This window comes from Urocitellus parryii, chromosome 1 (genome assembly GCF_045843805.1).
Source record: "Urocitellus parryii isolate mUroPar1 chromosome 1, mUroPar1.hap1, whole genome shotgun sequence".
NCBI lineage: Eukaryota > Metazoa > Chordata > Mammalia > Rodentia > Sciuridae > Urocitellus > Urocitellus parryii.
In genome coordinates this window covers 52,791,091-53,079,448 of record NC_135531.1, presented here as the reverse complement: position 1 = coordinate 53,079,448, position 288,358 = coordinate 52,791,091, and the positions used below count along the sequence as shown (strand labels likewise).

General features: G+C 38.8%; 1 protein-coding gene and 1 pseudogene across 1 annotated transcript; one reads left to right on the top strand and one right to left on the bottom strand.

The window, feature by feature from the left end:
• Positions 1-60,187: 60,187 nt before the first annotated feature.
• On the bottom strand, positions 60,188-240,904 carry LOC113184234 (microtubule-associated serine/threonine-protein kinase 4-like). Its single transcript, XM_026390873.2, has 3 exons — positions 240,464-240,904; positions 88,860-89,013; positions 60,188-60,372 (listed from the first exon to the last, which is right to left on the bottom strand). Exons 1-3 carry the CDS (start codon positions 240,815-240,817, stop codon positions 60,188-60,190), a joined length of 693 nt encoding a protein of 230 aa, XP_026246658.2. The 5' UTR covers positions 240,818-240,904.
• On the top strand, positions 121,524-127,070 carry LOC113184209 (small ribosomal subunit protein uS2 pseudogene; annotated as a pseudogene).
• Positions 240,905-288,358: the final 47,454 nt, after the last annotated feature.

Genomic DNA, 288,358 nt, shown 5'->3' with positions numbered 1-288,358 from the left:
GCTGCTCTGGGACTCCTGGACTCAAGTGCTCCTCCCACCTCATCCTCCTGAGTAGCTTGGACTACAGGTGTTGCACCACCAGCCCTGGCCTGAATTTAACAACTATCTTCCTCTTACTCTGACTTTGGGCTTCAACAAATAAGTCCCAGGGACTATGGCACTGTTACAATTACATTACCCACATTGTTCAGATTCCACTTTCAGATTGGATGATATTATGCTTTTCCTGTTCATCTCATATTTTCTGCATACCCCTTTCTTTCATTACTCACCAGAATGAATCTAAGAGATGTTCTATTTAAGGAGGAAAGATAGTTGATACTTTATTAGGGCATCCTTTGAAGATTACTGACACAGATCTCTTCAAGTTTCATAAATCGAATGTACACAATTGAGCTTTGCAAATTTTCACTGCATGACATTTTCTATACAAAAGATTTATCTAGGTTTCTAATTTTGGGATAAAATGTAGTCCAAATTATTATCTAAATGGATCTCAGCTACATAAAATGTCTTTTGATGAAACCTACCACAAAATCACTTTAGAGTAAGAAAGGACCAAAGCAGGGTATAGGGGACAAGCATAATTTATGAAGCCAAAGAGATGCAGGTTCATATCCACACAGACATGCCTTATGCTGTCCAGGCAAGTTTTTGAACATATAAGCCTCAGCTTCCTCATCTACAAAATAGGGATTAATAGTATCTAGCCAGGCCATTTTGAGGATTACAGATGATATACATAAAGTGTGTAGAACAGCTCCTAACTTTTAGAAGACAGCCATTACAATATGGACAGTTCTTAATGGATTTTCAAAATATTTTACCACATTGAGCCCAAGACTAGAACCTTTAGTGGAAATTACTATTCACTGAAAATACTGTGGGTTTAGCTAGTGTCAGAAACCTCACTGGATCATATCAGGGGATCAAACTAAGTGAAGTTCTAAAATGTTTCTAGCTCTAAAATACCACAATGAAATTAGGTACCGCTTAGCAAGTCTGAAGACAGTCAAAAGGAAGGGTATAGATAGAAACTGTTCTCAGAAAAGAATTATTCCACAATTAGCTACTGCTCATCTTCAGAAGGAAATAGGCACCCAGGAAACACTGACATAAATAGAGACTTGACAGAGAGAAGCAGGGCACCCACTGTAATAATCCAGTGAGATGTGGTGCTAATAAAGCAAAAGGGTTTTAGAGATGCAGCACAGGTTTTTCAAACATTAAGGCAATGGTTACTCTGAAGAATAATTTCCCCAGGAATGAAAGAGACAGCAAGTGGGAACAGTATCTCACATGAATTAAACTGTCCTTTAAAAGCAACAGCCAGCATGAAAAGAGCGCATCTGAGGATACTGCAGCATCCTTATGGCTCTTGCGATGGGTGTTAAATTTTGCATAACAAAAAATGGTAACTAATGGGTTGACTCAAATTGCCCGGCAGCCTGATCAATTAGATGGCTGCTCCTGCCCACCCTCCTCTTAAACCAGTTAAGGGGGTGCCCCCACTGAATCTGTCTCTTCTAGCCTTTTTGATGAGTCTCTGCATACATGGATATAAATATCAGTTGGATGGACAGACAGATACACAGTAAGCAGATAGACAGAAAATTACATGATGGTTTTTACATATACACATAAACAAACAAACAAGCAAACTTGGGATCAAGATGGGATATTGTACTGAAACCCCTTTTGTTTTTAGAATGATTTGAAACCACTCTAAATTATAAAGACTGAGATCACCATCTATGGGGGAATGCCGTTGGGCATGCACTGAGTATAAATACTGCCTAAGTAGCATCTCCTGGCAGGAAAATCCTCTTCCAATTCCAAGACCACATACTTCCCATTTAGGTATAATTCTTTTTTCTTATAAAAGGTTTAAAATAGTTTTGTTTTGTTTAAAAAAATCTTTTGAGGATCTACATTTGAAAGGAATTACACATACAATGTTCAAAGATCAGCTATGGCCTATGTATATGTTTTGTCTTAAATTTTCCAAATAAAAATGGAATTTGGATTCCTTTAAGCAAAATATATATGCTCTCCAGTTTGGCCTTGAGTTCTACCATTCCCTATTATCTCTCTAGTAGGTTTTAATGTGTATCTATATTTTTAGCCCTGAGGAAATTTTAATTTGCCTTTATTCTCCTAAAATACAATATTACACAGTTAAGAAATAGATAAGGAATTCAAATGATAGAAAATGAGGGCTAGCATCAACGTGGGACAGGCTTTTGCATTTTACCAAGTTAAATCAGAAACTAACTTTAGAATATTATGAACTTTCTGAAATGGGATAACTTCTCTTAGGCAGGCACTAGTCTCTTACAAAGTAATGGTTCAGTGTGAACTCTAGCCAACGGCCATGTGTAGGAAGACAGTGAACAGATGAAAGAATGTTTGACGACTATAAATGAAAACACCTTGATTCTGATATGCGCTATTTCAACAATTCCAGCTCAGTCACTTTATTTCTGTGAAATTCAGTGTTCTTAGCTGAAAGATGAAGTAATTAAGCTAGATTAAGGTTTCTTTCCTGGAGTTAAAATTCTGTGATTCTCTTATTCTAAAGCACCTCAGGCTACAGCTGTTGAAGAAAAAGACCCATTTTTTTTTCAATTTTTTTTCTTCCTCTTACAGAAAAGCTCTAAACCTGAACCCTGGAGGCGTAACAGAGGCAATAAAAATCAGGCAAATTCTTCAACTGGAATTCTTCTTCAGAGAGTCAGGATGTGCAGAGACAAGAGCCCAGAATTGATCATCTTTATGCTGGCTGATGTAACCACTATAAATAATTGCCTCTTGCTTGTGAGGTAATATGCTTTTGGCCAAGGACCCCATTAACATCTGAGCAGACCTTGAGAATGTCTCCTTTATTTCAACACATAGCCTTTATCAAATTATATTTCTTTTTGAACTTTCAGTTCTGATTATAATCCATAACACAGAATCCTAATAGAATAGCTCAAAAACACAAAAAGAATTTAAATCACCTGTAACCTTAGTCCTTGAAAAGAACAAAACACTGCTTGATCATTTCCCATGTCTGACCCTGCCCTCGGGGACATAAGGGACAAGCCCATTACTTCATCTCAAGAAGCTGATAGATGGATGGGGTGGAGAGAGGTAGGAGAGCACTCAGTGATGATGGATCCTGACAAGAGCTGGGGCAGGGGCAGGACCTGCAGAAGGAGCGCCTCGCCCTGGCTTGGGTGTTGGAGTAGAACATTTCTTCTCTGAGAAACACATACCCTAGAGAACTCCAGAAAGAGGAGGAGGTAGAGACAATGAAAAAAGGTGAGGTGCAGAAGAGGGAGGTGAGGCCAGAGAAAAGCAGGGGCAGAGAGGGGAAGGAGAGGAAAGGAGGGAGAGGTAAAGGGTGAGCAGGCGGGAGAAGGGAACCAGGAGGAAGAGGAGGAAGTGCCAGCCAGGGGAGAGCAGGCAGCTCAAGGCAGAGGTGTCTCCAGACACCCGACTTGATTTGATTTAGGTTGCTGCTGCTTCCTCGGCCTCACACTGGGGTATGAAGCAGAATGGAAGTCATCAGGCGGAATTTGAAAGATCCCTCCAAATCATCAGCTCTGCGAAAATGTTTCAGGGCCCACCTCTAGACCCTGGGACCACAGTCTGGCTTAGGGTACCTTCCTCACAATTCAAAGATATCCCAAAGACACTGAAGAACAGAGAACAAGGACACCCCCAATTATCAGAATAGTGAAAGTAATTATTTCATCCTGAGGAAATAACCTGAGTCCAACAGGTTTCCTATCTTGGCAGAGACTCCAGGTCTCAACAAAATTCAATCACACGTAACTGCTGATGAAAGAAGAGGATGAAGTAGGGGTGGGCAGCGTGGGGGCCAGCTCCTTCCCCAAGTTTGACCCAGGTTTCTGATGTAAGTGCCGCAACCATCCAAGCTGTTCTTGCAGCAGGTGCAAATGCCCCATTGCAGACACACATGTAGTTGGCAAGAGTGTCTATGGAATCGGATCTTAAATTGTGAGCCAACAGACCATAACTCTTGAGAACATTTCATAAAGTAAGTGCACTGGAGAGAAGAGGAAAACTAGGAAGAAAAAAAAAAGAAATGGAAGGTTAAAAAAAAAAAAAAAAAGATGAGGCAGGATTTCCTTTCCTGACCCACACATCCTAATCCTCACACAACTGCATCTAAAAGCTGCCAGATGAGAACGATTATTTAGAGCAGAAGTGATAAAAGGCAATAACAAATTAAAGCTTTATGCTGACTTGCCAGTTCAGCTATTTATCACTGTCAAATTATTTAGGTTAAAAATTATAATAACGTAGGCTAGCTGATCATTGAAGTCATGCCTAGTAATTCTTTTACTTACTAAACAACAACCAAAAAAAAAAAAAAAGCTGCACACTTTAAAGAGATTAGCAAAAGAAGAGCACAAATGTACTAATCCTTCAAAGAAAAAATGTAATATTTTCATGACTAATGTCAGTGAAATCAATATGCATCCTGTATCATCTTTGTGGGGTTTTTTGCACCTCTTTTAACCTATTTAGAAACAAATTATTCATGAATAAAACATATTTACATTGTAAAATAACAAGTAAGAAATCTTTGTAGAAGAAAAAAAAAGCAAGATATGGGGCAGGGGCAGTAAACACATTAAATATATGACATTAAAAGCAAAAAGTCCTAAATATTCAAAAGGAAAAAAAATCTCTATCTTCAGCAAATAGTAACGAAAATTAAAATCTCAAAATAGTGTGGATGCGTGATGTGCAGTGACTTAAACAATGTAAGGGATCTACCCACTGGTATAACTAAACAGTCCCATGAGAGGTTTTGCCTCGGGATTTGATTCAGCAGACTTGAAGTGTCATTGAGGACCTGTTTTCCTTTCTGGGAAACTTTCTGAAACAAACTTTCTTCATAGACCCTAAATAGCTTCACTTACTGTTGAGGCTGTGTGTTTCCTATTTAATGTCCAGCGAGAAAGGGTCTCTTTCACAAAGGGAAATCAGGGGCTGCTAAGAAGGAACGGTTACCCAGGACATGTTGGACACCAAGGGACCACATCTTCTGAGTAAGTCATACCAAGTCATAGCTCTACCTCAAACTTATTCCCCATAATGAAATTCATAAATATTCCTAGGCACCATTTTATCTTCATGAGCCCCTTAGATATCTTTCATCCTATTTTCCAAGCACTAAAATTATTTTAAACATAAACTTAAAATTTTAGGCCTTCCATCTTTTTGCCTTAATCCCATCTCCATTTTTACCAGCATGGTTCTTCATATAACAACTAGTTTCTGAAATCCTTCCAGGATGCAAGAGAATGTTCCAGGAATTTTTTATCACAATATACCTTTTGATATAATTACATAATTTATGAGTTATAATTGGGGATTACTTCTATTCTCTAGGACCCAAGTCATTAACATATAGCAACAAACTAGGTGTTATTTCCATAGACCAAAACAACCCTCCTTCTGGTACAATGAATATTATTTTTATCCTCCCTCTCACAGGTAAAATATCCAGAGCTGATATCCCCTTCTAAGCCAATAGCGGGAAAAACACAACACAGCTTTAGGTCGTCAAGGCCATGGGAGAAATATGAGTGAGTGGAACTACTTTCATAACTACTTTCATTACTACTTTTCTGTTCAACTTTCCACCTGTACATAACAACCATCCCTTCCCCATCTCTGAGCTTCCATGTTGTATTAGTCAGCTTTTCATCACTATAATAAAATGCTTGAGGCAGGATACTTATGAAGAATTGAAATTTATTTAGCTCACTCACTCTACTAGAGATTTCAGGGAAGAGCAGTGGCTTTAGTTGGGTTCTGGTGAGGACATCATGGCAGATGGCCAAGCACATGCAGGGGGAAGGCAGGAAGGGGCAAGAAAAACTGGGTGGGGCTTTACTCAGCCTTCTATATCAATCGTCTCATGAGAATTAACTAGAATTTCATGGGAAATAACAATTCCCTCCAAGGGCATGTCTCTAACAGCCCTAATTTAGCCCTAAGGACCTCCCAGTATCCCTTCTTCTAAAAGGCCCCATCAGCTCCCACATCTCACACTGGGGACACCAAGCTCCTGATACAGGGACCCTTGAAGGCCAAAGCACATCCAGACCATAGCACGTGTTACCCTGGATACAACCTCTAGTGAACTTGTCACAGAAGATGATGATTATCAGTTAGGCCATCTGTCTTGTGTACACCAAAGAAACAAAAAGTGTCTAAGGTCATTAAGAGTGTGGCCAAACCACCTGGATTTGAATCTAGACATCTAAGTTTATAGCCAGTCACTGTGAGATGCAGGGAAGAATGAACCAATCACTTTTTCAGCAAAGAGATTAAAAAAAACAAAAAATCCAAAGATGCTTCCTTGAACATAACCAACATAGTAGACCATGTTCAAAGTAGCTGCTGTTTTTAATACAGATGGAAAGAACATTATATAAATACATGCCTGTGTTTGAAAATTTAAAAGGTCATATGAGTTCCTAACTGAGAAAATCCAGAGTGGAAAGGGGATTTGTGGAAAGCAGAAACCAACAGTCCATAACCACCACCGCTCTACAAGGCAAATAAATGCATGTGTGCACACAGCCAGGACTGACGGGGACCAGCTGCCAGAGATGAACGCCAGACTTCACACCAGTTTTCAGTTTAGAACAACTTAAGGAAAGCATCTGACAATGACAGGAAGGGCTGTTATAATCAAAGACACTCTCCTAGTGAGAGGAGGCAGGAAATGATGTAGTCACTGTTCACCGTTGCCGCCACAATTCACCCCAGCATATCCATCTTTCCAAATCTGAAGGGGGGTGGGCTAACAGCAGAGAGGATTCATAAATGTAGGCAAGATGGTCCAACCACAAGAATTTGTGCAACCCCTGGGGATCCAAGCATGAACCCTGATATGCACCAGCCCACGTATCCAAATTCCCACGAACATTTGTTATTTTCTCAGAGCAAGGGAGCTTTCCTGGAAATTACAGAACCTTCCAGACTGTAAAAAGAACTGATAAAGTCCTTTTTGATATGGCTCCCAGAAAGTGACAGAAAGCTTATTTCAAACCACAACCCACATTCCTGTATGGAGCCACAAGGCTTAACAAAGAAATTCACTTACGTCTCTCTTCCTTCTGCTAAACCTGGTGCCCAAAACTCAGCCTGGTCAAATATTGAAAGTTTTATCAGAAAACATTAGCATTAGCACCAACAGGCAGGAGACAGGACCCTGTGTGGGGGAAAGTCCAGGACGTGGAAAAGTCATTCCTCCTTCTTCAGGGTCAAGTGACCACAGCTTAGGAAAAAAATGGGATTCCTAAAAGACATAAATGTCTGAGGACAGCTAACCTGTTGCCCAGATCCAATGACAGAGGAACTGTCTTGCTCACACAAGAAATTATTTCTAGAGCACTTGACAAGTGAAAAGTGGTGACTGACTTGAAAATACAGGGGAATGGACAACACAAGAAAGCATATCCCCTTTAAGGACCACTAATCTGACGACTATCAAGGAAAATTCCTTCAAAATCTATGCAAGACTTTAAAGCAGCACATATGAGAGTCAAGTTTTTCTGGGGCAAAACAACATAAGGGTGTTTGGAATTCTCACCCTTTACATAGAGGAGATTTAAATACAGACAGCATTGATAAGACAATGACATAGGTATATATGTCAATGCATATACTCAGACACACACGAGAACTCATTAAATGCCACACTTCAAATTATTTTGATTGGTTAAAGTTGTCTTGGCTAGTGTGGCATTAGAGATGCAAAGTTTCATTCATGAAATTTTAAATAATGGTGATAAGATTTATCTAGACGTACAAGCGGAACCTAAATATAAAGCACATGAATAATAGAATGTGCATGAATTTTGAATGCTTATTTTTCAGAAGAAAACAAAGAAGGGAATGTGTGAATTCTTGGAGTCTCTAAGCATAGCCTGGATTTGCATTTCAATAGCTTGCAAGGTAAGGTCTGTGAAATTGGTCAAATGTATAGACTCTCATCTTGCCTCTACCCCAAATCAGTCAATTAGCTTCTAGAGAAAGTGGCATACAAAAGTTAATATCCAGGAGCTCAAAATCTATTCCAGATGATACACATCAAAATAATTTCAAAGCAAGTATGTTAGGGACACAGGATTCTACGGAACGAATTCTGTATAGGGAGCACACAGTGCAGTGACGGCTGATGCGGTCAGCGAACATATACGTGCAAATGAAATAGACAAGGCAGTGCACCACGATATCTGCACGAAAGGGAAGAACAGGCAAGACTCAGAAGACTGAGAGCCAACACATCAAAGCACTTTTCCAGCCGGTAAAAAGGAAAGTTTGGCAGTTTTTGTCCATTTAAAACATAACCATTTTAGATGTCATCTCCACTATATACACATGCTGTACAGGACCCTGATTCCACACCCCACCCCAGTGCACTTGGAGGCCAAGTAGTTCCTAATGAGGACTTGTAATCCTGTGATCATTCGCCTTTACTGGCTCCACATTAGCTACTCATTGTCCTTTATAAGTTCCCTTATTCCAAAAGGACTTTTTGAATGCCCACAGGGACAACAGTCAATGCACAGGTACTACATATTCAACAAGCCTTCTCAATATGTTGTGCCTTTCCCATTGCAGCACTTTTGTTCACACTGCCTTCCACACTATTTCTTATTCCCTTTTAATAAAAACAGGAATTGCTAGGAACTGAGAAACAATAGCACAAGGTGTTATGCTTGTATCATAATAGATCTCAAGAACTAGGAAAGCCAGGTGTGGTGGCGCATGTTCTGTGCATGTTGGCACAAGCCTGTAATCCCAGCGGCTCAGGAGGTTGAGACAGGAGGATCTCAAGTTCAAACCCAGCCTCAGCAGAAAGTGAGGTGCTAAGCAACTCAATGAGACCTTGTCTCTACATAAAATACAAAATTGGGCTGTGGCTCTGGCTCAGTGGTTGAGTGCCCCTGAGTTCAATACCTGGTACCTCCCTGACCAAAAAAAAAAAAAAAAAGAAGAACTAGGAGGAAAGACTGAATTTAAAGAAATGGGAACTAAGGAACGAATAAAGAAATACATTGAGAGGAACATCATAATAAAGTTAATTTTATTAATTATCCACTTACCTAGGCACAGTTAGTGCTATGATCTGAATGTATGTACAAGACCACAAGCCCAAAAGTTCAGATGTTGAATTCCTTATGCCCAGTGTGACGATATTTACAGATGTGGCCTGAGATAGACTATTTATAAAGGTAGGGTTTCTCAAGATGGGATGAATGCCCTTATTTAAAAAGAGACATGATTCAGGAGGCTGAAGCAGGAGAATCAAAAGTTGGAGACCAGCCTCAGCAATATAGCAAAGCCAAGTCTCAAAAATAAAAAAATAAAAGGGCTAGGCGTTCGTTCAGAGGTAAGCACCCCTAGATTCAAATCTCCAGTATAAAGAAAAAGAATAAGGGATGTGAGACTTCTTCTTATCGCACAAGATGTGACTATCTGTAAATCAGAAATACAGTCTCCATCAGATGCTGAATCTGCTGGTTCCTTGACTTTGGATTTCCCAGCCTCAAGAACTGTGAGAAACAAATGTGTGCTATGAAAGCCATCAGTGTGTCATTTTGCTCTAGCTGCCCAAACTGACTAAGATAGATATTTGCCTAATTCTGGTATGGTCCTTATAATAATTCTGCCAGGTAAAAGTTAGCATCATGATGTCAAAGAAGAGGAAACCAACCCTCAGATAAGTTAAAACTGTGTGTTCCAGAGCCACATGGCTAGGATGTGGCAATGCTACATGATGCAAGAGAAGCAAAGGAGGAGGAAAGCTCAGCTGTCCACAAACACAACAGTAATAGTGGCCAAAACTCACTGTGAAATCTCCATGTTCTTACTATCTGCTTGATATCATTTGAAGTGATTTCCATGCACTCATCTTACTCATTTTTACAACATTCCTGGGTGGGTGCAAGTAGTGGACCTGACTGATGTGAAAACCTCAAACTACAAGAGAGCAGCATGCCCAAGAAAACAAGGCCAGTAAGTGGTGGATCCACATTCAAACAGGAGCCTCGCAGACTTCAGTTTGCTTTTTAGGAAACATGAGCTTTTCCCCCACATTAGTCACCGTTGTCCTTATGTGCTCTGTAACAACCCATAGAATTCAAGGGCTTACAAAAATGAACATTGTTTTTCCTCACACTTGCAGGTCTGCAGGTAGAATGTGGGTCTGTTGGTCTTGACTGCAGGGGGACATAGGACATCCAGGCTTCAGTAACTCTCATGCTGTTCTCATGATAGATCACCAAAGACAAGACTTTTTTTTTTTAATAGAAAGTTCATGCTTTTTTTTTAATATCTATATTTTATTTTATTTTTTGTGTGGTGCTGAGGATTGAACCCAGTGCCTTACACGTGCGAGGCAGGCACTCTACCACTGAGCTATAACCTCAGTCCCCAAAGACAAGACTTTGTACAACTGCACAAGCATAGTTCAAGACTCTGATCACAAAACATCCACCAATAACTCAGGGGCCAATAACAGCCACATGGCTGATCTCAAAGTCCAATGAGAGGAAAGTAACTCTGCTCACCTTGAGGCCACAACAGGGGGCAGGTAAATGAATACTTCTACTACAGGTCAGTGCAAAATTAAGAAAATAATTGACTCTACCCCATTATCAAATTTGATTTGTATTTGCCATACTGGCTCATAGTTGGATTGCTACACAGATCATGAAAACGAATCTGTGGGCTTCACAATTTATATCTGGAATAAAGTTTCAAAGGAAAAGTGTAAATAGTCATATTAATAATATTAGTCAATTTTTACCTTCACAGCACTGATAAAATTGAGAATAGGTTATTAAAAATATATAAAACTATCACTACCTCATCATGAAGAATATTGTGAGAAAAATCTATAAAATGAAATACTTCTGGACCTACTTCTAACTTTGAGTACTAAAAGAAAAATCCATTAGAAAATGTTTAATGTTTTCTAAAGTCACTTTAAACTCATTGTAATAGATTCAGCCTCTGACTACCCACCACTTTCCTAAGTGTTTGCATGTTCTTAGCACACTAGGTGACTAAGCAAGAACCAGAAAGAAAAGTGTTCTAATGAAAGTATGCTACTATTCTCGTGTGTTAGCCCCTAGAAAAAGATGGGTTCAGGTTTATTATCAATATGATTTCATGGTTTTGTGTACACACACATATGTAAAATGAAATTGGAAAGAGTGTCCAAAAACTAATAAAATTGTACCTTCTGTGTATCTTTCTTCAATTACAGAAATTCCATTCAAATGGAACAAAAACTATGGCTGAATTTGATGTAATCTCACTCAGGTTTTAAATTCACTCACTGTTCCAAGCAGTATGGTACCAACCTCATCATCCTCATTTAAGAATGAATTGCTTTTTCCATTATAGCCTCTAGTCTGAGATGTTTCATTCTGCCTTTTCAAAATTGTATTGAAATGAGACTTGAAAGCAAGTTGTCAAAGTTGCAAGCAATTTGCAAAAAAAAGAAAACACACACACACACACACACACACACACACACACAACCTCCAAAATTGGATACATCATTTCCAAGACCTGACACTAAACCATAAAACTACATTGTTTAATATGTAATTTTAACCATTCCTGCAAAACAAAGTGTTAAAATACACATTACGGTATAATTCTTGAAAACCATTCTAACAGAAATCAGTATTAGTCTCGGACAAACTGTGTCCTCTCCTTATTCATAGTCTAGTTCAATTCATTATGAAAACTGATGACTTCTTTAGACTCTTCAAACTCTCTGCCCAGGACTGACCTCTCCTTAGATGTCCAAAATTATAAAACTAAGTGCTCACTAAGCGTTTCCTCCAGATGGCTCCATTGGTTCTTTAAACACAAAATTCACAGACCATCTAACCATCCTTTCAATCAAATCACCTTTACTTCTTGCTTTTTTTTCAGTCACTAACTCCTGAAACCCAGGAGTTGCCTACAGCTTCTTCTTAGCCAACAGCAGGTCACCACATCCCTCTAATGCCACTGTGTTAAATTGCCTTTCCTCAACTTCCACCATCAGCATCTCTGTCCAGCCATAGCATTGCTCACCTGTATTACTCCCTAGCTGTTTATACTGTTTTGATTCCTGGGCTCTTCCCAAGTATTCCTCATTCATAGTTGATAGAAGAGTTGACATTGGGTAAAGCAGTTCTGTATTTTCATTGGCTTCCTACCATTAGACTATAAAGCTCAAGTCCTTCATATTCTCCCATCACTACTGCCTGTTTCTCATGTACACTGTTTGTACCTCTTTGTTAAAGGTGTACCCTCTATCTAGCCATCACACCTTGCATGTGCTATTGTTTCCCCTGCCTGGGATGCCTTTCTTGCCTAATGCACACCTGTTTATCTTTCATCAACTATCCAAAAGAGCTCCACCTCCACCCAGCCTTCCCAACCTCCTTCAGCAGAGCTGTGCACCCATCCCAAGGCCCCTGAATCATAACTGACATAAGTTGCACCATGTAATGTTTTGGAAATGGTTACCTGTTTTCCCCACCAATCTACAAACCTCTGGAGAGCGATATTTTATTCTACTCACTTTTGTGTTGCTAGAGCTTGGAAGAAAAGCACAAAATTGTATATTGAAGACACACACACATAATCCTCTGATACAATCCTATTAATATATGCTATTATTATTAAACATTTATTGAAAGAAAGGCAACGAATGAGGCTCTGTCCTTGGGTTGCCTGAATCAAAAGCACACATTTCCACAATCTAAGTGAAATAACCAGTATTCTGAGACATGCACTCTCCTCAACAGTACCTGTGAGAAGGGCTCCAATACAAATCACAGGTGTTTGCCATCTCTAGCACTGGGAGAATGCTGCAGGGGGCAGGCAACCATCCTACATGCCCTTAAAGTAGTTTTCTGATGTAAACCATGAGCATGTGGCAGCAATTTTAAAACATACAACTGCACCTGGACACCACCAGTGTCATGAGTCCTTTTGGAGGAACAGGTCTAGAGCCTGTCTACAGTAACCCCATGATAATAACCCCACCAAAGTGGGTTGGTTTACAGTTTCAGCTCTCACATGGCTATCATTGCTATTATTTGGGAATGCAAGAAACAAATGCAATTAGTACATGCACACTCCACCCACCTCTCTATGAAGAGGAAAACATCCCAGGTCTCACTGGAATAAAGGAAGCTAAAGCTCTGACACACCTTCTAAAAGCTATCAAACCAGGCATTTTTGATGTAGAAGTGGTATATGCTCCACAACTTGGAGGTTACTTAGACACTTAGTCCCTTAGGAATGGTGGGTCTCAGCTCCTACTGTCCACCATTGTGAGATGCTGATTGAACTGCTGTGGGTTATGTGCAGATCACAGACAGGACTTGGGAAGCTCTCCAGGTGTCACAAAAGCACAATCTGCTGCAGTCAAACTGCTGTCCTCAGGTTTGGCGACCTGCATCACATATCAGAACTGATTCACTCATCTCAATTCCAAAAGATTGCACAAAAAGGAAAATGACCTTCAAGGACCTTTCATTATTGCCACTGAGGACTCCAAAGGTTTTTCTCAGACAATGAAGTAAAAATAAAAATAGGCCACCTAACAACACTTTTCTGACTGATTATAAAACAATACACTCTGTAAAATGGTTAGAAGAAAAACAAATATTTATGATCCCATCCATATATAATAGACGAGTATTTTAATGTATTTTCTTCTTGTTTTGTCAAATGTTAATGATGAAGAAAACGAAAATAAGTTCTTGATAATTTTTAACTATGATGAATATTTTGTATACTTTTTATATCTCATTCTAATTCATCCTTAACAACTGTGAATAAGTGCTAGTATTATACTGGTAAGGAATTAAATAGCACCACCAACATCATACAAAAGGTAAGTGGTAGAGATGACCTTGACCACTCAAAGCATATACAGGCTCTTCATCCCTCTAGGCTAGAGTATATACACATGTGTGTGCACATGCATGCACAAATGCTCTTTTACTCTTGCCTCACACACGTGTATGAGTATGCATCTGTGTACAGTACACATTTTAAAAGAATTGTACATACATCATATACACAGTTTAAAAATCTGTTCTTGGGGTGAGGGTTGTAGCTCAGTGGTAAAGCACTCACCTAGCATGTATGAGGCACTGAGTTTGATCCCTGGCACCATATAAAAATAAATAAACAAATAAAATAAAGGTATTTTTAAAAAACTGTTCTTTTTTTCACTTGACATTACTGTCAGCCTTTCCCCATATCATTAAATATTTGTAAAAAGCACAATTTTAACAGCAATGCTGTCCTCTAACACATGTATTTCATAAATTGTCTGCCAATCTTTGTGCTTTGATTGCTTCAAAGAAAAAATATATGATTCCTATGATGCTTTAAAAAGCTGTATGGCTCTTCATAATTTATTGGAAATGTAAGTTTCTGGTAAATTCCAACACCCTATTTGATTTCATTAGACCCCAGTGCCAACAATAAAATGATTGGCTGTTGCATGCATATAGATCTTGGTAAGTTGGTGTAATTCTCAATTTTTATAGTTTATCTAGTTTATTGATCAGCTGGTCTTTTAGACTTTGTCTTCTGTCATTCTTTAAAGCAATTCCATTTTTTAAAATGCAACATTATCAAAAATTTTTAGGTCTTATCTACTTGAGAGCATCTTTGGGGTAACTAAAGATTTTTAAAAGGCATAATAAATGTGACTACACAACTCTTAAAAGAAGGAAGAGCTAAACAATGAAGCAGTGGCTAATTTTATCCAGAGAGCTATTGCAGCTAAGCATGAAACTCAGTCCTGAGCAGCTGAGGCATAAACTGAAAGACACAGGAGTCACACAGTTCTCATCACCAGACTGAAATACGCAAACTGGCTCTCGTAGGGGGTGGAGCTTTTTAGTGCTGAACTTGAACTTAATTTATCATGTGGGCCTAATACAGCAAGTGTGCGCAACATAATGGATGGGACCTCAAGGAGAGTTTTACAAAAAAGTGCAGATGTTTTTTCAGTTATTTCTTTTATCAACCCTCAATAAAAGCCAAGGATGTAATGTGACATTACAATTCTGCAAAGGAGTGTCTACAGTCGAACAGAGATAGATACCTAGGTGTGTATATCCTAGTGCTTGGGCCTGCAGTAGGGCAGACCTCAGGGAATCTGGGAGATGAACCATAAGAGGTCTCTTGGGCTGTTCCTCTCATACAGCACTTGTCTGAGATAAGCATGCACAAAATCCTAAAAGCAGAGCAATTCACAACAGATTGTTTACAGGAGCTGCAGCACAGGTATCCTGCATTATTGATTCAAAGAAGAGTCATGAGCTTCAAATACTAAAAGTGGAAATGGACGAACTCACATTTCCCCATGAGAATGAGGGCCTGATTAGAGACATTACATCATCATTGCACAATAGTGGTCAATGGCTGGGGGCTGTGAGTTTTTCACAAAAAGCATCTTTCAATCTATTCAAATGCTTGAACTCAGTTCAGATCCCAGTGATGTGCACTATGAAACTTGACACTGACTTCAGCTGGCAAAATGCTAAGAGCAAGGGGTAGTTCAGCCCCCGTGTGATTATCAACTATGCTGAATGTACTCCCTTGCCCATTCAGACCTCCTCTCCATCCCATGCTGGGCCCCAGAGTCCATGTGCTCCTTTGCCCTCTGGCTTCTGCTCATGGACAGCACAGCAAAGGTTCAGAAGAACAGGGGAAAATAAGATCTTATCTACCCCCTGGCACATCCCTGAGGAGTCACATGCCTGTGTTCCTATTCCTTGGGTGACCTATCCAGTCTCCTGTCTTCTCTGTCTCTAGGTTCTGTTAACTTCTCCCTCCTCACCTCTTTGGCGAAGGCACCCTGTTGCTTCCAGCCCTTGGTACTGCACCATCCCCTAACCCTTCCTGACACCTGCCCCTATCTTTTCAATAATCATTCCAATATTAAACCCTCCTCCAATCACTCAGCTAGTACATTCCATCTTTTATGATTGCCTGCACTGCCTGACATCCATACTTAATTACTTAAAGTTGCACTGTGCAATGCTTTGTGGTGAGAGGGGAATGAGAACTAAAACTGAGGAGGAACCATTTACAAACATTGTACTAAAAGATTTCCAATCTCCTTCAACCTTTAACTACTTCTTTTGTCATCTCCATTTTATAGATAAGGACATAGAGATTCAGAGTAGTTAAGATACTTTGTCTCAGAGCTATTCTGTCACTAAACATATCTGAATCTAAAGCCACAAATAATCAATAAATTAGTTGCAGGATAAAATATTTAAAAATGAGGTAAAATTTTAAGTGGTTTAATCATTTTAGAATACAAGAAGTTTAAAATGCATCATGCTTCGAGGTGCAAATAAAAGTGTACAAATCAGATAGACAATGGCCTATTATAAAGTTCAGAAATAGAATGCAGTGGTTATGGAAAATTCCATGAAAGAATTAGAATTTTCTTTGGTCTCTGACAAACAGGAAGAATTTAGACAAAATAAAGAAAAGTAGTGATAGGAAAAGAGGATTATGTGGTTTGGAAATCTCAGGGTATGCCAGGAGAGGAGGTGATGGAATAGGGTTTTGAAAGACAAAGAGCTGAGGAAGATGAAACCAGAAAGGCAGACTGAGAGCTGAATAAGAGACAGATTTTGAGGGCACACAATCCTTATGCCACAAAGATCAGAAAACTATAGTATAATGTCTATCTCTGAGGGAGAAACTAAACTCCACCATAAATAAGAAATACCATGCAGATACACCTCAACATGTCTAACAGGTGCTACAAAACATTCTTTTACTATCTTGATTTTTGGTCACACAAAAGTCTTCCTGTTTTCTGGAACTGCTGAAGAACAAAAGTACCTATCCCAAAGAGGAATAAATATTATCATAAGTGTTTCTATTATAAACTTCCAACTATACTTCTCGCTATAGCCACCCACAGTCTTCCAACAGTGACACAGTAATACTTCTACATAATGATCATGCTATTGAGTTTCAGGTAAAGGGTAAACACATCCATAATTACATTAAACTTAACTCAGAGGAAACATTATGTTATGACTCGAATGGCCCATGTTAGAGAACAAAATAGAAGTGGTTTGATGCACAGTCAGAACAAAGAGTCCACCTGCTTCACAGCTTTCTAAACCTGAATCTAGACCATGGCCAATGGAAAGTCAGGTCCTAGGCTCAGGTGAAATGTTAACTCTTTGTTATTGTTTTAAATAGGTTAGTGGTTTTGTTCCTAAACAAAACCTAAATATCCTCACATATCTTCAAGTTTAAATTATAAACAGTTAGTTGTTTTGTTATTTAACTGCATCGTACAGTTAATTTATGGGGAGCCCCCTCTCCGACCCCCTGCATTCTAGCTGGGGGTGTGGAAGTAGCCTGGGATGGCTAATTTTAGGTAGGAAGGTCAGCAGGGAAAGATAATACAAGGTGGGAAGAGGATGGCAGGAGAGGAACTGCAGGAGGTCTCTCTGGAGTAGCCCTCTCTCTCAGTGACTTCTGTCTGCCATAATGATGCCTGTCATCCATTGTTCCCCAGCCTTGGAATCTATCACATTAGGGATAGGGACGCTTTCATTAAAACAAACACAAGGAAAACATGTAATGGAAATCACTAACAATTAATTTCCCAGACAGCTAAAAAATGTGATCTACAGATGAGGAATATTGGGCCCAAAAGGAACCAGTTATCCTTTGACAAATTAGACCTGTCTAGAAATTCAAATTGCTCCAAGTCCAAGGTCTGCCCAAGCCCATCCATCCGTCAGAATTTCCCAAGTTTTGAGATGCAATCTGAGATGTTTCCCAGACTCTTAACAGTGGAGGCCTTTGGGGCCTCTTTCTTTCACCCTCACCTTAAAGGCAGTGATTGAAGTGCTATCAGTAGTATTGGAAATATTAACACAGCCCCCAGAAAAGATGGAATAGTACAGTGCTTCAGATGAACAGCTCAGTTGTGCTGCCATTTTATGAGGTAGCCACATTCTGAGAAATTATATGGTCTGACTAAAATAATTTTTCAAAGTCCAAAAATTTAAAGACACCACCAATATGCTGTTTTGAAGAGCTAGAAGTATAAAGATTTAAAGATAGGTTCTGAACAGATACTGCAAGACTTTATACTAAACACATACTGCATTATTATAAAATTAGATTTTAGAGAATTAGAACAGTATATGCTTCAGATTTTTGACACGAGTCTTTAAGTTATTTAAGAGTTGGTTAGTTCCACATTCTATATTTGTTCAGCACATAGACTCTAATTCCTATTATTATATAAAATCCTATATACTTTGCAGGTCATAATGACCACTAAGATAGTGTTTACTAGCTTTACTGGTAACCGTTCTAACTTAAAAGACAACTTCAAACAACAAAATGTGGAGAAAATATAATCTCATTTTTTTAGCAATGACATGGAATGTTATAAAGAATAGAAATCATCCTTTCTTTCCAAGAATGTATTTATTGAGAACCTATTAGAAGTTATTATATGATCTTTAACTTTTAAAAACACAATTATACCTATCTCCTTATTTAATAAACTCAAGTCATATCCCAGATTGTGGATTTCACAGAATAATGATCAGACACTAGAAGGGATGTGACTTGCTCTGATTACCTAGTAACAAAGGGTCAGAGCCAGCAATATAAACGTGTGGATTTCAGCCTTGCTTTACTACCACAGGTGTGCTTTGCTGGCTGGCAGACAAAATACTCCTCATTCAGAGCATTCTTAAATTAACTGAATTCTTAAATTCACTAGGTGGCGTTACTCTTCTGAACTCCACAGTGACATCTGTTGTAATACAAATACACATTTAGATTTTTTTTACTTTGTAGTTTCCATACATTGGAATTTCTTAAAATAGCCACTCTGTACATGTGATGTCATTTTTTAAATGTTAGACTTAAAGGAGTAAGAGCAAAACAGGCACTGTTTAAGGCAAAGTGGAGTTCTAACTATGAAGTAACAGAACTTTTAGGCACTTTGATGCTATTTCTCATGACATGAAGACTTTTTCCCATTCGTAGTAGAAAGCAGACATTCTTTAGCCATAATACAGTAGATGATGGCAGGTGTAGTAAAAGTTTCTTTTACTATACATCTTTAAGTATAATAAAGATCTAGCACTCTAATGCTATATTAGCAAGTACTACTTCATTTGTGTTGCTGCAAATCTTTTAGACAATAGCTCCATTATTTTAAATAACTAAAATAATGATTCCTTTATTTCCACAATGAAAGGTCCATAAAATTCATAACACTCCAAAGCACCATAGCTTTCCAAAGAAGTTGTCACAATATGTAAGTTAAAGAAACAAAAAACTAACTAAAAAAAAAAAGGAATTTGTTCTCAAAAATACAGTTCAAAATCACCAGAAATAAATGAAAGGAATGAGAGAGTTCTCAACCAATTTATTGATAATATAAATTATTAGTAATTCTATAGAGTTCATCATCTTTTGAACAAAGAGCGTTTCCGTATTTAACTAGTGAGTCCAAAGAGGACACGAACACAAACAGCTGTGCATTACCAGAACTTTATGGAGGTGATGAAAACAAAGAAAAGGAAATCCATGGCTGTGACTAACCCCACTGTACATTCAAAACAATGACCACACTGGCATTCATTAAGAAGCCCCGGCTGTTTACTTAGGTTCAGAACAATAGATGACATTTAACCCCAATTTCTTTAATCCACTCTTTTGTTTACGTGTAAATATGCCTTTAGTTTGCCCACAACATTGTAATACTATAGTGATACTGATATAAATAAAATTACTATTAGTAATTGACAGCACTAAAAAGATAGGAAGAACAGTTGTGATTCAAAAGACCATCATGAAAGCATTTCTAAATGTGCTGTATGTTCTGTATTCTCAAGCATGCATTTTTTTTCTTAATTTCAAAAAATAATGACTGAGAGTTTAACAACAGCTAATGATGAGGTTCTTTCCCAAAGAAAAATATTCATTATATACAGGAAAAAAGAGTTATCAAGAGTTAAAATACCAATTTTGATAGACTTATTATTTGGCTTCCTTAAACTTACCAACTTCAAAACAGATGTTTTTTTTCCCCCCCAAGTTTCTTGATTTGCCAAGTTTTAACTTGAAATACATTTGCACACTAAAGTCAGAGTAATTTAATTAAGAGAAAGTTGGGCACAAAAAAGCATGACGATGAGATATGTATCTTTGCCTCATTTCAATAAAAATAAATGACAGCAAACTTTGATTGAGCTGCCAGAAGAAGAAACTTTCATTTTACTGTCGGGGGAGACTCCCAGCAGCTGCTCACAACTGCCATTCGATCACACAGATGCTGCTAGGAGGAGATTGACCCCAAAGCAGAACTGAGTCCTGTGTTTGCAGGACTGGATGGAGTTGCTACCCTCCACAGACTTCCCAGACACTTGACAGAATGCCAAACCGGCTCATCAGCTGTCACTGCCAGCCACGTTTAACTATTCTTGAACAACCAGCAGAAAAACAAACCGCGGCCAAAGTGTCAACTAAAAGTCATATCTATTGTCTCTGACAAAAGAACCTCCCTCATCAAACCTGTGATATGTCATACCTGTAACTAGAGACTCGGTGGAGCTCATTGCCAAGTAGACACTAAGAACGGTGCACATATTCGTGCCCAGTAAAGGAATGACAAGGGAACTTTGAAATCCTCAATGGCTGGCTACTGACAATGTTACATGTCAAGAACAGAATGATTCCTACCTGGAGCCCTCTCCGTCTTAGAATGCTGGACTCATCCATCTCCCCCTCTGCTTTCTCTGAGCCTCTCACCACAGTCTAGCCATGCTGTACTACCTCTACTTGGGCACGCTAATTCAGAGCCCCGCAGCTGCTAAACACTTACATCACGCTCTAGCTGATTGGAGCCCAGAGTCAGCTGGTCCCGCTTAGTTATTCACTCCAGCAACTTCGGAGATCACGGATGCTTGCAGTTCCAGGGAGAGAGCAGCAAGTGGGCTCCAACACCTAATGCACATATCCAGGCAGACAGCGGCTCTCTCCTTATCAGATGGAAAACCCTGGGATCCCTGCTTTTTTGTTCTTCGAAAAACTGGCCGTGGCATTCCAGACAACCAGAAAAAGGCTTTCGGCAGTGGCGCTGGGTCAAGCCCCTTCTGAAGCAAGTATAAGGTCAAAGTGGCTAAGTAAATCAGCGGTGACAGACACCTCTGTAAAAGACAGCTGCTGATTGGGATGGTGAAAAACTAGGGCACAGCTGGTCAGCCAAGCAGCACCACTGTCCCTGGTGCTCATCTTTTCTGAAGGCATCAAAGAAAACAAAATGTAGCTGCCTGAAAACCAGGGTTGGAGCAGCTGCTCCCAGTCCGCCTCCCAGGAACTCTTCACACCTCCAGCTTGAACACCCGGATCATTTACATAAACACCTCAGCAGTGAGTCCCTAGCCCACAGATAGAAACAGCTTAGATTTTAATTTCTCTCATAATAACTTAGTTCTGTGGATCCCTGACCAAAATGTAAAAGGTGGGAAGGAAAAGAAATTCTAAGAACCATCAATGGTTAGAATATTAACCTATTTATAGTCTATAAGCAGGAAAAAAAAAAAAAGACTCCCATCATGTGCAATTTCACAGTCTGTTTCAGCTTGTTTACTCCGCTCATCCTCATCTTATTTCAATTCAAAGCAACCAAGAGATGAATATTAAGTTTTCATTACTGGCATGGCACAGGAGTAACAATATACATTACTACTGATTTATAATGAATTATTCCCCCTAGTGTCTATTCTAAAGATATTTAAACTGAGAGAATTATTTGGTCCTGGCAGACATAAGGACTATCTGCAGTTTGAGAACCATATCTTCCTTTACTCTAGTCATTAGACAAATTCATTTTTTTTTTAAAGAAAGACAGGCAGGCATAAATGGTTTTTAAAAGATCAGTAATTCCTGGATCTTTAGGTAATCCAGTTATTTAGAGATTTCTAAATGTGGGGAAGGGGAAGGAAGTGGCTAGTGGGTCCCTCCCTACCCATTAGCCTGCTAAGTCCACTAGCTTTTTGTTCCTTTCTGGCTGTCAGCATACTATTGGGATTGCTATCAATTGATTAGATTATGTCATTAAAAATAGCTCAGGAATTTATGAACCTAACCACTGAGGAAAACTGATTGCATTTTATGTTCCCAGACATAGAAAGAGCTCCCTTGTCAAGAGATGCCACCACAGCAAAAGAATCAACAGGAAAACATGATTTTTCCTCTTAAGTTCTCTTGATCCTATTTAAGCAGAAAACCCCAGAGACTTTTCAGCTCTTGCTTATATGTAGAACAGTAATGCCATCTCTTAGGGGGAAAAAATGAAAGAAAACAGCACAAAACTGGTCATTGTGCATATCAAAGTACATCAACAGATTCTAGCACAAACCGTATTTTTAAAAGATTTTGAAAAGAGTAAAGCTGTTTAAATTGAAGTGCCAGAGAAGGAGAAGGAGAAAGAGAAGGAGAAGGAGGAGGAGGAGAAGGAGAAGGAGGAGGAGGAGAAGAAAGAGGGAGGGAGGGAGGGAGGGAGGGAGGGAGGGAGGGAGGGAGAGAGAGAGAGAGAGAGAGAGAGAGAGAGAGAGAGAGAGAAAGAAAGAAAGAAAGAAAGAAAGAAAGAAAGAAAGAAAGAAAGAAAGAAAGAAAGAAAGAAAGAAAGAAAGTTCGTCCAAGAGGGAGAACAAGATGGGCTTACTATCTATAGGCCCTCTGAAAACTGGTGGAAGAAATTCCCATCCTTCACAAGCCCTGCTGCACATCAACCTGCTCCTGCAAAGTGAAGACCTTTCTCTTCAATGAAAACAAAGGGAATGACCAGTGTTGTCCCTTCTCACTCAAGTCACCCTCTGAAAGAGGAACACAGAAAGTGCCATGAATTACAAGAGCCCTAACAGACTAAGCCTTGGCTGTGAGCAGGTCAGCATGAAGCTACCAACTTTGAGAGTCACTATTGTCTGTCCACAGTGACAGAGAAAGTTCTATCTGGTTTCAGAAAGAAACAAAACCTGACTCCACTCCAAAAACTCAACCTATCAAAAGCCAACCATGATGCCCTTACTTCCGTTCTGAGTACTATGATGTTCACTGGTAACTTCTAGAAAAAGTGGGGTCTGGTGAAGAACACCAGGTTCCCACTGGAAAGAGAAAGAAGGGAAAATACATTTTGCCTTGAGATAAAGATCACAAGTGGCCAAGAGGAAAATATTTGCAAAAGAGAGCCCAGAAGTCTCTTTTCTGCAACCAATAGCAAAAGCTAGTTGGTGGTGCTACAGGAAGACATTTCCAGGGCACACTGTCAAAAAGTCAGGTGACAGGCATCCCAGAGAAGTGAACTCCACACATCTCAGGTACCTTGCAGCTGGAACTGCTTGGCATGTAGGAGTGACAAAAAAGAATTTGGATGAGAATGAAAAGTATGTTCTCAACAAAGGAATATTTTGAGATAAAATCTAGGTTAGTATTCCACCATTAACTAAGTCTAAGATGAGGATTATGACCATCACACCATCAAATCTAGTATGAAAAAATATCGATTACCTGTCAAAATGTATCACCTTGAGAAGTGATACACATACATTTTAAAGAAATAAAATCAGCCAGAGGCAAAAACATTTGGGACAAAAATGAAAGGCTGCTGAAAAATAACATCAAGCAATAATGGCTTAGCGGAGGGAATAGTAAAAGGAAAATTGCTACATTTACCCTTTGCTATATATTTTCTCATCAAGATAAGCCATGTGTTAAAATGCAATAAAAACTTCAAATGATGACACTATTCACAGGTAATAATTGGGATCTAGACTAATTTCCATTAATAAACTCATTTTTCCTGCAATTTTATACCTTCATGGAATATGTTCACAATATTGTGAGTCAACTCACAAAGTATTAACCTCAAGGTATACTACTTGTACACATGTATTCAAATAATAAAATCTGATAGGCTTTGTCATTAATTATAATCGAAAGTCAAAGACTTTGTGGTATTTGATTTAAAATGTGATTTGTACAGATACATCACATGCCCATGTATTATAGGCATAATTGACTTCATAGAACACTCAAAATCAGTGGTCACTAAAAAAAGGTCAAATTTAAACCTTAACAATTACTTTAATTAAATGGTTCTCAGGAATAAAAATAATTGCAAGACCCAACTGGGAAAAACTAAGGGTAAATCAGCATTCAGTTGTACCATTTTCACAAAATGGTAAATGGAGATTTCTTTTTTTTTTTTTTTAAGGGAGAGAGAGAGAGAGAGAGAGAGAGAGAGAGAGAGAGAAGAGAGAGAGGAGAGAGAGAGAGGAGAGAGAAGAGAGAGAGAGAAGAGAGAGAGAATTTTTTTTTATTTTTTAGTTATTGGCGGACACAACATCTTTGTATGTGGTGCTGAGGATCGAACCCGGGCTGCACACATGCCAGGCGAGCGGGCTACCGCTTGAGCCACATCCCCAGCCCCTAGAGATTTCTTAAGAGATGATGTTGGCTATAAGGATGCAGGTCTGTCTCCAAACTCACCTCATCAGGTGTCTTTCACATACTAAAAACAAGTTTCATGCTTTCACTAGTTCCATGTTGGTTACCCTAAGTCAGGGGGAATCTTTGGATCTGACCCATTTTTTTAGCTCATTAAAGGAGGACTGAAGAACACTGTGAATAGCAGGAGCACTGTTTACAATACAAAGATGTGTGAAGTTTGCAGACCTAACCTTGACACCTCACACCACCCCTCCCAGAGGCTCCCAGCCTTTCCTTCTGAACATCCACCCAGAAGCAGAGGGAGCTGATGTCTGAGGGAGAAGAGAGGATCTTTTCCTAATGGAAAAGTTGTTTCTCCCTCCACTCTTCTACATGAGCCAGAGACAGGAGTGAGAGGAAAGCATCACCACATTCTCCCCCACCTGCATCCCACCAGAAAGAGCTCCCAATGTGGTTGGAGTATGATGGCCAGTACCTGTGCCATCTAGGGTGAGAATTCCCCTAAATGTCTCCACGTGTAACTGTGGCAGTGACCACTACTTCTCAACAAGGAGGACAGACAGACATGAAACACTCCAACCACCATATCCTGTCAGTCACTTTAAGACAAGGTTTGTATGTCTGTGTGTATGTTCATTCTAAAGGTAAGTCAATATGGTCAAGTGAATGAATCCCTCCATTCATTCACAAATTACTTTTTCCACTCATAGATAACTCCCAGTGGCCAAAGAATGTGTTGCATTAAAAAAAAGAAGCAGCAGCAATATACAGGAAATAAAAAAGTACAAAGGAGAAACAGATCATGAGAATGCATACCAGTATCCATTTTTATTACTGTGTCAACTTAAATCATAAGAAGAACCCTGAATGACAACATAGCTGTGAACATTTGAGAATATATATTTCAGAGCTTACATTTGAATTCCTTTATAATATTTGTACTCTAAATTTCCCTATTTCACTTCTAAATACAAAAAATAATAGTCAATATTTATTGATCACATACCCAGTGTTAAAATGACTGGTCTAACTAGTTAGAATCATCTCCTTTGATCCTCAAAACAGCCCAAAGGAATAAGGTACCATTATTATCCCATTTTACATATGGGGAAATTGATACTCAGAGGGGTTAAGTTATTTCCTCAGATTCCTCAAGCAAGGAAAGCTAGGACCAGGATACCAACCTCTATGAGGCTGACTCCAGAGGCTGCATTGATAACCACCATGCTTTCCTGCCTCTTTAGTGTTTAAACAGAGGAGAGGAAAATGCTTTCAAAGTGAAAGAAAAACATGATAATCATCAAATTCTTTAGCTCCTAAGGAAAAATTACCCTATCATAAGAATCAGTGGTTAGAATATGCCAGCAAAAAGCATTTGAAATCCCAAATTCTATAGACCCTGGGATTCTAAGAGAGAAAAGGAGTGAGGTCTCAGTTACAACAGTGGAGAAGCTGCAGTGCCCTGGCCAGGAGGGGACAAACAAAGAGCGCTATCAGGAGACGACTTGGAGGGCATGGCCTCAATCTTTATCTTAGCCCTCTCTTCTTAGCCTCCACTCTCAGTCTAAACAAATCTTAGTTTGCTGGCATGCTTCTGAATTACACAATGCAACCCATATTTACTCACAATCATGTGAATTCCACAAAGCCACGGGCACCCTTTCAGTTGTGCCAGGCATAACACACATCCTTGTTAACCTGTGGGGGTTTGGGCAGGTCTTCATTTTCTAGTCTGAAACCTTGTCTGGGATTTACCACCAAAGGCAATTCCTAAGTCACTCTTTCCTTTTAGATGAAGTGAGTCAGGACAAGGCTGCTCACCAGGTTCCACACAGTCTTGGGAAGAAAAAAAGGGGGAAATCCCAGACCTGACTTCTCCCTTCATTTTCCAGAAGCCATAACTCCCCAGCCTACTTAGAATTACCCTCAAGGAGCCAGTCCCTATTCAAGTCCTGCCAGTGAGCAGTTCAGTAAGCTGTGGCAAGTCCCTTACCTTCCCTGAACTTGTGTTTCTCATCTGCAAAATGAAAATATCATTATGGGCTTATGATCAGGAAGCTGGGGAAGGCAGGAAGAGGGGACCTGCTGGGAAATGGGGAAACACCCCTCACCGTGGACACCTGGTCCTTCCCCACTGTGCCACAGCCCTGAGTCCCAACTCTCCTTTCTCCTCTGGACCATTCTCATCTCCCAGAGCAGCTCCTCCCACAGCCAATAAGCCATGTTCCCAGCTTCCAGGCTTCTTCCTCCTGCTTAGGAACATGCTCAGGGCTGAAGAGGGGGCTGAGGCTTCCCTTCAACCCCTACTTATCACCAATACTCTCCCAAGTGGGAAAGCAGAGATATGGAACCAGTGAGGAGCTGAAGCTTCTGTACCCAAAACACATTCTAATGTTAACTCTGAGATGAGAACACCTTAAATCTTGGCTGGGGTTGACAACCTGGATTTGCTTTTATGCAATATTAATACCACAATATTACAAGAAAATTAACTAATATTCTTACAGCCAAATCCTCAGAAATACTTACTATTTATTAAAGTAACATACAAGCGAACCTGATAGATTAGTTTATCAGTGTCACCAAAGCTCAAAAGGGAAAGGACTTTCCTTGAGGGGCTTCAGTCTATCTCAAGTACTAAGACATATTCCACTCAGGAACAAACATGGAAACCACAAATTATCTTTTCCCATACTTTAGAATTTGAAAATGTTCAAGTTCTGACCTTTAAGTTTAACAAACGTAAAGAAATAGAAACTCATACTATATGTATTTTCTTCCCTTAAGAAAAAGATTTTAAACCCGTTGCGAGGGAGACTAAAACAAAGTGCAGGCTGCCTCCCATAGAGAGAGATGGAATCCTCCTCACTTTAAAGGAAAAAAGAGGACCCCCATCACTTTCCCAATGACAACACACCAAAATCTGAATTTATCCAAAGAGCAGTATTTTCCAAAATACATTTCATTTAGTGAAAATTGCAGGTGGGGTCAGTAGCAAGCATATGCCTACAAAATATGCTGCATCCCACGCTTCTTGCTTTTAGCTCCACTTCCCATCCTCCCACAGTCTGAAGACTCCTTAAATGCATGCAGTTGGTGGTTTCTGCTATGTAACATGCATGATTTCGCGTAGGGCTTTTCACAAGAAAGCTATATTGTCTTGACGTTTGCATCACCTTTTTTTTATCTAATTATTTCTGGCATATTAGCCATCAAATCACTACTGACAATATGACAGGAATCATAGTATTGAAAAAATTACATCCTAGGAGGAAATAATAAAATATAAATCACATACATAATTTTCTTTTGAACATTTTAACAATGACACCCTCATATACATATGAAATATAGCAGACTATCCTCATAAATGCCCTAACATCAATCACAGCAGGAAAATATTCTCTACTTTGCGAACACACGAATCCAACAAAATATAGCAGTTCTAATAAAACTGGGTAATACAACTTCATTTTTTTCATAAGAGAGCATTTATGAAGATCTGACAATTGGAAATATCACCAGTATTTTTTTTTTCAATTGTGTTCCTTCAACTCTAAATGATACAGAGCTAACACTGGGACCATGAAATAATATTTAGCAAAATTCCATATTTCATATTCATATAGAAAGATAGGCACATATGAGTGAAGTGATGTTGGTAGTATTGTCATTATAGGATGCCTATCAATTGCACAAGCTTTAAAAACTTGAATGTATGGTATATTGGTAATAATACTAATGGAATCAACTAAGTATTTTATGAGCTTCCAAAACAGAGACAGCTATTCCTAAAATTATTACCAAAGTGACAAGATATCCCTGGAGATAAAAATAAGATATTTTTTAAAAAATATACCATAATTCCTATATTCCATGTATAATAATTAAATCAGAAATTACAAAAGCACTTTCAGGCTATTCACATATTAAATGTTTTTTTAAATCCTGCAATGAAAAGAGGCTGAGTTCCAGGTTAAATAGCTAAATTACTTAGAAAACAATAAACACAAAGTGGGGGGAAATTCTGAAAATTTTCAAAGAGAAAAGCCAAATCTGTTATCTTGGAATCTAAAATCCAATTAAGGCTTCCTTTCCCCCAGCCCAGAAAAAATATAAATAAACTTAAATTCTCCAAATTCTTAAGACACAATTGACCAAAGACAAGGATGCTAAATAAAGTGAAGATGGGATTCCACACACAAACTAATCAAGCTTCTTTTTTGCATCCAGGCTTTTATATTCACACATATCACTACATAGATCTGAGTGACCTTGAGCAAGCTGACCATTCTAAGCCCCAAGTTTAAGATCACATCTTCAGCCTTAGCCTAGCTAGAGGCATCAGGTTTAATTAATTCTGAAGCTGGACTATAAGCCTCATTTTGACCTTGCTTATATTATGCACACAACAGAGCCCAGCACTTCGGTGACTACAAATACTGAGCAGCCAAGAGGTCCGAGAGGTGTACATATAAGTGATTAAAAAAAAAAAAAGTAGATTTCTTTGAGGCAAGAATGCAAAAGGTTTCAAGTTCCCCCTGAATTCTGTCATCCCATTACGCCCCACATTTGCTTTGACTTTCTATCATCCTGCACAAACATGCCTCTACTTCAGACAAGAAGAGAAATGGGGCTGCCACCTGCCAACTAGTTTACGGCTGAAAAAGAAGCAAGTACTCCTTGGGACTCTATCATACAGCACAGTAAGCAATGTGCGTCCCACTTCTCTACGATATTAACTCTGTCTTCTGGCCTCACTTAAATGTACTCTTCTGAGAAACACAAAATGGGATCCAGATTCTACATCATTAATCCTCATCAGTTCCTTGTGAAGTAGAAAGGGAAGAGACTGGTTCAATTTACCAATGAGGAAAGTGAGACAATGAGGTTAAAAGAAGAGCCCAAGGTCGTGAAAACAGCAAAAAGGCAGAGCTAACAAGAGAATTCGGGTCTCTCAGACCAGGGCCCAGGGCCCAGACAGTAGCCATACTGCAAAATACCTCTTTTTTTCTCCTGCACTTTCCTCATCCATCGCACCAAGCCTCCAACTGCAATTCAAGGACAAGGGTTGTCCTGCAAAACTCCCAAACAGATACACAAACAAATAAAAAACGAAATGTGTGCATACCCACACATACAATATGCATAGGAGAAACAAGCATCCAGCGAAGATCCAAGCAAGGATATATACCATAGGAAGAAGTCAGATCAAGCATTACCCGAGGTCACAGTATTTATATCTGTCTAGTTGAGCAAGAAGACATAGAAAACACAGTGCTTAAATTATTAGTGCCCAATTCACAGTTCAACCTGTTCTGGTTTACACTGTTTGTGGTCATCAAATTTCTATATATACTATAAAGACAGTCATGCATCAGTACTCAGAATACCCCATAATTTGAGGGGTCGTGTTCCAATTTTAGTCCAAGGCTCTTCCCTAAGACATGGATGAGTAGCATCTCTTTTTGTATATCACCTTTCTCCATCTCTTAGCTCAAGAGAAATAAATACTTCAAAGTTTTGTTAACATTTAAAAATTATTAATGTAATAAATGCTATTGTAGAACATCTGGTATATACAAAAATGACATTAAATCACATCTAATGTTAATGAGCAATGATTTATGATCCTTATTTTTTAATACACCAAAATACACACTTTTATACATACAGGGCCTGGAAATATCTAATAAAAGCTCTCCTTATTTTTTTTTCTTCAAGTATAACCAAAGGGTGGTTTTCTTTAGCCAAAATCAATTTACAAATTTTTCCCCAAAAATGGCAGTAAAAGTTTTAAAATATCTGATCCTTTTGGTAACTCATTTAATTTCTTAGATTTATCTTCTCTCTACTCTTTATATAAGAATTCAATAGAAATTCCAGCACATTATCCATAAAAATCAAGAAAATCTATCTCAAGTTTTACACACTGATACAAAGTCACTATGTTCTGTTTAAATCCCCAGCTCATTCATTTATATTCATTAATCTTAATGATATCATTAATGCACAATGTGTTTCACAGAAACTAATTGTATTTTGCCAGAATCAAACATTAACAATTATGCCTCCCATTATCACCTAATAAAATAAAAAATAAAATTTAGGCACACAAGTGAATATTTTGATGTGGTAACTGATTTGCATTTTTAATGCTACAATAAATTGGCCAGATTATCATCAATTAGATAAATGAATATTCTCTAAGTAAAGTGATGGGGAATCACTCTGTTAGAAATCGACAGTTTCCACTCACTTCCTTGAGCTTTATTGAATCTAAGCTTAGCCCTCTTTGGTCCCCTTATCTAAAGCTGGCTTTTGTGACTCCAGCTAATACCAACCAATAGAACATATTCCTCTTTAATTTTATATACTTACCACTACTTTAACAAAAGACAGGAGATTAGGGAACCTATACTCTTCAAGTGAAGGAGAAATATCTACCTGGGTGATGAAAATTCCTAAGTCAAAAATGCATGAATTGATTTGTTTAAATCATTGTATTACTATATTTTTATCCCCTTAATTCAAAAACCAATCACTAAGTATCAACCATGAGTCAGGCATTATGATAGATGTTGAAAACAGAAAGAGGGAAACTCTTAGGTCCCACAAGACAGTCCTAAGACACATGAATAAATACAGAAAATAAGTAGCAACACAGAGCCAGTACAAGCAAGGTGCTGGGGGATGCTGAGATACAGGAAGGAGTAATTCAGAGGGTGAGCAGACAATGAGGGAGGGTTTGGGAGAAGAAGTAAACAGAGTGCAAACAGACAAGAATCACTGGAGGATCTTTTATTAGTTCCCAAAACTAAGGCTACACCCAAACCAAATGAATCACAATTTCAGGGAGTAGATGGTGGGCCCCAGGAATCATCAGTTTCTGAAGCTCCCAGGTAATTCCAATGTGCAGACAAGTTAGGACTCACTGGTCTAGAGATGTGGGAAGTCTTTCAGGCAGAGGGGATGGGAGAGCAGAAGAAAGAGTGCCAGGCAATGACCACAGCTCCTGCACAGGCACACAGGGAAGGGAAGTCTAGCTGGGTGTGTAAGGTGCCACAAGACATCTTGAGTCTGGCTCCTAAAAGGAACCACTCTCTCCAACCACAACCATCCTGGACTCTGACATCTCTTCTGGGTCCACAAAACCAGACCCCACAAATTCTATCCCTTTCTCTCTTCCAAACTTTGCAGACTATAATTTCCTTGTGCTGATTACACTCTTACATATTTAGCTTATCTGAAAGACTTATACTAGGAACCATCTAACGACTATACTCACCTAACCTTTCTCATAAGTGATTACAAAACTTGAGAAAAGGGGCGAGGAAGAAAAGTAACCAAAGCGAAGTAAAAGGAAAAGGAAACATGAACCACTGAAGCCATAAAAGAATGTGACTTTAAGTTCTGCTTACCACAGATTAGCATTTTTATGGAAACACAAGGCACTTTGTGTACAACCTTACTCTAAGACTGAAGTTCAATGAAGTGGGTAAATCTGATCTCTCTTGGTCTTACTAAATGTATTCCATAACTCAATTATTAAAAGCAAACAAGATCCTTCATCTGTTCCTTCCTGAGGTTTCTCCAATGCCACCCGAACTCTGGTGAATTCATACTTTACCTGACAACCTTGAAAACCTGTCACAGCTCTCCTCTGAGAGAGGGAGTAAGGACATTTGTGAGAAGCCTGTTAATCGTATTCTTTAACTGTCCTCTAAAGAAAACTGGATGCAACGGGATGTGGACATGATGATTGTTTTACCCTCAGACAAAACTAATAGAGAAAAATCTCATTCCACATCATGAAGCAATATACAGAGATTCTTTACCTTAACTCATTAGAAAAAAATACAGGTTTCTTTGTGCGGAGGAACCAAACGAAATCCTAATAAGTTGACTAGAAAGCAGAATTTTAAAAAATATATCCTTATTTGTCTTCTGAAATACATGTTTTAGAAGTATGCTACTAATTTTACTATTCAGTTTTCAAAGAGAATACTTTTATCAAATGCAAATATTGCTTCCTTTGCATGCTTCCAAAGAAGCCTTTTTGACCATTCTTTTAGTATTAAACTATAGCTAATATACTCTCAGCATCGAGTTATTCATGTAGCTCTGGTGTTTTACAATGAGCTGTTGATAATACATTTCAGAAACATTCAGTGTGTTCCCATGTTAAATTTTTTTTAAAGTTACTGCAAAGAATTTCTCCAACTCAAGTATGTACCATTTTTTGACCATAATTCAAGTATATAAACCTACAATGCCAAAACATCTTCTGTACGTTACTCCCTAAAATTTAAAATGCTATCAAAACTAAAATAATTCTCTTATTTGTAGCTGTGATCTAAAGAAAAAAATCCCCATGTGCCATCATAAAGCATTTTAATTTTGAGCAGTCTATTAGCTTTAAAAAAGCTTTTCTTGATAGTTTAACAATGAGACAATTAGTTTTATACATACTCTGATTTTTTTCCCCAGTTAACTTAGTGAATCACCTTGCACACAGGGCATACCTTTTTCTCACATGCATTATAGATGCTTGCTTTTTCATGCATCGCAATTTTTACTTTTATGGATTGCAAAGGAGATTTGCTGATGCGCCACCTAGTGGAAAAAATACTACTTACATCAGTATACTTACCAGTGTCTTCCAGTTTTTTGTTTTTTGTTTTTTTAAACTCTTGATTATCTGTGTTAATGAAGATAAGAGATTGGTGAAAATATTTCTCAAAAGATGAGCAACAAATGCTGAGTCTGTCCCATGTGCTTTGCACATGGAAAATGATGTTCTGGACCTTTCACTTGGGAGGCTGGCCTCCTTTATGTATCTATGGCTGTGCATCCAAACGTATGAAAGACCCACAAGAGGAAAAAAGCTGCTTGAGGCCAGGAAGAAAGTGATTTCCTCCCTCCCATTAGGATGACCCCAATATAGCTCACCATTACTGAGAAGGCACAGTACCAATTCTGAGCTTTTTCCAAATGTCATAACATTAACAATGTTCACAATGATCATAAACGGATTATCTTGATTTTCTAATTTGTTACTAGGTTAGGTAACATAACAAAACTCTGAAAAATATATGAGCATACTCCTTCTCTGAAGCTCTGGGGTGAGAAGGGAGGTGGTGGTAGGCAAACATCACTATCTATTTCTGGAAAAGTGTCCTCAGAGATGCATCTTCTCAACCAGAAGGTGGGACCAGAAGGTAGACAGAGCTTACCTTCTCCCTCCTCACTTTCTATAGTGACAGACAAGGATGAAATCTTCAGGCCCTCTCAGACTCTACACAAAACCAAATTCCTACCAAACTCTCAATTCTGAAAAAATGTGCAAGAGTACAGCTTTTGATGCTTAATCTCATCTCTCCATCAGATTTGTATCTAACATTCCTTCTTTCACTATGAAATAGTGCTTAGCAGGGACTCATTTTCTGTTTCTAGCTATCATAAATTTAACTTCTAGGTTCAGAACCAGAATCACCCATTTCTTCTCTGTGGATGAAATAAATATTCATCCAATGCCATTCAGTCAGGAAGGTTTTGTGCTTGGTTAGTTGGGTTTTTGTCTGTTTTGCAGTGCTGGGGATCAAAACCAAGACCTTGCACATGCTAGGCAAGCACTCTATCACTGAGTTATACCCCAGGCCCAATTAACAGTTTTACAAAGCTGACAATCAGGTACTGATCTCCTGCTCCTCCCACTTGGATTATATATAAGAAGAAACACACAGAAATGCTGCAAGGCTCAGAGACATTTTGTTCAGCATCAGGGCCTGGAGGAAAATCCTTCCTGCTTCTGTCTTTTCCGTCAGTGGGGAGATACGCACTAAAAGCACAAGATGGGAAACTGAGCTACTAGAATCTATTCCCAGTTCTTCCACTTAACTTCAAAATGCCTTTGGGAAAGTCATTTAATAAACTGCTTTCTTTAATTTGTCTAAGTTTCCTTAAGGGAAGAGAAAATACATTTACCTATTTTTTTTTTTACCTCCAATTTATTTTAGTTTCATTTTTTTTTTCAAATCGACCCAAAGTTTGGAAGAATAGAACAATAAATATGCTTAAACAGTTTCACCCAGATATTCACCAATTATGAATATTTCTCTACAATATTTTTTGCTACTAATTAATATTTGTGAAAATACATTCCAGACAAAAAAATAGTTTTATCACCTTAAGTCTTGAAATGAAAAGTTTCCCATATGAAGGTAATAAAAGGTCAATAAATATATGTTGAACAAAATATCCTAAGAACATTTTACTACGAATTAGAGTTCCTCAAAAAAGAATTTATTAGAATAAAAAAACTTTATTAGAATACAAAAGCATTTTCATTAATTTTCCAGGCAGACAAAGGATGATCCGTCTTAGCTGAACCTAGAATCATTCCATTTTAGAGATGAAACCAGGCACTAACAACCCTTCACTTCAGAGGTGTGTCAACTGAGCCCCACCGATAATACTGCTTATCAGCACTAACTTTTTTATCTGCCATAAATAATATGCTTCTCTACTACGAGAGGTGGAGACCTCAGAGGAAGAGTAGAGAACAGGGAAGGCAGGCACTGGAGGGAGGAGGCAGTGGCAGCCAACCATGGTCAAGGGCAGCTCCTCCCCAAACCCACTGACATTTCCCCGTAGTAGCACAGGATTCTGGGCTCCAAGGGCAATGCAGCAGAGCTGTCCTTCAGAACCACAGACTTCTACTCCCAAACCCTCAGAACTCCCCTTTCCACCCTCCATCTGACATGCTCCTAATTTCAAAGGTCTGAATTGCTCCCTATATTGCAAGCATTTCTATTTTCCTCTTTATAGATTATGCTGTTAGTATTTCTTCTGACTACTTAGGAAACCCAGGTTCTTTCAGAGCAAAGATTTGACCATGGAAAATGAAGCTCTACGGCATGTGGCTTTGCAAGATAACCCCCCTCTGTAGGAAAACACACGCAGGGCCCTCCTGAGGATATATGCCGCGAGCTGTGTGTTTTATGCTTCAAGGTTTTGTGTTAAGAGATTTCCTCTGTTCTTTTGGTCCTGCTCAAGAAATACAAAAGCTTTTATTCACCAAACTATTTAAGGCCATTTTTGAAATCCCTGAATCAATAGGAATAATTCAGCAGAGGAATATTAATTTTCAGCAATACATCTTCTATTGATTGTTTTCCTGGCATACTCCCTGGTCTGGCGTGACTCAGTGGCCATCTCTGTACTCACTGGCTGTCTCATAATAATACTTATCGATGGTGTTCTTGTGCATAAGATCACACCATTATCCGGCTAGCCCATGCTAGCCTTTCACTGTGCTATGCTTTCCTGAGGTTATTTGTTGTTCTCTGCCTCCTGACCACAGCCTGAAGCTGTGGATAAAAGAAGCAGTTTACCGCCAGCCATCAATTGCTTCATTTGTAAAATTAGGAGACACGTGAATTCCTCTGTAAAATCATTTGAGATGCTTTGATAAATGATAGCCACGGTACACAGTTCTAGTATTGATTTCTAAAGTCACCGGTTCTCTGTTGGTCCCTGTTGCATTTGCAGCTATCTTTTTAATATCTTTTCTCTTTTCTGAGAAAAGCGTCCAAAAACCTGACAGGCACCATTATTTAAAGAGTGAGCAATGCCTTCATCATTTAAGAGTTACCAGTCTTTTCAATTCCTTTTTCTGTGTCCATTTGCCCCTTTACCTATGACTACACTAGCCCCAACAGATGGCTAAATCAAGATGTTCACCAGATGACAATTTCTTGACATGACCAACTACTAAAACGCTTAAGATAACAGATGTTAACCTACCCTGGATATATTATATGTTCTAGCAAGACATCAGAAATACTCAGAGGCTTTCCCAAGCTCTGAAGTGCATCCAATTTATCTGAATAAACACAAAGAAAAGTGGCAAACAGGGAGGAGTAGGGAGGGACAAAGAACCTATTTTTCAACATTTCCTAAATCATTTCCTTGGTTAAAGTTCTACATGTTTAGACAAGTCTGTCTCTTAAGTGTTTGTTTCTTGTGTTGCAAACATATCCATGTGCTAAGAAGATAACTGCTTTTTTATTTTTTACTCTCACCCTAAAATGGTATCGCTTAAAAACCTCAGACTGCTCATGCAGGGTAATACATAATCTTCACTAATTCTCAAATGATCAGGCTGCATGTGGCCATAAACTGTTGATTCATTGCCATAGCCAAGCTGGGATTCCTCTGCAGCAGATCCAGGGGCAGCAGAGCGTTACTGACATCTCTCTCTCCAGTGCTCAGACACCAACTGTGAGGGAGCCCAGGTGGCTGCACAGAGTGGCCAACAGGCACCACTTCTGCCTGGCAGACTCCCTGGGTCTCTGCCTAGCTCCTGTACGCACTTGGCTTTCCTCTATTCCAGAAAGCCATCACCTGGAAAGCCCCAATGATCATCTTCCTGCAAACAGAACAGAGGGTGTGGACACACAGTCCTTCACTGCAGCTTCTGCTTGCACAGGCCAGTCTTCCAGGTGGCACAGCAAAAACCTTCCCGTCCCACTTAGCCACCTCCTTGTTTTTCCTCAAGTTCAGCCACACGTATGAGGACTTCTTCACAGGGCAGACATTCTACCATCCTGATTAAAGAACTGTACAGTTGAAAACATGGAAAGAATTGAAGGGTAGAGGGGCCAACATCCCTTCTAGAATTACTAGCCAGGTATACCCAATACCAGCAATGTCAAAGGAGAAGACAGGAAGCCCACATGCATGACTTCTGGTGACAAATGATGCTTTGGTGGCACTCCCATTCATGTTTTATGGTCATGTTAACTCACTTCTTTCTTGTTCATCAAACCTATTTGCCTTTACTTCTGGCTTTATAACTAGAACACATTTCCCAGCCTCTCTTGCAGTTGGGTATGGTCACAAGATTGAGTCTGGACAATGGATTCTGGGTCATGTGTATCTCTCCTCAAGATCTAGCCCAGTAACACTTTCCATGCCATCCTATCCCTTTACATCTCTCCCGTATCATCTAGGTGTTGACATCAAAGGAATTGTAGAAGCAACAAATATGGAGGAGTGTCTGTCAGCCTGAGAAACTGAATGACCACTGTGTGGAACTCAGCACGACCCACTAGGCAGCCTGTAGGATGTGGGAGAAGTACACTTCTATTGTGTTAGGCCAGTGAGAACTGAGTGTTATCTGTAATGACAGCTACCATTTCTTTAGCACGACACGGTGAACACTAGCATCCTGATAAACCCCAGGAGAATACTTACCTCATCAACAACTACAAATCACTCTACCATTAAAAATCACGGGGCCCACACCACACTCTCAACTGACATTATATGGATCATAGTCACAGGACTTTAAAGCTGTTTGGGAGTCCACCCCCTGGGGACTAATCAGGCAATTTATCCGCTCCTGTTTTTCATGTGATGATATACTGTGACACCACTACAGAGGACACAGTGGAGTTGTGTATGCCGCTGAGAGATCTTCAGATCAAGTTAAAAAGCAAGGCTCAAAAAGCGTATAAATTTTTTTAGTGGTATATATTTTAATTGTCCATAGTGGCTTCCTCCCCCCCCCCAACAACTAACAGTAAACAAATAGTAATGATTATCTTTACAGAGAGGAATCAGGGAGAGAAGCAAACCACTGATTGATTGGTTGATTGATTGATTACAGTACAGGGGATTCAACCCAGTGGTGCTTTACCACTGTGCTACATTCCCAGTTCTTTTTATTTTTCTATTATTTATTTATTTTTAAGTTTGAGACAGGGTCTCACTAGGTTGTCAAGGCTGCCTCAACTTTGTGATTCTCTTGCCTTGGTCTCCCAAGTTGCTGGGGTTACAGGCATGCAACATCATGCCCACCATAAAAGGGACTCAGTGTTTTTGCTTTTTTGTTTGAGGGGTACTCGGGAATCAAACCTAGGGTCTGACATATGCTAAGCAAGCACTCTACCACTGAACTACATCTCCCACTTTTTATTTTATATCATTCTGTTATACCATTGGCATTTTCTTAATACTGTATTTATATTACTTTTTATAAAAAAAAAAGTCATCATGGGTAACCAACACTGCGGTTCTTTTTTCATACTTCCTGTATTAAAAAAAAATATTGCTAAAATGGAAACCAACAGCAACGAAGAAAGAACCATGTCAACAAAATGACTGAGCTTCCTGCCCTCCTCCCAGAAACACTGTTCCTCCCGTGAGGAAGCTGAGAGGTTGTCAGTGACCAACTGCTAATCATAATCATATAGGTCTGGATTTGTACTGGTGTCACGGCTCACCATTAAAGCTTCCCTGTGGCTTATTAGAAAACTAACACGTAGCAAGAGCAGTTCTGATTAGTGATCACTGTAGAAATGCCTTCAGAGCCTGTTCCATGTAAGTTTTCTTCCAGTTGAATTACATGCCTTTTCCTCCGAGTCCAAAGCTATTTGTCTACACACAAAGGGAGGGGTACACTTCAGTTTCAAACTGTGAGAAAGACATCAAGGACAAAAAACACTGTGTTAAGGGGACCTAGACATGCTGGCACAAAAGCACAGTTAAGTGGGTTTCCAGTTACAGAAACTTTCTCCGAATCCTGGAAGAGATTCTAGGTCTTATTTTTTTTTTTTAAATAGCTTTTGGAAGAGAAATACCTTTTCTATTTGCACAGTTCCCAGCTAAGTACAAAAAAAAATGCTCCTTATTATTCAGATCTGGCTTATCTCTCTTGCTTGGGTTTCAATTCCACAGCCATGGAGAAAAAACTGACCCAGGACGCAGCAGCACACCCAGTATTATGCAGGTGCTCACTGAGCTGTTCTGTTTTTTTTTGTTTAAATCAACTGAGATCAATTTCACTGGAACACAGAAGTAAAGGTGTGCTTAAATATTCTGAGATAAATGTTTGTGCTACAATATCATGCACCACCAAAAAATGCAGGGCAAAAAGGATGCTGTGAATGGAAGAAGTTCACGTGTGAGTAAGCAAAATCCTGATCTTGCAACAATAGAAGACATGAAGTCAGGCTTCAAGGAGTCCAAAGTGTCATGGGGGAACAGGTGAGTTAAAATTAAAAAAAATTACAACTAGCCAAACTTTACATTATAATATAAAATTGTTTAAAAGCTGAACATTCTTCTACACTTGATTTCAATTCTGCATTATCTTCATTTTTAAAGTCTTCTGAACCAGAAAATGACATAATTTGTTTGATTTGGGGCTGTTTATTTCATATCAATGTTAAATCAAGTCACTCAAGAACCAAAGTTAGAGTTTCACACACCAGAGGGTCCGCCCAGCTGGCGCTGGACAAAACAGGCCCGATTGCTTCACATGTCGGATCCCCTGTCATCCCAGCAGCAGTACCCAGGAGCGCTGGTGAGTTGTCCTTGAAGGGATTACTAACCAAAGCCTCAGGCTGCATTTTCAAGCAATGTTCTTCACAACAAAGTTCCACCAGACTGAACATGGCTGAATAATGAGATTGCCATGTCTGGCTTGGCAAATTAAAGACTGTGACGGGGAAGCCAGGGAACAATGTACTGGACAGTCCACTCTGTGGTCGTCTGCCCCGTTTAAACCTCATCTGGAAACAGAAGAAAGGCAAAGGGAACATACGTGGTAAAGACCAGGGCGACACTCACATCCTCCTCCCAGGGACAGTCAACTGTTCTTTTCTAGTGTGACCTCCAGGCAGAGGGAGGGAGATGCTGCCATCTAGAGATACCTAGGGATATCAGCTTTGATATCAATGCAGCCAACACGAAAGGACTGGTAGGGGTAGAAAGAAGGACTCCAATGTCTTAGGGAAACAGTGGTGGGAGAGTCATCTTCTTTCAAGAATCAGGTCTCTGTCTTAGTTTGAGAAAAGGGCAAGGAGAGGAACAATTCCCATGAGTGTAAGAATGCACAGTCCCCTGTGAGGGGAGACTGGGGAATTAGAACAATAAAAGGGAAAAGACCAAATTAAAAAAAAAAAACAACAGATTTTTTTTTTTTTTAATGAAGGAAAGACAAGAGGTTGGGTGGTCACCATGAGACAGGTCACTGGGGACAAAAGGGTAGACCCCTGGAAACCCTCAGAGTTCCAGAGTTATGAAGTACAGAAAAGGAAAATGAGGTTAGAGGAAAAAGCCAACGGGAGGAATTAAAATCAGACAGACAAGAAAATAAAGGGGATATGAAATTCAGCCCAGGACTGACATCCTGGGGAAAACAAGAGCTACGAGTAATGAAAAGTGCACAGTTCCTACCTCACATTGCTGAGATGTGTGAGAAGATAAAGGGAACTATGTTAGGAGAAAAGGTGTTGAAAATGGTTAAATACTATGCATGATTGAAGAAAATTTCCAGAACTTTCTATTAGAATTTATCTTCTTATGCTAGAAAAGAGTTAAACTTTATTTTTTTTAAATATGAAATTATGCAGAAGTGACCTGATCCTGAAGTTTCTAAGTGACAACTGGATCTAAGATCCCAACGTAGAAAGCTAAATTCAGTTCTACCTGATCAAAGACATGATTTTATTAGCTGTGATTGCAGATTCCCAGTCGTTCCCTCTTAACAGAAAGCTTTCAGCACTGACAGGATGCAGATAATGGTCATAATTCAGACACAAGTTGGTGACAACCGTCAGCTGGTGGGACAGGTTATAAGCTTCCGACATTATTGAGGACTCTTGTCACCAGCAACTTCAGCTGCATCTAGTTAATTTCATATCAGATGCAGATTTGTTTAAAATGCCAGACAAGTGGGGACCATTCAATCCTGTCCAGGCCTCTCCCTGCTCTGACAAGGGAGGAATCCAAGGGCTGTCAGACGTGATGGATGAGGGGAATTACTCCCGGTGTGCTGTCAGGGCCCCTCCCGCTTCGGGCACTTCGCTTTCATCAGCACAGGAGGCAGAGGATGTTCTGTAACTCAGGATGGAGGCAGTTTGGGAAAACAGCTTGTCCCAGAAAAGTGGTACACAGTCATTAACTTCTCACTTCTCCTTTTGTTGGCTCTTAGGATACTGTCAGCAAGAAATCGTTTCCAGAGCTGCGACCATTCTAGAGCTAGTGCAGCAGTTGGTGGCATTACCAAGTTCACAACCATAAGCTACAAGGAAGTCTGATCTCTCCCTGCATCAAATCAAGGCAGCAGCCTGAGATTGGCAAAAAAAAAAAGGTGAATTTCTGCAAGGAGAGGGTAGCTGGCCATGAGTGAGGTCCCGGATCTTGTCTCTGGAAACGTCCCTAGCCTATGGAGACCTGCTCCCACCTTATCCAGTTTGCTCAGGCAGCAGTAATCAGTAAGTCCTGCTCCAGGGAGTAGCACATCCAGAGTTCTGTATTGAAAAACTCCAAGGGAACTAGTCACATTACCCCAATGCTGCACGGAGTAGGAGGTGAGCACAGAAATCCCACAAAAGGAGAAGTAAATATTCCCACTGACAGCCCAAAGGAGTCTGTTTTATTGATAAAAGTAGCTGCTGTTTAATATTTTTCAAGGGATGTCCTTTTTCTCAAGGCTTTCCAAGAAAATACAGATGTTACTTCCAGAGAAAGGGAAATGTTAAAACGGTGATGGGGGTATGGGTGAAAGAGGAGTCTTTAAATGTAACTGGAAATAAATTTAACTAGGAGTCATGAGGCTTCCCTACCTGTTGGATTAGCTGAAAAACATAACATGAAATTTCAGAAATCACATTTTGTTTTATATAAACAGAGGAACATAATCAAATCAAAGGAACAGAATTAAGAGCAGACCACTAACCTAATTGAGATTATGTTACTGTATAATTATTATATATTCCATAATATATTACTTTTAGTATATGCTAAAAGCAGTATTCTAGGTTAAGAATAAAAATACTTTGCACAGTAATAGTGCTGGGATAACTGGGTGACTGCTTGGAGAAAGAATAAAAGGAAAATTGCTTAACAGAAGTAAGCCCCAGATAGAGATTTAAACACTAAACATTATATCATAAAGACATCAAAGGAAAATATGAGATAATATTGTTAGACTCTAAGAAGAAAAAATACCTTTGTAAGCATGACATGAAATCCAGAAGCCATTCAATATTAATATAACAGTAACCCTCTGGCAAAACTAATCCAGAGGGGGGAAGAAACAGAGAGAAGATGCCACTGAACAACAGTCAGAATCTCAAAACTGAAGATGCCACACAGAACTGAGAGTTTTGAAACTTATACTCATCATTAAATTTCTACAAAATCATAAAGTACCAAACTAATGTGAGAATAAATTTAAAAATCTTAATAGTCTTACCATCAATAAAAATTTGGATCCATCAAAAATTCTTCCACAAAGAAAACATCAGGTCCAGATGGCTATATAGGCAACGTTTAGAAGATTCAAGAAAGAGATCAATCCATTCTTACACAGTCTCTTACAGATTTTAGAAAAAGAGGCAACACTCTCCCAGGTAGAGAAGATTATTGTTTAGCAAACAGTCACAGCTTTTCAATAAACAGCCAAGGTGAGGGTCGACTTCCCGCCCCACTGATATCTGACTTTACCATGGTGATTTCTGTGGCCAATGGACAGAAATGACACTGTTAGTTGGAATCTCATCCTTAAGAAGTAGTGTTTCTGCTCATCACTCTGGGGTGGTTCAGCTCCAGCAAGAAAAGAATACAAAAGATGAGCGCTGCCTTTCAGCATGGGTCCCAGAGCAAGATACAACCTTCAGTCATGAACCTGAACTGCAGAGTGGGTGGAAGCTACCCCAATCTATAGCTGTGCAGCCCAAAGCAGAGTCACTCCAGCCAACCCACATACCCAAGGCAAGAAATAAACCCTTACTGAGGTATGCCCTAAGAAACTGTAATTCATCACATAGCATCACTGCCAAAAGAGCTGGCTGGCATACATTCCTAATTTATTTTGTTCAGCTAATATATCTTAATATTAAACCAGACAAAAACAATACAATAAAGGAAAGCTACAAGCTAATACCACTTATAAACACCGATGGAAAATTCTATATATAAAAAAAAGTTTTAGTAAACTGAAGTAGAAATGTATCTTTTTTAAAAATATCTTTTTAGTTGTAGATGGACACAATGCCTTATTTACTTATTTATTTATTTATGTAATGTGGTGCTGAGGATCAAACTCAGTGCTTCATGCATGCTAACCAAGGGCTTTACCACTGAGTCACAACTCCAGCCCAGAAATGTATTTTTTAAAGTAATTTATCATGACAAAGTATTTTTCTCAAAAATTTAAGATTAATGGCCATCACCAAATGTAAAAAAGGCATTTTTAAAAAATGTAAGCAAACAAGGAAAGAAACATTCTTCACTTGATACAAAGCTTAAAAAATAAAAAACATCATTTATCATACTTAGTATGAAATGTTGACGTATTCTCTTTAAGATGAAGAAAAATTAAGGATATATGTTATCACTACTCCTATTTGACTCAATCCTGGAAGTCCTCATGGATAACAATGAAATAAAACTAAAAAGATTGGAAAAGTAACATGTAAAGCTGTTATTTTCAGTAGATCATCATTATCTACAACTCCCTCTAAATCTCTTCTCCGAAGTTACTAAGTTTGATTAAATTAAAAAGTAATATCCAAAAGCCAACTGAATTCCTATATATTAGCAAACTAGTAGAAATGTTTGTTTTTAAAGGATATTATTTGAATTCCCTAAGAATAAATCTAATAAAGATTGTACAAATTCTTTCTATAAAAAAACCTATTGAAAAACATTAAAGAAGTCCTAAGTTAATAGTGCAATATACCATGTTCTAGAATAGTAAAACTCAACATCATAAAAATATCAATTTCCCCAAATTGATCTACAGATTTAATGTAATTTTAATCAAAATTTCAATCAGCTTGCAGAATTTCACGAGCAAATTTATACAAACAATAAATGTGCCCCAAAGAGCTACCACTCTTGAAGAACGACAATGACATAAGGGAACTTTCTTGACCAGTTATTAAGACTGGTGATGAAATTACAGTAATTAAGAAAGGGTGATGTGGGCACAGGGACAGGCAGATGGACCAATTAAAAAATAAAGCCCCCAGAAACAGAATCAGGTAGGTCTATAGAGAAATGCACAAAGAAATACTTGGCAGTTTGCTCTGATATGAATTATGTCCTTTAATTGTTACGGTGATAATGTCAGGATTCGTCATTCCCATTTACTAATGGAGACAAGAGGACTTCATGAGGTAAAGTCACAACTGCCCAAAATTATAGATTCAGGAATAGTCATTACTAGAATCCAGTCCTAAGTTTAATAGTTTAATAACCTCAAACATGCTGGTCTTTTTCAACATGAGCTATGCTCTTTTGGTTTCTTTTTGCTTTTTTGGTTGTTGTTTTTTTGTTTTTTGGGTTTTTTTGGTTTTTTTTTTTTTTTTTTTTTTTTTTTTTTTTTTTTTTTTTTTTTTTTTTTTTGGTACCAGGGCTTGAACTTCAGGGGCACTCAACCACTGAGCCACATCCTCAGCCCTATTTTGTATTTTATTTAGAGATAGGGTCTCCCTGAGTTGCTTAGTGCCTCACTTTTGCTGAGGCTGGCTTTGAACTCATGATCCTCCTGCCTCAGCCTCCTGAGTCACTGGGATTACAGGCATGTGCCACTGAGCCTGGCTTGCTATGTTTTGAAGAACAGTTAGTAAATAAAGCAAGACATAGGGCCTGTATGCTAAGGATGACCAACAGTAGCCCCCAAAGCATTCAATAAAGATCTTAGCAGAATATCAGGCAGAACCCAGTACATGCAAGCAAAATATCATAATAACTACTGTAAAAGGGGTCAAGGAAAAAAAATGTTCTTCTGAGAATATCGTTCTTGAGTAACACCATGGATCCACTTAACTGAAAAAGGTATACTGCATATCCTCTGGAGTTAAGAGTCATGTCACCAAAAGTGTCAGGATGATTCATATGGGTCACAACTGGAAATAAAACAATCTTCTACATATTTAATTAGAAGATGAACACTCTCAATAGAAAAATAAATCATATTCAAAACCCTAAAAAACTATGGAGACCAAAACTCTGTCTCCATGTAGATATATGGTCATCAGGTAAAGCCATATTTACCCTCTATATATGCAAGAAATGGAGAGGATTTAAAGTCAACAACAGAAATGCTATTCTTTTAAAGAACTATAACAGAGGGTAAATTAGGAACACCATGTCCCATAAAGTTTGTTTCCAAAGAGCCATAACTCTCTCCTTGGGCTCTCAAATACTTAGTTTAGTTATGTGAAATTCCTATTAAAATGTTTTATGTTCTCAGCTCACTTAATAGCTTGATTTTTCTAGTAGTTTGTTTATGCCTAGCTTCTGTGAATACAGAGAGAATCATGCTTTAAATAAAAATGAAATACAAGAAAAACGGCATTTTAAAGAATGGAAATCAAATTAAAATCTAAATTGCAAATCATCTAACATGTATAAAAAAGCTAAATTAGAACTGCAAGAAAAGCTGAAAGGGAATATATTTTTAAGGGTCATAAACCAAACGATAATATTAATTGTAATAAGAAGGCTTATTTAAATGAAAAGTCCCAAACTAAGGATTTTATAAGCAATGGTCCTAATTTATATGCTTAACATGCTAACATTTGTTACTTTCTTTTACATAGCTAACCAATTAGGGTATATTTCTAAAGAACCAATTTTATTTGTTGGAAATTATTTGTTATCTTAGCTATAATTCTGCAGCTTTTCAAGCGACAAATGAATGTCTTATATCTGTAAAAGAAAACACAAGAAGTGAAGGTCTGATGTTTGAATACCTGCAATTACTGGTATGTTACATTCTAATTAAGATAATTAGCCTTGAAAACATTCTCACGATGACTGTCAACACTGGTGTCAATTTAGTGGCAGTTAATGACATGTGTAGCAAAGATCTGCTATTCTTACCACTTAAAAATTTTAAAAAAAAAAACCTTTTCCAAAAAAGAAAAGAGAGGTAGTCTCACTGAATATTCAAAACTCTTTTTAATCAATAAAGCTATACTTGGGAAGTTTAAAAGGTGGTCCCATAGCTTATTTCAGAGGTTTACAAATTGGAGCATGGAGACCACAACAATATACTTAACTGAAATTTAGGGGAAAAACATTAGAACTTCAGTTTCCACTTTTTAATCACCTTTTGTTGTTGTTGTTGTTGTCATTGGTTTTAGAGCATTTTATAAGTTGATTCTCAAGCAGAAATATGGTTGGTATGCACCAGGTCTGATGTGGTTAAAATACTTCCAAATAGGTTGTCAAACAGCTATGGTCTCAAACTCTCCAAGTAAACTCTATCTCCCCCATCATTTACCCCAGGACTCTACAGCCCCCTCCAGACATGGCAGCTAAATGTAACATTTAGCAAACTTCATTGCCTCTAGGTTTCTCCTAAAACCCTACAGTAAATGCCTCCCTGGTGGTTGTAAGTGGAGATTCATAGGAATGTTAAAATGTTCTTTCAACCACCTGTCTGTACATTTTAAAAAAATCATTTTGAAATACATTCTTATGTTAGGGATGTATACTCAAAAATGCTTTGTTGATAGGGTGATCCACCAAAAAATGTTAGAGGCCTCAGTCATCCTCTGTGTTATCCGTGGGAAAATGATAGCAAAATTTGGCAAGGGGGAGGGGGAATAAGATGGAAATATTAGCAATATTTTCTGTAAAAATTATGTTAATAAAGATCCAAATATACAGGCAGTGTGGTAAGTGGTGTGTAAATTGTCAGTGCAAAAGAAAGCAAGACTTCTGTACAAGTCATATTTTTGATACAAAAAGATTCATGAAGACTAGCACTCTGGTAAGTCTCTTGTGTCATTCAATGGAAGGAAGGAGGTGAATGAAGTTGGGTTTCTTTTTTTTTTAATTCTTTCTTTCTTTCTTTCTTTCTTTATACATGACAGCAGAATGAATTTTGACATATAATACATACATGGAATGTACATACATCAATCTTATTGTCAATTATTTTCTGCTGCCCTTCCTATCCTCCTTACTCCTCCCCTCCTCTCCCATCCTTTCTCTCTATCCAATCTAATGTGACACACTTTTTTTCTTTTTCTCATTACAACATCATATATGTATTCTGTATAACAATGAGGCTCTCCTTTTATTAATCCTGGTCACCTTTTTATTTTCTTAATGGTTTAATTCTTTACACATGTTATTCTTGTCACATTATGCTTTCTGATTTCACACAAGTTTACACCCTATAAATTATCCTGTGGAAAACATGATATGCCAGCAGTCATCTGAATCATGGAGAAGCTGACTTTACAATGCCAACTCTGTCACTTCTTAAAACCATAAACTTCAGATATACATTTAATAAAACTTAAATACCCTGATTTTATAAATTAGTCCCTCTTATCCAAGATGGTAATAAATAACAGTTAAAATGTATTGTACTCTTCTTGGGCTTCCAAGAAGACATCCTTATATGTATGTTCTCACTTGACTCTAGGAACAACTATACACGATAGGTATTATTAACATTCTCATTGTTCAGAGGTGCCAGAAGGTTATATTTCTTGGTCAAGGGCATGCATCTAGCAAGTACTACAGTTAAGATTCCAACCCAGGAGCCAGACTCTGGAGCTCACACTCTTAAACACTACTCTAAACTGCCTACAGTAATTAAATTCTAAATCAAGTGTTTTTAAAAATGATCATAATTTAGATAAGGGCAACTGCAGAGCATGATGTCTCCAGGCAAGGGGAAAAGGGTGGCCCAAGGTCTGTTCTATCATAAAATTCTCCAATTCGAGGATTCATTTTCAAAAGCAAGGCTCTCAAAGGTCAATTAAAACATATACAGGTGCAATGAGCACAGCCAACTGTTAAGTCCGTGATATTTTAACTAGTGTTATTTCTAAAAGCCTCTCAACAAAATATCCTAGACTCACACCTTCAGCAAGTAATTTCATTTTCCTGGCTCTTCAGGAAATCAGGACAACTGGGAATGAGGAAGAAAGGGGAGAAAACAAGTCCAATCTAACCATATAATAAATGCTTTTCTTCAGAAATGCTCAATTTGAAGATGCAGATGCAGCTTGGTGGTAGAGCACTTGCCTACCATGGCCATGTCTATTCTCCAACATGGCCACTCCCCACAAAAATCAAATCAGATATGCACAATTCAAAAGGTGGTAATGAAATTAGGATTGGTATAAGAATGGGTAAGGCCAGGGAAGAAGCAATACGTGAGCTACAGTGCAGAATGGTAGTGACCCAACAGAGGACAGTTCCATAGAAAAGTACTTTCCTTCCAGAATAAGGAAGGACCTAAGAAGAGTTTAATATCCCTTTGTGAATGCCAGGGGGATCAGAATGGCCAAAGTTACTCTGCAAAATTTAGACACATTTAAAAATGAAAACCCTTGACCTTCCATCAAATGAATCTGACAAGAGGATGAATATTTTCCAGAAAATGGGAAAAAAAATAATTTCTTAAAGTTTAGGTAGCTACTTTGTGATTGGAATTTTGTAAACAGAAGGGACAACGTAATATATCATTATCACATTATTTATCAGGCTAAAACTGATTTAAAAAAACTGCATGTTGTCTAGGAACCAAAAAATGTCTTATATTTATACAAACCAACAAGAAACATGCCTAAATAAGCACCATATAATCAAAGCAGGAGCAACTATTCTCAAAGGAAAACAAGTTGATTTCATGAAATAAAGAGATATTTCACTGTTAAAATTTCTAGAAGAGACATGACTTCTTGCCAAAAGAATGATATAATGTACACCCATTTTCTTTTCTTTTCTTTTTTGTCCTGGGGATTGAACCCAGGGGCACTCAACCTTTGAGCCACATCCCCAGCCTTTTTTTATATTTTATTTAAAGACAGGGTCTTGCTGAGTAGCTTGGGGTCTCATTAAGTTGCTGAGGCTGGCTTTGAACTTGAGATTCTCCTGCCTCAGCCTCCTGAAATGTTGGGACTATATGTGTGCACCACTGCACATGGTCGTATACCCATTTTCTTAATAAGATATATAAAACCATGACATATTAGAGCCCAAATATTTCTTTTTGCACAATTCTACAGTGGATACAATAATGTAGTATCTTCAATTCTCAAGACTATTCAGGATACACATCAGATCAGTCAGAGAACAATTCAAGTTTTAGTGGAAGATCATCTTAGATGGAAAGAAAGGTTCAAAGAAAAATTGGTAAAAGGAAGAAGGAAGGAGAAGTCAGACTCTATAAAGAAACAAACTGGCAGAAACAGGAAGTCTGGGAATGATGATCATTTCTAACATGAGGTTTTTAGCACAACTTGAACCAGCAAAACTTGAATATTTACTGTTACTTGCCCCCTGCTACTTAGCATCTATGGTTTAAAATGTTAAAAAGAACCAAGGAAGCTGAGGCTGAAGACAGATCAATGGTAGAGTATTTGTCTAGCATACATGAGATCCTGGGTTCAATCCCCAGCACTACACACATACACCTAAAAGGAAGATGATGTGCCCTGAATAATAAAAGAATTGATCACAAAGAGCTAAGCTTTATAAACTATTCCATTCTTCACATAAAGGCAGATTAATACAGCATGAGATCGCAAAAAAGTCTTCTCATAATCCAGTAGGCCATCACTAACAATTAGCTACTGAATCTAATAAAAATGCAAGCCTATTTCCTTTTTACTAAAACACCTGAAGACACCATGTTGTCCACCTTAGATATTTTCCTAAATACAAAGCAATCATCTGAGTGGGTGGCTGAAGACTCCTATTCCCCTCATATAAACACCCTTCTTTGTAGGAGACATCTATGTTGGTGGTGGTATTCCAGGGTTCTGATCAAGCCAGAAATCACCACCACTGATAATCCAGGAGCCTCTGAATATTCACGTGTTATTTTGGCTTCCTGACTATCCCAGAAGCATCATCTAAGAAGATACACCGTTGTTGCCCAGACTTTCCACCCCTCTTTACATGTTAACTCATTCCACTTGGTACACAGCTCCTCTGCGCACAGAAGCTTGCCTAAGTTCCACTCAGCTTTTAAAACTTAAGTAAAGTTGCAAAGCTTTTCCAGAGACTGCAGCCCAAGTCATTTCTCTGCTTCCACAGATCCTCCCTGCTGTAAACCATCCAGCATGCTGTTATCTGCAACTGTTTGATTTCTCAGGAGTCTTTTTTTTTCCAACCAGGTTTATAAGCACCTCAAAAGCAAGACCATGTGCTACATCTTTTCTATCAAGGTTTTAATACTAGTTGTATAATAGGGACTCCATTAATAGTCAATTAACTGAAAAATGAGCATGGTGGAGAATACACTGATTTGGAAGCCAACACCAGATTGATGCTTCAGGTGCCAACAAACCAGGAATAAGCATAATTACCAATACTTCCCACTGCAGTAGACACAAAAGTGTGCTTAGAGAAACACACGCAGGAAAGTTATTGAAATATGTTGCTCTTCCAGAGCCATAACATTCAGGAATTTCCTAAGTCTATGAAGTAAAATAATAAATTTTCATTTTTCCAAAAACAGGAAATGTTATATTTTAATACCTTTCCTCCTACACACCACTGTCTAATTACTTTTAGTTTCTTGTTCTGCGTGCCAGGGTTCTTTTGCAAGCAAAAGGCAGAAGCTGAAATTTTACCATGGGAGCAAAAGGACACCAAAAAGGAGATTCCAAGCGGTACCTGTCCACCACCGCATCTCCATGGTGGCCATGACTGCTTTGACACCTTTATCTTAATCATCTCCACATACAACAGAAGCCAATGAAATCCCTGTTAGACTGAACATTTAACTAGGCTCCGCTCCAGGAAACAGCACACTAGGAGCTTTGGAAAATTCTGAAATTTAGAATTAAAACCTCTTCAACATTCACTAAAAAAGAACCATCTTCTAAGTACTAACTACTTAACAGGCACTGTTTTTGATGTGGAAGATACAGTCAGAAGTAAGACATCTGAGACACAAGCGATTTACTACCTATGGACATCTCTTCAGTGTGGCAAGTAAGTGGACTGGCACCTAGAGAGGTACATCACTTAAATGTGTAACAAATGAAAATTAAGCTTTAACATACACATCCACATATGTAGTATTAATGTTATAAATTGGATTTGCTTCCTTTTGTAATGATAAGCAATGAAAAGAGGGCATGCATTGTTAGTCTTTAAATCACACAAAATATGTAAGGGCACCATTTACCACACTGACTTTCTCAAATGCCCTTGACAATAAAATTTCACCTGACTGGTCTGTCCAAGCACACTCTTTCAGGAAGCTGCTCCAACAGGAGCCCCATCCTTCCCTGGAAGTATAACACACTGTGAGGTAATGAACACTTTCTCATCTTCACAAAACAAAAAGAAGACTAAACAAGGAGTTTTAAGTGTCTACTCTTGGTGGAATTTCATCATCTTAGGAAAAAAAATCTCCTCAGAATACGCAGTTTCTTCATTCATTCATAGACTGAATCACAGTGTCCCTCCTTTGTTGTTTGTTAATTATTCTCTGAGCACACGGGCATGTTTAGCTAAGAATGCACACTTTAAGCATCTCTTCATAGAGGCAGTAGTTGGATTATAGCAAGGATTTTATAGTACACTTTTAAGCTGACCGTTGATTTACAGACTCATGTTAAACCAGCTACTCCACAGATGGGCCCAGGTGAGCCCATAATGAGATTTATCTTTGTGGATTAGGCCTGACCTATAATATTCTGCTCAGGGCTCCCTATTGCTATTTCAGCACTGAGTTATGAAAATTCATCCCTTCACTCTAAACAGAACCTAGCTCAGAGGGTAATAACTATGAGATGTATTACTCCTGGAATACAAGCACTCCTGAGACTCTGATTATAATGTCCACAGCTGAAGGCACTATTTCACAATTGAGATTACTACTTTCCAGATGAAAAAAAAAATTCTGAACTGTGGAATAATGCCTTCAGCAACACACACTGTAATCACACTCGTCAGTTCCTTTATCCCAAAAGCAATACAGGTTACCAAGAGTTGGTGTGGTGAGCTGATTTAGGGAATGGAAGGCAGACAATATAAGAGGAAGCACAGATAACCCTAATTTCATATTTGTGTTGCCTTATCTGCTGGCTTTAGTTGTAGGAGTTCAACATGCCCCAGAACTATATCAACTTCATGAAAGCATAGATTTCAAAAAGTAATTATTCTTCAACAAACAAACAAACCAGAAAAGTTTTTGTGTTGTTTTGTTTTTGAAGAAGACAATGTTAAGCTGCACTTTATTGTAAATAGAAATATGGATTTGAACAGCATTCCTAGGAGCAATTTAGCAAAGGCTGTGGAGAACTTCAACAACACTTGTATTTTTTGTCCCACTAATCCCATGTAAAAATCTACCCTAATTAAATAATAATTAGAGGTGAACAAGAATTTATTTAAAAGTCTGCTCATCACCATTATTTGTGATAGGAAAAACTCAGAAATAATCTAAAGAGAGAAATAGTTTAATAAATTATGACAAACCTATGCACTGGAATATTATGCAGCCTTTAAATTGAGTCATAATGGCCATGGAGAAATGCAAATTCATAGATATATTCTGTAACTTTTGTTAAGCAATTTATCCAAGGGCATTCAACTGTTCCTACATCAATATTTAACAGATACTCTCTTGGAGTCAACTAATTGGACTTCGGAACAGGTTTTTGTTTTTGAGCTATAAGGCTAATGAAGTATTGATACAATATTAAATGACTGAAAATAAAGTCTGTGCCCTAAATAAATGCTGACATTATGTCTCCACATTCTGAATGAATTAAAAAGGAAAAATACACTTTTGCATATGTTTAGTGAATTTTCCCTGACTCCTCATAATGCATTTTTGCAAATGGAAAAGATGAATATTCATCAAGGCTCTTTGAATATATTACAGTTTAAATAGTTTGGTTTTAATATTTATAGTGCATCATGAAATCTAATTTTTCCATTAAAAGAAATGGATACGATGTCAAAAGACAGCCACTGAAGAAAAAGAAAATTATACCACTTAACCTAATATTTAAAAGTTTAAAAACTGTATTTCAAAGCACCTTTCCTGTTCAAAAGTTTTGTGTTCTCCAAAGATATCTTCCAGTTTGTTCAGTCGGCCAATTTTGAGCAAAGACAAGGAACAAGGGAACAACCAGCCAGTCCCTCATCATGCAAGGAAGTACAGAAAGGTTAAATTCCCACCTCAAATCCAGTCAATGGAGGGAAAAGTACATGTTTTCCTCCCCTCTGATAATACCATGTCAGCTAAGCCTAGCTCACAACCTCCAAGAAACATTCTTCCTACCAATCCCAAGGACACTGATGGCTGCACTTCCTGAGTGATAGGCATGGTATAAAATGCTGTATGGGTGTCATGACCTTATAACCCCATGAGGCTATGACAACCAAGTGCTCCTTTCACCAAGGGATAAACTGAGGCTCACATGATTTGCCCTGAGACTAATAAATGGTAGAATCTGGAGTTGATCTCTAGCATCCCATGCTCTTAATCACTCTGCTTCCCCCAGCCTTACTCTCATTTTTTTTAATATTTATTTTTTAGGTGTAGTTGGACACAATGCCTTTATTTTATTTATTTGTTTTTATGTGGTGCTGAGGATCGAACCAGAGCCTTGCGTATGTTAGGCAAGCGCTCTACCGCTGAGCTACAACTCCAGTCCTCATTTTCCAACCAAACAATTACAGCTTAATTCCTAAATACAGTTTCCATAGTTAGCTTCTCCCTAGCTTGAACAATAGCTTCTCAGTTAACCATATAACATAAACCAAAAAATATTTATCACAGAATAAAAGCAAAAAAAAAAAAAAAAAACAGAACCAGTTCCAGGGCATTGGAAATTACTGAAAAGAAATATATTTATTTATAAGTTCATCAAGTTCAATGAGCATCTACCATGAACACACACAATTCTAGGCACCATAGAAATAACTGGGAAAATAGAAAAAAAAATCTCTCTTATTCATGAAACTTATATCAGAGTAGAAAAAGATATATAGTCGGTCCTTCTTATCCATGAGTTCTGCATCCTTGAATGCAACCAAACACAGAAAAAAACATTTGAAAATATTACGGCCATACTACACATGCACAGTCTTTTTTCTCTAAACTATATTGAGTAACAACTATTTACCTAGCATTTACGTTGCTTTTAGGCATTGTCATTAATGTAGAGATGCTTTAAAGAATGTGAGAGCATTGCATAGGCTATATGCAACTACCACCTGCATTTTATATAAGGGACTTCAGCATACTCCAATTTTAGTATTCAAGCAGTATCCAGGGAAACAGTCCTGCATGGACACTGAGGGACGATTGTAAATAAAATAAGCAAATATTGGATACATTTGAAAGTGGCATGAAGAAAAATGAGGGAATGGAATGTGCAGCAAGCGATCTTGAGAACAGTTTCAAACACATGGTCAAAGAAGACCTCAGTGAGTTGGAATGTGGATGTGACCTTTCCACAAACGAAATGTATAAGGCACATGATTCAAATCAAACAAAATTGGAGAAAAATAACTGGAAACAAATTTTCACAGACTTTCTGCCATCCATTATTCCAAAGCACAAAAGTGGTGGATATTTCTTATCATGGCCACATATACCATTTCTTAGCTCCAGTCATCAGGGCTTACAACCTTATTTTCCTACCAGGAAATAAGTTACCCCTGGTCCTGCTTTTGCCTCCTAAAATTTCCATCTTTCTTTCCAGAAAGCAGCATCTGTACAAATCCCACTGCTTCTGAGGACTATGACTTCTTTGATAAACTACCCATGTGTGTGGGGAGGGACAGAAAGATGGAGGAAGCAAATGGGAAAATGAGTTTTCCTCTCTTCAGATTAATGTATATGAAGTATACATCTGACACTTCATCAGCACTCCCGGCTGGTGTCCCAGCAGGCGGACACTGGCTGAGCATGTATTCTGCCAGCTACCAGGCTACTTAGGATGAATTGGCAACATGCCATTTATCTGAAATGCCCAATGTGTCTGGAAGAGGAAACACAACTAGATTTAGCATTGCCAAGGAAAACTAGATACTTCAGGCTAGGAATTAATCTCCTCCTTGAGAAGGTAGTTAGCATTACCTTCAAGTTTGCCTATGGCATTTAAATCACTATAGGTCATACATTTACTAAAATTCATATGTACCAAACCACAAAGCCTTCATTTATATCTTACTAACATATTAATACCTATCAGGTGGAGGGTCTACACTTTTCTGAAATGTTGTTGCAGTAGAGCATGGAATTCTGTTATATCAAGACTATGCTGTCACCCAGACATAAACCATTTTGATCCCTTACTTTTCTAATTCTTCCACACTTGGACATGCATATTGCTCCAACTTATTCAATGAATTGACAAAATATTTAAGACAATACGACTATAATCATGATTGCCGAAAAGCAGATTAATGAAGCCTCCTTAAATATGGACAAAGATAATCTCTCTTCACAATTTGGTTTCCATATATATATATAATTTTTTTTTGAGCAGCTGATGGGGAATTAAATGGGATTTGGCCTATCACATGATCTTTAAGGTTAATGGTAATTGTAAGATGCACAATGAAGAGTAAACCAGAGAGGTTTTAGATGGTCTCACCAAGCCCCCCATTAAGACACACCACCACTCTCACCTTGAAACTAAAGGAATCTGTCACTTTTCCAGGAATGATTATCCATTTCTTCAATATAATTTACTGAATACCTCCTATGTGCAAGACACTGTACTAAGAGCAGGGGTGAATAGAAAAACAATCAGGTAAGAATTCTGCCCGCAAGGAGCTTGTAGTCTAGCAGGGACATATCAGTCATACACACAAAGGACAAAGAGCTTTACCATAATAAATGCTCAGGGAATCAGGGAGAAGGTGACTTATAGCTCTAAGATGGGGCTACTGGGTAGGAACAGTGGCCAGGAGACTGGATCAGTCAGTAGGGCATGTTCTACTGGGCAATGCACCTCCACAAACTTCAGCTTCCTTGTAAGACAGGGTGAAGAGAGGGAGAAGAAAAACAAAAGAGTTCTAAAATATATCAATTTCCACCTCTTCAGCATCATTTTCTAGCAAATCTGTTAGTTGTAATCTGCAGACATAATTTAGACATACTTCAATTCAAACATGGTAGAAATGTGAAGCAGATAAAACTTGATGTCCTTTTAGACATGTAGTCCTAACAACTCAAAAGACCATTAATTTGTACCTGAGTGACATATATTTAAACATCATGGTGACGCACTGAAACATCACACCAGAAGACAAGGAAATCAAGATGGTGCTCAGCTGGGAGCTCTCCTCTGACTGCTGCTGCCCTTATACAATAGTAGGTTGAGAGGGAAAGAGTTTTCCAATAGACTACAATTAGGAATTAAAGAATCCTCTGAAGGGAAAGATATGAGGAGGGTTAAATGTTCAATCTTCACTATCTATCAGTAAATGCCAATTATATTCTGACTTCTGTGCCCAGATTTATTCATAACATGATAATAACGGACATATTAATATTCCTAGCATTTGGATTTGTTACATGCCAGTTAACTATTTAAAAGTTGTTCTATGTTATATTTCAGCATTTTCTCCAGTTCAACAAAAGCAAACACTATAAACATAAAACTTGCAGTTGTAACAGCTAATAATTTAAGACATTCTTTGATAACAAAGTCATCTGACAAATTGCAAGCAATGCTCTTTTATGCTTCCTAATAATCGTTCATATTTTTGTATCCTATTCCCAAATATCTTAGGTTGCCTGACATGCATTTAGCAATGATTAAATCAGCTTCTGTATCTGGGTATGTGACAACTACTATCAGGTACTAAGATACAATACTTGGTGACAGTGCTGTTTTAATCAGAATGATTTATTTGGCAATAAGCCTAAAAGATAACTATTTGTGTTAAAAGATAACTATTTGTGTTAAGCATAGTGTTGTAGTGGCTGAAAAACACATCTGTCAAAAAAGATAAATCATGAATTATAAGGTATTTTCCTACTAAATTCTTACAGTCAACTAAGCTTTTAACAAAATTCCCTAAGGAGGAAAAAGTCACTTTGGTCAGGGGGAGGGGATAGTGGAAAATGCTTATCTACATCACTTTAACTGTATCTTTAAAAATAAGCCCAAGGGTTGGGAATGTAGCTCAATGGTACAGTACTTGCCAACTCCTGGCTTCAGTCCCCAGTACCATGGGGAAAGAAAAAAGTCTCATCAGGAAAAAGATGACTTTTGGCTTAAGGATAATTGTTAATTTTGAAGTCACAAAATATCCTAAAAGAAATATTTCTCTGGAGATAATTATTCCATAATTCAGAATATTAATTATTCTGAGAGTAGAATCGGAGAATTTCAGAGTTGAAAGGGACTTAATAGACTGTTTAATACATCTTTTCATCTTGCAGTTACAGACAAGGTGATAAAATTTGAGAAACTAGGGACTGAGACTGTGGCTCAGTGGCAGAGCGCTTGCCTAGCATGTGTGAGGCACTGGGTTCCATCCTCAGCACAACATAAAAATAAAGTAAAGGTATTGTATCCATCTACAACTAAAAAAAAAAAAAATTTCTTTAAAAAATTTGAGAAACTAAGTGACTTGCTTACATTTATACAATTACTTAATAGAAGAAGCAGCACTAGAGGCTGGACCTAAATCAAATCTCAGAGCTGGGTATGATGGCACACATCCATAATCCCAGCAGCTCCCAATTCTTCTGCAGAAGCAGGAGAACTGCAAATTCAAAGTCTGCCTCAGCAATATAGTGAGGCCCTAAGCAATTTATCAAGATCCTGTCTTAAAATTAAAAAATAAAAACGGGTTGGGCATATGGCTCAGTGGTTAAGCATCCGTGAGTTTAATCCCTGATACCAAAAAAAAAAACCACCTAAGTCAAACCTCAGTATATTATTGTAAGATTATCAAATATCCAGTATAATTTAATATCAATAAATAAAATATATATCATTTATAATAATACATATTATTACATATTTTATTATAAAATACATATTCTTTATAATAATAAAAATCAGTAAAAGATGTTTAAAAATCTATTTCCATGCCATACAACTCTACCACCAATGTAAAAACTAACTTACTTGTACATTTTTCTAAGCTGAGAAGAAGCTTCAGGTGGAGAAGATGCCCACTAAACACAACAACAAAAAAATCTAATAAGCATATGTTTAAAAATGAAGGTCTATACTTGGAGAAGAAAAGGAAAGTGCAAGTTCATGTTGCTAACAAATATTCATTCCATGTGCCAACTGGTAAATATGAAGAGTCCTGGTATGGGAAAAGCGAACTCCTCCCCCCGTCCCCATGCTGAGATTGGAATATAAGTTAAGCAAGTACTTTACCGCTGAGCTACACTCCTAGCCCATACCATTTTAAATCATCCTAGAAAAGAATGATCCTAGTAAGAATCACTAACAGATGGTAAATGTAGGGGAAATATTTTATGAGAAGCATGTTTGCATGCCTTGAAAGTATCTCCCCACAGATTGCTTATAGATTATGAGGGAGAAAAGACATAACTACAGTGGAAAAATTGGGCAACACCTTGACTGAATGATCAAAATTAACTTCATAGTGAGGGGCAGATGGACATTATGCCCTGAGGACACATCACCAATGCCTGATTCTGGTCTGAAATGCTAAAACCTGAATCTCACCATGGGAAACAACAGAGAAATGTAATATAAGGAACGTTCCATTAAAAAAAAAAATCTACAAAAGTGTCCGTGTCAGAAAAGACAAAGGGGCTGGGATTGTAGCTCAGTGGTAGAGCACTTTCTTAGCATGTGTGAGGCACTGGATTCAATCCTCAGCTCCACATAAAAATAAATAAATAAAAGAGGTTAAAAAAAAAAGAAAAGAAAGAAAAGAAAAAAGAAATGCTTTCAACAACTTAAAAAAAGAAAGGCCAGATAAAGTATATGGAAAACATCCCAGATTAAAGAACACTAAAGAGGTAGGCAATTAAATACAACACATAACCTCAAGTTGGATCCTACACTAGAGGAGGAAAAATGTTATAATGGACATGATTGAGTACATTGATTAAATTGAAATAAAGATGACAGAGTAGATAATAGGATTGTGTTGGTCACAAATTTACTCAAGTTGATAACTGAGATAACAAACAGCTGTAATATAGATAACCAAAAATAAATGTCAAAAGTATATGAATGTGCATATAAAATATATATACACACATACATACGGATATGTATTTATATACACAGAGAAAACACTTAACAGAGCAAATCAAGATGTTATTTAATTGAACCTAGATTTAGAATAAACTGGAGCTCTGTGTTTTTATCTTATCCTTATAATTTTTCTCTAAGTTTGAAATTAAAAATTTTTCAAGAAATAAAAAGCCTACAAACATTTCCATTTCTTTGGGAGTACAGGTGGTAAACGGTGGCAAGTGGAAATACTCCACATGTGGAGGGGTGGCGGTAAAAACCAGCACACTGAAAGCAAGGTATTTCACATTGCCACATCTGTACATAGTGCTACATGAGTGTAAGTTTGTACCAAATTGAACTCAACAAGCCTAAGTACACCAGGCAGGAGATGGGTTGGACCACCTGGACCCACCAATGGGAACACTCACCAGGCTGGCAGTGAGCGAGGGCGCCGACTGGCCCAGGGCCTGGCTGCGCATGCGCACGAGGTTGGATGTCTCTGCTGAGGCTGGCCACGCCTGGCCAGCCACTGCATTTGGAAGGAGGTATCGTCCTGTTGGGGTTTAAAAAAAAATAAAGATAAGTCACAGGCAGACCGCAATAGTTCTATGACAGAGTTGGGTGTCTTCCTAGCCATCTTCTCTATTACTTCTGCCATAATGGGTTAGATTATGTTGTTAACAAAGAAAAACTGTTTGAAGTCAAGAGATCACGGGCGTGTTCTGACCCTGACTTTCCACAGAGACCCAAGCAAATCTCTTGATCTCCTGCACAAGTAGCTTTATCAGGGTAGGATGAAGTGGTTTTTCCCATCTGCATATTCCATTGGAATGTATTGAGAATATACATTAATACAAAAAGCGTTCCCTGCATCATGGAAATAAATGCATGCGTTTATAAATGTTATTTGAAAAACTCTAATGCAGAAAGAGTAGTGATCTAGGAATCAACTGAAAAAGAGTCTACACAGTGCAGATCATGACCGACAAAAGGAAGGGGTGGAATTCTTTCAAGGTGAAGTGGGGCTGATGCCCCTTTTCTCAGCTTCTCTCTCTGAAGCGCTGGTGACCATCCAACCATGTCTGCAGCATACATAATGGTACCCATTTGCATAAATCAGGACATCAATGTCAGTCTAGGTTCACTGAGCAATTTCCATCAACCTTGAACTCTAATATACACAGTGTATGCTTTTAAAAGTCAAATAGCTGAACTAATTCACATTGTTACTTCCTTGGTACAGGAATTAGACAAACATTGATATATATAAGAAATGAGGTTTTTGACTTCAGAAAAGTTAGGGTGGCCACAATCATTCACATAGTAATGAAGCTCAGTATAAACAGTCCCTGTCTGATTTTTATCTGCTTTGCTCCAATACTAGCACATGACTTGGCCACCACTTATTGAATGATGACAGGGTGAGTGAGCATTTTCTTCCCAGAAAACATAGGGACAATGAAACAAATGAACTCTCGTTGGAGGGCCAGATTTGTGAGGACTCCAGCTTTACTTCAGTAGCATCTGTTCCTTCTTTTTCCCCTTATGTATGCACCCAACAAGCACATCCCACTGGTCAATAACTATTATAATCTATTAACTATCAACAATATCAAAACACAGGAACTTGGAGCATCTCCTATCCATTGCCCAGGTAAGTGATCTAATGATTTATTTAACCCACGTGCTTTCAGAAATTTATATTTTAAATACAAAAGGAAAATGACATCTTATTTTGCCAAAATTGATCTTTCATTCTCTTATTACACAGTAAAATCACAGGCTCTAGATAAACCTTTTTGAGATTTTTCCCTATAGCTGAACAACATTGGGGAAGGAAGTTAACCTCTATTGGCCTTGTTTTGTTTTTTTTTTTTCTCACCTCTAAAATGGAGATGATAGAATCAACTACATAGAATTGTTTAAAGGACTGTGTGAGTAAAGCACTGGTACATGTTAGCTATTTAGCTGTAACAGTAGTCAAGATGGAAAGCATCTATTCTGATTAGGCTATGTTTGTTTTCATTCAAAAGTAGAAAATGTTACAAATAGAGAGAAGAGATATGATAAATGGTGGTATAAAGGTATATTAAGAATTGTATGCAAAAAATAAGAGAGCTCATGTATAATGGCATAATTTGGTGTGAACATACTTTATATATAGAGTTACAAAAAATTTGTGCTGTGAATGGATAATTATGAATGTAATGCACTCCACTATTGTTATGTATATAAGAAATAAATAAAAAGAAAGAAGAAAAAAGCAAATAAAATACTTTAAAAAAAAAGTAGAAAATGTATAAATATACAAAAAAAAGTCACCTAGAATCACACCAATAAAAATGACTCTGGACATGTCCATGATTTTCCTTCAGACTTTCTTTCTACAACCTACATTTTCTTACAAAAATAGTATCACATTGATTTTTATCACCTGCTTCCCACCATCCACACATAAGAGATTATGACCTTTTCCAAGCAAATAAACACAGCAACTGTCAATTAATTGGAACATGAACACCGTCATTGAAAACTCAAATATAATTAATTACCCTCTGTGATTCTGATCACGGTCTCAAAGACATTCAGACATACTTTGTTGAAGGGAATTTAAAATATAAAATCCAGAATTTTAATTTTTCCCTAGCCTTATTTTGAAATGTGAACTAAAAGCTGGACTAAGAGGGTTTTGAGAAAATTTTCCTCTTTAGGCTTCAAAGCAGGACACTTAGGGCAGCAAAACCAGACTGAATTTAGGAAAGTAGAATTACTATGACTTGAACAAATGGTTTCTTTAATAATTCTATCTGGAAGACCCCACTTGTTAAAAATATATCAACCTATTCAGTAATCTGAATGCATAGATTTGGGGGAGGGAGGTCCCTCCTGGGTCTCTTCCTATGTCTTTGATCTTATATTTCTTTTGTTTGTGTTTTGGAGAGAGACATGAAAGGGTACAGAAGCTACGTGATGTCAGCATTTAAATGACAGAGAATCCTCGCTGGCCTTACATTCATTCTGCCCCATATACTTTCTTTTTAAGAAAACTAATGGTAGGTGAAAAAACATCTGGAGAATCTAGTATAATCAGAGAAAAATTTAAAGGGCAAATATTTTATTTCAAGGAAAAAGTATACAAATTAGTCTCTCTTTTTTTCTTTTAGTAGTACCTAAAGAAATTTAACCAATATTAAGCTTTGATGAAACTGGCTAGTAGCTATATGCAGTTATATTTATTCCCTATTTTTTAGTATATATGATATTTTACAATATTACTTTTAATAGTTCTTATCAAAAAATGTGTTCTATACTCTCATATGTTAAACTACCCAGGAGCACTGGCAGTCCCTAAAGCCCAAGTGATAATGGGGACACTCTAAGGGTCCTAGTTGGCAAAGCAAGAAGTCAACGGAGAGGTCTGAGACAGGTAGTGGGAAAGAAGGAACCATACAGAACCTCCTCATCATCAAGACCAGCTCCTGGATAATCCTCAGTGCAGAACAGTCATGTGTTAGGATCCAGAGTGACTGAGACCAGGCGTAGCCCAGCAGGATATAAATCTGGACAGAATCCAGAAACAGCATCCTGAGCACAATGAAGGGACCCAGGCCCAGACCCCTTCTCTCTGTATACTTTGAGTCACATTTTGAATACTTCCATTTTGTTAAATCTCACAGGTTGTTGCAAGGTAAGTCAGCATACTGTAACCAAACTGGTAAACCCGTAACAAGATTTGCATGCTATCTTGTCCTCCTCTGGAATTACTGTCGAATTTAACATTATCATGTATGTCTTACTTGTTGCTAGCTCATGTGTAAATCCAATCTTGGTAATTAACATAAGGAATGCCTTTAATTCCTTTGTTAGCTTAACAGAGCCTAACCCAAAAGATGACACTTTGACATTCAAAAACAGTTCGAGCCTTAAACACAGGACAGAAAGGCCCTTGCCTGTAACAGTAAAAATTAATTGCTCTAGTTTTACATGACTTTAGAGTCAGACTGCTGATTTCCAATTCTGCACCACACAGCTAATTCCATTACTATGTCCCAAACTTCTCCAAGCTTCAGGTTCTTCAGCTGTAAAACTTGCACAAAACATGACTGTTGGAAAGTCTAAGATAGAAAATATATTCAAAAATTAATGCAATCAAAGAAACTTTAAAAATAAAAAGTGAAAAGAACTACCCAACATACATGGAATTAAAAGGAGAGGAAGAAATAAAGTCTTGTTAAGACAGTGCAAAAAAAAAAATTAGGAAGCATTTATATACATATACAATGAAATGTTTATAGACCTATAGTGGATAAAATTTTAGATACTATTGTTTGTACATAGATTTTTGTCCTAAGCAATCTTATGAATGTTACAAATTGGAGGGTCTGTTAATACATCACATGGGACATTTCATTCCTGCCTGGACCCCCATTAGTGTTAATAGGAAAAAGAGGACAACAGATGGATTTAAGGCAGTCATTAGAAGGCACTAACATACTGCCATAGTTGGTAGTGATTGCATCAAACTTTATATAAATTCACTTTCTGATGACTACCAAGAGCCTCTAGAAAGTGTGTTGCTGCTATATTCATGCATCATTTGCTGCCTACAATTTAAGAAAATTAGCATCTGTCAATGGCATTATTCAGCTGCACAGGGCGGAAATTAATGGATAATACCATTTCCAATTTGTCGTATGAGAGGTGAGCTTGCCTAGCAATCTGGTTGCTCTGTTTTAATACCGAATTGAGCTGCTTGTTCCAAATGGAACTTTGATCAGCTCTGTGCTCTTTAGAAACACGTTTCTAAAATCCTGCCATGCTCATTAACATATATTAAATATTTTCTACATAGTACTATAACTAGAAATTTAGAGGTAATAAAGAGAATCTGTTTTAAAGCTAGAATCAGTCAACCAGACTAATGTAAGAAACTATAAGATTTCAAACACAGAGATATAGATTGTTAGAACTTTTTAAACTGGTTATTGTGACTTCACAGAATGAGAGTGGGAAGTCTTGCAGCTTGCTTTGGTTATAGAGTAAGAATAGATTATTCAGTCTAAACGCAGATTGTGCCTTGGTTCTATCTAGGTTATATATCACCTCTCCTTGAATGCGCTTTCCTTTATTTCCATCCTGAATTCCAAGAAAACTAGAAGCAGGAACTTCATAAATGCAAGCTTTCAGATGAGATACATGCTTTCAAAGCACCCCAAAGGTACAACTGTCCCTAGGAAATAGGAAAACACCAAGTCAGCAATAACTTTCACAGAATGGCCATATAAAGAATTAAATATAGCCGCTGGAGATCTACTTTATCATTGGGGAATAATGGCACCTGACTAGATTTGAAAGCTTCCATTAAAAAAGCTCTGTGTCACCTGAAGTGCACAGATTGAGTAATCAGCCCGCCATCTTACATTTGGGGTTATTTCTCTTAGACTACAAGCAGGACATCAAAGAGAAAATAAAACCCAATAACTATATATAAAAAAAAGAATTGTTTTGATATGACTTTTTGTGATCGGTTATACATAAGAACTCTGAAATGCTTTGTTCACTCCTCTAAGATACCAACCAGGAAAAGAGGGAAACTAAGGTAGCAATGCATTGCTCCCAGGGGTTTGGGAAGGTAAGGGAGCCATATAAGGATATTAGAGAGAATGAGAGTAGCATTACAGAGGCTAAAGGGCTAGAAACAATGAGCAATGGTAAGCTGCCACTGCATTGGTGCCATGAGCAGGCAAATGGGGCCATATGCTCTGTTGGAAGGCCTTATTCTCTCAGCCTATATCTTTATAGATTTAGAGGTTTTGGCTACAAGCCCACTGCTTCTTCGGGATCTACTGCTCAACTCTCATAGAAGCTCCCAGAAAGTTCACCCTCCATTACATTGGAAAGAAAAAGTGAAAGCTGGCTTCAAAAAGATATTTGTATACCCATGTTCATAGTGGTACTATTCACAATAGACAAAAGGTACCAATAATCCAAATATCCACTGGTGAATAAATGGGTCAACAAAACATAGTGTATACCTACATAGTACATACATATATACATACATACACACACACACAATCCTTAGCGGTATAGCTAAAACCACTATGCCATATAGAGGAAATAATAATGGGATCCTTTTTTTTTTCTTTTGTCAAAAGGAGGTCTCTACATTAATCTACATAGACACCCACTATTGCAAATTACACTTAATAACTTAAGTCCTTCAAATCATTTGCAAGTCAGGGGATCTGAATTTTTAAAGAACCCTCCAAACTTTAGAAATAAAGAAAGGATAAAGACCACGATAAGTCACTGGCTGAATCTGGGCAGAACCCATGACTCAGCAGCCAGTGCCCTAAGGTGTACTCCATCATCATCCAGAGACTCTTCTTCTATGCCCCATTGCTCACTCCTAAACATTTGTTCCCAGTCGTCATGACTCTAGTCCTCGCAGGCAATTATAGCCTCCTTTATTCATCTTCAGTGGTGCTAGTACAACACAGGGACATGGTTCCTTTCATCTTCCTGCTCACATGGGTGACTGCCTTCCAATTTCTTGTCCCACTGTGAAAGAATGCCTGTACCTAGACAACATCAGCAGTGCTGCTAAATCATTCTTCTTAATGGCATAAATAAATATAATTTGAGAAACCAACAGACCTGTGACCAGAGAGTGCTGAAGTTCACTGACTCCTATATTGAGCTGCTGTTCTAGCCTTTAAAAAGAGTGCAGTGTGTTTTCTCATGTAAGAAGTCCAAAGCAGGGTCTTGACCCTGAGTCCTTAAAGGCAGCACTGCACACTGATCAGTGATCTCCAGTTGACAAAGCAACTAGAAGCTGAGCAAGAAAGCGTGCATGTCTTGGGAGGTTGATATCAGAGCAGGGATTGCTAATGGGGCATCAAGCTCTCCATCAAATTACCTATTTTGCTATCAGAATCAAATACAGAGGTACCCAGTTCACTTTTTAGAATATTATCACCACCATTCTACATTTAACATAGAATGAATGTCGAAGCAACATAACTAACTATAAGAGCCCGACGACAAAGCTAGAGGCATGCTTTGAAAGGAAGCTTGGAGTAAGGGAAGCAGGTATCAGAAGTTAACAGCTTCTCTTGGGCAAGCCCAGACAGACTGGGTACATGACAAATGTTTTAAGGAGTCACTGAAGCTCCAGTCCATGCTGTGAGAGAGCTAGGAACTTTTGAAAAATAACAGAACACACATGTCTACAATACAGAAATCAGAGCCTTTAGACAAACCATGAGGCTATGGAGCAGAATCTCAAGCTGCCGCTGCCACTGCCACTGTCAATCGTAGCTGTGGTTTTAAATCAAAAATAACTTCTGGTGTGGGCAATATGGCAAGGTGATTCAAGGCTGCAGGGGTTTCCATACCGTCGATTCCAAATAGCCACCCTGATACCCTCGCCATTTTATGACAAAAGGACAAAAATGCCAACCCAATGTATTTCTCAATGGAAAAACAATTCAAAGTCATAGAGAGATATTTGGCCTTTCTTTTTTCCTTACTTTCCCTTAATTTTTCTTAATGTGGTATTTCTTCTCTTTTGCCATGATGGACTCTCAAATTCTAGTTAGGACAGATATTAGGATCAAATCAGTTAATACATGTTGATAGAGCTTGGTCAGCTGAAATGCTTCCTTTTATTTTTTTTCTTTTATTAAGTGTATGTATTTTTAATTAGTGCATTGTAAATGTACATAATGGTGACATTCATTTACATATTCATATATGCACACGATATAACAATATAATTTGGCCAATATCATTCTCAGAATCTCCCCTTTCCCTCCCCACCTTCCTTGCTCTGTGTCCCTTTCCTCTACTCTATTGATATCCCTTTCATTTTCCTGAGATTCCCCTCCCCACAGCAGCCGTAAGACTTGTGTTATGACACTCCCTTTTCAGTGTACCAACACTCAGAAAATTCTCCTATTCTGCTTCTGCAATGATACCCAGCCCTGATCACCCATTTCCCATTGCAACCAGACCACCAAGGCAGTCTCCCGTCATGTGGTGGTTTTCTGGATTAAAAAAAAATTTTATTGAAAAAAATAATGATTTGACCCAAAACTCCAGTTACACAGACCAAAGGCAAATCTGACGATGTAAAATTGATTTTTAAAGAAGTATTAAATAGAGCCTACTCTAATGAGAACATGGTAACAAGAATCTGACACCAAACAGTGTTGCTTGGAATAAATGTCTGCCTGAGCAAGGGTACCCGAGGAGCTGGGTGGTGGCGGTGTCTAAGCGATGCCGGGCAGGGGTCAGAGTTAACATCTGCAATCTGGCCTCCCTCCATTCGTGTATTGAAATATAATTCAGTAGAATGAATTGCTAGACATGTCTAAACCCCCTGGGAAATGACAGATATTGATGAATGCTGCTGGCAAGATATATGGAAGGAAAAGGCAAATAAATAGAACCATTTTTTCTCAGAGTCATTTTGTGGCTATGTGGAGCAGCTGTTAAAGTACTTGTCAGTCCCCCTTCTCTCTTCCTCCTCCCTCCTTCTCCCTCTTCATACCTGCTTCCTTCACCCCTGTCTGAAACCTCTCCCAAGGACCAGGACCTTGACCAGTTCAAAATAATCATCAAATGAGGAAGAGTTGGTGCTTCCCTGGCACATTTTGGTTTCTCAACCCAGTTAGTGCCATCCTTGCCAAAATTTCACTCCATCTAAACGTGTTAGATGCCCCCTCCAGATCCTGGAAATAGCCTCATTTCTAAACTCATGAAATCAAACTGTTGATTTTGAGTCTAACACCATTTGACCCCAGTCACAAAGTTCATATTTCAAATTAAAACCTTAACCATACTGTAGCTTGTGACCATGGCTTTTTAACCTCCTAAGCCTCAGTTTCTCATAATCATTCTGTCAAATGGAAATGATGGCAATCCCAGGAAGCAATCATGAGAACTAATTTTTAGAATGTCAGTAAGGAGACGGTTGTACCCTAAGGCAAACAGAAGAGTGCAATAAACAATGACTTCTTATCTTCTCCACTTTCCATTGCTAAATATCTCTTCCTAACAAGAGTCTTCTACTTGGTGTCATCTCCAGACTGGATCAAATTCTGTCCAGCACCAGACATTTTGGGAATAACTGGTTCTCATTCCATTCACCAGGTAGACTCAGGCGCACAGAGTGGGAAAGCAGCTAGACAACCTGATTCACCATCCATTAACTAGAACCATGGATAACTTGCATTCCTTCTCTGAGATTCCCTTTCCTTACCACCTCTAGATGATAGTAGCTACCACATGTATAAAGTGACAAGCACACTACTGAACACAGTTTGCACTCAGGGGATGTTCTAGCTCCCTTTAAGGATGCTTTATGCATTTTACCATTGGCACTGAAGCCACAAGCAGCGGTGCTACTGGCCTTACCTCCCACCATCATAATACCTGCTTCTCCATGTAGGTGCATATGTACAAGTGCCACATGTTTCTGGACACAATATGCTCCACTACATTGTAAACTCTGTATGTACTATAATGGGATCTCATCTGTCCCTATAGCCCCTCATCATCCCTAGTACAATACCCCATACCTGGAACCGAATGGACTGTTACAGAATCACATACTTAATACTCCTTTCTATCTCTCATATACAGTTCTCCCAGGGACTATATTTTTCCATACTTTTCCACACTGCCTAGAAGAGTACTCAATTTTTGTCCATTTGTTTCATAATAATAACAATGAAAAAGACTCATAGGCCTCAAACTTGATATAAAGGAGATCATATCACTTTTCTTGGTTTTGATTTTTCTCTTCTAAAACCCATTTCCAACTCAAGAGTCTGCCACCTCCATGAAATGATGCATATTTTCAATGTAAGCTGATTAACTTATTATAATAGAGAACAATTTGTACTTAGTCTCTTATTTTTTTGGAGACATTATGAAACTTGCTCAATAATACTTCTTTGCACCCACAGATGCTTTAATTGATGCATCCAAATGTCACTAGCTGTCCTGTGATGCTAAACATTTTTGACAACTGCCCTACATCTAAACAGTTATAAAGGAAGCCAAGGAGGAGTTGAGGACCAGAAGCTTTAAAAGAGAAACAAAAAGAACAAAAGTACCCTTAGAGGGGATTAAAAAAAAAAAAAAACTCCACATTGCCATCTAAGCAGAAATATCCAGCCTAGCCCAAATTTCCTAACAGGTTCTCTATTTTTATAAGGAATTTTCTATATACAGCTTAGTTCACAAAATCATATTTCCATGTATAGTTCTTTGGAATAGCTTCCAGTACCATGCTGGATGTATTCCAAAAAGATTTCAAATTCTTTCTCCTCAAAGACAATGTCTATGTTTGCTCCCTAAAGAATATAATATTTTAGTTTTAAGAAATGCTTGTTAGCCAGGCATGGTGGCACTTGCCTGTAATCCCAGTGGTTGGAGAGGCTGAGGCAGGAGGATATCAAGTTCAAAGCTAATCTCAGCAACTTAGTGAAGCCCTAAGCAACATAGTGAGACCCTGTCTCAAAATAAAAAATAATAGATGTTGGGGTGTTGCTCAGTGGTTAAGTACCCCTGGTTTTAATCCCTGGTACCAAAAAAAAATGCTTGTTAATAGTCTGCTGTCATATATAAATAAAAAAATAAATAAAAAGAAGCAGCTAGAACTCTAGAATAGGACCATTAAAACACTCATTCAAAACAGCACTTCTCAGAAGGTTGAGACATGAGGATTGTGAGTTCAAAGCCAGCCTTAGCAAAAGCCAGGCACTAAGCAACTCAGTGAGACCCTGTCTCTAATAAAATACAAAATAGGGCTGGAGATGAGACTCAGTGTTTGAATGCCCCTGAGTTCAATCCCTGGTTAAAAAAAAATCAAACAAACAAAAAACCCACTTAATAGATCTCCAACTCTTCCAAATGGCAAGTAATTCAAGATCCCTGTGTGTCCGGAGTGAGAGGTCTCAGCAACTGTATAACCTGCCCTTCCACTTCATTTATTAGGAAGGTTAGTTCATGCCCACACTATCTGGCAAGAGGATCTGGGCAATATTGTTATCCCAGCAATGATTCCCCCATCCTGAATTAAATCCTAACAAATATCTAAGTGCTTTACCAAACATAACAATGCTCTTGTCTTTAAGGAGAGACGAATCAAAGCCAAGATTATTGTCATGATTGTCTCCATACTACCTGAAAATGAATGGCAGGTATAGAGTTGGAATTCAGTCTTTTCATTTCTGGTCTATTACTTAGCCACTTACTACTTCTGAAAGCTCAGATGACATTAAGTAGCTATGAACTCCAAGGTCATTGCCTCATATTTTACAGTCACGAGTTTTGCCAGGATCCTCAACATTCCTTTTTAGAGAATTCAGATATGCTTATGGGCAAAATCAGTGGGCTGAGGCAGGGGAAGACAGCCACATGGTCATCCCAATTACCCTGCAAATGGTTATCTCTCAAGTTCTGAAGCCTGATCATTTTCTTTTAGCCATTCCTTTAAATGCATTTAATCTCCATTATTTGAATCCACAGAGAGCAAGGTGATTATCTTGAAGGCATTGTAATGGAGCATAGGCACACAGACCTTCACAAGTCATAGAGATTAGATCTGCTTGGGGTCATCCACAAAGATGGCCCAGGCTTCAACATAACTAAGTAGCTAGAGAGGAAAAATAAAACATGAAAAGAATGTTGCATTATAATACCTGTAACCTCTGGCTATTCATGTCATGCAGGGACCTATGAGGCAACATGTCTAATAATGCCTGGCTACAGAACCATTCCAGTATTTACTAATGGGATAGCCCAATTTAATGAATACAAATACAAATACCTTGACAAAATTTGAATTCAAATGCATTTAAATATGTATGCTCTAAATGCTGCATTGGACATACCATATACTAAAGATTATTTCTTTATCTGAATTTATTTGAAATTTAATTGAGCATCCCATGTTATCTGCACTCTATTTACTGAGCTCTTAGAATTTGTAATGTGTAGACCTTTGCTTTGAGGATACAAAGAGAAAATTCTTAAAGTATCAGGAGAGAGAGTAAAGGAGGAGAGTTTGTAAAAAAAAAAAATAACATTAGGTTTTTAGAATGGAATTTGGATATAAATGGGCTTTAAAAACCATGTTCTTTAGGGGCATGGTTATATGCTTGTAACCCCAGCAATTTGGGAGGATAAGGTAGGAGAATCCTAGATTCAAGGCCAGTCTGGGCAACTTAGCAGAGATTCTGTCTCAAAAATAAAAAAATAAGCTGAGTTCAGTGGCACATACCTGTAATCCCAGCAGCTTGGGAGGCTAAGGCAAGAGGACTGAGAGTTCAAAGCCAGCCTCAGTAAAGGCAAGGCCCTAAACAATTCAGTAAGACCCTGTTTCTAAATAAAATACAAAATAGGGCTGGGGATGTGGCTCAGTGGTCGAATGTCCCTGAGTTCAATCCCCAGTACCCCCAAAAAATAAATAAAATTGGGCTGGACGTGTAATTTAGTGGTAGAGTGCTTGCCTAGCCTGCCACAAAGCCCTGATTTCAGTACCCAATACAAAACACATACATGCACACACCATGTTCTTTATTTTTCTGTTCTACTCCCTAAAGGGGTGGGAGAGCAAGACTCATCACCCTGTGCTTATGATATATTGTTTTCCCTTTCCTTTTTGTTATTGGTATATACTACTGCAGCTACGAGCTATCGAGACAGAGCAAAGCAAAACAAAACCTGTGCACTGAGATTACTGAGCCGCCAAAACAAAGTCAGAAACAGTGGGTTACGCTGTTCTTGCTATTTAACAAAAAGAAGAATCGAAGTTTATTGGATCAATCTAAACCATTTTTCATTGTTTCTGAGACCAGAAAGATTTGTTTCAGAGACTAATAAAAAGTTAGTGATATACACAATTTTTACTGCCCTTCAGAGTAACTTAGGACCAAAAAAAAAAAAAAATTCAAGTACTTCCTACATTATAGGATGCTAAATAAAAGCCAAGGGTGCAATGCAGTGTGCGCACACACACATGTACACATATAGACTTCCACGTGTGTTACTTGACAATGTACACACCTCTTCTTTATAGGAATGGGAAGCTGGGGGCTTAACTGCCTTATGCTAAAAGGCTTATGCTAAAGCCTTCCTATAGCAGAATTTGGAGCAGTATTAATAAGTTACAGTGGCCATGGTTTGTTTTAGTTTGCATTAGGTTACTTAGTTTTTTACTAACAAAGTACGTGGGACTGTGTAAAGTATAAGGAACAGAAATTTATTTCTCACAGTTTTGGGGACTGGCAAGTTCAAGCCAAAGGGCTGGTACTTGGTCTGATGAGAACCTATCTCTGTGTCCTCACAGGGCAGGAGACAGAAGGGCAGGGAAGCTAACACTTTCTAAATGCTCTTTTAAAAGGGTCTTAACTGCCAGGCGCAGGAGGATCATGAGTTCAAAGCCAGTCTCAGCCAAGTGAGGTGCTAAGCAACTCAGTGAGACCCTGTCTCTTAATAAAATACAGCTGGGGATGTGGCCAGTGGTCCAGTGCCCCTGAGTTCATCTTAACTAGCATTGTGATGCACACCTGTAATCTTGGCTACTCGGGAGGCTGAGGTAGGAGGATTCCAAGTTAGAGGCCAGCCTGGGCAATTTAGCAAGACCTTGTGTCAAAGCTAAAAAATGGCTGGAGATGCAGCTCCGTGGCAGAGCACTTCTGGGTTGAGTCCCCAGTATTACATTTAAAAAGGTGGTGGGGGATCCTTTAATCTCATTAAAGTGGGAGGTACCCCAAGGCCTAGTAAGAGGCTCTGGTCTTACTGCTACCACATTGGCATCACCATCATTCTGTCTGTGTTCTTACCCATAAAGAAGGAAGCAGGCATTGAAATGGCCTTGTTCTCTCTTTCACAGATTTTTCCCCAGTGAGCATTTCAGCAATCAGTTAAAAGCAAGGAGGGGACTTTCCCTCCACCTGCATAAAGCCCCAGGTCTGATTCAGGTGCCTGCGACATTACTGTCAAAGAACAGAGAAATTATCTGGCAAGGCAGACACAAGGAAATAAATTTAGCCCTGACAATATGTGTTGATTAAGTACTTGAATGACAACGGAACATGACAAAGACAAATGTAGGCTACTACCACTCGAGTCATTAATATATCAGAAACACTAATTTTTATAAATCTTTAAACTTCCCGGTTGGTGGCATTGGCACTTCTTGGCCTACTTTTTTTCCTGTGGAGCTGACATACAGTCAGCATCAATGTCAGTTTCCATCCAGGAAGTTAAAAAACATCTACATCCCCAGTGGCTTTGATTAGCCACTGAAAACAAGTTTTAAGCAAGAGATGGATAACTGGGTGTGCTCAGCTTCAGAGAGGAGAGACAGGACACCTACTGGTGTATGCTGCTAGAGGGGAAAGTAGGAAGGGAGCATACCTTCTACAGAAGTGTGTGTGTGTGTCTGTGTGTGTGTGTGTGTGTGTGTGTGTGTGTGTGTGTGTGTGAGAGAGAGAGAGAGAGAGAGAGAGAGAGAGAGAGAGAGAGAGAGAGAGAGGGAGGGAGGGAGAGAGAGGGAGGGAGGGAGGGGGAGGGAGGGAGGGAGAGGGAGGGAGGGGGAGGGAGGGAGGGAGGGAGAGGGAGGGAGGGAGAGGGAGGGAGGGAGGGGGAGGGAGAGGGAGGGAGGGAGGGAGAGGGAGGGAGGGAGGGAGAGGGAGGGAGGGAGAGGGAGGGAGGGAGGGAGGGAGGGAGGGAGAGGGAGGGAGGGAGGGAGAGGGAGGGAGAGGGAGAGGGAGGGAGAGGGAGAGGGAGGGGGGAGGGAGAGAGAGAAGGAGAGAGAGACAGAGAATGAATATGGGGTCTAGAAAGTGAGAGAAAATGAAGGGAAACCATTCTCTGAAAAGACTACACCACTCTCATCTTGGTAGCTAAAATTATTTACTGTTCAAACTTAAAGGGATCTTGAGGGTATAGGATGTGCTATGGTTTGCCCCACCAAAACCCGTGTAGGAGCTTGATCCACAGTGTAACTGTGTTAAGAAGTAGTGGACACTGAGAGAAGTGTGAGGTCTCCTGGGAGTTAGGTCTCACCAGAGCCAGTTAAGACTCAAGGGGCTGAATCCCTCATCTCCAGAGCCAGTAGGTACAAAGAAAGCAAGGTGACTTTCTCTTTCTCCCCTTCTCTTCCTTTCCTTTCCTTCTCTGTTTCTCTCTCTTTTTCATACGCACATGCTCCATCCACACACATTTGCTTGTCATGATGTAGCACAAAGCCCTCACCAGAAGCCAACCAGATTTGTCTGTTCCACCTTGTGCTTCTCAGATTATAGAATGATGAGCCACAATAAACCCCTTTCTTCATAACTTACCCAGTCCCAGGTATTTTATTATAGCAGCACTAAACAAGATAGGGCCCAAATACTCATTTTGCAGACAAGGACACTGATAATCAGAGGCAAAGGTATGGCAACTTAGCAGTTGACTCAGGGCTAGCATCTTGGGCCACAGATCCCCATTTCACTTCCTTCCCGTTGAAAGCTGAAACAGCAGCATAAGATATTAAGGTGGCTCTCCATGTCTATTGCTTTCTATCTTTAAATGCCACTCCATCTAATCCAGGTGCCCTGTTCTCTTTCTGATCTACAGGTTCCCTAGGTACTATGGCATTGCACCCAACTACCATGCCTCTATTGTCCACGGGATTCACATACAGTCTGATTTACTAATTCCAGCACATGTGCAGTTGTCACCTCACATGCACAGCCATGCAGTGGCACTGCTGTTTGATTGTTCACAACAAGAAAATGACACTAGAAGAGCTAGAAGTTACCTATGTCTAACACAGACATGGGTCCCAATGTGGTGAGCAATGGCTTCCCCCAGGCTCTTGCCTTCCTCAGTCTACTTCTTCCTCCCCAATAACTCCAGTGCTGAGTGTGAGATTTAATAGTTAGTGCTAATTTCTATTATTTTAATTAAGATTTCACACCCTTAATTATTACATAATCAGTTCAAGTTTTGTGGTTTCCTCATTTATACAAATGACTCAAAGAAAGCTCAAACTACTTCATCTCTATATGGGCTACACATCTAAGGAGATGAGTTTGGATCAGCAAGCTTTTGGGGACCTAAACATGTATGGTGAGTGAAGGATCAAAAACCAGGCCCATATTTCAAAAATCTAGAAGAAAGGATTTTAAGTGTTTTTACCATAAGGAAATGATAAATGTTTGAGGAAGCAGATATATCTAAACCTGATTTAAATACTACCCATTACACATTACTGAAATATAACATGATACTCAATAAATATATCCAAATTTTATTTTTTGTGTATTAATTGAAAATAAATTTAAATCAAATTTTAAAATATAACTAAATAAATTCTAGTTTTAGACTGAAAAAAAAAAAACTGGGCCCAACCATACTCAGGCCAAAATCTATTTCATTAGAATTAACAGATTTTCAAGTAAGTGAAAAGAAATAAGAAAGAAAGAAACCAACCAGTGAAAAGAAAATGATTAGACCTCTTCAAAAAATTCAGTGCCTTGATAAAATGCTATAAGAAAAAGAAATCAGTTTCTTACTGTAAAGGGAATTTTAAGAACAAATAACTTGAATTTTTGATGTATGAATTCAGTAAATTCATTTCTTTCCTCAGGAAGGGCCCAAGTCCATCATTTACAGCATTACACTAGAACACAAAGGGGACGGGGTGCATTGTGCTTTGTGGATTTGACATCTATAAATTCTTGTTTTCTTTTTGTTAAGTTTCTTCATTAGCCTAACTGATCCAGAAAACAACTCCCTTACAGAAATACATTTAGATACATACATGCTAGCAAATAGTTTAAAATGACATTCTCTTCTTTGGTGTGCTTTGAATGATTTCAGTTGCTGGAGTTGGGTTGTTATATCTAACATACCCAGCTAAAGGTCAAGAAGACCAACTTCTTTTGCAGGTGACAGTGGTTTAACTGTGTCTGATTTCCTGCCCTAGCAGTCTCAAAATTCTAGATCAAGTTGACTTAAGGCCCAATCTACCTTCTGCTCCACAAAAGGAACAGAATCATAAACCAGCCCCCTTTTAAGGTCGTCGGAATTAACACTCAGAACTATGTTTTAATTCTGTCCTATCTGTACAGAATTGTAAAGTGGGTTTCTGAAAAGCCAGATTTGCTGAAGTAGTCTCTAAAGCTCACTAATATATCAAAGAAAATAACCCCCTCTCTCAGATGTCTCTGAGTGTCAGGAAATGCATTGTATTCTCCCAGTCTTCATTAAGCCTCTTTCTTTAATTCTGCATTTGTGCCTGACTCCTTGCCTCTCCAAAGGGTTCCATGGTACAAAATGCCTAAAGGAGAGAGTCCATGTCCATGGGGAGCAGGCAACCTGCCACTGAAAAAAAATGGTGGCCACTTGGCAGTTACTACACAGTAGGTGACCCAGTGCCTGGGAAACTGGGTATGAACGCACGTTAGAGGGGCAATGACTCATCAGGAGACCATCTGCATGGAAGATGAGCTCCAGCAGAAGGTTCCCTGACAAAGAGCCACTGGGAGGCAGCATCTGCCAAAATGGGTGACAGCTGTGTGTTCCATTAAGCCTGTCTCAGGAGACCTTTCTATCCCGATGAGAAAAACTGCAGACACTTACAAAAATACACCAAAATACTCACCTTCCATGAAGAACATACGGATAAGAAAAAATATGTGTGCATATGTGTATGTATGTATATGTGTGTGTATGTATGTGTGTGTGTGTGTGTGTGTGTGTGTATATATATATATATATACACACACACACATATCTATGGACTGACACAAGAGCTATAAAGACCATGAATGGCTTTAAAGGCTTCTTGAAACCATGCACTGTCACTGGGAAGAAAATGCTGATGGAATTGCCTTTTTATGGCCTGGTGACTCCAAAAAAATGGGTAGAGACATTCCCCAGCTTCATAAACTCTTGATTGATGAACTACACAATTTTATAAGTTCTGAAACAGAGAATGCACCAACTAAAAAGAATCCCGGCCCTCCATTATATGCCTTCAGTGCACAGTTTTACAAGTATTAAACAATAAAACAAGTAGAAGCAAAAAAATTTTAAATCAGTAAAACTTTAAATATAAATTATTTGTGGATCTGTTTTTTTCTATTAGCCAAGAGCCAAAGGATTCAAAAAGTATAACAAGAAAGCAATGACTTTAAGAATTGTGACAATCTTTGCCCCTGAAAATTTCAAAACGTGCCAGATTTCAAAACATTAGTGTTTCAGGCATCCTTCAGAAGGGGGCAGTTAAGGGAAATGGAGCCCATCCACTATTCACTCCTCAGCCCCATCACACCCAATAGCATGTTTCAAGACCGCTGTCCAAGCTCCCCCTCTGGCTTGAGCCCTGAAAAATCCCACCATAGGTGCCAAAACTTCTCTTTCCTATAAGGCTCGGGTCCACCCTCTCCACCATTCTCTTGAATAGGAAATCCCTTGACCAGGGATTTCTGCTATGTCCCATGGATTCCATATACCCAGTATCAACATTTCCCTGAGGCCTTAACCTTTTCCTCAAACATGTAGACAGGCTTTACTTTCAATTCGCAATTTCAGAGTTTGACTGGTATCAATGCGCCCAAGAAATACCTTCTACACTCAGAGCTCTGCTTTCTATTCATCATACCTGTTTCACACTTCCTTCTCTCCTTCGCTCCCATATAACCCTCTAACACCCATTCAAGTCTCTCACATCGCAATGAAGAAAAATAAAGCAAGGCTATTAAACTACCTTAAAAAACAAAGCAGCTGAGGTACAGCTCAGTGGTAGAGTTCAGTGGCCTAATATGCATGAGGCCCCGGGTTCAATCCCCAGCACCACCACACCTCAAAAAACCCAAATGTATTAAAATCAGTAATAAACTTATTTTTAGATAATGCAAATTCATATGCAGTAGTAAGAAAACAGAAATATCCCAAATATTCCTCTTTACCCAGTTTCCCCCTTGGAAGCATCTTGAAAAACTACTGCACAATATCATAAGAAAAGTACTGATCCAGAAACGGTCAAGATACAGAACATTCCCACAACCAAAAGCATCCTTCATGCTGCTGCCCACCTTCATCCTTCATGCTTCATGCTCCCACCTCACCTGCTCTTTCAGTCCTAGAAACCACTGATCACTTCATTTCTCTAATTTTGTCATTTCCAGCCTGTTATATAAAAACGGAGCTATAGAGCATGTAACCCACTGGAATTGGCTTTTGTTTTTGTTAGTATAATGCTTTGGAGAGCCACCCAGGTTGTTGTATCCATAGCCTATTTCTTTTTATTGCTGAATGGTGCTATGTGGTATAATGTCCCTAACCTACCTATTTTTACATCTGTTTTCTCCTCCTCCTTCCTGACACAATGAAGGAAGTGCCTCATCCAGTGCTCTGGATGTCCCAGTCCTGCATTTGCTTCTTTGGCTATCACGGGTATCACCCACACCATCCTCAACACCTTATGATGCCATCCAGTGGCTCCCACAGCAGGACGGCTCTCTCTGGCCTCTCGAGTCTCTTCTAGCCCACACCTTTTATTTCTAGCTCCTTTCACAGCAAAACTTCTCAAAAGTGCTCTCTCTGCTCTCATCTATAGACACATAAGGGAGCTCTAATTCCTGAAATACCATTTTCTCTTAATCCACTCCACCCTCACTTCCACCTGAACCACGTCATTACTTTCTTAAGGTTACTCAACAACCACGTGGCCAAATCCATTGACACTTTTCTATCTTCATCTTATGCAGCCAATATGTAGTTTGCCTTCCTTTCCTTTCAAAATGAGGATTCTGCGTCTGTGACTCCACGGTCCTACTTGTGTGCCTATATGTCTCATAGGCACTTGAGACTGAATTCACATCCTCTGATTTCATTAAAATCTTCTTTTCTCCCAGTCTCCCCAACTTAGTGTCATGTTCCCCCTGCTTCTGTGCAGTTGGTCCCTGAGGTACTGCTCAGCAGGAACCTGTTTTTCCTAGCACCCCACCACCACATACCCATCAGCTATGACTATCTGACTGGATCCTGGCAAAAGAATGTGAATTAAAATTAATCTCTCTCTCCCAAGTCAGGACTTTAAAGGGAACCCCTAACTAAAAAAACATTTATTCTAGAACGATTTCACAAGCACAAAAAATAAACTACTTTGTGTTAAGCTATTGCCCCAACCCATAACATTTTTATATAGGCATTCTTTTGATGGTTTACAAAAGTGAGGAAACTAGCAAGTATATGAGTATAGAATTTGTATTTAGGTGCAATATCTACTAAATACCAAAATTAACCATAAAATCATCATCTTACATAAAGTATCTTTAATCTGAATATTTTCAAACTTGCTTAAATTAAGGAGATATTCAGGATGAGAAACCTGTTAAGTGCTACACAGTACTCTAACACAAGGGCCTCTGGGTTAATTTTAAAGGAAAAAAATTTTTTTCCAGGATTTTTTTTTCCTTTCCTTCTCCAAGTAAAATTCATTTAGAAATGCCTTACTTAAAATGTTCAGGTGTGCTGGGCTTTGTGGCCCATGGCCTATATCCCAGCAGTCTGTGAGGCTGAAGCAGGAGGATTATAAGTTCAAAGCTAGCCTCAACAAGTTGGAAAAGGCCCTAAGCAACTTAGTGAAACCGTGTCTTAAAATAAATAATGGGCTGGGGATGTGGCTCAGTGGTTAAGGGGTGCTGGATTCAATCCCTGGTACCAAAAAAAAAAAAAAAAAAAAAAAAAGAAAGAAAGAAAAAAAGGACAAAGAAACGAAAAATATGCAGGTATGATTCCAAATTGATTTTCGTAATTCAGAAAAGAAAAATTTCTCAATTCCCCCCAACCGTCAAGATAAAACATTCTGACAGTTTAGAAATTTTAGTTTATACTGTCTACAAAGTTGATTTATTAGTACTATGTGCAAATTACATTCCTATATAATCTACAGGGAGAAAGAGACTCCTCTTTCTTTTATATTCCAACCCACCTGAATGCCCTATGGAAAACAGAACCATCCTTACAAGGAAAAGAATCCTTCAACTTGACTGGTAGGGCTGAGGTGCACACCACAGCTGTGGAATGCAAGACAAAGATTTGGGGCACTCATCAGCATATCAACAGGCCAAGCAAACCTGTACTCCCCCTTCATCTTGGGAGGCTGAGGCAGGAGGATCAGGAGTTCAAAGGTAGCCTCAACAATTTAGCAAGGCCCTAAGCAACTCATCCTGTCTCTAACTAAAATACAAAATAGGGCTGAGGATATGGCTCAGTGGTTGAGTGCTCCTGAGTTCAATCCCTGGTACCAAAAAAAAAAAAAGCCAAAAAGCCAGGATCCAAGATCCTGAGGTTCTGTTCCTCATTCTGCAGCTTCCTCACTGTGAATGGTGGGGCTCATTACCTCATATCCCTGCCTACAGACTTAAGGGTCTCTAATGATTAGAATAATGCTTCCCTTTCTCATCAGGGGACTCCAAATCTCAGTCAATTTGTTGTTGTTGTTGTTATAGATGGACACAATATCTTTATTTATTTATTTTTATGTGGTGCTGAGGATCAAACCCAGTGCCTCACACAGGCGAGGCAGGCACTCTACCAATGAGCTACAGCCCCAGCCCTCAGTGTTTACACATGCTCCTGGGTGCCTTTCTCGGGCCATAAAGACAGAAAACATCATTAGCCTCAAAAAAAAAAAAAAAAAAAATTTCCCCTCAGGCAGTGATAGGCATAGCAAGCACTAAGTCTGTTGTTTAAATGTCAGCCCTGCAAAAACGAAATAGCACTAATTGTTTCCTCTTTTTTTTTCAATTTTTTCTTTTTAGTTATAGATGGACACAATACCTATATTTAATTTTATTTGGTTGTTTTTTTTTTTTATGCGGTGCTGAGGCTCAAACCAAGTGCCTTACATGTGCCAGGCAAGTGCTTTGTCACTGAGCTACAACCCTGGCTCCATGTTTCCTTCTCTCTTAATGTAATACTTTTGGTGATTTAAAACTTTAGTTAGGGAAGTGTGGGCCTTAGATTTTTCTTTATAAGGCTCTGTATCTTTTCTTTATAAGGCTCTAAATCATTTACTTTGAACAAATATTATTAAAATGTAGATAAATGAAAACATCTTTACTGTAAAAGATATTTAAAAGAGAGAGATAAGAGAGAGAAAGAAAGATAGGGAGAGAAACTAACTATGATAGTCTAAATTATGGGTCCCAATTCTTCTTTGTTTCAGTAGCATTATATCTCTATCTTTGCCGAGGAATCAAAGTGTCTGGAATATGCTTCCAGCCCTTGACTCTGGGTCACTGACACATGGCTTGACTATGTGACTTGCTTTGGCTGAGAGGAAATTAGCAGTTATGATGCTTACCGATGGACTTGTCCTCTCATGCTCCTGCAACTTACCCAAAGATCATGTCTTTGATAGACGCTGATCTAAGAAATAAGACAGACACACAGAGCAGATGTGGACCCAAACTGCGTCCTGGAACCAAGTGCAGAAGAGCCAAGTATGGGCTCCACATCCCAGATGACCTTTGACCAACTGAGATTTTTTAAGGTATGTGGCTTCATTATTGTTAGGGAGAACTTGACACAGGGCAAAGCTATTTTGAAATACATTCTCCATTTTAGAACAAGAGGCACCCCACAGTCACTCTGAATCAGCCTGACCTAAATCCCAGACAAGACTCCATCATCATGCAAAGAAAGGAAATTGTTATCTGGGACTAGAATCCTGAAAATACCTCATTCAACATGGAACACTGACCACCTCAAAGAATGGAGGTGAGGACCAAAAGGGCCCTTCCCTGACAATCCCCAGCAATGGCTTAGCTGCAAAAATTCCCCCACTCCCTCATGCCCTGGTACCTTGAAGACAGTCCTCAGTCTCCACTGGCCAGCCCCCACCGCAGGTTTGTCCCAAATCTGTGTTATTGCTGAGCTGCCTCTCCTCTTTATTTCCTTCATTTGGCTCTTTCCTTATAATTATCAGTGATTAATATATCACCGAATGGTACCAAAAAACTCAGGGACAAACATTTTCTCATGGATTGAATGGCAGGATGTAAAAAAAAAAGCCACAGTGTCCTTCACGTGCCTATGCAAGAAGGGAGCCAACCATCGTGCTAGTTTGAAAAATCTTCCTTAGCAGAGAGAAGTTGTTTTCCTCTCCCTCAAATATGCAATTATATAATTATAATTTTAGAAAGTCATAGGAAATATGCAATACTCTGAAACCATTCAAGAGTGGGACTTCACATTAAATAAATGTTACAAGCCTCTTTCAATGTTAAAATAATTGTTACAATATTATTTTTAATGGTCACACTTGTATGCCACCTTATGTGTATGCCATAATATGTTTAGTCAATACTCTGACCAGTATTTAGGTGATATGCAATTTTAATTATTATAAATGGTACTTCTTTAGATATCACTACAGTTAATTTTCTGCACACACGCATGATTATTTCCTTGTGATGAATCCCTAGAAATAGAGTTGCTGGGTTAACAAATGTAAATTTTAAGGTTTTTAATTTGTATTAATTGCCTAGTTTTCATTGACTTTTATAATTAAGGGAGCCAGAGCCTTACACATGAGTCAGCCCCAGATTTCAACTGAGCCAAGATTTTTCCACCTAGGAGTATTCTCATTGATCCTATTGGAACTTAGAGTTTATTTTAAACATCCTGGTAAGTATTATGTTAGGAACATCTTGCTGGTTGTGACTATGGACTGTGGAACCACAATGCCTGGTTGCAATTCCTGGCTCTGTTATTTACAAGCAATATGACTTCTGCAAGTTAATCAAAAAAGCACCTTCCTGAAAGGCACACAGACATGTCATAAGAATTAAATAACTCAATAAATGTAGTTCCCTAATAGTAGTACCTGCCATGTAATAAGCTTTTAATGTTAGCTGTGATTATTGGTAGGGACAAATAAATAAATACATCATAAATCTTCCTTTCGAAGAGCTAAAAGTGGAGTAAACCTTATCAATGACAACTGGATGGTAAAATTTTCAAACAATAAACTAAGTCTTCACAAAAATCAATAGTTTTAAGCAAAGTCAAATTCTGTCCATAAAAAGGTATTTGGAGTAAAATTTAAGCAATGGGAAGCAGGTTCATCTTTAAGTAACAGAATAGATTAGGCAAAGGCTTCTGATGGCAAGTTCAGTTTGACTTAATTTAAGTTTAGCAACTGGATATGCCCAAGGTACATTTATAGTTGCCTGAAACTAGTGGAAACTGCATTTTTTTTTTTTAAGATCAGAAATGATGCTTCCTCCTCTGTACCCTATCTAGCTCTGGCTTGACAAGAACTCAGTGAAGAACATAAAGTAGAAATCTACATAATAAGGCTACCAAACTGATTTTCATGAGCCTCTGCTTCCCATCAACTCCAAATCCTCCCAAATTCAATTACTTATATACACAATAGTAATAGCTGCCCATCACTGGGCTAAGTGCTTAGCACATATTACTTCATTAAATCCTTAGCTAAGCTATCTAGAGGACCAATTAAGAATGTTTTTCTCATATTCCAATACAAATTCCAAGGAACTGTTTTCAGAAACAAGCTGATGTTCAATGGATTTTCTAAATCTCTTCTAAGAATGATTAAACATTTTAAAAAATTAACTATACAAAGATAATTACCAAAAATTATTGTACAGCAACCTAATTGTGTAAGGATAAAATTGCTAGAGCTGCTACCATTAAAAAATGAGAACCAAATCTTTTTTTTTATTTTAATAAAGCTAAAGGCCAAATTTCATGCTTCAAGTCTTCTATCTGCAGCAAGACTTACACCTCTGCAGCACTTTAAAGCTTTCAAATAAACTGCTGTAGCACAAATGGTGAGCACAATTACTGCCCCTCTTATTGGACAAAAATACTTTAAGCCAGGTGCAGTGGAATACACCTATAATCCCAGCAGCTTAGGAGGCTGAGGCAGAATGATCTCAACTTCAAGGCCAGTCTCAGCAACATAGTGAGATCCTTTAATAAAAAAAATACAAAGGATTGAGGATACATTTCAGTGGTATAGCACCTCTGGGTTCAATCCTAATACAAAAAAAAAAAAAAGTTTAATCAAAGTAAATTTTCTAATTAAAATTAATAAACACAGGGTGTCTTTAAGATTTAATTTCCTTACCTATAAAATATAGATTAGACTAAATAATATTTAGACTGTCCCACTTAAAATAGCAAACAGTCTGCACTTACCAAAGGAAAGTAAAAAAAAAAAAATGAGAACAAGCATTAGTAGAACATCAGAAGGACTCGAGTGAAAATTTGTGCCTTAACCTCAGGAAAGCACAGTGGCGTTTGAGGACTGTGTTCCTCTGGCCGGAGGTCAGACCCTCCCACCCCCAGCACTGCCTCACTGCGCCAAATGCTCCAACTCTACAGCCCATGTGGCAGCCGCATTTCTGTTCCCAGAAATTTCATCTTCAGAAAGTTAAAATCCATAATTCTTCAAAAAATGCGAGCATTTCAACTGCTTTTCCAGACGATTTATAAACTGGCAGACAAGACTGTGGTATGTAGACAAAACTCAGTCTCAGATTTAAAAAATAATAAGAGTTCCTCCAAAATATGTGTATTTAGAGAGAAAAGCAGTCTGATGAAATGAAAGGAACCTAACATTTAGTGATTTTAAAGTTGAGTTTAATATGAAAATTTAAACGAGGAGTTTTTTAAAAGGTCTTTGTTTTAAAATATCTTAATTTGGCTATTTTTCGAGTTAAAGAAAGTGATTTGTGGGTTTTCTGGTTTTGAAATTTTTTAAGAATGTTTTGCAAGTTTTAAATTTATCTTTAATTGGTGTCAAAACATATTGGAGAAAAGAAAGGCCTTTTAACAAATGGTACTAGGAAAACTGGATATCCATATATAGAAGAATGAACCTAAGTCCCTATCTTTCACCCTTCACAAAAGTCAACTCAATGTAGATCAAGGATCTAGGCATTAGACCAGAAACTTTGCAACTGCTAGAAGAAAACACAGGGTGAATACTCCAACATATTGGTACAGACACCAGCTTCCTTTTTAATAATCCTAAAGTATAAGAAAAAAAACAACAAGAATCAGTAAGTGGGATGGCATCAAATTAGAAAGCTTCTGCATAGCAAAGAAAACTAAAGTATGAAGAGAGAGCCTAAAGAAATGGGAGAAGATCTTGCTCACTACTATGTAAAGAACTCAAAGAACATCCCCCTGCCAAACACACACACACACACACACACACACACACACACACACACAAACACACGCACACACTCCCCCCACACACACAAAAAAGACATTTCTCCAAATGGAGAAATACAAATGGCTAACACGTGTGTACATGTGTACGTGTGTGTGTGTATGTGTGTGTGTGTGTGTGTGTTCAACATTATTAGCAATCAGTAAAATGCAAAACTAGACTGAGATTTCATCTCACTCCAGTTAGAATGACATTCATCAAACATACAAACAATAATAAGTGCAGGCAAAGATGTGGGTAAGAAAGTATACTCATACTTGTTGATGGGACTGCAAATTAGTACAACCACTATGAAAAACAATATAGAAATTCCTTAAAAGACTAGGAATGGAGTTCCCAGATAAGCCAGCTATTCCACTCCTTGGTATTTATCAAAAAGATCTAAAATCATGTTATAGTGATACAGGCACACCAATGTTTATAGCAGCACATTCACAATAATCAAGTTATGGAATCAGCCCAGGTGCCCATCAACAGATAAATGAATAAAGAAAAATACCATAAATATATGCAATGGAGTTTTACTCAGTCATAAAGAAGAATAAAATTATGGCATTTGCTGGTAAATGGATGGAACTGGGGACTATCCTGCTAAGTGAAATAAGCCAGACTTAGAAAGTCAAGGGTTCAATGTTTTCTCTCATATGCAGAAGCTATAGTAAAATAAGGAACAAAATGGGTGAGAGCATCCCATGTAAATAAAAGAGATCAGTAGAATAGAGGAAAGCAATAGAGGAGGAGGGATGAGGGAGAGGAAAAGAGAGAAACTATAGGATGAAACTGACCAAATTATGCTATGTACATATATTCATATATCACAATGAATTTTATGTATAAAGCACCAATTAAAAAAATAAACAAACAGAAGGAAGACCAGTAGAGTAGAAGTAGGGGGATGGAGAAGAAGGAAAATAGGGAAGAAGAAGCCCGGGGGACTGAAGTTGGACAAATTATATTCTATGCATATATATGTCAAAGTGTGTAACTATAATGTACTAATAAAAACATTTAATATGAGTTTTAATTGACACGTAATTGTAAACATTTATGGGCTACATGATGATGTTTCAACATAGTTACACAATGTGTAATGATCAGATCAGGGAAATTGGCAGATCCATCATCTCAGACATTTTATCATTTCTGTGTGTTAGGAACATTCAGAATCTTCTTTAGTAGCTCTTTTTAAACTATACAAAAATTAATTGTTGTTAACCATATTTAGCCTATTGTGCTGTAGAATATGAGAAGTTATTCATCCAATCTAAATGTACCCCGGTGCCTATAAACTCTCTCTAACCTCCCCTTCCCAGGCTCTGGTAATCACTATTCTATTCTCTAATTCTATGAGACCAGATTTTTTAATCTCTCACATTTAAGAGCTTTTACTGATTAGAATGAATTGGACATAACTTTCCTATGTTCATATATGAATACATGACCAATATAATTCTTCATCATGTACAACCACAAGAATGGGAAGTTATATTCCATGTATTTTTATATGTCAAAGTATATTCTACTGTCATGTATAACTAAAAAGAACAAATAAATTTTTTTTAAAAAAAGAGCTTTTACTGCTGTCTCATAAATAACATGCAGTATGTATTTTGGTGCCTAACTTGACTTTTTTTTTTAATTAACTATAACAATGAGCAAAACATGGTTGAAAGATTAGAATATACTTCACAAAATAAGATCTATTAATGTCCAGTAAGCACACGAAAAGATGTTCTACTTCTCTAGTTGCAGTAGTGTGGATCTGGAATGTCCCCCAAAGGTCCATGTATTAAAGGTTTGATGCTAGTGTGATGCTTCTGGGAGGTAGCAGAAACTTTAAGAGATGGGGCCTAATGGGAAGATTTTCAGATCACTGGGGGGTTGGCCTTGAAAGTAAAGGTGTAGGCCCAGCCCATTCCTCTTCCTTTCTTTCATTCTGCACTATGGTGTGCTGCCACAGGCCCAAAGCTATGGTACCAACCAACCATGGACTAGAACCTCTAAAACTAAGCTGAAATAAACCTTTTCTCTTTTTAAGTTGATTATCTCGGGTATTTCTTACAGTACCAGAAAGCTAAAAAACAAATAGTCAAAAAAATACAAAAGAAAAACCACAAAATGACAAGATTATATACCATACAAATGGCCAAACTTACACAGACTGGGAACACCACAGATTAGTAAGGAAGCAGAGTGATTGGTTTATTCATTCATCATTTTTGGTTGTAGAAAATGGCACAGTTATGGAAAACAGTTTGATAGTTTCTTATGAAGTTAAATAGTACAGACACAAGCATTAAACACTTAACTACTGATGGAAACAACATTGGCAAATCTTTAAAACAATATGCTGAGCAAAAGGAGCCATAGTATATGGTTCCATCTATATAAAACTCTTCAGATATATGACTGCCATGGACCCAGAGACTAGAGGATGAGGTGAGGGCTGGTATTAAGCAGAAAGAACATAGCAAACATTTTATATTTTGATCACAGTGGTGGTTACACTGGTGCATGAATTTCCCCAAATTCATACATATGTAGATGCACAATGGGGACAGTTCATGGTATGTCAGTTATATTCATTAAAGTTGAGTAATAAAAGCTCCAATTTAAGTATTTTCTGGATTGAATGAGATTGTACCTAATGGTCTGCAGGCTGATTTTCTCACATGAGACCCTGTGGCCATCCAGGACCCTATCAGAGAATCCTTCCCTGATCCAAGCCGCTCATGACTCACCAGTCAGGGCTCCTCCCAGGCTCCCACGCCGCAGCTGCCTTCCATCCTCACTCAGCTGTCTTTTATACTTCAGTGACTTGCCAGGACCAGAAGCCACATCTGGGTTGCTGCATTTCCGAAATGGCATGGGTGGTGGGGACAGGATATGATCAAGCTGTACACAGAAGGACAGTAGCAACATTTAGTGGGGACATTAGACACAACCTAGAATCAAAGATGCTGCTCACACTCGCCTCCTTTCTTATCCTCCTCTAAACCCCCCTTCCTCCCAACGCTGTTTTTCACTTGAGACTTAGAAAATTCAGGATTTCACTGTTTTGTCTTTCATCTGAAAGACAGTTTCACTTGCTTCAAAATCTCAGTAACAGGATTTTGAATGCAGGTCACAACATACTAGTGGGTCATAAAATCAAGTTGAGTTGTTTGTAATCAGTATTTTTTAGTACAACAGAATGGAAATTATCACTGTCCAATGAAGAAGGGAAAGTACTGTTTCATGGAATTTTCGACTGAGTTATGTACATGCATATATGTGTTTCCTAAGTCTCCTGTATAAATAAAATATGTCTTTCTTTAGACCATGGTCCCCTCAGCCCAAACTGAAGCATATTGCTCTATAATGAAGCAAGAGACCAGGTCTTTAGTCGGTCACAAAAGAAAATTCACGTATTGCTCACAAATATAGGTTCAGGAGAGAGATTTTTAAGCACCATAGCCCTTAATGGAAATCAATACATCCCAACATCACTTCGCGGCTTTTAAAAAGAAAACCTGTCATGAGAATCAGAGAAACCATATCCACTTCAAGAGACGGCTTTTTACAAAAGAATCCCTTGTGTCACAACACTTATTTCAAGATCTGTTCTGCTTTTATAAGAAAATCTTTCAGGGGCTGGGACTGTGGCTCAGCAGTAGAGCGTTCACCTAGCACAGGCGAGACCTGGGTTCGGTCCTCAGCACCACATAAAAATAAATGCATTGTGTTAAAAAAGAAGAAGAAGAAAAAAAGAAAATCTTTCATACTTGAAAAGTGCTGACCTTCTGGATGTTCACCTCAGAGGTAGTACAAGTGCATATATATGCGTCTAGATAGTCACAAAGGACAAAAATATTCATGTGTGTGCATGTACACACACATGCACATATATATCCAGATCATTATTAAGGATATGCAACAAAAAGATATTCAGATATTTGCAGAAATTCCAATTATCACAGAAAATGACTAACTTTGTAGAAATGTTAAAACATCGCAGAGGGTGGCAATGCTCAAAGCCAGGCATTTTAAGGGATGTTTCACTGAGACTTGTTCTGCTTTCATGGGGAAAGTGCTGCTCCCATGGTTACACCCATCTGAATTCTTTCATATTAAGACCATCACAAATGTATTTATAAAAAGAAATTCAGAGATAGGCCATCCATCCACTTGTTGTCTACACCACTGTACCACATTCAACATCATTGCACAGTAAGAAACTTGATCTTGCTTATGAATATCCTCTCCCAAGTTAGTTTATATAGAATAGACATCACTGGTTGCTAGACACTGTCTACTTTTCTCCATGCTCAACTGGGCTCATTAGTGACAACCAAAGGCTCAATTTCAAGAACTTCTCATTAAACACTGGATCATACTCCTGGCCAGCTAGTACTTTACTATATTTCAACTTCCAATCAGAATTTTAGTGAAGGGCCCTTGAATAACTAGGAGTTCATCTGTTCCAGAATCAAAGCCAGATCAGGAGGGGAAAGGAATTCAAGAGTGAACTTTTAAAAGAAACAGCCCTTACAAATGGGAAGTTGTACTTATTGCAAAGTATTTGCTGAGACTGCTGTTCATTACATCAGTGTCCTACTTAGAAAGGCCTCCAAGGAGGAAATTCCATCTACCCTCAGATATTCTGCCCTTAAATTTTGTAGATGAAGAATTGTAGCCAGGGAAACCTGGGCAGCTACCTTTTGGTTACTAGAGAAGGCAGAATCCAATCCATGGTTCAATTGTAGTCAGACCATCATACAATGCAAATGTTATTTTTCCCTTCTTTTTGGTTCCACATTATGTCCTTACCCCAGTTTTTCTTTCCTGCCAATTTTTTTTTTTTACTTTGAAAAATGTCAGAAGAAAACTTGAAATTATGGAAAAGTGGTTATGAGTAAACGCAATTAGTACCTGCATTCCACTGGCCAATGATGAACTGCTAACTTTTACCACACTGCCTTTGCTTTGTCTCCCTCTGTCCACGCACACACATGTACACACACTCATGTAAGCAGTGGGTGTTAGCTGCAGATTATGGGTCTTCACCCATAAACACATTAGCATGCCTCTTCTAAGACTATGTGATATTCTCTTAAATTCAACAATACTACATTCTACATATCCTTACGAGATGCCTCAAATCTTTTGTGAGCAATGTACAGTATAAATACCAGGAAAAACATAAAAAATCAGGCTACACAATGTAGACTTAACATTAGTTTAAAGCTGCTCTTCTCCAGTACAAGGAAACTTGCAGCCACAAGGTGGCAATGTGCCATAGACATTCAACAAAATGTTCCGTAATATCTACTAGTCCTAGTCAATGCACTCAGAATGGATGACCGCCGCTCAAAGCAATCAAGCAAGTTAGGGTCTATTCTGCTAAGTTATTTTCTCTTAATTACTAGTGACAGCTGCATAAAATACAAATATTTATTGTTCAAGGTTCATCAGCTTCTGCTACTTATTTTTCACTCAGTTTGCAGAATTACAATTAATTACTCAGGGGAAGATTGTTATATTACAAATTAACAGAGGGTGGAAAATAAGTGGAAGGGAATTATTCCTAAATAAGGAATTATGTAATTTCCTTGCAGATTTCCAACCGAGTCATAAAAGACATGAGACAAATATGTCTTTTTCTTTTGAAAAAGAAGGAATTCAACAAGAAGGTGTAGGATAAAGAAAAAGAATCTCTTTCATCACATATATACATATATAGCCACAAGCTATTAGTCCATAAGCCAGGGTTTTAAATAAGAATCACCACCCCAAGAGAAGCATATTATTTTAAATCTGGGGAAATTGAGGCAGTGAACTATGAGGGCTGCAAATTTTTCAAACATACTATGAGCAGAAAAACCAATGAGAATAGTGCAGTGCTCTAGGATCCCATTTCTTTCTTTCTATCAGTTCACACTCCCAACAGGGCTTTCTCTAAATAGATCATTTTTCCAAATTTGCTATGTTGTCAGTGGCTTTCGTATTCCTTTTGCAATTAGTCAAAGATTCTTAAAAGGGTCTACTGCAGCCCCACAATTTATTTGCCATTTTTGTCCTGATTTAAACACTCACAATCCCTTTAAAAACATTCCATCACACCCTAGAGCTTACGGTGCATATCAAACATGTCATTTTGGACATTGCTCTTTAACTGATTTCAGTTTAATATTTTCCAACTTTTCCAAATTCCCCCAGCACTCACACTATAAGGGGTTTAACTAAAAATGGAGGTCACCTTGAAACTTTCACTGATGCTCAAGGGCATCAAAGCCTGGACTTGTTCCACTTGCTGCTGCAAACATTTGCGATTTCCCTCCCTAAGCAAACAATCTCTAGAGCCAACTCCCGGAGAGCCAGATCCCATTCCCTTGTCATCTAGCACACTACTAGTCACAGATATCCAGAATTGAAATATGTTCTCCAGAAATATGTCCTTATTTCATTCACCAATAATAAATATTGATTCTTGGTGAATGGATTTGCTGAAACTCCTACGTTTGTTTCGCAAGCCCCTTTAATTCCAACATGAGCCAGAATAAAACACAAAACATTGAAACTGTGCATTTGCACATTACTGAACTTAAGAAATCAGATAGATGGGGTGTAGCATACCTCTACATGTGAGTGATGAACAACTGCTCTTAGTTAGCAGTCTGCTGCAGGCAATACAAATCATCTAAGGGACACAAGGTGCATAAACAAGGTAAATCTGAAGCAAATTTAGGGGAAAGTTTCCAAAATTATCAGTCTTGTAACAATGATAATCATATAGAATTCATAATAATAGTAAGAGTTTTTCATCTGTATTTTCTGTATTTGTCATCCTAAGATAGTGTTTGCTGTTTTACAAACTATCAGGCTGAGAAAAAGAAAAGAAACCTACTATGATTACATGTGGCTTCTCTCATCAATGAAGATGAATTACACATAAAGCTGAATCATTTATGAGGCTGGATCAATTTTAAGTGTCTTTCCCATCACCACCACCATCCTGTTCTTGGGTTTCTTTTTCTATGGCTCTATGCCCAAGTACTATCATCTATCTACCTCTAAAAGGCAAAACTGGCCACAAACATTGAACTTTTACTTAACTATTTTCTCCAACCTCATCTCCAGACATCATCATGAGTTATCCAATACATTTTAAAATATTGACAGTGAGCATATGAATAGAAAGAAAAAGATTTTTCCAATTTCACTGAATGCAACACCATTTCTTCTAGCTAGTGGGGTCATAAATTTCAAAAATATTCTTAATTTCTCTTTCTCATTCCATATCCAACCAATAAATCCTCTACCTCAACCTCTAAAATACACCCAATAATCCAGTCACTTGAACACTTTTACCAGTAGTAGCATCGGTTCTGTTATCATGATCCATCTTACAATGGCTACTGTGGCCTCAGGAAAACTACCAATGACCCTTCTGAAACACAAGCTACATGCTCCAACTAGGACTTCTAGAACTGCTCCCTTCTATGCTGCAGTCATCCCAAGGCTATTTCTTCATCCTGACCAAACCCAGTGTCTAGACAGTGACCTCTACTCCCAGCTCTCTGACCACAGTATCCTCCATTCCACTCAGTCTATCTTGGTCCCTAGCTAGACCTCAGATGCCGCAAGCATCTTTCCATGAAGGACATTACGTCTATCATTTCTTCTCCCTGAGATACACCCTAGATATTAGTGATTGTGCCTCCCATACCTTCCAGGTCTCTACTTACATGCCATCCTTTGTAGGAAGCCCTCTGTAACTACCCATGTGAAACATTATGCCCACCACTTCATTCCCTTTTCTTATTTTTTTTTTCATAGCATCTACTTCCACATGACAGATTTTTTTGGACTTGTTTCTTGCCATTCTTCTGCTAAGATAAAAACTACATGAAATTAGGCACCAGTCTGCTCCATACCCAAAACAGTGTCCACTATCTAAAAGACACCCCATAAGTATTTGCGGAAGGAACACATGAATTTTCAAATCTCTGGTATTCAGTTAAAATATAACAATAGGAAATTTAAAAATGCATGCCATAAAGAGCTTTCATTGTTGAAAAATATAAATATATATTAAATAATATCCAAGGTGAAATGCTAAAATGAGTCTCCAGTACTTTGACAAAATTGAATGCTTCACGTATGGAAAAGACCCTTAGGTTATGGTAAATGGCATCTTTTCAAAGAGTCTTTTCTATATAACAAGCTAATAAGCTAATTTTTTGAACAGGCCTACCTCTGAAGGTGATTCCTAAATAATGAATTGTTCGACCTTTTAACTATACCCCTACTAGCGTATTCACTTGTGTCTATCAATCCCACTTTTCCCTAGCCCCATTTCTCTTTTCTATAATTCTGCATTCATTCCCAAGATGTGGCATATGCATTTTAAAGACCCATCCAGAATGCATGTGCCCTAAGGCCAAAGTTCATTAGTTCAAAGGGATCACCAATGTCATCTGCATACATGATGGTGGCTTCCTGGAAAAGTCTTCTTTGTGATTAAAAAAAAAGAGAGAGAGGAGAGAGACTAACTAGTAACACAGGTTATGAATACATTGTTCAGTTATTCTATTTCTTAGAATACTAAATATTTGATATGAAAATATCTGAATTATGAAACAGCACAGACTAGGCTTGTAATCCTAATTTAACATATTCTCTCTCTCCCATCACCACCCCCCCAAAAAAAATCAAATAGGCAAACTAAAATGACTTTACTGTATTTCACAATTGGATTTTATTTACTTTTCAACCAATGTCTAAAATCAATATTTTAAATTTTGATATAACAGACTTCTATAGTTAAGAGAGTAATTATTGAATTCATACTAATTCCACAGTGGTTAGGAGCTAAGACTAGAGATAACTAGGAGTATCCAAATTAAGATACTTAACTCTTTCTGCACCTGTTTCCTCATCCATAAAATGTTAGTGACAACGGTATCTACTTCCTGAGGTAGCTAGTCACATTTGTAAAGCACTTTAAACCTTGCTTGGCACTTGGTGAGTGCCCAAGGAATACTCACTGCAGTTACTATGAATGTTGCCAAGGGCAAAGCCATCTCTTTCATTGTATAGCTGAACACATACTTCACCACAAATAATTGCATGACAACTAAACTTACTGCAATTTTACCAAGGTCTTTGTTTATACAGCAAAAGTGAAAATTTGGTCAAAATTGCTGTACAATTATTTAGTCCAGATGCTTGTATTCCCAAGGTGTAATCTCCCACACAATGGGTATCTTCAGCATGTTTTCTCATGAAGTGGCGCATACAGTGGCCCTTCTTCCTGACCAATAACCAAAAATATTGTTAGTCACTGTCCTTGGAGGCTCAGCTTAAGTCCCTCACTCAGCCTGGCAAAGCATGTAGCTTTCCATGTACCTGGCCTTTCCCAGTGGCACCTCTCAGATACCCTCCCCTCTGCTCTCTAGTACTCAAGGAACATAGAAAAGAAGAAAGCATTCATTGTTCTCTGTACTGCCTGAAGAATAGTAACACACCTTTCCTGGCATCCTAAAATCTAACTATAGACTTGAGTTAGACTACTGGGAGAGTGACAATCCTAGACCACATTGTACTGGGGCCCATTTATTGATTTTGCTGACATTCAGTTTGGATTATGCTGCCCAGAACACTTGCTTCCATTTAATGATATTGTAAAAAACAGCCCTATAAATCTGGCTGCTCAGTTCTATAAACATGTAAGGAAAGGCCTATATTACACTGTATCCTCCTTGGCAGGATTCATCTCTTTCTATGAATATTTATTAAGCAGCTGTGTACCAGGTATTGCTCTGGGCACAGCAGTGGGCAAAACAGCAATAAACAAAACAAACAAAACCCCCTGCCCACCGGGAGCTTCATTCAAGTTGCAGAGAAAAACACTTATAAAAATGCCTTTCAGTTCTGTGCACTAGAACTAGTGGTGCTGATGTGGGGCTCTGGTCTGGTTTTATTCTGGGCACCCCTGGAGTCAAACAACTAGTCATGTTTCTGTTCTTCCGTTTAGAGAACTCCCCAGGAAAAACCTATAATCACGAAATCTCCAACCAAGACTTCGTGGATCCTTTAGCTCCACAAATCTTGGTTCAGACTTCATTCTCCTCTCTAAAGCAGTGGTCTCCAACTGGTGCTGATTTCGATGTCATCCCCATCCCCCAGATGACATGGGCAATGTTTGGAGCCATTTTGGGTTGTCACAACTTAGAGCAGTGTGCTGGTTTTCTACTAATCATAGGCCAGGGATACTACTAAATATCCTACCATGCCCTGGATCAGCCCCTCACAACAAAGAGTTGCCCAGCCCCAAATGTCAATAACGCCACTATTGAGAATCACTGCTCTATGCTTACTTTCCTTTTTGTCTGTCTTCACCCATTTTTTAAGTTATTCATCTTGCTGAGTTATGTGATTACAGTTCATCTTAAAACCTTTTGAGAACAAGAAAGGGAATGAAGAGCATAGATAGAATTTTAGCAAAAATAGTTCATTTCAATGAGACTTGGTAAGTGATCGTTTCCTGAGTAATGCTAATTGATGCAAACAATTTAATGGTTTTAACAATTTTACTCCATTCACTTTCTTAATAAACATCCACATTTTGAGAAATGATGCATTGATAGAATGTGTTTAACCTGGAAAATGTCTAGCTACCAATATTGCTTTCCATTTTTGGCCTTGTAATTAATTCTTGGAATAACAAACTTCAATTAGCAATGTTAAATTTCTTTCAGAAATGTCCTAAAGTACATTATTAGATCAAACTACAAGGGCATTCACCTACACAGAGCTATACCGCCAGTTTCATAGCTTAATTGATTTTCTTTCTTCCCTTCCAAGAGAAATATGTAAATTAGCAATTTGATACACTATCTTACTTTTGTCTGTCAACTCAACTTCAAGAGAGTCAATTCCTTTGCTCATGATTGTGTCTACACACACACACACAGCAACCACAAGCAATACAATATCATTATCGCCCAAGGACAGAGCAACACACAGCAGGCATTTAATTGGAATAAATTCAATAGTTGAAAGATAAGAAAAAAAGTTAATATTATTTTACAAATTTTAGAAACACGGCATTTATGTGTATAGTTTTCAGACTATGACTCAATTCTGAAGTTTGGCTTAGGGACAATGTCACTTGGGGAAACCAGAGTATACTAATTTAACTGTGCATATGTATCACCTGTTTTCTTGTCACTTTAATATTCTAGATGTTTCCCTGACCTTTATTTAGGAATCTGATCTATGCCTGAAGTTGTTTACTTATCTGAAGTCATTAAATTCCCCTGATACTCTCCTGTCCCCATCAGCAATGTAACTAAAGATTCTGATTGTGGTTAACAAGCAGGAAGAGAATACATTTCTCACTTATCTTCCTTCTGTTTAAAGTCAAAGTGGAAAATTCCCACACAACACGACAAAACTTGACATTATGTGCCCACTTCCCACTTTTTGTGGCAGAGAGACTCCCAGTTAGGCAGTGTTATTAGTCTCATTTTACCAAGGAGGAAACAGATGCAGAAAGATTCATCAAAGTTTTTGCCTTGACTAGAGGTACCACAATGAATCAAGTCTGAGATCCTGAACTCCAGAGCCCACATTCCTTCCGTTGTTCCAAACTGTCTCCCACACAGGGGATCACAGTGGTGAAGGACATGAAGCCCAGAAAGCTCATGTTGCTAATGTCCTCTTATAACTCCAGGCTGGGAATGCTCCCCACAAAAGATCAGTTTCTTTGATTCTGGCATTGGTCAGTCCAGGTGATCAGCTTAAACCGAACTGGTGGCCCACACAAGTGGTTTTCTTAAAACAGAATTACAGAATCACAAAATATTAGCAGTAGAAAGAACTTAAAAAATCATCTGTACTCAAATTTCTTGGCTTTCCTGGAAGACTATGGCCCAGACAGTCAATTGATCATGTTTACACAGAGAGTTGTTGTATGAACTGAGACCAGAACCCAAATTCCTGAGCCTACATTCTATTGCCTACTGCACTCTGCTCCCATACCCACTTTACTTCCCACAGCCCCTTAGTCTTCATCACTGTATTATAACCAACTTGGATGATTCACATGCTCTATTAACCCAGAGTTGCTAAAAAAATAAATAATTTTTGTTTTTAGCCAAATGTCTATTATAGATTAGACAATGTGCTAAGGGTTGAAGATAAAAAAGAGAAAAAAAAATGCAGGCATCTTTCTCAGGGCACTTCTATCCCAGACCACTGACACAAAACCACAATCATAAAACAATATGGCAGATGTCTGGATAGAGTTGGGTATAGGAGACAGTAGGGCTATGAGCAGAGTTGTGGTACTGCACCTAGTTAATTGCTTTTCCTTTCTATGTTGGCAGAACAGTGCTGATGTTAATTAATGCCTTGACTTGCATTCAATTGCATAGATTATGGTCCTCAGTCACACAAAAGCCAGTATGAGAAGGGACATAGAGTGGGGTCCAAACACATGCTAATTGTCCATCTGCCTTAGAGCTTTTCAAACCCATCTACCATGTTCTAAGGGAGAAGAGAGACAGAGCAGAGTCTCTCCCACCCCATCAGTACCACATATCACAACAGGGCTTTTAAGACCCTAAATGTCATCTCTCTTTAGGCACCAACTGCTCCACCAAGGACCTGGTGCTAAAGAAGTCCCCAGTGCCTTACCTCCCATTTCTTGAAAACACCAGTAAACATGGCAGGGAAGAAGGCAGTGGTTGGAGGCAAATTTTCCACTAGAACTGCACTCAGCCCCTTATCAGTCATATAAGATGAACAAATTTTAATTTCATCTATAAAATAATTATATCCCCCCTCACAGGATTCTCATGGATCGATATAAACCTCCAAGCATAACACCAGGGATCGAGAAGGCACTCAAAGCTTTATTTCCTTCACCTTCCCTATCATTTCTTAGCTTAGTTCATTTTTTCAGAATCATAAAACAAAACAAATCAATCGCTGGAATTTCTGTTCCATAACATCCATTGGCACTGAAAGTAAACTTTACACAAGTTTCCAGGGGGAAACTTCAAAATAAATTTTTAAAAAACAAAGAAAATGAAAAAAACCTTCTGCTTTTCAGCTGGACAAACACCACAAATTAATTCTTGTTTCCTGGTTTCATATTAAGAGGTAACAGGCATTTTGAGCAGGTCATTTTGTGGACAGTAGTCCCAGATTGAACTCTGACCTGATGAGCAAATAAATGTTCTAAAGAACTGGGAGTCACAAATTCTCAGCAGCTTGGGGGCCTCACCGGGTTAAAATGGAAATTAATGAGAAAGACGATCACTCAGAAATTGGCCAGTGCTTAGAGGGTGAACTGGCTCTGGAGGATGAGGGAGTGCACAGCCATGAGAACTGTATTTAATCAACTTTATTTCTCCTTTAATGGGGTGGGGGATACCTGAAGGGAATAAAAAGAAGAAGGAAAGGACTGCAGGATAAGGAAGAGATAAAGCAAAGTGATGGAAAAATGATGCTCAGAAAAGATAATCCCCGATAGTTCCCAGGTTCCAAGTCCCTCAGAGCCATGTCTTCTCACCTGAGCTTTGATTCTCAGCGATTTGTCAGAGAACCAAAACATGCTTCTCTTTTAGCAAAAACAACACACAATAATTATAATAAATAATAATTATTGTGAAATATTTATAAAAATATTCAATAATAAATTTTTGAATACCAAGACCTTGAGTCAGTAGCACACTGTCTCAGCACCAGATCTCTTTCCCCTGGTTTCCATTTGAACAGGTTCACACCCTGCTGTCCACCTTGTTTCCCTAGACTGAATTCCTGCTTCCCAATTACTATTCTTTGATCCCTGTAGAGAACTGGAGGTCCAGGGGCTGCCTTGTGCCCAAAGTCTTGCAGTACCTGGCTTTGCCTTTGGGGACCTGAACAGGATGTGGCATCTAGCCTCAGTGCCACTGACCTGCCCAATGCACTGTCCAGCATTTGCCCACTTCTGCTGGAAGCACACCCTAGATATAGGGCTCGCTTTAGCAACTTGGCTAATGATACAGGCACCCCAGCTTCCCTTTATGCAGTTCACATCATCCCTGGGCTGACCCTCACATGACCCAGTCCCCAAAAGTCAGGCTAAGTCTAACTGCCAACAGCCCCCAGCAGAACATGAACTCGACATTCAGGAGTAAGGAGAAAATGACAGAAAGACATATAAGAGGAAGAAGAGAGGAGATAGGAAACAAAATGAAGGAACCAGAAGAAAAAGGAAGAAGAAGAGCAATAAGTTTGACAGATGCTGCAGAAACTTAGCCCTCCTGAACTTTTCTTCATATTCTTCTCTTCACTTGGGTTATGAGCATGTAAGCAACTCGATTACACTGCCCTCTGACGTCCTGATTCGCCAACCAACCATTGCACAAACTTCCTCACATTTATTTATTCTCCATGAGAAGGTATGGTTCCAAGCAAGACTAACTCCTCCATCTGCCAGGAAGAAAAATCTTCTCTAAGTTCCAAGAGATGTCCCAGCCTCCATGTGCAATCAGGAAAGGAAACGATTTTGCCTTTAGGCACCCCTCATAACTCCGCTAAAAGAAGTATTATACCAGAAGCCACAGTGTGGTAAAAACAGAGAGAAAAATAATTCACTATCAAGAGTCCCTCCAGTCCTCCAGGCGGCCCCAAAGACTATGAAGAGTTACATAAATACGACCAACGCAGTGGCAGAGGAGTTGTTGAAGAGCTTGAACAGTTTTATCATATTGTCCTCTTTTATTCCCTTGTATAAACAATAATTTTGAAACTACTATTAAAATTATGTCTAACTTTAGACAATCATAGCAGCAGTGCTACGTCTCTTCCCCATAAAGAACAAAAACAAAAAAATCAGCAATGCATAAGAACCCCAAGGAATAACATGACAAAAGACACAGTGCCCAGTTCCTACCCCAGAAGGTGTGAACACGCTGACTTCTTGCCATGTCCTAAAATGAACTTTAGCAGATGAACCAAGAAAGTCACTTTACAGTCAGCCTCTGACCCAGCTCCATCTCCCACGCCCCAGGTCTGTACTTTCCCATTCCTTCCTATGACTCATTAGTAGAAGAACTCTGCCTGGACACAAGTGGATCTAAAGGCTGGAGTCAGGCGACATGCTAAGGGAAAAGTTTCGAGTTTGAGCTTGAAATCTGCCTGAGAGCAGAGCACTCCACTCTGCAGATAAAGATAGTCTTCCTCTCAATAAATCTAGGGTTCTGGTATATAAAATTTGAACTCAGGAGGAAGGAAAGGGTAGAGGAGAAGGGGAATGGAGAGAAAATGGTTAATGGGCACGATGTGAGGTTGGGTAGGAGGAATAATTTCTAAAGTTCTATAGAGTAGCTAAGGCTGACAACACTTCAAATTTTCTAACAGAGAAGATTTTTAAACTCCTGAGCACAGAGAAAAAGATAAATGCTTAAGGTGATAGATATGCCAGCTATCCTAATCTGATCATTATACATTGTATACATGTATGGAAATATCACACTGCACCCCGTAAGTATTTACAATTTGTATGTGTCAATTAAAAATTGAAAAATTTTAAACCTGAATTTATAGGTCAATCAGATTTCTTTTCCATATATGGGAATTTTAAGCAATGAATTCCTCTTCCACAAATTCATTTATAGACTAACTAAAACCAGTTCACAATATGGAAGTAACAGCTCTGATTTGCAATCCCATGCCCGTTTCATGGGCCTGGCTGGAGAAGCACAGGGATCCCCATTCATGTGTAACATCAGGATAGTTGATTTCTTTAGTTTCCAATTGCAAGTGTTTCTCTAAAAGATATGTCACTCTTCCCACTATGCTCAAACCACCACAGCCACCAACATTCATCCTGACCTTCACCCTGACCTTCACCATTCATTGATATTCTCGGGACTGGCAAACTATAGCCCGAGCACCATATAAAATTTTGTTAGACCACAGCTATGATCATTCATTTAGGGACCATGTACATTCTGTCTACAACAGCAGGAATGAGCAGTTGCCACAGAGATCAAACAGCCACACGTACTGAATACGTATTATCTGGCTCTTTATAGAAGTTTGTGGTTACCTGCTTCATTCAATAAATTTGTACATTTTTTTAGAGTTCGTCTACTACATGCCAAGTGTGTTTTGGGTACTGTGGACGTAGTAGAGACTAAAACAAAAGCCCTTTTCTTTGGGTGATAATAAAGGATGAGAAGAAGAAGGGAGAATGTGGGATACAGATGAGGATCACTCTTTAATACTGGCAGTTGGAGATAACCCCTCTGAAAGGGCTATAGCTGAACAGAGACCCAAGGGAAGGAAGAAAGGGAGTGAGCCACGTGGGGGAAGAGGTGTACAAACCAAAGGAGTGGCAAGTGTCAGGGCCCTGAAGCAAGAGCAAGTCCAATGTGTTTAAGGAAAAGCAGGCAAAGTAGTTGAGAAATGTCCCCTTTCTCCACAGCCTCAATGTCCCAGCCACCAACTTCTGCCAGCCATGGAAACTGAGGTTTAGGGAGCTTAAGGAATCAGAGTTGTGATCATCATCAGAGATTGAGAGCTGGGGGCTTGCAGTCAGACTAACACTCTTCCACAATGTTTCCGTTCCATGCTCCTACAAGTAGCACCAGTACTCTCACCAGCCACAGACCAGCAGCATTAAGCTCCTGCTGTGTGTGATCCAGATCACATCTAGGAGAGGAAGAGGTTTCACTGGGCTAGCTTCCTTTTCCATCTCAGCATTCTGACCAGGTTCTTCCTGAACATCTTTGTTGCCTCCACCCTAACATTATATAAGTCTCCTAAGACTGCCTCCAAAACCAACAGCCAAGCTGCAGAAGACTCCCTGATGCAAGGAAATTGCCTGCAAGAGAAAAAAAAAGAAGAAAGGGAGATCACATTTGCAGCAGGCCTTCTGAGAGCCAAGCATTGTAGGTACTTTATTTCTAGGAGATAATACTTCGTGAGAATACCTGGTTATTAAAGCATGGTATTTTTCCATTGGGATTTCTGCATCCCATAATGCAGGAATTGCTTCAGGAGTCTCCACAGCAGAATGATTTAAATTGAAGAGACAGCATGTACCCACAACTCTGTGCTCCTTGAGATCAACCATCATCTAACATTCTGAGCCAAGATACACAACTTCCTACTCCAACCTACCACAGAATGTGTTCTCCAATGCCTGCCACCTTGCCTTCCCTCCTACATCTTTCAAAAGTTTACATCAGCCTCTAATGCTTCCCTCACAAGTGTTCAGAGTTATCCAGGGCAAAACCGACCAGACTGAAAGCAACACCTACCCATATACACACTTAGTTCCTCCCAGAGACCCAGCCATGATTTCTTGGCTTTGGGGATCCCAGATAGGTAGTGTGGATTAATTCCCCACTGTAGCCTCAACATCAAATATACTAGGAAACCTAGAGACCACTCATAACAAAGTTTCATAGGAGTATGTACTAGAAAGCAAGGAGCATACCTCAATAAATGTCACCTATAAAAGGTGGGATGGAAAAAAGAAAGCAGAAAAAGTGTTGAAAATAAATAACTCGCCCTGCTCAGTGGAGGAAAAAAAAACGGTACAAAAATGTTCTGATTCCTTTGTCAGCCTTTGCTAAGTAAAAACAAAACCCCATTCTTGGCTAATATCTCCTTATTCCTTCTTATTGTCTCATCTCTTTTCTGTGTCCCCAACCCCACGCTTAGAAAAAGTGTTGAAACAGCCAGTGCTAGGCTATGCATCACATAAGTGAGCATCTACTCATACTCAAGGATATCATTACATGACAACTTCCCCAAGGGTTAGAGGTGCACCTTTGAAGTAGAATAGTAATCAAAATAAAGCCAAGATACCTCTACCCATGTGAAATGAGAGGAGGACTGTTTTAGGAAGGGGCCCAGTCATTCTCTACCACCTATCACTATTCCTTTGTGTTAGACAGGAACCAGTACAGTTCAGTTCCTTTTTTCCCCTAAGAATCTCTATATCCAGAGGTCAAGGAAAATCAGCAAAAATGACTGCTGCCCCCAAGCCTGAAGAAAGATGGGGTCGAACAGCTGGGTGTTCTCTGAGGAGGGAGGTGAGAAGAACAGGATTATCTATCTGGAAAAACAAGATAATTTTACATTTTGTGTTACATAAATGGTATTTCACTAAAATGTGAAATAAATGTGCCATATGTAAATATGTGCCATTTCCCCCCCCAGTGAGTAAGAATACAGGAAAAAGCAAAAAAGTCAACATTGAGAATTGGTTTTGAAAACTTGGAAATGACTATTGTACAAATCACACAAATGCAATTAAGTGGTGGCATTTTTTACTTGATAATTAAAGCACTCTTCATCACAGTAGCTAATTAAAGCAAAAGGGGCAGGGGGCGGGGGGAGACCTATAGGAAGATGACAATAACTGCTCTCAAAGAGGGAAATAATCTACCTAAAACCTCATAAGGATTCTTATAATTCAAAATCTTATGTCATCATAGTATCTTAAAAACAAAATTTAATCAACCATGGTACTTAAGTTAGAAATAAAAGGTCAAAGAGTTAGATGAAAGGAATCTATGAACAGCCTAAGTACTCTCAAAACAATCAGTAAGACAGAAGGCATATCTGAGTGACAGGGTTTTCAAACTGGGCGAGGACACTGTGACTACCAACACTGGCCTTCCAGAAAATGTTTTTAGAATAAGAAACTCCCCATCCAAACATGCACACATTACACACACACACACACACACACACACACACACACACTGTTCTCTCTCCTATTGTCTCTCCCATTTAAACTTAACTAGACGAACATAGAAACTTGAGTCTCTGTTGCTCCCTTGTAAATCCCCAACAGCTAGAAAAGCACCTGGCACACAGCAGATGTGGTGGGTGGTATACCACATAGACTATTTGGGGTGCTTCACCTTCTTGGCATAATGAATGGTGTGATCTCTAGTCCTCCCATGGTTGCGTTGGTGTGTGGGGTCACATGATGTGGTCTGACCACCAAGTGTGAGGAAAAACTGACATGTTATCTTGTCCAAATTGCATGTGAGACCCTCCAGGGAAGTCCACCTCCCTCTGTTTCAGCAAATGTTTCCTCCAGATGGAAGTTACTCCACCAGCATGTCCCAAAGTAAGGAGAACACCAAGTACATCCCAGCAGACCCCCCAACAGACAAATTGCATGAGCAAGAAATAATTAAGCATGTGCACTTCAAGACACTGAGGGTCAAGGGTTATCAGCCTCCTGATAGAGTGGGTGCTCAATATAAATTTATGGTTGAGTGTGTCTGTGACCCTCAAACCTCATATCACACAATGTGTTCTGAGGAGACCTGCTTGCTCACAGAATTTGCCATTCCTTCCTGGTACTAAGTTAAAACCTATGTTCTTAAAGAATGCAAATGGTAAGATCCAGTATGTGGCAGGACAAGGTTTTTTTTTTATCATCCTCATTCCCTTCTTTCCATATGAGCCTCAAGCCTTCCTGGGGAGGTATTTGTTTAATCAAAGTCAAGAGAGCAACTTGGAAGTTGTGTTGCAAGAAGTAATCAATATTGGCAAAAGATAGTTTGGTCTTGCACATGTTTCACTCAAAAACCTCTCAAGAGCTAAAAAGTCCTTCTGGCTAAGCACAAGACCTCAAGGATGAAACAGCCCCCTTGGGATGGACACTAGACATGGAAAGAGTCCAGAAGATGATGATCAAGGAATCAAAGGACATGAAAGAATACCAGGCCAAGAAGACAGTCTCAGTGGCCAGAAGTGGTGATTTTATGTCAACAAACTCTGTGGAACTTCTTCCTTCAGGAGTAGATCTTGCCAACTTCTTGAGGATAGGCTCTCATTAATGACTTGCTTCTAAGGAACAAAATATAAATGATGACATGTGACTTCAGCACTTCAGTAATCACTGTGAACTCTCAACTCCTTTCTTAGAACCTGCATTTGATTCTCTGGGTAATTTATTATTTGATTAAAAAATAATTCACTGACTGACCCAGAGTAAAAATACAGTTCCCATGGTATGCCAACAGGTTGGGAAGCACATGTAAGCCAAAGCATACACCAAAGTAACACGAAACAAAAAAAATTCACACTGTGTGGTTGCCAAGTGTTCTCCATCTCCTGGCATTCTACATATCCTGCCTCCATCTACTCGGGATTATCCATGAGAGTAGGGAGATGATCATTAATCAGTCCAAGGTTGATCTTCTGTAACAATGTTGATGGAATCACTAACCCATCCTGAATGAGGACAGGAAAGGAAGGGACAATGCGAGGTTTAGTGGGGCACACCTGTAATCCCAGCAGTTCAGGAGGCTGAGGCAGGAGGATTGCAAGTTTGAGGCCAGCCTAGGCAAGTTAGCAAGACCCAGTCTCAAAAGTAGAAGGGGCTTGGGTTGTAGCTAGGTGGTAGACTGTCCCTGAATTCAAACCCCAGTACCCAACCCTCACCACACACACATGAGATGGTGCTAAGGTTTTTCAGGATAGTGAGCTTCAACAGAAAATAGGATATCTTAAAACAAGTGAAGAAATGGGAAAAATAACTTCTCCAGATTCCCGGAATACCGTAGCTATTTGAGCTAAGATTACATGTTCCAGATTATCCTATCTTGAAGTAATAATGGAAACCTAACATTGGAAGCTTTAAAAAAATAAAGGTCATAATAGATTTCTTCTGTCCACATAAAAATAAAGGCAATGTGTGTCACCTATGAAAGAAATGGTTTTCAAACCCATTCCTAAAGCATTTCAAGGTACTTAATCTGTGTTAAGACACAAGGAAGCGGGGTATAGGGAGAAGCTTGAGATGTTGCTCACACAGTCAGCAACATCTCAAGATAATATGGGACTCTTAACCTTGGAGGGTCTCAGATTTCTTTGTGAATCCTATTCAAATTGTAGCTCCTTTCTTGCAATGGACCCATACAGATAAATACAAAACTTTGTTAAGAATTTCAGATAATTCAGAAATTGTGAAGAACCGTGGCTCAGAGGATAAATAGGTTTTGATGTAATATGAGAAAAAATATGGAGAATTTTATTTACTAATGGTATTACAAAATTTGTAAAAATTAGATATTAGTCCAGCCTTTCTTCTAGGCAGCTGAAAATATCATTTTCAAATCTCCAATTTTATCAAACACAAGAAATCACAGGGGACAATATGTATACATTCATATAATGGTAATATTCATGCAAGTTTCATTTACTAATATTTCTGGCATCACTTCTTATAGGTAACAGTAACTAAACTGAAATTTGTATAAAACCTAATTTAATGAAGTCTGCATTTTAATCTTATCCTTTTAGTGTGTATTTTGTCTGATTAATTCTGAATATAAAAATTTTCTGTAGTTTCAAGACAGCAAACTGAGCATTTCTCAGTATTTTCAATGATTTCAATAATTTTTTCCTATAATATCAGTAAAAATCATTTGAACTTTTCAATTTTAAAATAGCTCAGTTTCTCTACTACATAAACTATATTTATTCTGTCAAAAATGACAACTGAATTGGGCACCAGGGATTAAAAAAAATCTCTTATATTTCTGCAGATTCTTCTAGAAGATGGTCTCTCAGAAACAGTACAGAGAATTTTCTTAAGGGTAGGGCATGGAATGCTAACAAGTATCAAGTGGAAGGATGGAGAAATTTCTATACCAAAGAGGGAAGCGGATGGATCAGGATACTGCATACAGAAAATAGGAGCAAGAGAAACATGAATTGATGTGTTTTCAAGTTCCAAGACTGTCAGTCCCCCAGTAGCCATGAACCACATATGGCTATTTAAATTTAACTTAAACATTCAGTCCTCATTTGCACTAGCCTCATTTTTAGAACTCAAAAGTACATGTGGCTAATGGCTGCCATATTGGACATTGCAGAGTACAGAACATTTTCATCCCATCACAAAGTCTGATTGACAGCGCTATTCCAAAAAGTGAGAATCCAGAAAACACTGAGAACCTACTTAGTCTTAATAGAATGTACACAGATTCAGAGACAAATGACTGTCAATTAAATTCTATATGGAAAGGAAATGAGTTGATACAAAGGAGATAGAAAATAGGTAAGATTAAGAGTCTTTTTTTTTTTTTAAAGAGAGAGTGACAGAGAGAGAAAATTTTAATATTTATCCTTTAGTTATTGGCGGACACAACATCTTTGTTTGTATGTGGTGCTGGGGATCGAACCCGGGCCGCACGCATGCCAGGTGAGCGTGCTACCGCTTGAGCCACATCCCCAGCCCGATTAAGAGTCTTGAATACAATGAAGAAATGACCCACATTATGCAGTTCAGCCTATGATACCCTGAGAATCCAGTGGCTCAGGAATTACCAAACAGGTACAAGTTCTGTGGATTGTTCTTCCTTCTAGTCAATAGCAACATTTCCTGAATTTTTAATATCTATGTATACCCCACAGAGAAAGAGTTCTAAAATAAGAAGATGTGTTTTAGACTTTAGGAATTCAGTAGGAAAGTAAGGAAAAAAGGGGAGGGAGGAAAGAAGAAAAAAAGGAAGGAAATATAGATATGATTTATTTATTTGTATTTTTAGCCCACATATTTTCCTTAGCCTCATATCCAAGTCATACTTCATTTAATCACAAGCACCTGAGAGAAATTCGTAACAACATTGTTATAAGATATAGTTTTGATCTTCACCCAAATATTATCTTTTCCAGAGACTCATTTCATTACATGCCTCCCTAATTCCTTTTGGCTCAGGACTGGAGATGAGATCTACTTGAAAACAGAGCCTTTCTGGAAAGCCTTACTTTTTTCACCTGAAAAATTTAGGAAGTAGACAAATCTTCTAAGGTTTATTTCTCATTTTGGTTCTCTAAGGTCTATATTTAGAGCTGGTGCTCAGCATGCTCTAAAAATCTCAAAATAAATTTGTAATCTAGTTGGGGAGTTTAACTCACACAGGAAATACATGAGAATTACAAAATACAAAGCAGCTACAATTTTTTGTTTTAAAAATTCAAAGATGACAGAGTACAAAAATTATGACAAAGTTTGAGCCATAATTTTTACAAATTTTGGTTAAAAGGGATAGCAATGCTTGCATGAAAGGGTTATGTGTCATTTATTATCTTGTCACAAAAGTGTACATAAAGGAGGTAATTTTTTAGCAGAAAAATTGAAACAAATTTTTTATTGCTATTTTCAGTAACTTTCAAAATTACCTAACAAAAGAACCACAATAAGAAACATATTTTAGACTATAACCCAGTAGGTTAATTTAGCTTTTTGATGATACTCCCTATTATAATTTCATTTTTTAAATTCATTTTTTTTAAAGTACAAGTTATGACCCATTAAACTCATGATATGGTCCATTTGTGGGTTCTAACCAAGAGGATGAAAAATACTGCCATAAGGGAATCAGCTGGTCCACCTGAAAAGGGGTGCCATATTTGTAAGAATAGAATCAGGAAACCACTTGAGAGCTTGACATGGGATCAGGGATGGATGGAGACAGACAGAGAAAAAGGAAGAAACAGTTGGAGAGAGGTGTCTAAGAAAAAGTCTCCTATGTCAATTTCTGTTTCCCTGGCAATAGGGAACCATTTTTTTTTAATTGTTGTTGACAACAAAAGTTGGGCAGATCTGTGGAAGGCAGGCCATCCAGGGCTGTTGGGGTATAAGTAACGAATATGTAATAAAATCAGGAAGTGGATTATGGTTGTGAGAAAGAAAAGGGGGGGATGGTAAGGAAGAGCAGGACTTTTCAATGGCAACAGAGAAAATGATTCTCCTATTTTCAAAAACAAGAGGAGTTTTAGAAACCAAACAACGTTCTAGCAAAGGGAGAAAATGAAAGCCATATGATGCAGCTGGGCAATGGAGAGTAGAAAGCTGATCAACCCACCGCAAACCAGACTGGTCCCATCTGACCTACTGCTTTTCCTAAAGAATTAAAATAAATTTGTGTCACAAATGGAGAAAGGGACAATCTCTGTGACAAGGTCCCAACACACTCACATACCAAGTCATATTCATATTGTGTGTGTGTATGTGTGTGTGTGTGTATATACACACACATACATGAAAAATGAAAAACCGATATATATTTGGTTTTTCATTCAATGAATCAATTACTTCCTACCACGTATCAGGCACCAGATGTACATTCATAAAGCAGTGTTCCTGCCCTTAAGAAACCTCAGTCCAAAGCCAGCCTCCCAAGTAAATAGCTACAGCACAAAACAATCAGTGCTCTTACAGGGGCATGTACAAGGTGCTATAAGCCCACAGGAGACACTGTAACTGGGTCTGCCCAGGTTGGCAAGGGCTTCCAGGAAGCAGCAGCAATATAGAAAACTTTTCTATCAGAAGCTGTGCCATATGCAAAGGGAAGAGGCCTGACAGCACAGGTATGCAGAGGAATGATACAAGAGATCAGGGTTTGCAGGAGAGGGAGGGAGGAAGAAAAAGTGGAGGAAGGAAAACACAGCCGGAAAGAGCAGTTAATAGCAGTTTGTGAAGGGTCTTTTAAGCAGTGCCCCAAAGGATGAGCTATCATACGCAGCACTGGGAGAAAATACAATCTATATCTTAAAGACAAAAGAAAACCAGGCATTTTAAAGCCAAGAGGTAGAACAACTCAGGTACAAACTTTAGAAAGGCGACACAAGCAAGCTAGCCACTTAAAGACCATACAAGTAGTGGTCTAGAAGGGGAACTAGAGAGCAGGATAAAACCAGAAAAGAAGGACAACCCTTGAAACAAACACCTATGCCTATCTGAGTGCAGAATCCAGCAAGAGAGCTGACAGACTTATCTTCATAAGGAAGGTTAGAAGTGAAGGTAGCATGGTTTTCAAGAGCAAGGTTAAATGCCTTAGAAAAACTGACTAGAAAGAGAGGATTATTGGTGATATTTGTCTTCTGTATGTATGTTTGAGAAACAAGTACATGTAACCTAACCAAGCAATAACATGAATGAAGGCTCTTAAGAAAAAAAAATTGACAGGCTACCATCTCACTGGATGTTCTTGAGTCAGGAATCAAGCAAAGTCCCAGGAAAGGTGATGTAATTAAACTATCATGACACATTACTTAAAACACCTTGTTCTCTATGCAAACGTCTGACAGATAAACCCCAGTGACTGTGCAGATAACAGCTGTTCTGATCTTTCAATATTGCTAAGCTGCATCCAATGCTTCTTTATCATAAAGCGTGTCATGATGAAACTAAAGTGTTAGTATGCAATTGTGCATCTATTTGGGAACTCCCAAATGCCTATCAGCAATTCTCATCTGTGACCCATCCATGGTGTGTTCGCCCCCTACCCTGTAAATTAAAACCCCATTGATTTTTAGAGGTGGACCACTACTTACATTAAATATTATATATAACCGGGGTCAAACTATTAATGACATATTTGATTAAAGTTCCAATATCTATTTAGATTAGGATTTGACATCTGTTTCTATTCCCAATATCTAGAATGCTTCGAAAGTCAATCTTGTCATAGTGCCTTTTTTTTTTCCATTTTCTACAAATTATTTTACTTCTTTCATCTTTCTGGTGGGTATATGTTGGTCTATAAAGTAAAATGACATGTCGTCAACCCACGTCTTCTTTCTTGGCAATTTAATTAAGTAGGGGGAAAAAACCACAGTTCAGGCAATGTGTATGTACATTCACATGAAGACCAGCTTCTAAATATCTATATTTTACATAGAGACTTTGAAAGATGTTTGCAATGTGGGTTATCCTCATGTCATATGATTAATGCAAAGAAAATGTTCTACCTTAACTACTGCTCAGAATCCCTTTAAATTACCACCGATCGCCAATCCGTCATCAGCAAATATGCTTATGTCAAATGCCCTTATAATGAGCTATCACATTTTCAAACATTTTCCTCTATTACCTAACCAGGAGATTTACACAATGCGTACAACCTACAGGGAGGAGAGTAAATGAAATATTGGATCTTGGTTTAAGTGAGCAAACCCTATCTGAACAGTAAGGGAGAAAAAGGAATGTATAAATTGAGAAAAGAATTACCTATTCATCTTCATCAATAGTTGACACCATCATCATTTGGTCTCTAAAAAAAGAGATGTTTTAATTTGCTGGGAAGAATACATCCCTTCAGGGAGGAGATTTGGGGATTTGACCATGAATAATAATGAAGTAAGCAGAGTTTTCCTCATATGTAAAACCCAGCTCTAGCCTTTCAATCCAAATGAGATTCTAAGTTGCTGAGGGAGGGCAGGGGATTCAATTTATTTATTCAAGTCCATGTAGGCATCCCTCATCCACATCAACCAGATCTACACTTCCTCTCACTCAAATTAACATTAAGACAAAAGAAAAAAGAAAATATTCCCATTTGTATTAGCCAGCTTGTAGCAACAACCCTGGGTTCAAAGAACAACTGCTGTTCATGAAGCTGCTAGCTACCCTGCCTGGAATGTTCCTCTTGCAGGAAACTCAGGCACCAACTGACAGTCCTCTCATCATCACTCTGCTCCTTTGGTAAATGCAAAACATTCTCTTGGCATCCCCAGCTTTCAATAAATCATTCAGGCTCATGCCCAAACTCGAAACTCAGCACTTATTAATTTTAACTAAGTTCTGATACCCATTATCAGTTATGGACAATGACAATATTTCTCTAAGCCCATTATTTCTTCTGTGCACCTCAGAAAGCTGAGAGAAAGCAACAGTATGCCTGACCTTCTGTGGTTTCCTAATCATGACTGCTTCCTATGGCGGGGTGGAAATTAAGAGAGTCCCAGCACATTATGCAAGTCAGGTAGACAGAATGAGATCCTGGGTAAAGGAGACTTAGAATAAGAGGCCTTCAATATGCAGCATTGAAGTGATGTATAAATCAATAGAGAATGATTAAAACACTGCTCTATGAAAGAACTGTATAGTTAATATACATTTCATTATGAAGAAAGAATGCTGCAGTCAGACCCAGTGCTTGGGCATACAGTACACCAGGAGTACAGCATGGACCAAATGGTTTAAACGCACAGAATTCCAAGGAATAGAACTAATCAATACAGTTATTTCTTTAATTTCACTTAAACAAAGTAATATTCATTTGTAATTTAAATGTCCACGTTAACACATACACGCACATACTCAAAACATCTGATTTCTAACGCACTCCATCATTTAACAGATAGCCCCCACTTCAAAACCCAGCACCAATAAAAGCCACACTATTCTTACTCAGATTGCAGCACAAAATCCATATCTAAATATCCCTAAATGCATGATCATTGCACTCACTGGAATAAAACACACACTTATCTTATCCTTCCTTTTAAATGGGTCAATTAAGTGCAGCTCCACTTGTTTTCCTTTATCAAAAGGCAAATTTAAGAGCTAAATATTAGGTGTTTTTGCTTTAATTAACTTCCCTGAAAATGCAGTATCATGTTTACAAAAGAGAACAAAAACCACCAAAAAACTAATGGTACCTGAGGAACCAAATAGCATTCAGCAATCTCCTACCCACCTCACCCTTTTAATTTAACCCTTCATCTCCTCCACTGGAACCAAACAGAAAGGACTGACTTCCAGGTGTTATTTCTCTAGAAAGTTATATTTACCCCCTACTGGTGTAAAGAAAGTTATTATGACTTTTATTAAGGAGCATTTGCCATGTCCTCCCAAGAAAAAATAATGTTCCTTCTTCCTATTTTCTTTATTTTATTCAAAGGGAATGTGAAAGTTTTTCCAGTAGAATTATTCTGATAGAGACATCTTTTGTTACCTATTTCCATACACTTCTATGTGCTAAATTCTAACTTTTACTATTCAAAAGAAATAGATACCTTATAATCATGACTTTCCATCACTCAAAGATAGTTCATGTCAAAAATTTAAGCTTGGTCATGTAAAAAGCACTGAAAACCCACCATGCAAATGACTATAGCAAAGTTAAGTTAAAATAGTCAAGATTATATGCATTTCTGTTTCATTTGGGGGCATAAAGCCAGCATATTTTAACAGTTTTTGTTCACCTTAACAAATCGAGGGTGCATTATTCCAAACAACTAATGTCCTTCAGAAGCCACCTATGAAACAAACTATCTCAACTTTAATATATAGTATATCTTTATTCCTGAATTCAAATGCATCTTTATTTTTTATGGAAATTCCTCTACCCTATTAAAAATATCAATATACCCCAAGAAAGGAACTTTAATTTTAGCTCATTCTATATATGAGACTTGCAAAGTTACCACATCCTTTCTATTGCTAAATAAAGTCTTCCAATGTCAATAATTTAGTAACATGAAAAAATAACAGTAGACACTTGTTATAAGCATTTCCTATGCTTGAGACATTGTATTTATATAGGTTGCCTCATTTAATCCTCATGGAACAACCAGAGTAAGTAGGTGGTGTTATCTGCTGTTTTAGAGCTGAAAAAACCCAAGTCATTTGGTTGGAGAAAACCACAATGGTTTCTAACATGGTCCCAACCCAGAGTCCCATAGGCAAACACCAAAATGGCATATAGTCCTTCGCATGGGTGACTCTATAAAAAGCCATCCAAGTTGAGTAGGAAGAATTTAACAGTGGCCTATAATCTCTCAAGCAAACAAAGAAGTTTTTTGATTTTGGTGCAATGGACTCATGACATCTAAGGTCCTCTACCATTTTGCAATCCAAGGAGGACAGGCATTTTCAAAGCAAAGGAAATAGGAAAATAAATAAAAGATTACATCCCTTTTCCTGTTACACACAAAACCCCCACTAACCATGTTTCCAGGACAACTAACCACCCTCTTAGCAAATACATTACTTAGGCAACTACTGTGACTTAACCAGTGTCTCTCTCTTAACTGTACTCCTAAGTGGACATCAGTTGGTTCACCAAGTGGGCAGCACAATATTTTCTTAAATATTCAGTGCAATATTTCATTCATTGATTTAAAAAAATACTGTGCACTGCCCTCTCCTTCACTCCCCTCCAATGGAGGGAGTCTGGTGACATGGGATCACAAAGAAGATCTGGGAAGAGAAAACATCCTAGCCATGAGAAAACTACCTGAAGAAGCCTGCTGGTGCTTTCTACACTGTAGGTCAAGACCCTTAGTGGATACAACATGATGAATTGGTGCCAGCATTTTAAAGACAGTGAAATATAATGAAATAGAAAATATCAGAGCAGACAACACATAATACAGTAAAATGTTTTATGAAACTGTGCTTCAGCAACATATTCTATAACAGTTATATGTATTGGTAGCATGTGTACCAGGTTGTGATATGTGTTTCTTACTATAGGTTAAAAAGTTACTTGAGGACGAGAGTTATAGCTCAGTGGTAGATAACTTGCCTAGCACACATGAGGCACTAGGTTGGATTCTCATCATCACATAAAAATAAATAAATAAGGTATTGTTGTCCATCTACAACTAAAAAATATTTTTTTTAAAAAAAAAGTTACTTGACTCCTCTCACCTTCAAGCCTCCCATGCAACTAAGTTCTACTGAGTATCCTTCCCAAACCCACTCTGACCTCTCTAGCCACTCCCTGTGCACACCAATTGTAGGTAACATTCCTCACCAGAACCATCAGTATAGCCTCCATTAAACTGCCTGTTCCCCTTAAATTAACCTCCACTGCTTTGCCAGATGACCTATTATAAATACACTAGCCATCTTGAAAAGCATCCAATCATAGCTCCCTTAACATGGCACAGCAAGTGCTCCACAAACCAACCCCAGGCCAAATTCATCTCCACAGCCCCAGTCTCAGACACTGCTACAAGGAGCACCCGAGCAGCTATCCAGTCACTTGCCTGACTCTGCTCATTCTCTTCCTCTGTGTTCCCACCTGGAAGTCTTTTCCTCCACAGAGTCTTCCCTGGGAAATGGTAAAGTGAACCTAACTCTGGCTCCCAGCACAACCTGTATCTGCATGTGTTCAACCTTGACCCCCAGGGAAATGACACTATTAGGTTTTTATCTACAACCTCCTGGTCTTTACTCAAATGTCACCTCAAGGAGATCCTCCCAGCCTTCCCTGATAATCTTATCTAAATTTTCAACCTATCATTGCCTCCCCCCACCCTTCCTAGCTCTCTCTGCCAATTTAGCTCTCTCTGCCACTTTCTTCATTTTCCTATCACCACTATCTAACACACTAACACACACACACACACACACACACTAACACACACACACACACACACGATGTTATATCTCCACATATTTTTAACTTGTTTACTGTTTACATCCACAGCCAGGAATGCCAGCTAACATTTTTTTTCAGAGTTTAATGGCTATATCCCAGTGCCTGGCACATAAGGAGAATTCATAGAAGACTTGCTTAATGAATAAATTAGCAAAATAACATTAACATAAGAGAATGCTACTAACATAACTTTGAGTCTCCAGCCCATGTCATGGTGCCCACTGCATAACTGGTATGCAACAAATATTTGCATTTTAAGAAGTGAAAATAAAGACTCATATATGAAGCAGTCTATTGTTTGTCTCATACTCCCCTATTTCCAGTAAGCATAAGACAGACATAATGCCAGACAAATCCATAAACGGATCAAAAAGAAATCAGAAATCCTGGAATATAACCCTACCTATGGTACGGGCAGGCTGTCTAAGTGTTTTAGTCAGGTTTTTCGCTGCTGTGACTAAAGAACCCAACCAGAACAACTGTAGAGGAGGAAAAGTTTATTGTGGGGCTCACAGTTTCAGAGGTCTCAATCTACAGACAGCGGACTCCATTCCTCCGAGCTCAAGATGAGGCTGAACATCAAGGCAGAAGAGTGTGGCAGACAGAAGAAGCTCCTTCTATGAACAGAGAGCAGAGAGAGATCTCTGTTTGCCAGATACAAATATATAACCCAAAGTCACGCCCTCAATGCCCCACCTCTTCCAGCCACACCCCACCTGCCTTCAGTTACCACTCAATTAATCCCATCAGGTGATTACTTCACTGGTTGGGCTAAAGCTCTCATAACCCAATCATTTCTACTTCAAACCTTTTTGCATTGTCTCATAAGTGAGCTTTTGTGGGACACCTCACATCCAAACCATAGCATTCCACCCCTGGACCCCAAAATCTCATGCTTATCTCGGAATGCAGGAAGGTTCAGAGAAGAAATGATTGGGTTATGACAACCTTAACCCAATCATTGAATTAATCACCTGATGAAATTAATTGAGTGGTAACTGAAGGCAGGTGGGATGTGGCTGGAGGAGGTGGGCATTGACAGCGTGGCCTTGAGGTATATATCTGTATCTGGCAAGTGGAGATCTCTCTTTCTGATCATCATATGAGCTGCTTTCCTCTGACATACTCTTGCACCATGATGTTCTGCCTCGCCTTGAGCCCCAAAGAATGGAGCCTGCTGTCTATGAATTGAGGCCTCTGAAACTTGAGCCCCAAATAAACTTTTCCTCCTCTATTGTTGTTCTGGTTGGGTCTTTTAGTTGCAGCGGCAAAAAAGCTAAGACAATAAGAAAATTTTAGGCCATCTGGTGTCTTTGAGAGCAGATACTATTTTGAAAAGACATCCCCTTATTTAGCATTGAAGGTAGAAAAGTCAAGAGCTTTTAATATCTATATTTTCAGCATTCACATTTGTTGATAACAGAACCATTAAAGTTCTGAAGGCAATTGAAGCAAATGAAGCATCAGGCATGTTATTCTTGGGGGAAGGAGGTTCATGACAATAAGTCATGAGCACATCCAATATTTATAACCATTTTAAAAATCAAATTAAGAATGGAAGGAGAATGATAAAATATGCATATGTTCTTAAGGCTTAAAACTAATTCTCACACATGTCCTTAAGTAATTTCTGGTAAAACACAAATGTGTGAACTATCCTCAAACATGAAATAAAGTGTGAAGCCATTTTTTAAAGTTTCTTTCTGATCAAATAAAAGATTGATATAGTTCTAACAAAAAAGTATCACTTTGTCATTTAGACATAAACAAAACTGGCAGAAACAAACTGTAAACCCAGAGAAATCATATAATCAGGAAAATAGTAGCATTTCTTTAAAATGACAAAATATTTCACTAAAAGCAAGCTATACTTATCTGAAAGGAAAAAAAAAAGGAAACATGATTTTTTAGTGTTCTCAAAAGGAAAAGAAAGAAAGGTTTTTAAAGAAGCAAGTAGATAGTGATTGACAGCCTACAGTGGAAACCTAATGTTTGAATACATCATCTAGTAAGATTTTTTTAAAGCAAAAATTATTTAAACGGTTCCTTTGTATAAATGACTTCACACACTAGGACCACTTCAACACTATTTGAAAGGGTTCTACATTTCATAATTCATAAATACATTCTCCTCTTACCAAGTAAGGGCCAAAATTACCCAAACCAGATCCAGAACTCATCACAAGCAGCCAGAACCCCACCTAAATAGTTTGATGTGTTTTGAGTTCAAAGCTTGCTCTGACTCTGACCATTTGGTTCACCAGGACTGACACGTAGGCACACAAAAACCTTCCCTGTTATTTCTCTGAACTCTAGACTTTGCAGATATATCTCAAAATCAACAACTTATAACCAAAATATCAAAAATCAAATATTGTTATAACTGTTGTGAAAGGAAAGAGAACAGAATGAACAGATTGTCCCCTGCCACAGAGAAAATGAACACCCTATTTATTAGTAAGGGGCCAATGTATAATCACTATATTTGCTTGGAAATAAAATGAGAATAATTCCACCAAAAGTGACAATTTTATACTTTATATCTTTGAGTCAAACTTTCAAAAATACCTCTCTTGTTTCCTTTCAGCCCACTAGACCCAGAAATAGCTTAGCCATGTATTTGGCAAAGAGGGGTTGGGGTGCAGGGAGGTGTTCCAGGGACCACTAAGGGGAAAATTTTCCTGATATAAACTACTTTACCATCACCAAATGTTCTTTTTAAAGCACTTCTGTTAAAAGTATTTTTTTAAAAAAAGACAAACTAAGCAGTCAGCTTCATAAAGCATATTTTTTTTGTTTTTTTTTTTGAGAGAGAGAGAGAAATTTTTTTAATATTTATGTTTTAGTTTTCAGCGGACACAACATCTTTATTTGTATGTGGTGCTGAGGATCAAACCCAGGCCACACGCATGCCAGGCAAGTGTGCTACCACTTGAGCCACATCCCCAGCCAAGCATAATGTTTTAATAAAAATGTGATTTGGTTTTAAGTAGTTTATTATTTCCTCTTAAAGGACCTGGTTAAGTGAGACAAATATTATATAATAATTTCTCATGAAAAAGTAACATGTAAACAGTCAGCTTAAGATTATTTGGGGGAAACCATAATAGTAGCATCTCTAAAGACTCATTTTCCTAAATCCACCAAAATCACACTGAAAGCTCAATTCTTTAATAAAGGAATAAGCACTGTCCCTTAGTATATCAAATGCTTTACATCTCTATGCAATATCAAAAAATGAAGTACAACTTTTTTTTATCAGTGCGGTTTGATGTTATTCTTAATTCTAGAAAGAAACTCTCCAAAAAGACAAATTCAGCAGTTTCACAGATAAGTGTTCTTGTATCAGTTCTAGTCTGTAGTACTTCCATTTCTAATGCAAGGAAATGAACTTTGTTCTGGGCTATTCCTCCAGACATTTAATAAATCAGGATTAATAGGAGAACTAGACTCAAAAATCTAAAGCAAATCTTATTGTGCTTAAAAAAAAAAATCTTATTGTGCTTAAGAGGAATCATTTGAATACCCAATAGAAGAAAGAGACTTTAAAATGGTCAACTAACATTCTGGACTGATGTACAAAAGCTCACAGCTTTAAATAACCACTCTCTGGTTAAAAATGGTGTCCACCCAAGTTCCTGGTGATGCTTTTCCTGGTGTCTCACTAAAATACCACTGAAGATTTAGAAAGGAGTGAATATTCATGTTATCTCCAAAAACCAAGGCTTCTGAAAACACAAGTTACTGTCAGAATCTGGGAAGTGCTCACTATAAGGAAAAAAAAAAAGCAGAAATACACCCACACTTCTGCTTATAGAACACCCTCGCTTCACTTGGTTAATAGACTTCCTTTAAAGTGGTAGGAAGTTGTTTCATGATTTTACCAGTACCCTGACTCAGGCATATCCCTTTCCAACTAAACACCTGGCAGCTGTCCCATTATCTGCCTGGGACACTGATCTGGGAATTAAAGGGGGGCACTGCTCCCCCGACAACTCTCCCTCACTGAGAAGCTATGATCGCCTCCCTAAATGGTCATCTCTCTCCACTCAGAAAGAACCTACTAGTCCCAGAAAACTATTTAGAAACCAAACACAATGAAGGTACAGAACATCAAATTTTTATGAGCTGCAGCCAATATTTCTCACAGAAAAATCATAGCCTTGATTTACTCATTTATTTGACAAATACTCATTGAGCTCCCTCCACGTGCCTAGTGCTATTCTACGTTCCTGGGACGCATTCGTGAAAAGAAAGACAAGGATCTCTGTCCTCCTGGAATTTACATCCTAAAGAGGGAGGCAGACAATAAAGCAAATACAATGAATTATGTAATTGCACAGACAACCCAAAATACTATGAAATAAAAAAGAAACACCTAGAACCAGGCAAATGGGGTTGGCAGTTGAGGGGAAAGGCTGTAGTTTACCAGGATGCTCAGCATAAGCCCCATGGAGAAGACGTCATTCGCTGAAGACTTGGACAGGTTGAAGGAATCAGTCCCCTGATTACCTAGGGAAGAATTTCTAGATAGTGGCTTGAAATAGCCATGAGGCACCAGCATGTCTGGCACATCCCCAGAACAGGAACCAAGTGCCTGGCTGGAGTGCAGTCAGGGAGGGGAGAGCAGGAGAAGATAAAGCCTGAGGAGAAACAGGGGACAAATCATTTGTGAAGACTTCGGCTTTCACTCTTGAGTGCAACATGTGGTAACTGCAGAGCTTCAAGCAGAAGAGCAATCTGGCTGACATTTTGAAAGGATCCCAATGCATGCTGTGTTGAGCACAGACTCTAGGGGAGTAGGGGGAGTGATGGAAGTGGGGAGGACACTGAGGATTTAGAGCAGTACAGGTTGAACCTTCCTAATCTGAAAATTCAAAGCCCAAAATGCTTCAAAATTCATAAATTTTTGAGCATGACCCTGATGGCACAAGTAGAAAATTCCACACCTGAGCTCCTATGATGGGTCACAATGAAAATGCAGGCATACCAAAAAATATTATGTAAAATTACCCTCGGTTATTCGTCTAAGGTGTATATGAAACTTAAATTTCATGTTTAGACTTGGATCCCAGCACCAAGATATCTCATTAGACATACACAAATATTCTAAAATATTTTTTTTAAAAAAATCCCAAATCCAACATTTCCAGCTCCAATCATTTTGGATGAGGAATACTCAATCTGTACTTGGAATGGGAGATGGTTGTTACTAAGAGCAGGGTAGTAGTAGTGGAGAATGTCAGAAATCATCCAATTCTGGAAATATTTGAGGGTAAGGCAAAAAGAATTGTCCAATGGCCTAGATATGGAATATAAGAGAATAAAGGGCCAAGAGAAATTTCAACATAAGCAACTGGAAAGATGAAGCCACCACTTACAGGGATGGAAGAGACGAGTTGAACAGGAAGCAGATGAGAAGTTCAGTTCAGGAGACACAGAGTTTGAGATGCCCATCAGGCATTCAAGGAGAGGCACTGAGTAGACAGTTGGATACACTTCTCTGGAGTTTTGGAGAGAGATCAAGGCTAGACATATAAATTTGGAGACCTAGAGGATATGGGTGATAGCCATCCTACTCAAGGAGATCACAAAGAAATGGGTAAAAATATAAGACTATACTCTGAGCCTCTTCAACATTAAGAAGTCAGAGAGAAAAGGAAAATGAGGAGGAGCAACCAGTGTGCCAGAGAGAGAACCAAGAGTCTGAGGTATCCAGAGGTTGAGTATGGATCACACATGAGAAGAGTGAGCACTGTGTCTGTAAGATGTGATCTAAGAATTGCCCTGTGTAATTCAGTGACCGTGGAGGTAGGTCATTGCTAACCTTGCAAGGGTGGACTCTGGAGTGAGGGGATGAAAGCCTTACAGACTGGGTTCAAGAGACACTAGAGGACGATGAAGCTGAGATGATGAGCTGAAATAACACCCAGAGGCATTAGACTACACAGCAAGGTAATGAAATTGTGGGCATCAGGAGGGAAAGTGAGGGTAAGGGAAGATTAATGGAAGATAGAGTCATGACAGCATGCTTGTGGGTAGACAGGAATGATCAGAAGAGAGGGAAAATCTGTTATGACTGGTGGGGGGTTGCTGGAGTAGTTAAACTAGGCAAGCAGAGACAGGATGGGGCACACACCAACCACTGGCACATGAATAACTGCCTGTGCAAACCAGCAAGAAGAAAAAGGATGGAGGTAGATGTAGCACTGGAAAGTCTGGAAGCTCTCCTACAACGGTTTCGATTTCCCACCGATGTAGGAATCAACTTCATGAGCTAAGTGTAAAGGTGGAAGGAGAGATGCTTCAAGTTTCAAGAAAAGATGAGCCAAAGCTACCTTAAAAAAGAATTTTTTTAAAAAAAGTCACATTAAAATTATTAAATAAGAAAATAATTAAATTATTCCATTCAACAAGATGAGAAAACCACCACCACAAATAAACCTAAGGGAAGCAAAAGAATGACTCACTAAAAGATAAAAGCAGAAATTAAAGGATTAGAACATAAACACTAGAACAGCTGCTTCTTTGAAAGGATCAATAAAGTACACAAATCTTGCAAGGCTCATCAAGAAGGAAAGAATACAATTTCACAGCATCAGAAATAAGAAAATGGATATAACCAAAGAAACAAAGGAGATTTAATACAAATATAAAGGAATACATGCAATTTGTGCTGAAAATTATGAACACCGGATGTTAGAGATGATTCCTAGAAAATACAAATTATCAAAACTGACTCAGGAAGTAGACTCTGAACAATTAAATAACTAGATGGAAACACACAAGACCGAGGATGATTTTACAGGCAGCACTATCAAATCTCTAGGGAGCAGAATTGTTGTGCTATTTAAAATGTCATAAGGTATTAAAAAAAAAGGAAAGTTTTAAATTTCATTTTATAAAAGCATAATCTTAATTTCAAAACTTCCAAAAAATAGAAGAAATATAAGTCCATTTTATTTGTAAATATAAATGAAAAATCCTAAAATACATTATCAAATCACATATACCTATGATAGGGATCATACTGTTAGATGCAAAACTGCATTTCAGAAAATGTTTTTAAACCATTATTGATAAAAACATTCAGTAAACTCACATTAAACAGTACTACCTACCATCATCTGAATCCCTGTAACCCAATAAAAGGCTTACCTCGGAAACACATATAATGTGCTCAATAAATATTAGCTGCTATATTATTATGACTGTTACTACATTTAAATGAGAATCTCTCTTCCTACCACTGATATTTAATATTCTATAAAAGTAACTCTTCTCTGTTCACAAAGAAGGTAAGGATCCAATGTCTCACCATTGCTTGAAAATTCCTGAGTGTAAATTCAGGCAAGGTGATTATAAATTTTTCTTAAATATAACACAACACAAAGGCTTAAAGGAAAAAAAAAAAAGACTGGTCTAATTGCATTTTGTTTAGCCATTATAGTAAATCTTGGTGTTTGCCCAAATTTCTATGAATTAAGAGAAGCGAATCTGTAAAAGACCAAAGAGAAAGGCAAGAATATTTTACTTCATATCATTTTGTAAACAATTTAGGATAAAGTATATCCCATTAAACATTTGGTCTCAATGTTTATTCAGCTGATAGTTTACAAATTGCTAATTCTTCAGCTTAAGGAATAAATGAAAACTTTAAAATCCTTTATTTCTCCTTCCCAGCTCTATTTCCCTGTGCTTTCCCACTGGGGAGAGGGTTCATGAGGAATCAAATTAGTTGGTCTCTCCAAAAGAATCAGTTACGTTCTTTCTTATGACGCTTCAGGTTTGCAAAAGCTTTAGAAGTCACCCAGTGAAAGGAAACATTCCAGTGCTACCTTCCTGGTGGTGGCAACACCCATACGAGCCATGACATCTACTGTGGTTGGAATCTTAGCTTCTCAAAGGGAAATCATTCCCAAACACATGCAGCTCACTTCTGTAACTCATCCTAACCGTTCTGCACTTGAAAGATCTGCTGCTTCCCCTCTAGAGAATTCAGGAAATTAGATATTCCTTAGTAAATGCTAATATAGGAATTTACTGATGGTAATGACCAAAAGAAGAGGGGAGTTACAGATAGACTTTCTGCATGTGAAGATACAAAGACAATACTAAGAAAGATGTCAGGTTGCTCTTTTAAAATGCAAAGCTGCACTGAAAATGAAGTTAAAATGAACAATGGAACTTAAAACAAGAGGCACAGAAGAGAAATTATGTGGTGTGCATGTACAAATACATAACCATGAATTCCACTATTATATATAATAATAATGTAAATTGGTATTTACAAAAATTTTAAAGAAACGACATAGCATAGAGAGTAAAGGAACAAGACCTCAAGTGCAAGACACAAGTGAGAAGGAAGACTCAAGGCAGGTAATAAAGCATTTGTCTCCCCAGACAAACTTGGGGAGATTTGGAATTGGTTAAAAAAAAATCAGTGATATTCCTTAAAAAAATTCAGTGTTATTTTCAAACATGTACAATAGCCCTGTAATAGACATCTTTAAGGTTATCTGTCAAGCCCTTAGGCCCTTTCTCTGAAACAGGTTCCCTGGGAGACATGGCAGCCATATTTGTACTACACAGTGTGGCCTGAGTGGGTATCCAGAGGTCGCTGCCTCCTTACACTAACCTAACCACACTCTCATCAGCAACTGATGGGCACCTAGATTGGGTCATAATGGGTCCCTCACGCTCAAGAGATACCAAATGGAGAGCCTTCCCTAAAATGTCCCTCGTAAACAAACAAAATGCCAGCACATGATGGAGGACATGAGTCTGATTTAATAAGAAGACCTTGTAACAATAATTTGAACTTCAAGGCAAGCTCAAAAACTGAGACCTTCAAATGTGGCCCCTTTTATTTTGTTTATGTTTTATTTCCTTAGCAGAGGTAAGTAAACACTGGTTTTAAATGCATGCACAGCCTCTCTGTGTGTCTCAAACCACATAAACCCATAGATCCTGAAAAGAATCTTTATAAGAAGGACTGTTTTAAAAGCACACAGGATGTGAGCTGCTATGCAATGGCCAAGAGCAACAAAACATTGCTGAAATGCAGTCCCTTAGGTCCCAGTGAGCGCTCAGGGATGGGGGAAGGCTAACAGCTGTGGCACAGTGGTGGGAACCAGGCCTGAACCTGAGTCCCTGACCTCCTTCCTTCCCTCAGGCAGTTAGCGGGGGCTGTGCCTAACTGGGAATGACTGAGACAACTAATTCCTGAGACTATCCAAATGACAACCGAAAGAGACAATCATCTAGAAACAGTTTATAAATACAAACATAAAGGAGATTAGATTCAGTCTTCAAAATACAAAACTGAGGAGGGGCGGGGAGCACCTTAGACTGAAATGCTGGGAAGAATTTGTTTTCCTAACATGGAGATCTATTAAACGCCTAGCAACTTCCCCAGGGAAATCGTCACAGAGTCACTCAGAGTGGAGAGAGAAATTCATTTCTGAAAGCCTCATTCCAACTTGGGAAATTTTGCTCTATGCTTCTGTAATCCCCGGGGACTGCTTGGCTGAGGCTGCAGTGGGCGTGACCATATGTCAGGATTAATACCTTGGATATGCCACTCACCCATGATCTGCTAGAAAATAGTCGAATCCAAAAGTGCCAAAGGAGGCTTTCCTTTATGGAAATGAGCATGAGCTACTACTTTATAATATTAAAACAGCCACTTTGTCCTTGGCCTAGATAAGACAATTATTTAAAGAAGAAATGTTTAAAAGAATATAAAAGCAGGCATTCTTTGCCTCCAGAGTGGAAGAATGTCAGGTATTTTTCTATCTTGATGGCAGCATTTTTACAGGCAGCAACTCCTTCCTCTTCATCATCCATACCCAGAGCACGGAGTTGCCCCCTCCCTTGCCTGGTTAGGGAGACTAGTCCACTCCTGGTCCTCAACCCCGCCCCCCAAGGCTCAGCTTAGCCCCCCAGTCCAAGCACCTCCAGGAATCTTATCTCTTCAGGCTCCAATTGTTTTGAAAAGCTTTGTTCATAAATCTGAAGAGGACCTGGGAGAAGCTTCTGCTGGCAGCTCGTGCCATTGTTGCCATTGAAAACCCTGCTGATGTCAGTGTCATATCCTCTAGGAATACTGGCCAGCGGGCTGTGCTGAAGTTTGCTGCTGCCACTGGAGCCACCCCTATTGCTGGCCGCTTCACTCCTAGAACCTTCACTAACCAGATCCAGGCAGCTTTCCGGGAGCCATGTCCTCTGGTGGTTACTGATCCCAGGGCTGACCACCAGCCTCTTACAGAAGCGTCCTATGTCAATCTGCCTACCATTGCTTTGTGTAACACAGACTCTCCTCTGCGCTATGTGGACATTGCCATTCCATGCAACAAGGGAGCTCATTCTGTGGGTCTGATGTGGTGGATGCTGGCCCGGGAAGTTCTGCGCATGTGTGGCACCATTTCCCGTGAGCACCCATGGGAGGTTATGCCTGATCTATACTTCTACAGAGATCCTGAAGAGATTGAAAAGGAAGAGCAGGCTGCTGCTGAAAAGGCTGTGACCAAGGAGGAATTTCAGGGTGAATGGACTGCTCCAGCTCCTGAGTTCACTGCTACTCAACCTGAGGTTGCAGACTGGTCTGAAGGTGTGCAGGTGCCCTCTGTGCCTATCCAGCAGTTCCCTACTGAAGACTGGAGTGCCCAGCCAGCCACTGAAGACTGGTCTGCAGCTCCCACTGCTCAGGCCACTGAGTGGGTAGGAACAACCACGGAGTGGTCTTGAGTTGTTCTGCAGTCACACGTTAATAAGCAAGGTGGAAATAAGGAGAATAAGCACCAATTTACGGAGAATAAACAACCAATTTCTAAAAAAAAAAAAAAAAAGAAAAGAAAAGAAAAACTTTGCTCCCCTCTAGTTTAGTACTCATTACCTGGGACCTGAATGGCCAATTTCCCCCACCCTCTCCTCCAGTGAGACCCAGGCTTAGTGCTTTAGGAGTCGTGTTTGGTGAATGAATGCTGGTGTACTGGGAACCTTAGTCAAAAGAGAAGGGAAAGATGAGACCAGGAAAAGTGACATTGTTTCTGAACATAGACTCTGTCACACTGGTTAATGTGGCCAAGGTGATGGAGAGAAAAATAGAACAAAGTACACCATGAGCCCTACGTGTCCAGGTCAGGTATCCTAGAGAAATGGTATTCAAACCCTTGTGCTTCAAATTCAAACAGTTATGAAATATTTATATGCCCTAACAACATTTAAAGTTAACATCTAAAAATTTTCATCTTAAGTTTAAATAGTGACATGCAACCTAATTTCTGGCATTTAAAAAATATTGACATTTTAAAATGACTGCTTTATTCAAGCTTTAAATATATTCATTGTGATCTAAATATCATAGTGATTTGATACCCATGATCCATATTAAAAAATACATGTATGACCTTTTCTTTTACTTTCATATATTCAGTTTTTTCTTAAACTTATATTTTCACCCCATTCCCCCCACAGAATTTTATCCTAATAACAATTTTGTTCTAAAATTTTTATTGATCGCACTATTGTACACAAAGTACATTTTTTTTTCTGCAAAAAAAGTTATGAAAATTAAAATTTACTTTCTGTAACCAATCCTAATATGTAAAAAGTTCAGCTGTATTTAATTATCATTACCACTATTAGTGGAATGCAATTTGACAAAACAAACGTAAATTTTTTTTTAATAATAAAAAAATTGAAACATAAAAGTAAATTCTTATTGGAAATGCATTTCTCAATGAGATATTTAGTAATGGTTTATTTTTTCTAATTGGTCTATCAACAAATGCATATTTTTTATTTCTAGAATAAGAAATGTTTCAATAGCAATTCCCTTCTATATCATTTTCTGGTATGAGAAATACGAAGCAAAAAACCTTGTTCATGTCAATAAGTTGATGGGAATGGAAGAAGTATTGTCACAGAAGTGGCACTTAATCCTGAGATTTATGCAAAAAAAAAAAAAATCACATACAATTACACTAATCTCATATGACAATTACTGTTCCTTGACAAACTGTTTAGGGTCATTTTCAATTTTGTTTTAAAACATCACTTGATTTGCAAAAAGATTAATTTCCAAGTCATTAAATTCTTTCTCAACACTAGATTGATATTCTGATTGTCCCTTTGTATGGCACCCTGTAGGGAGCAGTTTGCTTCCTGTGACTATATGCCATGATAAGATCTGGGAGAAGAAAAGCCAAGCAACCCATTAGTACAAGCATGTTCCTGAGCAGATCCATTTCAGGAAATAATGCACAGTGAAGATGCAGATCTGAAATTGTTTCCTTACAGCTCTCTGTGGGCCCATTACCTCTTGAAAAGTCATCATGGACCCCAAGGGTAACACACAGCCACGCTTGTTGACTTCAAGGACCAGTGTGCCTACGCCTGTCTCTAGGTGGAAGAACAGATTCAAAGCAGAAAGGGAGAATGCAAACTGGAGAACTGACCCTCTAATGAAGTAGGAGGAAAACCCACCAGCCTAGCAGAGATGCAGGTAGGAGCCCACAGCAAAGTATAACAGACAGATTCCTTCTAAAAAGTGAGATTTAAAAAAAAAAAAAAAAAAGGCAGAGGGCATCAACAGAAGAAGTCACATCAGTAAGCTCAAGGGCATTATCTTTAGATGTTTGATACAAGAAAATCCAAAAGTTTTCCAATGGCAAAATAGGATTTGCCAGAAGAAGAAAATGAATTTCCCAAGTGCCAAAATCAAGCACAGGAGGAAGGCAAAATGCAGAAAAGAAAGATGACAGTGACTTTAATTGTTGTGCTACGGGATTCGCCCAGAGACAGGTACTAGCACACCAAGAGAGAGAGGTCTCAAAGCACTCTTCTTATAAGAGTGGTTCATTCTTCTCAGCTTCTGGATCTTTAAAGCCAGAAGTCCATTTTGTGTCCTCTGAGAAAACACCAAAGTCTGGTGGAACATTCTAATCCTCTGGCCAACATGGTACATAGACATCCATAGTTGGCTCATGGGTTCTCGTAGGCCCCCAGGGACAAACCAATATGCAACCAGCAATGAGCCTGATTTACACACCTACATGTTGCTCAGGTCTCTCGCGTGTACACAGAATAGCTAAAAAAACTGGAGACCAGGGTGAAGAACAATTTGAGGAGACAGTTGTAGAGCCAGAGAGGCAGTCTAGTACAAGACCTGAGAACATGTACTCAGGCCAGGTTGGCTGGGTGTGAATGCTGGATCTTCTCCTTAATATAGTCTGGTGACCTTAAGCAAGACTTTGTGTTTCAACTCTTATCCACCAACTGGGGATATAAGAATAACTTCCTCATGAGGCTATTAAAAGGATTTAATATATTGATATATAAATCAGACACTTTCTAGAGTAACAGATACATACAAATAGGTTTCAGTTGCCACGATTATTCTTATCAATCATCCATGAGAGAGAACAAGACCATTAAGAAAGGCATGATTTGAAGGGGCCATTGGAGCCAGGTTCCAATTCTAAGTCTTCAGATTTAAAACTGGTATCACCAAACTCAAATCCAAAACTCAGTTCCAATTCTCCCCTGTGGCTACTGTGGTGAGGTCTCACCAGACACTGTGGGGAGAGAAATACCGATAATGACCCTGCTAATAAAAGCAGCACAGCATACTCCCCAAAGGGCCATTTCTCCCATGATTATGGAAAGTATGCAATATGTAATACAAAAACGAAAGCATTTTTTAAAAGTCCTAGTGAAGATCTCTATTCAATTGAAAAAGAAATGCAAAGGAAAGGGAAGGGGTAAGCAATTAACCCCAAACTTCATAGTGAAAATATTATTTGAATAATATATTCTGTGTCATGTCTAAATTAATGCTCAATATCAAGGCAGGAAGATGAAGTAATTATGGACAGAATGCTCAGGGGTATACATACACTGGCTACTTTAACTTCTAAAGTAAATTTTAGCCATTATCAGTGCTTCTCTTACATGGCCCATCAGTTCCAGCATCTTCTCCTCAGACCAAAAACAGCAGATTTATGTGTAACCAGAAAAAGTTAAAGGCTGTTTGAAGCAGGAGAACTGAGTACCATCTGGGTAGGCTGTATGCACCACAGAAGGAATCCCGGCTTTCATCATGGTACAGGGAGAGGTACTGGTGATATGAACAAGAATTTAAACACACATATGCACATGCACACACACACACATACACAGAGAAAGAAGAATGCTCCCTCAGCTACATGCTAGTATAGAGGAATTTTTTTAAAGGTTAGGAATGGGGGAATGTGTATGGAGAGACCTAAATGGAGGTAAACACTTTTGTATAAATCTCACCAACACTGTTGCAAGTTAGTAGAAAAATTTTTTTACATTGGATTTCTTGGTGAAAAATTTAAGATCCCAGTAATGTAAATCAATTGCTCCAAAAGTAACACCCTTGCTAAATGAAAACTAAATAAAAGCAAATTCAACCTATTTTCAGATTTTCTGATAGCTTGTACTATCTAAAGAGATAGGTCTTTACATTATGGAGCGAATACTCAAAGATAGACTATTTTTTTCTTCTATAGAAAACCATAACAACTTCTCATTATATTTTTAGAAAAGATCATCCCAAGTTGTAGTTTATTCCAAAATTTTCAAAGGGTATTCTTTGGAACTCTGCTTCTTTGAGATTTCAAAAGAAGGAAACTGAGTCAAAGTCAAATCCACTTGGGAGACTTAATGTAAACAAAGATAAAGCTAAACTAAATAGGCTAAGATCTCTCATTGGAAGCATGAGTCTCTTAGCAAGGTTCAGTATTTCCCTGATTCCTTTGATTAAAAAAAAAAAAAAAAGGCTTTTCTCCCAGAGAGTCCTCAGGACTTTGGTTCACATGAACACTCTTTGGGAAACTCTGATCTGTATCCAGAGGGACTAAAATTGGCGATATCAATGGGTCTAATTCTGGAACAAAACTTCTGGGTTCAAATATGCTCTATTCTTTATAAAAGACAACTAGCAGATGTATACAGCGCTAGGAGGGATATAAGTTGGTGCAATCACTTTGAAAAACTGTTTTATACTATGTTTTAAGGTTGCACTTATACTTCTCATGTGATTGAGTCCTGTCTTTATAGATGGTTTGCTTTAGGATTTCTAGGCTTTGCCATGGTGCCACAGTGTATGCATCATTAGAAACTTGATGGTAACCTAAATTTTGCTCTTCTCTTGGGCTAGTGACAAGCAGCTTGATACTCTATCTCAGTGCTGGGAAATGGCAAAGAACCCAGTGTCCAGTCAGCTATGGCATAACAAAGTGAAACAACTGAATTTCTGGGGTGCACTCTGTTGCTAAGCTATGATGTTTAGTAGGTTAGGAATAGTAAATGCATTTTGACTTGTGATATTTTCAACTTCCAGTGGGTTTATTAGGATGAGCCTCCTCATAAATTGAGGAACATCTGCGTACACAACCTGTGTGTGTGTGTGTGTGTGTGTGTGTGTGAATACGCACATATGTGCATGCACAAGAATGTGTGCATAACAGAAATGAAAAAAATATGCCCAAGGATCCTCATAATTTATAATAGCTCCAAACGGAAAACAAACAAAAAGGTTCATCAGCAAAATGGATAAATAAGTTCTAGTATTATCAGATAGTGAGTATGGTTGGGCTGTAAATGGTCCCTAAAAATATCCGCATCCTAATCTGAACCTGTGAATACTACCTTACATGGCAAAAGGGACTTTGCAGATGTGACTAAATTAAGCATCTTGAGATCAGGACATGATCCTGGATTATCCAGAAGGGTCCTAAATGTAATCATAGGTGTTCTCATAGGAAGCAGGCAGTTTGGGGGGGCTGGGGTTGTGGCTCAGTGGTAGAGCGCTCCCCTAGTACATGCAAGGTGCTGGGTTCCATCCTCAGCACCACATAAGAATAAATAAATGAAATAAAGTTATTGTATCCATTTACAACCAAAATATATATATATATATTTTTTTTTTAAAAAAAGAAGCAGGCAGCTCAGTCTGATGACAAAAGGAAGGGTGATATGAAATGGAAACAGGTACTGAAGTGACATGCCTTCAAGACAGAGGGATGGGCCATTGCTAAGGCAGACAGGTAGCTGCTAGAAATTAGAAAGCTGTGACTCCCCTCAAGTCACAGGAGGAAGCAGCCCTGCCAGCATCTCTACTTTAGCCCTGTGCAAATTGATTTCAGAATTCTGACCTCTAGAACTGTAAAAAAAGAAAAAGAAAGAAAGAAAGAAAGAGGGGGGGGGGAGGAGGGAGGGAGGCGCAGGGAAAGGAGGGAAGGGGAGGGGAGAAGCTATTTTAAGTCACTAAGTTTGTGACAATTTGTTACAGTGGAAGCAGGAAACCGATAATACAATGAGATAACTATACCGAAATGAGAACGAATGAACTATATTGCTGCACACAAGGATGATTCTCATCAATGTATATTCAATAAAGGAAACAAAACATAATCAAACTTACTGTGATGACATTTATATAAAGTTCAAAGGCAGGGCAAACTCATTCATAGCGTTAAGAGGTCAGGACAGTAGTTATCTCTGGGAAAATGCACTGGCTTGAAGAAGGTGAGGGGCTTCTGAAGAACTGTTTCTTAACCTGGGAACTGGTGATGTGAATACATTTACTCTAAGAAAATTCATCAAATTATACACACAGCATGCATATTTTTCTCTATATAAATCAAGCATCAATAAAAGTTGTTTTTGTAAAGAAACTACATGTTGTTTTTGTCTTTTTTAATCATTAGATCCAAGTGACTCATAAGTCCCTCTTGGGAAAGTAATGCCTGGGAGCAATCCCAAGCTTGGCGGGTTCTCACACAGTGAGGGAAAGAAACAGATAAGAAGACCACTAACTGCCCCATCAGTCAGTCCAAAAGGAAAGAGGAATTAGGTCTCTGGCAAACAAAAATAAACCCATGCTTCTAACAGAAGGAAGATAATTTTTTTCCAAATAAAAAATGCTAAAACCTAGAATTCCCTTCTTCCAAAAATTCAATCTACTATTTTATGCTAACAAAAATAGGGCAAGATTTTAGCATAGAAGTTCAAGCAAATCCATTGGGCTAAAGAAGACACACATATGTCTGTAGACCCACATCTAAGGAGGAAAATCTTCAGTGAGAAAAATCCCATCCATCTACCCAGGTCAGGGTGCTACTACCACGTCCTTCTCTTTAGCCCTCTTATCAAGTAGGAGACTGAAAGTCTTAATACTTTCACCTTGATGTGGACTTTCTATTTTATAAAACATACACTGCATATCATACAAAGGGTTTAAAACAAACATACAATAGTTCCTCCTCTAAAGAATCAAACATTGCTTCCTTTGGGAAATCATATCAGAATGAATCTGCATGCAGTCACATTGTTCCTATAATTAAAAAATTAATCAGTCCAGAAGAGAGCTGGAAGAAGCTCAACTTGAAGCACTTGACAGTGGGATCAGAGCAGGGATAGGTCATACTAACCCACAGAGGGCAAGTCTTGACTTGAGAAAAGTAGAGAAAAGCAGACAGACCCGCAAGTTCCTTCCCTTTTACCATAAGAGCCAAGGGTATCCTGCTATATGATGGGCAGCTGGAAAATACTGGCTGAAAAGGAGACAGTCTGTCCTAACATCAAAATAGTCACAGTACCCAATTTTGGTGAAATACTTTCATTTGTTAAAGCTTAAAATCTCCTTCCTTCCAAATCCACAGGTGGCAAAGGAAATTCAGAGGGGATAGAAACAACAAAGCTAGTAAGTCAAAAAGTAGGGATTCCAGCAATCTGGTGATTCTAATTTCAACCTTTGGCCTCTGGTGTAGATTTGGGAGTGGGTTTCATCCTGCACTCAAACACAAAGTAAAATGAATATTAGATGTAACTGAATTTAATTGAATTCATATAATTGAATATAAAATCAGTTTTATAGTAATTATATAGAGATAAACAACCAGAATGACAATTTGGCCTTAAAAAATCATCGTGAGACTTCAATGTCCCTGAATGCAACATATTATTAGAACATCAAGACCGAAACACACATTCTCTGATGTCTATAATGTAGAGCACTGAAGATTTCTAGCTTCAAAAGACTGAAAATAATTTCAAAACATGGCAAAATATCAACAATGAGATCTAGATGAGGTATGATATTCTTGATGCTTTTATTCTGGAAATGTGAAACATTTAATTATTTTAACAGAAAAAAGAAAAATTATAGAATGTTTCAGGGAAATTCTATGACAGTGGCACCTCTAAGAAAATATTTGGGACAGCATTGGAATAAAGAAGTAACAGACATTAAAGAAAAAGAACCCCAAGTCTGAAAACCAGTTGAAGTCCTAATCAAGAAAACAATATGCTTTCTGCCTTTACAGACTATAATTATCTCTTATAATAAAGTTTTATTAATATTGATTACTTAGGGATTTTAGCCCTTTCTAATATTATGTTTTCTACCTGATTATTTTTAGTTTTGGAAACACTGTCATTACCCCAGGAAATAAATTCATTCATGGTCAAATTTAATATACTGAAAACTGAAACAATTTTTTGGATGCTTGATTGTTGTTTTAAGTGATTAACAGCTACTAAAGGGGTTTACAACAGCCTGCTCATCTAAAACCTTAATGGTGGCCAAGTATGCTCACAGTCATCAGGGGAAATGACCATTTAACACTCTAAAAACAAAAACCAGAAGTCCAAGAATAGACAGAGCAGAAATCCAGCCACAAACTCAATCCTGACCAGGAGGTCAGAACAGACTACACTGACTTCTGAGTGTCAGGTACTACTCTCTTCTTCATGGAAAAGGCAACTAAAGCCAAGCATGGTGACACACACCCGTAATGCCAGCAGCTTGGGAGGTTGAGATACGAGGATCCAAAGTTTGAGGCCAGCCTCAGCAATTTAGAGACCCTAAGGAACTTAGTGAAACCCTGTCTCAAAATAAAAAACAAGAAAGTCTGGGGAAGTAGCTCAGTAGTAAAGTGCCCCTAGATTCAATCCCCAGTACCAGAAAAAGGAAAATGTAACTGAAACAGAATTTAAGAGACTTGTCCCAAGTCAGGAATGATGAGCTCAAAAATTGGATTCTTTGTGTAATTCTGGATTACAGCTTTTAACAAAAGTTCAACACAACTGAGAGCTTGCTGAAATTTGAAAAGCCCATCACACTTTCACTTAGTCCTTACGCAATCTGGTGATAGAGATATTAACACTAATTCCACTTGACTAAGTTACACTTGCCCCAAGGTAGTCAAATTTTGGTGGTCAGTCACCTCAACTTCTACCTCCCAGCCCTGCACTCTTTCCACAGACAACACCACCAAGCCTGATGTGGAGCCAATGGCATGGTCTACCGGGACAGGCACCGCAGAGCTGGCTTCGAATCTTACTTGGCCACTGTATGAGTTCAGAAAACTCCTTCAATTTCTTCGAATTTCAGTCTTCTCATATGTAAAGTAGACCTACTAGCATCCTCCTCATCCCAGTAAGCACCACAGTGGGTATGTCCAGTACACGGGGGCACTTGAAGGGGAGCTATTACTATTGCCAGTGATACCAGGCTCTGTCTCATGAAAATTCTTTCATTAAAGCACTCCTGAGTGCATGCTACCAAAAGAAGCCTGCCTTATGATGTCAACACAGGGTTCCGGAATTTGAAAACCACTGTTCTTTCCCACCACACAAGCCCTTGCCCTTGATTTCCATCACTCTACATCCTAACCTTTTTTCCCATACCCAGAAATCCAGATATTAAACTCCTAACCCCCACTACCTGGGAATTGACTATATTTGAAGAGAAGATCTTTGGAGAAATAATATCAAATGAAGTCATTTAGGGGGTAGACCCTAAACCAATATGATGTATGTCCTCATAAGAAAGGAGATTAGGACACAGGCGCAGAAGAAAGACTATGTCAAGATAAAAGGAGAAAATCATCAACTATGAGCCAAGAAGAGAGGAATAAAGTCATTCCTACTGACAACTTCCTCTTGGACTTCCAGCCTCCAAAACTATTACAAAATGAATTTCCCTTGTCCAAGCCTCGGGGTCTGTGCTACTTTGCTATGGCAGCACTAGAAAATTACTACCCCCACCCCCAGAGACAACTTGTTCCCAACCTGCATCTCGAACTCAGGTGAGGAACACACAACATAACTCTACTGTCACTGCACATGGGACCAGAAAACCAATCAGGCCAGGTAGTGAGTGGCGAGCTAAAGTCACTGTGTGGTAGGCATTCACAAATTTCCAGTCCACAAAAGGGACATTTCCCAGCACTTTCAACATTAGGGTGTGCTCACAGGCAAGGGGGGACTGGAATTCAGGAGCAGGAAAACAATGCTGGCCTTTTACTGGGGACTTAAGACACCAGACTGGGTGGGGGCCTCCCTGTAGGAAGCAAGTGAAGGCAGAGAAAAGGAGGCCTCACTGTTGGAGATCCCCCAAAATACCACAAAGCCTTCAAAGTTACTGTGGGGATAACCCCAAGTAAAAATCTTAGAAACCCTGAAAGACTGGTACTGCACTTAGAAATTCCTGCCTTACATCAGGGTATGAAGAAATCATTACTATCATTAAACACTTATATGAGGCCACAGAACAAAGTTTCTTATGGTCAAAACATTTCATAAACAATAGTTCAGGATGCATATTTACAAGTCCAAGTCTCAAGATCATCACCAGAGAGCTAAATCTCTTTTTTAACAAAATGGCAACAACTCGAAACTGCCAGGTCTTTATACTAACTGAAGATGAGGAATGTTTTTCAATCATTAGTTTGAGGGTTTTGTCATGATTTTAAAGAAACACAAAATTACTATTTCTCTTTTCCTTCATTACTCACATAGAATACACATGTTATTTTCCTGGAATATCATTCAGCAAAAAGAATTTATGGACAACATTCATTTTAACCAGTGATACATGTTCCCTTAAAGAGCATATAAGATAATGTGTCTTGTTAAGCTCAAATGATGTTCCCTCTTCTCAAGAATTTAAATGTCAAATGATGAGCTGCCCTCCTGTTTTGCATGGCACCATGGATAAGGGTGAGTTTGGGGCTTGGCTCTGTTTTCCCACTCTCCTTGGGGCTCTATGGAGCTCTTTCTGCCAAGGCATGCGTTACAGTTATCACTACACATGAGGATTCACTCAGCTCAGGTCTCTGTTTCCCCCCCAAAGTCCTCTGTTCTGCTGAGGATAAAAGACTCTGGGGACAGGACAGAGATATTTCTCAAGGATGACTCCCTGTCTCAACTTACCTACTATCACTTGCAAGTCTTGTTAAAATATAGACTTAGACTCCTGGGCTACACCTAGATTCACTAACTTCATCTTTTGTTTATGTAGGGCACAGGAATTTTCATATTAATCAGGCTCCCAGATTGATTCTTATTCTGAGTGTGCTTAAGACCCAAAGCAGCAGAGAGTACATACTAAGGCCATCAGGCTTTAGAGTCTGCATGGCTGTCTGCAGCATGTGAGACCATGGGAAAGCCACCTTACCTAGGTCTTGCTTCCCTGCCTGGGTATTATGGACAGTAACAGAACCTTCCTGTGAAAGTTCTTTTCAAGATGACAAAACCATCTATGTGAAGTCTTCAACATACTGCCTAACCCATAGCAAGAATTTAAAAAATGTTGGCTATTATAATGACATGCAGAAGGGTTTTGGATTTATTAATTTTGGTGAAGTGATTAACCCTTCATTATTGCAGAATGAATATACTCCAAGAGAAACATGCCTTCTGATAACAAATCATGAAGCTCTGAGCACTGTTTTTAACTAAACCTAATGGTAAATGCAGGCATATGGCTACAAGAACACACTCTGAAAATGCAGTTCTGCATCCGTGAGGTTTTCATTCCACTGCATCTTAAATGGAGGTGTCACAGCAGACTCAGGGGAACCTGAAACTGTTGCTGTGAAACGCAACCAGACTTTGCTGTCCAATATAACATCACATCAGTCATCTGTATGATTATGTATTTGGCTCAGATTTTTTTTTATCATTTATATATTTTGTTTTTATCTTTTAAAAAAATCCCGATGTACTAGTAAAGCAGAGATTAGAAACACACCTGGGACTTTTGTAGAACTGAAGCAGCACATGTATTTAATTATGGTGAGGTTTCTGGTGTTATCATTCTGAACATGCTCACACTCTACCCATTAAAAAGAGAGAGAGGGGAAAAAAAAGGAAGCTACAGGGAAATGCAGACAGCACACAGTAAGTTTAATCTTTAGATGATCTCAAATGAATTTGTGCAAGCAGAATGCCAAATTACTGCATGTAAATAAAAAGCAGGAAACCTGCCCCTCCAATTTCTGCTCTCCAGAGATGGTTTCTGGAGCATTTCTTGAATGAATCCCATCCAAGAAGGAGGTCACCAGAGGAACCCTGGGTGACCATGGAGGTGATTTCAGAGGTTTGGTGAGCACCAAACATTCACAGCTTGAAACAAGATATTCCAATCCCCTCAGGCTGGGCACCCAGCGCACTGGAATACACTGTTTGCCCCTGAAGATCCTGAGATTCTTACACATAAGAAAGGACAAGAAAGAAGGAGCATCCAAGAGGAGAGTGATCAGCAGCAAGCTCTTAAGAGAGGGAAGTAGAGCATCAAGCACCAGAGGATGTAGAAGTAGAAAGGAGTTTGCAGGAGAGATGACATGGAGCAAGCTCTCTAGGATCAAGCCAGTCAGACCTATGGCTCAATCCTGGGGCACAATACTACAGGCAGGAGTAGTGGTTATTAAATAAAGGACACCAATCACCAAACAATTCTTAACGGCCACAATGAAGTGCCTTTTATACAACCCAGAAAGTACTTAATGAGGATTCCCATTTCACAAATAAGGAAACTGAGGTGAAACACTTGGCATTTCCTAAGTACTCAATACACTACAGGTCTTTTTCTGATAAACAAATGAGTTGATCTGACTGAGTATAATTTTAAAAGGATGATTCTGGCATTCCAAACAGACTTTTATTATAGCTAATAAAATGAGATATAAATGCTTCTGGGGGGGGGGGCGAGAAATCAGGTACTCAAGACATCTGTGTCTTAGTCATAAAATTCTGGAACACACTAACCCAGGAACAAAATTGTAACATTGATGAAAACTATCTCTTTGACTTCTCTCCACCCAGCAAATCACTAAAAACACACTGTCCAAACTGTCTGCCTGCAATGTTCTTCTACTTTATATAAAATATGGACAAGCTGATAGCATCTGTATGTGTTAATTCTTCGGAGTCCCTCCAAGAATTTGTGACTCAAAATAGGGTCTTCTGAGTTTCCAGGACTGCTCACATTTTCTGATTGCCTAAAGCGTTCACATTTGAACCCAGATAATATGATTATTCTCCTGATTTGTTCTTTTATGTATGCATACACAAGCTTAGTGACAATTTGTGACTCTTGGATGTTTCTAAGAATAACAAAACCACTTCACTGGATAGAACATGGAATGACCGCAAGTGGATATGAGGGGAAAAACTCTGTACATTTACTAAAGATCATTGAATCTCACACTTAAGATGAGTAAACTTCATGGTGTTCAAATCATGTCTCAATAAAGCTGTTTTAAAACCAACACTCCATTGCTACCTACCTGTGGAGATCACCCGGCCATAGCAAGGCTACTAACTGAGGGGAAAAAAAAGTTCTGGTCTTTCTTCTCCCATTCCCTCCCCCGACCCACCACTGATCCAACTCATAAACCCAGATATTACTGAAAATGCAAAGAGATTTTTGTGAGAATGATCACACTCCTTTCAGATATCAATTAAGATATTCAATGTTATCATGACTTTTTGACAACTTTTAAAAGACATCATTTTTAATGATAAATGCCGTATGCAAAGTGAACTTAAAACTTCAGAACTCTTGTCATGTTGGCCTCTTCTCCCTGAATCTGTTTGCAAAGAATCAAGTCTTCCTCAAAGTACCAAAGGAATTTTTAAAAGGCTGGCAGCCACCCCATCTTTACCACCTCCCCTCCACCTGTGAACGAGACACTCATGAAGCGCGGGAGAGCAAGCTGATACATGCTATGGCACCCATCTTGTCAGGGACAGGGAAGCCACCAGATGAGCACCTAGTCCATAACAAATCCTTCAAATGTGATCAGAGTCTGGGAACATCTTGTCACTTCCTGACCAAAGCCATGGGCAACCCCCTTGTAACCATGGGCAACAGCTTCACTGATCACCTGCTTCGCTCACCTCCCCTGCAGTCTGTTCTCAACAGAGTAGCCAGGATGATCCCCTCAAAATGAAACTCAAATTACGACACTCCTCTGACCAAAACCCTCCAATGGCTTTGCATCCACTCATACACAAGACCAAGGTTTGACGACAGCCTCCAGACCTGTCTCATGAGGTCCCTGATATCATTCTGATTTTCTCTATTAGCCTGTTCCCCCTTTCTTGCTCACTCTGCTTTAACCACATCAACCTCTTTTTATTTAAACACATTAAATACAGTTCCTCGGGCCTTTGCATTTGCTGCTCCTTTGAAGGGAGGGCTCTTGCCACAGATAACCCCAAGGCCAACCATCTAACTTCATGCTGACCTCCACCCAAAGGCTAACCTACCCGAGAGGCTACTCCTGGCCAATTTATCTAAAATATCACCACTTACATAAACACACACAGTGACTGTTTTGCTTTACTTCATTCTTGCAATGTTGGAGTTGGAACCCAGTCCTTGTGCCGCTAGGCAAGCATTCTACCACAGAGCTACACCCTCATCCTGTACCTTGCTCCATTTTTGTCAGCATACTACCAAAACACTGATATGAATCATAATTGTTTATGTGTTGCCTGTCCACACCCTACTATCAACTCCATGAGAGGGAAGACTATCTCCAGAGCCCGAACTGCAGGCTGGCTCATAGACAGTTCTTAAACACAAGAGTGAACCCCATGTCAGAAAGGGGTGAACACTGGGACTTTAGCAGTTACACACTCCCAGCAGGTCCAGCAGCCCAAGCTTCTAGGTCCTAATGGGAGAAGGAGGAAAGGGAGCAAATAATAATAAAAGGTTTTTCTTTTATTTTTTTTAATATTTATTTTATTGTTTTTGGTGGACACAACATCTTTTTTTTTTTTTTTATGTGGTGTTGAGGATCGAACCCAGCGCCCCGCGCATGCCAGGCAAGCGCGCTACCGCTTGAGCCACATCCCCAGCCCAATAGAGGGTTTTTCAACCATCGAAATTCAAGGTTTGCTTTTGGGTTTAATACTTATATAGATCTATAATCATCTGGGCCAAAGAAGTTTTATTCCCAAACATCCCCCAAATATTTCCCCAGTACCAGAAGAATAAAAACAAAGGTAAATATGAAAGCCTGTTATAATTTGAACTGTGTGTTAATTTAATTTTTAAGAGTTTTAACTTGAAAAGCTTATGTTTGAAGTAAAGCAAAGAAAATCAATAATTGCAAGGCATTTTTACTTTTTTTTTGAGAGAGAGAACTTTTTAATGTTTATTTATTTATTTGTTTTAGTTTTTCAGCGGACACAACATCTTTGTTTGTATGTGGTGCTGAGGATCGAACCTGGGCCGTACGCATGCCAGGCGAGCGTGATACCGCTTCAGCCATATCCCCAGCCTGGCATTTTTACTTTTTAAAAAATAATCCTATAAGGTTGGTATGACCACCATCTCCATTTGGAAAAAGAACAGAGGCTAAAAAAGGTTAAGCAACTCACACAAGGCCGTGAATTCTGGCATTAGGACTTGACCTTATTTCTTCTATTCCAAATACATGCTATTTTTCATTATTTAGGCTGCATTCTAAAAAAGGAAAAAAGGTTTTTGAAGTGAAGACCTAACTAAAGAAACATCCAAATATAAATAATGCTGGCCTTGAACTCTTGAAAAACTCAAAGGTACTAGATCCGAAACCTAAGGTCTAACATACTATATAAACTAGAGGGGTAAATATATCTAGGATTATCTAGAGTGAGATATAGACCAGCAGGAAACTGAAACAGTAGCTTAGATATAAGAAAAGCAGACTACTTTGTAGAGGGTGATACATAAAGGAACAGAGGCAAAACACCACCAGCAGCAGTACCCAGTCAGCTACAGCAAGATGTCACCCATCAATGCCAAACTTTTCAGAACGTATTTAAGATAAATCTGTAGAAAAGCAACTTGTATAATTTATCTCAAAGGTCATGGTAATCATCATATATACAACCAACCTATACAGAGACAGCCAAGTTTGGTCAATTACACAAATTCAAAACTTAAGTTAATCATCATTTTTTAAATATGTTCAGAATATACATTTAGTGGTAACTTCCACAGAATAATGAGTCATTAGTGGAACAGTCAATAACTATTGTAGTCATTTATGACTTTATTAATGATTGATATAACAAATGTACTTTATTATATTACCAACAATAATTGTAAATGCATTTATGATGCAATACAAAAGATTAAAAACATATTAGCTAACCAGAGTCTTAAATCATTCCCAGGTTCTACTCAATATATTAATATTTAAAGACATAAAGAATCATAAATTAAGTAATCCATTTTATACAAATAAAAGAACCCCTAACATGTTATCCAGAAATTTGAATGCAGCGATCCATGCATTGTTTTTATTATACAGCCTCATTTACATACAGGAAAGCACTTGTTCACAGTCAGTTTTGCTTCACATCACAAGAGATGAATATTCAGAGGCAAAAAGCCACTCTGAGAAGACATACTTGCATGCAGGAGGATCTTCATTCTAGGAAGGCAGATTTCTAAAAGATTTTAGCTGCTCAACGGTCTATACACGAATTGCACTGAGAAGATTGAAAAGGAACATCTATCAACTATTATTAATTCAGCCTCCCAAGCTGGCATGTTGGTACATTTCTGAGGCTGAGGCAGGAGGATTGCAGGTTTGAGGCCAGCCTCAGCAACTAAGAGAATCCCTAGCAACTTAGAGAAACCCGGTCTCAAAATAAAAAAATTTTAAAAAGGGTTGGGATTATAGCTCAGTTTGTTAAGTGCCCTTGGGTTTAATTCCTGAATAAATAAAACATACATACATACATACATAAAGCCTCTCTTTATATAATTTTTTCTGGCTTCTGTATAACTTTCCAGCTTATAAAATTCTGATAGAAATTGTAAAACTTGAGCAGCCTAACACGTTTAACACAAAATACAAAACATTTATATATATATATATATATATATATATATATATATATATTGCACCAAAATCTAAGGCTTAAAGGATCCTACCAAGATTTAAGACAGTTTGAATACTTAAAAAAAAAAAAACAGAACAAAAATTTGTATGGGGTTACAATGGACAGGGATAAACTTGTCAGAACTTTCCATCAAGAAATAGGAGACATTTATTTAAAACATCTACATGCTAAGAAATGGAAAAACATTATAATTCTGCTTTTACAACTACCATTACTTATTCCCTTTGCTGCCAATACAGCAAAAAAAAACTTCATTTCCATTTTGTCTTTGACACTTCATCCTACAAAGCAGCTTCAAGGCCATAGGACAAAAAGAAACCAAGTGACAGGTAACATTACAAGTTACTGCAACAACAGAGCAACATCTCTCCTTCTTCTAGTTTCACAATCGCAGCTGTGCATAATTGATACAATCATGAAAAAAAAATGTGTTGCACACCTACTGTGAGACCAATGCTATTGATGGAGTTGTGGGACTAAGACCAAGTTGCTCTGGAACTTCTACTCAGATAAAGTGAGATGGATGAACATCAACAAAAACATCTCAGAGGGCATAAGGTGATCTGAAGCCAATAAAGTAGTGGGTATATTAAAGAATTCCAGGGCTTCGGAGACACAAGGGGTTGCTACTTTAGTTAGGGAGGCTAGGAAGTTTTCCTGAGGAAGTCAACATTTGAATGAGATTTAAATGAAGAGATGGTCCAACTCCAAGATCCAAGGAGAAATAATATCTGCCTTAATTCAAAGACAGTGAGGTAAGAAGTGGGTACAGATGAGAGAAGAAGAGCCAAAGTGGTGGGGGAAGACTATGGTGGAGAGGCTGAAATGGAAGGAGGCTACATCACACAGGGTGCGGAGATGATGAAAAGAAGGTGAATGTTTAACCTAATTGTATGGAGATGCCATCACCAGACTTCAAGCAGAGGAGTAAGATGGCCCAGTCAGAAGATATAAGTTGACAGTTGACGACTGGACCAAAGGGAGACAAAGTATAAGCAGACAGAGCAATAAGTGCAAGAGTTTGAGAAAGAAAGGAGGTGTTCTGGATGAGGATTACAGTGGAAGTGGGCTTGAAAACATGAACCAAAGAACCTTCAGAACTTAGCGTGAGATGGGAGGATGTGATAAGCACAGGGAAATGAGGACTGATTCACAATTTGGGGTCCTAAGCATACATGATGATGTCATTTATGAGATGGTTAACTAAGAACTCTATTATGCTCGAATGTCCATTAGATATCCAAGTGGGGTCACCAAAGAACCTGAGCTCATAGGAGATCAAGGCTGGATTAGAGATGTCAGAGACACTGTCTTAGAAGTGGTATTTATAGTCAAAGGCTAGATAGCCAGATTACTTAAAGCAAATGCCCAGATGGAGAAGAAAGCCAAGAGCAAAACCTTACACTACTGCAACCCTTAACAGTGGGCAGATGAAGTATCTGTGAAAGAGAGTATTTAGTGAGGGAGAAGAGAAACTAGGGGCAGACAGCGTCACAGTAACCTAAGGAGGAGTGGTGGGAAGGAGCGGGCAAGGCAGTAGAGATTAGGCTGAGAAGGGTGTGGGGTGACCTAATGGGACATGGTCATCTCCAGAGAACTGGAATGGGTGAGAGTAAGGCAGAGCTGAGGTTAGACCAGTGACCTTGGTTATGCTACTGCTTCCAGGATACCCAAGTATAGTCATTGAGAAGGTGGATGCTTGGATTTTACAAAATCAAGGCTATGTTAAGCCCTGTCCACTGACAGAGGCTGAGAAACAAGGTGCTTAAACCCAGACTTCAGACCCAGCTGGATCAGGAGGGAAGCCAGGCCATGAGAAGGGCCTGACAGGTGGGAAAATAGGGGGAGACCCAGTGAATTGAAAGCTCTTGAGACAAAATAGATGGCACATGAGAAAAAGACAGAAAGTTGGGTTAGATAACTGAATGTTTGACACTGAGATTTTGGAGGTTGTGTAGTTTGGCTTAGAAAAGCAGTTCCTAAACATTTTTTAAAAAGAGGAATTTTTAAAAACCTTTATTTTATTTTTATGTGGTGCCAAGGAGTGAACCCAGTGTCTCACACATGCTAGGCGAGCGCTCTATAGCTGAGCTACAACCCCAGCCCCAGTTCCTGAACATTTTGATCTCAGACCCAACTTTGCATTCTTAAAGGTTTTATTGAGTGTCATATTTATCACAAATTTGTGAATAATCTATTGATATTTACCATATCAGGAATTAAAGTAGACATTTAAAAATACTACCTCATTTAAAAATATCAATAAATCCATTGTACGCAAACATTACATGTAAACATAAAGGTATTATTTAACCTTTCTGCAAATCTCTTTGATGTCTAGCTTAGAAGAGGACAGCTACATTTTTACATGTGATCTAATTTATCTTGAGAAATTGTTTAGTTGAAACATGAAAAAAAATTTGCAACTGACAGGCATGTATAGTTGAAAAGGTATTGTAATATCTTTTCAGATACTTGTGGATATTCTTCAATATTATACTAAACAAGTGCTAATTTCTTAAAGTTCAGTTGCAACTGGAAGGTCAACTATATCAATGAACATTTTGTACTGTGTAGTGTTAAATCCTTTAGTCTAGCTAGCATTATGATAGGATCTTTTATCCAATGCATGACTTTGCAATATCTATACATAGACCATTTGAAAAATACTGGTTCCCTAAATTATACCGATCCTCCAAAAACTGACATCAGAAAAACATTTCAGTACTGGGAAGTTTTCAAACTCAGAATGGTGAATATAAGTTTTCCAAAAATTTAATTTTTACTTGAAGGCTTAAATTTATCACTGACAACCAAAACAATCAGCCGTTTTCCTTGAAGTGAGAAGTCACTTCTTTCCTTTCAAGAAGATGTCAGCCAAGTGCTTAAGTCTGATAACTGGAGTTTGCCTGCCAGTCATTCTTGCAAGCAAGAATGGTGTTCCATGGAGGGGGAAAAAAAATGGCCAGCTCAGCTCACAATTCAAACAATCGGAAAAGCACTTTTCCTTCAGACAGCCATCATTTTTCACTACACAGAAATGTGCTAGGCATACTTCTCATTTCATCACACAGAATATTAAAAAGAAGTGCTCTCAAGGGTTGAGATATAATAAAACTAATACATTTTTTACTGCTTCATCAAGGACATTCTTAAGTGAAACTGGCACTATTTACTGCAAGTGAGTGACAGTGAGGAATGGAATGGCTACTGACACTGTCTGGCACTCCAGTGCTGGCAGTTTTCCTTACCACAGCTTCTACCATTGGTGCAAACGTCAAAAAGGCAAATGATGTCTTTGTAATGGTATAAACACAAGATTGACCTTGCAGACTCTTGAAAGGACTGAGAAGACCTCAAATGACTGCAAGCTTAATTTGAGAAGGAACCACCAGCCTAAAGTATGACCTTGAATGTCTGGGTGGGGCTGAAGTTGGGGAGAAAACACAGCTGAATCCAGGAAGCAAAGAACCTGAGAGTCCAGGGTGTTGACTTTACCAGCAAGTGGATACTCAAGTTACAGAAAGGAATATTAGCAGAAAGAAAAAGTAAACAAAAAGGTAACGGCTTCTGTAAATGAGTGGGTGTCCCTAAGAAGCTGAAGCTGAAGCTGAAGCCCCTGAGAGGTTGCTAGAGCCAGATCACATGTGCTTCAAAGACCTGCGTTATTTATTTATTTATTTATTTAGGTACTAAGGTTTGAACTCAGGGCCAACATACATGCTAGTCAACCACTTCATCACTGAGCTATATTCCCAGCCCTTTTTTATTATTATTTTCAGACAGGATCTTGCAAAGATGGCCTCCAGGTCACAATCCTTCTGTCTCAGCCTCCTGAGTAGAAAAGAACAAGTTTATATGTGGTAGTAGCAGGAAGAATATATCCAAGATCTGACATATATGGGGTAAGAGAGTGGCTACCAGAAACCACTGAGAGAGGTGAAGCCTTACCACACCTTCAGAAGGCATGGTTCTCAGATAGACCCCTACCCCAAAATCACCCAATCTCGGAGCTTCAATCCAAGAAATTCAAATTCAAGATGTCCTAGGTGTGTCCTGGGCATCTACTCTCTCAGGGTTCTCCTTGATGGCTTGCTGCCTCGTCTGTATTGAGAACCCCTGGAAGGTGGTAGAAATGCCAAGCTCCCAAGCCACTGGAGATTTGAAGTTGGCCTCAACTCTGTAAAGCTTCCATCCAACCAACTTAAAAACACCTTGAGCTTTCCCCTCAAGCATGTGCCTGTACAATTCTCCTAACCTAAAATATTCTAAAATAACCCTGCTAAGCTTTATTGATCCTTCAAAATTGGGGCAAATCTTTCTCTTTGGTCAAGCTCTTGGTTGGTGATGATTATGAGCTGGGTGGGGTGAGACTCTCCTACCTTCCAAGGACTCCTTGCCTTGCTCACAGCTGACACAGGGCTTTCCAGAAGGGTTTTAACTTATGAAAAGAATGAGAAAAATAAAATCCTTATTTTGTAATTTTCATTACATATAACACTTTCCCATATTTAAAAATATTTAAATCTTGGGTGTTTTTTGAGATGGCTTACAATTGTAAGGTGACATGCAGTCAAAATTTGTAACTCTTTTGCGATTCATGTGATTACAACTGATCTTTAATCACTTGTTGAAAGCAGGGAAAGACATAGAACAAGAAACATTAGTGAGGTCATGGCAGGGGGTTGGGAGGGGGGATTAGCTGCTAAATTCACAGCAGAGGACTTCAAACTCTCAGAACCAAGAACATGTTAAATGGAGCAAGAGACCTGCTGGTGTCTAGAAGAAAATCTTGGAAAATCATATAACCTTTGTACTATGCAGTCATTCATTGTTACAATGCATCTGGGAACATCTTAATGAAGCAAAAACCAATATGATTTTTGCATTGTGGGTGACAGACTTCATTCAATCTCCAGACAAGACTGTCCAAACACCTCCCTTCTCTTTTCTTCTTAGCTGACAGGTGCCACCAACCTACTTCAAAGTAGGTTGGAATACTTACTACAAAAAAGTGGGAGAATCAAAAGGTGAAGAATGAAATGCAAACAAGTTCACTGTTTTATATGTTATAATCTCCCACAAAATTATTTAATAAGTCCACTGCCTGGAAGCCATCACTAAGAAAACCTGCCTAGATGTTCTGATTGTTGAACATCAACTGTCTCTAATTCTGTACAAAGAAAAACTTTCTGGGGATGGAAGCTATCTTGAACACAAGCTAGTCTACAAACTATGTCCAGTCCGTATGACTCAGGAAGGCTCTAAAATAAAGCCAAATCAAGGACACTCACCAAAAGAGGTTGGGTTTGAACAAAGAGTGGAATATAAGCACTAGAGTTGACATAGGGGAACAGGGGATATGGAAAGGCAATGAGAAGAATAAGTGTACCCTAAAGTCCAACTATAGTTTGGTTAGAATTAAGGCAGTAAATTCTCATAATTCTAGGGCAGTTTTTCTTACCATAGAATTGAGTTCTTAACTGACACACCAGAGAGAGAGAGAGAGAGAGAGAGAGAGAGAGAGAGAGAGAGAGAGAGAGAGAGAAATAGAGATAGAGAGAAAGAAAGAGAAAATAAGAACTATCTTTTATATAATACACCTAATGGGGAAGTGTAACATTCAGCAATTCGGCATCTTTCAAGGCTATACAAAAATAAAATTGAGACTTTTCCTGGATATATTCTATGCAAGTTTTGGAGTTTCTGTAAAAAATATATACATCTATTTATATCTATCTATATTTTATATATATATATATATATATATATATATATATATATATAAATTTTTTCCTTATGTGAGCCAAAATAAAATTATGTACTATTCATTGTACATTATTAATAACCCCTCAGGCTAGGACACTTACAATTATTACCATAAATAACCAAAAGACAGCCATTATCAAGTGCAATAGATTAAATGTTTCTTTTTCCCCCAAATTCGCACATTGAAACCTAAACATGATATTAATGATGGTATTAAGAGGCAGGGCCTGTATTAGGTGATGGGCTCACTAGGGCAGGGCCCTCAGGAGTGGAGTTAGTGCCTGCTGTAGTTTGGATCTTGAACATTCCCCTAAGGCCCAAGTGTTAAAGGCTTGGTCCTGAGGAGGGTGCAGTTCAGAGGTGGGAGCTTTAAGAGGTGGGGCCTACTGGGAGATCTTTAGGTCCCTGGGGGCAGGCCCATGAAGGGGATCCTGGGACCCTGATCCCTTCTTCTTCATTGTCTTTGTCCCTGACTCATGAGGAGGTAGTGGTTCTGCCCTGCCACACACTTCCACCATGTCATCCTTCCTTGTCACAGGTCCCAAAGCAACAGGGCCAACCATGAACTGGAACTCTGAAACTATGAGCCGAAATATTTCTAAGTTAATCATCACAGATACTTTATATAGTGACAAAAAGCTGATTAATATAATACCCTTATAAAAGAGATACTGCCTCTCCCCTTCCACCAAGTGAGGACATAGCAAGAAATCAACCATTCATGAAAGAGGAAGTGGGCCCCACCCAGACATGGAATCTGCCAGCACCTAGATTTTGAACTTCCCAGCTTTCAGAATGATGAGAAATAAATTTCAACTGTTTATAAGCCACTCAATATATGGTAATCTGTTACTAGGAACCTGCATAGATTAAAACACCAAGTTTGTTTTCTATGCAGCCTTTGTTTCTATTTATGGTACTCTGAACTTTTTTTTTTTTTTTTTTTTTTTTTTTTCCCAAGTTAGTCTTTACATATTACAAATGGCCCTAATATCATATGAGATATTTCTCTGGAGTTAGCCAAGAACCCTAAAGGAGTTAAGACACTTGAAAAAGCAGTAACTTAATATTATGCCATCATAACTAATAGCATAAAAAGGTATAAATTTTTAATAAATTATCTCCAAAGGGATTTGAAATTACCTGTTTTTCCCACAAAAAAAAAGTATTATGAAGTAAAAAAAAAAAATAGCACATAGAATTTGCAGGAAAAAGAAACCTACCCAGGGGCTGGGGATGTGGCTCAAGTGGTAACATGCTCACCTGGCATGCATGGGGCGCTGGGTTCAATCCTCAGCACCACATAAAAATAAAAATAAAAGATGTTGTGTCCACCGAAAATTGAAAAATAAACATTTAAAAAAATTTTCTCTCTCTCCCTCTCCCTCTCCCTCCCTCCCCTCCCTCCCTCCCTCTCCCTCTCCTCCCTCCCTCCCCTCTCTCTCTTTAAAAAAAAAAGAAAAGAAAGGAAGAAAGAAACCTACCCAATGCTAATGACTTACAGTAACAATCCCAGTTTCACCATTCACCTTTTTTGGAACCCTAGGCAATTGCTAATCCAAGTTACTAAATTACTATCAATCTAAATAAGGAAGTTATTAGGGGGGAAATGAAGTTCAATGGGGCAATGTTATATAAATTACTAAGCAAAGTGCACTCAATAACAGTCCCATAGTCACTATATAGAAATAAAAATGTCCAATTCTTATTTACCAGAAAGCAACAATCAATAACCACTTTGAGATGCCCTACAGCAGAACCTCTGTGAACACAAGCATACTTCCAGAACTATAGGAACAGGGTAACAAAAGTCAACCACGCTTTCACAGGAAGTTCTATTGCTCTGTTTCTCTTAAAAGTGATCTCCCAAAACCTCCAACAGTGCTAGATGAGAAGTTCTTTCAGGGCCAGGCACACGCCTATAACCCCAGTGGCTTGGGAGGCTGAAGCAGAAGAATTGAAGCCAGCCTCAGCCAAAGTGAGGCACTAAGCAACTCAGTGAGACCCTGTCTCCAAATAAAATATAAAATAGGGCTGGGGATGTGGCTCAGGGATCAAGTGCCCCTGAGTTCAATACCTGGCACCCCCCTGCCAAAAAAAGCTGTTCTCCCAATAACTGTTTTCTTCTCTTAGAATACAAAACAAGTACATAAAGAAAGCCCATAACTACTTAGATGAAGTGATCATAATTAAAGGAAGGGATGGGAGCAGTAGATATCATTCACAACATTCTAGTATTTGAAGAAAAGGGAGTTGAAAATCTTCTAAAAATTGATAGCTAATAGATTATTAAGTTGTAGCTAGGAATCAACCAGTAGAAGAAAATACAAGAAATATCTTCTGATCCTAGATAACAGAAACGTACTTACTCACAATTCTTCAGTAAGGGTTAATGTGGTTTTTACAGTAAGAGAAATATCAAAATTAATCCCTTTCTCAGACTTCAGAATCATATAAGTCAATACTCAATAAATAGCAACACTAAATTTCCTAAAGTTATTCAGATGCTTCTGCAGGTATTATTTGGTTCTCAAACTATCAGCTGTCTAAGGAAAACAAGGCAAATGGACATAAAAAGCAAAATGACTTGTCCAAGGTCACATGCACAGTAAGTGGGAGGAGGCGATGAGAACAGAGTTTCCATCAGTCAGAGCTCTCCCATCACCTCACAGATTAATTATTACTCATGGTGACTAATGTAAACTAACCGTTCCCAAGTTTCCACATCATGTGCCTGTAATACACTTAAAGCTTTCCAGTAGAGGACACCAAATCGAGGTGTCCCCAAATCATGTAAGAAAACAAAAAGCCCAAAAGATCTCCATCACTATTTAGCAAGCTTTAGAAAACATAGTTTGAGATTTCATTACCCTCTTGCAATACTTACGCTTTCTATATGGACAGTAACATACCATGTACTACACTTCTAGGCCCTGCACAGTTTAGTGACTGTTAAAAGCAAACTAATCCGAAATGCAGAGCTATGGTCATATGGTCACTAGAGATGTTATTCATCAACTTTAAAGACACACCCACACCTGAAGGTAACCAGTGTACCCTGGAAAAGGGCAGGCTTAGAATTTCAAATGACTCTGAAGTCACTGGATTTTGAAGATCAAGGCAGGTCAAATAAACAAGAGGGTACTGGGCTGAAGTTTAACAGGGAATTGGACAGGTTTGGGAAGGAAAACAGAGAACAGCTCAACTCAAAAGGATAAGACTCAGTACTGGAGTAACAAGAGTAGATGAGAACACAGACCTATCCATGGGGGCTCAGTTCAAGTGAGGACTCCAAGGAGACTAATCTTCCCTATCTTCTTGATAGAAACCAGTAGAGATGAGCCTGACCATGGTCCCTCTTTTAAGAATGCACAAGATGTTTCAGAGAAGACCTAAGTTAACATGATGAAGCAAATTGAGATCAGATAACCTAGTGAAAAGAGTGCTAAGTGACCATTAATAGTTTTCAAAAATAGAAGGCATTTTTATAAAGATCAAAGTAACCAACTGTTTTCATTTTCACTCAAACTTAAATTCAAAAAGAACTGCATAAGCAAAGCAGTTTCTGACTCTTATGACATGGTTACTAAGAGACCCTCAGATCCTCTTTTTAAAACTTTTTTTCCAGGGCTGGGCACAGTAATTTTGAGAGACATTGAGGCAGGAGGATCCCAAGTTAGAAGCCAGCCTTAGCAACTTACAGAGCCCATCTTAAAATTTAAAAAAAAAAAAAAAAAGTTAAAAGGACTGGCAGTAGCTCAGTGGTAAAGTGCCCTTGGATTCAATCCCTAGTAACAAAAAAAAAAAAAAAAAAAAAAAAAAACAAAAAAAAAAAAACTACTTTTTTTCAAGGAGAGGATCAACATTGAAACATTTGTGTTTCTATTCTGATGAGAAAAGGTTATGACTATAAATGTAAACGTAGGGCTTTTCAGCTAAATTTTATAAAATGCTCCTCTTCAGTTAATTGCATCCCTAGTTCCAACATGTTGTAAGGGCTTCCAGGGATAAGCCATATAACTTAGAATGGAATCATTCTTCCATAAGCGAATCCTATACAATACAGCAATCCTGCTTTCCTCTTTGTCTTATTCTAGGAAAAAAGCACTCTACTGAGTGACCATCTCATAGAGTCTCTGAGAAGTCTGGTTCTTTTCTTGTCCAAGAAAATAGAATAAGGGGTTCAGACAGCAGACCCTCTCCTGACCCTCTCCCCGGAGCTCAGATGCCCAGCCCTTCCCACTGGTCCAGTCTGTGGAATGCAGCACTCCAAACTGGCAACTGTGAGAACTAGCTCAGTCAGTAAGGCTCAGCTCATCCAAACTTGATCTGAAATCATGTGCAGCATTGAAACCAGTAGAATCCTAGGAGGTCTGAGTGCTAGGACATTCCTAAGGCTTTTGTACCTCCCTCTGAGTGGGCATATCAAATCACTGCAGTGTCACCAATGCTGCAGAGCAGTCTCAGAAGGTCTGCCCTCCCCTTAGTTAACTTGGCATAGTCTTGGGTATACCCATGACAGAGACACACTGAACCTAGTGACATCTGTACTAAAGAGCAGACTCTAAACACTAGCATCACTTTATATAGATGATAGGTCACGCCTCATTCATGTACAAACCAAGCCAAAGGTGTGCCCAATAAAAAATAAGCTTGCTGATTCTACCGGATATAAGATTTGGACATAAAGATACCCCAACTACTCACACAACCACTCAATTATAAGGCAACATTCTGTGCCACACCTATGCATCCCAAAAAGTGTCACATCATCTTCAAATAAAACATCAAATGAACTTGGAATAAGTGTCCTTAGAGCTACTTTTTCCTTAAGGCTGCTACAAACAAGAAGGTTATAAAACCAAACTGCTTAAAATTCTACCTATCCACCAAAAACAATTTTTTTAAAGAACATTCTTTGCACACTTGACATTCACTCTTACAAATAGCAAATCATTTAAAACTCCTAGACATAAAAGAAAATATCAGCTAGGTAAGGCTAAAATACAATGGCTATATTTTAAATATTTTTATTTGTATAAATGCCTTTAACATATAATGCACCAAAACAGGTATTTGGTGTTATCAAAGATGTGTAAACTATCTGGGTACAGTGGCAGATGCCTGTAATCCCAGCAACTCTGAAGGCTGAGACAGGAGGATCTCAGATTCAAAGCCAGCCTCAGCAAAAGTGAGGCTCTAAGCAACTCAGTGAGACCCTGTCTCTATATAAAATACAAAATAGGGCTGGGGATGTGGCTCAGTGGTCAAGTGTCCCTAAGTTCAATCCCTGGTACCACCACCACCCCTGCAAAAAAACAGATGTGTAAACTGTAACCCTACCTACAGAGCTCACAAACAACACAGAGGGGTGGGATAAGGTCGGGTAGGGAGAAAATGGAAGTACAGAGTAGTTTTTTTAAAGACTATAAAAAGTAGAGATAGGGTGTGGGGAAATCATAGGGAAAGAGTTGATTATGAGCTAATGAGGAAGCAATCCAATTTGAAGCATCCAATTGGAATTTTGATAGCTGTGAAATGTGCTGCTTTTATATGCCACCCTGGCAGCAGAGCTAATGAAGGAAAATCTCATCCTTGAGGAACAGCTAAGAAACATAAACAAGACTCTCTCCTTTAAATCTTATTAAAACAGCTTTACTTCCATGAGTTTTTTATTTAATATTTAAATCTCCAAATTAGTAAATTTGTTATGATTCTGACTTGCTTACGCAAATTTTTCTACAGATATTTCATGTGCTTTCAAAAGTATACAGAGCTATTGTGATAACAATAATAACAAAAGTAACCAACTAATCATGGCTAACATTTGTTAAATGTAGATCACTGTGCTGGGTACTATTCTCAGTATTCCAATATATCAACTTGTTGTAAAGTCGTTGTAAAGTTCTCTGTAAAGTGCATTGTAAAGTCATTCTATCAGGTCAGTAGTGTTACATGTTATCATTTTACTCAGACGGAAACTGAGGCTCAGAGAAGTTAATAGTCCTGAAGTTACAAAGCTACTGTCAGGAAAAAATTTCAACTGAGGGGGTCAGACTTGAGAGCCTACATGTTTAATTCTATGCCATGTGATGGGGTCAAACATTTCCTTTTCCTTGGAAGAAAACTGCAGTATAAAATATGCCTCTTTCTGCAAAGATGGGCAATAAGACACTTCTCCCAAACACAGTTCCCCAACATGAATCAAAGGTCAAAATTATTTGAATCTAATAGTCTCTATGAAACACCAGCTCCAATACCACCAAGGGAATGATCTCCTCTGTCTATTCTATTACTAAAGAAGTCTTCTAGAAAAAAAATTCTCTAGAAAGTAAGCAAAGTGGTTGTCTTTGTTTCCATTAAAATAATTATGCTAATGTTTTATTTTTCAATATCTGTCACTTTCTCCCAGCTCCATTTTCTCTGATTCTTTAGAATTTACCAGACTATCTTTATAGAACTCTCTGACCCTGAGTGTAGCTATTCTTTGGGTAAGTCTTCATGCCAACCCTAACTCATTGTTCTTGTTTTTATGCCAGAAGAATGTACTAGAATCCCAGAGGTCAGCATCAGGTCCTTTTAAGCCTCAGGAGCTTAGGTTGGCTGCTGAGTAGCAGATCCTAACAACACCAGAAACACTGGCTCTCTACAGAATTTTCTTTTGTGTTTGTTTGTTTGTTTTTCTTTCTGTTTGTTTAAGACAGGGTCTCTCTCTGTTGCCCAGACTGGCCTTGAACTCCTAGCCTCAAGTGATCATCCTACCTCAGCCTTACAAGTTAGCTGGCACCCCAAGCACATGCCACTGTACCTGGCTTATTGTAGCACTTGTCAACCATGAAAATGACCCCACCCCTTTACTCTTCCCCCTATTCTTCTATTGTAAACTTTTAGAAATTACCAGCTTTACTCTTTCCAGGAATTCTGGGATGAAAATGAAGATCCTTCTGCTTATAATTGACAAAGCCATTGTTACATTTTATATGCATGACTAATTAGACCCCTGACTGGCAATCAGCTCTTTAGGCAATTTGTAAACCCTGATTTTTAGGCAAAAGTATATGTATAAAACATATACGTGCACCTACCCTCACATTCACAATGCATATATGTACATAAATATTCAAATTCCTTCCAGAGCAATTTATGCACCTTATTTCCAAACACATTTAATTGAACCTACTGTTGCTTCAAATAAAATTTCTACTTAATTGGTAACTGTGTGTGAATTATTAACAAGTGCTCTTTGAGAATAGAGCATAAAAAAAAGAAGAGAGACAGAAGCTCTTGGTACAGCAGGAAGATTAGTGACTGCAACTCCCCAGCTTCTCCTGCCTGTGGTTGTATAATAGGTTCCTTTCTTTTCCTTCAGTGTCACTGTCAGCCTTTACTTGTTGTGGACAGGCCACCTTGGATGGCTGCACAGGAAGAGGACCATTTGGATCTGCAGTCTCTTTGGATGGAAAGATGCTGAAACAGGTTCTGGCCCTCAGAAGAGAGCACACTGACTGTCCTTCAACATCCCCTACCTGTACGTTGCCTTTTAAAAGAGGCTGCAGGTTAGTCCTTACAGGAGCAAAGCCTTTTCTCCAGCGTTGATGTGGTTTGAGTGTGTCCCCCAAAAGTTCATGAATTGACAATTTAATCCCCAGATTCATATGTTAATGTAATTTAGAGGCCTGGCCTTTAGGAGGTAATGTGACTTAGATAAAACCATGAGGGATGGGGCACCATGATGGCATTAGTGGCTTTATAACGGAAAAGGAAGAGAGTCCTGGCAACAAGGATGCCCTTGGCAGATGCAGAGATACTGTGCCATGCTCTGGGACTTTTCAGCCTCCAGAATCATGAGCCACATAAACTTCTATTCTTTATAAATTACCCCATCTCAGGTATTTTGTTGTAGCCACAGAAAACAAAATAAGACAAACATCTAAGAGATTAGGGTAAAAACAGAAGACTCAGGTATTCTGATATTGTGATTGCTGCGTCCCAACCTCATGTCATTTCATAAAGAAATAGATTGGGTGAACAGGAAGGATGACCTAGGTAAAGGTGGGCCAGCACTGACTAACTGCACTGTCGCCATCACAGCTCATTTCTGAACCATCCCCATTCCTCCTGGCACTTCCCTCTTGTCAGCTGAGCTGTGTCTTTTAGTATGAGAAGCACAGATATAAAGCAATTAGGGCCTAGGAAACACACTCAGGATAAAGCCTTCAGCTAAACAAGGGCAGAACACAAGTTAATCCTGAGGATTTCCGTCAGCGGTTTTCAAACACTGGTGGGGTGACAAGGGGACGTCTCTTTCAAATGCAGGTGGCTGATCTTATCCCACTCCAGCCCTCCCACACTGATCCAATCATTCTGGAGTGGGGCCCACTCAGGAATCTGCATTCTCATCAGCCCCAAGGCATCTGATGTAAGTGGCCCCAGGGCCACAAGTCATCCCTGTTCAGCAGCTGGGGAAGCGACTCTAGATTCACTGGGAGATCTGAATTCAAGTCATGATTCACTTGCTTAGAAGTTACAGGGCCTGGGACAAGCCATGCCATCTCTGTAGGTCTCTTTCTATTAAATGAGAGCAGAAATCATTCCTAAGGGTCCCTCCTACCTCTAAAGTACTGTCACTGTGAAAAGTGCTTGTGATAGTAAACCTTGCAACCTGATTCATTTTTGCTTTACAAATTCACAAAGTAAGCACCTTTGGTATACATATGCACAGGCCCAGGCAGGAAAGGTAAGGTCAAGCTGGATTTGGTATGTTGTTAGTATCTCCTGGAATCAAATACATTCTTTAGCCTGGTCCCCCTTGAGGCCACAGGCATGCAACACCATGACTGAGAGGTCATAGGTACAGGCTGCTACTCGGAAGGGCATCAGCAAATGACCCAGATGGCAGGAGGCCCTCACTCTTGGGCCCCACCGACCCTGTGGACTGCCTTCATGCACTCTTGTTCCAAGTAAAGGTGACTCCTTAGAGAAGGCTCCCAAAAGATCTTTCATGAAAAGAACTTCTACTGAACCCAAGAGAACACTGGGTAGACGTTGATGAAGCAGTTTTTACATTTTTCCACCTCAGGCTTCCTTTGTGGGGCGGACTCCACAAAGACTGAAGGAACACCTCTCATGCTTCAGCATGAGCAAAACAGCACAAAGAGCTCTTCTCCTTCACCCCATACACACAGCACTTGCTCACTGTTCTCTGTGAAATCAGGGCTTGTTTGTTCAGTAAATAAAGCGTCTGCATTAATAGGGGATTTAAAGAAGCTGGAGGGGAAAGGCCTTGCCCTAAAAAAAGATCTGTGGCTAGCACCGACTCTCAGTGAGAAGCTGAATTGACATTCTCATTCCCTCTTTAATTACTAGGGGAGGGGGGTGCTGGCAGCAGGTGCAGAGGGGACTGCCAATGAGGTTAGGAGGTACCCTAGAGGACAAAGGGAGTCGGAGAAAGACAATGAATGACAGCACAGATACAGGTTTAGCAACTGCTGCCTGGCTCTTCCTTTATTTTCTTCTAAGACAACCAAATAAATTAGATTACAAACCAGTGAATCCTATACAAAAGAAAGTCAACAGAATTCTGCCTCAATTTAGTGTATCCTTCTAGTTTGAGACGAGCCAGGAACTAATAAGTTGAGGAGAACCCAGGTCCAGAGAAAGTGTATTCCCATCCGTTCCCCAGCCTGCTCACCAATTTAGGTGCACTATTTCAGATCTACTCCATAAGCCTGAGCCAAACAATTAAAACAAAGTCACAAAGTAAGCGCCTTTGGTATACATATGCACAGAACCAGGCAGGAGAGGTAAGGTCAAGCTGGATTTGGTATGCTGTTAGTATCTCCTGTAATCAAATGCATTTGATTTTCTGTTTCTCTGTTAAGGATATATAGTTCTCCCTCCTTCTGTAAGGTGCACACGATGCATCACTCTTTACTCAACAGAGAGGTCAGGAGCCGATTTACACTGAGAAAGTTTGTAAATTCATGCACCATAGAAAAAGAAGTCAAATTAATGTTAACTTGTAACATTAAAAATAAAAAGCCTACACTGAGCTTAGGGATTCAGAACACAGGCTTCAGAGGATGATGAATGCCATCAGTCCCATGGGGCTGGTCAAGGCTAAAATACAGATGACAGTCCTGCACATGTGTCTGCTACAGAGGACGAGCAGCAAGTGTTCATACTCAGAAGCACAGAGCTAATGGCCTCCAGACTGGGAGCCTGCACCCCACCAAAAAGCCTACAGCTTCCTCCCCTTCAGAATCCTGGGGATGGTGTGACTATGGCCATCTTCCACATAGCAAGAGCGCTTTAGAATTGCCAGATTTATTGAACATAAGTAGTGGTGAAGCAAGGAAGAGAGCTAAGGAGTTATGGCAATTAGGAAGAAAAAAATCTCACCAGACTCCGCCTTCAGCACGTCTACAGATAGGGCAGCCTGCAGGGGCCTGCCATCTTCCCTTCTCAGGTAGGAAACCAAAGAAGGCAAGACACTCACACAGAAGCTGCTCCCAGCCCACGCCCAGCACCAGAGCAGCTTCCAGAATAGCAGCTCTGAAACATCTTTCCAAAAACAAGGTGCCCTTGATTTGTAGCAGAACCCAAAGAGGCGTCTCCCCTTGGCCACATGGAATTGCTTACTACTTCTGGTAGGTGCACTATTTCAGATATACTCCATAAGCTTGAGCCAAACAATTAAAACAAATTCAAATTTTCAAAAACAAATTCTATCTCCCAAACATGACTGAGATCTGGTGACTGAGCCCCTCCTCACTTGCCCCCTCTGCAGCTCTACTCCCTGCTCCTCTCTCCCCTGAATGATTACAAGACGCTCCTGCTTCAAGTCTCACACCATTTCCATCTGACTTCACTGTCGGAGTAATCTCCTTTTTTCTTCCGAGATTTACCAAGATACAATTGAAAAATTAAAATTGTATATATTTGTAGGATAAAGTATGATATTTTGATATATGTGATGTTGTGAAAACATTAAATCAAGCTCTTGAGCATATCCACCACCTCACATACTTGTCACTTGGGATGAGACCATTTGGGGTCTGCTTAGCAAGTTTCACACATATTTATCATTAACTATAGCACTAAGCTGTACAAGAGATCCCCAGAACTCATTCATCCAACTAGTTTGTACCCGTTGACAAGCATCTCCCCAGCCCCACATCATCACCATCACCATTCTTTCCTCTGCTTCTATGTATTCAACTTTTTTATGTTCCACAAATAAGCAAGATCGAGCAGTGTTTATCTTTCTGTTCCTGGATTATTTCACTTAGTATACTATCTTCCAGGTTTACCCATGTTGCTGCATATTAGAATAGTCTCTCTAAAAATCTCATCTGGTCATGGAACTCAAAGGCTTTAGATTCTTCAATGCTCTCGATTCCCATAGAACTGGGAAATCCACCCTGCTTGATTTCACAATCACAGCAACCAGATCCCCTTTTGCTATATTTTGAAAATGGTTTGTCCCCCCCAAACTCCTGCAGGAGTTCAATCCCTAATGTCTTATGTCAATGGTTTTAAGAGGGTAGAAATTAAATCCAGTTGTAGTGTTTACAGTTGGGGCCCTTGGAAAGTGATTAGATTGGGTCACGAGGGTACCAGCCCCCATGATTAGATCCCAGTGTCTGAGGAGAGAGAATGCATATAATGTTGCCATGGTGTTATGCAGTCTAGGGAGGACTCTCATCAAAACCTAGGCCATGCCATTTAAACCTGCACCTCCAGAACTGTGAGACAAAATAAACCTTTTTTTCTTTATAAAGTACCCTGCCTTTGGGTATTTCTATTATGTTAATGAAAATTAGACTAACATGCACCACCAGAGAATCTTAACTCAGGGGAGAGGTAGAGGGGTAAGTTCCAAGAATCTGCGTTTTTAGGAGATTCTGATAGAACTACATTATAAGTACCCTACTCTGAAGTTCAAACTGCAGGATTGCCCATTCCATCTTCAGGCCCACACCTCCTTCTTCAACCTCTGCAGATGCTGTTTTGATCTGGCTGTAGAGCTACCCTGTCAGAAGTATGCCTGGCTACATTGTATCCACCCATGTAAACTGAGTTTAATCTTTAGTTCTTTGGGAATATCTCCCCAGACATACACCCTTGCTCTGGGCATCCCAAGCTCTCTATGTATAGCAGTTATAACACATTACATTTCCTTTTCAATCTCCCCTCCCAGTTCTGAACTGCAAGATTGGTACTCTTTTATTTTTAAATAACCACTGCTACCCTGACACACAGTAGGCACTCAAAAAATGTTGCCAACCAAATTTTGAATAAATGAACAAATGCACAAACTCTGAGCAAATCCAAAATGGCTGATTGGCAGTGTTGAGCCCCAGTCTTTCATTATTCCAGGACAATCAATACAAAGAGAGGTTAGTTAGACAATGAGGAGGATACATGCCAAAGGAATTAAAATTAGTCCAGAAGTCAGCACAGATTTTTGTAACACAGCTTTTGGTGACTGTGCATTTCCAGCTGTTGAAACTTGGGGATCTTTTATAAGGCTGTAATTTTCAAATCATGACTGTAAGCTAACTACTTTTATGCTAGTCTCCCTCAATACATCCTATTGCTGGAGAAGACACACGCGCTTGTTTGCATCATTAAGGCCAAAAACCTTGAAAATAACACTTTTTAAACTTTTAATTTCCATTCTGGGCATTTGTGCCAGAAGCCTCCTCAGCATCAGTAACAGTTGCAGGAGGCAGTCTATGAATGTCCACTGAGGAAGATGATGAACCACAGAGGCAACAAAGTACACAAAACCCCAAAAGCTACCCCTCCACAAATGACCTTCAAAAAGGAGCTGCTTTATGAACACACCCGGTAGCCCAACTCCCAACACTGAACAATGAATCAATAAGTAATTTTCTTGACAGCACCATTATTTCACAATTTGTATATTTTAAAGTATGAAAGAGACTTCTCTAGGTCTCTGGCAAATTAAACTCCCATAACAATTACCTTTATAATTTACTTGATCAGGCAGGCAATTCTAACACCTTAACAATAAAAGTTATAAATTTAGAATAAAATGCCTTTAATATGAAAACTACAAGTCTCCTCAAGAGCAGCCACTTGTCTTACGGCAGCCTGGTGCCAATTAGGAAAATTTCCTTTGCAACAAGTTCTCTGCTTGATTGGTTTATGATTCCATCTCCCCAAATCAAATATTTATCGTCTCATGTTGCTCTTTATTAATCTTCCCTTGCAGTTTTATAATGAATTAACACCCCCAGGTTTGAAAGCTATTCTGAGTTCTTCACCAACCTTATACAGATATTAAGATTTTCAATAGCCTGGTGAGGAAAAGAGTGTTGGGGGACATGCTCTTTCAGGGAGTCTGAAGACCTGTGAAATTAACATGGGCAAATATACTCATGAAGTGTTTTGGCTTTCTGCAGTGGCTGAATTGGTCACAACTAGTAATCACAAGTGATGTGCAACCTCTGCCTTCCCTTGGAGATGCAGCCAGCTCTTGGCCACGGAAACCTCTTATTCACAACTGACCTCCCCTTCAAGTTCCTCATTCCCTGGTCCCACCTCCTACTTCTGCTTCCAGACACAGCTACCACGCCTTTTACTCCTCAAGGACAATCACTCATTTTCTTAACTTCTTTAATATGCCAAGCTTTGCCATCTACTTGCATTTTGGTCACTCTGCCCCAAAGAGCCTTCTTGAGTATCCAGAACTGATAAATATTTCATGTCCTCTGAGCCACACTAAAGAGATTAGGGGAGATCTCCCCTTTGTGAAGGGCATTTTCTTTCCACAAACACACCACCATAAGATCACCTTAAGAGTTTTATTATTATTATTATTAAAATATCACACTATTGACTCTTACAAAATGCTCTCATTCAACTAAAATGTTGAAGGCGTTTTCGTGTGATGCTCTTGAGTGGTCACTTCATTCGTCACCTAGATGCAGCTGGTCTTCTGAACACCAGAACAAAATGTGATATTTATTCCCTATTAAATTTCATCCTTTTAATTCTGCTCTTTGTTTCAGCTCACAGGGATCTTTTTGGATCCTAATTCTCTTCGTCCGTGCACTTACTATCCCTTCCAACTTAACTTCAAAAGCAGATTTGATGAGCCTTCCCCCCTGATGTTCCAGGCCAATTCATTAAGGGAGCCAGGCTCCCTCCCTTGAGATGCCTCAAGGCATCACACACATGACCCAACACTCCTTGGACTCAGATGTTCAGTTATTTATGATTCATACACCAGGCTTGTGGGAAGTTCAGCAGAGGTCTTTCTAAAATTCAGAATAATCGTTTTTGCACTGAGGAATCCCATCAAAGAAGGTAAGTCTCATCTGATATGACCAACCCACAGTTAAGTGCTCTGGTTCCTGGTACAATCTCTCTCTCTTCCTATGACGACTGCTGTGGAAACCTGCCGTTCCTTTCAGCTGTCCAGTGTCTGAACACCCTTCCTATGTTTGAGGGTTCTTCTAGTGAGAGACTCATGGTAGGGATGGGAGACCTTCACCTTCTATTAAGGAGGATTAAAATAGGAAGTTAACTACTTACATGGGTTTCCAGAACACAGGAAGCTAAACCAGGGACAAGCTCAGTAAACAGCTGTGCCTATCAAAGACTCTGGGTTTGGAGTAAAGGGCACAGAAAACCAGGGCAGCCTGGAATGCGTCCACAAGAGGCATGATGCCAGCATGTGCCATGAACATCCAACTGGGGCTCCAAGAGTAGGGGCCAAAGCATCTGCTTCCTAAAAGTTCCATTCCCTCAATAGGGCTGGCTGGACTCCCAGGTGTTTACCATTTCCCAAGACTGATTCCTGGTCTTCCCATCAAAATAACCAATATTCTTCTAATAATCACAGCTCTATTTATTCTGAGTTGGTTTCAGTTGGCGGCAACCAAGGACTCTGACTGAGAACTACCTCACAGTCTATGGGTCAGTCAGTTTAGAATTCTGCCCAGAGTCCATATGAACACAGCAGAATCCACCTGCTAACCCTTTTGAATAGCAGACAGGACTAGGCTCCTCACTCCCCAGGAGTTCTACAAGATGGGTCAGTTATAAATTCAGCAAGTACACCTATAGATTTTTCTCTTTCAGGACACTGAGATGCAAACAGAATCTGAACTCGTTCAGACAAGAAACGTTCATGTCCAACTTTTCACTCATCTTAGGTTTCTAATCCCTCTTTCCAAAGTCGTCTCTCTTTCCAATTCTCTTATCATTTCTTTATGAAGAAAGCAAAAGCATATGAGAAGTCTGGCATTTTTCTTTCCTGTTACCATTCAGATACTACAAAAAAACAGTCTTAGTCTTCGTGTTTTTTTCACTTTGCGTAGCTAAGTAATTTCTGCCAACAGAGGTCCAGAACTCTCACAACAAACTGAGCAAGTGAAATGGGAGACAGTTACTCTCTTAAGACCCACCACCCCCCCCACCCAAACTTGGTTATTACACTTTGTTCCAGAACAGACCAGTAAAACATTTAATTTTTACTTCCCAATTTTCACTTCCCAAGTTTGGACTTTCAAACTTCCCATGCAGTATATTTGTTTTTAAGAAAATATCAGCTTCTATACCTCAATGACTAGCCATGTTCTTGTCAAACTTTAACTCTCACATTATGTATCTAAGTTGTTTTCTAGAGAAACAAAACTGAGTAAATAAACTTTCAATTGATGACTTTTTTCTTTTGGGAACCTTAAGCTATATGACCCTGTTCAAAATGTTTAATCCTAAAAACACAAGGTATAGTTTCATGTGAATGACCACTTGGTCATTGTAAAAGAATATTAAAGCTCAAAAGTCATGCAACATTACAACTGTAAGCAATATAAAATAGAAAACATGTAAATCCATACAAATAAAAAGATGCACATTAAAGTGACTGCCTACAGGGGCTGGGGAAAATAAAAGTAAACTATGGGATAAAAGGACAAGGAGGGAAAAAGAAAGGGCATGTCATTTAATAAAACTTTTAACTTATAAAGAGAAAATAATATTTCCCTGGTGTCAATAGTCAAAAGGGAGATTTTCTTTGGGAGTTCAGGAAGGCTATGCATGTATCCATAGATGATCTGGGGAAATCTAACAAGCTAAAACCCATGTACATGAGTGTAAGTCAGTTGTATTTCATTTCTTGCACTCAACACTGACTGAACATGGTTTAGATTCATAGCAACACCAGATAGTACATAAAACATGCTGTGTTTAAATTAAACAAAATTAAGGCACTTAGAAGGATTTGAAAAAATATTCATGCACATCTTTGTTTCTAACTCAGCTAAAAAATGGGGAAAAAATGAGTCAGTTTGCCAATGTAAGATGTTCGACAAGATGCTTTCAAAAAATTAAACATTTTTTTCCAAATTTTGAATAACATTAAGTACCTTATAGAATTGGTCATGCTTAACACAATGTAGGCTAATGAAACACACACTCTTGAACCAGTTGGTAAATCTTTTAGCTTTTCTTTCCAAATTAAATTGGGGAAAAAATTAACTTGGACATTGTATAAGATCACAGTACCTTGCTGGAGGGAGCTCAATTTAACCTCTCATAATTCTCTTTCAGTCATAGATGTTATGTGTTTTGTGGTAGTGTGGCAGTGGTTAACTCTTGAAAGGAAATCATTATTTCAATAACCACATTTCTATACTAAACAAAACAATATTTCATTGCTGTGGCAAGTTCTATGGACTAGCTACCAAAAATCCATTCACAGCCTCTCCTTCCTTATTAAACCTCTAACACATAATTCGATGATTCCCAGACATCCTGGAAAGGAGGAGTAAACATGGGACCCAGTTTTGATCAATGGAATAGCAATTGCTAAGATGAGTCTTAAAAGATTTTCTAATAGAAGGAAAGTATAGCTGACAAGGGCCCCTTCTGCCCTCACCCTTCCTTCATCTTCCCATTGGAATAGAGATGCAATGCCTGAAAATGGAGCAGGAGCGTAAAAACATTCCCAAGGATGGGTAGATGGGAAGGCAAGGACTCCTTCTTGGATGACATCCCTGAGCAGTACACAGTCATAGGCCATCTACGTCCAGATTTCTTATTAAATGCAAGAGGCAAATTTCTTATTGTCAATGCCACTATTAGCTGGGTTTTAGCTAAACACATTCCAAATGCAACAGCCATCTAAAAAGTAGAAAAATTGTAGCAATGCAAATACTCTTTAAGAGCATATTAAATGAAAAAGATGATAAATGGCATGTACATCATCATAGCAAATACAAGAAAAAAACTGACGCATTTGATCCAAAATTAAATAGGAATGAACAAAGTAAAAAAATATTTGCATGAAGAGGTAGACCTTCCTATGAGTAAAGTGACAAAATAATTTCTCTTTCCAAATCAGTATACTTTAGAGTGAAAGGGAGCACTATTAATAATTACACTGAGATAAGTGTAAATGGAGACTATCCCAGGTGTGCTACAATATGCAAGTAAGGTTTTCAGTTTGTTCAAAAACTTTTCAAGTAACATCATTATCTCAACTTTTTTAATTACAAAAGAGCAAAAGATTCACATGTCCTTTCTCTAGCTGGCGATCATTCACAGTTCTTCACCTTCTTTGGAACATACTCTCTGCTTGTCCTTATAAGGAAGTCAGTGCAAAATAGCTCTAGTGAGATACACTGCTGGAATCCTCAATGAAAAGAAAGCCCTTACTTCATATTGACCCATATGCCTTCAATTAAAAATAGCTTTTCTGAGAAATTCTCCAGCCAAAATATTCTTGTAAACTAGCTTTTGATCCAAAATATAATAGTTCGTGTTCACCAGGTAACATAATTAATGACTTCTAGAATCCTGATTTATTACAAACTCTGAAAGAAAATGATCCACCCAAGAGAAAAGTAGATCAAAGTTGAAGGGCTGATAAATCACACAAATTAACGTGATTATAATGAAAATTAAAATACCTTAATTATGTTTCTTTTTTTTAAGACAGAGAGAGAGAGAGAGAGAGAGAGAGAGAGAGAGAGAGAGAGAATTTTTTTTAGTATTTTTTTTTTTTTAATTTTTTAGTTCTCGGCGGACACAACATCTTTGTTTTTTATGTGGTGCTGAGGATCGAACCCGGGCCGCACGCATGCCAGGCGAGCGCGCTACCGCTTGAGCCACATCCCCAGCCCAAATTATATATTTCTTAAAACTCAGACCCACACACAACTGAGGAGTGGTTATTTGTACCACCGGATAAAGTCTGCAAGAGCCATGCCTAATCCAAACTTGAAGAGCCATTTCTACTTGACCTTGGAACATTTTTTCTTCTTATACTTTCTTTTAAACAAGATGAGGACACACAGGACTGTCATTCTCCATAATAGACTCACAAAAATTATAACCACGTAGTGCAGAAGGTTAATTGTCACAGCTTCCCTGGGACTCACCCCAGTTCTGCAGCATAAACCACCAAATTTTGAGTAAGACATTAGGAATTTCTGCACGTCCCCTCAGCACATGGCTTCACAGGTGCATCTCTCCTAACCTTTCCTACTACCTGAGTGCTAGAAAGACATTCAACTTCACACTTGGGAAGGGGGATCAGCTTTGTCCTCAGACTTGGCCTTTGCCTGCTTTCCTCTGGCACACTCCTAGTCCTCACTCAAGGCTCAAATCAAAAGCCACCTTTCAAATGCTAATGTCCTGTGACCCAGGCAAAGGGAAAATTTCTTCTATGCTTCTCATCCTATCTAGCTTTCTCATCCCAGGAACAGTTTCTCATTGGCTCTTCAGAGCTCTCCAGATACCCAATAATTTCCTTTTCTCTGGGGTGGGCATTGCATTTCAAACCTTCTCTTCATCCAGAGGCTCAAGTATATATCCTCCTCACCTTCTCACCCCAGTGCCAGCAGCCTGGGCTCCACCTGCTTTCCTGGGCTTTGATCCCTGCTATCTGCATCTGCTGAGCCTAAGAGATAGAATCTTTACAGCCATATTGCTGCAACCTTCCACCATTCTTCCTACACCATCCTCACCAGCCACATCCCCTAGCCACCACCCCTGACTCTGATCTGACCCCAAACAGCCCCAGATATGCTTCAGCTTTGCAGTCTATGATAATTAGTTTTATATAAAACATTTGAGATACTCAATTCAAAGAGAAAAGGTTTATTCTGAGTCAGTTTTGTATGCTCCAGACTATTATAGGTTGGCCCCATTGCTTTGGGGCTGCAGTGAGGGAGTACATCATGGCAAGAACATTTGGCACATGGAAACCATTTACCCCAAGGACCAGAGGAGACAAAAGAGGAAGAAGAAGGGGCCAGGGTTCCACAATTCCATTCAACAGCATACCCCCAAACACCTAAAGACCTTCCAATAAGCCCCACCTCTCAAAGATTTCACCACCTCTCCAGTAGTCCACTCTGGGGACCAAGGCTTCAACAAATGGTCCTTTGGGAGATATTCAGTCCAAACTATAGCAGAGCCTTGCAAAGAAAACAGCTATGTGAAAACTGATAACCTTTTACTGTACAAAGTTATCTTCTCATTTTAAAATCCATAGTAAGTATTTTAATACCTCCCACCACCACCAGAGGTGACCACTTTGTAGAAACCCTAGCACATTTCTAGACTTTGAGTCTCCCACGTTTCAGTCGAAGTTCACCCAGCTAGCCATTATTTGAGAAGACTACTCAGACTCCCTTTCTGTCTCTTTAAGAAGAGCTTCCCTGAAAACTAAGCCTGTGATGTTGTAGATGCTGCATGAGCAGGTCACTCTATTAGGCTAGTTCAACAATCTTCTAACTGAATTCTTACACAGACACTAGACTAAGATTTAGAAAAAGGAACGAACCTATACTGTGGATGCTATATTCTCACTATATCCACCCTTCCTTTTATTCTTAGAGCTTTGTAAATTTCATGCATTTTTGTTGTTGTTGTTGTTGTTATTCATTTGTTTATTCACTTTTTTCCTTCAGCAAGGCTAGGGTAGCATTCAGATCTTTCTCACCTGGGTTGCTCTGCTCTGTGGTGGACAAGTTCTGCTAAGCTCCACTGTGCCTAGTCTTCAGTCAACTAGCAGGTATCCATCAGATTCAGCCAAGGCTAGGTGTCCTCCCTCCTCCTGTTTCTTCTACTACCTCTGATTATCAAGTATATCATATTTTACAAACACAGACAGGTTTCCTAGGGTAACAAGTCTGATGGCCTGAGAATTCTGTTCTACAAAATTGTATCAAACCAATTATTATTTAGAAATGAGGTGTCCCACCAAAGGTCCTGTGTTAATGCAGGAGATGGAATGATTAGATCGTATGGACCATAACCTAATCAGTAGACTGATCCATTTGCTGGATTAATAATTTGAATAGGTTACTGAATAGAAAAGTGGGCTATGGTTAGAGGAGGTAGGTGACTGGGCGCATGCCATGGGGATTATTTATTTTGTTCCTGATTCCTCCTGCTCTTTTGCTCTCTCTGCTTTCTGACTACAATGAGGTAAGCCGTTTTCCTCACCACTGCCCTTCTGCCATGATGTTCTGTCTCACCTCCAGCCCAGAACAATGAAATCCAGCAATCACAGACTGAAACCTCTGAAACACAGAGTTAAAATAAATTTTTCCTTCTACAAGTTGTTCTTGTTAGGTATTTTGGCCACAGCAACAAAAGCTCAACACACCAATGACAGTTAACATTTTATCATTTTCTCTGTGTCAGGCACTATTCTACCCACTTTATGTGAATTAGCATTGAGACCCAATCAACCTTGGGGTTAGTATCGTTTCTCTCCCTATTTTAAAGAAAATAAGACTGCCCCTTTGGGGGAATCTAATACGACAGGAGGCATGCTTCTAAGGTAGCATGTCCTCACAGCCCTTCCAACCCTTTTTCATGTGAACACAAAGTACCAATCCAGACAAAAAAGCCATCCTTCATACCCTTTCTAAGCAGGCAGGCACAGGCTTTGAGATGAGGTTCCAAATATCTTACACATTGTTTCAACTAAGAGTAAAATGTCTAAACAAGTAGTTATGTGTGAGAGATACTGAAAAGTTTATAAGCAAGATTTTCCAGGAATAAAAAATTTTGTATAAAATTCACTCAGAAATTATAGTTCACTACATTAAGCTTCATGACCATGGGTAGTTTTGCCTAATTATAAACATAAAGTCAAAGATAGAAATTATAACCCTAATTCTTGCTTTGCATCTCAAATTGTTATCATTATAAGATAAAATTATCCAAATTAGCACAACTTTCATTGTGCTCTGTGGTCTAGTATCTGGTACACAGCTAGGAGCAAATTTACTAATCCCTATAAATACTTCCTTCTTGGAATTTTTAATTTTTTTTATTTTTTATTCTTAGATAGATACAATATCTTTATTTTATTATTATGTGGTAACAGGAATCGAACCCAGTTTCACACATGGTAGATGAGTGCTGTACCTCGGAGCCACAACACCAGCCCCTCCTTTTTAATTCCTTTTTTGGAATTTAAGGGGGATACTTTCCTTCATATATAGTGAACATGAAGTGACTCAATAAATTAAGCAATCTAAAGTTCAATGCATAAGGAAAAAATTAAACAAACAATTGTGAAAGTGTACTCCAAAATGCAATTCTTTTAAAAGCTCAAATTACTACTGACAAATACTGGAGTTGGCCCTTCACAGTTTTAATTTATGATGAACAGGTGAAAACGAATGGCACTTTGACAATGTACAAACCAAATGGGATCGCCATTTGCTGGAGAACAAAACATGGAGATATTCTTAGCAGCAGCAGCCCAATTCCACAGAGCAGAGTATTAAGCAAACAGGTATTGCCCCCAATCTTATCTGTCTGCAGTAAAAATGAACATGAACCTCAGTGGTAGTGGTGGATGGTGGAGTAGGAACTCACCAGAGGATAACCAGGGAATAGCTGGAGATAAACCATGACTCTGGCTGCTATCTGGGAGGTTCTGCATCAGATAATGCTGCTAGTGGCATTTGGGGTCTACCCAACTCACATAAAAATATAAGGAAAAAAAAGAGAAGGGTCAAAAGAAATGTGAAAAGAAGATCATTATATATCCTAAAATGGGACTGAAGTTCATGAAAATGAATTGAAAAAAAAATAAGGAATGTTTCCTCCAGAGTAACAAATTACTGGCAGTTATACTGTACTTAGAATACACCATGGCAATCTCTCAGTATCTGTCAGGGATTGGTTGCAGAATCTCCCACAAGGGAACTCAATCTGAGGATATTCAAGTCTCTCATATAAAATGATGTACTCTTTGCATATAGCCTACATGCATCCATAAATATTTTAAATAATCTCTAGATTACTTATAATACCGAATACAATGTAAATGATGTGAAAATTGTTATAATACTATTTTGTTTAGGGAAGGATGGGGAAAGCATCTGTGTGTGTCTGGTACCAGTGAAACTTTTTTTTTTTCTCAAACATTTTTGATTGGCAATTGGTTGAATTTGAGCACGTGTAACCCACAGATATGTAAGGCTAACTCCATTTAATTACTCTAAATGGAATACTTAGACAGCTGTGAAGGGTAAGTCATCTGAAAGGAAAGGAAAGAATGAACACAAGGCTCATGCATTTTCTTGTACCATTCCTTAACTCTGTATCATCCCTTCATGTCATGCTACGGGTGGGAGGACTGCATACATAAAAGGGTGCTATTAATAGTTACACAAGATAGGCATAAACAAGCCTGGTCAAACCTCCATGGATCTCCTTTCTTTATGACCCCGAGCACACAGCCTCCTTAAGGCCCCAAACAAGGTGCTCTCCCCTCTCCTCCAGTGCCCCCCACAGGTCCTGTAGCACTCCTTGTACCTGCTGCTTCTCTCCCACAGACCTGGCAAACAGCCCTGCTGTGTGCTTTGACACAACCCAATGCTAATTCTTATCCTAGGTTTTGCTACACTGCATTATAAATGTCTGTTTACTCATCTGGCCCCTTTATTACTGATGCCAAAAGTTTATTCTGAAATTTCATTTGCATGCTGTGATTTGAAAATGGGCTCACATTTCTCAGGGCTACTAATTTATGGGGAAATATTATTTAAAATTATAAAGTCACAGCTACATGAGTTATTGGGACTTCTGTATCAATCTGTGGGCTTGTAAATTTTATGGAAAAACAGCAGTCCTTGAAAAGAAGAGACACTAAAGTGGTTTCATGTTTATTTCTATTAGATGAGACACTCCAGCCAATTTCTCTACTAAATTAGCTTTCCTTGCCCTAGCGGAGCCAATGTGATAACAACTGTCCCAAAGGCTATACATTTTAAGTCACATAAAAAAAAGCAAATGTGCAGGAATGAATATTCCATTTTATTTTTGGCATACCACACAATTCATTTGGTGTGATTTATGCAATTTCTCCCAGACTAGAGGTTCCATAAGAGAGAATTGTACAGTAGAATAGAGGTTATCAGATATGACATTGGAAAAAAGAATGATATACTTTTTCCAGCTGGTGGGGGTCTGTAGAGATAAATATTACCATTACATACATTTCAAAATCATATAGAATAAAAGTACATTCAAGTGTTAAAGGCTCAATCAAAATATTTTCATAAACATGGTCTCAGCAAACTTAAAACTAGCACAAAGATTCTTGAGGGCAGGCACATATAGAGCAACTGAACCAATCACCTCAAGCTTCTGCAACCTTGACTATGAACCAGAATACCTGGTGTGCTTTTGTTTTCATGAAAATACTAATTGTCTTGGGATCTGATCCTAGTACTAGCACATGGGAATTTCAAGGGATAGAACCCAGACTTTGGTATTTTTTAAAAGTATTGATGGGGCTTTTACGCACAGCCAATGTGGGAATTTCTCTTCTACTTGCCATAGGAACCAGAGATAGTAGCAAGAAACATTGAGTTTCTTAGACATTATCTTCGGAACATAAACTCACTCAAAACTCCCAGTAACACCATGAACTCATGGTATGCATGAACTCCTTCAAAACTCCCAATAACACCAAAAGTAGGTACCATATACTATTCTATTGCATTTTACCAATAAGAAAACAAAGGCTTAGAAAGGTTGAATAACTTGTCCAAAATTCCACATCCAATAAGTGAAGAAAATAATTCAAACCTCAGCAGTCTATCTCCCAAGCTGGCTCTCTGCACAACAACTCTATAGTTCAAATGCTGCCACTAAATACATCTCCAGGGGAACCAAGTAGGAGTTTCCATATCTAATCAGTCCCTGGGGCTGGAGGTTGGGAGGGCATAAGAAAGATGTGGTTTTTAAATATACCACTGATACAAGAGCAAATCAATGAGAGTGAGAACTATACAATTTTAAATACTTCTTAATGCCAGGTGTAATTAACCCATTCATTACATAATTTAAAGCTAAATAGATATTTGGGAGGAGTTATGAATGTTGTTAAAAACAAGAAAGAAATGTTGTTATTATCCTTGCCACTAGACCCCAGTCCATGTGACCTACTAAAAGACATTTAACTTTGATAATATGCTTAGCAGATAGTCAACTATAGATATCTAGTAGGCAGTGAGAGCTAAGAATCTTAAGAACAAGGGGCTGGAACAGTAGGGGGCAAGCAGTTGTCCCCACTCTTTCCTATACCTAGATCATGTTTATCAACACAAAAACATGTTTTACTATCAAAAAAACAAAAAACAAAGACTTGTTGTCCCTGAGACTCATTAGCTATCACCTCATTTCTCTGTTCCCCTTTACATAACACTCCTCAAAAGAACTCTTTATATATATATATTAAAATCTTCCACCATTCCTCCTTTGTAAGTTTGGAAAAATTCTCAACCACTCTCCCTTCAAATATTGCTCTATTTCCCCTTTTCTCTTCTTTGAGACTCCAGGGATTTATATATTAGACCTTTCTACCACATCATATGTATTGCTTTGGCTGTTCTCTGTGCTTCAGTCCCAAGGTTTCCATTTGACTTACCTTCTTGTTAACTCATTCTCTTTTCAAGTGAGTCTAATCTTCCATTAGAAGATTACTTCATTAACCTGTTGTAACATTTCCATTTGTTTTCAGAGTTTCCAATTCTCTGACAAAATTTCAATTTTTTTAAATTCCTTGAACATACTGATGGTTATTTTAAAGTCCATGCCCATTTTCTGAATTTCCTGTGAGACTTTCTATTCTGGATTGGTGGTTGGCTTTCCTCTTAGTTTTGAAAAAGTCTTATTCTCTCTTGTTCTTCGGTCCCCTTATGTACACTCACTCCCCTCCTGACTTCATCTAGTCTCATGGGTTTAAATACCTCCTCTACACTGATGGCTCCCCAATTTACATTTCCAGCCCTTCCTCCTTAACTTCAGATTCTTAGATGTTACTGCTTATTAGGTATCTGCAGTTGGCTGTCTCATACACATATTAATATATGCAAAACCAAGTCCCGGATTTTCATCACCTTCTCTTCTAGAAAACTCTCACATCTTGATAAATGGAAACTTCTATTCTTTTCATTCCTCAGAGCAGGAACTCTGAAATCAGTGCTCTCTGCTCCTCACACCCTGCCTCCCATCCCATCCATCACGGAATCCTTGTATTCACCTTCAAAATGTACCTACAATGCAATCACTCCCCACCACCTCTGCCTGAGCACTCCCCCCACTTACCTCCTCCTTCAATCACTTCCCTGCTCCTTCAGCCAGCATAAAAAGCAAGGTCCCTAAATTGGCCCATGGGCCCCCTACGTGACCTGTCTTGCCATCTCTGAGTTCCTCTGTGACTTGCTTGTCCCTTGCTCACTCTACTCCAGCTCTCGTGGCCTCCTTGCTGTTCTGCAGACAAGTCACAAGTCAGTCAAGCTTTCATTTCAGAGCTTTGCACTTTCTCTTCTGTCTTGAATATCCTTTCACTCACCCCCTCACTTCTTTTAGGTCTTTATTCACATGCCACCTTCTCAAGCAGAATTCCTTTACTGACCAATTAAAAAAATAGCAACTCCTTCTGTCACGTCCTATCTCCCTTCACCTGCTTTACCTCTCTCAATTAAACATTAACCGTGTGTTTATTAAGTTTAACTGCCTCCCCCTAGATGTCAAGCTCTATGAAGGCAGAAATTCTGTTCTGGTCATTACTGGGAAATCAGAGTGTGATGTGTGATAGGTACTGAAATAATCACCCAAAGAAAGAAGGAATAATGAAGAATTAAGCTAACTGATGAATCTGTACCTGTCTGACTAAGAGGAATAAAAGGAGGCCTCTCTTAACAAGGAAGTGTACTTTAAAAGGAAGGTACGCACACACATACACACGGCAGAAGACCGTGTGTATAATCAAGAGGACCTGGCAAAAAAAAGATTAAAATTATCAAAGACTCCATAATTAAATAAATATCTTTAAGGAATCACCCAATTTTTTTAAAGAAGCATATTTTGTAGCTAACAATCTACAATCTCCTGGAAGATTGGTTTCCAATTTCTTTTTTTCATTATCTTTAAACAGATGGAAGCAATAAAAAGGCTTCCAGCATGCTCAGCGTTCTAATTACTAGCCTGTAGCTCTTTTAAAATACCACTGTCCCTTTAACTTTAAAATAAACTCTGTACACATGCCTAGAGTTCAGAATATTAAGTGCCTTAACATATTAAGAAGTGCCTAAAAAAATAAAATCCTTGAGTGTATTACAATGTTTAATTAGGAAAAGAAAAGGATTCTGTAATTAAGGTACTTTACATGATGGAAACGTGAAATGAAGAGCTTAAAATTAAATGATTTGACAGATTCTAAAGGGAAGTCTTCCTAGTCACAACAATGGATAGCCTGTGTTCTACTTCAGATAGAAGACTACAGCTTAATTAACCATTATGTCTCACACACGGCCATGAAACCCTGAGACAGAAAAGCAAATGGAAGGATAATCAGAATAGTCTAAATAGTGATATATATATATATATATATATATATATATATATACACACACACACATATATATATATTATATTACACATATATAATTACATATATAATCCCAATTATCAGAGCATGTAGAACTTAGTTGACACTCTAGACTGCAGGTTCTAGGAGGGCAGAGACTTCTGTTTCCTTCATTGATTTAAATCCAGAGCCTAGAACAGTGTGGTCCATATGAGGTGCTCATCAAAAATTGTGAAGTGTTAACTAGGACACCGAATACTGGGCAGAGAACAGGGTAAGCCTACTTGTTTAGACTATCATCACCACATCACCAATGAAAAACTACCGACTGTAATGCTTGGCTCCCTTTTGGTTTGGTTAACATTCAGAAAGTGTATTTTAGGCAATAAACGAATAAATGAGCAAATTTAGAGAATATTATTGCCTCCTGATGTTTCTTTTAAAATAAAAACTTAGGAGGACCTAAAATTGACCATGGCTCCTGGAATTCCATCATTACTAAATATTTAAGAATTCACCCTTCAGGAAAAATATTAAAAAATTCCTTTTGTAGCCTATTTTATTCCCTCAACTTATTAAGGGCAAACATAGGTGTCTCTACTTTGGCTTTATTTGAATTTTCCTTTTCGGTCATCCTCTTGATGAATAGAATAATAATTCTCCAAAGATGATGTGGCAAATGTATAAAAGGCTCAGGCTCCGCAAAGGCATATTAGAAAGGCTTAGATTGGGTACCATAGTGGACACTGAAGATGATAACCAAATATCTTTCTCTTCTCATCTCACTAGCCAAGTCCAGAAGTGCTGCAGAACAGCAATGTGTCCAGGCAAAATATAAAAATAAGAACCCTACATTCCCTGAACTCCTTTGCAACTCTTAGTGACCAGGAAATAGTCCTGGCCAGTGACATGAGTTTAATTTAAAAAAAAAAAAAAAAAAAAAAAACACTTCACATCAAGCAAACTGCAGATACAAGTCTTTTATTCCCCCTTTCTCCTCTCTGGATGCAGATGGAATAGTAGAAGTACAGAAGTCATCGGTTTTTTTTGTTTGTTTGTTTTTTAACACCTAGTGGGAATAGAGTGTGTGTGTGTGTGTGTGTGTGTGTGTGTATTTTTTTAGTTGTAAATGGACACAATACCTTTATTTTATTTATTTATTTTTATGTGATACTGAGGATCAAACCCAGTGCTTTACATGTGCTAGGCAAGTGCTCTACCACTGAGCCACAGCCCCAGACCTTAATATAGCAGTCATCTTAAGCCCATGAACAGACACACATGTGCCAATGGTGACGGGGCATGAAGGGTCCACGTTCCTGAGGGAACACTGGGCACCATACCAGCTGGAGCCTCCCTGCTTCCTTTCTCCTTCAATAAGAAAAAGCAGAACCCCCACTGGGTCAAAGCCACTGTGTTCAGGTTGCCACTGAATCTAATCTCCCCAACATAAGTATTATTGATGAATTTTAAAGGGTCAAGAGATAAAAGCTTTGGGGAGTACTTCCCCTAAACTTATTATACTCAGCATATTTATAAAAACAAAACTACACTGCATGCTAACATAGGATGTTTCTCACTTCAGTAAGGCAATAGTATTGAGAGCCCAGCTCTAGTTGTCCAGTGCCAAGAGAAATTAAGCTTTTAAGAAGACACATTCTTTAATTAAATAAAATTAACTAAAAAAAATTCATACACAGGGATGGGAAACCCAATGATCATCAACAAAAGTCCTGAATTATAGAATTTAATTGCATTACTTTTACTTTGGTAATTAGCAAGACAATTATTTGAATATAAATAATGTTTTTGAAAAAATATTTTCTACCATCCCCAAACAGTTTAATCTCCAAACTTAAAAATCCCTCCCAAAGCTTGCAAAAATCGTTGATTCAAAATGGGGATATAATTGTTGCCCAGACCTCGATCAAGAAATGCACTCCAGCCTTACTGTACATGTCAACTCTTTCAAGATATCGCAGACAACATGGTGAAGTTTTACTCAATATTCACAGACATTCTTTAAGTCCTGGTCTTGATCAGGCTGGGGATGATGTGAAGCTTGACTCTCCAACCCCACACCCTCTGGGTTTGGAGACTAGAGAAACCTGCTCATGGTCATCACATCTCTCAGTGATTCCCAGCCATGCACAAAACATGGTAGTAGATCACATCTCTGTCATGAACACTCTTCTATATGCAAAAGAAGCCCCTCCAGTACTTTACCAGAAAACTCCACTGAATGTACAAGACCCATAACAAATGCTTATTCTTCTTTGGGAAGGCTATTCCCTCAGAGCCCTGCTCACACCCTCACCAGAGCATGCACTGTATAGCATTATGGCTATCCACTTAGACAGTTCTTATTCTCTATCAAACACCTCACAAACATCATTGCATCTCTTTTTAAAATTTTTTTAAGAGAGAGAGAGAGAGATAGAGAAAAATTTTAATATATATTGTTTAGTTTTCGATGGACACAACATCTCTGTCTGTATGTGATGCTGAGGATCAAACCCCGGGCCGCACGCATGCCAGGCGAGCACGCTACCGCTTGAGCCACATCCCCAGCCCAAACATCACTGCATCTCTAGGTTCTATGAAAAAGAAAATGTCAGCCAATATTTGCCAAATGACTAAATGACCTAACGAATACCTGATGGTATCCCCTATTACTAGTATCAGAAATATGCATAAGATTTAGGTTATGTCTTGCATAAACCTAAGTTGTCTTTAAACCAAACTTTAAAGAATAATGAAGAGTTGCTTTGCTCATGGTTTAGCCTAGGTATCTTCTAATCCTGGACATCAAGGCCACCCTACTCATGAAAAGCACTTTAGGGTTGGTTTAGACATAACATCTTTTCATTAGGTTCAGTTTCCAGATGAGGTGGCTAGTGTGCAGCAATGAAGTGAAACAGTGGCCTAGAAACTGAATGAACAAGTTCAAATCCCAGTTCTGCTATCTTTCCAGCTCTGAAACATACACCTACCTTGCACGCTGTCATGAGAACTACATTTCTTCTAATTGGCGCATCCCTGAACCAGGCATGCAATCTGGCAACTGGGAGGCATACAAATGGCCCAGAATGAATGAACCTTGTAAGGGACCAGGCCTTCTCCCACCATACCCTGCAGGTTCATAATGCTTATCTTATAAATTACCACTTTTCTAGGAGTTCAGTTCAACAATACTAGTCACTTTTTCTCTCCTTAGTATCGTGCTTTCCTTGAAAAACTACATGCCAGTTGTTGCCTTGACAATAGCACTTGCTTAGCTTTAATTTGATATTGATTTAAAAGGAAAGGAGGGGGACCTGTAACAGTTCTACAATTAACAGTTCAATTCACATAAAAGTTGGTTGGAAATAGACTGGTCCTTGTGACACTCTGTTCTTTTGCAAATGCCACTGAATTCCTTTTTAGTCTAGGCAGTACAATCTAGAAGGCTTAGCTACAGAATCAAAGGTATGTTCACAATTGTGCCTAAGTTCACAATTGTGCCTAAAAACACATGAAATGTGTAACCTCTGTCATTTCATGATGAAAATTTTCAAAAAGCAGAATGATGCAGCCAAGTTCATCTATTCCTATTACTTGGCTCACTTTCTATGCTGTACACTTTTCAATTAATTCTCCTCTTCAGAGGTCACCAGCTTATGTGGCAACAGCATCACCAAGTTACCTTAGTCCTGGAAAATGCAAAATGACCATCCAATAAGTGGACACAGGCAGACACATCAAATTTTTAGGTAATCATTCAAGAGTTTAACATAAACATTCCCTCCTAGAAGACACCCGGGAGGATTTTCAGGAAGCATGTTTCAACTTTTTACTTTTCCTCCTCTATTTCTGCTTTGTCATTTCCCATCCTACATGAGTGAATTAACCGTGTCGGTTTTATCACATTGGGTTAGAACTGAAGAACCTATGTATCCATCAGTAAGCAAGGCATATTTTCTAGTCATCTTCACAGTTAAGGAAAACGGACAGCCAGCAAAGCAGGAAGAAAAAGCAGAGAGAAATAAGCAGAACTCAAGTTGAATGGAAATCAAACTTCCCTTGCTGAAGATACTCACACATGCATCTTTCCTTCAGGATCATACATTTACAAAAGCAAAATTCGATTAACTGAAAATGTATATGGGGAATTATATTACAAATACGGATTTCACTTTCAGTGGTAAAATGCTGAAGAAAAATATTGCCACTGAATCAGGGGAAAATGGAATATCAGCACATTAATATGGAATATGCAATTTCTGCCCCAAGCAATATTAGGGTAGCATTATGTTTATTCTATGAGGATACAATTAGAATGTTAAGGGGTCTCTGGGCATTGTTCAATTGTGATCAGTTTGCAGATTGCTTAACTATTCAAGACTCTGAAGTTATTCTCCTTGGTGATAAGATAGTGTCCTCTGTTAAAACAATGATAATTTTTATCTATGCTTGTCACCCAGTAAACTGGACAAGCTATTGATTTAGATTGGACATCCAAATATCCAAACAACAATGAATGGTGAGTACATTCCATCATTTATAGAAGGCCAAGATGGGTGCTTTCTTCAGCTGATCAGCAAACAGTCTATGAGACAAATAATTTCTAAAACCTCTAGAAAAAACATTTTTCTTTTATATATAGTTGTAGATGGACACAATACCTTAATTTTATTTTTATTTATTTATTTTTATGTAGTGCTGAGGATCGAAACCAGTGCCTCACATGTGCTAGGCAAGTGCTCTACCACTGAGCCACAACCCCAGCCCAACATTTTTCTTTTAAGTTTCTTACTTTTATTGAATCTTCTCAGAAATATGGTGAATAATATTTACTCTATAACTGTAAAAATAAATAAATAGATGAAAGAGAAAGAGATTTGATACTACTGGGCAAAGTAAGACATATGAGCTCTCAAAACACAATTTTGCTTGGAAAAAATGAAACCAATATACTCAATATTTGAACTTACATGCATTATATACCCAAGAATTATGTCTCACAGGTATAAACAAAGGCATTTTCCTTCCCAAGGCACTAGAGAAGAAAAATATTTCATTTAGTAATTTATAAACTATACATGAGCCTAACATTGTAGAATACTTTAAAACTGAGCGGTATTCTTTTTTCATAAAGTCGGGTCACATCAGAAAGAAGGCAATCTTGCAGTGCAGAAAGAATTGTTTTAGCCAATAATGCAAACCACCTTAGAATCGTCTCTCAATTGCATGGAAAAACCAGTGAACCTAATCAAGTGAGGTTATCAGAGTTTCTTTAATAGAATCTAGAGTCCCGCCCACATTGGCTTCAGATCAATATTCTCAATGCTTCTTCTTTCCCAATTACAGAAGACCAGATAACCCTGTGACTGATGGGTGATACACACAAGCTTATTTTCCACAGTTAAGCCAAGTTAACATACATACCCAGGGAAGCTATTCCAATTACTGAATAAATGGAAAAGGGTTAAATGTGGAATTTAATAGGAAAGGATTTAATAACATCCCCACCTTCATCAGCAGGCAAACTGCTCTTTCTAGTAGTTCCCAGTTTCTAGAATTGGTCTTTCACCTCTAATTTCTGAGGACAATATGCTAGAGAAGACAAATTTCATGTAGAGACAATATTCACATTATTCCAGAGCTGTATTTTTTTCTTTTTTATATCTCACCTTGGGCAATATTTGATTTGCAGAGGTTTGTCCATGATCAAGACAAGTACAAAGCAAAAAGATCTTTCCCCTTCCATGACTCCTCTGGGTGCCTCTGCAGAATCTCCACCTCAGTGCCTCGAGCCCACACACAACCACTTTTCTCCTCTGTTCTGGAAAGCTGTGTTCTTGGTTCATCTCCTTGAAAATGTCATTCCCAACTTTGAGACACCACTACTGAGTTTTCAGCCCTGAAATTTCTAAGGGCTTAAACTTCCAAATCACAGTTTCCAACTTTTTTAAAAAGCAGCAGCAGCAGTGGCGGCAGCGGTGGTGGCTTATTGTTAATGGCTTGTGAATTTCTGTATCTTTTTAACACAGAGTTCTGCATCATGCCATTCTTTGCAGTCAGAATAGGTATTGCCTACCACACTTCATCTGGGTTGGCCTGTTTATTAATGAGTCGATTTGCACAGTGTGAATGTTAGCACACATGCACTTCATGCTGCATTACAACGCATGAGTAAGTGTAGAATAATTACAGAGTGATGCATCTTGATTTCCAAATTGGAGGGTAGACTCCTTGAGAGAGAAACTGCTCTGAGTGTTCCTTGCAGCAGACTGCTATCTTTGTATTCTCTCCTCAAAGCTCTCTAAGTTTGAGTATTTGCTGCAGGACAGGTTGACCCCACCCAGAGATTAGTTTTCTGCAAAAGAAACTTGGGACAAATGGCTGCCTTGCATCAAGATCACCATACTTTGGCAGATTTACTTGCAGAAATTAAATCTCTTAGCATTCAGATTACTGGTCTTTCTAGTAGTTCCCAGTTTATAGAATTGGTCTTTCACCTCCTTTATTACTGACTGGGAACCAAATACCTGGGTTCGGGTTCCAAATCTGCCACTAGCTACATAATCTTTGTAAATTCACTTTCTCTATTTAAGCCTATTCCGTGAAAATTCCATGAATCTAAATTTTCCTTTTTTAAATATGTAGCAATCGTCTAACAAGAAAGTATCAAAACAGTAAGTTGGTGACAAAGCATTTAACACCAGAGTTCTAATACTCTAATCATACTGGATCAGGTTGGATCTGATCAAGTGGGCTAAAATCAGTGCCTATTGCATTTAGTAAGGCATTCAGTAAACATGAGCTACTATTATTACTATTGAAATGAATATAATTGGAACTTGTCTTATGGATATTCATTTAAATCCACAATTTTGATGTAAGTTGATAGAACTGAGTCTGAATTTAAGTTTAAGGGAATTTGGAAATTCTTTTTAAAAATGAAAGTATTTGCAGGGGGCGGGGGTGGGATACAGTTGGATAGAAGGAATAACTTCCAATGTTCTATAGTACAGTAAGATAACTCTGGTTGACAACAACTAATTGCATATTTCACAATAGCTAATACAGACTATTCTGAATGTTCCCAGGACAAAGAAGGATAACTGTCTGAGGTATTAGATATGCCAATTACCCAAATCTGATCATTACATATTGTATGTACTTATTGAAATGTCATGCTGTACCTTATATATAAAATTACTGTGTGTCAATTAAAAACAAAAACACTTTTTAAAAAAAGAAACCATGATGAATTCACTTTTCATCCATTAACCAAACATATAATCATAGCAAAGCACATCCCAGCAACCCAGAATTCCATTTAATTTTGTATAATTTTCTCATCTTTGAGTTGAATCACATTTGTTTCCTGCTTGAAAATAGTCTGAATATAATTCTAAATAAAGTCATATACCAATAAAGTAAAAAATCATGTGTCCTGCCAAAATGGTTTTATTAAAGCGGTGGTTAAACTGCTCTTTTCTCTAAGCCTCATGTCTACTTTGCTATTTAATTTGTACTCAAACACTCCAGTCACAGTTAAATCTTCCATTTCCTCCTACCTACTGTGTTTCTCTGAACCTTTCCCTCATCTCTTCTCCCCTGAATCAGAATCCCAAGTTGGCACCTTCTGCAGCTTGGTGTCATCTTCCAGGTCCCTTCCACTCCTGTTTCCGACCTCATCACCATCTCTGAGTCTCCATTTCTTTATTAAAGCTCCAGGAGAGACCTATCTCTTACTCAGCAACCGCAGTCCTTCAGAACCAAACTGCCTTATAAGAAAAGATCAAAGGGACGAGATATTTGATGAATACCACTCCCCTTCTGGATGCCAGGGGAGAATTATCCAGCATTACTCCTATTTTTCAGACATAAAGCTTCAGCATCAGGACTTTATTAAATATCACCTCTTAGAAGGGTCTCCCCTGACCATGCCATCTAAGGTCTCAATTCTTCTTTATGCCAGAACAGAGTACCCATTATGGTACTTACCACCACCACATGCACTTATTTAATGTCTGCCTTTTTAATCTTTCTATAAAATCCATGAGGACAGGAACCTGGATTCATTCAGAAAGGAGGCTGAATGTTTAGTACAGTCTCTCTTAAAAACACAAAACAGATATTAATTATTATTATTACCTATTGAATAAATCAATGAACTCTGGGATGCTTACATGGTTCAGCACTGTGCCAGGCTCTGTGGGGCTAGAGAAGAATACAGATGGCCTTTCACAACGGGAGGAAGCTGGCAGAGCACCTGCCAAGGATGGAGATGAGAATAACTCTGGTCCACACAGAAATGACATATTTGAGATTCACACTGCTCAACAGGGAGCTGGCTGAGTGCCACAGACACAAATCATGCAAGGCCACCTTAGGAAGAGCTTAGAGATCCAAGCCAAAGAATTCACATTTGACATCATTGTTGAAAGAAAACCTACACAGATTCAAGAAGAGTACCATGCTGGCACTGGGGGAGGCCTGGCCTATCAGTTACAGGATTAACAAAGATATAGTGGTCCCAGTCAGAATGACAATTATCAAGAATACAAGTAACAATAAATGTTGGTGAGGATGTAGGGAAAAAGCTTCACTCATACATTGCTGGTGCAACTGAAAATTGGTGCAACCAATCTGCAAAGCAGTATGGAGATTCCTCAGAAAACTTGGAATGGAACCACCATTTGACCCAACTATATCCCACTCCTCAGTTTATACCCTAAGGACTTAAAATCAGCATATGTGGCCACATCAATGTTTATAGCAGTTCAATTCACAATAGTGAAGCTATGGAATCAACCTAGGTGCCCTTCAACACATGAATGGATAAAGAAAGTGTGTTATATATACACACAATGGAATATTACTCAGCCATAAAGAAGAATGAAATTATAGCATTTGCCAGTTAATGGATGGACCTGGAGACTATAATGTTAAGTGCAATAAGCTAATCTCCCCCCCCCCAGAAAAAACAAAAGCCAAATATTCTCTCTGATGTGCGAATGCTAACCCAAAACAAGGGAGGGTGGGGAGGGGAAGAACAGAAGTTCATTAAATCAGACAAAGGAGAAAAAAAGGAAGGGAGGAAGGAGGAGAATAGGAAGGACAGTAGAATGAATTGGACATAAGTTTCCTACGTTCACATATGAGTACACGACCAAAATAACTCCACACACATCATGTACAACCACAAAAATGGGAAAGTTACTCCATGTATGTATGATATAACAAAAGACATTCTACTATCATGTATAACTAAAAAAAAAACAAATTTTAAAAAATGAAGTAGTAGTCACTATGGAAGTAAAAGTGAAAACAGAAAAGTAACAACAACAACAACAAAAAAAAGCTGAAGACTCCAAGTTTCCACAATTTCTACCCTTGGTTAGAAAAATAGAAAATGGTTGGATTTCAGTAAGGAAAATAATTAATATGCAGTCTCTGCCTCAGATCAATGTACACTACCAGGCTCCGGGAGATTAGAACAATATCTGATTATCAATGACAAGTGCTCAAATCCCTATACCAACTGGAAACTCTGAAGACTAGCAAAGTGAGGTGGATCACAACAGTCAACCACTGAGGATCTATCAGAGATGAAGCGCAGCTCTGCCCCTGTGAACACACGAGGACATCACAGGTACTATGTGAACTCCTACCCATGGTGTGCAAAAGAAGAGAGCCACAGGGCCTCTCAAAGTCCCAGGAGTCACCTTAACCAGGCAAAGCTCATAATCACTAAATTAAACATTCAAGGTTGGTACTTAATGAGGAGAAGCATTGAGAATATTTGCCTCAAAATGAACATTTTTTTTCCTTAACTAGAGAAAGGAAACTAAAGAAAGCTAAAGGTAATAGTAGTTCATACCTAAGTCCCAAAGACAATTCCCAAAGCTGAGTATGTTGTTAAAAGAAGAACACTTAGAAAACTGGATAACCAAAGAATTATTTATTAAAAAGAAAAACAAAGAAGAGGGGACTATGTTATTATCTCTTAACTTGCATTAAATGTTGAATTCTATGTCTTAGGCATCATGAATACTTAGGTAGACAAGGGGTTATAATCATATTGTTCTTTATACCTTTTTCTTAAAAAAAAAGACAAAAATTCTAATTCTACTTCTTTGTTGACAAGTTATATTGTTTTATTCTTAAGACTCAGGCAATGAAGAACCATCATTTTGAAACAGGTTGGAATAATGTAAATAATCCAAGCTAATGTTTTTCTTTCAAGCTTGGAAAGTATTTAAATTGTTATGTTGTACTGCATCTTTGTTGTCAAGGAAATAAACACAAAGAGAACTAGAAAAATAGGAACTAAAAAAAAAAACATACTATCATTGACATTTAGTCATTCATTCAGTGCAAGTATTTATGGAATGTAGTCACTCATGTGTTTGGAGGGGGCGGTGCAGGTGTTGGTTTCAGGACCTCTCTCAGATACCAAAGTTGAGAGCTTCAGTACTTTACATAAAATGGCAAAGGATGGGTGGGGAAGTAGTTCAGTGATTGTGCTTATCTAGCATTGTAAAGAAAAATAAATATATGTGTGTGTGTGCATAGGTTATATGTAAATACTTCACCTTTTTTTTTTCTTTTCAGTATTGGGTATTGTACTCAGAGCCTTATTCATGCCAGGCAAGCATGGTACCACTGAGCTACATCCCTAGACCCCTCTCGTATACTTTAAATCATCTCTACATTATTTGCAAAACCTAAAAATGTTTAAATGTTATAAAAATAGTCATCATGCTGTATTATTTAAGGGAATAATAAGAAAAAAGTCTATACATGTTCAGTACAGATGCAATTGTCTTTTTAAGTATTTGACTCACAGTTGTTAGAATGTGTTGATGTGGAGCTCCTACAGATATGCAGGCTGACTGTCCTTACACCTCCCTGGCACATGTAGGGTGATGTGGTGACAACAAACACCTCCTTCAAGAAGGGTACATCCTGGCGCTTGCTTTGGCCTCGATGTTTCGAGGAATGGAGAAGATTCCAAGTAGAAGAACCACTTATGTTATAAACTAACACCCTGGCCTTGAAACAGTTAAATTAACCTCTCCAATCCTTCATCTTGTAATCTATACAATAATTTTACAGGGTGCCAATATAACTGTGGTAGACAGCCACTAAAATAGCCCCAGAGATTGCCTCCCTCCTTGTCTTCACACCCTTCTGAAATTCCCTCCCCTTAAATGTAGGTTGCACCTATTAACTTGCTTCTAAAGACCAGAATACAGCTGAAGTTCCAGAATATCATTTCCAATATTAGGTTACAAAGAAAGCATGGTACCCCTATGATGAAATCAGGAAACTGAGGGAGTTCCCTGGCTAACATGCAGCAAGGAACTGAGGTCCTTAGCACAACAGGTGCAAGGAGCTTAACACTACCTACAAGCCCCTGGTAGGGCCAGCAAGTGCATCCTCCCCCAGCTCAGCGTTCAGAGGGGCCTGCAGACCAGGCTCCACAACCAGAGGGTAGTTCATGAAAGACCTGAGGCTTTGGCACCAGCTAAGTCACACTCAGGTTCCCCTTGGCCTGAAAGCAGGGACATGAGTTACTATTTTAAGTGACTATTTTGGGGAGGATTTGTTGCACAGCAGAAGATAATTAATGCAATAATGCAAATGTATTTTAAATATAATACACTATAAAAGGTTTTTAAAGATTATATCTGGAACAGTATTAAGTAGAATTTTAAAATGGTCCTTTTAAGACCTTCCTCATCTTGAATAAAATAAATTTTTTTTTAATCTGTGTCATCTACTACATCTAAAATTAACTGGTCCCAATGATAACAATCACTATAAGAATTAGAAGTAAATTATCAACCATCAAAAAAACAAATTTTTGACAAACTTTATGAAGGAATCAATGCTACAGAGGGCACATAAAGTTAAGACATAATGGGAAAGACTGAGTTCCCATCAGATGGAAGCCTTTGGGACGAAAGCAGGGGTGGATATTAAATGTAAGCATAAAAACAGGATATCGAATGAGCAATCCGCTAGGAATTAATAGTTCTACATCATTAAGTGTCTAAAAACACCACACATTATATAGAGTAAAAGTTCAGACTTCCTATTTTAGCTTCTAAGTCTTTCCTGAATAATAGCTCCTATGCTATATGAGACATACTATTAAAAAAAAACTAAAAAGTATCTTAATCAAATCTGCTAACCAAACTTGGGGGAACCCCCATAGGTATGAGTTAAGTATTTAAAAAATGGACTTAAGTATGATTAGCACAGTACAGATACTGTGACTCAGCATGTGCATACAGATGACAGACTGGGTCGCTATCCCAGTTTTTCACCCTTCGCCCACTCGCACCCTTTGCCACATGACACTGCCGTTCCTCCAAGGGCACAGTGGGCTTGCCCATCTATTTATCTGAGCTCTGCCATAAGTCTTGCTTCAACTAACGGGATGTGAGGAGCAGTGCCAACGGGCCAGTTCTGAGGTGCTGAGAACAGGCCTCATTGTGCACCCTGCGCTGGGGTTAACTCAGTGATTTTTCTGGAGCCAGCTTGTATCCTCTCATAAAAACTCATTGCTAAATTTTTGGGAACTTGCAGTCCAGCTGTTAAATACAAACTGAACTTATAAACTCAGAATTAAATAAATCATTGTAAATCTGAAGATATTCAAAATGCATAACTTTCTAATTCTTTTCACTTCAGCCTACTCTTACTAATGCTGTTGTAGTTGTCTGCTTACCCGAATGATGGAAAATATTAATAATGGAATCTAGCTCTTCCCACTGATATCAGTAGCTTAAAATCAGCCTTGGTGGGAGTATTTCCACTACACATGGACAAATACTACAAATGAGGGCTTGTCCTTTCTCCCAGAAAGCTGGTTAGGCTTCCATCAGAAGGAGAAAAGCTTCCTGGTTGTCTTTGCCCTTTCATCTGAAGCTCCAGAAGGATCACATATGAAGCAGACTAGAGTCCAACCCACAGGAAGAAGACTAACCCCTCCAGGCCACAGCTTGAAGCAGAGCCACGAGCCAAGCCAAGCCTAGATCAGCCAACTCACATTCAGCCAGAAGAACCCTGAGCCAAGTCTAGATCAGCCAACCCACATTCAGACAGCAGAACCCCAAGTCTCAGAATAAAGGCTTATTGAGTAAACTTTTTTAGGGAATAGCTTGTTACACAACATCGTTGTGGCAATAATTGACTGAGACACGTGGTAAGTTGGAATTTGGTCAACCAGTCTATCCAAGGAGGTGAAAGATTGCCATTTAAGAAAGGAAAGGGAAAAAAAGGAAAACTGAAATAGGTCCTGAAAGTGAGAAGGTGATGGCCAACCAATGAGATTGATAAAAATGTCATGCTCAGCCAGGCATGGTCTGTGAGAAGAATCCAACAAGAATTTATTCAGCCCTACCATGTGCTAGGCAAAATACTATACACTGTGCATTCAGTGAAAGGGGCACTGTCAAGGTGCTTACAGACAAAAGAGAAACAGGTAGTACAGAAGCAATTAAAACCCAGGTGTCAAGAGGCAGTGGAAGGACCAAGGCCTGGTGTCATGAAAGTACACAGGGGAGGACTTGCCCAGTTCACAGGATCAGGACAGCTTCCCAGTGGAAGTAGTCTCTGCGCTGAGAATACTGTAGAAATCCTGTTGAAAATAACTAAAGTCTAAAAAATGAAGACAATTGCTAGAATAAAAAGAGGGAGAGACTATAGGGAAAACTGGTAGAACTGACCAAGTGATTAGATCAAAGTGCATCCTAGAGAGCCCTGGAATCCCAACAGGGGTCAGGTGCGGCCCATTTCTGTTCTCCCTGTATTGCACAGAGGCCACTCATGGAAGAAGTCCTATTCTCCTGAATGATCCTAGAGATATGCACAGAGCCTGGCCCAACCTGTGCTCAGGCTCTGAATACTTGTTTTTCCCCTCTCATTTGATGATTTATCCCTCTGCCAGGCAACCCTGAACACATCCCAGTAACAAAACCCAACAGCTCAAGTTTGGTCAGCTAATCATATGTGCATCCAAGCTGACTCATTCAGCACTGGGCCATGGCTTTTCAGGATGCACTGCATCCCAAGGACAGGAACACCCTGAATGCCCAACCATGGGAGAGAAGCCAGACATCTGAAGAACACCCCATTCTTCTTACTGTATGGTTTTTAAAATCCAAAGACTATTTCTATTACTCACCCTTATGAAGGTATGTCTAAACCACCCAGCTACAATAACTGATTCTAAATAGAAAAATGAAACTTGAAACTTAAAATTTACTTTTTTAATTTCAACAACCTCAGTTCATACTAGATTGTCAGAATCATGAAACAGCAGATCCTACTGTAAGATGGTTTTTTGTTGTTTTTTGGTTTTTGTTTTTTTTTTTTTTTTGCTTCAAGAATTAATTCCACAAGTACGACTACCCTGCAAATAATGTTAAAAAAAAAAAAATACCTTCGTTTTAGCCACACTGGTAAATCAAGCATACTAAAGCCATTCTACTAGATGACAATTCAAATATTGAAACACAGAAGGAAAATAGAATATCTGACAAGATTTTCATTTAGAAACATCTCAGGATCCAGTTCAATCAAGCACCAATCTATTCTTCTGAGACTGTTAGCCTGCAATGAAATATTAAAATTAATAAGGCCATTTTCTTTGGAGACTTGAGTAAAAACTCAATAGAGATGCCACAGACAAGACAGAATAGTTTAATTTGAGAGAGAAAAAAAGTAACTTAAATTACCAAGCCATTACTGCCTTTCTCTGCTACCATTAAATACACACCTAAGGCATTTCTCAGATAAAACCCGAAATATACACTGTAGAAGAAACATAATATGGGTGCCTTGTTTTATTTTCCTCATCTACAGGACTTCAGTCTTGAGCATCCTGTATATTTGATTCTTTTTTCACCAAATATTTTTCTGCTCAGCTGCCTCTCTACCATGCCAAGTTAAACTTTCCCAAATCTTCTCGTTCTAATCATAGCACAGCAAACTCCGGTAAAAATAACTGAGTAAAGCTTCTCTAAAATGACTGGTATCTATAGCAAAAAAAAAAAAAAAAAAAAAAGCTTTAGAATTCAGATTTTTTAAAATTTATTATGGACAAAGTTACCACATTGCCACAAAACCTGAAATAGCATGGAAACACCGAATGCAACACACACACACACACACCTGAAGTTAGTAATTTCCCTCAAGTTGTAGAACATCAATAATGTAAATGACTTATTGGATGTAATTAAAGTGCAGGTTATTAGAGTTAGGTCGAATTCCCAGCTTGCCCCTTCCATTTCTAAAGTTCAACTAGAAAACCCAGACTTTGTCCTTTACACTGATAACAACAAAATAGAGGCATGAAAATTGAATGATGCAGTGAATTCTCAAGAAGCAATCTTGGCTGCCAGGGGCAAAAGAGGCAGGAGTTGGCCAGCTCTTGAGTATATAATTGGGCGTTTACGTCCTGCGCTGCATTCAGGGAGCCTGGAACCCCACATCACTCCCATGCCACAGAAACTTTGGTCATACAGACACCAAGTCTCCAATCAAACTACAAACCACTTGGGCCACAGTTAGGGTAGGTTTCTTAGAGCAGTCTAACCTCTTGATTTTTTCCTTATTTCATATAAAGGCAATTCTAGGTGAATTTTTAAAATAAGTTTACATAAAATATCGTACAATGACTTTCAACCTTTAACATAAACACTTAGTTTTTGCTCTGATTTATTTAATGTCAGATGTTATTTGGAAAACCTTCTTGGATATTTTGAAATAAAAAAAAAGGAATGTTTGTTCAAGGACACAGTGCAGCCACTGGGGAGAGGGAGGAGGGGTGAATCAGAGGTTGGAATAACTAGCTTTGGAGGAGTCGCTTCCAACTTACCATTTCTTTAAATGTTTGAATATTTGTTATGGAAGTACAAAATCTTTAAATGATGTCCCAATCAATAATCCTGAAGCCAAGCTTTTGGAAAACATCCCCAGTTTGTTTTTTTGTTTGTTTTGTTTTGTTTTTGTTTTTTAGGAGAGAATGGGGACACTGATTACGAAAAGACAATTTACTTGGCCAGGGATTCAGTATATGTAGGTCACTTAGGAACTTTGTTTATGAAGCACTGACATTCATAATCTTGGTCTTATTGTAGCAGTTAAGTGTGGGGAGAAAACCAATCAATGTTATATTACATTTGGAAGGAGACAGAATATCTCCGGATTTGAAATCAACAACATAAACTAATAGCTAAATAGTATGGCTTATTTAAAGGTCACTTTAAAAGTTATTTGAATTTTCAATCATACTGACAATAAGCTCTCTAAAGTTATAGTCTTTAAGACTGGGTTTTACAAAGAAATACAAAGTCAATCTTGAGTCAGACATTTTCTTCTGTCAGCTAGGGTAGCTGCTTGGGGCTCTAGCATTCTTGAGTTATTAAGCCTACTCTTACAGCAATGATAAATGGTCCCATAAAGTGCTTGTGACACATCTGACGTCATCCACTGGAGTTGAGGAATAAGTGAAACATGAGAGTTAAATGGGAAGTGAGGTGTACAAAGATTTTCTAATACTTGGTGTTAAAACAGATTTATAAAGAAATTAATAACATCCCTAAGAATATAGACAATATGTACTGTACGTTTCCTTATAATAATAATACCAGCTTTCTGGAAAAATTGCATTAGAGTTACACGTTATCACCATGTTTTTGTTATTTCTACATAAGCTCATATGACAAGTATCGACAGGATGTCACTTTTTTAAAGCTAGCAATTGAAGAGAATTTTTAGCACTTAGAGAAGCTCAAGCCTTCAGCAAGAAGTAAGGTACTAAAATCAGAGTCTATAATTGGCATTTAAAATAAATGTTGCTGTCACAATTCAATTTCTGATGTCTGCCTATAACCAGTGGTCTCCTTTCTGTAAAAACAATCAAAATAATTTATCACAAAACATATTTTAAAGTATATTCTTTAAAAACAATTAATGATCAAGAATGTCTGATTGAAAGGCAAAAAGAATGGGTTTAGAGCATTTACCAACTACATGGTGTAGAAAGATTAAGAAACAGTGGAGGGGAGAGAGGGGAGACTATTTCAAAAGTGCATTGTTTCAATTGTCAGAAAATGCCCTATAATTTCCTGTGCTATCAATCTGAGATCCAGAACATTTAAACTGTTATAGTAAAAGAAGAACATCAGCAGTACAGGACAAAAGATGCAACTATTTTAAGACTTATGTAAAGAAAAAAAATATTTCTAAAATCCTTTAAAACTAAAGATGGAAAAAAATCTTTGAATCTGCAAAGAACATCCTACCAGAGAAAAAGGGGAAGAAAGGTAGAAGGGACTTGAATTTGAAGAACGAAATTAAAGTTTTCAATATTTGAAAGCTGAAAATTCAAAGCTGTAAAGTTTGCAAGAGAATTCTAAACAGTTCAAAAGGATCTACGACAACAGCACAGAGCATTAGACCTTTACTTTTTTAATAATGAAAGAAAAGTTTAGTGCATACTGAGTGATATTAAGATATTTGGTTGGTTGGAAGGGAAAAAAACTGTGTTGAAGTCTCTCTTTTCATACACACATTTGCTAAGTTAATTAAAGCATAAAAACAGCTTCTCTAACCATGCTCCACTGGCTGGGAACAGTCAACATAAGTACTTGAAAATAAAACTGAAATAAATATTCTATCACTAAATTTTCCAACACCACTACCACCTCCCCCAAAACATCAATAGTTTTCAATCATATGATTAAAACAAAACTGGCCTGTACATAGTTTTTCCTCACTTTCTGAGAAGTGACCTAGAATAACTTTTTCCCCATCCATTTCACAGTCTGCAAGAACTACACTGGGGAAGCCATATTTTAGATAGTTGTAAAATCAGTGCACTATAAACATGATGGACAAAGGATAATAGAAACAAAGAATACAGCTTGATTTTTTGAATCCTAATCCAAATTCTTCTGAGGAGTCATAAAAAAAGACTTGAAGTGTAGCTTTTCATCTCTCCGAGCCTTAGTTTCTAATCTGTGAAATGAGAGTTGAGTTCATAGTGATTCTGTCTTTTCTGGTCACAGCCCCCTGTGACACTTGGATGAAGGCCTTAAGATGCCTGTCCCAACACAGACTCACACAATAAACACATCCAACAAAGTCTGTGATTCCAGGGAGGCAAATAACCACCCGGCTCCCTGAAGCTCATCCACCAGTCCTACTTCCAAGTCTGTATTAGAAGATTTCTAAGGTCTCACCTAATTCTAATCCTCTGATACTGTCACCAAGGTACTACACCTTCATAAGTTACCTCCTGAAATTGTCCACCACTGTCAGAGCCTGGCTCATTTCAGAGAAAATAAGACATCAAGAATATCTTAAACCTGATGTCTTATCTAATTTCATTTTTTTAAAAATCAAGTCCTTCGAATGTAGCTCTCCAAAACAAAAACAAAAACAAAAACTTATTAGAACTCTCCCCTCAGGGTCAGCTATTAGAATCCAGTTTGGGAAATGGTTTGTTGGTTTAGATCCCAACTTCCTGTCACTTAACCCCATTATTACCTACAGCCCCTAGAAGCAGCACTTCCAGATGAATGCCCCCATTCTGGAACATCAATCATTCAACAAGGTGTAGGTACCTCTCAGGGAGTTGCAATAAATAAACTAAACCAATGAGATTTCTCTCTCAGAAATCTGAATTAAGAAACAAAGCACCTAGAGTAAGATCGCATGTGAACAAAGATGACCCAGAGTATAGACTTTGGCACAGTAAGCATTTTTTTTTTTGACAAGTATATTTACCCTTTCCTCTGCCTAATGCAATATGTCCCAAAAGCCATAACCTCTTAGATCCTCCTCAAAAATAACCTCCAGAGAAATGATAACCTGATCAGTAATCCCTACTACATAAAGCTGTTTGCTATTATTCCAAGAATGTAAGATTTGACAGACTATTAATATCTTTAATACAATAGATTCTTAATTTCCCTTTTAAATCTAAAGAGGAAAAACTAAGTCAAACCGAACTTTTTTCCTAAAATACTGAAATATTAACTTGAAAAAAAACCTTGTAAATGAACACTTATGTACATGAAGGGAACACAGTAACACATACAACCCATAAAAGATACTACAACTCTCAGTCAAAATTCATTTTCTGCTTCTGAAAGCTATTTGGGTCAATTGACTGTGATAACAATCAAGCCATATTCTTCTTTATTTCCAAAGAAATCCCTTAAAATCAGAGACATCAACAGCAATTTAGGAAAACAAATGGATTTTCTATTTGCATTTAAACTTAATCAGGACTTAAACAGAAGGAATACAGCTTAATTTTTCTGAGGTGCATTGAACCTAAAGGAACTATGTTGTTTTAAAAAAGGAAAAAAATATATTTTAATTAGAAAACTAAAAGCAAGTCAAAAGGAAAAACCTAGTAAAAATAAAAAGCAGATGAAGTCAAAGAGGGCCTGGTCTGAAGCTAACAGAACAAAGGCTGTACCATACTCTACACAATAAGCCGATTACTGAAGACCACCCCTCATCAAAAACTCTTTGTTTAGTTTCGGTTTGGATTCTCACTTCTTTTAGTTCATTTTTTTAAAAATATTCTTTTTAATTGTAGTTGGACACTGTATCTTTATTTATTTATTTTTATGTGGTGCTGAGATTGAACCCAGCGTCTCGCACGTGCAAGGCAAGCACTTTACTGCTGAACCCCAACCCCAACCCCTTTTAGTTAATCTTGCTACCCTGAACCTAATATGTGACTGTAATGTTCAAACACAATCCTTTAAACTAGAAGACCTATGAGAGCATCATCATCTAACCCACGATGTCACAGAACACTGAGGCAGAACAATAGCTTCAACAGACAATGCCACAAAAACAAGGCAAGTTCCCCATTGACAACGAAGTCGGCATCCTACACATCCAAAGGTCCCTTCTGAGAAACTAGGCCTCCCTCTACTCATGGGGAGCAAACAAAAACATACCAAGTGGATATTTTCTAAGTCTATTCTGCAAGTTCTTCATTGTATAATGTCAGATAAATTACTTACCCAAAACCACTTCTATCCTAGAATACAGATCTGAGCATATGTCATATATATAACACATTGAATAATTGTATATTCAAATTGTGTGTGTGTGTATACACACAATTATTCAAATCATTCAGTCCATTGAAAGAGAAACTAAATGACACATATTCTGAAATTCACATTTACATGAGAGTCTATGCTCAAGTGCTACGGGTTCAATCTAGAGCAAGGACATGGTGCTTCTTCTTCCCCATTTTCCAGCTTCCTGAGCAGTAACAACATGGAAATCAGAGCAAAAGTTATTGTCAATGGCATGCCCATCCTAAACTCCCTGAAGAAAAATACCAGGTATTATAAGAAACAATGTAATACAAAAGGAACCAATATTTGACAGAGTACTCAGCCATTGATTTTGTTTAATATTCCCAGGCCTGAGAATTCTCAGAATGTATAATTATGAGTAATAACACCATAATTATATCTACTGATTCTTGATGAGCATAAGAATAAGAGCCCTTTTTAAAAGAAATGGAAAGTTTTATATCAGTTTTATATCCCCGCCCACTTCTACTTTCCAGACATCACTTCATAACATTGATAAGTTTTTGTATATAACTTTAAAAGATGAGTTCTTTTAAATATAACTATAATATCATCACGTCTAAAAAAAATCAATAATTCCTTATACCAAATATTCAGTCATTGTTTGATTTCCCCCATGGTCTCGAAATGTTTTTACATTGTTTGAGCCAAGATAGAAATAATATTCGTACACTGCAATTGATTTGACACATTTTAAGTCTTCTTTTGAGATTCCTTTCCATGTTCTCATTTCTTGCAATTTATTGTTGAAGAAACCATATGGTTTGTCTTCCACATAGTTTCCCCTGATTCAGATTTTACTGATTGCATCTCCATGGTCACATTAGCAGTTCGATACAGAGACTTTTACAGAGACATGTCTTTTTTTTTTTTTTTTTTTTTTTGGTGAGAAAACATTCTAGTTGGTGTTACCTACTTCTATCAAGAAGTATATAATGTCTGAATGTCTAGTAGTCTCTTTGTGATAATAGTAGCTATTAATGATGCTCATTTCCTTCATCCATTTTTATTAGGCTTTAAAAAATGGTAATATTTTAAATCTATCATTTCTTCAATTAATGTTTCAAATACTCCTAAAATGAGAAACTTATCAATTATTTCATCATACTAAGGTACAATTTCTATTGGAAAGGCAGTATAAATAATTCCTTTTTCTATTTATCACTTTCAAAGTAACAAGTTAATTTCCTAGCATCCTTTGAAGGTGATCAGGTTGTTTTGTATGATTATGAAATCATTGACTCAACTCACTGTAGTTGTTATTCTTACCCATCCTCAAACTGGAACATCCATAGCAGTGACTCCTGAGTCCTTTTAATACAGCCTTTCCTGGTCTTTGATAGCCTCCCAGGTTTCCAGTATGACAAGCTATTTCCAATTCATGATTTCCATTTTCCACCCCAGACCTGGAATCTGTCATGTCTTCCAGGAGGGAGGTAGTATTTAGAGACCACAATCTGGGCACTAGAGATGCTCAGTGCCACTGGGTTTATTATTATTTCTAGCCATTTTTAGCAAGTGGCTACAATAAATTTTAGGGAGCAAATATATTTTAAAAATAAATCATGAGCAAACCATGTCTGATAAGGGGCTAATATAAGAACATCAAAAAACTCAATACTAAAAAATTATTAGCACAATTTTAAAAATGAACAAAGGAGACACTTTTCAAAGGAAGAAATTCAAATGGGAAACAGGTAGTAAAACAGGTGTTCAATATTTCTAATCACTAGGGAAATGCGAAGCAAAACCACAAGGAGCTATCATCTGATGTCTGTTAGGAAGGTTATTAACAAAACAACAAAAGCTAAATGTTGGTAAGGATGTAGGGAATAGGGAACTCTCACACAGGGATGGTGGGAATGTAAATTAGTACAGCCATTATGGAAAACAGTGTGGCAGTTCCTTTAAAAACTAATAACAGAACTACCAGGGGATCCAGCAATCCTACTACCAGGTACATAACCCATAGGAAATAAAATCAATACCCCAAGGAGATATCTGCACCCCCATGTTCACTACAGTATTACTCACAATAGCCAAGAAATGGAAACAACCCAGCTGTCCATCAGTGGATGAATGGGTTAAGAAATCATGGCTGTTACAAACACACACACACACACACACACACGAATACCCATATATATAAATATTCAAAAAAATACATGAATATACACCATAATATTCAGAGAGAGAAAGAGAGGGAAAAGGGGCAGGGGCGAAATAGTGGGATACTATTTAGCTTTTAAAAAGGAGATACTATCGGGCTGGGGATGAGGCTCAAGCGCGCTCGCCTGGCATACGTGCGGCCTGGGTTCAATCCTCAGCACCACATACAAATAAAGATGTTGTGTCTGCCGAAAACTAAAAAATAAATATTAAAAAAATTCTCTCTCTTAAAAAAAAGGAGATACTATCATTTTTTAAAATATGGCTGAAATATGCTAAGTGAAACAAACCACACACAGAATGAAAATACTTCATGATTTACATGTGAAATCCAAAAAGAAGCCAAGTAGGAAGAAAAAGAAATTAGAACTGGGGTAGGGGAGCTGGGAAGATGTAGGTCGGAGAGTACAAAATTGCAATGGTGGAAGATGAATAAGTCCAGATAGTCCAAGTACAGATAAGGACCAAAGTTAATAATATGGCCTGCTGAAAACTTGCTGAGAGTAGATTTTACATGTTCTGTGGACAAAAGAAAGAAAAGTATGTGAGATGATGCACATGTTAATGGAGTTCACTGTAATGATCATTTCACTGTGTATATCAAAACATCATGTTGTACACCTTAAATATATAAAATATTCTAAATCATGATAAACCATACTGATAATAGTAATTTAAATTCAACTGTGTTCCTACTAACTTCTATCACATTTATCAATCTTACACCTGTATCTCCTTTCATAAGCATACCCAAAATCCCAGTTCTGAATGACACCAAAAATTTGCTTTATCCCATATGCACACATAATCCCAAAGAAATGGTACTAGTCACTCAACAGTGACTGCCTCTCAGTCCTCAAATGTGCCAAACTCCTCCCTCTGCCCCCAAACCTCAGTACACAGGTTTCCTTGGCCTGTGAACTCACACTGCATCTTCTCCCATCTTTACATGCCTGCTCCTCCTCAGCCTTGTAGTTTAGATAGGAAAACCCTACCTAACTCGGTCTACCTCCATCACTTCTACTGAGTTCTCACTTCTACCGACTTCTCTTGGAGAGACGTCCTGTGACCTGCTCCCCACATTGGCCAGAAAGATGCACTGTATACCATGCCCTGCTTACTGGGACTGCAGAAATTAATCCCAGTTTCTCCAAGTATTTAGATACCTGTGGGTACTTCTTCTTCTTCTGAAAACATCCAGTTTAACTCCTAATTTTACTTCACTGGACTATTTGGTTAAAAAAAAAATCCCTAAATGAAGGCTACAAAAGCTTATATTTTTTAATTGATTTTATATTTTTAAATACACGACAGCAGAATGTATTACAATTCTTATTACACATATAGAGCACAATTTTTCATATCTTTGTATATAAAGTATGTTCACACCCATTCATGTCAAAAGCTTATATTTTTAAAAGGGTTCTTTAAAGCACAGACTTCTAGGATATCATGAACTAGACCAAGAAAAGAAGTATATCTTACTTTCATCAACCTTGTAAATTCAGCATTTCCACTTATTATAAGAGTAGACTATCAATGCAATACCTGTGACTTTATCACCAATAAAAATCTTCTGATGTTTTCGTATCACATTATAATTTAGATATCTTGAAATATCATTTGTCCTCGTTACTACTCAGAAATTACAGTCATTATTAGGCCCACTGTTAGACCTTATCAGTTGATACTTTAATAAAGAAATGAATATTTTTCTACATCACAAAATTTTAATATTTTTATAACTATTTCACAAAATGCATTTGGAAGATTTCCTATTCATTAATTTTTTGGAAGAGTTTGAGAAGGACTGATTTCAGGACTTTTTAAAATGTTCAGTAGGGCTGGGGTTATGGCTCAGTGTTAAAGCACTTGCACAAGCATGTGTGAGGCACTGGATTTGATTCTCAGCACCACACATAAATAAATGAATAAAATAAAGCCCATCAACAACTAAAACTACATATAAAAAATGTTTGGTGGAATTCTGCAGTGAAAACATTGCTTTGATGTAGATAAATGTATTTTAATACAATTGGTTTCCTTCATAATACTTGTGTTTCATTTTTTGGCACTTCAAATTTTGCATGGGTCCATGTACTAGTGGTAAAAAGAGGGGCTGAGAAATGGAAGTGAACCATAGTGGGGAGAAGAATTATATCATTGGCTTGCTTAGAATCTCCATCACATGGGGGTGCTGAAAAAAAAGTCAACTTGTCAGTTTCAGTATTGGCCTTCTACTGTCATGTCATCCAGCCCCATCATGCCTGTACCCAGCAGAAGATGCTCTCCTTGCTCATTCCTGGAATCACCATAGCACAGGCATCCCAGACTGCCAAGGATATTGGAGATCTTGACACAAAGAAGCTAAGGAACCCCTGAGTGGGAGCTTCTAGAGTAGAAGAACAAAGAGCATTTAAAGATTCCTAATACCTAATTTTGACTATGTGTTTTTGATACAAAAAAAATCATGAAGACTTAATCAAGAAAACAGAGAAACAAAGGAATAAACTACAATTAAGATGATGTATCCAAAATATAAGGTTTTACATATATAGAGCACAATTTTTCATATCTCTGGTTGTATACAAAGTATATTCACACCAATTCATGTCTTCATACATGTGCTTTGGATAATATATGTGTAATAAGAATGGTGATGAATTCTGCTGTCATATATAAATTTAAAAATAAAATAAAAAGAGAAATTGCATAGAAAAAAAATATAGATATATAAAGTTTTAAGCTGGGTATAGTGGTGCATGTCTGTAATCCAGCTACTCGGGAAGCTGAGGCAGGAGGATCCATGTTCAAGTTCAGGCTAGGCAATTAAGCAAGACCCTGACTCAATAGCAAACAAAAAGAACTGAGGTAATTCAGTGGTAGATTGCTTCCCTAGCATGCACAAAACCCTGGGTTCAATCTCCAGTATCAAAAATAAAATTTTAAAGCTACCATAAAAATGAAATCTTTTCTACATAATCATCAGTTACTAACTCTGATGAAAAGGATGACTGCCTTAAAAATATATGGAGCTCTTGGGGCTGGGGTTGTGGCTCAGTGGTAGAGTGCTCACCTGGCATGCGGGAAACACTGAGTTCAATCCTCAGCACCACATAAAAATAAAATAAAGATATTGTGGGCACCCAAAACTAAAAAAAATTAAAATTAAAAAAAAATATACACAGAGCTCTTACAAATCAGTAAGGAATAGACTGATTACCTAACAGAAAAAATGTACAAGGACACAGATAAGTTACAGAAAATAAATTGCCCACAAATATGATTTTCAACTTTATTAGTAATAAAGAACTACAAACTTAAATAATATTTCATCACTAATAATAAATTATTAAATATTTTCATTTTAATCATTCAGTCTTGTATCAGATTAACAAGTTTTAAGAAAGGATAATACCACTTTAATAAAAAAATGAGAATAATTACGTATATTACCATTGTTTTTATTGAGAAACATTAATTACAATACATATCCAGCATTTTTTAAAAAAGTATCTACTACTGGATGGGGGCATACTCAGAGATAGAGTACTTGCCTAGTAGGCATGAGGCCCTAGGTTCAATTCTCAGCATGAAAAAAAGAGTATCTTTCTCTGTTCCAGCAATTCAACTTCTAGGAATTTATCCCAAGAGGAAGATCAAACAAGTACGAAACGACCAACATAAAAGTATATTCAAAGCATGCTTTAAATTACAACCTAAAAAAATGAATAGGAATAATTCTATGTTCCATGGGAAATTTGTTCAATTTTGATAAATTCATACAATATGGAATCACTTTTAAAAATTCACTTTTTCTCATATGGAAAAATAGGATATATGAAAGTAGGGGACAAAACTAGATTGTTAAATCATGTCTTAAGAACAACATCTTGGTTTCATAAAAAGTACATGCTGATACACGAAGTCCAGAAGGCTACCAAGAACATGTCCACAATGGTGTTACCTCTAGGTTATGAATATATTTTTATTTTTAAATTTAAATTTCTGGAATATTAGCAATAATGACATACTGTCTTTATAATAAGTATTTATCTTTTTTAAAAGTATCATTCTACATTTTAAAATGTTCTAGAACAGAAAAAGACAGAATCTAACTATCCTCTTAAGCAAGAGTGCCTAAGGACAACCTTGGTACATGCCCTGGGCACCCTTTCAGCTTATCTCCAAGTGAAAGTGGCATGACTCTTTCTCATAGACATCCTGGCCACAGTGTTGTAGTAAATATACAGCACAGGAAAGCTACAATCTGAGTACTGTCAGTAATTACAACTTTGGTGTCATTACCACCAAAGACGTACCGAAACCGAGTTTAGGGATCATAGCCTGCAGGATATGCAATCTATCTTTTCTTTTCTGTTCTACACTGAGATTAGGCCATATCAGCAGAAGAGTAGTTTGGGTTCCAACCACCATCACAATCCTACCACTCCAAGTCCCCTGGACCCACTTCTATTCATTTAGCTTTCCTGGAATCCCATCAGCCTATATTCTAGAGGACTGTAATAAACGTGCCTATGAAATTCATCACTGTGTCTTCCATAAGAACAAAGAATTAAGTTACCTAAAATTACTTTTGCTTTACCCCAAATGAATTCCTGGTTGGGATTAGCATCAGAAGTAGAAAGTGCTTCTTCTGAATAAAATGTCTGTATTTATCTTACCCAGTGGTTTTCAACCTTGGGCAGACATGTAGAGATACATGCCTTAAGATTTTCATGAATGAAAAGTAGGACTCCTTCCACACAAACGTGATAGGCATTGCACACAATTTCAAGGACTTCAGAGAGATTTCCCATTTCCAGATTAAGAATTACAATCTCTCAGGTCATGTTTCCTTCTCATAAGTTTCCTTTTCACATGCACTGCTAGAAAGTTTGGCTTCCAATTTAATGTCTACTTTCAAAAATACTAAGGTCATTTTGATAATCATGGTACAATAGTTGCATATCTGATTCCGGGTAATATCTCTGTATTAATACTTCTGTCCCATATACTTTTTTTCTTTCTTTTCTTTTTTTGTTTTTGTTTTTGATTTTTGTTTGTTTGTTTGTTTTGTTCATTTGTTTGTTTTTTGTTTTGTTTTGTTTCGTTACTAGGGATTGAACCTCTGGGCTACATCCCCAGCCCTTTTCGTTTTTATTTTGAGGCAGGGTCTCACCAAGTTGCTTAGGGCCTGGCTAAGTTGCTGAGGCTGGCCTGGACTTGTAATTCTCCTGTCTCTGTCTCTCAAGCCCCTGGGATTCAAGGATTGCACCACTGTGCCCAGCTGCCCAAAACTTTTTATTTATTGTTTTGCTGGAACAAAACATATTCACATATTCTGGAAACTGATTTTTTTTCTTTTTTTTTTTTTGCAACAAAGATAGGAAGATGACTAAAAATAATAAAACGAAACATAATGTCAATTCCAAAACTAAGTATGCTAGTCAGTGTGACTGAACAAGTATTTCTTGTTTGCTCCTTTTCCAGCTACAGAGCAGAATGGCCCAGAGGTAGTACAAAGTTCTAGCAAATGTATTACAAGCAGAAATTCCATTTCCAGGCCACCACGTTTAAGTGCTGATGGAAACCTCTCAGATTACTTTTCCTCTGGCCCAGTTACCAGCAAGGTTGCATATGGCAGCCATTCAAGGGGTCTGGATCCCTGCAGATCTGTGAGGGATAGGCACATGCTGCTGCTTCAAGCCAGGAATGCTTGAAACACAAATGGTGTTTGTCTGCAGTTCAGCCTAGCCTTCCTGCACAGATGCACCTGAGACACAAAAAATAGACGCTATAGACCTCTGTAACTTGTGAAAGCAGTCTCACAGCTTTTCAAAGACAATACAGGTTGAGTATCCTCTATCCCAAATTCTTTGTATCAAAAGTGTCACGTATTTCAGGGATTTTTGGATTTTGGAATAGTTATGTAGACTTTTCTACCAGCTGAACATCCCTAATTCGAAATCCAAATGCCCTAAAATCCATAAGGTTTTGGACATCATGTCAGTACTCAAAAGTTTCAGATTTCAGAGCATTTTTGCATTTTGAATTGAGAATGTTCAGCCTGTACTGGGGGCTTTGGAGCATGCCCCTACATCACAGGGGCTGTATCCTGTACGTGCTACAGGACAGAGCCAAGCTGGGATTTTCAGCATGTCTGTTAACTTCTGGAACACAAACTGGGCAGGAACACCCAAGTCCTGCTGACAAGGAGCATCATCCTACAAGGGGAAGCAAAGGGACTCTCACTGGGTTTCATTAACTGGGCCTGGTGGGCTACATAGAGTAGAGAGATTCCACCACTCAGAACCTTCAGGAGGTGCTCACACCACCCCTCGTGTGTGGGGTGACAGCAGAGGGCAAGCATCTTTCATTGTCTACTGCTGAGAAGACTACACCACCTTTGCTTCAACAGGTGCTAAGTGCCACCTGAGATTATTTTTACCTCTCGGGTGTTACAAAAGGCAGTTCACAAAAAATGTGGGTATTTTTCTATAAGGGAAGAAATGGTGGGGGGGGGGAGTGAGGATTGTTAAAAATTTAAAATAATAAGGCCAAAAACTGAGTTTAATTTATTTTAAAAATAAATAAATACATAAACATGTAGCTTGAGGTTCCAGGCACTACAGGCTAGGCCACAGATTAGGTTTTTAGCATGGCCAGGCATCATGAAGAAGAAAAAGAATCATTTCCATGATAAATGAGGTTCCTAAGAAACAACAACCAGGTAACTCTAAAATAAGAGGACTTCAGGGAAAAAGTGCTCCCCTGTGTCCTCATAATGAGTAACGGTGATACTCATGAAAATAAGGATTTAACTGAAGTTTTTCCTCAGGAGTATGCCTCCTGTCTGCTGCTGGCTTTGACCTTGCACCAAAGCACCATTCAGGAGAACCAAGTCTGAAGGGCTAACACCAGCTTGTTGGGAACTCAGCTGTCAGGTGGGCTAAAGTGATCCAGCAATCAATGTGAGAATATTGAAAAGAAGTAGAAGGTATTCCATATGTGCAACAGCACAGTTCACAATCACCAAGTATGGAACCAGCCTAGGTGTTCATCAACACGTGAACAGATAAAGAAAATGTGGCATATATACACATTTGTGGTATATGTACATAATAGATTTGGGGATATTTATGTAGATCCTTTGTACCAGTAAATAACTTGAAGGTCATTTCTGACACATGGATGATAGGCAACCAGGAACCCAGAATCAGGCTTCTCAAACCCAGGGACTCATATCCCAAGGGGCAGTGATCGGCAATATGTACCTATAAAGCCACAGAATAGTGATGGCACATCTTTCTAGGGCATCCTTTTAAAATGGTGAGTACGTAAATTCAAGATATCTGAGTAGACTAAAAGGAACTGAGCATAAATGATTGGTTCATTATCAGAAAAAAAAAATAAAACTCATTTGTACTAAAAGAAATTTATACATGTGTTTATATTTATGTATACATATATGTGTGTATGTGTGTAAATATATTTTATAAGAAAACTTCACTGTATACAAAAGTACCTGAATTGCATGGAAAATCCTTCTATATATCAAGGCCAGAAAAATTAGGGGCTTGGAAAATATTTTATACTATGTATTATCAAGCAACTAGGTCAGCCATAAAACACACACACACACACACAGCAAAAGAAGTTAAAGAACTAAAACTTTTCAATGAACTGCTTAAATTGTTTGGAAAGTTAGGCTACAGTGTGCACAGGGGTGCTAGGTATAAGCCAGGTAAACATGGAGGAGTAAACAGCTAAAAACCTCACCTGCTGAACAAATCCCATGGGAGGCAGATGCTACATAACCCGTATTACAGTGGGGATTTTAGCCCCAATCAGCATGCTCCAAAGCCCCTGCTCAACCACCATGTTGTTCCCCAGTAATGTATTTTAAACAGACTCCCATGATCTCTACCACTCCAGTAGAGCTATTTAACAAAAAATAAAATAAAATAAAAATAAGGAGAAAACACTAAGAAAATAATGCTATGCTATTTTCAGCACTTTCTTCAGAAAGTGACAAGGTGGATCAATAGAGGGAATGCTGAGTCTCAAACCTGGCTCCTCCACAACATGAGCCTAGCCCAAGTTCACAACTTAAGAACAAGGCAGCTGTCACACACAGCCAGTGGTAAAGGAAGAGAATTCTAGCAGCAGGGAACAGAACAGTTCATTTCCAAGGGTGGAGGAAATAGGGGCATCTGCTGTCATTTTGACTGTGTTGGTTCTGTGTGTGGAAGGCAGAATAAAAATTTTAAAAATCATACTGTAAGATCAATCCCATCAAACAAAGCACAAATACCTCTCCTGAGGGAATACAACCATCACAGAAACCACAGCTGCCCCTCCCACACCCCTAGAGCGGCATTCTGAAGAGGGAGTAGGAGGAGAGTTACAGAGGACGTCTACTTTGAAAATGCTCTCCAGGTGTGCACCAGTTTTCAAACATGATTAGTCCACTGGGACACTCAGAGCCACCATGTTGCTCCCAAGGCCAGGCTTCTGAGAACACCCCAAGATAGGTATATATTCCTTCCTACTCTTTCCTGATTTATGAAATGCTCTGACCCAGGCAGCGCCCAGCCCTAACACTGTGTGTGGTAAGAGAGACCAGAGGTTCTGAAAATATGTAATTCTTCATAAAAGATAACCAAGATTTATGCTATTCTTTGGGTAAAAAATGATAATTACAGCTTTAGGGGAAAGTATTCTGTGGATCTCCTAAGTCAACCCCACAATTTTGTAAGATAAATACCAAGCAATTATAAGATAAATGGTTAGTGGGCTACAAAGGATATTAATATAAATTACAAGTTAGCAAATAGAAAAATAAGCAAAATGGCTGTACTAAGAAATATAGGTATTCAATATATATTGCCATGTATATGAGATGAAAAATACACATGACATTGAAATGTATATGTAATATATATCTTCACATATACATTTCATGCCATATATTAAAATATATACATGTATATGTGTGTGTATGTGGGTGTGTGTATATATATATATATATTAGAGGCTTCTCCCCAAGTCCAAGTCCAAACACATTAAGGATGATTGGGCATCAGGAAGAATTTAAAACACAAATTGTATACCATCAAGAATCAAGGTATATCATTGTTGACGGGACTCCAAATTGGTACAACCCACTACATAAAGCAGTATGGAGATTCCTTAGAAAACTTGTAACGGAATCACCATTTGACCCAGTTATCTCACTCCTCGGTCTATACTAAAGGACTTAAAATCAGCATACTACAGTGACACAGCCACATCAATGTTTACAGCAGCTCAACTCCCAACAGCTAAACTATAAAACCAACCTAGATGCCCTTCAATAGATGAATGGATAAAGAAAATGTGGTATATATTACACAATGGAATATTATTCAGCCTTAAAGAATTATGAAATTATGGCATTTGCCAGTAAATGGATGGAACTGGAGAATATTATGCTAAGTGAAATAAGCCAATTCCAAAAAACCAAAGGCAGAATGTTCTCTCTGATATGGATGCTAACCCAAAACAAGGGAGGATGGAGAGGGGGAAAATAGAAGTTCATAGGATTAGACAAAGAGAAACAAAGGGAAGGGAGAGAGGTGGAGCACAGGAAAGACATATACGAATATATGATACACAACCAGGGTAACTCCACCTCATGTACAACCACAAGAATAGGTTCCTAAATAGAAGAAGTTATACTTTATATATGCATAACTTGCCAAAATACACTCTACTGTCATGTATAACTAAAAAGAATAATTTTTTAAAAAAAGAATCAAGGTATCAGCTCTTTCTCTTGCACACTCTGGACCCAATCCCTGTCTTTGCCCCATTTTTGCTTCCTTTATCTCTGTTCTTCGTCTACTTGCCAGTGACCACCTAAGGCTGTCCCCAGATGATGAACTCTCAAATCAGCTCTCTAGCAATTCTCCATATCTCAATTCCAAACGCAAACAGTCTTCAACTTAACATTTTTCGACTTTTGAAACGCAAAAACAATATGCCTTCAGTAGAAATCATACTTGGATTTTTAATTTGAATCTTCCTTCAGGCTAGTGCTCTGTGGTGTGATCCTTCCTCTTGACAGGACACAATAGCTCCCAGTCAGCCATGAGGTCCTGAGGGGAAACAACTGCTCTCTGGTATTCTGTGCTGCCTGTGTTCCACAGGTCAGGTGTAGTAGATGAGTTTTCAACCTCCACTATTTTCAACCTAGGAGGAGCATCAGCACGCTGGAAAACCACTGTGATTGTCCTTCCAGGCGCCCAGCTGGCTCCAACTGGCTGTGGGGCAAGGTCTGGGGTGGTTGGGTGGGGGGTAGCTACCTATCCCTTGCAAGACAATAGGAAGGAACACCTAGGAAAGGGATGTGAGCTAAGTGGAAATTATAGGCATCTCTACTATAGTCTCTCAATCAGGGCTTCCAACTGATATAGAAAAGCAGTAAGTTTAAGATTACTTGTTGACTAGGATTCCGCATGAGAATTTTTTCCAGGAACCTATTAGTTTCCAAGGGCTGACACAACAAAGCACCAGAAAATAGTAACAGAATTTACTGTCTCTATTCTGGAAGTTAGAGATCAGAGATGGAGGTGTAGACAGGGCCACCCTCCCCCAAGGGCACTAGGGAAGAATTTCTGCCAGGCCTCTCCTGGTATCAAACAAATCTCTGGCTTGTGCAGTAACTTCAGTCTTCACATGAGTTCCTTTGGGTATGTCTGCCTCCAATTTTCCCCTTTTTAATAGGGTAACAGTCATACTGGATCCGAGACCCACTGTACATCAGAAGGATCTCATCTTATCTAATTATATCAGCAATGACTCTGTGATCAAATAAGGTTATGTTCTCAGATACCAGGATGAACACTTCAAAATAGTTCGGGCAGTTACAATCTAACCCATGATGTCTAAATTCTGCTTACTAACTTTTTTCCAGGAAAATAATCCAAAGAAGAAAATTTTCTATGGGGAAAGGTTTAGTAAGTCACTATTTGTAATGACAACTCAGAATCAAGTGACAAACAGACAAGGCTCGAGCATCTTCCAGGACAGTGGAACATAGCTTGTAAGAACCTGAGATCTCAAGTCATACTACCCAGGTTCAGTTTTGATCTTGGCTGTGCCAATTATTAACTAAGTGACTCTTAATGGGTTACTTAAATTCTCTTTGGTTCAGTTTCCTTGTCTATAAAATAGGGAGGCAACAATCCCTATCTCATAAGGGTTCTTCCCCCCAAGGGTTAAACGAATAAAATAAAATCTCATCACAATACTAGATGAAGTGTCCAAACTATCAAATCATATGAAGTACAAAATTTTATATTGTGAAGTTATATATAGTTCAAGCTTTTGCCACTAGCCTGGATCCATGATGCCCAACAAGCATTAATAACTTTATATGTAAACTTGCATGACTTGGGGTGTGTTACTGGGGAAGTTACTGTACATGCAAAGACTTAGAGCACTACCTAGCACAAGAAGGGCATGAAATAATTTCCATCTGCACTCTCCATGTTCACAACTCATGGTAACACATAAACCTACTGTGGCTCCTCTCTTGTGTTTGTGTATGTGTCTTACATTGTTAGCAAGAATGAATATCAAAATATGGGAGATTCAGATTTAGAGGCAAAAGTGTACATAGATTGTGGAAACTCCAAATTCCAGAATGTCTTAAGGCCCTGCCTGAGTGCTGCACATACAGTAACTCCTTACCCCTATTTAGAAATTACCATCAAGTTTGCCTTTCTAGAACATAGACAATGGACCAGGGTGAACAAACAACAATTAAGTACACTTGTTGCAATTCACAGCACAAGGAGGGCTTTAAATAATCTCCATCTGCACTCTCCATGTTCACAGCTCATGGTGAAACATAAGCCTATTGTGGCTCCTCTCTTATGTTCGTGTATGTGTCTTACAGCCTCAGGAAGACTGAATATCAAAATATGGGAGATTCAGATTAGAGGCAAAACTGTACATAGATTAAGGGAACTCCAAATTCCAGAATGTCTTAAGGCCCCGCCTCACTGCTGCACATACAGTGCTTACTCCTTACTCCTATTTAGAAATCACCATGAAGTTTACCTTTCTAGAACAAAGATAATGGATCGGAGTGAACAAGCAAACAACAATTAGGCCTAGTTGTTACAATTCATAGCCATAGATTGTGGAAACTCCAAATTCCAAATTCTATGTATAGACAAAGTCCTTAGGCCCTTACGAACAACAAACTTATACTTATTTGACCCATAATTCTAACTAATGTGATCACCTACTTTCAGGTCCTTGAAAGATCAGAGCAACAAATTAAGAGACAGGATTTACTACTATAGAAAAACTAGAAGCATATGACAGAATCCAAAGCGTGGATGTCTGATGGCATCAAGAAAAAAATGAGCAGCAGCCTTCCTAGTTGCTCTAGCGTGTAGCACCTTTGTGGCCTGACCCTCTCCTCTGTAACACCAGCTCTCAGTTTGCAACAGTTCAATCATCTAGAAATCTATAGGCAGCAGAGATTCTGAGAAACTGCTCTATGGAACCACTTTTTTTTTTTTTTTTTTTTAAGTTTTGAGGTTTTCTACTGGGATAAGCTCTGCATTATATGAGATAATTAAGACACTAATCTTTTCTCAAACAGCTCCAGACAGTCCAAGTTCATCTACACAAATTGCAATTAAAAACTAGTTTACCAGGTAGTTTACCAGGTAGAATGTTATCAGAACCTTTGGAGAAAGTGGCATATAGTTAATTCACAAATAGTTTAAATTTAAATATGTACTCCAAGTGCTTACAAATTTGTTTTATCACCTTTACTAGACTCCCCCTACAACTTAGCTTTATGCTGCTTGTGTTGTAACAAAGTCTCTTTTGGAAACAAGAACAGTCTTAGTCTAGATGCCACTCAAACTGACTCCCAATAATAAAATCCAAATCACTACTATTGCCCACTGCATCTGTTAAGTCTGTAAGTCATTATCCTTTTCCTTAGCACATGCATGACAGAGACAGAACACAGATTTACTATGATAATGTTGGACAGCAAAAGTCAGTACTAGAGATCTCATCAACTCGTCACGACCCAAGAGTTACAGTCTGATATCACTACATTATGACGGCCAGAGTTTCAGCATCCTGCAGTAGCAGTTCTGAGCCCCAGCTACACATGAGAACCACTTAGGGAACTTAAAACTGTACCCAGGCTCCATCTAAGAAGTCAGATTTAATTGGTCTAGAGTGAAACCATAGAATTTTCCCCTGTAATTCTAAAATGATTTTAATATGTAACCACAGTTGAGAACCACTGCATTAATACAGTCCTTTCTTAACGATAGAGCTCAGACCTAATGTATTTTAAATGGGTGTTAAACCCTCTACCCTATTCTTAAAAACCCACCACTCCATCTTGTTACTTATAAGTTAATAAACAATTAACTCAAATATTTTGAAATTTCAAAATAAAGATACATTCCTACTCCAGTGTGAATATCAACTATTCCTAGGCAGTCTTTACAGCTGATTAAACACTACATGTTTAGTAAGTTGTTTTTAATACTAGTTCACACTTTCTCATTCTTGTGCCAGTTCCCAGCAGCCAGAGGCAACACCAGATAATTCTTCATGGTCAGACACTATCTCAAAGCATTCCACTGTGTACAGAGTTATACCAAAGGCAACAAATGAGGGACAGACAACAGCTACTGTGTACACCGTAAAACACTCTGAAGCTTCACATGAAATTCTTTCAGGGAGATATGCATGGGCTCGTAGGAAAATGGTTCATAATACAAAGCATGAAAAGTTCTAAGTAATTTGCTAAAACTGGAACAGAGTCAGGCAGCTGAGATTGGAAATACAAAAGCTTTTACATAGGACAAGGCTGATCCTCAGGTTGGTGTGCAAGTGAGAGCCCTCCCAGGTCAGCACAGAGCCACACAGCACAGGGATCAGAGCTGGATCCTGCTGATACGTGTTGACTCAACTTTCACCTTTTCTAATTTTCAGTAAAGCCATCAGTGCCAACAGGCCTTCTCCAAGAATATGGGCACAAGGAAAACATATTTTTAGAAGCCAAGTATTTTCCTTTATCTAAAGGAATTCCAGTAAGAATGAACCCAACCCTCCCTTTTCTCCCCTCCCTGGTGCTGGTGATCATCCTTGCAGGTATAAAACCCCACTAGGCTTAGTTTCCACAACAAGGTCTTAACCTGTCTTCCCATTCAAGCATCAGAACACTGGAGATGACCTTATATGAACAGTGTCCAGAATGTCATGCAGGCTCCCTCCCAAAAATGATAGCATGATTTGGGTCCCTAATACAATAGCACCAAGAAGGATCCTTCAATATAAGGTGCAAATCTGGGCAACTCTGGAAGGTCTATTGTAGGCACATCACTGAGGACTCTGGACATTCACCATTCAACATTTCCAATGGTGTGGGGAAACTTCTCAGTCTTCCATAACAAGATCTGCTTCTCCTGTGTAGCCGGTTTGTTTCTGTCTTTAGAACATTCGATCACATAAAAGTCATCTTTTCTCCTTTGCCTAGGCTGCTAAAACGCTCTGAAATTTACAATCCAGTTTTGGCTCTTGGCCAGCAACCATCTAGGAACAGCTCACCAAGATTCTTGTACACTAACCTCACTGTGATTTTTCTTTTCTCCTCAACCTGTTATCTTCCCTTTGCTCCAATTACCTGATCTATTAATTTTATCCTCTGAGCACAATTAGATATGTCCCCTATAACCCATAAGATGGAATCCAACCTGACCACGTAGGATGAAATTTTTGTACATGATCGATTTGTGATATTGGCTGAAGAGATGGGCAACAATTTCCTCCTACACTTTGGATCTATTGACGAGGACCCTCTTCATTTCATAGCCTTACAGCCAACTTAAAAGGAGAGATGGCAGTGTGCCCAAAGGAAATGAAGCATAGTTCATAAATCTGTCCAAACTTCCAGCAAATCTGAAAGAGTGCTGACACAGTGGCGACAATAAGCAAGACCCCAGAGTTATATAGTGTAAGTGGGGAAAACCAATCATAGAAGTTTATCTCTTCCTATTTCAGATTTTTAAATAGGTTAAGTTCTGAACTTTGCTATAGAAAGTGATTTTTTTTCTTTAATTATACTAAAACAATAATAGTGATGATGATAAATGGTTAGGAGAGAAAATAAATGACCATCATTAATACAGCTCACAGATGCCAAATTGTATAGACTGAGCTTAATTATTTGCAGCCATTGATCTAAAAATTCTCTCTTGTGAACACACCTCTCCATCTACAATACTCTAACCCAAGTCACAGATGACAGCTATCCTGGTGAGGACACAGATCTCAGCTTCAGCTTCCTGGACTGTTGGCAGCACTGCCCATGGTTTGAAACCACCATTCCTCCTCAAAATACCATTTGTACTTGGCTCCAGGGGCATCACCAATCTTCCTCCTCAATCCCCTGCCTTTGCAAATTACTCCCTATGTCCCTGACTTGTAAACTCTAAAATGCCCCAGGTGTCACTTCTCTTTTGTCTATGTGAAACTATTCTTGGTCCCACGACTTTACCTACCTATAGATTCCCTACGTGTGTCTGTCTAGCCTGGGTGTATTACTCAGCTTCATGTTGTTATAATTAAATACCTGAGGCAATTATTTATAAAGAACAGGCTCCTCTTATGGTTCTGGAGTTTCCAGTCCAAGATCCAGTGGCCCTACCATTTTAGACCCAGGACAAGCAGCACACATGGTAGGATTATGTGGCTGAGCAAAATCACTCACCTCAAGATCAGAAAGCAAAAGAGGCAGGAAGAGGCTTGAGCCCCATTATCCTCTTTGAGGGCATGTCCTCGGTGATGTAAGGACATTCCACTAGGCATACGTGAAACTGCACCCTCTGACCAATTGCCTTCAACCCCTGTTTCCCTATAACCCCATTCTACTTTCTGCTTCTATGGAGGACAATTTTAGATTCCATTACACACGAGATCACACACAGTTGTTCTCTTTCTTAGCAAAATGTCTTTCAGCCCCATCCATCCATGTTGTCACAAATAGCAGAACTTCCTTCTTGAAGGCCAAATACGGGAATATTCCACCACCCGTGTACATACAGTCTCTTTATCCATTCATCTATGGAGACACTTAAGATTGCTTCCATATCTTGGCTACGGTGACTAATGCTGCAATGAACACGGGGAGCATCTCTTTACAACTGATTTCAGCTCCTCTGGAGATAAACGTGTACATACACACAGAAACAGGATGGCTGGGCCATTGGGTAGGTCTTTCAATGCTTGTAACAGCCATCCTATTTTCCATAATGACTGTACTAACTCACATTCCCACCACTCTTTTCTCCACATCTTTGCCAACACTTCTCTTTCATCATTTCATAGTTTTCATTTAAATTTTCCTGACAATTAGAGATGCTGAGCACCTTTTCATACACCTGTTAGCCATTTGAGTCAGGTCCTTTGTCCATCTTTTGATAGGGTTATCAGTATTTTGGGTACTGAATTATATTTGTTCCTTGTATATTTCAGATGTTAACATTTTATCAGACATACAGTTTGCAAATATTTTCACTATCTATCTTCTTCTCTACAAGGGTTACAGCCTTGCCTTGGGAGCGACAGGCCAGCATTCAGAGTGTTGCTAGGAAAATAATGCTGTATTCATAAATGGCACTTTTGTTTGAAAACATCCTTTTTCTGACTTCACCATCACAGACAAACACTTGATACCCTAGAGGGAAAGAGAGGTGATTTCATTGGATTTTCCCCATTGTATAGGTTAGTTGCCTTTATACTTGTCTCAATCTAAATTTCATAATTCAACATGTGATTTTGCTGAGGAGATAAGACACCTACATACTTGAAGGGAAGCCACATTAGGATCACCCTGGCTCCACCACTAGTCCAGCCCTAACTACTGCCCCTCTGTAAATATTGGAGCCCCCACCCAAAGAGGGGCTTCTCATTCTCAAGACAGCCCACGTTCTCCCTTGAATGTGTATCTACTTCCTAAATAAACTTTTGTATGAGGAGGAAGAGGAGTAGGAGGAGGAAGATGAAAAGAAGGAGGAGGAGGAAGAAGAGAAGGAAGAGGAAGAGCTGGTATCAGTTCTTCAAATCCATAACTCTTTTAAGGTTATGACTAGTACGTAGGTGCCAGGTATCAGCCTGCACACCTCCCCAGGTTGAAAGGCATGTTTGGCAATCACTGGATATCAGAATTTCTCTTGATAACCTTATGTATCCAAAAGTATTCACTCGAAGCATTTGTACATAGCATCTTCACCTGCCCCATAGAGTTCAGGACTCTCAGGGACTCAACAGTGGTACAAGGTCCACACTTAGCAGCAGACTGAACACTATGAGCAAACCCCAGCATGGACAGTCATGCTCTGCAGCTTTATCAAGTGGACACTTACAGCCACCAAGGCACACACAGATCTGGGGGATGACATACCTTGCTTCGCCTGGTACCCATGTACTTCACTGGGCCTGGGATCTGGTGCAGTGAGTTGGCTGGCTGTTTGGCTGGCTGACCTCCTCCGTCTACCCACTTAGTAAAGAGTCCTCTACCCTTCCAGTTTAACTTGTCAAAGCCTTTTTTGGAGTCATCTTGGACTCCTCCAGTTCTAATATGCCATTTCTACTTGGTAAACAAATCTTGTTTTGTTTATGCTCAATACACATCAGGAACTTGGTTTTTCCACCACCTATTAACCTGGTCCAAGCACTCTCACCTGATCACTGCGATCACTTCCTACTTAGGTCTCCTCCGCACCTCATCAGGTCTATTACCCATACAGAAGCCAGTGATCCTGTTAAAAATTAGATCACATTATTCTACTCAAAACTTCCAGAAACTACCCAACTTAATTACTGATATACTTTTTTTTTTTTTAAGGTGCAGAGAAGAGGCTCAGAAGGACCTACAAAGTGACATAATGAAACCTTCCCCCTCATCTTCAGCCTTTGCCTCCAATCTCATCATCTACCACTCTCCCCCATACCCCCTCTGCTCAAACACCCTGGCCTTCTAGCCATGCCTTAAATTCTCCAGCGATGATCCACCTTAGGGCCTCTGCACTTGTTCTTCCCTCTCTCTAGATCATTCTCCCCACCCCACCCCCAGACATACATACAACCAAACAAATCATCTGGCTCAGACACTTTCATAATCCAAATTCTTGGCAAGGCCCTGAGACCCACCATGCAATCCAAAACTGCAGCATCCCTTTCCCTACACCCAACACCCCATATTCTCTTCGATTCTCCTTTCTCCTTAGGATGAATATACTACTATCTAACCCCAGGGTCTGCCAACTGCAGACTGTGATCTAAATCTTGCCCAGCACTTGATCCTACAAATAAAGTTTTGTTGGAACACAGCTACACCTATTCATGGATATACGGTCTAGGGCTGCTTTTACACCAAAATGGCAGAATTGAGTAGTTGCAACAAAGACCATCTGGTCCATAAATTCAATTTAAAATGAAAGAAAAACAAGGAAATATATATCTGGTCCTTTATACAAAAAGTTTGTCAACTAATACACCACCTCATTGTCTAACATAGTATCTGTCTTCTCTACATACAATGGCTTACAAACAAGCAAAGGCTTGTTTGTTTTCTATTTTTCGCTACTGTATTCCCAGTGACTGTTACATACTAGGTGCTCAATAAATACCTGTAGAGTAGTTGGAGGAATGAATGAAAAGCAAATTGGTATTGTTGAACAGGAAGGTCTAGGATACACTACTGAATTATACACTTGGTAGAAATATTTTACTCACCTACAGAAGAGCTCTGGTTTTCTTTCATGCCCTGGTTCCTAGACATACAGCTCAGTCATTTTCTTACTTCTCATACAATAGCACACTTTAAGACAAAGGAAGAACAGGGAAAATTCTGGAACCTCACCATAAATCCACCATGTTGAGGCACATGCCATTTAACTTGAGTTGCCTTACAGTTCTGCATTGGACATATTAGTATAAACATTCCCTTTTATTTCAGGTCCTCAGAATCAAATTCCCCTCAAAAGTGAACACTGTATTACTGACAGTCCACACTGACTTCATTTTTCTTTAGCACTTCTGAATCCTCAGAGCAAAAAATTAAGACAGTCACCCTCAACTCCTCCTTTATCTCTCTCTTCAATTTATTAACAAGACACTGCTGCTGGTACCCAGAGAATTCAGGGGGGGTGAAAAACAACAATCTATTTAGAAACAATTCTGACTTAACTGCTGTGTCATTTCCCATATATGTCTCCCTTCCTCTGAATTAGGGGAGACATTTGCATTAAAACAGAATCTCTCTTACTTAGAATACACCTGCTCAGGCGGATTAAGCCCCACGGAAGTCATAATCTTCCACTTCTGAGATCACTACGGCTCCAACAAAATGAGTTATCATGCCTAGTGAGACCCAAGGAAAAAAAAAATTAGGACCCGTAAAAAACAGAATTCCCCTTCACATGAGGGTGGAGGAAAGAGCACAGGGGCAGGAATAAAAGATGTAAGAAACAAGTAGTAGCAAATATTTTCCTATAAAATGTATAGAAAGATTAAGTTGCAGTTCACAGAAAATTAACGCTCCCTGCAGGAGACCAGTGCTCACAGAGACACATCCTTTTCTACTATTAGAAATGCTATGCAAAAGGCCATGCTTTGTTGTTTTTTAAAGGCCATCAGTCAGGGTTGATTGCCATAACAGCGCTATTACAGATGATCTGCCCATTCTAATTTCACACAATGATAACTTCTTTATTCACAATAATAAAAGGTAAGTGCTATATAACTTTGTTCAGAATCCAACATGTTACTGGACTTTTACAATGTATTAATTTATAGGCCTAATTCCATATGGTTCTAATGTGGAAGGAAAGTAGCACTGCAGAGTTCCACATTTTTCCCTACTCACAAATATATATTCACAATAATATATAATTGCTTTGTTACAAAAGTGCTAAAAAGAACAGGCATCCACCTTCTATTATATTAAGGTTTCACCTTACAAGCATAATCAAGCATAATGAGATATGATGTGCCCTATAGAATAGTTTGGTAGTGGTTCACCCCAATTACAGGGTAACAATCATTTTTAAATACTGTCCCCCTTGCTCACGCTAATGGAAGGAGGGGGAAAAAGAAAAAAGAAAAAAAAAACTAACTCTTTCACTCAATTTAAAACCTATATTTTAAATACTAAAATCTGGTATAATAGAAAAAGGAAACCTCATACTTTTTTTTTTCTTTTCAGGGCACAAGGATTTGTACCATGTGGGTGAGAATTTATGAATCTGTGGTTTCCAACAAAAGGTGACCTTGCTAAAAAATATTTATTGTGGAAAAAAAATATAGATCCACTAAATAATTTTTTTCTTTCTAGACATTCAAGTAAGCACAACATCATCATGCTAATAAAATAGACAGGTGTGCTGAATAGCTGTCTAGTAAAACATATACAAGATTAATGAAATTTAAAATATTCCCCAGAATAGAGTCTTCTGAGAGTATGCATAGAAATATCTTAGTCACACTGAACCACTGGGGGGAAAATTAGTTGATTTCATTCCCCTCGGCAAACCTACTTTGGCATATACATGAGCCTCCTGTATAGATTCACAAGCGCGCATCTGGATCCGTGTGTATGAGGAGAATGATATATCCATTAGGAGAAAAGGGTATAAGCAGCTCAACAAAATTCTACGGGATCCTGCAGGCACTGATATTACTACATGAATTTTTATGAGTTTTCAGGTAGGAAAAATATTCCTAACGCAAGGGTAATAAGACCCGACAGCTCCGAGTAAGTGGAATACATACACCCTGGAGCTGGCACTCACAGTGTGCCTGCTTTGAGGGTGGCACAGGCATAATTCAGAACCCAACAAGCCCCTGCTCCGTTTTGGGCCGGAAGACTCAGGAACAGGAACCCAGTCAAATCTCAGAGGCAAAACTCTCTACTGCAGATACTACCAGAAAAGCCACTCTTCCCTGTGAGCTGTACTTTCACATGAGGATCAACACACTAACAAAGGATCACCAAACCTATGAAGGAATGTGTTCTGCTCCTCACCTGCCAACTTCTCGCCACGAATTCTACTAACCCCATCATCCTCCATAAGGGGTGAAGGCCTGCCTTAGGGTTGCCAGGCCAGCATTTAAAACACTGCTATGAAAAGAAAACTGTATTTATAAATGGCGCTTCTGTAGGAAAACATCCTTTGGCTGATGTGCAGACCACAGAAAGATGCCGATGCCCTGGAAAAGGGGAGAGATAGTCTTTCTACTGGTTTCCTTTCTCCTTGCATCACCAAATACCCACCAGTTCAGCAAAATTAAGTTGTAAACATTCCTCTTTTTATAAAATGTGCACTGGCTATTCTCAGACTCCTAAAGGAAATGACAGGCACAATACTCCTAATGGGAATGACACCTGTTAAGAGCTGCCTTTCTATTTGAGGATCCACTCAAAAATGATGAGGGTAAGCTAAACATCCAAAGTTACACCTTGCTAATGTAAGGCCCTTGAAAGCAGCTTGTCTGTTGCCCCTCAACACGGGGAGAATTGTTCAGTTCTGTCATGGGACATTAACACTCCTCCAAATTTAGGATGGGGTGGGAACAGAAATTCCTAAGAAACTATGCTTCCAAACACACACATGCAAAACCAAAGAAGGACTCATGAACAACATAAATAGAGTCAAGGGTCTGAAATTCTTTGCTGCACTCAGGGGAGAGGTCATACACCTTTGCCTGAAGGTCCAAGTTGAAGATCAGGGAAAATCTGAGTGTGACAATGAAAAGGCAAACAAATGGGTTCAAATCCCATCCCTGACACCAATTGAAAGAAAGATCCAATAACAAGGACTTGAGTTCTCTGGGATCTCTGCTTCCTCAGAGACTACATGGGAAAGGCAGCTTTTCCCTCGACCTCGCAGACCTGCCTTGAGGATCAGAAGGAGGACATGTGAGAACACCCAACACAGCACCTACTCATAACAGGTACTCAAAAATGGCCCTGGGCAGTGAACATGATCTTTCTCCACAAGCCAGTTGGGAGGGAAACCAATGCTTCTGCAACCCTGGCACCTCACAGAGCCTTCTGGCAAGACTTTAAATGCAGACGTGCAACAGGGTCTCCCAGTCAAACGCGAGTGGTATTTGCCATCCAAGGGCCACAGGTGATGCAAATATAATCAATGAGGACACCAAAAACACTGCCACAGCACCTAGTTCACTATTCAACTCCAGGTGCCAAGAACACAGGCTAACTATCTGGCTTACTGTGATCCTGGCTCTCCCAAACATCTTCTGTCTCTATTTGCTTTGGTGTTTTATTTCATAAATGGTCTTTGGCCTTTCCACAGCAGTTGGAGGAGTCTTTGGCTCCTTCCAGACAGTACCGTGGGGAGGGCAAGATCGGGGCACGAGGGTAAACAGGCACCCAGGAGAAACAGAAAGAACCAAAGCTATTTAAGCTGGCTATCCATTGTGTGCGTCAGACTAGTCCTAAGCTTTCGGGCTTAAAGCAACCACTGCCTTATCTTATGTCACAATTTTATGAGTCAGGAATTCAGGCAAGGTTCAGCAATTGTATTCCACATAGTTTTTTTTTTTTTTTTAACACTTTACAACATCAACAAATTTACCATTCATGAACTTTAAAAAAAAAAAAAAAAAAAAAAAAAAAAAACATTAGCCCTTCTCTACTTTTACTGAGCCACCATAATAAAAAGCACTGATTCTGAAATCATGCAAACCATGAGCAAGTTATGTAGTCTCGGTGAACTTTACTTTCTGAGTTAGTCAAGTTTTCTAGCACTGTGACAAAATACCTGAGAAAAACCACTTAAAGGAGGAAAGATTTATTTTAGCTCATGGCTTCAGTCAGCCCATGGTCAGCTGGCTCTGTTGCTTTGGGTCTAAGGTGAGGCAGATCATCCTGGTGGCAGAGTGTGTGGTGGAGGAGCTTGCTCACCTCATGGAAGCTAGGAAGGTGTGGGGGGCCTTCAGAGAAGGCCCCCAGTGATATCCTTCCTCCACTCACGCCCCACCCTCTAGAGTTTACACCACCTCCCAGTAGTCTGTGCAATTATGAACCCATCAATGGATGAACCCATGGATGAGGCCAGAACCTCATGATCCAATCAAGTCTCCAAAGCCCCAGCCCTGGGCATCGCTTCACTGGAGACCAAGCCTTCAACACAAGAGCCTTTGGGAGACATTCCAGATAACTTTCTCTAAGCAGGAAAACAGATAACCCCCACCTTTCTTGCAAGATTAAGGATAGACACAAATGCTAGAATGTATGACAAGTTGGTAGGCTGTGCCTAGCTTAAAATAGGACCCGAAAAAGGCCTGTGCTGAGATGTATGATCAACACTTTCAGAAGCAAAGTAGCCAGAGATCCACTTCTAAATAACAACACCAGAAAAACCAAATATTTTAATGAGATGCTACTCCTGTTGGTATGTGAACACAATATGAGTGCCTCGTAATCAACTTTGATGTTTTCCTGTGACTTTTAAGGGGAAAAAAAAAATCTAGTCAATTAAGTGATTCATGGCAGAGTCAATGTTCTCCATTCAGTCCAGATGTGAATGTTCAAGGTGTCTATTTTCCAAGGCTGAGCCAACTTTTTTTAACCAACAAAAAGTTGGCTAAAACCTTTTTTTCCTGGCTTTATGTGTTTTTATAGCATATTATTACACAGATAATTGAGCACTACAATTCAGCAACCAACTATGGAGAAAAGCTGCCAGCAAGCACTGCTGTCAAGGAAATTAATTAGTAAAGGGAAAGAAGGGGCAGCATTTATCAACCATGTACACAAGGAAGTTTTAGTCTTCTTATCCAGAATTTGCTTCTGCAAACAATTTTAAATGTGTGTGTGTTCAGAGGATGGAGTACACACACCATGCCTACACCCACTTCCAAGCTGCCCTTCATATAGGGGCCCCAGCTCATGGGGAAATTGGAGAAGGTAAGACTCTGGCTTCCTGGGGGGCCTTACAGAACCCAAAAGAAAAGTTCTTCACCTTCAGCGGGTCCCAGGCTTGGGCTTCACCCTCTCCATCTGCACTCTCAGGAGGCAACACAGGAAGAGAGTCAAAGGCCCTGAGACATCTGCCTGCCCTAGACATACAACCAGCATGAACTGGCCTTATTCTAGACAGACCTGCCTAATGGGTAACCCCTGACCAGCCAGAGTGCCAGACCTTCAGAAACTGAATCCGACATGTAACTTGAACATTCATACTTACAAAGTTTTTAAACAATTAAACCTTCTCTCCTTTGCTTGTCCATTGTTCACCTTAACATGGGGACAGGGACTGAATGTGAGAAATTCCTGCACTCCACCTGTCCACGATCCAGGAGGTACAGTGAGAAGGTCTCCATCCTGGCCATCTTGCATTAGCGTCTCCACAGCCAGCATTCATTTCAGACCCACCACTTCCCTTGGGCTGCCAAGTTTCCTCTTATTTAATAGAGATTTATTGCATACTGGGAGGCAACTACTGTGGCTATGGAGATGAATAAGAGAAGGGCTCTGCTTTCACATAGCTCAATGTCTGCCGAGGGGAAAAGACATCACAACCTGGTGAGGTAAGTGCTTTAGTGTATCCATGGATGATGCCTGCAGTACAGCAGGTCTCTGTGCTTCTACACCTGTGCAAAGCACCAGAATCTCTGCTGCAGCAGGAAACCCAGAAGACTAAAGTCCAGCCTTCCTAGGCCCACCAAGGGGTTTTTGTCCACCTCCCTTCCCTTGTGCTGCCAGTAAGAGGTTCACGAGGTTCCAACCCCTGCACCCATGACCCACCTGGACCCTTCCCTGGTCCAGATGAATCTGCTTTCTGTCTCTCTGTGCTCTCAAAAGGCACCACCTTCCACCCCAGGATGCCCAGCTTTTCCTCTCCTGTAGCTTTAGATGGAGAGACTAAGTAAAGGCTCAACTTCAAACTGTTTCAGTTTTCTGCCATGTAAACATCCCCAAGGCAAGGAGTTAAAAGGTTCCATTTCCTGTTGAACTACCAGAGAAAAGGCGAAGGGCAAGTCATACATTTAATAGCTCAGAAAAGATTAGGCTGCCACTGTGTCCCCCAAACAAAGCCTTGAAAAGGATGCCTCATCTTTCGCTGCAGATAAACACATCTCTAGGAGAAGCACCCCACCAATAATCAACACAAGTGGGCTCTGGTATGTGCCTTGAGGTCCCTGCTCCCCCAGACCTCTGTCCTAGCAGACTTTTCATGCTGAATGTATAGCAAGCACCAGGCTTTTTTTTTTTTTTTTTTTTTTTTTGGCACAAAAAAATCTTCTAGCTCAAACAATGGGAAGAAACCTACTCTCTAAAGAATGGGAAAATTTGGGATCACTTGAATTGGGGGTCTTGTTGTGCAACACAGAAAACCTGCAACAAGATTTTCTTTCAAAACTTAAATCTAAGATTGGAGTCTCACTTTTACCCTCATCAAGAGCCAAAGAATTCTAGAGACCAAAAATGCCCCTTTTAATAAGGGCCAATAAACTCCTTGACATCACATACCAGAAGACTAAAATCTTCTATCATTTTATTTTTAGAAGTTTGTCTGAAAGCTCTATGTGGAGAGGGAGCCTATTTAGTTTTCAAAATTAAGATTAATAACATGGTTGTAGCTACAAATTGCAAAAGTCCAGAGTACACACTGTGGTCATAATAAAACTAACTGGGACAGAGACTCTTTGAGAAAGTAGCAAAACTGGCCAGCCCCTCACCTGGCCTCACAATCTGCTTTCTGAGTGATTTTTCCTCAGGGAATGGTAAAGGATATGATGATGTGTGGGGTCAGGGAAGCCCACATCGGTGAAAAGCAAATTTGATTCTCAAAGCGGGATAGCCCTACCTGTTCTACCTGGGCTTTCACATGTGCACAGAACATCACTGAGTGCCCCCTCACATTACACACTCATTCTCACCAGATGGTTTGGCTACCTTGCACTGTAACTGTGTGGCTTTGGGAAGCAACCAGCCTGTCACTCCCCCACCCTTCCCCCACACCAGTAAACCACAAGTGCATTTGTTCATTCTCAGGAAGGAATCCCTCCCCTCCCCCACCCAAGCCTGCAGAACACTGAAGGAGTCTGATGGCGTCAAGAGAGTTTTTTAAGAGATTAGATTTATCCTCAGAAGGCTTGCTTCCATCCCCACCTACAAACAGGGTGAACTAGCTACCCTGACAGGTCTGAGGCCTGGAGAAACTGCCTTAGGAAAAATCACAGGGCGTCTGTGGGGCCTGGGAACTTCAAGCAAGTCCCCATAGCACAGAGTCTCAGGAAGCTCTGGGATCAGGGGCTGCCATGGCCACAGGGACATCAAGACCTCACCCAAGAAGTATGGGTCCACTGTAATGGGGACCATGATTCCTTCAAAAGATTCAAAGGGTGAGCATTTCTCCTGGAAGAAATTTTTCCAAGTACACTTTGAGAAGCAAGGGTCCACTGTAATGGGGACCATGATTCCTTCAAAAGATTCAAAGGGTGAGCATTTCTCCTGGAAGAAATTTTTCCAAGTACACTTTGAGAAGCAAGGCAAAAAAATAAAATAAAATAAAATAACAAAATAAATGAGATGGTGTTTGAAATTCCAACTGGGCCAAAAACATCATTCCTTGAAACTTGGCAAATTTCAAGTACTGAGTAACCAAAATACAAGAAAATACAATCCTAAAGAGGTGTTTCCTAAAAAGGATTACCTGGTAAATTCTTTTTTTTTTTAATTTTTTTTTATTGGTTGTTCAAAACATTACAAAGCTCATGATATATCATCTTTCATACATTTGACTCAATTGGGTTATGAACTCCCATTTTTACCCCAAATACAAATTGCAGAATCACATCGGTTACACACTCACAAATTCTTTTTTTTTTTTTTTTTTTTTTTTTTTTTTTTTTTTTTTTTTTTATTGGTCGTTCATAACATTACATAGTTCTTAATACATCATATTACACGGTTTGATTCAAGTGGATTATGAACTCCCGCTTTTACCCCGTATACAAATTGCTGTATCACATCAGTTACCCTTCCATTGATTGACATATTGCCTTTCTAGTGTCTGATGTATTCTGCTGTCTGTCCTATTGTCTACTATCCCCCCTCCCCTCCCCTCCCCTCCCCTCCCCTTTTCTCTCTCTACCCCTTCTACTGTAAATCATGTCTTCCATTTGTATTCTCTTGACTTACCCCTCCTTACCTCTTATATGACATTTTGTATAACCCTGAGGATCGCCTTCCATTTCCATGCAATTTCCCTCTCACAAATTCTTAATAACAAATTTTCTCCCTAAACTCAGGCCCTACAACAAACAGAAACCAAAAAGTTCCTCAGGACAATGACTAAAAAAGCATTAGCTTTAAATATTGCTTAATTACCTAGGGAAATATAAATCTTTAAAAAAATACTCTTGATTAGAAAGTTATGAAGCCATAAATAAACTGGTATTAGAGAAAACACTACAACCCCCTTAGCATATTTTATACCAGTAATTTTAAATTACATAGGCACAAGGAGTTACTCATAAGCATGGCAAAAACCAACTTGTCCGTGCCTATTCCTTCTAAATATTACTTTTATAGAGAACAATAGAAGACTCCCCTAAGACTGCATTTGTATCAAACATATATGGCAGGCTGAATGATTTAATAGTACAGCCTCCTCTTTTTTCCAATGCTTACCATCTTCAAGGCATCGCAGAGTTGGCTTCCAAGTCAATCCCGTCAGGCTGATTTTTCTGTAGCTGTTGCCTCCCCATGCCCACCTCGTTTTATCCTGATTCATTTGTTGACAGTGCACAGTGCATATTAAGGTTGAGTCACTCCAGGTACACTGCCTCCTAACCCACCTGTAGGTTGCTTTAGGCACCAAACACATCTCCCCTAACCCCCATCTCCACCAACTAACTCCTCTAGTGGTGAACAAACAGTAAGATTCAGTAAATACTTCCTCAGTTGACAGTGACAAAGAAAAAGCCACCTGAGTGGTTCTAGGCCCACTGCAAGAAGGTTGCAGGCAGCACAGCTCACCTGGGGTTAGGAGGTCTTCCCCAGCACCTATTAGGTGAAACACAGTGACAGGAACACCCTACTCTCCAGGACCCTCTAGGCAGCCATCTAGGACTCTAGCATTTCTTCCTTTCTGCCCTCAAAAGTACAAGCCAACTGGCAAGGGGAAGAAAAAAGACCCCTGCTAAAAAGAAACCTGAACCCAGGAAGTTGATTGGTCCTAGCCCACCAACCACTCCAGTAAAAATAACACCAAAGATGTGCCGCCTGCAAGTTTGGTTTAAAAAGAGCCACACACACAGAAGAATCCCACTTGAATCAAGCCCTCATTTTCTAGGCTATTCTAAACAAGCAGCTGTTTTAAACCATTCTAAACTTACAGCTACCTCTCAAAATTCAAATTATCCTGATTGCCCAACACCCGTGGATCATGCTTTAAGAGTCATTAACCCGTATTACAAGCTTAGATACAAACTTAAGTTTGAAGGGGAGTTCAAAGTTTTAACAAGAACTTAATCTTCATGGCAATTTTGTTATATAGGCTGCCACTTTTCATCCAAGCCTACAAAGAAAGTAGCAGTGATTGAATTTACATCCCTAGATGTCCTTAAGTATCAAAATAAATTTCTAAAAACTATGGGTATCATCTTAGCCATTCACAGGAGTGCCTATCTGATACAGGTTTTCAGGAATACCAAGTGAGCACCCAATGATTCTCAGCAGGACTTACGCACATCACTATGATGTCACTTGGTAAACCTGTGTTGATCATTTTAAAAGGTCTGTGTTTCACTTTCCTCTTCATTATCACAGAGGATCACTAAACAGACACTGGGAGAGGCTCTGATGGAAATCATCCCCATTCCTAAAACTCAGCTATAAACTATTTTCATGGGGTCTTTGCCATCACTTTGAAAGAACAAATTTCATTAAGTCTACAACTCAGTTTTAACTCTCTCAAAAAAGAACAACAGAGACAGGAAGAGAGTGAAGAGAGGAAATCAGCAGCTTGCAACAGAATATATATAAGCATCCTCCAGTTGGAAGGATTCAATTATTCTTTGCAAACTCTGTGGGTTTGGGTTCCAAGCACAAAAAAACACACATTGAAGTGCAAGATCCCCACCTGAAAAGAGCAGATAGCTATTTCTTAAAGTCTTGTCTACAGGAGCTATCAATCCCATCATGAGTTAACCAGAAGAAAAATCATGGGAGAATTTAAAGTGCGTCAGTGGGGGCAGGCGACAGGCCATATAAATTGGGACGTTTGTTGTATAATGAAATTTTTACACAAAGAAAAAATGTTGAGACAAAGGGCCCTTCACTATTCCTAATAATGGAACTTGGTTTATTTAAAAAGGCATTCTGATGAGTTTTCTGAAATGACCACCTTCTCCCTCCAATTTGGAACCTTCACTGGCCTCCTCCTTTAGGAGTGACCAAAAAAGTGGCAAGAGACTTTATTTTGGATTAAAATTATTTATCCCCATATGGGGCAAAGCCTTGGCATTCGTGAAGATGACCAAAAGACAAAGAGAGGTCATTGCTCATCTCCAGGAGGCTCCCCAGAGTCACCACATGGCTGGGAGTGGAGGCTGAGTGAGGGTTCCTTTTCCCAGTGCACCTGATCCCTAACTCACAACACCTGGGAGGACAGGGCGCTCATCTAGGTGTGCAGATGCTGAGAATTACCAGTGCCACTGTCATCAACCCCCAGGTGCTGCTGTATCCCCCAACAATACAGAGCAGTCAAACCTGCCCTCAGTGTCCCACGTGGAACTCATATTAGAAATGAAAGCCATGGCAACACTGCACCAAGTGGCATGAGCAGCAGGCAGAGTCAGAGGGCCTGGGCTCCCATCCCTGCACAGGCCCAGTTATTCACTTGACCTCTCTGGGGAAAGCAAGATACAAAGCAGCCTCTGACCTTCCAGATCCAGAATTCTACTGTCTTTACCAGCACCAATATCATCGCATGTCTAGGACCTTATTATCCCATTTTTGGAGTTAAATTAGGTTTTTGTAGGCTGATCTGGAAGTCAGATCACCATTTAAATGCCATGTTTGTAGGACTGCGTGCCTCAAGTTCCAAACAGCTGACTTTCATATAAACTTATGCAACAACCCACTGATAGCTTAGACCAGAGCTGCCAGCCTCTATTTTGTTGTTGTTGTTGTTGTTTTTAAGGCAGCACATGGTAAAAGGCAATGTCTGACAGATTCTGATTTAACTTTGCAAACAAACTTTAGTTTACTTCAAGAGTTGGGCAGCTAAGTTCCAGAACAATATATGAGGGGCTCTGGCTGCCTGGAAGGGGAGAGATCATACAAATATTTTAAATAAAAGAATGGTCTTTTCCCCAGTCAGAAGCTGTCGGTCTATGACACAGGAGTGACAAGCTTGTGACAGGCAGTCCAAGGAGAATTACGGGCAGCAATTCCATACAAGAGGAATTTCTGCCTGGAGACTTGGAATCTCGCCACTGATCCAGAGATCTCCAGAGAAAATTTAAGAGAGAAAGATACAATTTTGAGGCCAACAGAGCCTCATGAACTAGCACCAAAAACCATCCTTTGAAATTCCACCTGGAATAATAACTTCTAGTGTTAAAATGTAGTACTCTATTTTAAAGATGACTCAACAGACAGCCACACCATGACATTGTCTAAGGGACATCCCTAGTAAGTTAAGGTCCGAAAGTTGCCCTGAATTGAAAAGGAAGCCCAGGTTCTATACCCACACTCCCCTGCTGGCCAAACTGTCTCTATGACAAGATTTATTCTAAAACTGAAGTTTCAGCCTCTGAGGGACAATTGGAAGAAACTCAGTGTTTCCACAAGCACACAGAAGCCTGAGGACTCACAGGGTGAGACACACAACAGGAAGCCCAGCTTCAATAGACAGAACTGAGCTTCCTCTTTGGACTCAAAATCCTTTGCAGGGATTGGAAGGCAAGAGAAAGAATGCTCCGATTTATTAGGGAGAACTGACAGAAATACACCAAAAAATTTTAAAAGTTGAATAAGAGTGGAAGAAAGTAACCCTATATTTTTCTGGATGTGTAAATCGGCATTACCTGAAAGGAAGACTCTGTGAGTACATGTCCTTGCAAGAATCCACATCAAGAATAAGTATTGAAGCTGGGTGCAGTGGTACACACCTGTAATCCCAGGGACTCAGGAGGCTGAGGCAGAAAGATTGCAAGTTCAAAGCTAGCCCAGCAATTTAGCAACTTCCTAGCTAACTTAGCAAAACCTTGTCTCAAAATAAAATTAAGAAGGGCTGGGGATGTGGCTCAGAGGTTAAGCACCCCTGGGTTCAATCCCTAGTACCAAAAAGAAAAGAATAAGTATTCAGATCTTAATTATCTCCCACAAAAAATAAATAAATAAGTACATGAGGTGATGGATACCTGATTAGATTGAGTTAATCATGTCACCATCATGTATACACTTATCAGAACATCATGTTGGGTACTGTGAATATATATAAGTGTTGTTATATAAAGCAGAGAGAGGGAAGAGCACATGTGCCTATTCACAAATCAGAAAACACAATCAAGTCTGTCAACAAGAAAATTTCATTGAACAATTCAGCAACAAATTATACACTGATGAAAACTTTACAATTTAAATCATTTTTAAAGTAAAAAAAATTTAAAAGAAATAAAACGGGAGATGTAATTTAAATGGACTCTGATTTCATCACAAATGAGGATCAGGGAGGCCTCCCCAGGAATCAAGGCACTCCTCAGAAAACAATCAGGATTCTTATGAACCCTTCCACTTTGCATTATCCTGCAAACTAGTGAGCAGCCTAGGATCACTCTTAAAACTGTAAAGCGAATTGTCATTATTTCAGTAGAAATTAAAATGATTCCTTTGAACATGTGGCCCCAAATGCCTTACTACTACAAATTTTAATGAATAACCAAAAATATCCTAGTAGAATACAGCTTCCCAAAGCCAACAAGAAATGAGAATTGGTTCATAGCTAAATTCCTTCATCTGTAGAAACTTTCTCATCCCATTAATAGTTGACCTAAACCCAGAAATACAGCTTTAAATCTTAGCACCAACTTTAACAAAAATCCTTGAAACAGACAATCAATCTAAACTCTTACCTCAGGTGCACAGGGGCCATTTCATTGGCCCCAGCATTCATTCATCTGACAATCATTCATTGAGCAGTCATTTATTGTGTGCCAATCACACCAGGCTCTGCTGGGTTCTGGGACACAGAGACAACTAGGAGGCTGGGACCTCAGAGAATGCAGTTCCTCAAAGGTGTCCTCAAACCTGCTCCTCTCCACCTTCTTCCCACTATTCTCCTCTTCCCATGTATGATATTCATCAGGTCATTTAGCTACAGCATGGTAGTATAAACTAATTTAACTACCAATTTAATTTCAAAAAGACTTGTAGGAAAATTAAATGAGTAAATGCCCGTAAAACATTCAGAACGGCATCTTGACACACATTATGCCTCAACTGCAATTTTGTGCCAACTATTATTATCATTATCCATTAAACTCCACTCTCCCTGTTGAAGGGGTTTGAACTGATGTGACATTGTTCCTATTCTGAGCAGAAAAAAAAGTGTAAAAATAGAAATGAGAAAATAATTGAAATATGAGAAAGGGCTGTGCAAACACTACAAATATTAATAAATACAAGACCTAGCATAACACAGGAAGATAATGTAATACAACCCTCCGAAAACAACTGATTCTGCTATTTTCAACTTTCAAAGTTAACAAGAAAGGAATCAAGATATCTGTTTTTATTAACAGCACACACAATTTTTACACTTACTTTCTACCTCTTCTCACACCCTTTCATGTCTTCAATAGTTCTCAAAGATGATTGATGCCCAGGTGAGAGCCTTTAAGCACTACAAGCTCTCCAATCATTAAAAAAAAAAAAAAAAAAAAAAAAAAAAAAAAAGCTTGTTCAGCACAGAATAATAAGGCAGGAAAACACAACATGACATGTTAGGAAAAAAGTGAACAAAGGAAAAACAAAAAGAGTTTTCAAGTTAATTTTTAATGAATCATAAAATTCAGTAGCCCAAAAAAGAATATTCTCCCCAACATTCTGTTGTACACAGGTTTTACTATAATGTTCTAGCTAAAATGGTCTTTTGGGGGGGGCGGGGGGGAGGGGGGGATGTTCTTTTTAAATTTCTGATGACCTAGCTATAGATAGGAGGGAGGAAAAAGAAACAAGGAAGAATTAGAACAAGGAAGAACAAGGAACCTAATACACAGAAGAGGATGATTCAGAAATAATTTTAAAAGAATATTAAACTATGATTTTAGCAGGTTTTAAAACTGCCATGTTACCATCTTCACAACTAGTCTTATTCCATAATTTCAAAACTCTTGCCTTTAGCTGCTCACACCTGTGAGGCAAGTTTCTCCAGGTAGAAGTAGTCTAAAGTTCAAAAGTGGAAATCTTGAGGAAAAGGACATGGATATTTTTATGAAGAAAATCAAGAGTGTTCAAAGATGTAATTTCCATTTTATCTCTTGTCCTCTAAATAGAGAATCTGTATCATGGCTGGAACCCACCCATCACTGAGGATTGGAGCTAGTCCTCAAAGGTCTTACAGCACTTGAGGACTGTCCCTCTCTGTAGCACAGGGAGCAGGCATCTTATTAAGATAACTTGGTCAGTGCCTGTGGGCAAATGACATAGGTTTTCCAAGGAAATAAGATGAGTACATAAAATGAAGTTTACTATGGTAATTTTTCAAACCGTAGATAAATAATTCAAAGTACCATAATGTAGACAGAAGGCAGTCTTCTCTTACTTGACAAGTAATTTTCCTCTCGTTTGCTCTCATACTCAGCTTTTAAACTAAGCTTGCTTTGCTTCAACAAGGCACCTCCACTTACTAGTCTGAGAAGGGCCACAAGGACAGGAAGGTTGGCCTCTCCTTGAGTTCTCCTGTTCTGTACTCAATTCATTTGAGGTGTGTGAAGTTCTCCTCAAAAAATAAGACTTTCAGCACTTCTTGCTCAAGAATCCAGTAGCTGGGCTAACCTTTCCTCTGGAGTGGTTCTTCGCTTCTCTTCTTGGCTGCATCTGAGAATCCTCGGAGTACTCTCTTAAAACAAGAAATCTGGGTGCAGGCTAGCATTATTTCAATTAAACCACTCCAGCTAACACTCTGGGAATGCAAAAACAAATTTTGTGTGTTTGTGTTATATGTGTTGGAGCTAGAAATGCTTCTGTGGAACCAACCTATCCATAAAGAACCCAGTTGTGAAATTAACCATTTAGCCTTTACACACAGAATGGATTTCATCACAACTGCATTCCATTTCAATAGCTTAATGTAGTTTAGCTGGCTAGGATGGCCCTAAGACATAATTTTAAATCTGTGGCTTTTGTGAATCTAAGTCTCCACAACAGTGTACAACTACACGTGATTTTATACTCCAAGTCCACCCCAATTTCACTTTCTTTCCCTATCACTGATGAGGCGCTGGGGCCCTTCCTGTGTTGCAGAAGGTGCATCTATCTCTGCATAAAGAAATGCTTGACAAGACAACTATTAGGAGCAGAAATCCATCTGATATATGGTGGTGTTTTTTTAAGACAAACACAGAAGGTACAAAATCATCAGCCTGTAAGGAATGACCCATGTAACTTCTCAGCTGATCAGAAAAGGAACTGACCAAGTGCTGAGGCAGAGGCCCAAAGACCCACATCTTATGTGAGTGTGTTAGTGTACTCTCATCTACCAAATGAAATTGGGTGCACTTGGAAGCATCGGAAACACCACTAAATTACAAAGTCAAGAACATAAAATTAAAATTTCATCTTCCACATGATAGCTTATGAAATTAGTTAAGAAGCCAAATTTGTGAGCATTTCTGTATTCCCTCCCACCTACTCACTTCTGCCCAATCCCCAATAGCATCACAAAGCATTTGGGCTGAAAGGTTCAGTGGAAGTAAGTACCGTAATCAAAATTATATCGACTGTGTCTGAGAGGGGAATTGATGGGGTAGCAAAAGAGCACAGGCCTAGGATACAAATGCATAAGCTGTCTTGCAGACAGCTTGTCTGGTTATGAATTCAAATCATTAAATAAGCAGGAAATGCTTTGCATTAGGAAAAGTTGGGGAAGCCACTGGAAATTTCACACAAGTTCTACACACTTGAACATGACTTCAGTGTTTATGTACATACTGCTGACCACAGTCCTGAACCTACATTTTGCTTTTTAGGGTGTGATTTTTTGTCTCCTAACCCTGGAGACACAGGTGACTATTGTCCTGACCTTCCCAGAAATTCTAGAATGCTGAGAGTGTGCAGATGGAACGAGAGAAACAAGTGCCCAAAACTGTTGGAGCAACAGTCTTCTGCTTAACCTTGTATTTTGTTACGCTTTAGCTTAAAATAACATTAGCAGATAGGAAATCACAGACAAAACATGGGGCACGTGAAGGAGAGCAAGGAGCTTTGAACTAAATGACGTGAAGTTGTATACATATCAACCTGAACAAGTGCAAGGTCAGAACCCAAGTTATTAGGAAGAGAAGCAAAGTGCAGTTGCTGCACCAGCATTTGAGTTGTATTAAAAAGGCTCCTAAACGATTACACAAATGAAGTGTTTACACTATCCCAAAACAGACAAAACAAAATTTTTGTTGGGTATTTTGCATACATGCATTCCTGAATTTTCAAAAGTTCCACTGAATTTCTACAGATTGCCCCTTTGAGAAAACTGGGTGGCCCCTGGACCACCTGTCTGGCCCCCCATCCCAGTGCTTATATGAACTGAAGTTCACTTCCAGATAACCACCTTATAGCCTTCTTTTCCCTTCTTAGCTCCCAAACCTTCACCTAGGAAGCTTACTGAAGTTCAAGATCATCTCACCAGCTTCACATGCGGAAGACAAACTGCCTTCCCCCTTAATCCCTGGGAATTCTCATGCCCACAGAGTTCTTTAGGACATTATTTAATAACTGATCACCAAGAGCAGTTCCTGAAGCAAACGGGAAGCTCTCATGAATCATACACCATAAAGCTTTGCTGTCAGTACCTCATAAAAATGCTCTGTCCATGAAATTAAAAGTGATAACTATGTTACATATCTACCTACTCATGAATGAAAGGGTCTCTCGGGACTAGCAACAAAACCAGCCATAGCACAATCCATTGGGGCAGGGAAGGGACTTCTAGGCCTCTGCTTATTCCTGTCTAGAGTAGTGACATCCTACCTGCATCAGCTTTCCATAGTCAGTAATGATTGCAGACCTCACTATGGAATGCTTACCATACACCAGGCACTGTGCCAGGGACTCCACAAATACAACTCTTTAGTTCTTGTAATGACTCTCTGCAATAAATATTGGCATGCCCATTTTACAGATGAGGAAACAGTCTCAGGATTAATAACCTGGCCCAAGTCATTCAGCCTATGAATAGCTGAATCAGGGTCAGAAGTCCACACCCTTAGGTACTACCAAGGCTGATTCCAAGCTGGGAGCCAGTGCCTGCTAGCCCTGAAGGGATAAAGGAAGAAACACCAGCAGTTTCTGGCCATCCTTCATCTAAAAGATGACTGTCCAAAAATATCTCTTCTAAAATGTGTGCAAGCATGCACGTACCCCAACCCACTCAGCATTCTCTAAAGTCAGTCCACAAGCTCGTGGACCCTTCTCTTTGTGAGGCCAGTTCTAGAAGCATTCTTTCAGCAGTTTATCATCTGTGCACCCTTCCTCATGGGGGTCAAACTGAAAACAAAAAACTGAATTCACACACTGTGTACACTAAGTCTGAGTAGATGGATGGCCTTTGTCACCTGCTATTTGGCATTTCCTGGAATGCCTCAGATCAGCAGGGAAGGGATAAAAGCTGCCCTTTCCTCTTGAGGAAAATCCAGGCTCTGGTAGTGCCTGTTAGCCCAGGAACACCACACTTCCTGTCAACATGGGCACAACCCTCAGGCCATGTCCCCTTTTGCTCAACTGGGATAAATGTGTCCCCACAACTTACTATGGAAATGAGCACCTGTAAGACCCCCTTCTCACTCTCTGCTCATGTCAATAAACTTTCTCCTTCGAGAAAATACTAGGCTTAAGATGATATCATACTGGGAAGTGGCACTTATTCACACTAAGATGTTTCCTGGAATAGATCTAAATTCCTTTCCTATTATAAATTCTTATGTATTTTCCTGGAGTGCCTAACATACCAGGAATGATCCTCCCCTATCTCATCTACTTACGATTCACTAAGAGGGCATCTTCTCAGGTTACCAATTGCAACTCTGTAACATTTAAATAGGATATCTCAGTGGTCCCCAACAGGTGGGCCTCATGCTGCTTGGCCTCCCCAGCTGCAGCTTCTCTCTAGAACCTCTTCCAATGCTCTGGCCCCCATCCTCCCTGCCAAGCTAGCCAGCTTTCTCTTAAAGTACAGCCCCACTCTGTGCTCTCTGACTTCAGGACCTTCTGGACCTCCTCACTCCCTTGCTCATTTAACTCCTGTTCATCCCTTAGGTCTTCAGCTCAAATATCACTTCCCCAGCTGAGGCTGTCCTTAACCTGCACACTCCTCACCAACTTCTGCAGTGCAATCAAGCACTCTCTCACAGCGTGTTTTCCTAGCTGCCACCTTTGAAACCAATTAATTAATAATCATGTGTTTAGTTATTAGCTCCCCCTCTAGTCGAGAAGCTCCCTGAGGACAAAACCATCTCTGTAACATTTAAATAGGATATCTCATTCATGACATTTTCTGCTCTGATCCACTTGGATTTTCCTGGATGAGGGTCCAGAGATATGAGCATCACAATTCACAAAAGACAAAAAAAAGTGAATACACACAGTCACCCTTCAATCAAATGTGCAACTATTTTCAGAGATGTCATTATTTTCTGATCCATCCAACATGTTTACTGAGTCCCTGCTAATACATTAGAGGCATCGTGTTGGGCTAGAAACACAATCCCTGCTCTCATCCAGTTTACCAATCAACAGTTACCAAAAGCCACAGAGCGCTTTACTGGAGTCATTCAAGGTGCTTTGGGGAAAAGGACAAGGCAGAATGCCTGAGGCAAATATCAGCAACGTTGTCAGGGGAACAGTACTCCAATCTAGATCATCTTAACTACGGAAGGCAGGATACTCAGCAACCCACACAGACAGACAAAGCAGATGCAGTTCTTTTAAGCAAAAAGTCACCTGCCCTCTCTCTTGTGTTTGCTATTCAGTAGTAAACACATTTTTATTAAATGTGTTTACTAATTAATTAATTAATTAATTAAAGACACCAATAACTTATGGGATTGACTTAAGTGTATGAAACTTTGTACATTTTTACAAATATTGACAGAAGATAAAATATGAAGTAGATCAAACACTGTGACATTACTAGATATATTCAAAATAGTTATAACAAGGTTGTCAAAAAATCAGCACTGCAATAATACAATAGAAACCTGAATTTTGCTGTTTTTTAAAAATTGATGCAATAAGTTGCTGTTAAAAAAATACCCACTGGAAAATAATGAATCTCCTAAGCCAGATATAACAATTTTTAAATTAAGATGAGTTTCTTTCCATTTTATAAGCTGTACTTAAGCCTTCAGTGCTTTATACTGGGAACTTGCTACAATGTAACACCAGGCTCAATGCAACCCTACAATCAGACACCCAACTCACAGTGTAAGCCTACACTCAGCTCTGTAATACAAACTCATAGTGCAAACAGAGACAAATAAAACCCCTTTCCCAGCTTATACTAATAAAATGAGACTAAACTGAGTAGACAATCTCAGATTCTCTGGAAGTAGATTGCATATAAATTATATGTTAATAAAACAACAGGCCAGATCAACATTGCACTTCAACTTCACAAAATTTTATCACAAATGAACTTTAAAAATTAATATGTACTTGACACTGGTTATGGTTTGGATCTAGAATGTCCCCCAATGTGAAGGCTTCGTCCCCAATGCAGCAATGTTCAGAAGTGGGACTCTTGGGAAAGGACTGGATCATAAAGCCGCTGACCTTATCAATGGATTAATCCACTGATGGATTCAGAGCTGATGGCATTATTTGGGAAGTGGCAGAAACTTTAGCAGGCAGGGTCTAGTTGGAAGAAGTAGGTCACTGGTGGTGTGCCCTGGAAGGGTATATCTTGTCCCTGTCCCCCCCCCCCTTTCTCACTCTCTCTCTCTCTCTCCTTCCTGGCTGTCACAGGTGAGCAGCTTTCCTGCACCTCGCCTTTCCACTATGATATTTCTGCCTAACCTCAGGCCCCAAACAACAGAGGCAGCCAACAATGGACTGAAACCTCTGAACTGTGAGCCCAAATAAATCTCTCTTCCTTTACATTTTCCCCTCCTCAGGTATTCTGTCGCAGCAACAAAAAGCTAACACAGCACTCAATACTGTATATTAGCTCCTGTGCTATGATTAAACTTGATGGCATGTATAAAATGTCTGTAACAACTCTATTACTTACTTATTCCCATTAAGAGGTGAGAAAACTGAGGCTTATCAGAAGTAAAGTGGACCATGATAACATACCTAGTCAAGGTGATCAAGCTAGAAATCAAACCCAGGACTTGTTACAGTGTTTATAACCTGGCATTCCTGAACCCTCTGGAATGGAAATTGTAACTGTGTGTATTTTATAAGAAGAGGTACAAGATAGTTTTCATAAAATTCTCAAAGAGGACCACAGTTCCACAAAAGATTAAGACCCACCTCACTATCCTGACATCAGTGTAAGAACCAAAAATTATATACTGGACTTCTACACTTCTCACCAAAATTATCATTTCTACATTGTTCCGGGTGGGGGTGAGGGGGTATAAACTACCTGGCTTTAGTTTTGCTTCAAACTTCTCAAGGCAAGTCAAGATTTCACTCCTTGACAATTTCCAACATCCCCTGACACAGGTTAAGTTACATAATAAATTGCAATACTGTATCCGTTTACATCCAATTCTGAGATTTCACAAACAGTGGCCAATGTTATTTAGTCATTCCACTCTCCAAATGTGTTTCAATCAAACAATCTTCACTGCATTGCCTGGGAAATAAGCTATTATTATATCCACTTCCCAGAAAGTAAAATATTGTCACCCTAAGGCCAGATAATAAATCAACTACAGAATTGGGATCAAAAGTGAAAAGTTCCCAACTCCCCTTCCCCTCCATCTGCCAGACCTTGCTATTTACCGTGGCATATCCTCCTAGCTAAACAGAAAACACAGGACAATTAATTCTACCATCTTCTCTACCCTGAAAACACTAGCTTAGGATCTAGTGGTAAATCTTTAAGTTATAGTCCCAGCTTCCCAGTGACAGTGTGCTCATCTCTACAAGTTGGGTCAGAATTTAAAGGATGAATACCAATGAGGAATGCTGTTACAGTACAGGATTTGGTCACCTCTCTGCCATGACAAATCATTGTGTAAGTGTGGCACTCAACAAACTTCCGGCATACTGCCACTAGGATCAATCTGACACTTTGGATCCATCCAAAATTCCTGATCAGAAAAAGTAGTAGTAGTGTGGAAATGAACTTTACCTTGAAGTTTCTCATTATACAGATTAGAGAATGGAATCTGCAGAATGAATCAGGCCCAAAGTCTCACACTCATCAGAAGCAGTTCTAGAAAGCCAATCTCCAGGCACCAGACTGGGGTCCTTGCAATCCCCAGGGGCACTGGGGAATGGGTCATGGTTTCTGCCGGAGGTTTGACCAACCACCAACTACAGTTCATTCCATCTCAGCCAGGCTAGGACTTGCTTCACACCCTTGATGCCAGATTCAGTCTTTGCTTCCAAGAGGGAGAACCAGAAAGCTACCAACAGGGCATTGGCCTCAGTTTGATTCTTCTCGGGACAAAGACAATTACTTACAAGCTAACCACTCTGGCACTAAGGAATTAATTTCACAAGGAGGCTACGTTAGGGTAATGTTTTATTTATGGCCCTGCCTAATCAGAATGACTTCCCCACAAGAAACGTCCAAAGCAAACAATCTTAGAGTCACAAAGAACCTTATACTTCATTCACTGTCCTTCAAAGCAGAAACAAAGCAGAGTTAGGAGCTAGGTGAACCCCGAATTCAGTCAAGAAGGGACCCACAAGTTCTAAATGGGCATTCTTCCAGGAAACTAGGACCAAGTCCTCCGAACAAGGTAGGAGTTTCCTACTAGGTTCAGTGATTGCACTCCTCTGAACACCCTGGAAACAAGTCCGAATCGGAACTGAGGTACTGCTGGAAGAGCACTGTAAATTCTCCTATCCCAGAGGATGCGTGCTGCAGCGACCCGCCAAAACCACCCATTGGCGATCTCTGGGGCTGACGCCAGTGAGACCTCGCCTTGCAACTTCGCGGCTAAGCTCCCTCCCTGCCCCAAGCACCATCTCCCCCTCTCCACCCAAGCGCACCCAAGTCAGTGCTTAGCAACCCCGACTCCGAAGAATCAGATCTCAGTTGTGGGTACAAGTCAGACGTTCAGATAGCGTAGCATCCCTTCGCTGACTGACCACACACAGACATTAAGGAGTTTGCAACTTTGACATTTTAAAAGCACTCCATCAGGCAGCAATGGTAGACAGACACCACACACACACACACACATACACACACACACACACACACACAGAGGTAACAGCCACAGGGAAGTCAATGACCCTCCCGAAAGGCTCCTAACTGTCAATTACACTAGGTCAACTAGGTATGCCTCCCCTCTCCATGCCACTGGGCTCCACTGTCCACGGCATGTGCATAGAACCGGGAGCGGCGATTGCCCGGCTGTCTGGACCCTGAGGTGGCGAGTTGGGAAACAGCGGGGCCCACCTCCTCGTCCTGCTCTTCCTGGGACGCGCTGCTGCCCCCGGGCGCGGGTGGCGCGGCTCCTCCGAGTGGCAGCGGCAATGTAGGGACTCCATGCTCCAGCACCACGCGCGCGGGAGCCCACGCGGCGGGCGGTCGGGCACCCAGGGCGCCGCCCGGCGGCGCAGGCTGCTGCGACTTGCGGGAGAAGCCTCCCAGCTCCCCTTCCTCCGAAAGAGTTTCAGAGCCAGAGGAAGACTCGGCGGAGGAAGCGCCCATCGAGGACGAGGCGGCTGCCGCAGGGGCAAGAGTCCGAGCGCCGTGGCCACTACAGCCACGGGCCACCGGCTCTGGCGCCTCCGAAACTTTCTCCCCCATTTCCCAGTTGGCCAAAGTGCTGCCCGAGGTGCAGCGGGAGCCACGCGCACTCGGCACCTCTGGAGTAGGCGCGGGCTGCTGGGCTCCGGCTAGATCTCACTGCCGCTCCCAGGCTCCGGGGAGCCCCGCCGGCCACTACGTAGCCACGGCAGGGCCGCGGGAACCCGCCACCAAGTTAGCAGTTGCTTGGGCCCGGCGGCCGACGGGGACTCCCGCAAGGGGGGACATGCCCGCTCAGATCCGCGCTATGCGCTCCACTGTCCTCCCGCGCTGCGCCCGAGCCGCCGGGACTGCGGCTTCTCGGGCAAAACCTGCCTCCGGGACCCAGCGGAGGAGACGGGCAGCACCGAGAACCAATGGCAAAGCAGGCGCGCCGATGGGCGGAGGCTGCGGCGCCCCCGGCGGCGCGGGCGTCAGGTAGGGGAGGCGGGGCCGAAGCGCAGGCACCCGAGTCCCGGAGGATCGGTGAGGCGCAGGGGGGATCGCGACAAAGCGCAAGTCCCTGGAGGGTGGGAGCGGATCCCGGAATCAGAGTCAAGCGCAGGGACTCTGAACTTAGCGGGGGAGTGGCTGGCCGTCCTTGGGATGCCAGAGAAATGGCTGAGGGGGTGGTGAGACCTTGGACCTTGGAGAAGTACTGGACTTTGTCTCAAAAAAGTAGAAAGGAGAAAACTGATCAAGAGCAGGAGAGTTTTATAAAGAAAAAGGGAAACACTTGCACAGTCACGCACACACGCGCACTCACCAGCCTGCTAAGGGAATACAAGGAAGTTCGTGGTATACAGAGTGCATCCAAACCGAGCTGATTTCCAACTTCTCATTTTGTATTTAACCTCCTTGGGCCTCAGTTTCCTCAACTGTAAAAGGAAACATTAATATTACTGTTGTCTAGCTATGGACAGAAGAATATATATATATATATATATATATATATATATATATATATATATATAGAGAGAGAGAGAGAGAGAGAGAGAGAGAGAGATCCAAAAGCTCATTTTGTCTGTGTTTCTGCTTATAAACTAAAAAAGTTAAGTCAAAGACTTACACCTTTTGGAGGGAAGGAAAATAACAAATATACCCCTGTATTTAATTAGGACCAAGTTGAATTAGAACAGGCTCTGTGTTCCTAGCCATCTGTCTACATCCTCAGCTAGGCAGAGGATGAAAAAAGTTCACATTTCCAATTTACTGTCTCTGAACCCTGGATCGCAAACCACCAAGATGCAAAAGAGGGTGCTTTATTTTCCTATTCCGTAAGAACTAAGAGAAAGAACTTTCACCAAAGGCACCAATAGAATCACCTTTAGACCTTCCCTGGGGCTGGAGGGTGGAGCCTTCCGGGCTACTTGAATCTCCTTGAAAGCCAGCTCTGGTTCAGCAGGAAAGAAATGTTTCCTGGCTTGCCTTCAGCTCTAGTCCAATTATGATCTCCTTGATCTGAGGTACAAATTCAGCCACTTCAGCTCCACAGACGTTGATTGAGATGTGTGCCAGGTGCTTGCAGGGGATACAAAGATGAATAAGGCAGGTCTCCTACCCTTAAGGATCTTATGGTCAAGGCAAGAAATTGATATTACATGATATTGCTCCATTATTTATTTTTAAAGACACATTGCCATGGGAGAAGAGGGGAGAATAACAGAAATACACAAGCAGGTCTTTGAGCCCAGGAGTCCTCCAGAATCTTAGATTACTCTTTGTCAGAACAGCTTTGCCGAAGGTCCTTAAGAACTGAAGAACGCAAGTTGCAAGCCCCTTCAGTTAATGAGCCATTTTATGCTTCTGCAGTTTTTACAAGTGATATATCAGACAAAGCGCTTCATCATATTGGACAGCAACTTTGTCCTGATCAGTTTCCTCCCCCCACATGAAGGGGAAGGCAATATGATGTTCTCTCTTGCCATAGACAACTGTACTGCAAAATGGATTCTGGCTGTCAGGCTTGCATTGTGACACTTCAGAATTATCCACAGGGATGTGAAGACCTGCTGAGGCAAAAGGACGATTCTAGTGACTTGGCTAAGTTGTGAGAGTGAGGCTGAAGAGGGAGCTCAGTGGGGCGGTCTGAATCCACCCCTGGGCCTCACAATGACTTTCCTCGTCAGGAGTATTGGTCTTTATCTAAGCCCCTATGTGGTTGATTCAGCACAGCTGAACTGAAATGATGATTTAAGCAAGCCATTCACATGGAAGAAGAGGAGGGATTGCCTTTCAGTACACTGGGAAGGATGCAGCAAGGACATGGTCTGAATTACTAACAGTGAGAATGATAATAGTTACTACTCGAGCCCTAAGCATTTTCTATGGATGGTCTCACTTAATCCTGGCAACCACCTTATGAGATATATTTTACTAAGCCCACTTTACAGATAAAGAAACTGAGGACATACAAAATCAAATAATTTGCCAGAGGTCACACAGCAAGCTAGTGGTGCAGCTGTGGTTTGAAACCAGCAATATAGTTCCAAAGCACCCTTAAACATTCCAAAATAATACCCACTCAGAACAGTCAACTTTTCCAAGTATCTATGTATATATAGATAATAAATATCCATATGGCTTTGTTGTCTTGATTGAAAATGTGAAAATAAAGTAAACTTGAGCACAGATCAATTTTTTTCCAAAGACACAAGTTACTTCATGTCAGGCAAGGTTTTAAGCACTTTACAGATGTTACTCTGCTGAATCCATATATCAACCCAGTGAGATAGCTGCTCTTATTATTCTCATATCACATATTTGAGACATGTGAAAATTATGGCACAGAGAAGTTAAATAATTGCCCATGATCACACAGCTACCAAGAGTTGGAACCAGGATCCAGACTTAAACAGCATGCATGCTCTGAACCTTTGAAGATCAAAGTCAAGTAGTTCTTGAATTTTTAAAACCTTAATCCCAATTAGATATATTTTACCTTGTAACTCGTGGCACTCATACATACATACATACATATATACACAAATAAAATTTCACAAAACAATATTTGCCCTTCCTATAAGTAATGCAGTCAGAAATTCTTATTACATTTTATTTAAAATAAGGATGCAAGATGTGAAGCACTAAATGTTTTTCATACTTTAACACCTAGAGTTTCAAAGTATACCTGATCATCTCTACATCTGTTAGTGACTGTAGTTCAGGCTAAGAGTTTCCAATCCAGAACTGGGTGAATGCAAAGGAGAATTCTATAAATAGAAGATGATCAGAGGTCAGGATAGTTCCCTAAAATTATCCCAATGGACAGATCCTGGGGTATGGCCAAACCACTGGGCCAAAATCAGTTTAGATTCATCTAAATCCTACAGTTCAACTTTCCTTTCTTATTAGTTAAATTATAACCATTTTCCTCAGCATCCAAAAAAATCCCCTTCTAAGAGGACTCATCATAGATGCCTCTAATGGTGGTATCTTTAGGGCCAGAAAAGAGTGCAAAAACATGGCTCTTTTTAAAATTTTTTTTTTCTGTAATGTCACTGTAGGCCAAAGCCAAAAAAAAAATTTTTTTTTTTTTTAAAACATAGTAACTCCTGGGAAGCAAATAGATTCACATAATGATAGAACCATTCAGCCCTAGAGACTAGGAGGGATGAGGTTAGCCTACTACAACACAATCAGCCTCTCTACATCCTTTTGGATGTGCTCCCAAGAGTTTGGTTCAGAGAAGAGCACCCCTATACACCAAGTAAGTGTTCATTGTGTTTTCTCATTGAACTCCAGCCTTGGTTTCTGTATTGGTCTCTGAAGAGATAGGAGACATCACCTCTGGGAATCTCTGTGTCCTCTGCCAGTCTCTGCTGTGTGGATGGGGCCAAGTGAATGTCAACTCTGTCAGATGGAAGATGTTCCAGCACAAGTCATCACACCCTTCATCTATTCCCAATGTCATAAACTTTCTAACAAGTTTATGTTTAGGACTTTAAAAAAAACCAGAAACTATTGATTATTCTTTCTTATATACATAAAATTAGAATGTCATGAACTCAGAATGAACATTTTTTGCAAAATCATGAGTTAATATGTTTCTGACTAATGCACTAAAAATGCAAAAATGTCAGATTATCTTTGGATTCTAAGATGATGATATTATACATCTTTGGTGAATTATTTTTACTATTGTTATTAATTATGGACTTGTCTATTGCCCTTGAGTCTACAAAAGTGCAATTTTGAGACAGAATAAACCTCTAGCAAAAGATAGCCTGGACTGGATTTTCTGATTTACACCTGAGAATGCAGCATGATAAACACCATGATGGTTTCTGAAGCTTTGGTTTGTGTCTGAGGCTCTAGCGAAGGGTGGGTTATAGCACCCTTCCAGAAGATAAGTAGAAGAAGTTTAAATGATGGTAGAAAAGAATAGTGGAGGAAGGATAATAACATAAATTGCAGTGGTCCAATTCTCTAATCTAGAGGCTGAGACAATGGGAAACCAAGTTTTGTTAGCAAATTAAAACACTCTTTAGCTAGGCATGGTGACACATGCATGTAATCACAGCAACGTGGGAGGCTAAGGGAGGTGGATCTCAAGTTCAAGGCCAGCCTCAGTAATTTAGCAAGGCTCTGTCTCAAAATAAAAAATAAAAAGGGCTGGGGATGTGGCTCAGTGGTTAAGTGCCCTGGATTAAAAAAAAATTTAAAAATGAAGAGTGATAATAAAAGAACATTTCATGCCAAAAGCATTAAAAAAAAAAAAGCCACATGCCTTTGATGGTCCAAAGAGGATGTATACTGTGTATGCTGATCTGATCTTTTGGATCAATATTTCCCAACATTTAGGATGTCATATGTGGAGCACTTATATCAGATCACGAAGGTAATCTGGATAAGGGTCCTATGGCCTTACCCAAAGTTCTTAGAATCTGTATTTTTTCAGGGTCATCCTCATAGATATAAAGTAACCTAAGGCTTGAAGATGCTGAAGATGATTTGAAATCAAGGTAAATGCACATGATTTCACAAGGTAAATGCACACACCTCTGTAAAAAGCGGCTAGAATGAGCTTGACCAACCTCAGTTTGTCTACTTGGACACCTTTTTATTCTGTTGGAGATCAGTCATCTTAAGGAGGCAAAGGTAGCTTAGCAGGTGGTGGACAGAAATGTTCTAAAAACAGCTGGAAACACTACACACACACACACACACACACACACACATATGACACTGTTCCCCCGAGGATTCTGTTCAAACAAAATTCAAAATGGTGACCTACTTCCCACAGAAGATACCGGTGTTTTCATTTGTCTTTCCAAGATGGATATTCACATCTGGGATTTTTTGTTATGCTTTTGGCATGAAATATTCTTTTATTATCACTCTTCATTTTTCAAAAAGACTTATTCAGTACTCTGCCTATTGAGGAAATAGAAGACAAGTAAACACATTTACTTGTTTTTATTCACTATAGAGATTTACTTTCAAATACTTCCATATTCCTTTTTCAGTTCTTAAAGCAATCTCCTTAACTTTGTCTGCACTGCATGGCAAATAGTTTCTTCCACCATTAACCCCAACGATTAGAATACAAACAACACTCTAGCAAATACAGACTCTTTCCCCAGCCCTTGCTGCTCAAGGGTAGTTTTTAAGAACTTTTTGTACTTCAGGAAATATTTTCCTCTAGCCCCTTTCCTCTTAGTATTCTTCCAATAAGTCACATGATGATGATGAGCAACAGATGATGATGGTGTTGGATTTTAAATCAGAGTTTATATATACCTGTGAGTTCAGACTTTTAAATAAATGATGAAATGAAGAGTAACTGGGGAAGCAGAAACAGCTCTGCCTCACAATAGAATTCCTATTGATAAAGGTAGGTCAAAGAGTGATAAGAAAATCACCATTAGGGAAACAACACAGCCATAAATGTTTTGGGTTGACAAGATATAAAAAATATGTGCTAAAATCATCAAGCAGAATTTGAAAAGGATTTGCAATAGATTCAAAGAACTTCCCCAAGACACTCACCAATACAAGGCAAAGAGAGACTTCACAATGGAGAAACACAGCAGACACCAACTTAACCATATCAGCCTTACCAATAATAAGACATGACAACATCCTTACCCCTCACTAGGGCAAACAACCTCATTTTTCTGGTGTTCTTTTAAAAATACATAATCTCACTCCAATTATGAGAAAACACAGCTAACCAAATTGAGGGGCATTATACAGAATGGATGATCCTATTCTAAGTATCAAGGTCATAAAAGATAAAGTGTGAGGAACACTACAGAGATTAAGAAGCAACAGCTAACTACAGGGTGGGATCTTGGACAGAATCTTGGAAAAAATAAATAAAAGTTAAAAGATATTTTATGGAAAATATAGTGAAATTGGAATCAAATCTACAATTTAGTTGATAATATTGTACCAATGTCAGTTACATATTCTTGATAATTATGGTTATAATTATGTTATCATTAGAGGAAACTGTAAGGGATATTAGGAAACTCTTTGTACCATTTTAACAACTTTTCTATAAGTCTAAAATTAGTTCAAAATGCATAATTAAAAAGCATAGGTTCCAAAATGGTTCTAGTGGTAGCTAAGGTTGAGAACTACCACTCTAGCCCTCAATGATCAAACTCTTTCCTTTCTCCTTTCTCTTTATTCAAAGAAAATATTGCTTTCTTATCTTCATCAAATGGCCCATCTTGGAGCAGGAATCCCACTATAAGTAGCAATATCAATGCAACTGCCCAACATCCATCCAGGAAAATGTTCACAGTCGTACTATAGGAGCCACATACTTGGGGCATCCACATAATGGTAGACATCTTTGAAACTGGGCTGCCTCCGTTTGGTAAGAGCCTCCCAATTTATTCTTAAGGAATTGCCTATTTCCTTTGAATAGTCATAGCCTTGTCAATTCCAGATGAGCTATCCTTGGACTTTAAATCTTGAGAAGAATAACCTGGCTGCAATGTCTGAACAAGACAATCAATTAACTCCTATTAACGACATCCAGAGTTGGCTGTGGTTCCAGTACTTTTCTCAAGTCCTTTTCTCTAGCTCTTCCCTTGATTCTCTGAGACACCAAAGAAACTACCTTCTGATTGAGTTAGCTAAAGTCAGCTGTTTCTTGTTAGCGAGGAACCCTAGAAATACAGGAGTGCTGACCTGAATCGTCTGGTCACCAGTCTAGGTGGGAGTAAGATGTCTGAATGCAATCCAAAAGCTATTAGTGATACTAAAAGATGTAATAAGGATCTTCATTCCTCCAAATGTTAGGAAACCATTAACATTTTAAGTATAAGAATAAAAATCCCTCTTACTGAAGGTTAAAATACTTTAAAAAAAAAAGAGTACACTGGCAGAAAACAGATTTTTTCCAATTCTGGCAAGAACAGATCCTATCACTGCACCCTGTTGGAATTATATGTCTTCTAACTAGGTTACAGAATCTAGAGGGCAAGAGCATGCCATCTCATATGTATATAGCATATCCTATGTGCTACCCCAGCACAATGTCTGTTCAATACAATAGTTCATGATAAACACCTATGGAATAAATTTGTGACTATTGTCACAATGTGAATTCTAACTAGCTTTACTAAATGTCTGTTTGTTGGGGTGGGGAAAATAAACTCAATCTAAAACCTGCATAGTTAGATGAAAAGAAGGTTAAATACTTTTGGAATGTAAAAGAAATATGCTTATGAAGTAAAATAGCTTCTTTCCTGAAGACTCTCCTTTTAATAAAATAATAATTGCATAAAACCTTCAGTTCAAACCATTATTATTTTGTCTTACTTGTAGACGTTTCCTCCCACTTCCTTAAACAGCCAAATTAAACACTGTTTGCCATGTGAATCTGGTAGAAGGAAAACTATAGAAGCCGTTTGGACTACAACTACAAGAATCTCCCTGCAGGCAGCCCAAGAAACAGCATTCAAGATCCTAGTCAGGGTAGGAATAGTGGTGCTCTCATTTATAAAAAGGCCCAATAGTCTGTCATCTGTCGACTCCATCCACATGAAAGAATATTAGACCCTGTGTTATACTTCATCACATTGCAAAATTAACAGAAGAGCATCATTGTGGTAGGCAGAGAGATGAAATGAAATGGTGGGATATTTTGGCATTGTGAAAGGGTTCTTAGTTGCCAAACCATTGAATCTATTATATGTGGTTTAAGTAGGAAATGATTTATTAAAAGTATTAGAACTGTCTGAGTCTTTTGAAGAACTGAAAAACAGGCTCTGGAGTGAGCTTGCAGGAACAACCCCCAGAACCTCAATGTAGAACTGGCAGGAAAGGGAATTGCTGCTCCTGATGATTCCAGAACCACGCTGCCTCTCCCACCATCTGTGCCTGTGAAATTGATGCCCTGCACCCCACCTGCTCCTTCATATAAATCACTTTTGTATCTACATCTCTGTATGTGCATCTGATTAGCAGAACTAAGTCACATGACTGTACCCTGGAGGCAAGGAAACTGAGAAATGTGGGAGTTTTGCATTCTATCTTGGGAAGATGGGATTCACACCATGGAGAACCATTATAATGCAGAAGGAGTGTCAAAAGATTTGGCTAACAGGGTAAACCAGCATAATTTAGACTTTAAAAGGCTCCAGCCTTTGATTAATTGTGCCAGCCTGGCCCCTGGTATAATACCTTCAGATGTCAGGTAGATGGGTGCCTTCTGATGGCTTCTCCAACAGCAGAGTCATTGCCCCACTAAATATCTCACAAGGGAAAAGAATGATCATGTACTGAACACACTCTACAGCAGACACTGAGCTAAATGCTTTATATGCATTATGTATTTAATCTCCTCAAAAACCCCAATTGAAGGATATAATACTCATTTTACAGATAAGGAAATCAGTGCTGAGAAATTAAGTTGTTTTTCTCAAAGTCACAAAGTGGGACTAGGATTTAATGCAAGGTCTGACTAAAGACCATGTTTTTTCTACCATATTGGGTTTTTAACTAAGGCAATCATGGAACCACTGAAGGTGACACTGGTTTCAGGGACCATAAAAATGTGCATGTGCATCTTTGTGGAACAATCATCAATAGCTTTCATCAGATTTCAAACAGGTATGTGACCCCTAGACAGTAATAAACCCTGTACCCGCCAAATTGTAGTAGATCCATTTCTTACCATAAAGCTATTTATTAGAGGACAGTGCACACCAACTAAATATTTTTATTGGGCTGAAGAAAATAACTAAATGAAATCTACCCTCTTAAAAAATATTAAGTGTATGATACATTATGTATAAATACAAAGTTTTACAGAAGTTCTCAAACTTTTTCATTTTACAGAACTGAAACTTTACATACTTTAGACAGCAGTGCCCCATTTTCCCTGCCCCCGGCCCCTAGAAACCAACATTTTACCTTCCGCTTCTATAAGTTTGACTCTCCAACTGAATTTTATTTTTAATTTTAGGTATGTATTATAATCATACATAATAGTGGACTTCATGATGTTATATTTGTCTATGCACATAAATTGATCAATCACATCCCCCAGTATGTCTCCTTTCACCCCCTCCTGATCTGCCTGCTCTACTCTACTGATATCCTTTCTATTGTTATTTTAATTAGTACATTATAAGTATATATAGAAGTGACATTTATTGTAGTACTATTGCACACGGACATAGGATAATTTGATAGATTTCATTCCCCATGTTCCCTTCCCTCCCTGTCAATCCCCTTCCTCTACTCTATTGGTCTCCAGCTAAATTTTTAAATTTTTTTCTTATCACTTGTTGTTTGTGATATAATTTTGCAATATAAAATTTAAGATCTGAGCCTTATCTCTTGTGTGTAGGGGGACATGTATGTGCAGGAAGAGCAAGGGTTAAACCTGATCAGAAAGTTTCTCTCTGAAAGATGAGAAAAGGCTGAGCAAACCAGAAACATATTTTTCATTTAACTACCGAAGTCCTAACTGTACATCAGAAGGCCTAGCATCTATTTGTGACTTTGCCACCGACTCCATTTATCAGGGCCTCCATCACCTGTATGCTAGAGGTAATATAAAACCTGCCATCATTTCCCCCATCACAATGTTATGAGATTGTTTTGAAAGTACTTTCATTTCCCCAACAGAAAGGCATTATAGATCTATATATATTCCTGTTATGACTTCTTTGGGGGAAAGAAAAGCACATTAGAGAAGACTTGGCTCACAACTTCTAGGACTGAGTGATTTCTGAGCCTCACAGGCATCCATACATGGGATATTCTTTATGAAGAAAGACTTGTTTATTTCTTATTCTTTTATTTCTACTGGGTTGTTTCTTCTTCTCTTTTCATCTGTTGTTGTTAGTTTTTTTAATCCAATATAAATAAACCTCTCACATTGTGTTAGCTAGCTGGAATGTTGCTTTAGATGGTTCATTATTTATGTCTTGCTGTCAACATGCATAATATTTTACAGAACACAAAAGCTTTTCTCTAGAAAGAAGAAAAAGATTGTTTTAAAAATAGAAAGATGCAAAGGAGCCCAAGGAGAGTCAGCCCAGCCTACTGGTAGAAGTAGGAGTATATACCATAAATGCCTGAATGGGAGAACTTCTAAGAGTAGCATTTTATGAACAGGGTCAACCATCAGAGTATGAAATGTCCCCTTTTTTGCTGCGAGTCCCCAAGCAATCAGTTTTCTAAATGGCATTTTAGAAAGGTAATGAATATCTACTAACACTGGATGTCAACTTAATTTCAAAGCTATGGAATGGACCATAAATAACAACAGTGAGTGATTGCCGTGGCTCAGCCCATTTGTACCAAAGGAAATATGGATCATCAAGACGGGAAACTGAGAATGTGTCCTGAATAAGGTAAAATGCCAGAGTATGGAGTTCAATCATTGCTTCTTCTTGTTCTTCATGTTACTCTTATGTTTTTTTTTTTCTTGAATGTTTTTTTGTTGTTGTTTTGTTTTGGTACCATGAATTGAACTCAGGGGCACTTGACCACTGAGCCTCATCCACAGCCCTATTTTGCATTTTATTTAGAGACAGGGTCTTCCTGAGTTGCTTAGTGCCTCACTTTTGCTGAGGCTGGCTTTGAACTTGTGATCAGCCTGCCTCAACCTCTTAAGATGCTGGGATTACAGGCGTGTGCCACTATGCTCAGCTTAAGTGGTTTTTATAAAGCAAACATAAACATATGGTTATGCTGGCATCAAATGTACAGATTTAACATATGATACTTATTAAGTGGGCGACAGGGAGGAGAGACAAGGGAGAAATTTTGAAAACTGCTTCCCCTTGATATCATCTTCCCACTATTGCACTTCTTAATTTCAAACCATAATCATATATTATATTGCTTGGATGAAGATTAACTTTACTTTTTCAATCTGATACCTGATGTAGGAGCAGGAGCTCCCAGTTGAAGAGCTCCTCAGAGCTGCACAGGACACCCGAGCTCCACTGTGTTGCTTCCATAGGAAGCAGGTGATTCCCTCCATACCTGCTGATCCTCCAGACTTGACTTTTCCTTTACATAACTCCCCTCCGTGTTCCTCTTTTCCATGGTAAGTTCCACTTTTCAGACTTAGGCAGGGGCCAGTCACCTCAGAGATTACTGTACTAGCCTTCTTAATGAATTCCTGCTTCTTCTAGTCCAGCCCTTCCAGTTTCTCAAGAACTCCTGGGCCAGAGTAATCTTCCAGAAATACTGCTTTGATCAGGCGGCTCTTCTGCCTCTTGAGGGCTACCTCATGCTAATAAGAAAGAACAAGATTCCTAGACAAGCATGTAAGGCCCACTATCTTTCCAGGATCACTTCCCAGAGCTGCCCACCCCACCCCCCCGCAAAAAAACTTATGCTCTAGCCAAACTGGATTATTCATTGTGACTCATACTCTCCTCTATCCCTCTGTCCCATAAGTGTTTGTACATCTAGAATTCTCTTCAGAATCTCTCTTTCCACAAATTAAGATCTCTGACAACTACTTAAAGTCTATGTATCTAACAGAACTTAACCAAAATCTGTTCCTCTGGTTGGCAGTTTTAAAATATGTCCTCCAATTCTTTAACACTCCTCCCACTGATCGGTGGGGTTTTGGTCCCCTCTGAAGCTTGGGTGGACTTTAGAGATTTGCTTTTAACCAACAGAATGCATCAGAAGGATTGCCATGTAAGTTCCAAGGTGCTACCACAAATGGCCATGTAGCTTCTGTCTGCTTTTCTTGGAATGCTTGCTCTGGAGGAAGTCAGGCACCACAGAAGTCCAAATATGTTGGAGAGACCACAGGTACAGTCTGGTTGAGAGGCCAGCTGAACTCCTACATCATGGCCAGTCTAGGAGGGAGTCAGCCTGACACCAGTCAGGCCTGAAGATGACTGTAGCCTCAGTCACCATCACAGGGTCAATTTGTCAAACACTTCCCAAGTTCCTGACTCCCAAATCACAAGCAAAATAAACGATTGTTTTAAATTACTTAATTTGGGGGTAATATGTTACACAATAATAGTAATTAGGATATTCCATCGATTTTCTTCTTTACTATCCAATCCCAGGTTATCACTCACTGCTCTAAATTCCAAAGCAATTATTCTTTGCTCTTATTCATTAAAAAAAAAAAAAAAACTTTAACTGAAGCAAATATTGTGCTGGATGTTGGGAAAGCAACAGGCTTTGAGAAAGACACTAACCCCACGTCTTAGTACATTTTCTGTTGTTATAACAGAATACCCACAATTGAGTAATTTATAAGTAAAATAGGTTTATCTTGTGTCAAGACTGCACAGCCACATCTGGTGAGGGCCTTGTGCTGTATCAACTCCTTGTTAAAAAAAAAAAAAAAAAAGGAAAAGGACAAAAAGCACCTGTGGAAGAGATAAAAGGGGACCTTAATTCCTGCAATATACAGCCCATTCCCACAATAAAAGCATTAGCCATTCATGAGGGTTCTGCCCCCATGACTCAAACACCTCCAAGGTGGAGAGACTAGGATGAACTAGGCACACACATTTGCAAGGTAAAGGAAGGATTTCCTACAAATAGTGAAATCAGAGAAAAATAAGTAACAGCAAAGTTTCTGAGTCACCAAAATCAAGGTAAATTAGTGTTTCAAGGAGCAGAGAGGAATCAGTTCTGCCAAATGCTATGAAGACCACATACAGCCAGGACTGAAAAGCATAATTTTCATTTAGACTTGTTTCTGTCATCCATTTATTGCAGTAAGGGGCATTTATTTTGAAACATTGTTTGTTAGGGTCTGTAAACAAGTCAAGACGGCACCTGGCATTTTGCCAGAGGGAGTGGTTTGTGAAGTAATGCCAGCAAGCCATTATGTGTGGAGATTCCTTATGGGTTGACTGCTGTATCTAGTTTATGTTAATTAAGATAAGCTGTGTGGAATGTATATATACCCCTCCAGTCCTACAATAAACGGCTCCCACTCCTGCTGTATCAATGTACACAAGTTGTTCGTCACCTCCCGGTTATTTTGCTGCAGCTGGACTGCCGCAACTGTTAGGTATTAATGAGACAGAGTTCGGATGGCCCTGAGTCCCCCACCTCTGGTTTCTTATCAGAGGACAAGCTTCTTTTGAAGAACTGTTGCCATCAATGACCAGGTGCAGGAGCTGCTGACTCCTCCCCACAGCTTTTCAGCAATTCCCATCTGTGGGATATGCCTGTATACCATGGATTGATGACCTTCTTTGGGTGGGGGTAGTGAGAACTGCCACAATTTTTTACAAGCCAAATGGGAAAATTGCTATGTCAAGTACAACCCCCTGTGCTGAAAGCAAAGTTCTAACAAGACGTGCAGAAATTCTGAGATCACGTACAAGAGCTGACTGTAAGCCTTCAAGGGACCACCCTTCTGGTCTATATAAAGTTTGCTCCTCAAGTACTCAGCAAGCAGCCCCGGAAACCCTTCCCCATACACTGACTCCCTTTTGCTTGAGAATAATCCTCAATGAAGCCTCGTTTGGATAGTATTGCTTGCCTCTTTGTAATTTCTATCTCAAATCAAAGCCAAAGAATCTTCCAATGAGCTGGTAACACCAATTGGTAACATCAAAAAGAGTTGTGTGATTTCTATCCTGAATTGAGTAAAAGAACTTTGCGCTGACTGTTAACATTAAGTTCTCACTAAAGTTATGTGTTCTTTGTGGTAAGGGGTTGTTTATGTTGCAAATTTGAATTTCTAGTAGTTACAAAACTCAGATGTGGAAAGCTAAAATTATTTCTTGCTAGCTGATACTAATTATTTGCATCTCTTTTCTTCTAATAGAGCAAATCTTGTCACCTTGCATGTAATTCAGTGCCTTTGTTTTAAAACACATTTCAAAACAATACATGCTCAAATCCAGGATCTACTCATTCAACTGTGTCTTCCCTTCTATGGAAGGGGTGCTTATGCATGGTCCTGGCATGGATGTTTCTCACAGTGTCTGCTGTTCCCTCTAGACTCTGCTCAGATGTAGATCATCCCTCCAGTTCTTGAGTGCCAGCCTTTGTCTTTGCCATACCCATTGCTAACATCTGAGGTCCCATCATGCCCACCGTTGTTGATCCATGCAAACAGAATCACCTCTGTTCTTTTCACTCATGTCTGCTAGTCATCCCTCTTTTACTCTCTTCTTAGCTGCTTACCATGTCCTCCACCATGGTAGGCAGAATTCTAAGGACAGTAGACACTTCCGTTGGTCATCGCTACTCTGCTATCCTGGGGCCCTATTAGACAAGGGCCTTCTTTAGAGTTCATAGTATAAATTCTTTAAGTTCATATCAATTCAGGTCATAGAACTTGATAGATGAAGCCATATTTTGAAGAACTCTCCCCAAACCTATTCTCTCTTAAGAGCCTGGCTCTTTAAAATAAAAAAATAAAAATGTTTTGGTGTTCAAGAGTAGTCACTCTGCTCTGGACTTTGAAAACTTTGCTGAATGTGAAAATTGCTTTATTTGATACTATACTCACTATTTCTTTACTCATAAATGCCATTGATACAATGGGGAGGAAACAGGAAAACAAAGACTTTTTCACAAACAAAAACATACGTTGGATAGTATTACAAAAGTTCTTATGTGCTTATACTGGTTCTGTACAGTATAAGTGATCAAATCATATCATTTAAAATATTTGCAGATGATTGTTAAGAGAATGTCAAGTTAGAAAAATACCTTTTAGTTGGCTGGGCATTTGCTATAATTTAGTAACTTTGGGTTTTAAAGGACTCTTTAGTCCATTACTTGGTCTTAAACTACGAACATTTAAATTACAAATAGCATGAGCTATTTTGTTGGTGGTTATAACTTTTCTGCCCCCAAAAATGATGTCCCATAGGCATTATTAAATGAGACATACAGATTAGTATGTTTCTACCTATAATTATGCTTCTTTACATGAAAGTGAAACTCTTTATTAAAAGAGACAAGTACAAATATTTATTAGTATTACTAATTGCTCTGTTTAAATAGGACTTATAAATTAGATATGACTAAAAAAATGTCAGCCACTTAATACATTTATGTTCTCCTTTCTCATAACCTTTGTGATTAAGCACCACTTAATTTAATTCTGGGTTTATTCTGAGTTTATACACACTGAATTTACTCTTTATCTTCCCAAGAATTAAACCTCAAGTTTCTGGACCACTCTCACCTTGACAGAACTTTACCTGTTTCTCATTAAGGAATATTCCTATAATTGCTTATTTGTCCCGCCTACCACTCAAGCAGTTCTCGACAAGTTCTAGTTCTTGTTTTTTAAGAACTCATCTGTATTCCTCTTTTATCTCCCCAGAAATCTTAGTGGAAATTGAAAGAAAAATGTAGACATGCAGTGTCTTTGCAATTACAGCCTGAATGCCCCAGGGCACTCTCTTCCCCAAACTAGAGAATAGATAGTTCTTCTCTGTCTGACCATCTCTCCACCTCTCTCTTTCCAGTAAACCTTACTGGCCTCCCCATCTTCTAGCAATAATCCTGTACTATGATTTCACATGAAAAATTGCCTTCCAAGTAGAGGAGGCAACAAAACAAAGTTTATCAAAAGGACCATAAGTTCAAAGCCAGCCTCAGCAAGAAGGAGGTGCTAAACAACTCAGTTGAGACCTTGTCTCTAAATAAAATACAAGATAGGGCTGGGGATGTGGCTCAGTGGTTGAGTACCCCTGGGTTCAATCCCCAGTACCAAAAAAAAAAAAAAGTTTTCTTCTCTACTTAGAGCTTATGATTTTTTTTAAAAAAAATAAGATATAGTACCAACTTAGTTGGACTAATTTCCATTGGCAGAAAAGGAAGGCAATAATTTTAGGCATGAATACACTGCCTTGACAGTGGTGTTCTCATTTTGTTTGCAAGAGGAAGGGAAGGTAGAGAAGTTGGTAAGAGCAATCAAATCTTAGATACTAGTCTGAAGATTCAACAAAGTCAAGAAAATAACATTGATAGGAGAAATAAATTTAAAAAAACAAAAAGCCACCAAAGAAAACATGAAAAGAACAGAAAACTGCATCTGCTTCAAAGAGAGGCCAAAGTGCCTATATGATAAGGGAAGAAAAGAGGAATTATATGAATGGATTAAAAAGCAGAACTAATGCTGGGGTGTAGCTCAATGGTAAGAATTTGCCTAGCATGCAAAGGCCCTGGGTTCAATTTCTAGTACTATAAGGAAAACAAAAACACAGAACTAAAGAAATATTGATTCTATGGTTGGAAAATTAATATTGATTTATTATGGTGAATGGAAGATTAAAAAACAATGGTTCAATACCTTCTTGGAGCCTCCTTGAGGAAACAATGCCTATTTGTTGATGAAGGAGAGCTAGAGACAGAGCTACTATAAGGAAGTTGGACCATGGGGTTGAAGAAGAGCTGACAATTTTATGTACCAAGATAATTTGGTGGGATTATATGAAAGAGAAGTGACTATACTTACACCTGATCTATGATATGCTTAAATATCTTAGGGGTATGTTTTTAGCTTTTGTCTTCCTCACATGCCTCAGAGTGGGTGGGTTCGTGGCACACCACACTCTAAAACCTGTCACTAATTTCTGCAAGATCACATTGGACAATTTCTCTCCTTGTCTGAACCATATTTCACTCTCTTTCTATTTCCAGCACTAAAAGCATAAAATGGAGTTATAGGAAATTTTATGGAATGTGTAAAGTAAATATGTCTTCTAGTTATTTTTAACTCTACTTCTTTTTACCACTTATGAAGATTCATGAGGTGACATTAGTTCATCTAGAAACAGCAGCAATTTCTTCCTTCATTTCAAACACTCTGGGTAGACTATCCCATGATGACTTCTTTCCTCTCAGATAATCAAGCATAACCTAAAATTTACTAAAATGGAATTAAGAATAATGTGTTTACTTTGAAAAACCACACTTTGTGAGAATGTTGTTTTCTACTTTGGGTGAAACCTCTTATACTGTTCTAGTAATTATTGAGTTAGAAACATCAGTTATGGCCAACAAAAAGAGACTGTAATGTTGTTATCTGCTTCAGATGATCACTTTCCTATTGTTCTTTAAGAAACAAAAACATCCTGTGCTGTGTGCTTCATAGTAATCCACTGGGGAGTGGAGATTTGAAGGTTATAGGCAAAACAAGATTGGCCACCTGCTGATAGTTGCTGATAATTGTTGGGGCAGAGTGACAGATGCAAAAGTTCATTATTCAATTCTTTTTTTCTTAATTAAATGAAATATCTGTATGAGGATATTTATAGTAGCAATAGGTATAACACCAAAAATATATAAATGAATGAATTATTCAGTAATAGGAGAATGGCCAAATAAGGAGATAATAGCATATCCAGAAGGCAAGTTATCATGTGGCCACACACATACAATCTCACAATGTGTTTTCAGTTGATATTTAATGACCTGAAATAATGGTCACAATTTGCTAAATGAAAAGTCTGGTGTCAATTCATAGGTACAGCATAATATCAATTTTTGAAAATAAATTAAGGACTAGGAATGTGACTCAATGGTAGAACATTTGCCTAGTAAGCATAAAGTACTGGGTTCTATCTCCCAGCACTACAAATAACAAAATAAAAAAATAAATTAAAATATAAATCTTTGAAATAAAATTCCCCAGGCTGGCCTGATTTTAATGTTAATCCTTAAAAAAAATCAGAAATATTTATGACTAGAGATGCTCCTTGTAGAGTTTATTATAATAAAAAATAAGGCATAGTTTAGAAATTGCTCCAATTAATGTGCAATATCTTTTTAATGAAAAACCATAGTCATTAAAATTGTATTTTTAAAAAATGTTTTATTAAACTAGAAAACATTGTAAAATGATGTGTCAGGTACTATGCCACAATTTCAAACTTTGTATAGCAAAGTCCACTTCTATTGAAAAGGGAATGAAATCTATTTATTTAGCTTGGTAATAAGGAATTTAAATTTTTCAAGTTTAGGGACAATAATGGAAGCAGCAGGTAATTATCTGGGTTGGATCTATCAGGTTAGGATTAAATCACAGATGAAAACAGCACTCCTACTGATTTCTAAGTTCTTTTCTAAATGACCCAAGGCCAACAAAATTAGGCTCTCTGATCCAGACTTTGAAGCAAATCCTTCTTGTCACTATGGTAGATAAGAACTCCCAGTGTGACCTTCTTGGTCCCTGTCCCTAACCCTTGGTCCTAGGCTGATGTTTCTTGGCTTATGCTATTTTGATGAGCAACACTAAATTCCCTATTCATCCTAGAGCTCCCCAACTGCTCCTCCCACAGGAGACAATCTGCTGCCTTCCAGATTGTCAGGACAGACCCACAGACCAGACCCGTTGCTTAGCACTCACATTCCATCCTATATTCAGAAATGGGAGACACTTGAGATGGTAATATCCTGTCCCTGGCTGTGTTGTTAAAATGGGAATAGACATACATGGGACCATACAGGTGAAGTCCCTACCTGTCAGCATAGGACCTTTGACATTTTTTTTTTTTCAGATGACTTCCCATGACTGTTCACTTGGAACAGCAGAATCTAAAGCCAGGTCATAGCCTGGCTGCTTACTGTTAGCCCAGCATTCTTAGTGCACATGCTGATTAAAGAATTTTCTATTCCCATTCACAGCAAGATATGTTACAAAGAACACATGATCCGAATAATGTGGTACATCTGGAGAGCAAACCACTCACACGCATGCATAAAACTACAGGTGGAAGATTTCCAGAAATAAATTTCAGTGTTGTTCTAATTTTCCCAATCATGTTAGATTCTTTTTTTCCTATTTTTGAACTCATTATCATTTTTAGAAAAAAATCCTACTATTTATGTTTTTAGAAAACAAAGTCAATTTTTAAAGATATTTCTTTTTCGAGTCTCCTAAGCGATGTGGGTGCACATCACATAGGATTTTGTAGGTGTGAAACTAAACTTAGTTATTACAAATAATGACCACCATTCCACCAACTCAGGTGTGTTCGGAAACTCGTCTGACAAATTGTGGGAGCCAACAGTCTTCCATCTTGCCTTCTAGCTCAGTCTTCATTCCAATGTACAAACGTAGTTGCCCCAGTTGCTCTGGTTACTAGTTTTAATGAGGCACCAACACAACAATTTATGGGGAGAATGAAACCTTTGAGGGAGGAACCACTAAATATTATGCTGTGATTCGAAAATGAAACTGAGACAATATGTAGGTATAGGGTGAGGCTTATTTTCCTACTTTTTACAGATACTATTAACTATGATTGATGAGTCATTTATTTTGGTAGTTTTCAGTCAAACCTGAACACTTGCACAAGTACCATAAATGACATAGGAGACTTTTTGAAGGTCGAAGGCCAAGGGAAAAGATGATTGGATGGCATAAAGAGAGAAATACCTCAGAAGGAATAGAGGAAAGGCATTTAGACAAATAACACCATCCCGGCACATGGAGAGTTTGAGTTTTCCCCAAAGGAGGCTTCTTCCAAACTTCTCCAGCCCTGGATTTATGCCCAACCTGCAAAATCCACAGACCTGTTAGGTAATCTCAGAGATTAATCAGCAAGAGGAACTGAAGAATCGTCACCATGAGCCCCACACATGCTAGGAAGTATAAAGCAGAATGCTTGGTCCCTCTGAGAGCTCCGCAGTCTTGGGACAGCGGGACTAGTGCTTGGTTCACAGAATCAAAGAACCCCCTTGATGATCTCTAGCTCCACTCCACAGGCCCCAAGTGCACATGCCTGCTTTTGAACTTTGAATTATAACGGCCTTTACTATACAGTGTCATAAAGAAGAGAAAGACTGCGGACAGGTGGATGGAGGGTGGGTAGGTAGTTCAGGAGCTTCACTCAGAGAAGCAAATCCCTTACAATCAAAACAAAATTATGAATTTAACCCAGCAAATCTTTTTTTTAGAAAATGAAGAAATTTCTATTTTTTTTCCTGACTTCTCAGTGTACAAATATTGACACAAAGATATATTCATCAAATGAATGTTTATTATACCAAAGTGTGAAAAACTTAAGAAGCTTGATTAAATGAACAATGGTACATGTACATAATGGAATATTATTGATCCATTAAATATTAGAATTTAGTCATATATATTAACTTAGGAAGAAATCTAAATTTTGTTAAATTAAAAATTTTGGCTAAAAACAGGATTGTGATATGATCCCATTAAGTTTAAACATTTACATAGAAAAGACTCTAGAAGGCTGCTCTCTGCAATATTTATCTGTGGCAGAGGTATCATGGGCAAATATCACTCTCTTTTATATATATATATCTCTATGCTGACTCAACAAAACATAAAATAAAGCAAGAAAAATCCATCCCTACCTTCTAGGATACAAGAAGATTTTTTTATATAATGATAATTTGAACAGCTGAACATTCCATTTTCTGTGTGATATCTTATTTGCGTCTGCACTGGGATGTATTACAGCCTTGTGTTTAAGTTTGAACCAAGCAGTGGAAGCACAGATATGACATACTGTATTTTCCAACTTACTAGCTCTGGCAAGTCAGAAAATCATTCTGGCCATACGTTGAATAAAATCAGTCCAAATAGCATTAGCATCTTATCTCCATGCTGTTGGACTATGCTGTAATCTTCCGGCTGCAATCTGGCAACCTCATGGATGAATAGTTCTATTCATCAGAAGATTCTTATTCAGGGATTTAAAATACATGGCATGGCTATCACCACTACCTCCTCTCACAACCATGGCAGACATCATTAATCACACTTTGTCCTGTGAACCCAGATGTGGCCTCAAAACCCTTTCCAACACAGCTGTTCCAGGCAGCCCCTATCAATCATTTATTTCAACTCAAGTTGAAATCTATTAGCCATATCTGCTCTGATTACTCTGGCTAGAACATTATTATTCCTTTGACTGGTTCCCAGGACTGTGGAGTTAAGGAGCATGACCACTTTCTTTCTTTCATGATCTCTCTTTCCCTTAAAATATTTAGAAGATACGAGGGTGTTGCTGTCAGGAGGCTAAAACTCTCCAGAGTTAAGAAAGTATTTTAAAAGCTCTCTACCTCCAGTCCTGAGCTAAATAAAAAGGCCATCTTTTTTCAAAATCTTTAAGACTCATGAGTTGGAAATTTGGACTTTATACTACTTATGATAACTGCATTTGTAGTCTAACTGCAAAATAATAGAAAATTAAAATAGACTGATAATCAAAGTTACAAATATTATCTGAAGGCAGAACTCCAAAAGGAGTGCCACAGACTAAAATGGAGAACATGGCCCTGGAACTGGAACAACAAAGCAATGATTTTTGTATTCTACATCCAGAAAAATCATAGTTCTTCCAAAAATTTATCTGAAGAGGGCACTGTAAAATCCCAAACAGAGAACTTCCACATGTAAGACAGGCAGGATCCAACCTTATAGAAACCACTTAGAAAACCATATCACTCACATTTTCTAACTCCCACCCTCAAATCCCAAGAAATCTCAATCTCTCTTACTCTTTCTCTCTCTCTCTCAGCTCTGAAAAAAGAAGAAATGCTGTGTCATAAGCAATCAGAAATTTTGAATAAACCCTAAAAGAAGAAAGCTGATGTGATCACACCACAGAGGAGACTTCAGCCCAGATCATGTGACGAGGTATTACGCAAGGAGAAGGAATGGCTTCAAAGAACTCCGGAATGGGGGACACGAAAAATGACAGGGGCAAAAAATTCAAAGGAAAAATATAGAAAAAAAATCTCCAGAGCTGACCAATAATGCGTGTTTTCAGATCAGAAGTAGCCATAAAATGCTAAAGAGATTGGAATACACACATCCTAATGAAATTTAAGACAGTAATAATAAAGAGAAGGAAAGAGACACACAGAGAGAATACTTACCAAAGAATAAAAATCAATTTGAAATCAGACTTACCAGAAATGCTGGATATTAACATGTACTAGGGAACCTCCTCAAGAGTTTAAGGGGAAAAAAATCTTGAAGAGTATTTTGTTCCTAGAAAAACTGGCATTCAATTCAGAGGTCAGTTTTAACTGCAAGAAACTCTTATTGCATTTAAAGTATTGAATCAGTTGAGGAAACTGTTTAGTTTGAGACAAGAAAGTATTTTGGTCACTTTTGACATAACTCCCAAGGCAATATTTAGCAAAGTTGCCAAAAAAAATGTGCATTTTTAAAAGAAAAAGAGAGAGAGAAATAAAGAAAAAAATAAAGAGAAAAGATTAGGGACAAGTTCTTACTTGGTTAAGTGGCAGCAAGAAGTTACTTCTGATGTTCATTAGTGATTTATGTGAAGTGAACCAGTTTTGAAATACAGTTTCCTATACTTGGAATTTGGGGTTTACACTGTCAGCAAGTATGGCAAAGGATACATCCTTGTCCCCCTTTTCTATGGCAAGGCAAAGGGCAAACAAGCAGACCTACTTCCCCACAGATTTCTCATTGTCACCAGAAGAGAATGGCTAGGCTTCCTATGAGGCTGTAAGAGATTCCCTTTCACTTATGGAATTAGGGGACAGGAAAGAGCATTGTTTGTCCTACACATGAGCAGAGCATTGGTTTCCTCACATAACCACATAGAATGGTTGTTGGTGCCTGCTTGGCCTCCCTCACTCCCATACGTAGGAGAATGGATAACTTGGTGCTTCATTTGCAGTAATTTCTTCACTCTGAAATATGTAAACAGGAGATGGCCCTAAGGAATCATGAGGTAATCTTCTCATATAATAACAGCTAGCTTTGTGTACAAAGAGCTTTTACATAATTCTGATTCAAGCCTCACAAACAGTCCTATGGGGCAAGAAAGAATTACAGTTTTTACCTGTTTTCTTTTTGCAGAAAAATAATTTAAGGCTTAACAGATTAAATAAAATGTTCAGGAACATTCAGCAAGTTAGTCTGACGCAGCAAGTACTTCTTGTGTGACAGAACTTCCTGTTCTGAACACAGGCTTTTAGAAAGGCATGTAAGTTCCTCATCAGGAAACTTCGGGACAGCCAGAGGGGAGATAGGTGCAAACCATGTAAGCATGAAGAGAACTTCAGGTACTGGTAACCACCAAGAAAAGGCTAAAAGAAGGAAAGTGGCAGAGGACATCTTGGGCTACACCAGGAGCAGGCTATTAACTCAGGCAGAGTTGGGAAATTCTCCACATTGTCACCTGAATGTTAAGAAAGCAGGCATGTGAGGACCTGGGGAAGAAGCAACCCTAGCCAAGGAGCAGGGTCTTCATGACAGGAATGAGGATGTATGTAGATGAGTACTAAGAAGGACCAAGGTAGTTGGAACATAGTGAACAAAGAGAAAGGTAGTGGGAGAGTCTAAGAGGTAGGTAGGAGCCATCATGGAGAGCCTGGGTGTTATTCTCAATGTCCTAGGAGGTTTGGGGTTTTAAAAATATATCTTTATTGAGGTATATTATACACATCATAAAATCCAACTTTTTTGAGTATGCAATTCAATATTTTTTATAATTTCAGGAATGCAACCATCCCTACAAGTCAGTTTTAGAACATTCCTAGTTATAGTTAATCTTCATCCTGATTCTATAAATTTGCCTCTCTGGGAAATTTCTATAAATGAAATCATATAAAATGGTCTTTGGTGTCTGGCTTCTTTTGCTTGGCATGTTTTTGAGGTTCTACAGGCGGAGTTGGGAAATTTCCCATCTTCACTCCTGTCATGTATCAGTAGTTTGTTCCTTTTTATTGCTGGGTAGTGTTCTACTGTATGGATATGCCATAATGTGTCTGTTTATCTGTTCATAAATGGTTGTTTCCAGGTTGGGCTATTATAAATCATGCTGCAATGAACAGTTAAAGGTAAGTGTTTGTGTAGACATGTTTTCTAACATTCCCCATTGATGGATATCTGGTGGTGGTATTGCTGAGTTATGTAGAAGTATTTTAGGTTTAACATTTTCAGAAACCATCATGATATTTCCAAAGTGGTTGCACCATTTTATATTTTGATCAGCAATGTACCTGGTATCTTATTGTGGACTTAGTTTGCATTTCCTTCATGACTAATGATGCTGGACATCTTTACATGTTCTTTTTTACTAATGAAGGAGTTGTAAGCATGGAAAGATGATATGATTTATGCTTTTATGTCCAATCTCTTTCTAAATGGCAAACAGATGACAGGTAAGAGACCAGTTAGGAGACAGGTAAAGTAATGCAGGAAAGAGATGAAGGTGTTTTGCACTTGGGTTATCACTATGGGGAGGAGGAGTTTGAATAGGATTACATTATGGAAGTAGAGCCAAAAGAGTTGACTGATAAAATTGGATGTGTAGTGTGGAAGAAGTATTTAGCTGAATGAGCAAGTAGGTAGTGGTGCCATGGGAAGAGCAAATTCAGGTGGCGATGCTGGGGGTTGAGAGTCAATGCCTATTTTAATCACTCTTCATTTCTAGCACTTATTAGACATCCAAGAGGCAATGTAAAATATATAATTAGATTTGAGGGTCTGGACCTCAGGGAGAAATTCTTGGCTAGAGATAGAAAAATAAAAGTCAAAAGTATATGACTATTTCGTGGTAATCTTCTTCTCATGCTCTTCCTTCCCACTCTGTTTTGAGTCACCTCAAAATTAAAAAAAAGTATATGACTTTAGCATTTGAAACATTAGGATCTAGGCAGAGAATAAGGAGGAAAAGAGAGTAGAATGGAAATCAGAGACATTTTTGAAAGTGTTGCTAATGAAGATCAGAGGATAAGGCTGATAATTTGAAAGTTAGAATTGGGGTAAAGATAGGTGAAAGGAAACATTTAGAAATATATCTCATTGACTGGTGAATCCAGAGCTGTGCTGTCTGATGCTATACTCACTAGCCACAAGGGCTAATTGAGCACTCAAAATGTGGCTTGTTAAAGTGAGATGTATATATATACATACATATATATGTATGTATATATATATATATATATATATATATATATATATATATATACATATATATACATATACATACATACTTGGAATTTGTATAAATAATATGAACTCCCATTAGTAATTTTCATATTGATTACATATAATAATAATAGTAATTTGTACATATTGGATTAAATAAAACTATTATTCAAATTAATTTCTCCTGTTTCTTTGTGTGTTTTGAATGTGGCTTCTAGGAACTTTAATATTGTATATGCAGCTCACATTATATTTCTTTTAGCCAGAACTTGTGCAATGTCTTCCCACAGTCTCATCCTGGCTTTCCAGAAATGTCATTATGACACATGAGGGCTTCCTGCACAGGAACTTGAATTTACTTGGGAATTCTGTAGGAATTTGCTACAGGTATTTCTTAAGGTGCAAACACAATCATCTCCATGGTTTAAAAGTGCCAAACACACAGACCTATATTTTAGAAAAACAATGCATGGATCATTTGATTCTTGCCCAACTGAGAAACTACTTTCCAAAGGGAAATATCAGATCCTTGATATTTAAGGTGTCCTTACTGACTTTGAAAAAGAGTCAATCAAATCTATCTTTTCTTCCATCTGGTTAAATACAAATTGATTAAATGAAGAAAAACTTAATTGTTTAATGAGGTTATCACAAGTTAGAAATGACTTGATTTTTTTCTTTTCTTTATCATCCTTGAGATGCTCTGCATGCCATAAAAATAAGTGTCATTAAATTCTTTTCCAATTGCTATTATTATGGCAAGAGTTTCCTCTTAGAACCAAGAAAATTTATTTCCCTTTGCTTACAGATCATAGAATAAACTATGCAGATGCAACTAGGTGAAATTTCCCCCTTTTCTCCCTGCTGCAGAGAATAAGGTCATTTGAGCAAGATAATTCTCTCAAAGGAGTAGAGATCCACAGTTTTACCTTTTACATGACAGATAATCAGGCAGATTTTATACAGACTTCTGTAAGAGCCTTTGTAATCTCAACAGAAAACTTTCCCTAATGTTTCTGATTAAAACATGGAATCCAGAGGCATAGTAAGAGCTCACTCATCCAGTTCACAGAAGAATTGGCAACTGTGAGCTTTGTATAGGTTGCTACTTGAAGCATTAAACCTTCCCTCCTAAAATATCTTGCCTGGTAGCTGGCCTCACTGCAAAGACAGAGCAAGCTAAACACACTGTCATCCTTACTGTATTTCTCAGAGAAGGTGCTAGTTGCAGAAAAACAATTGAAAGTGTTCTTGTCCTGCTATGCCATTGACTTCTCAGCTGCTTTAGGGAGTGATACTTAACCTCTTTGGGCTGTACTACTCTAGATTAGTAGTTCTTAAGTAAACTTAAGCATTCTTCAGAAGTCTTGTCAAAAGAGACTGCCCAGCCCTACTCCTCCAAGTTTCTAATCCATTAGGTCTGAGGTGAGAATTTGCATTTCTGATTGATTCCAAAGTATGCTGACACAGCTGGCTAGAGGGACCACTCAGAAAGCCACTGGTCATCTCTGCCACATCCCTTTTGCTCAACCTTCTGTGATTTTGAATTTGTTACATAGATGTTTGTTTGCAGGTTGGCTCACTTAATGCAGAAGTTCCCTAAAGATTTCCGGCAGTCTGATAACTCTAAAATAGGTTTTCAAAAAGCAAACTAGTCATCAGAAATTCAGGCATCTTTGATTTTGATAAATGGAAACTAGATTATTTTATTAGCATTCTGAGATTGTATGTAAAAATATGCTTTGCAGTTTGGAGAGAAGATAAGTCAGTATTAATTTCTGTTCTCAGTGTACCAATTACTGCTTCTCCATCTAACCATTACATTTCAGGTGAAATATAAATTTGAGAAAACATGCAGCATAGACTGCTTAATTACTCCTTGCACAAAATTCTCTGATGTGAGTGGTATTCTCCTTGGATCACTTTGGCAGTACACAATCGTGTTTTATTTCCATCTCTGTTGCAGTAAAGCTAAGAATCAAAAAAGAATCAAAAAGTTCTATGTGATAAAATGATCCTTATTAATTAAGCTATTTGCAATGGGAATTTGCCAATGCGTATGTTTTAGTGTTTTAGAAATAAATCAAAGATGGTGCCTTTCCTATGCTTGATGCAGAATCTAGTTTCGGTACAATACAGATGCTTTGAAATGTCTTAAATCATGATTGAAACATTAGGGGAATAAATGTTAACCATGATTCAGCTAGGGATTTGTTAGTTATATCTAGGGATAACGTGCTCTCTTTTAGGTTTCTCTATTTGTGATATAGGAACAGCAGCTTTCCTTGTGCATTTATTGAGAACATATTTAATTTTCAAGCAACAAATTTCCCCAAGGTATTGACTGAGAAATGCTGGATTCTCTATCAGAACGGGTTGTCCTGTTTCACCAAGTGTACAACTTCCAAAGATGCAGGCATCCATGGAGGTCAAGGGAAGAAGGCAACACCATCCCCACCAGTCAGCCAGAGAAGAGAGGTGCAAGCCAGCTCACCTCACCCAATTCCAGAGCAAGTGTCACCAGCATCGGAGATTATCAAGAAATGCCTCTTTGAAAAGACTTAAAATATAATGTTCAATTCTGGCCAGTGCCCAGTGTTAATAAGAAGAATAACTGATATATCACTGCTGAAAAGCAGTCTGACAGGACTCATCAAGATCTGTAGAAGGGCACTTTCTTAACTTAGTAATCCCCTTTCTAGGAATCCATTGGCAGGAAATGTCTGAGATGCTGACAAACATTTGTAGACATAGAGAGTTACTATGGCACTGTTTATGATATAGAAAAACAGAAACTACCCTAAGTTACCAATAATAGAGGAGGGTTAAATAAATAGTGGCTCACCAAAACTTCTTCTAAATCAGCTTGGAAGACTAGCTAATGATATAGGAAAATGTTCTTGCTGTAATGTGAAGGGAAAAAAGCCAGTGAAAACCTATAAAAGCATATGATCCTAAGTTGGAATGTGCTGGGTAAACTTGGTTTAGCTGGAAAGTATGGGTCTCAGAGGTCTGTTCCCTGCATAGGTTAGAGCTGGCTGAAAAGGGAACTTGTGCGAGATTTAGAAGGCACACAGTGACAATGTGGCCATTGCTTCCTGAAAGTGTTGGTGATCAGATGCAGTACATTCCGAGGGAGAGGTGTCTAGAGGTCACAGCTCTCCTCTATTCCATATCCAGCACTTTTGCTTCTTGTCATTCTGATCTCAGGCCCAGCATCAGATGCCTGTCCACAGATCCACAGAGGACCTCACAGGCCAGACCTGGACAAGAGCCAAACACAATTCCTACCCTTTAGCCATAGCATTATTTTTTTTTCCTTGTTGAAGACTCAAAAGTTTTCATTATCCAAGCAATAACTGTGCTCCAAGTCAGAGTGAGTGAAGTTCAACATGCTCTCAATTTTTCCACAAGTCAGATATCAAAACAAATAGAATTACCAGAGGCTGAAGGGGCTCTAACTCTAGACCTCCACTGGGGACAGGCAGAGCTCCCTGCCTCCAAGATTGCCTGGAATGAAACATTGTGGGACCCCACCTGGTAACTTTACAGATGCCAAGGTCCCCAAAAAATACCCCATATGCTCCTTGGGGTAGTAACCCTCATGGGATTTGCATTTTTTTAAGACATTTAAGCTTGAAGTTGGTTTCATGCAGCAGATATTTGAAGGGAAAAGGTATCTTGTCTCTACAGCAATTGTTTTTTTTTTGTAGTTGGACACATTTATTTAAAGCTAATTTCTATCTACAAAGCATCTTGCATCGCCAGACTGATCATGGATAAATAATAGGATTCTCCCCTTTTCCTCATCCCTCCATTGGCCAGTCATCAAATCCAATCTAAGTAACCATCTGTCTAATCCATCGTTTCTTTTCACTACCCTCCATCAGCCTTGACTGTATTCAGGCTACCAGCTTCTCTTCCCTGGTTACATGGGCCTCCCTCTTGGTCTTCCTGCCTCCAGTGTGTCCAATCATGTCTGGAAGTCCAATTACATCTCTTGCTCCTCTCCAAAGATCTTTATTATCTCGCCTTCTTCCATTTTTGGAATGAAATCCCTTATTCAGCTCATAATATTCTCCATGTCATACTGCTGCTTCCTTTCCCAGCCTCAGCCGGCCCAGTTCTAGGCTCCCTTCCCCAATGCAGCATGGGTAGAACTAACTCAACTTTCCCAGCCCATTGCCTCTTATTTCCCTGCCTCTGAATGTGCTATTTCCTCTCCCCTTCCTGGCTTTCTTTGGCTTGCTGCCATTTGATCTCTAAGCCCCAGCTCTGGTAGGATCTTTGTAGGAAATCTTCTAAATACCCCCTAGTATATCTCACCTTTAAGGGTGAAATTGGATAGAACAGGATGCAACCTTGACAAACATAATACAAGACTTGCCAATTTATATCTTAGGTTAGAGCTACAAGATATCTTAGAGAAAGTTCTGAGATTATTTGATATGACCAACTTTCTAAAACATTATGCTTATGAAAGTTTTAAATGCTTTTGACCTTTCTTGGACTAAGTAACCTTTCTCTGAGATCCCTCTGTACCCCTTCCCTACTTACATACCTCTATCAGAGCAATAATGGTGTCATTCTATAATTGCCTGACTCCCTCACCAGACCACAAGATCCTCAGGAACTGGAACATTGCTCTTTATTATTGTATCTCCAGTGCCTAGTACTGTGTTAACTATAACCTACCTGATATTTTACAAGAAGTGATTGAAGGGCAACAGCTCTGTACTCCTCACCCATTTCTGAGTGTTGCTGCATAACTGATGAATTCCTCATTTCTGAGCAATGACAAAGGCCTGCACACTTAGACTTCCAAGCAGGAAATGACTATCCTGCTTCAAACTGTTTTTTTAAACACCCCACCCAAAGCCATAGGGCTGTGAAAGAAAATTCTACAGAGAGAACATTTGGAGAACTCTCTCAAAAAAAAAACAAAAAAAAAAAACCTAGAGCAGGGCTTCCCAAGGTTAAGAAATCCAGTCTAACTTTCTGGAGTTGGGAACAAGGGGTCTGCAACCAGAACAGTATCTCCAAACACAAGAAAGGAGGAAGCAGCATAAATGCATACAGCAGCAGGAGAAAATGACCTGGTCTAGCCTGGAGCAGAACTTTTCTTTTTGTTTTAATAAAGAAGGATTACCAGGCTGGGGTTGTAGCTCAGTGATAGAGTGCTTACCTAGCATGTGTGAGACACTGGGTTAGATTCTTAGTTCTACATATAAATAAATAAATATCCATTGACAACTAAAAAGTGTGTGTGTGTGTGTGTGTGTGTGTGTGTGTGTGACCAATTTCTTTGGTGAGAAGAAATTAGAGGCTTATATGAGACTCACTGTGTAGCCTTTATCATTTGCACACTATGAAGGAATTAGTAAATATATAGGTCTTGTTTGTTGATTTGGTTATTCTCAACAAAGCTTTATGTTCACACTTAGACACAGGGCTCCACCTGAAAATAAGAATCAAAATTCTAATTTTCAGAATGAGAAAAACCAGATAGATAGATAGATATCCCTAACAACTAGTCTGAGCATACTTCCCACCCCATATCCCTATCAGACAGGGTCTTATTATTAGGTCTTATCTGGTTCAAGTCAAATGTATGACATGCACATCTAATTAATACCCAAGATTTGTAGGAAGAAAGAATGAATGAATGAATTCACATGTTACCTGCCAACATTTCAGGTTCTCCATCTTAACATTTTATACCCTGTACCGCTTTCTTCATCACAAGCATTAATCTTATAAATGGATTTCATGTGTTCTACTTTGTTATATTAACAGCTAGATGTAGCTCTAATGCCAAAGACTGTATTTTCTTCTACCATTAATCTTCCTGCAGCTTGTGAGCTGGAAAAGTCATAATGATGGGAGTTGTCATAATGAACCCAAACAGTAATTGTAATAAGAAAATGGAGGAAGAAAATTGAAAAAGAAAATGTCTCGCCCACAGCACCACAGATAAATGACCCTATTCTCTCCTGATTCCAAATCCACAAGGTTGTATTTGTTCTTGTCAAGATCATTAGGTACCAAAAGACCATTTGACATTGGCGGGAATGATATTTTTAATAGGAGTAATAGAGTGATGTTAAAAAGAGCATACCTCTTCTATCTATGGGTTCCTTCTAGCCTGAACAACTTAAAAGTTAAAATGCATTTAAATACTTAATATAAAGTTTATATGAATGAGACATGAAAGTGAGTCACCTATCTTGGCCAATTTTCTTAAATATAGATAAGCAATTACTTCTAATAAAGCAATCAGGGGCTTGAATGAGAACAGGTTTTGTACTAACTTAGTTAAATATTAATTTGTGGATTTAAAAGACACTTTCTAGGGCTCTTTTCTTCCCTTAGAAAAAGAAAAAAGGTGTTTTCAAAGTCATTTCCCAGTCATTTTGATAAGTTACATCTTTCTGTCATTGTGAAGCATTTAACATACGATGAGAATTACTAGAGAATATAGAGAAATTTATAAGACTGCTAAATCATCCTGACACCCTCCAGGTCTTGATGTATTAAGTAATGAGTTCTACAATGAGATCCCAGACAAATGAAGTAATTAAGCGCTTGATCTGGAGGGAAAAGGCTAGCCTTCTTGTGAAGCACCCAGTACTTAGTTAGGAATCACTGCTCTTAACTATTCTGCTGCTTTGCCCTGACACTGTAGAGGGTGTTACTTAGGTTAAACTATCTCTCCCAACACTGCCCATATCCTTATCCCATTGTTCAACCTCCCTCCAGGTTAGTTAATAGCAAAACCCTTCATCTTGTCCCAAAATTTATGCTTTATTTTGGTAGACTAAAAGAACTATTCTTAAAACAGAGAAATTGTTTCTATTTCAAACTTTCTCTTTGTTACTTTTAACTTCTTTAAAGTGACTTTACAATTCAACTCCGAAGTACTGGCTTAAATCCATGATTTTCAACACAGGCTGCAATCAGAATTCCCTGAGATTGCTCTTGAAATGGTCTGATGTTCAGTCCCTCACTCCAGGTCACCTATTTTGGAATATCTGGGGCTGGATGAGGCATCTGTTTGTAAAGTTGTTCAAGTGACACCAAAGTGCGGCCAGCATTGAGAACCTTTAGGAAAGTGAAATCAAGTTAATAAAGTAGCTTTGGGCTCTCAAAAAGACAGTCTGTACCTCTGCCCAGATGCAGGCTTGGATTGGAGACAGGAGTCTCTAGTAACCTATGGCATATAAGAGCAAGAAGGACGATTCACATCTGAGGAAATCATCTATGGCAAGACTTTAAGTTTCATTTAAAAGACCATTCAAATTCACACAAAAAGCTGACTAAAGAGCCCTCAGAGACTTAATAAAATGGGAAGAAGCAAATAAAAAAATGAAGAATTGCTGGGTACCCAAGACTCCTACTACCAGCTCTTTCCTCAAGTTACTTACCCTCTGCAGAAAGATCTATAGAGATCACATTGACTTCAAAAGATAGTCTATGCAAAGCACACAAGAATCTCCTGGGAAAATTAAGCCTTTTTTTTTTTTTTTCAGAAGAAAAAAGGGAAGAAAAGTCCTACCCAACTTGCAGGAGATAGTTCACTGCTACATCATCCACAGCTGTTATTCTGCCTGCTGTGACTTTTGGGAGACCATAGTGCTCCAGGGCTAGAGGGCTGGTGGTGAAGCAGATGACCAGGAGCAGGACAGCTGGAGGTGATTCACAGAGGGTTTTCTAGATAAGTTTTTCAAAGACTTCCCTTTACGCTGAAGTGGGACCACTAAAGCAATGGGCCCGTATCCAGTGGCCCAGATGTATGATCATCATGATAGGTATGGTTACTATCACATGGTCAGGTTGCATCTGTGTTTACCACTGATATTCTGCTGCAGTGCAAACACTGTTAGTGTCAATTTGACTCTTATGAATTCTGACTTCTAGAGTGTTTGTCATGTTAGACCTTGTCCTGATCCCAGTGCACAGAGTGAGAAAGATTTTCTTTATATTTTATTACATAATTTCCCTTAAACACAAACTCCTTGAGGGTAGACACTTTGCTTTAAAGTTCTTGGCAAGCATTAAAGAACTAACAAATGCTTTGGGGAAGGGAAGGGGAAGAAACAGTGTGGAGTGAGAAGGGAATGGGGAGTGGAGTAGCAGTGTCTTGTCTCAATTTATTTTATGGTATCTGGTGTTTATTTAAATTTTTTTTTTGTTTTGTCATTAACCAAAACTTTTGGCCAAGATTTTATTTATAAAATCTTATAGGATTAGTAAGTTAATTTATGTAGATTTTCTAAAAGACTTTTTTTTTGCCATCTTCATTTTTAAAAGTTTTAAACATGTATATTGTTTGTCCTGGAAATTCTGCTTCTAAGAACATCTCCCATAGAAATTTAAAAATATGTGCATATGCAGATAAACCAAGATTAGCACTAAGGATGTTTGCTGCTGTGTTGATTATAACAGGAAAATGTTAGAAATAACCTAAACTATGAGCTATTAGTTAAATGAATAATGGCACACTATCACCATCACAGAGTTCTTTAGCAGAGCCTCAAGAGCCACTATGTGGAAGATGGGAATGAACACAAGGGACAGGGATCCCAATTGGACAGCACTCTGATTCTCAAATTTCTGCTCAACCTCAAGAGTTTCAATTGCATTAGTTCATAGATGGTTCTTTCCTGTGAGTTAGTTCTATTGCCAAAAATGGTTGGGAAAGAATCAAATATTATTGGAACATAAAAAGATGTTATAGTACTTTGTAAAGTGGTGCAAAGCAGACTGCAAAATAATACTTCACTTTGAACTCATGTATGTGTGTATGTGTATCTACATACAATAAAAAACACAAAGAATATGCATAATGAGCAGATTATTCTGTTGGATAATAGGAAAAATGTTACAAAAACTATAAAAATATATTTGCTACATAATTCTCAGCTTTTCTAGGTTTTCTATCATTGTGATACCTAACTCAAGTCAAGAATTAACTACCAATTCTTTATGTTAACTTCAAGGCAAGAGGATCATAAGTTTGAGGCCAGCCTGGGCACCTCAAAGAAATCCTATATAAAAATAAAAAAATAAAAATACTGGAGCTGTAATTCAACCACTCCTGTGTTCAATCCCCAGTACTCCCCCCAAAAAAGTCTAACTTCCATATAGAATCTCAAAACTAGGAGAAGACCCACCCCACTGTGCACCCACACCACCAGAAACCAGAGAGGATCACCTCACTGCGATTCCCCATTGAACAACGTGTGGCTCCACCCAAACTGTCTCCATCTTGGGACCCTGCAGCCACTTCGACAGCCCTCCCCACATGGCAATCTCCACCATGAAACAATGGACAGGAACAGGTGGCAGCTGCCCATTGCAGCACCCCACGCCACGGTGTGGGATCACCAAACAGGCCACCCAATGCCATCTCAAGGCCCATCCTTCCAGCCCCATCTCTGAAAGCAGTTGCCTCCATCTTGGGACACCTCTACCACCATCTTAAGTTATCTCTGCTGCTGCCTCCACCATCTTTAGTGTGGGCAGCTTCCATCTTGGGACACTGACTAGGGACTGAAAGACCAACATCAAGGTACCTACAAGTTTGACGGTACTGCCGCCACTAACTAGGGACATGGACACTTTCTAGAGACAACAACCAGGAATTGGAAGACCATCACCAAGCTCCCTGTGGGCCCAGTTGCACCAGAGCTATCCCTACTAGGTGTGCTAACAGACACTATCCTGTTGCAGAGGCAAAAGGGAGCCTTACATGGAGTCACCTCTTTCTCTTTTTTCTCCTAATGTCCAGCTTCTTTTGATTCCCTTTCACTTGTCCTATAATCTAATACCTCTATATTCTCACATCCTACCCACCACCCCATTCTCTCTCTCTGTCTACCATTAGAAACTGTAAACCCTATGCAAACCTACTGGCTATATGGTAGATGATAACCAAACACATCATTTCTGTTGATAGCAGAAAAACTATAAATGTCCAAATAGGAGCTAATTGATTTATGGCTACATATTGGTTGCATTGGGTGCTGTAACATTGATCTCCCCCTTAAAGGTAAGTTATAGGTAATCTGCAGGGACACTACAAAATTATAGGGTAGAAACTGCAATAACCCAGCTCTGCACTGCAAGAAAGGAAGACACATAGACAACATGAAAAAACAAGGGAAGAAAGTACCCCAAACAAACCAAGATACTTCAATAACAGAATCAACTGACAGCACAGTTGATGAAATGTCAGAGAAGGAGTTCAGGATGTACATAATTAAAATGATCTACAAATTAAAGGATGACATATGAGAGCAAATACAGGCAAAAATTGATCACTCCAACAAAGAGATAAGAGAGCAAATACAGGTAGCAAAATATTACTTCAAGAAAGAGATAGAGATTCTGAAGGAAAAAAAAAAAACAGAAATCCTTGAAGTGAAGCAAACAATAAACCAAATAAAAAACTCAATAGACAGCATCACCAACACACTAGAAAACTGAACCTGGAAAACAACAGACTTGGAAAACAGAACCTCAGACAATAAAGACACACACACACAGTGAAGATAGCAAGAAACCATGAACAGAATATCCAAGAATTATGGGATAAAATAAAAAGACCGAATCTAAGATTTATTGGGACAGAGGAAGGCATAGAGATTCAAACCAAAGGAATACACAATCTCTTCAATGAAATAATATCAGAAAAATTTTCAAAAATGAAGAATTAATTGGAATATCAACTACAAGAGGTTTACAGGACACCAAATGTACAAAATCACAACAGATCTACACCAAGGCACATTATAATGAAAAATGCCTAGCATACAGAATAAGGACAGAATCTTAAAGGCCACAAAGAGAGAAATCAGATCACATATAGGGGGAGACCAATTTGTATCTCAGCAGATTTTTCAACCCAGATCCTCAAAGCCAGGAGATCGTGGAACAACATATACCAAGCTCTGAAAGAAAATGGATGCCAACCAAGAATCTTATATTCTGCAAAATAAAGCTTTAGATTTGATGATGAAATAAAAACCTTCCATGATAAATAAAAGTTAAAAGAATTTACAATGAGAAAGCCTGTACTACAGAACAGTCTCAGAAAAATATTCCATGAGGAGGAAATTAAAAACAACAATGAAAATCAGCAAGAGGAGGAACTACACTAAAGGAAAGGCCAATCAAAGGAGAAACCAAGTCAAGTTAAAGACCAAAATTAAACCAAAATGACGTGGAACACAGAACATATTTCAATAATAACCCTAAATGTGAATGACCTAAACTCATTAATTAAAAGACATAGACTGGTAGATTGGATTTAAAAAAAAAAAAGACCCAACAATATGCTGCCTTCAAGAGACCCATCTCACAGGAAAATACATCCGCAGACTAAAGGTGAAAAAATAGAAAAAAAGTATCACTCATATGGACAATGTAAACAAGCAGGGGTTTCCATCCTTATTTCAGATAAAGTGGACTTCAAACCAAAGTTAGTGAAAAGAGATTAAAAAAAAGGACATTTCATACTGCTTAAGGAAATCATACATCAACAAGATATAACAATCATAAATATCTATGCCCCAAACAATGGGACATCTATGTATATCAAACAAACCCTTCTCAACTACAAGAATCAAATAGAACATAACACAATAATACAGGGTGATGTTTACATGCCTCTCTCACCATTGAACAGATCTTTCAAACAAAAACTAAGCAAGAAAACCATAGAACTCAATAAAACAATCAATAATTTATACTTAACAGACATATATAGAATATTACATGCATCAAAGAGCAAATCCACTTTTTTCTCAGCAGCACATGGATTCTTCTCCAAAATGGACCATATGTTATGCCACAAAGCAAGTCTTAGCAAATACAAAAAAATAGAGATACTACCTTGCATTCTATCTGACCAAAATGGAATGAAATTAGAAATCAATGATAAAATAAAAAAATGGAAGCCACTCCAACACCTGGAGACTAAACAATATGCTACTGAATGACACAAAGATAACAGAAGACACCAGGGAGAAGATAAAAAAATTCTTAGAGGTAAATGAGAACTCCAATAAAGCATATCAAAATCTCTGGGATTCTATGAAGGCAGTGCTAGGAAGAAAGTTCATTACATTAAGCTCATTCATTAAACACCAAAAAAGTCAACAAATAAATAACCTGACAAAACCCTAGAAAAAGAAGAACAAACAAACACCAAAAGTAGTAGGAGACAGGAAATAATTAAAATCAGCGTGGAAATCAATGATATTGAAAACTCAAATTAGTAAAATTTGTGGTGAAAAAGAAAATATCACAACAGACAACACTGATATACAAAAGACAATTAGAAACAATTTTGAAAATTTATACTCAAGTAAAATAGAAAACCTTGAAGACTCTGACAAATTTATAGAGGCATGTGACCTACCCAAACTGAATCAGGAGGACATACACAATTTAAACAGATCATTTTCCATCAAGAAAATAGAAGACACTATCAAAAGGCTACCAACCAAGAAAATCCTGGGACCAGAGAGATTCTTAGCTGACTTCTACAAGATTTACAAAGAAGAATTAATACCAATACTCCTTAAACTATTCTATGAAATATAAAAGAAGGAACCTTTTCAAACTTATGCTATGAGGCTAGGTATCATCCTGATACCAAAACCAGATAGAGACACATCAAAGAAAGAAAATTTAAGGCCAATATCCCTGATGAATATAGATGCAAAAATTTTCAATAAGATTTTGGCAAATCACATACAAAAACATATTTTTTAAAAAATAGTGCACCGGGCTGGGGATGTGGCTCAAGCGGTAGCGTGCTCGCCTGGCATGCGTACAGCCTGGTTTGGATCCTCAGCACCACATACAGAGATGTTGTGTCCACCAAAAACTAAAAAATAAATATTACAAAAAAATCTCTCTCTTTCTCCCTCTCTCTCTCCCTCTCTCTTTAAAAAAATAAAATAAAATAAAATAAAAAATAGTGCACCATGATCAAGTGGGATTTATTCAAGGGATGCAAGTTTGGTTCAACATGTGGAAATCAATAAACATAATACATAACTTCAATAGACTTAAAGATAACAATAAAAACATGATTATATCAATTGATGCAGAGAAAGCATTTGACAAATTACAGCACCCTTTCATGTTCAAAACACTAGAAAACTAGAGATAGTAGGAATATATCTCAACATTGTAAAAGATGTCATACTAAACCCAAGGCCAATCTCACCTTTAACCAAGGCCAACATCATTCTAAATGCAGAAAAATTGGAAGCATTCCCTCTAAAAATTGAAACAAGACAGGGATGCCCTCTTTCACACTTCTATTCAACATTGTCCTTGAAATTCTAGCCCAAGCAATTAGAAGAAAGATATTAAAGGGTTAGGGTTAGGGTTAGCGTTAGGCCTAAGGTTAGGGTTAAGGTTAGGGTTGCTGTTGGGACTGCAAATTGGTGCAACCAATCTGGAAAGAAGTATGGAGATTCCTTAGAAAATTTGGAATGGAACCACCATTTGACCAGCTATCCCACTCAAAGGACTTAAAATCAGCATACTACAGTGACACAGCCACTTTTGTTTATAGCAGCACCATTCACAATAGCTAAATTGTAGAATCAACCTAGATGCCCTTCAACAGATGAATGGATAAAGAAACTGTTGTATATATACACAATGAAATATTACTCAGCATTAAAAGAGATTAAAATTATGGCATTTGCAGGTAAATGGATGGAGTTGGAGGACATCGCTAAGCAAAATAAGTCAATCCCCCCAAACAGTGTCCAAATGTTTTCTCTGATAAGTGGATGCTAATCCATGATGGGGGGGAGGGATGAGTGGAGGAACTTTGGATGGGGCAAAGTTGGGGGAGGGGCATGGGGTTAAGAAAGATGGTAGAATGAGAGGGACATCATTACCCTAGGTACATATATGATTGCACAAATGGTATGACTCTATTTCATGTACAACCAGAGAAGTGAAAAATTCTGCTCCATTTGTCTACAATGAATCAAAGAGCTCTCTACTGTCATGTGTAACTGATTAGAACTAATAAAAACAAACAAAACAAAACAAAAGAATCTCAAAACTATTTGTTGTTCTCTCCAGTTTAAAGGTAGAAAGATGGAGGGTTGACTTGATTCTATGTATTACTGTAAAGTGGAAAACTTGTATAGTATCTTCTCATTTTCAAGTTTGAGTGTTTCAAGCCTTAGAATAGAGCCCTTCACTTTTTCACAGTAGGATACATCAGGTGGTAGACTGAAGGAAAAAAAAAACCACATTTCTATAGTAAAAAACAAATTTTTAACATATCTTGTACTCATAAAAAAATTGTAAAGCAAAAGAATACTAATGAGAAATTAATATAACCGGAGACAGATGGCAAGGTAAGTGGAGAAAGGCTGGCAGGATAAGGTGTGGCTGCTGGGAAAGTCGAGGGTGGCAGAGAGCAGGTGCTTTGCTCATAAGGCATGCACACTCTTCTTTCCAGGACAAATGATGGTGGTGTGATGTTGATGACGATGATGACGACCATGACACTCACACTGAGAGACTGCAGTGCACCAGGTCCTATTCCAGGCACTTTATGTTCTAGCTCTTAACCTTCGCAACACCCTCACAAGGATAGGACTGATTAGCCCCATTTTCTTCAAGAAAAGACTGAGGAATGGAGAACATGCATTATAAAAGCGTCAATGCCAAGATTTCTTCATAAAATTTACGATATGCATTCTCAATCTAAAATACAAATCAGATAATCTGTCTTTCTTGAAGGTTAAAAATATTTTGTTTTGTTTCTTAACATGGAAAGGCATAGTGATGAAAGACTTCTGATGCCTATAGACCTGGGTTTGGGTTCTGGATCCGCTTCTCTTCTAGTCTCAGAGCCTCAGTTTCCTTATTTGTAAAGGGGGCTAATGATATCCTGCCAGGTGCTAAGATTTTATATACAAAACTGTGGCTCAGATCTTGCTGCAAATAGGTACAGAAGAAGTAAAAGCTGATACTGTTATTAAAGCAAGAAAATGAAACAAGTGAAGGAATTTAATTGAAGAACATTTTAAATTATTTTACTACTTTAAAAAACACTTAGGTAAAATGGACCTGGAAATAACTATGATTTTATGATGGTCATATAATTTGCAGAAGATTCTAGAAAGGAAAAGGATCCTACTAATAATTGTTCTGGGATAACAAATATAAACAGACACTGACATGGGCAAACAAGAACATGCCCCTTACTGGTAAGCAATGGTTCTGAGCCATAGCTATGGGACACTTTCTGGGCCTTCACCTGGCCTGTCAGCCCCTGCTATGGGTGGCCATTAGGTTAAGGAGGCAGAAGCATTAAGAAGCAAATTCCTAGGCTGAGAACGTAGCTCAGTGGTAGAGTCCTTGCCAAGCCTGCCCAAGGCCCTCTGTTCATTCCCCAGCACTGAAAAAGAAAGAAAGAAATGTATTCCCTAGGAGATTATGAGGTAAGTTTATATTGCCTTTGGTTTAGATGAATTGTAATTCTTAAGAATTATCTTGAAAAACCAATCCTTATCTAAAATACATGCTCTGATACCACAATTCTCCCACTTTCCCCTGCTCCTCTGTGGTCTTTGAAGGGGGAAGACTACACCAGTGGGTAGGTAGGAATTTAAAATTGAAACATGTATCTTCCTTCAAGAGATTCTGCTGCCCTGGTGGCTGTGATTACATCACTTCTTCAGTGTGCTTCCTGAAAGCAATGGACACTTTACTAGCACAGCAGTTGCCTTGCATATTTCATTTCCCATTCACAGGATCATAGCATATCAAAGCTTCCAGATATTCTTTAGTCCAGTCTCTTTATTTTAGGCCCAGAGATCTCAAGTGACAACTTAGCCAAGGCCACACACCACGCTAATTATAGAAGAACCTGAACCCAGGACTGCACTCACAGCACACTATGCTTCCCATATTTTACAGATGCTTCCTGAAATACAGCCCTGCTAGCTCAAAGTGTAGTACAGCAATTCCAAAAGTAACACCTGATTCCAAACTTGTCAGAGTTATTAGTAGGAACTAAATATTTTACCATTGTAGACTGCAGCATTCTTATAATCAGACATATTTTTCAGTTCTTATTGGGAGAAAATTAAAATTAGATTTATGTTGACACTTTAAATTTTCTACATTGGCCAGGTAATGAGGAAGCTAAACAATGTATGTTCAGCAAAAGCCAGATGATAAATATACCCTCCAAAGCTGGAACATTTACTACCCAATATTGATAAAATCAGGTTATAGGGGGAAAAAATTATCAGGTAGTCCAAGCCAGGGTAAATAGGAAAAACTGGTAGTCATAATCTTGTTATTGGCGTACATAAATGAAAAGCAGACTAAATTCATTGGTCTCTTTTGTTTAAATTTTATGTTTTCCTGCCCTTTGTATTCAGTATGGTGGCTTAGGATAAGAGAGAAGATTGGAGATGGAAAACAACTGAGTGAATGCTCGTTGATGGGACACTGAATAGAGTTCAAGAATATGTTAAAAACAAATGTATTCCTCGAGTACCCAGTCCTTCCCAAATGGGAGAATTAGAGAAGGGAGAATGGGGGAATGAGGAAACAAGAATATTAACAAGTAGATTTATTTGCAACATACTGGCTACCTTGACATTCTTGGACTTCTTGCCATTTTCTGACAAAAGAAACTGAATTCTCTTGACTCTCCTTAAGTTGGATTTTTAAATGTTCATCAACTAGAACCCAGACTGGAAAGAAAGAAGAACTATCTCAATTGGCAAATGACATAATCTTATATTTAGAAAATCCTGAAGAATTCACCAATAACATGATTAGAGCTAATAAGCAAGTTCAGTAAAGTTTCAGGATACAAGATTAATATCAAAAAGTCAATTGTATTTCTATACACTAACAGTAAACAATCCAAAAATAAAAATTAAGAAAAAAATACCGTTATGATAGCATTCAAAATATTTAATAATAAATTAAATAAAATAAGTACAAGACTTAAACACTGAAAACCATAAAACAATATTGAAAGAAAGAAGACCTGAATAAATGGAAAGGTATCCTATTTTCATGGATTATTCAATGGCAATACTATCCAAGCTGAGCTATAAATTCAACACAATCCCCATCCAAATCCCAACTGACTTTTTCCTCCAGAAATTGAAAAGCTGATCATAAAATTCTTATGTGAATGCAAGGGACCCAAATGAGTCAATCAACCTTGGAAAAAAAAAAATTAGAAGACTCACACTGACCAATGTTAAAGCTTATTTTAAAACTGCAGTAAATTGAGACAGTGGCATGAGGATTAACATGGATCAAAGGAATAGGTGTGGAAGTTTGGTTGTGGTCAGTATTTGAATAATGATATCAAACAATGGGAAAAGAATCATCTTTTCAACAAATGGTGCTAAAACAACTGGATAGTCACATGTAAGAGTTAATGAAGTTGTATCTCAACATAATACCATATACAAAAATTCACTCAAAATACATTGTGGATCTAAATATAAGCACTAAAATTATAAAACATTTGGGATAAAAAGGACAATGCAGTCCCCATCAAAATATCACTGACATTCTTTACAGAACTAAAAAATACTATAAAATTCATTTGGAAGAACAAGAGACCCAGAATAGCCAAAGTGATCCTAAGCCAAAAGAGCAATCTAGAAGCATCACAATATCTGACTTCAAATTGTACTATAGCGCTATGGTGACAAAAATTGCATAATACTGGCATAAAAACAGACACATAGAACAATGGTACAGAATAGAAGACACAGAGACAGACACAAACATCCACAGTCATGTGATCCTTGACAAAGATACCAAAAACATACACTGGAGAAAAGACACCCTTTTTAATAAAGGGTGCTGGGGAAACTAGTTATCCACATGCAGAAGAATGAAACTAGATCCTTATCTCTCACCCTGTACAAAAATCAACTCAAAATGGATAGAGGATCTAGGAATTAGACCAAAAACTATACAGATCCTAGAAGAAAATGTAGGGTCAATATTCTAGCATATAGGCACACACCATGACTTTCTCAATAGGACACTTAAAGCTCAGAACATAATGCCAAGAGTCAATAAATGGGATGGCACCAAATTAAGAAGCTTCTGCACAGCAAAGGAAACAATTGGGAATGTGAAGAGAGAACCCAGAGAATGGGAGAAAATCTTTGTTAGCTATTCTTCTGACAGAGGATTAATATCCAGAATATATAAAGAACTCAAAACACTGAACACCAAAAAAACAAATCACACAATTTAAAAATGCATGAATGAACTAAACAGACACTTATCAAAAGAAGAAATACAAATGGCCAAAAAATATATGAAAAAAATGTACAATATTATTAGCAACTAGGGAAATGCAAACCAAAACTACACTGAGATCTCATCTCGTATCAGTCAGAATGGCACTTATCAAGAATACAAATTATAACAAATACTGGAGAAGATGTAGAGAAAAAGGAACACTTGTACACTGTTGGAATTGCAAATTAGTATAACTACTAGGTAAATCAGTATGGAGGTTCCTCAAAAAACTAGATACAAAACACCATATGACCCTGCTATAATACTTTGTAGTATTTATCCTGAACAATTAAAGTCATCTTGCTACAGTGATACACGCATACCATTGTTTACAGCAGCACATTTCACAATAGCCAAACTATGGAATCAGCCTAGGTGTCCATCAATGAATGAAAAGATAAAGAAAATGGGGTGTTTATATACACAATGGATGGAGTTTTATTCATCATAAAGAAAAATGAAATTATGTTGTTTGCAAGAAAGTGAATGGAAATTGAGACCATTATGTTATGCAAAATAAGCCAACTCAAAAGGTCAAGGGTCATATGTTTTCTCTCATACACAGAAGCTAGTGAAGAAAAAGGAAAAAAAGGGGGTGGTGGCGGGGATCTCATGAAAATCAAAGGGAGAAGAGTAGAGGAAGGGACTAGTGGGTAAGAGGAGGGGAGGAAATGGGGAAGTGCTGAGGAATGATATTGGCCAAATTATATTGTTATTTTGTGTGCAGGTATTATTATGTAACAAAAATTTCATTATTATGTACAACAATAATACACCAATAAAAATGTAGAAAAAAATAAGTAACAACAACAACCAAAAAAAAGAAGGGTGTAAATTTTTTTTTTATCTTGGATTAAGCAAAGATGTCTCAGATATGACACCAAAAGCACAAACAACAAAAGAAAAATAGGTAAATGGAACTTCATCAGTATAAACAGGTGCTTTCCTCACCAAGAAAGGGAAGCCATGGAGTCAGAGAAAACATCACAAGTATGATCCAGAGTATATAAGTACATAAATATATAAGTATTTCTTAAAATTGGTGGTGCATGCCTGTAATCCCAGCAATTTAGGGAGGCCTGAGGCAAGGAGAACTGCAAGTTTGAGGCCAGCCTGGGCAACACAGAACATGTCTGAAAATGAAATACAAAGGTCTGAGGATATAGCTTAGTGGTAGAGCACCTGGGATCAATTCCTGGTACTGAGAAAAAAAAAGGGGGGGGTCTTATAACTCAACAATAAAAGGACAAATGATCCAATTTTAAAATGGTCAAAGAATGTTAATGGACATATCTCCAAAGAAGATTTTTAAGTGGTCAACAAGTACATGAAAAGATGCTCAACATGGTTAGCCATTTACAAAACACAAGTCAAAACCACAATTAGTGGGGAAAGGAAAGTGGTTAGAATGGGTACAAAGCTTCTATTTAGAATTATGGAAGTACTGAGAGTAGATAATGGTGATGGTTGTACAACACTGTGAATGTAGTTAATACTACTGAATTGAACATTTAAAAATGTAAATAATAAATTTTATGTTATGTATATTTTCCATAGTGCCTTAATTAGTGCGAGCTGCTATGTCAAGAATTCCAAAGATGGTATAACAAAAACAGGGAACTTGTATTTCTCACCATTGTGGAGACAGGGAGATCTGAAATCAGGGTGTGAGCATGATTGGGTTCTGCTGAGGATCCTCTTTCTGATTTCCTCACGTAGAAGGGAGAAGAGATGGGAAGGCATAAATTTTTATTCATAGTACAAGTTAAAAAAATTAAAACTATAATAAGATGCTACTTCATAGCTGCTTGATAACTATAATCAAAATGAATAAGTGTGAGAGGGGATGTGGAGAAATTGGAACTTTCACATCCTGTTGATAGAAAGGTGAAATGGTGTAGCCATTTTGAAAAATAGTCTAGCAGTTTCTCAAACAGCTAAACAGAGTTGCCACATGATAAAGTAATTCCACTCCTAAATACAAACTTAAAAGAGATGGAAATATATCCACACAAAATCTCATACACCAACATTCATTGCAATATTACTCATAACATCCAAAGAATGGAAACAACTCATTTCCATTAGCTGATGAATGGAAAACAAATATGGTATGTCCATACAATGGAATATTATTTGGCAATAAAAAGCAATGCAGTGCTGGTGCATGCCACAACATGGATGAACCTTGAACACATGCTAAGTGAAGGAATTCAGTCACAAAGGACCACATAATGTAATTCCATCCATACGAAATGTACAGAATTGGCAAATCCATAGAGACAAAAAGTAGATGTGTAGTTTCCAGGGGCTGGAGGAGGAAGGGAATGGAAAGTGACAACTGATGAAGACAGAGCTCCTTACTGGGGTATGAAAATATTCTGAAAGGAGACAGTGGTGATAGCAGCACAACCGTGTGAATATGCACATTATATCACAATAAAGCTGTAATATTTTATTTCTTTTAAAAGTGATCATCAAGTGGAGTGCTGAGTAGGCATGAGACTTCCAAGAGGTTAACACCCTGTAATTATAACCCATAATGCACTGAAAGCAAATATTTTAGGTTTGGAAAAATTGCACATTTGCCATACCTCTTTCTCTGCCTGAGGCCATTGTTCGTCATTTCCAAGTGATTCATAGCCCCTTACTCCCATCCCTTATGTAAGAAGGGCCAATTAAAAGAAGAGAAACGTGTAAGCGTCTGTGGGTTCTATTGTAAGATGTCGAGAAAACAGTGACGATCTCGCATGTGACTCAGGACTTTACTCATCCGTGGCTTTGGCGAGGATAGCAAGCCTCACCACTAGGCAAATGAAGACAGGTACCACCTCGATGGGGTAAGCCCACTCTGGCTGCAGAGAAGCATTGCATGCATGCTTGAGATGTGGTGCGTATTCCCAGCATTCGCAGAGCCAAGCAGAGAACTCCAAGTAAAGGCTTCCCCCTGACAGGAGCACAAGCAGTTCTGCAGAGATTTAAATTATAGGCAACCGGGGGCTCACACTAGGCACTTCTTGGCACGTGAGGAAGTAACAAGAATGAATGAAGCCTCTTGGCCAGGATAGAAAGTCTGATTTCTTTAAGCATTAAATAGCATTTTAGGCTTTTTTGTTGTTGTTGTTGTTGTTGTAGTTAATAGCATCTTAAGATAAATAAACCCTAAAATAATTTTGGATGGTTAGAGGTCAGGAGGTAATATAATCTACTGGGTCAGATTTAGGGGTTTAAAACACCCTAGAACTTCTTTTTCCTAGTTCTAACTTTGTGGATAACATTTAACCCCTGTAAGCCTCAGTTTCCTCATTTGTAATGGGTCTAACAAGAGCATTGACCTCACAGGGTTATTGAGAGGATTAAAGGGCAGCAGAGGAGGACAGGGCTCAGTATGGTGCCTGCCACGGAGTGAGCCCTGTCAGTGGGCTCTCTAGAGGAGCAGGTCTCATCGCAGCTGAGATGTGATGGCTGGATGAACCTCCTCTGGGATCCTTTATTAAAAAGAATGCAACATCACAAATTAAAAGTTAGGCAAAACTATGCATTGTGAATAGCTGACAAATATCACAAATTCCAGAAGAGCAACACATTGTTATACTAATGAATTAGCTGTCCCCTGATCCATTTTCCCCCTACAGTTTGGCCTCCTCTTTAATTCTGTAATATTTTCCCTCTTCCTCCTCCTCCTCCTCCTCCTCCTCCTCCTCCTCCTCCTCCTCCTCCTCCTCCTCTTCCTCCTCCTCCTCCTCCTCTTCCTCTTCCTCTTCCTCCTCCTCCTCCTCCTCTTCCTCCTCCTCCTTCTTCTTCTCCCCCCCCTCTTTTTTTTTTTTGGTACTGAGGATTGAACCCAGTAGTGCTCTACCACTGAGCTACATCTCCAGCCCTTTTTA

Bases quoted from the DNA above. Each gene is read 5' to 3' on its own strand.
- LOC113184234 (XM_026390873.2), bottom strand. From the start codon at position 240,817: ATGGGGGAGAAAGTTTCGGAGGCGCCAGAGCCGGTGGCCCGTGGCTGT. The intron at 89,014-240,463 runs GTGGGCCCCGCT...TTCTGTGTACAG, and splicing joins AGGAAGAGCAGGACGAGGAG to CTTGATCATATCCTGTCCCC. The intron at 60,373-88,859 runs GTGAGTCATGAG...AAACCCCAACAG, and splicing joins CCTGGGAGGAGCCCTGACTG to GACGATACCTCCTTCCAAAT.